The sequence below is a fragment of the Papio anubis genome, chromosome 15 (genome assembly GCF_008728515.1).
Source record: "Papio anubis isolate 15944 chromosome 15, Panubis1.0, whole genome shotgun sequence".
Taxonomy (NCBI): Eukaryota; Metazoa; Chordata; class Mammalia; order Primates; family Cercopithecidae; genus Papio; species Papio anubis.
Window position 1 is genome coordinate 5814630 of NC_044990.1, and position 288358 is coordinate 6102987.

At 43.0% G+C, this 288358-nt stretch overlaps 2 protein-coding genes, 1 long non-coding RNA gene and 1 pseudogene across 10 annotated transcripts; 3 read left to right on the forward strand and 1 right to left on the reverse strand.

Moving 5' to 3' along the window:
• Positions 1 to 9740: 9740 nt before the first annotated feature.
• Positions 9741 to 65899, forward strand: LOC110741664. 2 transcript variants are annotated; one of them, XR_002518252.2, is made up of 5 exons: positions 9741 to 11454; positions 39777 to 40533; positions 41003 to 41118; positions 45633 to 45757; positions 61435 to 65899. It is a non-coding gene; the product is annotated as an uncharacterized LOC110741664 (long non-coding RNA). The 2 variants fall into 2 exon arrangements; XR_002518251.2 differs by having other exon boundaries at positions 9742 to 11454; positions 41003 to 41074; positions 45597 to 45757.
• Positions 65900 to 83388: 17489 nt separating this feature from the next.
• Positions 83389 to 215031, forward strand: WASF3 (WASP family member 3). Of its 7 annotated transcripts, none has more exons than XM_021929505.2 (10): positions 83389 to 83482; positions 139955 to 140051; positions 169490 to 169632; positions 191731 to 191865; positions 193966 to 194119; positions 198029 to 198146; positions 206122 to 206288; positions 207141 to 207407; positions 208695 to 209062; positions 211777 to 215029. In XM_021929505.2, the coding sequence occupies exons 3-10, from the start codon at positions 169500 to 169502 to the stop codon at positions 211932 to 211934; spliced, it is 1500 nt and encodes a 499-aa protein (XP_021785197.1). In that variant the 5' UTR covers positions 83389 to 83482; positions 139955 to 140051; positions 169490 to 169499; the 3' UTR covers positions 211935 to 215029. The 7 variants fall into 7 exon arrangements, with proteins under 7 accessions (XP_021785197.1, XP_021785195.1, XP_009189931.1 ...); XM_021929503.2 differs by lacking the exon at positions 206122 to 206288 and adding an exon at positions 202591 to 202766 and having other exon boundaries at positions 83390 to 83482; XM_009191667.4 differs by lacking the exons at positions 83389 to 83482; positions 206122 to 206288 and adding exons at positions 84010 to 84117; positions 202591 to 202766.
• Positions 103071 to 108041, forward strand: LOC108582835 (annotated as a pseudogene).
• Positions 215032 to 266251: 51220 nt separating the features above from the next.
• Positions 266252 to 271865, reverse strand: GPR12 (G protein-coupled receptor 12). The gene is made up of 2 exons (XM_003913695.4): positions 271665 to 271865; positions 266252 to 270925 (listed from the first exon to the last, which is right to left on the reverse strand). Exon 2 carries the CDS (start codon positions 270908 to 270910, stop codon positions 269906 to 269908), a length of 1005 nt encoding a protein of 334 aa, XP_003913744.1. The 5' UTR covers positions 270911 to 270925; positions 271665 to 271865; the 3' UTR covers positions 266252 to 269905.
• Positions 271866 to 288358: the final 16493 nt, after the last annotated feature.

The following is a 288358-nucleotide window of genomic DNA, read 5'->3' on the forward strand; positions in this document are numbered from 1 at the left end:
ATTTTTCTATTTTCTAAGTCCATTCACACACACACACACACACACACACACACACACACACACGACCCACGATGGCATGAAAGCAATTACTCCAAGGCCATTCATCACTGAAATGAGGGCATCATTCCCATTGGATATGTACTTAATCTTTTATTGAAAGATTATTCCGTATTTATATATAGAAAAGTGCACCAGCCTTAAGTGTACAGGTTGAAGAATATTTAGGAACTGAACACCCTAGTGCACACGGCACCCACATGGAGACGCAGAACAATAGTAATGCCTGGATGCCCTCACGGATTCCCCTGGATCACTCACCATCAAGTACGTATGAAGTCTTTAGCCCACACCATCCAGAATAATCACCAGTCTGACCAACGCTGGGAAAGGGTGAGGAGCCTGGGGTGCACAGTGTAAGGGGGCCTCCCTTCTCAAGGTCAAGCACATCTAGCCCCTTACATTTTGTTCTAGGTGCCTCACAGGCCTCACCCATAACTGACTTCTAGCAGCACAGAACAGTTCTACCTGTTTCTGAGCTCCGTATAAATGGAATCTTCCAGCATGCCCTCTTTTGGGTCTGACATCTTTTGCTCAACATTATGGCTGAGATTCATATTTTTGCTTGGAGTTGCAGTTTCTTCAATTTTGTTGCCATATTACAGCAAGTTCTCAAACTTTAGCCCACACCAAAGTCACCTGGAGGGCTGGCTAAAACACAAGATTGCTGGCCCCACCCCCAGAGTTTCTGACCCAGGAGGTCTGAGATAAAATTCCAGAGTATGCTAATGGATTGTCCTGTGATACTGATGCTGCACTTCCTTCCTTCTTTCTTCCCTTCCTTCTTCCCTTCCCCTCCCCTCCCCTCCCCTCCCCTTCCCTCCCTTCCTCCCTCCCCCCTTCCTTCCTTTTTGAGACGGAGTCTCGCTCTGTCGCCCAGGCTGCAGTGCAGTGGTGCAATCTCTGCTCACTGCAAGCTCCGCCCTACTCCTTGGTTCAAGCCATTCTCCTGCCTCAGCCTCCCGAGCAGCTGGGACTACAGGTGCCTGCCACCACGCCCGGCTAATTTTTTGTATTTTGTTTAGTAGAGATGGGGTTTCACCACGTTAGACAGGATGGTCTTGATCTCCTGACCTCGTGATCTGCCCACCTCGGCCTCCCAAAGTGCTGGGATAACAGGCATGAGCCACCGTGCCCGGCCTGCACTTTATTTTTTAAGACAGGGTCTCTCTCTGTCACTCGGGTTGTAGTGTAATGGTGTAATCATGATTCATTGCAGTCTTGACCTCCCAGACTCAAACTAACAATCCTCCCACCTCAGCCTCCTAAGGAACTGGGACTATCAGTGTGTACCACCACTCCAGGCTACTTTTTGTATTCTTTGGAGAGACAGGGTTTCACCATGTTGCCTAGGCTGGCTGATGCCACACTTTCGAGAATCATAGATGAAGAGTATTCCATTGTGAGAATATCCTGCCTTTTATTGGCTTATTCAAATCTTCATGGGCAAATGGGTTTCCAGGTGTGGGCAATTACAAATTGTGCTTCTCCAAACAATTTTGCACATGTCTTTTGGTGCACAGTGCATGCACTTAAGATGGGTGTACCCCTGGGAGTGGAACTGCTAAGTCGTAGAATATGTATACAATCAGCTGTAGATAAACACGGCCAACAAGTTTTCCAAAGTGGTTGTATCAACTTACTAGGGTGGTGCAAAAGTAATTGCTCTTTTTGCCATTCATTTTAATACATTCCCATCAGCAATTTATGAAGCTTCCTATTGCTCCACATCCTTTGCCAGCACTTGTTGTCCGCAGTTTTTATTTAGACATCTGGTGAGCGTGTACTGGTATCTCATCGTGGCTTTCATTTGCTTTTCCCTCTTCCTGGGTCTCCAGATCTCGTCGCAGGTCCCTGTGGAGCTGTGGACTTCAGCTTCATGTCACAAAAGTTCTCTATGATGATGATGGTGGTGGTGACCTGCTCCACAAAGCCTGCTGGGACCATAGCACCCATCCCAAGATGACCAACTGGGTCAGAGGCAGCCACACGCTTTCCTTCTCAGGCAAGGATCCCTTCTTTCAAGGAAACAGCTCTGTGCTCATCATTACATTCCCCACCTGGATTTCCAAAATCCCAAATGCCATGGCTGGATTATAGAGCAACGTCAATCTCTTAAAACTGGATTCAGGCCCCGGGCGTGGCGGCTCACGTCTGTAATCCCAGCACTTTGGGAGGCTGAGGCAGGCAGATCACGAGGTCAGGAGATCGAGATCATCCTGGACAACATGGTGAAACCCCATCTCTACTAAAAATACAAAAATTAGCTGGGCATGGTGGTGGGCGCATGCAATCCCAGCTACTTGGGAGGCTGAGGCAGGAGAATCACTTGAACCAGGGAGTCAGACGTTGCAGTGAACCGAGAAGGCGCCACCCCACTCCAGCCTGGCAACAGAGCGAGACTCTGTCTAAAAAAAAAAAAAAATTGGATTCAGAGCCAGTCTCATTCTGAGGATTGTGGTTCCTACACTGTAAACCCGCCTGCCGGTCTACCATGCCAGAGCGGTGTAGGACAACAGGACCCACACAGGCTCCCATGAGCAAGTGGTGCTGTAGGCTTGTGTTCAGAGTGGGGGAGGGAAGTGTCAGGGGCCAAAAGTTTACCACAGGCAGCCAAAAGAGTTCACAGACAGAAACAGAGGGTAGCAAGGAAGTGTTGACGGGCATCATCATAGAACAGGCTGGCGACCAGGCCAGCAGGGCAGGTACCAGGACATGTAGCTTGAAACATTCTCCTAGAATGTGCTTGCTTCGCATACCTAAGCAACTTTTTCTAGTCAGTTGTGTGATCTTCACTATAGAAGTCTTGGCCCAGTTCTCACACAATAAGCATCACTCTTCTAAGGGCTAATACAGTTAATTAAAGCACACACTGGCACACCCACATCCACACAAACACATCCACATACACACACTCCTCTCTGGCCAAAGTGGTAGATAAAGAAATGATCTAGACTGGGCACCCTGAATATATGTCCATTGCAGATGGACATTCACAGAAAGAAAAAAAGAACCCCACTGTGAATGAGAAATGACAAATGCTAACAGGATCGGCTCTGATTGCAGGGACTCGTTAGATTTTATTTTCTTATTTTTCCTGGTCTACATTTTCTACAATATTTGAGTGTAAGTTTTGCAATAAGAAACAAATGATGGCTTCCAAATTTTTTAAATTAAAATTTTCAACAAATAGAGACATAGTCCTACTAGGAACCCAAAGGGGGACAGACAGGTGAGCAAATGCCCATTTTGAATCAACAATGTGCTACCAGTAAGCTCCATGATGTGGCCTCGGTCTCTTCACATGGATGTATAGTTTGGGTTTCATCTGAATTAGACTGCAATTGACCACAAAGAGGCCCCTTCATAGAATAGACACAAGTTTAAAGAATAGATGCTCAATGATGAACTGAATGCTTAACTTCCTTGTCACTGGGAAAACTTGTTCCTGAATGGTGACTGCATTAGTCCATTAGGGCTGCCATAACACAGTGCCACATCCTGGGGGGCTTCAGTAACAGACATTGATTGTCTTCCAGTGCTGGAGGCTGGAAGTCCAAGATCAAGGAGTCTGGAGGGATGGTCTCTTCCAAGGCCTCATTCTTCGGTTCACAGATGGCCGCCTTCTCGCTGTGTCCTCACATAGCTTTTACCCTGTGCACAGGCCCCTGGGGTCTCTGTGTAATTCTTTTTTTTTTCTTTGAGACAGAGTCTCACTCTGTTGCCCAGGCTGGAGTGCAGTGGTGTGATCTTGGCTCACTACAACCTCTGCCTCCTGGGTTCCAGTAATTCTCCTGCCTCAGGCTCCCAAGTAGCTGGGATTGCAGGTGCATGCCACCAATGCCGGCTAATTTTTGTATTTTTAGTAGAGCCAGGGTTTCACTATGTGGGCTAGCTGGTCTCCAACTCCTGAACTCAAGTGATCCACCTGCCTCGGCCTCTCAAAGTGCTGGGATTACAGGTGTGAGCCACTGTGCCCAGGCCTAATCTCTTCTTATAAAGACACCAGGCAGGCCGGGTGCAGTAGCTCACGCCTGTAATCCCAGCAGTTGGGAAGCCAAGGAGGTGACATGCACCTATAACCCCAGTTACTGCCTCCAGCCTGAGGCAGGAGAATCGCTTGAACCCGGGAAGCCAAGGCTGTAGTGAGCCAAGATCGTGTCCCTGCATTCTAGCCTGGGGAACAAAGAGCGAAACTCCATCTCAAAAAAAGAAAAAAAAAGATACCAGTCCGATTGGACCAGGGCCAAACCACCCTCACAGCCTCATTTTAATTTAGTCACCTCTTCAAAGGCCTTACCTGCAAATACAGTCACATTCTGAGGAACTAGGGGTTAGGGCTTCAACACACGAAGCTTTGGGGGACACAGTCCAGCCCATGCCAGTGGCTTCCTTGTTTTCTAAGTGAGAAGAACCTCAGACAAACAGGAAGGGCAAACGCTGCCTGACTTAGACCATCGCATTTCCCTGACCTTCTTTGCATTTTCCCCTCTGTCCACCAGGGGGCAAACTTCTAAAGTGCTTATTTGAAAATTCTTGGTCCATAGGACTGTTTTTATGAGCCTTGATTTTTAACCCTTTCTAGCCTAGGCAGCTTCACTAAATAAACAGTGGTTGACAATAGAGAACACTGCGCTGTTCGGCAACATCACTTATTATCAGCTCAAGTCTCAACAGGTCATTCTTTCCTTTCTCTGAAAGTTCGGGCTCACGGCCGGATGCGGTGGCTCAGGCCTGTAACCCCAGCACTTTGGGAGGCCGAGACGGGCAGATCACGAGGTCAGCAGATCGAGACCATCCTGGCTAACACGGTGAAACCCCGTCTCTACTAAAAATACAAAAAATTAGCCGGGCGTGGTGGCGGGCGCCTGTAGTCCCAGCTACTCGGGAGGCTGAGGCAGGAGAATGGCGGGAACCCGGGAGGCGGAGCTTGCAGTGAGCTGAGATCACCCCATTGCACTCCAGCCTGGGCAACAGAACAAGACTCCGTCTCAAAAAAAAAAAAAAAAAGTTCAGTCTCGTATTTCCATTACTGGATTTGAAATGTTCTGAATAACTGGGTCAGCTGTATGAAAAAAGCAAGTTTTGCTCATATTTTTTATCATAACTCATACAAGTTTAGTTTCATTATGTCATCATCTAAGCACCTTATTAGATACTTAAAGAGGTATCATGCAAGAATGGAGAGAAAATGAATTTTGAAGTCAGAGGGCTTGAATTTATTTATTCATTTATTCAATCATTCATCCAATCAACAAACATTTGCTGTTGCTAACCAGGGACTGAGCTGCTGCTGGGTTCAAGTCCTCATTCTGCCACTTGGTGGATATCGGTACCATGAGCATGTGAAACTCCCTGTATTTCTGCCTCCTTGTTCGTAAAAGGGGAATAAGGCTGAACTTAAAGGACCGTTTTAGGACTCGATGTGGTCAGGTGCTTGGCAAGGTTTGGAAAACTTCACTGTGCAAAGCCTGTCCGTCGTTACATATGTGTCGTGGTTAACCTCCACTTTGGAGAGCAGTTTGTTAAGTGCCATGTCCAGGGCCCACCTGCTTCTGAACCTGTGCTACGTATGCGCGTGGGCAAGGTCGGAGCAGGAGGTAACTTATCCCAAACATTCTAATTGAGCATCTCTGGGGTAGTGTCCGGGAACACCAGAGAACCACAGCCTCATCCAGGGCGGCGTTCCTCACCACAGCACTGCTGACACTGGGGCTCAACAGTTCTCGGTTGTAAGGCCACCGTGTGCATTGCAGGGTGCTGACAGGTATCCCTAGCCCCCACCCAGTAGATGCCAGCTGCACACCTCCCCACTTTGCAAGAACAAACATATCTCCAGACATAGTCAAATATGCCTTGGGGGACAAAATCACTCCCAGCTTGAGGACTACTGAGCTACATAGATTAGATTGGTCACATTGTTGCCATCAAGCAGAGCCACAGTTCCAGCCCTGTTCCCTCTCCTGGGTCCAGCACCCTCAGTCCAGCCCTCCTGACTGGTCTACACTGTCTGCACCCTCATTTTTAACCCATTAGAAACCTACTTAGCTTTACTTAGAAAACTAAGTAAAATCAGCAACTTTCTATGTAAACTAATAAAAGTTTCAAATAGTGCAGAAAACAAAGGCTCTTAAGGCTGAGGTCATTGCAGAGAAGATGCCAATACATTAGAAGCCAGCAGTGAGAGTTCCTGGCGCCTCCTCAGGCTGAGGTCACTGTGGAGAAGGGCCCCTAGCAGGCCTCTCGGCAGGGCCGAGGTCCCTGACTGTCCACCTTGCCTAGGGCAGCCAGTGCCTGTTGTCTCTGCTCCTTCTGAAGTGCTGGTGAGGTCTGAGGACCCGGGGCCTTCAAAAAGTGCTGCCTTTCCTGAGTTTGGCTGAAGCCTCAGGGCTCGTGAAACCCATGCTGGGAGTGACAGCCTCTCCCCTCCCGTGACACCCTCTGCTCCCTCCCACTGGGGCACAGGATGCACGATCACACTGGATTTCTCCACGCTCCTCCTTCATTGGGTGAATACCATGTACCAGTCATGCTTGACATAGACGAGCCCAGTGAACACGCGCGAGTCCCCTCCGAAGTGGTGCCATGAGGAATTCTGGCTTCTGAGTGAGGAGCAGGCGTTCAGGCACCTGTGCCCGTGGTCACAGGTGAGTCCCGATCTGCCTCTGGACTCATTGCTTCGGCATCTCTGCACCCACTGGGCAGTTAGTGACACCTGCCTGGTCAGCCACCGTGTATGATCCACCTGATCCAGTGACAGGCTCCATAGGGCAGGAGCCATGGTCTAGAAGGCTGTGTCTGCCAAGGCACTGATGAGGTACGTAGCCCCGTGGATCGACTTAGCGGTTTCTCTCCTTTCTGCTGGGAAGGTATGTATTTTGCCTCTTGAAAAAATCATCAGGGGACCAGGCATGGTGGCTCAGACCTGTAATCCCAGCACTTTGGGAGGCCGAGGGGGGCAGATCACGAGGTCAGGAGATTGAGACCGTCCTGGTTAACATAGTGAAACCCCGTCTCTACTAAAAATACAAACAATTAGCTGGGCGTGGTTGCAGGCACCTGCAGTCCCAGCTACTCGGGAGGCTGAGGCAGGAGAGCGGCGTGAACCCAGGAGGCGGAGCTTGCAGTGAGCCGAGATCATGCCACTGCACTCCAGCCTGGGCGACAGAGCGCGACTCCGTCTCAGAAAAAAAGGAAAAAAAATCACCAGGGAACTAGGGACTTAGTGTCTTTGTGCTGCTCGTGGAAAGGGCTGTTATTAATGTCACAATCATGCAGTTACATCTATGGAGATGACCCTTATCCTGGGAAAGTCATGGAAGTCTTTCTGAGGAATCTGTGTGGCTTTCTTACTGTTCAGTGGACAAAATGGAAGCAGCACTTAAAATCTCATGCTGAAGATTTCATCCCTCTATTGTTTGGGATACAGAGAGTCTGTGTAACACACACATATCAAGAGGGAAGCTGGGCACCAGTCAGAATTGACGGTGGGCCAGAAATCAGCAGGCTGAAGAGAAAACAAATATGGCTTCAATGAAAAACAGAAGAACTGAGAATCAGATGCGAAAGCGCTGAAGCCAGCACAGTGCGCGGTACTGCGGCGGCTAAAGGGGGTGGGAAACGGGTCACGGGCCTCAGGGTTTCCCCCGTACAGTGGACGTACTGCTATTGCCAACTGAGTGAGCTAGCTTTTGTAAGTAGCTTGAAATATTCATACATAAATGTTATTTCTCTCCTCTGTCATCTCTCCTTTTGCTCGTAGTCTTTTCTGGAGCCCAAAAGGGCCTTCTACCTCGTTTGTGCCCCAAAACGAGGAGCGTGCAGAAGCCCACGTGTGATCGTGCATCCTGTGCCCCAGTGGGAGGGAGCAGGGGGTGTCACGGGAGGGGAGAGGCTGTCACTCCCAGCACGAGTCTCACGAGCTCTGAGGCTAGAGCCAGACTCAGGACAGGCAGCACTTTTTGAAGGCCTGGGTCCTCAGACCTCACCAGCACTTCAGAAGGAGCAGAGACAACACGGACCAGCTGCCCGAGGCAAGGTGGACAGTTGGGGACCTGGGCCCTGCAGAGGCCTGCTAAGGACCCTTCACCACAGTGACCTCTGCCTGAGGAGGCTCCAGGGACCCACTGCTGGCTTCTAAAGCATCAGCTTCTTATTTGCAGTGACCTTCCGAGTGTGCCGCCTGCCCCGGTTAATAGCCTTAAGAGCCATCCTTTTCTGCACTGTTTAAAACTATTTTATTCGTTTACATAGAAAGTTGCTTATTTTACTTAGCTTTCTAATAACCTGAGACCTGCGGCCTCTAGTTTACAACTTGATCCATTTTTAACCACCTTAATCTCCTTCCTGTCGTTGTCTAGAATTTTCCCCTTAGCTTTTCGTCTTCCATCTTTAAAATTTTCCTCGTTCCTTTTGGTGTGACTTATAAATCCTTTTAGTTTCCTGAAGCTGACACCCTTTTATCATCCACATCTTAATTTTTACTTCCCTGAATACATTTATTCATAAAAACAAATTACTACCCTTTAACATCTCCTTCTTACATTTTGTTCGTCTTAATCTCTTTACTTGTCATTGTTCCTTTTAGTTTCTTAGTTGGATTAATATCTGCTTTCTCTTTTAGCTCTGGCTTGTAAGAGACAGGTAAGATGTGTGTGTCCCGGGCGAGAGGATGGGGAGGGAGTGCAGGCTGGGAGTGAGGGCCGGGGCCAGGGATCTCTAGCTGCAGCCAACTGCGCTCTGGCTGCCCTTTGCACAGCTTCCATCCTCTTAGCCACAGTCTCAATCTATGAGGACCAAGGTGCTAGTGCTGCTCCCCAGGGCAATGACTTAACCCGGCAGGTGGTACACTTGAATGCATTCATTTAACAGATACCTGGTGCCGCTGTGGGAACAAGGTGCCTCCCTCCCTGGCTTGTTCTGGTGGTGGCCAGACAAAAGCAAGCCTCCATAGGTGATGGGAGCCAGAAAGGACCTTTAATAAAATTTAATAAAACATGAGGCACAGGCCAAAGAGAGAGGAAGTGAGTTGCAGGAGGTTAGTGGGCTTAGCAGAGAAGATGGAAGAGCCCTGATCCTGATTTTTCTCTCTCTAAAGACAGGCGGAGTCCCTTCTGCATCAGCTGACGGTGCCTGGGGACAAAGAGCCAGGGAAGGTCTGAGGCAGGAGGCCTCAAGGACTTTGCAAGGAGCCTTGCGCTTTGTGCTTCTGTGATGAACACTCATAACCATTTACTTCCCTTTGCTCTTCTGTTGTTTGTCTCTTTGGTTCCATGGGACTTCTGGAAATAAAAATTGTTGGAAAATTCCATTTGGAAAGAATTACCAGAATGGTGTTGATGTGCCACTTGTATACTAACCAATTCCCCTTGTCAGGCGCGAAAACATGAAAATCACGTACAAACAAACACAAGAAAGGGTCTGTGCCTCCTGGAGTGATCGGACGGTGGGCAGGCCGTGGACGGCCCCTGCTTCCCTAGGACGAGAGGTCAGCCATGTTCTGCCCTCTCCTCTCATGGGGAGGTCAGCGCAGCGATCCTGCAAGAACAGGAAGGGACACGAGACCACACGAGGCTGGAGCAGCCATAAAGCAGAAAGCTTCTCTCTCTTTGTGGGCACGTGCTGTAGGTTGGTCAGTGTGGAGAAGCCCCAAGAGCGTCATAACTATTCAGCAAGCTTCGCAGACCAGTGAGCATCCTTGGCCATCCCAGGAGTCTCCCTCCGCCTGCGGGACCCCCGGAGCCTTAGCTGGGCAGGAATGTATTCCTGGAAGTCCACCTTCAGATCCTTGGTTAGGGCTACAAAGTCAAGCAAGGGTCTGTCTACATGAGGGCCCCAGTGGGCAAACAAGGCAAGATGTCCTCCAAGTGGACAAGGCCTGCCACAACCTGGGAAGCCAGCCGGCCGCCGGAATCTAGCTGGATCCCCTTCTTCGGCAAAAATGTCAGACAAGGCTGGCCAGGCCAGCGGGCGACTCCAGGCTTGGGCTGGGAGGGAACAGGCTTGTCAGAGGGGGAAGGCCAGAAGACAAGCAGGGAGCAATGATGACAGGCCCCTGTGAAGCGCACAGGGAGGCCCGGCCCCTTGCAGGGCCCAGGACAGAACTCATGAGGGGGACGCTCTACCCGGACCTCCGGGCAGTGCCTCTGGTTTGACTTTAGGAAGAGGCCCAGGGCTAAGTCTTCCGTGAGGTCTCCAGGAAAGAAGGCCATATAGAGGATGCAGAGGCAGAGCCCCGAGACCTTTTCTGAAGGGGCCCTGCCTCCTCTCCCTCCTTGCAAGGCCACTAGAGGGTCCTCATGGGGTAGGGGCTTCTGCAGAGGATGGGGGAGAAGTCAGGTAGGGTTCTCCGTCTTGCTTCAGCATTCACACCAATACTGGACCCCGTGGCTGGCCCCTCTGGAATGCTCAGAGCCTTGGAGAAAGGGGCTCCTGCGGCATCTTCCCATCCTAAGTCTCACCTCTTCTTGCAAGGGTGTCACACTTCCGGTGGCCTCCCAATTGCCTTTTCTCAGTTGGTCCCATTACATGCACATTTAGCTGAAGCAAATTCAACCGTAGGTGCTCAGAGAAAACTTTAAATGAAAAACAATGTAAATAAAGTGTGTGGTTCTGCCAGCCCTTCCCCGCAATAAGCATATGCCCCAGAGAGCGGATCTGCCAACGTTTGCATCCAGTTCTGAGCCTCTCCGAGGCGCGAGCATCTCGCACACCAGTGTTTAGAGTGACAATACATCTTTTTTCATACAACATGACCTCGAAACGCAAGCCAAGCCGATTGCTTCCTCTGGTGCTCAGCCACAGGGACGGCCATCTGTCCCAAAGCTGCAGGAAAACTGGCTGTGTGGTGTTTACGAGAGGCTGTATTTGAGACGCCAGACTCCCATCTCCCTGGAGAAGTCTTTTTTCCCAAGGTAATTTTGGTTAGACTCGATTTTCTCCTTAATGTTGACTTGAGAATCTACCTAACTGCCGTCTGAAAGGCTACTCCACTCTGGCTCTCTTCCTACTAAGCTGCGAGCTCCTTGAAAGGTGGGCCATGTCTGCTTCATGTTTCCAATCCCAGCACATGCCTGGCACACAGTAGACCTGGCATCATGCAGGAATGAAGAGGCCAGAGCCTCCCCGAGGATGGGTTCCTGGCCATTCTCGCTCATTTCCCTAAGGATGGGCAGATTGAGATCTCCGAGGATGATTTGATTCCACTTCAGATCGGGATGAAGAGGATGCAGCACCTATCTATCTCTGCTGTTTTCACCCACGATACCTTCTCATCTTTCTTTGGAGGGTCTCTGACAATTTTCTTTTGGTGGCAAATGCTGAACGGCTGACACACACAGGGACTGCTCCGTGCTGTCAACTCCAGCTTTTCGTAAGAACTGCCCCGGCACATCGTAGGTAAGTGCTCAATAAACACACATCGAATGTTGAGTGAACAGATGAATGGAGGAATACCTAGTCTACCAGGGAACTACTCCTTCAGCTCCTTCCCTTTGGTTTTCAGGCTCCTGCTAATACACAGCCCACTCTTCCCAGGAACAGCCTTTAGCAGAGTTTCCTAAGCACAGTATGTGAATGTTACTTCTGAACTTATTCCTTCCTGCCCTAATTTGGGTTCCTCCCATCAGGGCGAATGGTAACCCTTAGATGGCTACAATGATGACACTGTGTTTGCCTCTATTCTATACATCCCATGATGGAAATAATTATCTCTGTAGATCTGAATGCCATGACCACCACGGCCTCTCCTCCAATTGATCTGGACCGGAGGACTTTTTGTCCAAAGCTCTGTCTCCTGGAGATTGTTACGTTAATTTCAATAGAAACTGCTTCATTGGCATCAGGTTCAATTTCATATGACTCAGGTGGCCACCCTACAGTTCCCTAAACTTGGATGCCATTGGAATCACATGGGGAGATTTTTTTATAAATACTCGTTCCTGAGACCTGACCCAAGAGATCCTGCTTCAATTGGTCTGTGGTAGGGCCCAGGCTTTGGTGTATTGTAAAAGCGCCCCAGGAAATTCTAACAGGTGTCCAGGTTCAAGAACCATTTCACCTAATCACTGTCTCTGCCACTCTCTGGAAGATTGGATCACACCTTTCTTCCCTCCCTTCCCTTTCCAAATGCTCACTCCCCAAGAGAGCATTGCCCCATCCTCCCAGCACCACGTGGACACAGCAGCACTCGTACCCAAGCCTCTGTCCTGGATCCCGCCTCTGTGCCAGCTTAAGCCTAAGTGGGGCTTCTCTACCACTCTTGATCACTGTCTCTTCCCTGCACCATTCATTTCTCCTTCTGTGTTGAATTCCTCTCCAACAGGGCAGTAGGACCTCCTCTTTAAAACACTGTGTCCTGCCAGGCGTGGTGGCTCACACCTGTAATCCCAGCATTTTGGGAGGCCGAGGCAGGTGGATCACCTGAGGCCGGAAATTTGAGACCAGCCTGGCCAACGTGGGGAAAACCTGTCTGTACTAAAAATACAAAAATTAGCTAGCTGGGTGTGGTGGCACATGCCTGTAGTCCCAGCTACTGGGGAGGCTGAGGCAGGAGAATCCCTTGAACCCAGGAGGAGGAGGTTGGAGCAAGCCGAGATCGCGTCATTGTACTCCAGCCTGGGTGACAGAACGAGACTCTGTCTCAAACAAAAACAAAAACAACAACCCACTATGTCCTTGTCCCCACCTCCCTCCAGCCACGCCCCCCTCTCTGCTCCCTTCCACGCCAGTCTCCTCTCTTCCAGAGAGCTGGTTGCACTCTCACTCTCCATATCCTCATCTGCCTTTCTCTTCATCACCTTTTCATCTCAGTACTCCATTGAATTGCTCTTGTCAAGGTCACCAGTGACCTCTATCTAGCCACATCCAATGGTCACTTCTCACCTGCATCTCATAGACCACTGGTGCCATTTATTCTCTTGGCTTTTAGGTTCCACACTCTCATCTCTCATTTGCCTCATTGGACACCGGTCTCAGGCTCTTTTGCTGGATCCTCCTTCTCTTCTTAACCTCTAAACATTTGAAAGCCCTAGGCTCAGTCTTGGCTCTGTTCTCTGCTCTCCTCTACCTGCACATGCATTAGAAGTGCTCCTGCCCAGCCCCAGAGGTTCAATACCATCTAGCGCTGAGCTATGCAATATGACAGCTGCCAGTCACATGTGGCTACTGAGCACTTGAAATGAGGCTAGTCCAACTGAGATGTGCTGTCACTGTGAAAACACACCCAACAGTGGCAACTTAATACGGGAAAATAATGTCAAATCGTAATGTTTTTGTGTTAATTACATTCTGAAGTGATAACATTTTAGGCTAAGTAGAATATGTTAAAATTAATGTCTTTTGATTCTTTCTACTTTTTTAAACAGAGCTGCTGGAAAATTTTTAATTATCTCTAGTTTATGGTGATGACTGCTAAATTTTCTAACTCTAGCCTCTTGTCTCTGGGTTTTAGAATGTTGGACTAATCAGGGTTCTCCGGAGAAACAGAACTAATTGTGTGTGTGCATGTACGTGTGTGTGTGTAGAGGTTTGTTCTAAGGAATCGGTTCCTGTGATTATAGGGATTGACACAGCTGGAATTTGAAGGGCAGGCCGGCAGCCTGCAGACTCAGGAAAGAGGTGGTGTTGCTGGAGTTTGGAGGGAGACTGCTGGCAGAATTCCTTCTTCCTTGGGAGGCCTCGGTCATCTTCTTTTAAGGCCTTCAATTGATCTGATTGGATAAGGCCCATTCGCTTCACAGAGGATCATCTGATTTACTCAAAATCTATTGACTTAAATGTTAATCTCACCTTTAAACAATTACCTTCACAGCCACATCCAGATTGGTGTTTGACCAAATATCTGAGCACCATGACCCAGCCAGGTTGACATGGAAACATTCACACACATCCACTGCAAACTTCACATGTTCCAAACAGAACTGTCTTGCTGTTGCCCCCACAACGGCTCCTCCCCACCTTGGTGCATGATACCCTCATTCACCGAGTTGCTCAGTCCAAGCCCTGGGATCCCCCTGACCACTTTCTTGCCTGATCTCTCGTATCCTGTCTGTGTTAGGGTTCTCTAGAGGTTCAGGACTAATAGGATAGATGTAGATGTGAAGGGGGTCTATTAAGGAGAATTGACTCACAGGATCACAAGGTGAGTTCCCAGAATACGCTGTCTGCAAGCTGAGGAGCAAGGAAGCCAGTCTGAGTCCCAAAACCTAAAAACTAGAGAAGCTGACAGTGCAGCCTTCAGTCTATGGCCAAAGGCCTGAGAGTCCCTGGCAAACCACTGATGTAGGTCCAAGAGTCCAAAAGCCGAAGAACTTGGAGTGTAATGCTCAAGGGCAGGAAGCGCCCAGCAGGGAGAAGGATGAAGTCAGGAAGACTCAGCCAGTCTAGTCCTTCCACACTCTTCTGTCTGCTTTTATTCTAGCTGCACTGGCAGCTGATTAGATGGTGCCCAGGCAGATTGAGAGTGGGTCTGCTTCTCCCAGCCCACTGACTCAAATGTGAATCTCCTTCGGCAACACCTCACAGACACACCCAGGATCAATACTTTGCATCCTTCAATCCAGTGAAGTCGACACTCAGTGCTAACCATTACTCCATCCATCAGCAGGTTCTGTCTGTGCTACTCTCAGCTCAGATTCTGACCCTGACAACAGCACATGGTCCAAGCCGCCATCCTGTCTCACCTGTCAGTGATAGTGCTTCCAACTGCCTCCCTGCCTTCCCCGCCGCCATTTGCAGACACATCTCCACACAGCAGCTGGAATCACCTTTTTAAAACACCAACCTTACCATGTAACTCTTTATCTCAAAATCTTAACGGCTTGCTACCACACTCAGAATAAAATCAGAAATCTTGACCAAGGCCCACAACATGCAAAGACCAGCCCGTGCCTTGCCAGTTTCTCTGATCTCATGGCCTAACTCACTCACTCAGATCCAGTCACGCCAGCCGTCTTCAAGTTCCTTGGATGTGTCATTCCCACCCCAGGCCTTTGTGTATGTGGCTCACTTACTTGGAACACTCTTTTTTTAAGATTTTTAATTATTACGGGTACATAAGAAGGGTCTACACTGATGGGGTACATGCGATGTTCTGGTACAGGCATGCAATGCATAATAACCACAGCAGGGCATTTGGGGTGCCCATCACCTCATGCATTTATCATTTCTTTGTGTAAGGACAATCCAGTTCCACTGTTTCTGAGATGAGGTCTCACTCTGTCACCCAGGCTGGAGTGCAGTGGTGAGATCTCAAGTCACTGCAACCTCTGCCTCCCGAGCTCAAACCATCCTCCTACCTTAGCCTCCTGAGTAGCTGGAACCACTACCACAGACATGTGCCACCATGCCTGGCTAATTTTTGCATTTTTGCAGTGACAGGTTTTCATCATGTTGCCCAGGCTGGTCTCAAACTCCTGGACTCAAGCGATCTGCATGCCTCGGCCTCCCAAAGTGTTTGTATTATAGGTGTGAGCCACTGTGCTGGGCCTTTTGGTTATTTTTAGATATATAATAAATTATTGTTAATTATAGATACCCTGTTGTGATATAAAATATAGCTCTTTTTCATTCTAACTGTATTTTTGCACCTATTAACCATCACTCATATGTGGGAACTAAACATGGAAACAATTGAACTCATGGAAACGGAGAGTAAACTCATGGTCACCAGAGGTGGGGAAGGGCAATGGGGAGGTGGGAGCACCTTCTCCCCACCATCTTGTGTTCATTCCCTCCCTTCCTGTCCTGCTGCACCTGGCTTGGCGTCTTGGCGCCTTCCATCAGGGACCACCCCCCTTGAGCCTACACATTGCTTCCTGCAGGTCAGCAGGGTGCGATTTGACTGCGTAAGCACTTCTCCAGGCCAAGCTCTGTCTCTCCAACGAGACAATGCAGAGGTGACTTTGCTCATCACGTACTGCTGGGACCACTGGGCTCCATCCAGGCCACACTCAAACTCTCCCATCAGTAAAGTGACAGTAACAAGAGCTTCCATCTCATAGGTTTGTTTGAGGATTGCACGATAATCTTTGTAAAGTGCTGGCATGTAGTAAATATTCAACAAATGCCAGCTAAGATATTGCTGAACTTGTTAGCCACACAGTTAAGGAACTGAGCACCATGTAACGAGAGAGTGGCAGCCTCTAATCCAGGTTTGTGACTGTACCAACTTGCCCCTGAATAAGAGGCTAAGGGATAGAGTTATTTATATTTGCAGGAAGGGTGTGTCATCCAGGTTTTAAGAGAGAATCAAGTCTCACACTGGATACAGGGTTAGCAACGGCTACCGAGACTGGGTTCAATATTTTTTCCCTTTACTCTGTGTTGGCTTTATTGGGTCTTCCTTTTTCCCAACTCAGCATGTTTGGCCCTCTGGTCCCAGCAAGTGACATACTGATTTTAAGGTGAAACTTGTTATCCTGGCAAGTTCAGAGTACACTGGGAGAATGCGCTTCTCACTGAAACTGGCACATAAAATGAGAACTGCAGCCCCAAGTCAATGAAAAGATAGAAAGAAGCAACACGCTGCTTTAAGTGAGTTTTGGTCTCTAGACGTAGAGGGATTGTAATCGCACACTGCTAATGGGATTTGCAAATGTCGTCTCAGAACTGCTATATGCAATCTTCCAGAAACGTGACATGGGAGGAGTGCCAAAGGACTGGAGATGGAGAATATGATAGGAATTTTCCAAACGTGCAAACAATAAGAATATATTCAACATTAGATTGAATTTAACTCAATCGTTCTCTGATGATTCAGAGAACAATGAGAATTATGCATCACTTCAGGGTCATGGCACCAAATGAAGCTTATTGCATATACTGTAAATGGGCAGATGTTCACATTAAAGCACAAACTGTTAACGGTGAACAGCTTTCTGGGCAACAGGGCTTGATTTGTTAATAATCTCTACCAGTTACTGGGCACCCCCTGTGCCAGGAGCAATAAGTGTTTTCCTTACATTTGCTTCTTTCGTCCTTTCTGCCACCCTGGGAGGTTGCATTTTGAGGGCATTGAAACTCAGAGAGAAGGAATCGCCTCCTTCTCCACAGCGATACAGGTGAAATGATAAGAGGCAAGATAAGAGGCAGCACAAACATTAACTTAATTTAAAGGCAATTGCTCTTAACCTCTACTCTGTGCTGCCTAGAAACATCCAGACTGCATTCCATGAGCGAGAGACCAAAGAGAAGCCAGCAAAGGAGACAGAAAATAAGCAATCATGAGAACAGGCAAGTGAGGCTCCTGAGACATTTCTCACGCACTTCACCTCTAGGGCATACTTCCCATGTTCTTTTCCTACAGGATAAACACAGTTTTACATGAAAATGGCATGAGCTACTTTAAGTCAAGGTTCAAAATCATGTCCTGTGAAGCAGATTTGATCTGATGAATGGGAATCTAGGCATGTTCCCTGTTGATGTAGTTATGGTTTCCCGTCCTTACAGCCAATACACATCCTCTGAGACCAGTCTATTATTTATGTTTTGTTCATATAAACAACCCTCCAACTTTCCTATGTTCTGCACTAAATTACTTATTTTTTAGTAGCCATGGGCCCTGGTAGGAAGCTAACAAAACCCTCAAGTTAGATAATTAAGAGACGCTTAATGAAGGGACTATGCACAAAGATCCATGCAAGGTTGAGGAAAACCAACAGGGTGAGGATGAAGATGCCACAGCTCCGCAGCTCACCCACCCTAGAAGGACCAGGAGCAGGGCAGCTGGAGACAAGGCTATCTGCCCTGAGCCAGGACCTGCGGGAGGACCAGCAGGGAGTGAGCTGGGGAATCTGTATTCCAGACTCACTTCCTTCCCACCTGTAAATGTTGGCAGGGCCTGTCCACATAAGTCAGAGAACAAGAGAGCCTGATTGCTCCCAGGACACAGAGCAAAGCAAAGCAATAAAATAAATGAAATAATATATGTGTATGTGTGTGTGTATATATATGTGTGTGTGTGTGTGTGTGTGTGTTAAAACATCAAAACAAAAAAATACCCATCAAGAGCTCACAAACTGAAGGCCGGGCACGGTGGCTCACGCCTGTAATCCCAGCACTTTGGGGGCTGAGGTGGGCAGATCACCTGAGGTCAGGAGTTCGAGACCAGCCTGACCAACATGGTGAAACCCCATCTCTACTAAAAATACAAACATTAGCTGGGTGTAGTGGCGGGCACCCTGTAGTGTAGTTCCAGCTACTCGGGAGGCTGAGGCACGAGAATCGCTTGAACCCAGGAGGCAGAGGTTGTAGTGTGCGGAGATTGTGCCCCGGCCACAGAGTGACTGTCTCAAAAAAAAAAAAAAAAAAAAAGGAGTCACAAACTGGCCCTTGAGCAGAAAATAGCCCCAAGACAATTTGATTTGACCTGGTGCTTGTCTTACAGACATTTGAACATTTGAATTTATTGCCAATATATACACTTGGGAGGTTTTACATAGAAATCTGGATTCCTGTGTTTCTTGAACAATCCAAAGATTCTGCAATGGCCCCATAGTGGGAGCTGAGGGCCTGCTGCCCTCTGGAGGGAAGACAGAGACGCGCAGCCTCCAGGCCTTGTGGCGCCCGCCCCTGCCCTCCCACCCCCACTTGACTGATGTCTGCAAACTACAGGGCCTGGGTAGGCAACTTAGACTTTCACCAATCCAGAGAGGCCCATGCAACTGAGTAGAAACAGTAATTCTAAGCTCTCTGACCACCAAAGCAAAGAGGGAAAAGGATAGGGTTCTTTATATTATAAAAGTAAATATACCAATTCATCAGAAGAGGAAAGTTTTGATAGTTCCCGTTTCTGAAGAATACCCATAGCAGAAAGGCACATCAACTTCTTTTTCTCCTACAACTTCCGATGCTCACGAGAAGCTCAGCCCAAGGTGGAGAGGAAATGGCTGTAGCAACGAAGACTGTAGAGTTCCTGCTATGAGCTGCTGCTCAAAAGCCCTCCGTGGCTCCCCATTGCCCCTGGAGCAATGATTCTCAACAGGGGGCAACTTCATCCCCCAGGGGACACTGGGCAATGACTGGAGACATTTTCGATTGTCATGACTGGGAGGTGACACTGGCATGTTGTAAGTCCAGCCAGAAATGCTGCAGAACATCGCACAATGTCCAGGACGGCCTCCTGCCCTGCTTCACAACAAATCATGATCAAGCCCCAGATGTAAGTAGTGCCAAAGCCAAGAAACCCTGTTCTAGTATCAAGTCCAGACTCTCATCCAACTTCCAAGATCTCCGTTGCCTGGCTCCTGCTCCTATCAACCATCTACTCCTTCAAGCAATCCCGCTCCCCGACTCACACTTGGTCATTGGTTGCCTTTTGTTCTGTGTCCTATGTTTGGCCCTTTCAGTATGCTGTTTCTTCTGCCTGAGACACAAACTCATTCACCTTCATCAACTAGGGACAGTCTACATCCCTCAGGGATCATCCATATCCCTTAGATATCACTCCACTTCCTTAAGGGAGCCTGTCTCCAAAAACCCCAGGACACCCTGCAGGATGGTAATGACCACACTTTAGTGTCATCTCTGGACTAAGTCTGCGAGGGCAGGGAGTGGGGCTGTCTTGACTACTGAATCCCCAGTACCTGCACAGAACAGGCCATACACCCTCTAATCTTAGTCTTCTAATAGTCTTAAAGAAATAAAATCCAACTCCTACCAGAAGCTTTAGTTTTGTCTCCAAGATAACCAGCATGAATCAAGTGGCTCTGGGGAGAAAGTGGATGAGTTTGAGAGCTGCACTAGCTCACTTCCCAGCTGGCTCTGGCAAGCCCTTGCAATTCTACCTCCCACGAGAAAACATTTGGTTCACAGGTTGGTCTGACTTGGCTTTGGAATACCAAGAATGCAATCAATGTAAGTACCATTCAGCGTTAGTCAGCATGGATTCACAGAAGTTCTCACTCTACGTATTTATTAAGAAATCCATTGAGCCTCAGTTTTCTAGACAGAGCAATTTCAGACACTTCCTGTCTCCAAGAAGTCATTGCTAATATTGAATTCCAATAGTATGTGAAACTGTGGCTGGCAGCCAATAAGAGATGCTTTAAACCCCAACTCTCCCCTGATAGTCCGGCAATTTGTGAGTAACTTAACAGGCAGCAGAATTCACGAAGCCCTTAAGGCTGGGCCTTTCCACTCTGATGGCAAGAACTGGGTGAAAATTGAGAGCCCCGGTGGAACCACTTTTGGAATCAAAGTTGCATCCATTCACTTGCCCTGAATCCACAACAGAATATAATTTTTCCAGACTTGTCAATGTACCCCAAAGTGACATGGGGCAATGCCAGGACACATTTGCTTTCTCCAACTGGAAAGCAGGTGCCATTTCTAGACCTGACTAGCGCAGGGCGGGGTTGGAGGGGGTGCCAGTGCCAGCTAGCTCGGGCCCCTACCTGCTGTTGGAGCTCGGGTCCTCGGGAGATGAGAAAGCCCATCTGTCTGCCCAGCACGGCCCCACTGCGATGACTGCAGCAGGCGCCTTGTATTTCCTCTCTGCTGGGAACTTGTAATGTCTGTTGAATGCAACCAGAATCTCGAAAGCAAGGCGCCTTAGGGAGAGAGGGCCTCCAGCGGTAAATATTAATAGCAGCTGAGTGAAACGCAGTGTTTTCTGTTGACGGGTGTTCCCTGGGGAAGGACCCCCACAAAGAGTGACTACATCACCGGAGTCTTTCAGCACCCCTGACAGTAGACATGACAGTCCACAAAGAGGCGTAGAAATGACAGCTCTGTTATTATAATAACATTAAATGTGACTCACTGTCAGGAGCGGGAAGCAGCGGCCATGATGCTTTTCTTTCTTTCCGCAGTAATGGTCTGAGCTGCTGGGCCGTGCACATTCTCTAGGCATCAGTGTGTCGTGCAGTTAACAATCGGTTTCACAGACGCGCAGGCTGTTACAGCTAGAAAATAACTTTGAGGCCAGTGCTCTGTGAAGTGTTTCACAGACAATGCAGCTCAAACCCAGAGGGCCTGAGTGATTTTCCCGAAGAAAAACTGGGAGCTGGCAGGTTAAAAGCAGAGAGGAACTAAATTTTCTAGTCTAACCTGTTACCCTCGGTTCGCTGCCACCTCCCAACGCTGCTAGAAGGACACAGCCTGCGCTCTCTGGAGTGGTGCCTGTGCAGCAAGCCTGGGGCCGGAGTGTCAAAAGGTCTTTGGACCCTTTGGGTTGGAATCCTGGCTCACTGAATTGCCCACTATGTGACACTGGCCAATTATCCCATCTTCCCTCGTCCTCATCTTCAGGCAGGAACAATAATATGCCCCTCCCTGGGCCTTGTGAGGACTAAATGAGAAGTCCATGCACAAGCATGCGTGGTCCACAGGAAGCACTCCAGATGTGTTGGTGAGGCCTGAGAGGATGTGTTTTGCACACATGAGAGTTTAGTGCATTTAGTGCCTAGCTAACATACAAGAAGAGAAATACAGTAACACATTCACTTTAGTTCTCGACTTGTCCTAATCTGATTTGCACCTTTATTTTATCTTAAGAAGATGCAGCAGGCCGAGCAAGGTGGCTCATGCTTGTAATCCCAGCACTTTGGGAGGCCGACGTAGGCAGATCACGAGGTCGGGAGTTTGAGACCAGCCTGGCCAACATAGTAAAACCCTGTCTCTACTAAAAATATAAAAATTAGCCAGGCATGGTGGCGGATGCCTGTAGTCCCAGCTACTCAGGAGACTGAGGCAGGAGAATCGCTTGAACCCAGGAGGTGGAGGTTGTGGTGAGCCAAGATCGTGCCACTGTACTCCAGCCTGGGCAACACAGTGAGACCCCATCTCAGAAAAAAAAAAAAGAGAAGATGCAGCAAAGATAATCCCAGCACTTTGGGAGGCTGAGGCGGGTGGATCATTTGAGGCCAAGAGTTCGAGACCAGCCTGGCCACCATGATGAAACCCTGTCTCTACTGAAAATATAAAAATTAGCTGGGTGGTAGTGGCATGCATCTGCAATCCCAGCTACTCGGGAGGCTGAAGCAGGAGAATCACTTGAACCTGGGAGGCCGAGGTTGAGGTGAGCTGAGATGGCACCACTGCACTCCAGTCTGGGTGAGAGAGTGAGACCCTGTCTCAAAAAAAAAAAAGAAAAAAAAATTAAAACAAGTTTTAAAAAAACAGGTTTTCCTGCTGCAAATGATGTAGTGTCCTGTCAGGACAAATACTATCCCATGAAGGGAGTGAAGTGGCCGTTTGGCTAAGGAAGTTTGCCAGCCTGCCCCATACTCTCCATTCTGCTTTCCTGTGTCAGGCCTTGCCCAGGGCAGGAGGGAGAACTGCAGTTCAGCAGAGGTGAGGTTCACAGGCCCTGGCGGTCACAGCTGATGCTCTGACCACACAGAAGTGGCTACAGGCAGGTAGGATGGCAGGCAACGTACGAAGGCCGTTCTCGGGGCTCCCTCCTTTTATGTCCGGCGTGCAGGTCGGGGCTCAGCCAGTTCCACGGGATCCCTTAGTCATTCTGGCTGACTGGATGCCCATTCCCCTTCTAGAAGATACCCAAAAGACGCCCTGGGTGTGAACTGGTTTCCAGAGTGGCAACCTGGGGTGGCTGACTTGCCTGGAGAGGAGTAGGCCCCTTGGCCTGGAGAGAAGGAGCCAGCCCTGGGCGAGGACAGAACCTGGATAGCGGCTGGACAGAACCTGGATAGCGGCTGGGTGGGATCCTAGCCTCAGCATCCCTCCACTTAGCACTGGATCCATGGTAACGCCCTCGTCAGGAGGATGCAAAGGAGGAGCAAGGAGTACCTGGGCTGTACTGCACACAACTGCCCGGCAGGGGAGAATTCAGCCTTCTGTCCTGTGGCTCTGCCTCAGGCCAGCTTCCTGCCTGCCTTTCTTCGCTCCTCAGTCAAGAGACAGGAAATGCAAAGGGCAAGACGGTTTGCAGGATAGCAGACAGCGCTGCCAATGGTCTGTACATCCCGAGGCACCCAGGTTTTCTAGTGCCTGCAGGCTGTCCACACGCAGCCCATCCTGCCAGCCTCTTCCAGAGCTTTCTGAGCACAGGGTGACTGACTTGTGTGACAGGGAAGCCCAGCCATTTCCTCCCATCAAAACAGATACCTGCGAAGGGGCCAGTGTCAAGGGGTCCAGGAGGTTTGTGGGGAGGGGGGCACAAGACGCCCCCAGATGAAAGGCCTGACTGGGAGGGAGAAGGGAGCTGGTGGGTTCCCATTCTTAGATGAACAAACCATGCCTGAGAGCATTCCCTAACCTTGATCTTGGCACACTGATTTCCACAGCCATTCAGTGAAGGAATTCCCAAGTCATTATAAACCGTTCCTGATGTTGAAATGGGGAGGAATGAGCATTTCCAGGCAGCCCCGCTTTCCCACTCAGTGCATGTGGGGTGAGGGCTAATGAGCTTTCCTGCCTCTTGACCTCTTGAACGAGCTGGGAGAACCGTGTGGGTGAGCGAAAGGGCACTCCCGGGCCTTTCATGCCTCTGTAGGCAAAACACGAGTGTCCACAACAATTGTGTCCTTCATCGATTATGCTGACAGTCATTTAAATGGGCTTTCTATAACAAAGCGGGGGAGGGTTAAGTAGGGAGCCGGGCCCATAGGATCTATCAATTCTACTTCCTCTGCAACTTGACATGAAATATAGATCATAGATCTCAGAGCGTACGATGGAAAAGGACACTTTAATTCCCTCACTCCATTCACCGGGGAGGCGGGCACGGAGACAGCAACCTACTCAAACAAGCAACCACAGAGTGTGGCTTTCACATTTGTTTAATGCTGCCTGATCGTTCGCTTTTCTAAGAACGTTTGCTATTTAAAAGCACTTTTAAATAGTAAAAATTATTTCAGGGCTTGCTTGGAAGTGGGTAACTTGATTTTCTCAGCACGCAGCTAAGTCTGTTGGTCTCTAGTAAAAAAGTGTATCTCTTCCCTACTCCAGGGGAAGGCATTCTGCCTCTGGGAATTTACCAAAGTAAATCACCGAAATTCTGAAAAATCTACATCATGACTGCTTGACTATGTCTATTACAGCATTACTCATTAACATAAAAAACAGTTAACAGTTTCAATATTCAGTGATAGGATGATGGTTAAGTACACGGTAAGGGATATTATTCAGCCATTACAAATGATGAGAAGGCCAGGCATGGTGGTTCATGCCTGAAATCTCAGCACTTTGGGAGGCTGAGGCTGGCGGGTCACTTGAGGCCAGGAGTTTGAGACCAGCCTGGCCAACATGGTAAAACCCTGTCTCTACTAAAAATACAAAAAACTAAGGCCGGGCGCGGTGGCTCAAGCCTGTAATCCCAGCACTTTGGGAGGCCGAGACGGGCGGATCACGAGGTCAGGAGATCGAGACCATCCTGGCTAACACGGTGAAACCCCGCCTCTACTAAAAAATACAAAAAACTAGCTGGGCGAGGTGGCGGGCGCCTGTAGTCCCAGCTATATGGGAGGCTGAGGCAGGAGAATAGCAGGAACCCGGGAGGCGGAGCTTGCAGTGAGCTGAGATCTGGCCACTGCACTCCAGCCTGGGCGACACAGCGAGACTCCGTCTCAAAAAAAAAACAAAACAAACAAACAAACAAAAACCAAAAAACTTAGCTGGGCGTGATGGCAGGTGCCTGTACTCCCAGCTACTCAGGAGGCTGAGACACGAGAATTGCTTGAACCCAGAAGGCGGAGGTTGCAGTGAGCTGAGATTATGCCACTGCACTCCAGCCTGGGTGACAGTGAGACTCTGTCTCAAAAATAAAATAAAAAACACATGATGAGAAAATGCCAAAATCACTGGAAAAAATCAGGATTTGAAGTCAAAAGTTATTAGTGCAACTCTAGGAGACATAAAAAAACATGTCACAAAATTTGCTAAAACATTAACAGTGATTGTGTAGCCTGGCAGGGTCAGGGAAAATTTTTTTCTTTATTTTCAAAATTTTCAGTTACATAATTATATTTTTTATAATGGAAAAAGATGAATATAACTTTTCAAATAAAAAATGTTCCACTGACTCACTGAGATACTTAGTTCTTCCGGACCCGGCAGGCAGCTCTCTGACATGAAAGAAGGCCACGTGCAGAGGATTTGGTAGTTGAGTTGACTCAGGGCAAGTCGCTGATGAGGCGCTCACTGTGAATCGTGTGAAGCGGTTGCTGTAACAGCTACTGCATGCCAGGGGGTATGAATAAAAGCACGGTTGCTAGAACTCCTGCTGTTTCCTGCACTGGCTGGGTAGCGTGCTGACTTTCCCATCCAGAACTGCACGTTAAGACAGCGAGGAAGTAGATAAGGATGAGACATCGGGGGTAGCGAGGACTCAGAGAATCACATCACACGGACTGGGTGAAGGAGACGGCACAGGTAGACTAGAAAAAGAAGATGTAGCAAAGGCATGCTGGTTGTCCTCAAATACTAGGGAAACTGCAACCTTGTGTGGGCCTTAACATCTAATCCCTCCTCACCAAGAAGTCAATATCTTTATCCAGGAGTGACCACAAGAAAGTCTTTTCTATTTGTTGCCCTGGTTCTGGTTCTCTTACGTGCCATGCACTATTCCAATCCTGCGCCAGCTGGCAATAGCGTGCTACTTCCTTTCTATCAGGGTTGATTTGCCAATTGTAGACAGAGCTCTTCCTTTGTGATTGCTTACATTGAGATGTGAACTGTTAATTTCTCCTCATTATTTCTATAAATATAGCTATTGCTCTTTCTATGCTGCTGCTGCATAGATCCTTGCTATGCTAGAATTTTTCATTCATTCATGCCACAAATATTTGAATGAGCACTCACCACATGCCAGCCCCGATCTAGGCACTGAGAAACTACAGTACACAGAGTGGACAAAATCTTTGCCTTCAGGAAGCTTCTGTTCCAGCGAGACAGGCCCAATAAATGTTTATTAGGTGCCTGCAGGAATTGACTTATTTAACACTCATCCCAACCCCATTGGGTAAGTACTGTCATTGTCTGCATTTTGCAATGAGGAAATGGAGGAACAAAGATGCTGAGCAACTTGTCCCAAGAGCCCGACAGAGGGTCCTCACTCTGTCCCACTAAGCTAGATTTGCCTCTCTGGAGTGGGAGATTCTGGAGACCCACACTGTGCAGACAAAGCCCATGCTGTTCTGCTGCAACTGTCTGCTGTCTGGAAATTACTCCTCTGACTCTGCAGCAGTGAGGTGGGAGGTGTTAGAAGGATTGGGGTGTGAAAAGAATGCCTTCAAAGTTCAGTTCTACTTGAAAAATCGATTACTTCTAAATGACTTTCTGTGCTGCCTTATCCTACAGACGCTCTCAACGTAACATCCTCAGGCTTCCTTGGGCCAACTCACAACAGTGCCAAGTACACTTCCTAGAGTACAGATAACATATTTCTTTTAAAGTAATATATTTTCTTACGTGTACTGCACTTTGGGAATGTCCTAACCAACTGGGATGACTGCTAAATACATTTCCCAAAGTGTGTGCCATGTTCCCAGGGTTTGCAGCAGAAGGCACATTGACAGTGCTGGAACACGAGGGGCAGCTGTCTCCAAAGGCTGGAGCAGATTCTAATATGTGGATTCAGATGCTGAGTGTTCACAGGTAGTGTAATTTTCATGACAACTGTTACACTTATTCAATGACTGACTTCTTAAGGGCATGAATCTAATAGGAAATGTTAGATGCCCTGTTAAATATTATGCTACCTGCAAGCATTTATATTGTTTTCTGATATTTATTGTTTTCTAAGATTTTGAAAAAAATACTTAATTAGGAAGATAATTTTTTTCCCTGGCTCTTGTGTTAAATTAAGTGTGAAGGTATTCTATTTAGGATACTCCCATAGAGCTATTTTTCTCTTAAGGGTTAACGTGCATTCCTCTGTTTTAAAATTTCACTTTATTATTAATGTATTAACTCAGCACTTATTGAGTGCCTGCTACGTGTCAGTTGTTTTTCTGGGCACTAGGAAACAGAGATAAACAAGACAGACAAAGCCTCTCATGAAGCTTATACTTGGTGAGAGGGAGGTAGCCAATAAAAAGAACACAGTAATTGTATGATACAATGTCAGTTGCTAATAAACGCTAGGGAGGAAAACAAGCCAGGCCAAGGAGAGAGAAAAGGAAAGGAGAAGGTGGTTTTAGGTGGCTCCAGAGGCAAAGCATCTCTGAGGAAGTGATCAGGTGCCATGATTTGAGTAACAGCAAGGGAACAAAGGCCGCCTCCCCACCCGCGTGCTGTGTGACTTGGGCAACTCACATAATGCTCCTACATTCTCATCACTGAAATGGAGATCATCATAGTACTTATATCATAGGGGTTTTTATTAATTACAGAGTTTTAAAATATTTTTTGCATTACCTTCCTTTCCTTGTCTGCCTACTTTTCTTTAAAACCTATGGTGAGGCTGGGCATGGTGAATCATGCCTGTAATCCTAGCACTTTGGGAGGCCGAGGTGGGTGGATCACCTGAGGTCAGGAGTTCAAGACCAACCTGGCCAACCTGGTGAAACCCTGTCTCTACTAAAAATACAAAAATTACCTGGGCGTGGTCGTGGATACCTGCAATCCCAGCTACTTGGGAGTCTGAGACAGGAGAATCTCTTGAACCCAGGAGGCAGAGGTTGCAGTGAGCAGAGATTGTGCCACTGCACTCCAGCCTGGACAACAGAGCGGGACTCCAAACAAACAAACAAACAAAAAACCCACAAAACCTGCGGTGATCATATTTTCCAAAGAAGAATCACAATGAACACACTTGGCTTTTCAAAGGACTCTTCTGGCCTGTGAATTTATGGGAGCCTCCTTTATCCTCAGTGTCGCTTTCCATGGTTTCAGTTACCTGTGGTCCACTTCAGTCTGAAAATATTGAATGGAAAATCCCAGAAATAAACAACTTACAAGTTTTACATTGCACACCATTCTGAAGAGTGTGATGAAATCTCACTCCATCCCTCATGGGACATGGCTCCCTTTGTCCGGCGGATGCACATTGGCTACACGCCCTGCCTGTGAGTCATTTAGGATCAACTGTTGCAATATCGTGTTGCTCGTGTCAAGGAACCCTTATTTTACTTAATAGTAGCCCCAAAGCTCAAGAGTAATGATGCAATGATGCTGGCAAATTGGACATGCCAAAGACAAGCCATAAGGTACTTCCTTTAAGTGAAAAGGCAAAAATTCTCGATAAGGAAATAAGGGAAAGAAAAAAATAAGGAAATAAGGAAAGAAAGAAATAAGGAAAGAAAAAAAAAATAAGGAAATAAGGAAAGAAAAAATCCTATGCTGAGCTTGCTAAGATCTACGATAAGAACAGATCTTCTATCTGTGAAATTGTGAATAAGGAAAAAGAAATTCACGAGAGGACACATAGCGTTCAGTATTATACATGGTTTCAGGCATCCGATGGGAGCCTTGAAGTGTCCCCCAAACCCAGGAAAAGAGGGACTGTGTTTTAATTCTCACAAAGGATATAAAAGTCAAATCACATTTTGATGCACATGTCACACATTACATACATATATTTTAAACTTTTATTTTGAAATAATTATAAACATACATGATTATAAGAGTAGCCCAGAGTTGGCCAGGTGCGGTGGCTCACGCCTGTAATCCCAGCACTTTGGGAGACCAAGGCAGGCCTGACCAACATGGAGAAACCCCATCTCTACTAAAAATACAAAATTAGCCGAGTGTAGTGGTGCATGCCTGTAATCCCAGCTACTAGGGAAGCTGAGGCAGGAGAATCGCTTGAACTCAGGAGGCGCAGCTTGCAGTGAGCTAAGATCGTGCCACTGCACTCCATATCGGGCGACAGAGCAAGACCCCATCTCAAAAAAAAGAAAAGAAAAGGAAAAAAGAGAGTAGCTCAGAGTCCTATGTGCCCATCAGTGGCTTCCTTCCACGTGTGCCCTCAATGGGAGGCAGCTGTGACTGGCCAGGGACGAGTGAGGAACCCAGAAGACCAATTGTGTTTTGCATCTGGACCTTGGGTGACGGTTCCTTGGGTATTTAGGCTTTAGGTGTAAACTATACACACAAGCTTTGTGTATTTTTCAGTGAGTTATATTTTACAATTTATAAGGTGTTCGAGAGAGAATGAAAGAGCAAGAATGAAATCTGGATTTTTTTTTTTTTTTTTGAGATGGAGTTTCACTCTTGTTAACCAGGCTGGAGTGCAATGGCATGATCTCGGCTCACCGCAACCTCTGCCGCCCAGGTTCAAGCGATTCTCCTGCCTCAGCTTCCCAAGTAGCTGGGATTACAGGCATGCGCCACTACACCCGGCTAATTTTGTATTTTTAGTAGAGATGGGGTTTCTCCATGTTGGTGAGGCTGGTCTCGAACTCCCGACCTCAGGTGATCTGCTCACCTCGGCCTTCCAAAGTGCTGGGATTACAGGCACGAGCCACCGCGCCTGGCCATCTCCCGGAAATTTTGACATAGAGTAGGGATCCCCTCGTAGGGCCCTGCTGGGCTACCCTCCACCCCAGCATGGAAACAAAGAAAAGATTTTGAATCTCTAAGGGAAATTCCAGGCAAACCCTGCAACCAGCAGTTAGGGAAGCAAATTAATAACCTGCTAAACAAGAAGATAATCATAACTTCGACAATAACCACCCACGTAAGTCAGAGTCACAAGACATTTGGTTCCCTACAGAAACTAAAGATAACTTCTTGACATATGTCCTGGAGCTGTTTTTCAGAAACCAGGACCCTCGCCCATTGGAAAATGCTGACCACCGTCTCGTAGACCTCAGAGAGACGGAAACCAAACATGCTCTGAGGCAGTGCCTCACTTTCTCTTGCTGCAAATCCCAGTGCCGGCGTTTGGCTTTTTCTGATCACTGGGTGAGCAGACTCACGTTTGGTTTGGTTTGGCAACGCATTTTTCTCCATTCCTTCAAAAAACTTTACTAAATGACAGTAAAAAACATTTTTTTAAGCACAAATGCAGAAGAAGGCAACACGGCAGAAGGAGAAGACAAAACACTTCAACCAAGATTTGGAAGATGAAATGAGTAGACACAAATGTAGCAGAGCAGGAAAATCGAAAACCTCAGTCCCTCTGAAGGCGGGTGAGGGAATAGGACAGACCAAGAAGAAGCAAAACCCGACCAAAATAGTTACGTGCAGGGGACAAGGAGATGAGGGTCTGGGGCGGCAGCAAGGCCAAGGCATCTCCAAAGAAGCACCTTCTTCGTGTGTGTGGGTTTTTGATATACATAGGTGATTGTTTATTCACAAAATGAAGAGTTTCAAGGGGGAAGGGTAGCTGAAGAAACAAGATGATTCCTGCTATGCAACCCAGAGTGCAGACAAGGCCAGCACTCAGGGGGCCTCTTCAGGTCCCTAGAAAGGCGAAGGGGGTTAGGGTTGGGGCCAAGAGCAGGCGGTTCATGGAAAGGTCACACAACGAGAATTACGCTCTAGCTTCCTCTTCCCTCACCTTCTGGAGAGTCTGAGATGGACACAGGATCTCAGGGACACCAGGTGCCACTGGGGGTGGGGTGAAGTGATGTTAGAAGTGAGTGTCAGCTGATGAAATGATGAGAACCCATCCCTAGCCTCCACCGCCAGCCCAGCCCTCAGGGCTCTGGGAAGCCAGGCTTATGCCTCCCCTACCCCACCTGGGTGCAGCCCCCAAGGTACATCAGGGACTTTCTCTCCAGGAGGGACAGCAGGAGAGATTGAGAAAAGGCGTCAGGAGAGGGACAGAAAGTTCCAGCTCAGTAAAACAGCTAAAGCATGAGTGAGAGCTGCCTCTGTGCCAGGCGCTGTTCCAAATGCTCCACTCAAACAGACCCCTTCCATCCGAAGGGAGAGTGGACGCTATCACCACTCCCCTTGCACGGGAGGGAAGCAGCCAGGCAGAGACATTTGTCAGCATCCTTGCCCCCTACAGTGAGGTGCAATTTCCTACATTGCCAATTTCCCTTACTCACCAATCCTCCATCTACTTTGAGTCTTCAAGATACTGTTTGAGGCTGGTTGTAGTGGCTCACACCTGAAATCCCACCACTTTGGGAGGCCAAGGCAGGTGGATCACTTGAGGTCAGGAGTTCGAGATCAGGCTGGCCAACATGGTGAAACCTCGTCTCTACTAAAAATACAAAAATTAGCCAGGTGTGGTGGTGCATGCCTGTAATCCCAGTCACTCAGTAGGCTGAGGCATGAGAATCACTTGAACCCAGGAGGCAGAGGCTGCAGTGAGCCGAGATCACATCCCTGCACTCCAGCCTGGGCAACAGAGTGAGATTCCATCACAAAAAATAAAAATAAAAATAAAAAAGATGTTGTTTGACATTTCCCTCCTTATCTTGGGAGTTAATTAATATTTTAAAATGAATAGACTATTTCTTAGAGCAGTTTTAGGTTCACAGCAAAATTTAACAGAAAGTTTCCATATCTCCATGAGCTCCCAGTAGCCTCCCAGTTATCCACATCCTGCAAAGTGGTGCATTTGTTGCCATCAGTGAACCGGCAATGCCACATCATCATCACCCAAAGCCTATAGCTGACACGAGGGTGCACTGTTGGTGTTGTGCATTCTATGGGTTTGGCTTTTTCTGATCACTAGGTGAGCAGACTCACGTTTGGTTTGGCAACATGCTTTTCTCCATTCCTGCACAAAACTTTACTAAACAACAGCAACAAACATGTTTTAAGTGCAAATGCAAAAGAAGGAAACATGGCAGAAGGAGAAAACAAAATACTTCAACCAAGATTTGGAAGATGAAATGAGTAGATACAAATTTAGCCAATTCTATGGGTTTGGACAAACCTATCCTGACATGCACCCATCACTGTAATATCGTACAGAGTTGTTTCCCTGCCCTAAAACTCCTCTGTGAGCTGCCTGTTCACCCTTCTTCCCTTCCCAAACCCTGGCAACACCGATCCTTTTACTGTCTCCAGAGTTTTACATTTTCTAGAATGTCAGAAAGTTGGATTCACAATGAATGAATTTTAAATATTTTTAATTACCTCACTGTCATTTGAGTGGAGTTGGGGAAGAAGGGATTAAAACTACATGGTGCTTAATGCACCACATTCAAGTAGAAGGTAAGTGAACCCTATTTTTTTTAACTAATTTTTCTCTTAACATTGAATATGGATTCCCTAGGAAGAGAAAGCAACCTTCTGTAGGTTGAGTTCAAACGCGGTGAACAACGGTTAGATGTGGATGGAACCAGGGCCTCCTGGAGCTTTCGGTCTGGGGTGCTTTAGCAGTGCTTCCAGAAATGCTCAGGGTCCACCTTCGGGACAGCCACGACCTCCCAGGGTGGCAGCTTGCAGTGTCGCACTCCCCACCTACAGACTCACAAAAATCCTGTGATGGGCTGGATTGTGTTCCCCAAGTCCTAACCCCTGCTTCTCAGAGTGTGGTCTTGTTTGGAGATAGCGTTTTTACAGAGGTAATCAAGTTGCAAAGAGGTCATTAGGGTAGACCCTAATCCTACACGACACATCCTTATGAAAGGGGAATATGTGGACACAAGCACAGAGGGAAGACAGTGAAAATACAGGGAGAGGCTGGGTGTGGTGGCTCACGCCTGTAATCTCAGCACTCTGGGAGGCCAAGGCAGGATAATCTTTTGAAGCCAGGAGTTTGAGACCAGCCTGGGCAACATAGGGAGGCCTTGACTCTACAAAAAATTTAAAAATTAGCCAGGCATGGTGGTACACACCTTTAGTTCCAACTACTCGGGAGGCTGAGGTGGGGGGAATCACTTGAACCTAGGGGATCAAGACTGCAGTGAGCTGTGTTCATGCCAGGGCACTCCATCCTGGGCGACAGAGTGAGACCTTGTCTCAAACACACACACACACACACACAGACACACACATACACACAGACACACACACACACACACACACGGACACACACACACACACAGACACACACACACGGACATACACACACACACAGACACACACATACACACAGACACACACACACACGGACACACACACACACACGGACACACACACACACGGACACACACATACACACACGGAGGATGCCAGAAGACACCTGAGGCTCCCAGAAACTAGCAGAGAGACATGAAGGGATCCTCCCCTGGGGGTTTCAGAGGAAGCAGGCCCTGCAGACACCTTAATTTTGGACTTCTAGCCTCCAGACTGTGAGATAATAAATTGACCTCAGCCGCCCAGCTGCAGTACTTTGTTACCGCAGCCCCTAGACTGATAGAAACGTCCACCGCTGGCAATTTTACATGACGAATTTCCTAAAATGAGGCTTGTTGGTTCCCAGTTTGAAGACCAGATTAAAGAGTTCTGTTTTGTTTTAATAGCATTGGCTTTTAAAATATAAACATGAACTAGATCCTCCTGTTTGGAGAATTCCCTATCATTTTGGCTAAAGCAGGGATTTTTTTCACTCATTTGGATAAAAGGGGAAGAAATGACAGGAATTTAAATATCAAGGTCTCTTTCCTCCTGGGCTTTGAAGAGGAAGAAAAGCAGCTTGATTGGCTCTGGACTGTCTGGGGGTGGTGGGTGGGTGATCTGATATGTTTTTTAAAAAGATGGATGGAGCAAGGAAATTTTTCTCACCTTGAAATGCAACTCCCTGGGTCTCTAGTTTTAAAGGAGCCTTCCCAGGCATCTCTTGTGCTTCCTGAGAGCACCACAAGGCTTTCTCATCTGTCTTCCGTGGCCAGCTCGCAGGACTCATGTGATCTTCTTCAGCCGAGACCAGGGACTCCAGGAGGACAGCTCTCTCTTGCTTCCCTGAGCTCACTCTCTGCAGTTCCATCTCCTCCACCTTTTCAGGATTTTCCCCTTTCTTTTTTTTTTTTTTTGAGACGGAGTCTCACTGTGTCTCCCAGGCTGGATTATATCAGAATCTCAAGGAAGTTTGGAAGAAAAATGTGCATTCCTTTGTACTTGCCATAGCATCTCTAACCCTCGAGGGGGTTAGTCTCTGTCCATCCTTGACTCAGGCAGGCCATGTGAACTCTAGCCTCAGCCTTCACGCGGATTCATGTGTGAAGCGTCATTAGCTCCTGATGGCCGGGATCCTCAACTCAGTCATCTATGCCAATTCATCTCCGGCAGCTGTAGCGGAGCCTCACCCTGGAATTGGAAAGAGAAGGAAACATTTTGAAACCTCTTTAACTGTTGGCGTCCTTTCCATGAGAAACTCTAGGTCATAAAATTTGCTTCATTTGGGGTTATTTTTATTTTTATTTTTTTGAAATGGAGTCTCAGCCTGTCACCCAGGCTGGAGTGCATTGGTGTGATCTCTGCTCACTGCAACCTCTGCCTCCCGGGTTCAAGCAATTCTCCTCCCTCAGCCTCCTGAGTAGCTGGGATTACAGGCATGCACCACTACGCCTGGCTAATTTTTGTATTTTTAGTAGAGACAAGGTTTCACCATGTTTGGCCAGGTTGGTCTCAAACTCCCGACCTGAAGTGATTGTCAGGCCTCGGAGCCCAAGCTTGCATAAACATCCAGATGGCCTGAAGCAAGTGAAGAATCACAAAACAAGTGAAAATGGCCGGTTCCTGCCTTAACTGATGACATTACCTTGTGAAATTCCTTCTCCTGGCTCAGAAGCTCCCCCAGTGAGCACCTTGTGACCCCTGCCCCTGCCCACCAGAGAACAACCCCTTTGACTGTAATTTTCCACTACCTACCCAAATCCTATACAACGGCCCCACCCCTATCTCCCTTCGCTGACTCTCTTTTTGCACTCAGGCCGCCTGCACCCAGGTGAAATAAACAGCCATGTTGCTCACACAAAGCCAGTCTGGTGGTCTCTTCACACAGACACACCTGACAGTGATTCTGCCACCTCACCTCCACCTCCCAAAGTGCTGGGATTACAGGCGTCCATCACCGCACCCAGCCTGTTTGGGTATTTTTTAAATGCCAAGTTATTTTGTGACCTAACACATTTCAGGCCACCTCTCTGCCCACATAATTTTATGATTATATGACCGCATTTACTGATCGCAAATGACCACCAAAAATATCTCCTTTTTACCTCGGCTTAAGACTGTCACTCGGCCGGGCGCGGTGGCTCAAGCCTGTAATCCCAGCACTTTGGGAGGCCGAGATGGGCGGATCACGAGGTCAGGAGATCGAGACCATCCTGGCTAACACGGTGAAACCCCGTCTCTACTAAAAATACAAAAAACTAGCCGGGCGAGGTGGCAGGCGCCTGTAGTCCCAGCTACTCGGGAGGCTGAGGCAGGAGAATGGCGTGAACCCGGGAGGCGGAGCTTGCAGTGAGCTGAGATCCGGCCACTGTACTCCAGCCTGGGCGGCAGAGCAAGACTCCGTCTCAAAAAAAAAAAAAAAAAAGACTGTCACTGAAGCATTGGGTGATAATGTCTTAGGCATCTAAAATGGCAAAATTGCAGGCCTGTGGACAAATTAACAATTCTTCTTCAGTTCTTGCATTGGAGGTTCTGATACTTCAAAACATAGACTCCTTTATGATTTGTGTTAAAGGGAGAGCACTATGGAAGGAAAGAATCAGAGTATCAATGCTGTTATCGAAAATCACAAACCTTTTTGGAATTGTGTTTGATGCAAAATTACAGACTGTCTTCAACTTCCTTTTTGCAGCTGTGAGTTGTTTAGTATTTAACTATGCAACCTTAAATTACAGAGAAGATGGGGGGAAAAAAATCCCTGTTCAGGGCGTTGTCTTCACTCATCTTTGTAGATACCTTAGTGTGAACATCGCATAATATTTCCATTAGTTGTTATATAGACTGATTCTAACACCGACTTCTAGGTTCTTTGTGTAGTTTTGACAGTGGTGTATTCATAAAATGGAAAATCTGGAAATTTTTCAAAGCCGAAATAAAACGGCAAGGATCTGGAACTAAAATCAAGGTTTCAACCTTTAAAAGAAATCAACTTAATTGTAAATTTCCCTTCAAACATTTCCCGGGATCTGGAGAAGGCAAACTGTAGAAAGGTCAGCCAGATTGCAGTTGGGCAGAAAATCTCATTTAAACTCTATTATCACAACCAACAAGCACTATTTGGAAATCAGACATAAATAATGTCAAGCGATCAGGGAGGTAGGAAGGATGGGCAGATCTCAGGGCCTGCCCCAGCCCCTGACAGCTTCTGATGAGAGGTGGACATCTGCTCTGCTCCGGGGGCAGAGGCAGGATTATGGGGCTCTAGGGCTGGTTTCATCACCCAATAGCCGGTGGCCTTGGAAAAAAGCAAATTAATTTTGGAAGCTTCAGTTCCCTCATCTGTAAAAAGAATGGGTGAAGGCCGGGCGCAGTGGCTCAAGCCTGTAATCTCAGCACTTTGGGAGGCTGAGACGGGCAGATCACGAGGTCGGGAGATCGAGACCATCCTGGCTAACACGGTGAAACCCCGTTTCTACTAAAAAATACGAAAAACTAGCCGGGCGCGGTGGCGGCGCCTGTAGTCCCAGCTACTCGGGAGGCTGAGGCAGGAGAATGGCGGGAACCTGGGAGGCGGAGCTTGCAGTGAGCTGAGATCCGGCCACTGCACTCCAGCCCGGGTGACAGAGTGAGACTTCGTCTCAAAAAAACAAACAAAAAAAGAATGGGTGAAAAGAGATGATCTTTAAGGTTCCTTCCAGTTCAAAAAATTTCTGATTCCAGGTCATTTTCTGATTCGCTGACATTGGTTCCTTATAGAAAGCCGTCGAGGGAGACATGAAATGTGAGCAGTGGTGTGAACATTTGGTTCAAGAGTTTCAGGGATACTCTTGGCTGAAAACTGGTGTAACTGATGACTTACAGATAAGCGAAAAGAGAGCACCCTTAAGAGGGTGGATTAGGCCGGGTGTGGTGGCTCACGCCTGTAATCCCAGCACTTTGGGAGGCCGAGGTGGACAGATCGCTTGAGGTCAGGAGTTCAAGACCAGCCTGGCCAACATGTTGAAACCCAGCCTCTACTAAAAATTAAAAAAAAATTAGCAAGGCATGGTGGCACATGCCTGTATCCCCAGCTACTCAGGAGGCTGAGGGAGGAGAATCGCTTGAACCCGGGAGGCAAGGGTGCAGTGAGCTAAGATTGCATCACTGCACTCCAGCCTGGGCAACAGACCAAGACTTTGTCTCAAAAAAAAAGGGGGTGGAGGGTGGATTAAAATTCTTGCTCTGTCATTTCCTTCATTGTATTGATAACTACAAATAAAGTAAACACCTAGCATCAGATCAGGTACTTTGGAGGTAAACCCCAAATGGAAGCTATGGATGATGTTGAAAGTTGGCCACCCATCGAAGCAAGATGAGTGCGTGTACAGAATAACACCTGAGAGGCAGAACTGCTGAAATAGCCTAAAGCCTTTAGGCTACTGTGAGAGGCCACTGTGAACTATGGAGGCAGCTACAAAGAGAAACAGTCTAGGTGGTGGCTTTAGAAGGATGATTCCTTCTACCAGGTGGAACAGAAGTGGGACAGGTCACCAAGCTGGGGACACTCAGTCTGCTGTGGTCTATCCTCAAACCATGTGGCCCTGAGAATGAGCCCTGGAAATTTCCTTCAAGTCAGTGGTGATGAGAATCACAAAAATAACTATACCAAGAAAGCCAAGGTCAACACAAAGTAGAAAAGTTCTAGGAACGGAGCCTAAGGTGTCAGTCTTGGAAAGAGGCAGGGCAGGATCCGAGGAGGAGCTGCAGAGGAAACATAAATCAGTGAAGTGGCCTCAGACAGGCCAGGATGGCTCCTGGCTTGTATTGGATCCTTAATACATATTTATTCTTTGACAGGCTAAATGGATGGATGGACATTGTGCCTGAAGTTAAAGGTAAAGAGGCAGGAGGGACTAAGGAGTGTGAAAAATGGCAGAATCCATATCTGAGAAAGCTCTGTGTTCTTCTGCCCTGGTTATTTTTTGGTTCCTCACCTCCTTTCCTGTCTGAGGACTGTCTCAGGCATTCCCAAACCCAAGCAAACCCCAGAGATTTCCTGAGTAGGACCTTGCTGCAGCCTTTGACAGTAACGCACAGTAGCAGTTGTCATTGTGTCTTACTCAATCTCCCTGTCTCTTTTTGTTCTCATTGCTCTTTCCTTAGTTCGGCTCTCTGACTACTCTGACATTCTGGCCCAATGGCTTCCTCATGGTCCACTCCAGCATAAGCCATTTGATCATTTGGCATTCCAAAGCTTTCCAAAAAACTTTCCAGGGCTCTGCACTGTGCCTCAGTTAAAACCCCAGTTGCTTTGTTTGACATGCCATCATTTGTCCTGGTATGACATTCCAAGCATGCTTTCTACTTTCCTCCAGGAACCTTCTAGGGCAACCCAAACTTTTTGCTCTCAGCCTCCACTTTCATCCTCACCCGACTCACTGGTGCTTATGAGCTCATGCGTTTCCTTTGTCTGCAATGATCTTGGCCCATCCATCCATCTATCCAGCCGCTCACCCATCCTGAGCTTCCTACCAGCCATCAAGTGCTGGTCAATATGTGTTCGTATCCCTGCACATCCCTGTCCATACCCCCCACCTCACTTCTTTCTGGGCCCTTTTCATGTACTAAGTCCTTTTTGGTGATTTTGCCAGCAATCCCAACTAGATAAGAAGCACCTTGGGGGAAGGATGATGTCCTGTGTTCCCTTCCTGGCACTATCCGATGAATAGAAACATTAAGGAGACCTCTGGGGGACTTGTGGATTGACAAAGTCATTTCCAATAAGTTTTATTAGTTAAAGTAAAGGGAAGCTAACTTTCTGAAGGCTATCTAAAAATAGAATGTTAAAACCAGCATTCCCATCTGAGTAATAAATTCAATTAGATTTTTGGATTTAAAAAAATGTGATATTGGTCTTTCATTTCTTCTGCTAGTTGTTTCCAGGCAACCTTGAACTTGTCAAATAAAAAAGTATAAACAGAAGACTATGAGTTTTATGACCTTACTTTGAAAATCCTGCCCTCGGCAGGCTAAACACACTCTCAGCATTATGACTAGACATTTCTTAAAGGCCAGCCCTTAGGTTTTTCTTGGGGGATTTTAGGATGAAAACACAGGATGTGGAGTTACATACTCCAAATAATTTGAATCCTGACTTTATCGTTGTGAGATTGGAATAAATCATTTAAACTTTCTGACCTTTGGTTTCTTAAATTCTGAAATAGGTATAGTCCCCCAACCTGCCTACCTTACAGTGAGGTGACTGAATAGTTGACAGAAAAACCAAAGATGACCTTTGTCATCATCTTTGTCCATCATCACCATCATCCATATCATCTCTAGAAGTAATATCAAAAAGGCAGAGAAGGAGAGGCAGACCCTTGGACTTCATGCCTGGTTGGGAATGTAGGAGCGAGCCCCCAGCTCCTGCCAGGGTCAGCACACGAGCAGCCATGGCCAGTTCCTGAGGCACAGCCACCCCCTGCAAAGGTCTGCATCCCAGAGGCACCTCTACGCAGCCAGAATTAGGAACAATTTGGCTGTACTTTCTTGCCTTCCAGCTCCTTAATCCTTGGCGGAGGATGGCTCACTTCAACCCATCACCTGCTTTGACTCTGGGCCCTGAGCTTCCTGAAGGACCCAGTCTTTTCCAGCTGCTGGGACCAGTTTGGGGTAACTCTTACAGCAGTGGGAATGGCAGTTCCAGCTCCAGTCTGGGGTAAATCGAGGAAGCCTTTGCTGTTTGTTCTGAGCTTGGTTTTCAGCTCCCAAGAGCTGCATCTGATAGCTCCCCTCTCCCTGTTAACACAGTGGAGGAACAATTATCTTCCCGGTGAAAATTGTTGGGATTCTCTTCCCTTCTCTGTTTGCAGGCAGCACCAAGTTGGGACGAATGAAATAAGAACTTGAGGGAGAACACCTGGGGCTGTTCGCGTTCACAAACCCCTTGGGACTTCAGACTGATTCTGAAGACCACCAGGAGAGAATTTCTAAATGAAGAAAGGGAACATTGGGCTTATTAAAAAGCCTCCTCCTTCTTGCAGAGTAGAAGGATCCTTCTATCTCACCAGAAAATGTGCCATTTCAGAAGAAAGCTAAATTGTTTTTCCTACGATGACAAAATGCAATGTTCCTTTGTCAAGAAGGAGCAAGCCTCAGAAAAGAGAGCCCCTCCCTGCCCAGCTGTGAGGAGCGATTTTGCTACAATATCTGTCCATTTTAAGATCAATACAAATTATTCACGTGATTTGAGAGCAGCAGTGGAGGGCAATTCTTCTGGGGAGAGATTTCCAAATCGTGTTTTAAGTCCTGGAGGCTGTTTCCCAAGACAGAACTGGACCTTCTCAATGACTGGGACCTCGTTATTCTGGAATAACATGTTATTATAGGACATCATTATGCTTCATCCTGACCCCATGAAGTTTATGAGACAGGCCCAATTATTGAGCCATATGGCAAAGAGATATTTGGGTAAACAAATTTGTATTTCAATAAAATTTAGAGTCTCATAAAATATAATAATTAAGATGTAAATGACAGCAGGTGCGCTTGCTTAAAGCTGCCTTCGCAGCTCACCAGATGGTGTGCCCTGGGTGATTCATGTTCCAGGAGCAGAGGATTTTCAGGCAGGTAATCTTTGCAATATTCTCTTTGTCCATTTTCTTTTGGGCAGTATTTCTGATTCATTGTCTCACCCCCTCCAATCAGCTTTGTTTTTAGAGAATTTCTTAGGGCATGCCTCTAGTAACACAGTATATTGAAGGGTTTTTTCTTTTTGATTTTGTTTTTTATTTCCTTGTTAACTCACATGAATTCTCTTCTCCAGGATTGGAAGGGAAAAAGCAAAAAGAATGCTTTCCCCCACATAATGCCCCCATCTCTGCTTTGAATGGCAAATACCAAGAGCAGCTTCGCTGTGTAAAATGTTTTCCCACCTTTGCCAGAGAGGTTAGAGTTAAATTAAAGGAACAGTAGCTGTTTTTCCCACTACAAGCCAGAATGGGGGAGGGCAGCACCAATGAGCTTTTTTCTTCTTTACATTCACCCTACCCTCAACTTCCTTTTCTTCTTCACTTCTTGGCCTCTCCTTTCTCCCCAGGAGCAGCAGCCCAAAGCTACTGGAGGAGAGGAGAAGGGAGGAGGAAGCGTCTGGGCATGCGAGCAGCAGGAGGTGAGGTTACAGAGCTGTCGAAATCTCTCCTGCCTGGACCAAAGGTGCTTCAACACTTGGAACACTTGAAAGTAAAAGAAATCCCAACTCTAAGCCTCTTTCCATCACGTGAATGTCATTTTTTTCTTTTTCACTTTCCTTCAAATACACACACGGTAGCCTGCAGTCTTGCTTTGAGCAGCCTTTTTCTTAAAGTAGCACTAACCAGCGGGGAGATGTTAGGAGATTGAGATTCCAATTAAGGCTGCCTCTGATTGCACTAGACAGGTCTCTGCTACTTAGAAAACAAGGCTGAAAAATCCCAGATTAAGATTGTAGAGGACAGCATGGATCAGAACCAAGCAGCTCACAAAAGCCCACTTCCCATGAAAATTATATGAAATGGGAGACATTAAAAATAAAAATATTCAACAGGAAAACTGCTGGCTACATCACAAATTCAGATGTAGCACAGGTCAAATGGTGGTTCCCAAACTTTACAGCTATGCCTGGTTAAAAAGATGTAGAACCATCAGGGGCCATGAGGATGAGGGTGGGGTTAAGAGTATGTAGAATATTCCCTTAAGCCAGCAGTGTTCAGCCAGGTACACTTACTAGGTGCCTCACACCTGTAATCCCAGCACTTTGGGAGGTGGAGGCAGGCAGATCACTAGAGGTCAGGAGTTCCAGACCAACCTGGCCAACGTGGCAAAACCCTGTCTCTACTAAAGATTCAAAAATAAGCCGGGCGTAGTGGTGCATGCCTTTAATCCTAGCTACTCAGGAGGTTGAGGCAGGAGAATCACTTGAACTCAGGAGGCGAGGTTACAGTGAGCCGAGATTGCGTCACTGCATTCCAGCCTGGGTGACAGAGCGAGATTCTGGCTCAAAAAAATAAAACAAAACATCAGCAGCGTTCAGTGGCTCTACCAGACAAAATGAAGCCAGTGTTCTTCCATCTGAAGAGCGAGAGATGGCGTTTGCTTTTCCATTTGTGGGGACAGGCAGAGTCTGACGTCCATCTGGAATACTCTTCTTCCTTCTTCCCAGTGGCTGCTCTGCAGGCCAAAGTTGGGGTTCGGGCATTGGCCACGAAACTTAGCAACATGAATATGTATTTAATGTCTGACATGATTCTAGTTAGTATGAGAGAGACAAGCCAGACAGACGATTAGAGAAGTAATCCAATACATGTTGGGTGAAATTAAATGAGCACAGGAATGAATGAATGCTTAAGTGAATGACTGCCACTTTACCAGTGGTCTGGTTCCTGCGTGTTGGGGCTTCACATCTAACTGGGAAACCAAGATAAACATGCATGACACACAAAGCTCACCTGAGCACTGTTTCCTAACCTGAGTTCCTAACAGTTGGGGTTAGCTTGTCCATTGTGTGCTCGAGAGGGTGCCGGGAAACACGGTGGCTTCCTTTCTGTCAGCAGAAACCCAGTAGCTCAGAAAGGTTGAATGGCTTCTCTGGGCCACTGTCATCCACAGGTCAACACTAGGTGAAGATAACTATTTAGCTACAAGGATAAATTTTTATATACTAGGATTTAACTTTTAATAACTTTCAATTTGGAAATAGGTAATTTCAAACTTACAGAACATTGCAGGGATAAGTATAGTACATCAAACCCCCACATCTCCCAGTTTCACCTATTGTTAATACTTTGCACCATTTGCTTTATTTGTGCACTCACTATGACTATATTATATATTACATATGATTACATCATATTACATTAGAGACTTTTTTTTTTTTTTTTTTGAGACGGAGTCTCGCTCTGTCGCCCAGGCTGGGGTGCAGTGGCCAGATCTCAGCTCACTGCAAGCTCCGCCTCCCGGGTTTACACCATGAGAGAGACTATTTTTTAAGTATTTGAGAGTCAGGGGCAGTTGCATATATTTTGCCCCTTAACCTATAAATACTTCACTGTGTACTTCCTATGAATGTGGCAAAGATTTTTTTTTGTTTGTTTTCCCAGGATTTATTTTTAAGTAGAAAAGTTGCTCCAGGTGTCCGAGTGATAAACACTATGGAGTATTGCCAGCTTGAGGCATAGGCCTTATTTTGCTCAGTTCTGCTTAGGCTCTGGCACCTTCAAAGTGGGCAAACTGAGGGTTTCTGTCTCTCTTCAGTGAATAAAATGTTTCCAAGAACACTACTTTGGATGCTCATCTCTGAGCTCTGTGTCTCCCCGAGGACACTATGGTGGCTATCAAGAATTGCATAACAACTCACCCCAAACCACAGCAGCTTACTAGGAATGCTCTGTTTGCTCGTGATTCTGTGGGCTCATGTGGTGGTGGGTCAACTGCACCATGGGTACAGCCATGTGGACAGGGCCTGCTGGGAGCTGGGCAGGGTGGGAAGGCCACAAGGGCTTCCCGCAGCTCTGGCAACTCAGTGATCCTCCATGCAGCCTCTTTCTCCATGTGGCTAACTTGGGCTTCCTCACAGCATGGCAGTCTCACAGAAGTTAAACTGCTTTCGAGACTTTAAGAGGGTGCATGCCAAGTTGCAAAAGCAGAAGGTGTAAATCTCTTGAGGGCTGCCTCAGCTGTCACACAGCTTCACTGCCACTCACTCTGTTGGTTCAGACAAGTCACAGGACCCAGTCAGATTCAAGGACAGGAGAACTCCACTCTACCTCCCCAGGCAAAGAATGGTTGGCCATCGCAAATCCACCACAACATTCACCATTTTCGATCTGGGGGTGCAGGTGTGTATGTATATTACTCATGTCCCCCACTAAATTCTAAACAGCAAGCTCTTTGGAGGCAAGGTCCCAGTCTGACTCAGCTTAGCAACCCCACTCATAGTACTTAGCTCAGTGCATGATATATAGTAGGTGTTTAACTTTTATGAAATAAATACAGGCCGGGTATGGTGGCTCACACCTGTAATCCCAGCACTTTGGGAGGCTGAGGCAGGTGGATCACTTGAGGTCAGGAGTTCGAGACTATCCTGATGAACATGGTGAAACCCCATCTCTACTAAAAATACAAAAATTAGCCAGGCATGGTGGTGGGTGCCTGTAATCCCAGCTACTCAGGAGGCTGAGGCAGGAGCATCACTTGAACTCGGGAGGCGGAGGTTGCAGTGAGCTGAGATAGCGCCACTGCACTCCAGCCTGTGTGACAAAGCTAGACAAGCTAGACTCTGTCTCAGAAAAAAAAAAGAAAAGAAAAGAAAAGAAAATATGGGTGAAAACCAGACTCTTCAAGAGTCAAACCACCTCACATTATTTCTGAGGACCTCAGAATCCTATAAAAGCTTGTAGATTGTCTCAAGATGGCCAAGTCTCCTGCCATTAATCCCAGGGATAGTCCTATGGGTCAGTGTTTCAGCAGGGGAGGGGAGGCTGGGGCCTCAGTAGAGCTGCTAGAGTCTGTGATCAAGAAGGATGAGAGGGATTATTGACTTTCTCTTGTGAACCCTGGAAGCCAATCTTTCAGGTGGATCCTGAGTGAGTAACTGGGCCTGTATTCAAAATGGACCCAAGAGTCCATTTGCTGAGTAGAGGTTACACAGGTTCCTGGAAACTGCATTCCTGGAAAAAAACACCCAATCAAGCAACTTTAGGAGTTTCATAGTTGTTTGTTCCTATTTATGCCACCTGAATCAATGGTTGCTGGAGGGCCCCATTTGGTCACCTGGAGCTAACCAATAGACCATGACCAGCATGACCGATCAGAACTAAACAAACCTGCATCCCTCATTTGTGGAGTGGGCCCGAGAGAGAACATGGGTGGGACGTTTCTCTATAAAGGGTAATCCTTCTCTTTGTTCTCATGGATAGCACCTTTGTTCTGTACTGAAGGCTTCCTATCCCTGGTTTGCAAACTGCTCACTGGAATAGTCTCGTTCTTTCTTTTCAAAAACATTCCTTTTCAGTGGATTTGTTAACACTTTGTTGTTGGTTTCTGTGTCTTTGAGTAAAAAAACTGCCTCAAATGGTTAATTGGCTTATCTAGGCTATAATGTGTCCGTAAAATATCTTTTCTCTAAACATCTCTTTTCTTCATGTCTGCTGACAGAGTAAGGCACGTATCAGAATCAAAGTAACACAAGAAAGCCACGGAGGAGAGAAGGGTTTGTGGCTCTGGAAGTAGCAGTGTGGACGGCTGAAAGTGTGGCCTGTCTACTTTATCCTTCCTTGGTCCACAGAGACGGCTGCTTAGGAGTCCATAAAACGAGCTTGATCAGTACACAGGCCCGGGGTAATGAGTACCCACGGCCTGAATGCAGCTCTGCTCAGGGCTAAACAGGAGGTTAATCACTTGATTGAAATTAAAGCATGGGGGATAAAGCATCTTCCCCTTAGGTGCCGGCATGCCCCCCACCCCTGGGAGCCAGAGCCCAATTAGAACCAGTGCCAGAGGCGACTGTCTCCTGGGCCGATTTGTTCAACTTCAATTTTGGTCCTTGAGATTTTGTTTTGACGTTGAAAAAATTGCCTCACCATTCTATGGGTTCTGATTTGTGTGATGGTTCTGAATGAATTCTAACAAATTAGCATATCTTTCTGGATCTTTAGAGCGATGTAGGAAGAGGAATTGCATCTGTCTTCCAGGAGAGTGACAAATTCAGCAGAATGTCAGGCCAGGAGGCAGCAAAGGAGCGTTCCTGACAGTGGCTCCATGGACTAGCCAGCACATGCCGACCCACAGCCTCTCTGCAGAGGCAGATGGAGCACAGGTGAGAAACATAAATGAATGCACAATCTGGACCCCTGGGAAACTGTTTCATACCTACAGAGGACCCTCTATCATTTGGGCCAAAAAAGCAACATCTCGTTGATCTGAAAGCCATTTAGATGGCAATTTCAAAATCTAGAAAGGCAGTTAATATGTTCTCTGAGGAGTTAAAAAATGTCACCAAATCTGTGCACAAAAATCCATGTACATTGCTCTTCAGGGCCTATTTACTTTTCCTTTACACAGAATTCCACTAAATTTGGTTACCCGGGCTGGGAGTGGTGGCTCCCGCCTGCAATCCTAGCACTTTGGGAGGCCGAGGTGGGAGGATCACATGAGATCAGGGGTTCGAGACCAGTCTCAAAAAAAAAAAAAAAAATGGTTATCTGGTATCCAACTCACAGAGAGTTAAAAGCCACATTAGGAAGAAGGCAGGAGGCTTCTAGAGGCAGGCACACAAAAAGGAGAAGGAAATGGCAGCCTGACAGAGTGGGAAGAGCCTGAGACAAAAACCAAAATAAACCCTGAAGACCAACAAAAGTCCTCAACAAGCACAGCATCCAGGGACTGCTCAGGGAGAAGCAGGAAAATGTTCTGACTCTGCTGAGGGCATGGCGGTGCTTCACACAGCCTGATATAAAATGCCCAAGGGGGCCGGGCACAGTGGCTCACGCCTGTAATCCCAGCACTTTGGGTGGCTGAGGTGAGTGGATCACAAAGTCAGGAGATCGAGACCATCCTGACTAACATGGTGAACCCCCGTGTCCATTAAAAATACAAAAAATGGTGGCAGGCGCCTGTAGTCCCAGCTACTCGGGAAGCTGAGGCAGAAGAATGGTGTGAACCCGGGAGGCAGAGCTTGTAGTGAGCCGAGATTGCGCCACTGCACTCCAGCCTGGGCAACAGAGCGAGACTCCATCTCAAAAAAAAAAAAAGCCCAAGGGATTACAGGTGAGGGTGGTAATCCCAGCACTTTCAGAGGGAAAGGCAGGAGGATCACTTGAGCCCAGGAGTGTGACAGCAGCCTGGACAACACAGTGAGACCCCATCTCTACGAAAAATGTTAAAACTTAGCCAGGCATCATGGTGTGTGACTATGGTCGCAGCTAATCAGGAAGCTGAAATGTGGGGATCGCTTGAGCCCAAGAGCTGGAGGCTACAGTGAGGTGTGATGGTACCACTGCACTCCAGCCTGGGCGACAGAACAAGAGACTGTCTCTAATAAATAAACAAACAAATACAGGCCAAGACAGAGCTGACGCTATCGTCAAGGAGTTCAAGCATGCTCATTATACAGTTGGCCCTCGGTATCCACTGGTTCCCTATTTCAGAATTAAACCAACTACAGATCAAAAATATTCAGAAAAAAAAAATTGTGTCTGTACTGAACATGTAGACTTTTTTTGTCATCATTCCATAAATACAGTATAACAACGATTAGCATATCATTTACATTGTATTAGGGATTATAAGTAATCTAGAGATGATTTATTTATGTGTTTTTTAAGACAAGAGTCTTGCACTGTCACCCAGGCTGGAGTGCAGTGGCGCAATCTCGGCTCACTGCAACCTCCACCTTCCAGGTTCAAGCAATTCTCGTGCCTCAGCCTCCCAAGTAGCTGAGACTATAGGTGTGAGCCAGCACGCCTGGCTAATTATTATTATTATTATTATTATTTGTATTTTTAGTAGAGATGGGTTTCACCATGTTGGGCGGGCTGATCGTGAACTCCTGACCTCATGTGATCCATCCGCTTTGTCGTCCCAAAGTGCTGGGATTACAGGCGTGAGCCACCGCCTGGCCTAGAGATGATTTAAAGTCTAAAGAAGAAGACAAACTATGTCATTTCCTATAAGGAATTTAAGCATCCACAGATCTCGGTGTCCCCAAGGGTCCTGGAACAAATCCCCTGTGGATGCTGAGGGGAGATTGGGTTGCCATTTATAGATACAGCTTAGAAATATACCTTTACAAAATAAGTAAATATTTTCAAAGTAGTTACACTTAAATGAATAGATGTCAGTTATCTGGAAAATCTGTTTATTGATTGTATTAGTCTGTTTGGACTGCCATAACAAAGTAGTATAGCCTGGGTGGCTCAAATGACAGATGTTGATTTTTTCTGGTTTTGGAGGCTGAAAGTCTAAGATGGTGTCTGCAGGGTTGGCTTCTCCTGAGGCCTCTCTCCTTGGCCTGTAGATGGATACATTCTCTCCGTGTCCTCACACGGCTTCTCCTCTGTAAGCCACATCCCTGGTGTCTCTTTATGTGTCCAAGTTTCCTTTTCTGATAGGGACACCTGTCATATTGGAGTAGGACCCGCCTTGACAGTCTCACTTTAATTACCTCTTTAAAGGCCCAATCTCCAAAGACAATCATATTTTAAGGTAGGGGCTTAGGACTTCAGCATATACATTTTGGGGGAACAAAATTCAGCCCATTACACTAACAGTGCTTATTCTTTTGTTTGTGCTGTGTTGTACATCAATGCAACTAATTCCGACTCAAACAATTAGCAGAGCTATCACGGCATCTTCTTGTTCTAGTTATTTGGAACCTATTGACAAGGTTGAGAAAAGCATTATTTTGTCTTACTCCTCCCCTTTCTCACCCCCTCTTACACACACACACACACACACACACACACACACACACCCTAGGAGATAGAGTCTGGCCTATTCTCTTCCTAAACATCTTTGAAAGCTTTCCTGTCACTGTCTTCATTCAGACCCCCCATCCTTTCTTTTCTGCACAGTAGCAACTTCCTCACTGCTGCCCCTGTGAGGGGGGGATTTCCCTGAAACACAGATCCCATCACATTTCTCACTAACATAAAACCCCTTAGCGGTTTCCCCCACTTGCTTCCAGGAGCAAGTTCAAACCTCTCTCCTTGGAGGTCTTTCCTGACCCCACTCAGCCCCAAGTTGTTAAATACCCCTTTTGCAGGTTGCTGAATTATGTTCCCTCCAACATTCATATGCTGAAGCCCCAAACCCCACAGTCAGAATGTGACTGTATTTGGAGACAGGGACTTCCAAGAGATGACTAAATTAAAATAAAGCTGTTAGGGTGAGCCCTAATCCTAACTGAATGGTGTCCTCATAAGAAGACATTTGGTCACACAAAGGGACACCTATCCCACAAAGGGACACTCACAGAGGGGTGTGCACTCACCGAGGAAAGGCCATCTACAAGCTGAGGAGAGAGGCCTCAGGAGAAACCAACCCTGCAGACACCTTCATCTTAGCCTCCAGAACTGTGAAAAAAAAAAAAATCAATGTTTGTCATTTAAGCCACCCAGGCTCTGGGACTTTGTTATGGCAGCCTGAACCAATTAACACGCTTCCCTTCTGTGCTCCGGTAGCACCTTGAGCATACGTCTAGCAGTGTGTAGCCCGCAGTTTGAGAATCGCTGGTGTTCTTATTTCTCCTCCCACTGGATCATGGGCTCCTTGAGGGTGGTGTGATTTCATCGGCTTTCACTTCCTATCACCCATTGCAGTGTTTGACATCAATATTCATAGAATGAGTGAATAGGCAGGAAAATCCTTATCTCATTTAGAATCCAGAAAAACTGTAGCTGCTGGTGCCATTAGAGGCTCAGATGAGAGAAATAAATTTTATGAAAAATATATTTAGGAATGCAGTTTTGTTCCATAAAATGTGTACAATATAGATAATACAGTACCCTTGGGGGGAAATTATGACTTCCCCTTTGCTATGGGGTTGGCTTCTATCCATGCTCTAAATATAACTGCTATCACTCTTCGCCTTTATCTTTATGCTGTAACAAAGATCAACAATTTGCTGCTTCCTCAACCTGCCTCTCTCCCCAACTATCCCCGACCCCCTGCACACCACACTGGTCCAGACCTCCTTGCTGGTGCCCATGCTGTCTCTTGGCCTGGAATGCCTCTCCCCACTTCACCCTGGCAAGCCCATTCATCTCATAAGACTGCCCGGATGTCATCTCCTCTAGGAACTCTTCTATGACTGATTTAGATGAGGTCAAATGCTTTTTCACTATGCTGACTTTACACCCTGTGAGTGCAACCATCATATTTGCCACATTACATCAAAGTTACCTGTTTCCAAGGTTGCCTTCCCAATATACCATAAATTCCTTGAAGGCAAAGACCTTGTCTCTTCCATTAAAAAATCTTCATTCCTGGTATATGGCAAAATGCCTAGTAATAAGACCCTGAACACATGGTAGCTATTATTAATCACTTCAGTAAAATTGTAATAAATCATGGGGAGAAAAAGTAGATGTCTTACAAGTTACTGTGAATTATTTACAAAGAAAAAATTTTAAGTTTCAGTTTCACTTCGTTCTCTTCTGTTAATTTCTTAACATACTTTGTTTTCAAACTGCTGATCTCTAAGACTGGTGAGAAAAAGTAGGAGAAAGAGGAGGGTGAAAGTTGAAGAGAGTGCAGGAGGACATACTTTAAGGCTCTTACAAAAATTGAAAATAATAATTTTGAACATTTAATACCCAAGTTTCATCACTGCTTCACTTAGCGCCCTGAGGTGAAGTGCGTATAATCCTGAGTCTCCAAAAATAGGGAGACAGAACTCACCTCTTTCAACAGGGGGCTGAATGTATTAATTAATGCTCTCAAAGTTCGAGGATGAAGATTTGCACACAAATCCTTATTAGTACTAGATGTGCTCTGCATAATAAGCCTTATATGCAGCATTTACACAATAAATTGAGTAGCATAGCTCCAAAGTAGAACAGCACATATAATGCACATGTTCAGCATCTGCATTAATCATATTATCAACAACTCCCAAACACTCATGCCAGACTGAACTATCAACCTAAGTTTTAAAACTTCTTTTTTTTTTTTTTTTTTTTTTTGAGACGGAGTCTGGCTCTGCCGCCCAGGCTGGAGTGCAGTGGCCCGATCTCAGCTCACTGCAAGCTCCGCCTCCCGGGTTCACGCCATTCTCCTGCCTCAGCCTCCCGAGTAGTTGGGACTACAGGCGCCCGCCACCGCTCCCGGCTATTTTTTTGTATTTTTTTAGTAGAGACGGGGTTTCACCGTGTTAGCCAGGATGGTCTCGATCTCCTGACCTCGTGATCCACCCGTCTCGGCCTCCCAAAGTGCTGGGATTACAGGCTTGAGCCACCGCGCCCGGCCAGTTTTAAAACTTCTTTGTGTGCATTGTAATGTGATTACTGGTATGGTGTAGAGCTTTGTGACATATATTTTAATGCACTTCCAGAAGATTTTTCTTGTTTGTGTTAGACATGTTTTTAAAAGACCCCATTCTGATGGGTTTTTTTTTTCCCAGTGAAGGAAAAAGTAGACAGCCCTAAGAAAATTCCTATATTGCATTTTATGAGGTTTGAAATGCTGGGTTTTGCCATTATGCATCCATTGTAGAGGTAACAACCAGGCTATTATCATGATAATCATTTCCTGTGTCACTTTTCTTCAGTTTGGGTAAGAGCCCTTAAGCTCTTCATAAGAAAGTGGTACTTTTCACGTCTGTGGAACAGGAACATCTTTATAAGTGATACACCCCTACTTTATGGTAATTGCTTATTTAATGCCTGCCTTATTTTTCAGATGGAAGCTTCAAGAAGCCAGAAACTATGTTTGCCTTCTCACGTGGTATTTGGCACACAGCAGGTGCTTAGCAAGCATCCCACACAAAGAGGAAGGGATAAGTGGGAAAAAGAGGAGAATGAATATTAGTGATACTCATACTATTTATGAGCGAGCGAGAGAGAAATATAGAGGACAGACTGAGAGCTCATAGTCTAGCAGGCAATAGAACAAGGTTTTGAGATTCAGCAAAAGGGTCAAGTTTGCCAGGGTTGCCAAATCCTAGTTCAAAAAACCCAGTTATGTTAATATGGTTTTCTTTTTTTTTTTTTTTTTTTTTTTGAGACGGAGTCTCGCTCTGTCGCCTAGGCTGGAGTGCAGTGGCCGGATCTCAGCTCACTGCAAGCTCCGCCTCCCGGGTTTACGCCATTCTCCTGCCTCAGCCTCCCGAGTAGCTGGGACTACAGGCGCCCGCCACCTCGCCCGGCTAGTTTTTTGTATTTTTTAGTAGAGACGGGGTTTCACCGTGTTAGCCAGGATGGTCTCGATCTCCTGACCTCATGATCCGCCCGTCTCGGCCTCCCAAAGTGCTGGGATTACAAGCTTGAGCCACCGCGCCCGGCCTAATATGGTTTTCTAATACTTAAACTGTATGATCTGAGAATAAAAGAGGATAGCAAAGTTAGCTTTGAAACTCCTTGCCCTAAAGGGAAGCATATGGCTCGTAATCAGTCAGGTAGCACTCTGAGCATGCTGGAATTCCCAATCTCATTAATTTGGGGGTGCCAAGAGCATATTGGATAAATTTCCACTCAGTTGTTTCTCACTATGTTTGTGTGGGTTGCGTTGATCTCATTGGCTGTCATTTATAGAACCCTCACACCTCTGTCAAGTTGTGCTAGGCATTTTACCTGCTTTATCTCTGATCCTCACAACTATGTATGGAAGACATCCTTACACCACTGTATAGAATGAGGAAACTGAAATTCAAATTTCACACAGCTGCTAAGCAGTAGAATGGATTTAAACCCATGGATTTAAATCAATGTTTAATCAATGTTTAAATCAATTCTAAATCAATGTTTAAATCAATTCTAAATCAACATTCTAAATCAATGTTTAAATCAATGTAAGTGATCCTTTCCATACATTGTGCTATGTCACAGCAGAGACTACTTTTAGGATTTAAGCGTGTGACTTGTGTATGTATATAACTTTTATAGCATCAGTTTTCTCATTGGTAACGTGGAGGCGTGAAATAGTTAATATTTCAGGTCCATTTTTTCCTAAAATTCTACAAGTGGAAGAACAGAGGCAGGAGATGCTCCCTGCTGTGGTAGAGCTGTCCATGGTCCTGAAAAGCCTGGCCCCAATAAAGCAATAATAAGCTTATCAAAGGGAGAAGCACAAGAGACCAGAAATGCCTCCATTAATAGACATCTAGCTGCTATTCTCTGGTCTCTTAAGTAATTAAGCATGCTATCTCTTACTGCCGAGTCTATGGGTTATGCCATGAACCAAGCCACTGCAAATTAAAGATGTAGGCAGACTTGCACAACCCTCTCCTTTCCCCCTCACACCTGAAAGAGCCCACGTGTTCCAGCTAAATGAGCTGTAGTAATATTTGGTCTGCATTTTTTATTCTTTTGCCTTGAATTACAGATTCCTCCATACAGCGATGTTCTGAGCCTGATTTTCTAAGCTTAGCCACCCCAAGAACCAAGGAAGATAAATTTAATGAGTTCTCTTAAAAAAAAAAAAAAAAAGTTCCTTTGTTTTAGCATATTTCCATTGCCTCTTCCATTTTTTCATAGGGATATGTTATCTCACATATGCTTGTGTCAAATGACAAAAAAATTACTGTATCAGTAGCAATATAAGCAGAAATTTCCAGAAAACATGTGGTGGACATAGGGCATGTGAAAACATACAAGATAAGCATTCTTTCATACTTTTTTCTGCCAGTCATGGCTAGTTACTGAAATTTGTACATCCTTTCTTATTTCAAACTCCTAATGTATAATTTACCTTCTAAAATAACTTTAATAATAAATCTCTGGTATTTTGAAATCTTTGTTACTCTGTGATGACCTTTGCAAGTTTTTAAAACAGCAATGTTTAAAGGTATAAGGAGATTTTTAAAAATATAGTGAAATAGTGTGTTCCACTGAGAATTAATTACAAGCTAGAACTTATGTTAGTAAGGATGTATTGGACCACAGTAAAAGAAAAATTCTAAAAGTAGCAAGTGGTAGATTAATGAGCTTGCCACTGCTTTTAGTGATTGTTTGAGTCCCTCTTTAACTGTGCTCACTTGACAGAAATATATCCATATGCCTACATATTGTAGGGGCTAAGGGAAAACTTCCCCTTTGCCCTCTGGAGATTGACTGAAAAAATGAACTCAAAGAGGCAGAATAATAGGAGAAATGGCATACACATTTCTTAGTGTGCAAGGAGGAGAATCACAGAATAATTGCCTAATATCCCAATTGAGTACAGATGCTTACATACCCTACTTCTTAGGGGAAAGGGAGACGGGAAAGTGTGGATGATTTTAGGAAGACAGTAAATGATTTTTAGGAGAATTCAGTGGGCTTGAAGAATATACAGTGGCCTGAAACAAAGTCTTTTGGAACCACAGAGCAGACAATGGTTTGTGACAAAAGTCCACCCAGGTATGTTGACAGACTCCAGTCTATTCCTGCAATATGAATTCAGTTCACAAAAACTGAACGAAGAGACCAGAGGTCATTGTTTTCTTCTTTGGTGGGTACAGACCTTAGGCAGATCCAGGAACTTCAGAGAATAACTTCATCCTGCTGTGCTTTGGGAGACACAGAGGATTGAGATATGGGGTGTGGGGGTAAGAAGGTCAGAGGGACCTTGAGGCTTTTTCTTCATTTCAGCATGTCAAAGCACCATATTTTAGGGTATCAGTTTCTGAGCCCCAATGATATAAATACGATTTTACACTTTCTTTTTATTATTATTATTATTATTATTATTATTATTATTATTATTTTGATGGAGTCTCGCTCTGTCACCCAGGCTAGAGTGCAGTGGCTTGGCTCACTGCAAACTCTGCCTCCCAGGTTCACACCATTCTCCTGCCTCAGCCTCCCAAGTAGCTGGGACTACAGGCGCCGCCACCATGCCAAGATAATTTTTTGTATTTTTAGTAGAGACGGGATTTCACTGTGTTAGCCAGGATGGTCTCGATCTCCTGACCTCGTGATCTGCCCTCCTCAGCCTCCCAAAGTGCTGGGACTACAGGTGTGAGCTACCGTGCCCGGCTGATTTTACACTTTCAAATACACATGTATGTAACTCTGTATATGCATGTATAAGTAAGTATGTATATGGCTAAATCTAAACTATTTGCATATGAGACTGGAGATGATACTCTTTTCCTCCCTTCAAATTATGTGCCTGAGTGATTTGCAAGGGGAAGGGAGTCTTGAAGGAGGATATTTTGAAGGACCTTTGTAACAAACAATGAAAGAGGTGAATTTATAAGTCAAAGTAAGGAAAAAAACTTGATCTGGTGCTCATCCCAGCTCAAAAGACTAAGGTAACCTTTGGGGAGAGAGGGACATTTTCCTCAAATCAAGTGCAAAAAGATAGCCTAGAAAGCTGTGAGGCTGGAAGGGAACAGAGGGTCATTGGGCTTCTAGTGAGTTTGCAGCTTTGGGGATGTTGGATGCAGTCCAGGGGGACTCAGCATCACCTCAGGAGGCTGTGGCAGAAAGAATGAGCAGGAAATGGAGGATGCCCAGCACTCAGGGTACATGTCTATAGACCTGGCCAAGCAGCAGCAGCAACCAGCTTGTAAAGACAGTATAAATTCCATAGAAGGCAGTGAGGACCTAGAGACACACAAATTCAGCAGTGTTTGGGGGAAGCAATATCAATCTCTCGATGGTTAATTTTATGTGTCAACTTGACTGGGCCACACGGTGACCAGACACTTGGTTCCATGTTATTCTGGGGAATATCTGTAATGGTGTTTCTCGATAAGATCAGAATTTTGACTTGGTAGACAGAGTAAAGCAAGTTGCTTTCCCAATGTGGGTTGGCATTGTGCAACATGTTGAAGGCATGAACACATTTAAAAAGTCTGAGTAAGGGGGAACTGGCTCTCTTTCTGCTGCTGTCTTTGAGTAGGGACATCAGTCTTCTACTGCCTTCGGAATTGGACTTAGACTGGAACTTATACCACCAGCTTTTTAGATTTCTAACTTCCCAACTGCAGATCTTAGGATTCCCCAATCTCCCTTATCACATGAATCAATTCCTTATAATACATCTCTCTCCTCCACCCCCACTCTCTCTCTCCATGTATATAGTCATGTGCTGCATAATGATGTTTTGGTCAATGACAGACCACATATAACATGGTGGTGCCATAAAATTATGATACCATATTTTTACTGTACCTTTTCTATGTGTAAACATATTTAGATACACAAATACTATTGTGTTACAGTTGTCCACAGTATTCAGTACAGTAACATGCTGTACAGGTTTGTAGCCTAGGAGGAATAGGTTTGTAATAGGCTATCCCATGTAGGTTTGCATAAGTACACTCTATGATGTTCACACAGTGACAAAACTGCCTAATCATGTATTTCTCAGAACATATCCCATTGTTAACTAATATATGAATGTGTGTGTATGTATGTGTGTGTGTATGTGTGTGTGTGTGTGTGTGTGTGTGTGTGTGTATATATATATATATATAAAAAACCTGTTGATTCTGTTTCTCTGAAGAACCTTGATAAATACAACCTTCAAATCAGTTACAATATATTTTTATCACATTATTCTCTATACTTATTTAAAATTTAATTTTTAATTAGTGATAGATGAATATATGCTTCCTTAGAAAGTATCCAACAATTAGAGAAAGACTAAAATCTCACTTGCCATTACCCTCAAACCTGGTTCTCTCCCTTTCTCTAGCAATAACCCAAATTTATTCCTGCCACATTAAGAAACACTTTTCCAGAAAAAAAATATTGACTGTAAGGTCTCTGAGAATGCAGGTTTCAAAGTTGCCTTAAAAAAAAAAAAAAAAAAAAAAAAAAAAGAACAACCTGAAAGATCAAGAATTTTGTGATACAAAACAGGGTAAAAAAATAAAAGACAACGTCAGATGAAATGTTGAAATATTTACCTCTGTAAGCTCAGATTAATAAATACAATATTTCTTTTTCTTTTTTTTTTTTTTGAGACAGAGTCGTGCTCTGTCACCCAGGCTGGAGTGCAGTGGCCAGATCTCAGCTCACTGCAAGCTACACCTCCCGGGTTCACGCCATTCTCCTGTCTCAGCCTCCGGCGTAGCTGGGGCTACAGGTGCCCGCCACCTCGCCTGGCTAGTTTCTTGTATTTTTTAGTAGAGACGGGGTTTCACCGTGTTGGCCAGGATGGTCTCAATCTCCTGATCTCGTGATCTGCCCGTCTCGCTTCCCAAAGGGCTGGGATTACAGGCTTGAGCCACCGCGCGCGGCCTAAATACAACATTTCTTAATAGCAGGAGAATGGAATGAAAGATGTGGGTCTAAATGACTAACTGATGCACAATTCTAAAGTGTCTCCCAAAAGAAAGGAAGAGCAAGAGGGAGGGAGGGAGGTCACATCCCTAAGGTTATATCCACAGGAGACAAGCCCCTGCTGCTGATGACTTATCACTTTTTGGGAAAATTGCAAAAAACAATTGTAACAAACAAACATTGTAACAAACAATGAAAGAGGTGAATTTATAAGTCGAAGCAAGGAAAAGATGCTTGATCTGGTGCTCATCCCAGCTCCAAAGACTAAGATAAACTTTAGGGAGAGAGAGGCATTTTCCCCGAACCGTGTACAAAAAGACAGCCTAGAAAGCTGTGATGTTGGAAGGGAACAGTTTTAGCCTTCCAGATTGATGATGTAAGGTATGCAAGCACTAAAACGATGGGCAGCCTATCATAGGTTGCTTACTAACAGTCTGTCAAGAGACAGATATTTGAAAAATCTTATAAAATATTATGAAAATTCCCTGCTTGAAAAGTTTCCCAAAGCGAGAGTGATTCCCAGGAGATAGAATAAATACTCAAGGCCTCCGTGTGCTAGTTATTTTCCTTCTTGCATGTTCTAGTGTAGCCATGTGATTATCACTACTTAATTTAATGAGTCAGGTGTGCTGATTGTTCTGAAACAGCAATTTGGTATGGGGCATTTTCATGGCATGAAAGAGCAAGTGGAGCTTCCAAAAGAGCTAGGTGTAGACTCTCTGGTCTTCCCTGGGGGAAGGATCCTTGGCACCAGGGCCTTTTGTTCTTGTTACCAGGTTGATAAGGCGTATGGCAGGATGGATGACTTGGCAATTCTCTAAGTGTCAAGCAGAGTAGACAGAAATTTCTTCACATGTATGGGAGAGGACTCCCCTGCTTTCCCAACCAGCACCTGAAGAGCAACTCAAGGTCACACTTGCATCATCTCCTGCAAGAGAAGACCCTGTGAGCTCTCGAGAAGAGACCATCCTTGCTTTCTCTCAGTCGCCCATGCTCAGGCAAACTTGGCTTATGACAAGTTTGAGCAGAGCATTTCTTAGAAGTTAATTGGAGCTTGGCGTGGTAGCATGCACTTGTAGTCCCAGCCACTCCAGAGGCTGAGGTGGGAGGATTGCTTGAGCCCAGGAGTTGGAGGCTTCAGTGAACTATGATAACACCACTGCACTCCAGCCTGGGAAACAAAGTGAGACCTCATCTATAAAAGAAAAGTTACTTGGAAGCCAGGTTATTTTTGGACCCATGCAATTTTCCAAGGATTTGTTAAAAGAAGTGATTTGGGAAACATGATAATCACACATCTCAAGGGGGAAAATGGTCCTCTGGCCTGAGCCTCAATTCTGGATTGCCCTGCTATGTATGGGCATCAAAAGGGATTTGGGGAGAAGAATCTCTCCCTTGGATAAATTTACAAAGGTGGGGAGAGGGTCCCTTGATGAGTGAACTGTCTCCCAACCATTGGCGTCCAATGGCTGTGAATCCTGTCTCTCTGTTCAACCACTGAGGAACTGTGTGGCATTAGAGATATCACCAAAAATACAACCCAGTCCCTGCCCTTGAAGGGATGATGTCATGTACAGATATCACCAAAAATACAACCCAATCCCTGCCCTTGAAGGGATGATGTCATGTACAAAAATAGACAAGGATGATTTGTTCATCTCTCTGTCATGTGAGTCCCACACAGGGCCTGGTGCATAGCAGATGCTCAACCCAGATGACTTATATTAAGTAGCAGTAGAAGCCAGATGCAGTGGCTCACGCCTGTCATCCCAGCACTTTGGGAGGTGGAGGCAGGTGGATTGTTTGAGCCTAGGAGTTTGAGACCAGCCTGGGCAACATGCAAAACCCCATCTCTACAAAAAATACAAAAAAGGCCTAGCGTGGTGGCTCATGCCTGTAATCCCAGCACTGTGGAAGACTGAGGTGGGCGGATCATCTGAGGTCAGGAGTTTGAGACCAGCCTGGGCAACATGGTGAAACCCTGTCTCTACTAAAAATACAAAAAATTAGTCGGGCATAGGGGCGGGCGCCTGTAATCCCAGCCATCTGGGAGGCTGAGGCATGAGAATTGCTTGAACCCGGTAGGCATAGGTTGCAGTGAGCTGAGATCACACCATTGCACTCCAGCCTGTACGACAAGAGTGAAACTCCATTAAAAAAAAAAAAAATTAGCCAGACATGGTGGTGCACGCCTATAGTCCCAGATACTCAGGAAGCTGAGGTGGGAGGAACGCTTGAGCCTGGGAGGTGTAGGTTGCAGTGAGCCGAGATCACACCATTGCATTCCAGCCTGGCAACAGAGCCAGACCCTGGCTTAACTCCACTGAACTGTACACATTAATTTTAAAAAAAAATTAATGTAAGTAGCAATGATGGACAAAGTGCTATGGTGACAGAACGGATAAAGTTGCAGATTGTGCCTGCAGGGGTGTGTGTGTGTGTGTGTGTGTGTGTGTGTGTATGGGGTGGTGGGTAAGTGGTGGGGGGTAAGGAGGGCTTAAGAAAGGATTTGTAGAGATAAAATCTGAGTAGCATTTTGAGAGGCACAATCTGGCCCCATGCGGACAGATGTGTTTGAGAACACTGGCTTTAGAATCAGGCAGCCCTGTTTAAAATTCTGACTGTCGCTCATTAGCTATGGGACTGTGGGCACATTCCAAAATGTTTCTTAGCCTCAGTTTTCTCATCTGTATAATGGGACCAATAATATCTACTTGCAAGATTGCTCACTGGTACACTTAGTAAATAAAGGTCAACGTTATTATGTGAAAGGTATGGAAGAGAGGTGTGTTCAGGGAACTACAGGTAACTTAAGGGTGGAACTGGACCACACATGTGTCAGTCAAGAGAGAAGAGATGGGAAAAGGCAGGGTCATCTCTTAAGAACCTTGTGGATTAGAGTTTGGGCTCTGACCTAAGTCCAGAGACAGCCAGTGAAAGATTTAACTGGGATAGGAGTGAGGGGTGGATAGTTGAATGGAGAAGGGAAGAAGGGGAGAAGCTCACCTCTACCTGTATATGTTGAAGTGTAAGCACAATGTCAGCATAGTTACTTGCTTTAGACTCCTTGCATAACTGAAAGAGGGAAGACCATCAGCTCAGAAATCCTCATTTTCCAGCCTGATGGTCACAAGATCTTGCATACTTTTATTAACTTTGTTTTTATATGTATCTTAACAACAGGAAGCACTTTCTTGTGCTAAGTTTAGATTACTGGAAGGAGTAAAGATTAAGCACACAGGAAGCTGGCCTGGAGTTGCACACACAGTGGGCTGTCGTTTAATGGGACTCTTCTACTCACTCTGATCCTTCCACTTGCTATCGAGGAGATATACGAAGACACTTATTTTCTTTTTCCAAGTTTTCTGTAAACTTCTGAGGTGAATAAAGAATACCAATACTGATTTTAGGGGGGAAAAAGAACTTGCCGAAACAGGAGTTTGCCACTTACTAGCTCTTTGATCCTAGAGGAGTTACCGCCCCTCAGTTTCTCCATCTGTGAAATGAGCCTGATGGTACCTACCTCATTAGGTTGCTGTAATTCATGACAGAATCCGCCTGGGTTGCCTGGCAGTATAGGAGTCAGTGAGTGAGTGAACAGGCTGCTGCCGCTGCTGCTGCTGCTGCTGCACTGGGCAGTGATGGTGAAAGAGCCTCTACTACCTACCAAGGAGGATCCAGACGTGGGAACCCCACAATTAAAAAGCAGTAACTACAACACATCCCTTCCCACCCCCGTCTCATAACAAAACCAAACCCACTTCCTTCACGGGCTGCTTTATGCAAAATTTCAAGATCAGCAAAATTTATTTTTGGCTTTCATGACCCTTAACTCTAAAAAAAAAATTGTGGAAAACCACACAGAGCAGACCATTTACCATTTTAACCTTCTTTACGTGTACAGTTCATGGAGTTAAATACATTCACGTTATGCTCTCCAAAACTTTTTCATCTTGCAAAATGAAACTCTCTACCATTTAAACACTAACTCCGCATTCTCTCCTCCCTTAAATTCTGGCAACCCCTATTCTACTCTCTATAAATTTGACTACTCTAGATACCCCATATAAGTATAATCATCCAGTACTTGTTCTTTCATGACTGGCTTGTTTCACTTAGCATACTGTTCTCAAGTTTCATCCACATTGAATTGTGTGACAGGGTTTCCTTCCTTTTTAAGGCTGAATAATATTCCATTGTACTCCAGCTTACTGAACCACTGCCAGTTAAGATGGTGTCAAATTAGGTTATTTCTGGGATACTTTTCTGGGAAAGTTACTTTTATAGAGATGGCATTCCAAGAGGTTTTAAAATGTATCCTCCTATTGAAGTTTTTATGTCAATTATGAATGTTGACTAAATTTACAAGTAAACTTATTTATTAAAAAATTCCATTGAATGTATATACCATATTTTGTTTGTCCATTCATCCATTGATGGACACTTGGGTTGCTTTTGCCTTTTGGCTACTGTGAGTAATGCTGCTGTGAACTTGGGTGTACAAATAACTACCTTTAACCTTCTCTCTCTCTCTCTTTCTGTCTCTCTTTTGTAATCCAAGGTTCTGATGCTTTCACTCTAACTCAGCATCTTTCATCAGGAAAGGAGCTCTGAGAATCATTAACATGTTGGTACGTGTGTGCTTGATGTGTTAACCCTAAATGAGAGTGTCTGGATTTTTAAGTGAAGACCAAAGAGAAGGGAATGCAAAATGAAACAAATATGAAATTGTCCAGTTTCAGGCTGAGGTCCCTGAAGGGGTGCTCTGTGGGCCTGTGGGCCTCCTAGGCTACCTCAGAGCAGACTGGGAGTCCTTTGCCAGTGAAAGCATGGCTCTGGCCCCAATAGACCAGAACTCTTTTGTCTTATGTGCCAGTTCCAAACTGAGCCCATCTTAACCATTAAACTTACACAGGAAATATAAAACATTAGCACACGTGCATCTCAAACTACTATCATTTCATTTCCCGCTGGAAGGGGAAATCTTTATAATATACTAGAGAAGGCTCACTCAGCTCAAATTATGGTTCAAGTCAAACCCCAGTATACTCCTTCACAATGAGCCTTTTCCTGCACGGTTCTAATCCTCCCCACTGTGGGTTTACTAATCTCTTTCTATTATCTTTTCCTTTTGACAGGCGGCTGCTCTGCCTGCCACGCCTGCCAATTCATTCTCCTCTCATAGTTAACCATCACGATCACATCATTACCTGAAACACAAATCCTCCTACAGCTAAAGACACGCAACCTAGCAAGTATTTTTCTTCCTACAGACTGTACACACCATGTTCTCAGAGGTTTTCAATAAGCTGCAAGAATTCTTGGTTGTTCAATGAAATCTCATTCTTCTTTCTCCCAATTGCAATGTTGCAATCATATCCTGTCACATCCCATCAGCTGCCAAAACCAATGTTTCCTTTCTGCAGTGCCTCTCAGATCCCTCCCTGTTCCTCTGTTCACAGTCTGGGGATAGCAGCTTGCTGGGGCTGGTACCAGGAAAACAGTGAGTAAATATCAAATTGAGCCTGGGAGGCAAATGCAGAATTTGGAACCATAGCCAAGGTTAGTTACTGAGCATGAGGGTGGTTGACCAAGAGGTAGCTCAGTATGGGGGGCTGGTGAGTAGAGGATACAAGAATGATGGACCCTCATGCAGGATCTGTTGGAAAAATGAGAGAGAAAGAACCAGGGACCCAGGGAGAAAACAGGGAACGCAATTTAACCCTGCAAATAGTTTTCAGTTGACTGCTTTGAAAAGAATTAGTATGCTACTCCTTAGCTGGGTTTTAGGGGCATGTTTTTCTTTAAGATTTTCCATTCTCAGTTAAGACTCTTGTGGTAAATAAAAAAATATGTCACTCGAATCAATGAAAGTAATCTCTGAAGATGGGATCTAGGCATTAAATTTTAAAAAATTGTCCCAGGTGATTTACAGTTGCTAGAACTAACCACTGCCATAGCCCCTTACCTCTACCCCATCACACATCTGTCCTTTATGCTGCTTCTAGATAAATCTAAGTCTGATGCTTCAATGGCTCTCCATCTCTTTCTGAATCTGATCCATTTCCTTGGTCTTGGTCTATTGTTGGAGATGCTTCACATCGTGGGCCCAGCCCCCATTCCTGGTCTTGGCTTCCGTAGCTTGCCTGCATTTCTCTTACTGGTTCACTTGCTGGTTTTCCTGGGATGTCTTTGACACAGTTGGGTATAGCCTGGTTAACTTCTACAGGTCAAAGTCCCGTCAAGGGGCAGGTCCATGGATAGGTGCCAGAAGGAAATCCCAACCAGCAGGCTGACCACAGTGTCTGGGGGGTGTGAGAGCAGGTACACATGAAGTCCAGCGCAGGCATTGAAGATGTCCTGCAGAGCAGAGGCAGGAATATCCCGAGACTCGAGCAGACAGGAAGATCTTAAGCCAGGACAGGTCCCAGCCATGGCTTGTGGTCCAGGGAGCAGAGCCGTAGAAGGACGGACCATCAAACCTGGTTGAGCAACAAAAACAAGATAGAATGCCAGTCTGTGCTCCTCCTACTCCATCTCCGGTTTTAATATTATAATTACCACCCAGAAATCTGCCATTCATCTCCCTCTCCCAAGGCAACAGGATCTGCCCAGGAAGTATAGCAGCAGCCCAGGACTCATAAGTAGAGCTGGAACAGTCCTTGGTTTCTGGATCCTTGAGGGTCAGAGCCCTGGGACCCTGACTGGAAGGCTAAGCCACCTGCCCAGCATGCTCTTTTTCCACTGTCCTGGCAACCTCGAGTGTTGGCCTGGCTCCTAATTTCCTGCAGTTCACATCCTCATTCCCTGGACTCCCTAGGGTGGCCTGCCTCTGTGTCCACCCCTTCCATGCACCATGCTCTGCTCGTCTGAAGTCTTATCCCAGGATTGGTCACTGACAGAGTGCCTCTTGGCTCCTGCCACCAGCCTGGATTTGTGTTGAATTAGCCATGCCCCTCCCGCCCCATCTGGACTAGATTTACACTTGGGGGCCCCTTGCCAACACTATGTCTCTGCTCCTGCTTCACCTGTGTTTGGCCAATTCCAGGGTCTTCTTCCTTGGTTCAGACCCCAAACGACTCCTTCTCCCACCTTGCACGCTTTGTATCTGGCCTCATCTAACTCCCTCTTAGGAGGTAACACTGAGAAGAACCATTTAAAATCAGACTATAGATAAAGGTTGGTTGACATAGTAAGATGTTTGTGTTGGTGCTAAGTGGAAAAAGCAGATTGCAAGATAGTTTATAGTTTGTATTTGTTCATTCCAAGTATATACGTGCACAAAAAATGGTCTGGAAAGACACTCAGTGATATGTTAAGAGTGCTTGTCTCTGCGGTCTGGAATTATGGAATTCTTTTACTTTTCTTCCTTTTGTCTATTTATATCATCTAATTATTCCACAGTAAAGAAGTGTTGCTTTTTTAAAGAAGGAAAACAACTTTAAAAGTTATTTCTACAAATACACAATGTAAGATAGCTCTCGGGGTCCTGGTTCTCAGAAACAAGGCAGAGATCCAACTGAGAGCACTGGCCCAAGAGAGGAGTCAGATTTAGCAGCTAGAAGTTGCAGCCGAGTCCTGGTGTGTTGGGCGCCAAATCTCGAGGGCAGGGAAAGGGGGAACTTAACACTGCACTTGAAAACAGCTTGCCTGGGTTTGCATTCCAGCCTGACACTTAATAGCTGTGCAACCTCGGGCAAGTTGCTTAGCCTCTCTGTGTCTTGTTTTTCTGAACTGAAAATGAGATAAGATTATTTTATAGATAATCTTATAGGAATATTTTGAGGATTAAGTGGATCATATTATGTAACAAGAACTTAAGTGGTGCCTGGTACACAGTAAGTGTCCAAGCAGTGTTAACTATTATAGGGAAGAAGGCAGGCAGGCCCTAGCCCTGTAACACCCTTAGCCCCAGCCCCTTTGGGTTTCTGCTTTCTGTAACACCTTTTTTTTTTCCTTTTTCTTTTTTAGAAGAAATGAGATCTCACTATGTTGACCAGGCTGGTCTCAAACTCCTGGGCTCAAGTGATCCTCCTGCATTGGCCTCCTGAAGTCCTGGGATTACAGGCATGAGCCACTGTGCCTGGCCCGGAGTCCACTCATTCTCTCAATTCCACCTCCAACGCTCCATCCTTCCTTCAAACCTCTCTTCGTTAAGCCACCAACCAGGAGAGGTCTCACTTTCCTCCTATTCCATCTGTCACTCTGCACCACTTCCCCAGCCCTGAATGTACCCAGCCTTCTCTGCCAGGTAGTGGTGTACCTCTTTTATTCCCCCTTTGGAGCTGTACATGGGGGGCTGTATCATGCCTGACATGCTGTGGTACACATTAAGCACTTGAGTTGAACTGCATAGTTTGAACATGACCCATTTGCCTTACAAAAATCCTACTGAAATCTCTACCCAGGCACCTGCAGAGTGCTGAGATTTACTGCTTCGAAGGAATTATATTTACCTTATTGCTTCACGGATGAGAGATGAATTGCACACTTAGAATTATGATCTTTGGCACAAGTAAAGGCTCAGCATGGCAAAGAGTACCACCCTTCACACCTTTGTTATTTGCCTTGTGGGTTATAAATAAGATTGTAGCTTGTTTGAATAAACCAATATCTGGCCACAAACTAGCAAATGTCTGTTACAGCGTCTAAATGTGGAACAGTGATGGCATCTCATTCTTGGCCAATTTTAATGCAAGGAGCTGTGCAAAGCTGTGCTTTTGGCCTGTAGTCAGCAGCATTATATTTGGAGAAGGAAAATGCTAAATTTGCTAGAGTTTTGTTTTATATTTACCTCCTACATGTCTTGGCAAATAAACTATAAATCGTTTGTTATTCTGCATCTAGATCATACTTCCGTTTCAAATGTTTTTGTATTACATTTGCCAGAGAGCCACAGAATCTTAATTGTAGTACTGCATCAAAATCTGTCAGGGAGGCCGGGCGCGGTGGCTCAAGCCTGTAATCCCAGCACTTTGGGAGGCCGAGACGGGTGGATCACGAGGTCAGGAGATCGAGACCATCCTGGCTAACACGGTGAAACCCCGTCTCTACTAAAAATACAAAAAACTAGCCGGGCGTGGTGGCGGGCGCCTGTAGTCCCGGCTACTCGGAGGCTGAGGCAGGAGAATGGCGTGAACCTGGGAGGCGGAGCTTGCAGTGAGCCGAGATCGCGCCACTGCACTCCAGCCTGGGTGACACAGCGCGAGACTCCGTCTCAAAAAAAAAAAAAAATCTGTCAGGGAGAAGTGGTTAGAGTATTGAGCGCCTATTCACACAAGGCTATATGTTAGCCACATACATTGGAGTGACATATCTGAAAACGAGAGTTCAATGTCATGCCCCTAACACATTCTATCTGGGTTAAACAGCACTCTGCGTCACCTCCTGTCTGAAACACATTGTTGGTTTATTAGCAACTGCTATTGTTGCCCTGGGCCTAGAATAGGTGCTCAATAAATGCTTATTTATTGATTGCCTTGGGGCATTTTTTTTCATGTCACTTTTCGAAAGGCAATGAATGGAGCATGCAGAAATAGTATCTGCACATAAGGAGCCTGCAGTTTTAATGGGACAAAGAATTTATGAACACAGGCTAAAGAAGAGGGAGTATGTCAAGTAGGTAATTAAAAGTAAAACATGATGGAGGGTACTGCAGGGCTTTGGGACATCATGTCCTTTCAGTGTCCTGTGTGGCAGGGTCAAGCCCTGCTTCTTTAAGGCATTTCTGAACAGCAGGATGTCGGGGTGATGTGGAGGTGGTGGGAATGTGTCTGCCTGGACTCTGACCCTGGAGTCTTTGTTTATCTGAAAGTATTCCTGCTTTTCTTTTTGGCTCTCAGGACTTCCTCTGCACGTGCGGGAGGGAGTTAAGCATAGATGGATGGGTAGATGTCTGCTGAATTTGAAAACAAACCCTTGAAACTGGGATGCCATGTGGGTCAGCATGCGCAAAGTCTTTGGGAATGAAAATCTGTTATTTATTCTTTCAGAAAGCTTTTAGCTTTCAACATAATTTCTAAAATACAGTAGACTTCATTTCGAACCATTTGAAGAGAAATATTACTATTATTGTACCGGGGATGAGGTGGTGAGAGTAATAGATCGAGGTTCTTCTAAATTTCAGATCTTAAAGTCTTGATTCTAGGGAAAGGAAGAGAGGAGACAGGGCGAACAGATGGTGGGAAGAGGGGACAATGATAAACAGCATAACTTCCCGGTGCCTGGCACCCTCTTTGCCTTCACAGGTGTAGAGAGCAGATCCATTCTCATGGCCACGTGTCTGCAGCCACAAGTTCTATGGAACCCGCCTCAAGGTTCCCTTTCAAAATTCCGAAATTTCAGAAAGATGGTGGGGCACTGATGGTTTCCCCAGCCTCGCTAAGCTTGACCTCTTCTGGTTTCCATTGGCAAGCGAATGGAAAACTGCTTTTAGCAAGGCTTCACTGCAATAATCAATACGTCATAGTTGTAGCTATATTTAAACCTACAAGAACCGATTTCTAAGATCCCAGCAATTGCTATTGACATATAGGCTGGTTCCTTTAAAAAAAAAAAAAATCCTTAAAAAATAATGACTCTAGATCTGGAGGTGGATGGATGAATGGAGGCTTTGTGGCCATGCATGCCTGTAGGTAACCGCCCTGTTCCACTAACATTATGATTTGAGAGGCACAGGAAGAATTCACAAAAATTCTAACAAGATTTGGGAATGAAATCCTTACAGGGGCATCTAGAAATGGTTTTTCCAGATAATTTAGTTTTCAAGAGGGTGAGAGAAAGGAGTCAGTAACATTAAGAGTGGATACAGCCATACAAGGTGAATTTAAGCTCCTGATTTTCTTTCAAACTGGGAATGAGTCATCATCGTCTTACCCACTCTTCATCCTTCTTGACTTCTCGTAAGGATCCCTTATCTAAGTACATAAGATGTATAGTAAGATGGAAGGCCCAAATTTGTTTTGTGCCAAGAGTATGGAAGAATTTTTTGAGGTATTGTTGACGGGCCAGTAAATGTGCTTCTTCTCAGCACAGCATCCCCTCCAGCTATCCTGCACAAACATGGGGTCAGTGCTGCTGCTCGGAGTGAATGGGAGCCACCAGGAAGCCCGCTAGTATTATGAAAAGAGTTAAGTGAATCTCAAATCTCATCAAAACCCCAGTGTGACTACTAAGAATAGAAACGAAGTTAAGATCTCCATTAGCTGTATCATGTCTAAGGTGATGTCACAAGTAGTTTTTTCAGCATCTATAGAAGAATCACAGTAAGAATCTGGCTTTGTTTCCCCGGTGCTATATTGGTCAGAGTAAACAAGCATCCCAAGTCCGTTTGGTGAAGTCGGCTACCATGGGGACTGCAGGACTCCACGTCAAGTAATCTGACGAGGTCTCTTAAAGCTGTCAAGGTGAAGACCACACTGTGGCCTGGCAGTTCCCACCTCACTGTGGACATCCCAGGAAGCTACACATGCTCTGCCTGTTTTTATGACTGTTTCTTTTCTCAAGGGCACTCCTGACCAGGCACAGAGTCCATCCAGTGTAGGCTAAGCAGCATATCTTCTACTGACAAATGTCAATAACAGAAGGACATTTCCTGAGGCATGATCAGCCAGCTAAAAAGAGTCATGATTGTGAGGAACAGGAGAAACCATGCTGAAGGCACCGGGCATGGCTCGCTCAGAGCATTGTGCTGTTCTTCGCCCCTCCACTCTCCACCCCTGGGATAAATGGGATCGACCGTGGGAAACAAGAGGCAAGCAAGGACTTTGTCAGGAGCTCTGCTGCTGTTTGCTTTCTGCTGATTTTCTTCCACTCCCTTCCACTGTAGTAGCAAAATTGGAGTTTTCCTCAGAGCTCTGGCTTTGTGCTTCAAGATTATTTTAGGATACAGTGTGTAATTTTCATTGTCCCTTTTTATCATTTTAATATTCTTTCATGGATTTTTCAGAATGCTTAGATTTATTTTCTTTAAAATTGTTTTCCCTTGTAATGTTATTGCTTTTCAATTTCATTTTAACTTTTGACTTCTTAGTCTCCATAATACCTTCTACCTTTATATTTCTAATTTTGATTGCAATAATTCTACCCTTTAATTCCTTGTTCTCTGTATTTTATCCTTTCTACTTTTGTGGTCTAATTTTTTACTTTTCTAGATTTAAAAAAAATCTATTTTAGTTTAACTTGTATTTATCCTATCTCTATTTATTTATGTATTTAGGTAATTAATTTTTTTAGAGACGGGGCCTCACACTGTTTCAAAGGCTAGAGTGCAGTGGCATTATCATAGCTTACTGCAACCTTGAATTCCTTGGCTCAAGCAGTCCTCCTGCCTCATCCTCCTGAGTAAGTGGGACTACAGGTGCATCACCACATGCAGCTAATTTTTAAAACTTTTTGTAGAAACAGGGTCTCACTATGTTGCCCAAGTTCATCTCAAACTCCTGATCCCAAGATATCCTCCTGCCTTGGCCTCCCAAAGTGCTGAGATTACAGACATGAGTCACGGTACCCAGCCTCTATTTTAATTTTAAACATGTTTTGGCTTTCAGTCTTACTGTGGTTAATAAATTCTCTTACTTAAAATGTTTAATTGATGTTTTAAAACACTATTAATTAATCTTATTTGATTTATTTTCCCCTTGAATGACTACCCTTCCTTTTACTCTTTTTCTTCTTTTCTAATTTATTCACTTGGTGACATAATCTTAGGGGTCATACATAATTTAGGATTTTAGTTTTGGGATCACAAAGACCAGGCAGGAAAACACAAATATGTGATTTGGGTGAGATATAAGGCCATAGGGCACTGGCACCCACAGCAGCCTGCTGTGCCTGGAAGATCCAAATGAAGCAAAAACCCTTGAAGCAAATATCTCGGATAAAAGCAGGTGTTAATAGTGATTGTTTCTGAGTTGGATTATCATTTTTTTTTTGTTTCTGCTCTTCTGTCTTTTCAAAGTCTTTTACAAATATATTGCTTTTGCAATAATGAGAGAAAATGTAAAGACAAAAATAAAAGTAAAAACAGTCTGGGTGCAGCGGCTTACGCCTGTAAATGCCAGCACTTTGGGAGGCTGAGGTGGGTGGATCACCTGAGGACTTGGTCAGGTCAGGTCAAGACCAGCCTGGCCAGCATGGTGAAACCCCGTCTCTACTAAAAACACAAAAATTAGCTGGGCATGGTGATGGGTGCCTATAACCCCAGCTACTTGGGAAGCTGAGGCAGGAAAATGGCTTGAACCTGGGAGGCAGAGGTTGCGGTGAGCTGAGATCGCAGCACTGCCCTCCAACTCTGGGTGACAAAGTGAGACTCCATCTCAAAATAAAATAAAATAAAAGTAAAAACAAAAAACAACAATAAAAACTGTGCTTGCCAAAAATAAACCACATCTGTGACTGATGTGGCCTGCTGGCTCCAGCGTGTGACCTTAATTTATTTTCACAAGGGCAGGAAAGAAGCCCACATTGCAAAGAGGGGAAGCTAAGGCCATGCTCCCTATACTTCCCCTTCAGCCGCCCTTACCCTCTTCATCAAGCTCACACTTTTCAAGGACAGATCTCTACTTACCATGTCTGAAGCCTCCTATCCACAAAGTGGCTCACCAGTGAAACTGAAGGAGCACTTACTGCATTCCAGGGGCCATTACTTCTTCTAAGCACCTAGATTCGTTTTATTTAATAGATATGTAAGCCGTTTTTTTTTTTTCTCCCTGAGTTTGTAGCCAGGAAGCTCAAAACAAAATAGGTGATCTGTCTTTAACTATTATTCATAATGTCAGCCTTATTTCACAAATATCCAACCCACGTTTGTTCTTTGTGTGAATTCCTAAATTGTAATCCTGTTTTATTGAATATATTTCATGAGACACCTTAAATCTGTGCAATAATATAGGGTATAAATAAATTGACAAAATTCATATGGTCTGCCTCAGTTTACCCCTTCAGTCTAATTTCTGTATAACTCTTTCCACACTTTTCTCCTACCCCATCAACACACACACACACACACACATATCATATACATCCTTCTCCTGGGGCTATCTATCCAGAATCAGTAGTGAGCCGTACCTGAATTCACACGTCATCCTTAATGCCTTTGCATTTGGTAACAACTCTGTCTAGGGTTGGCTCTTTGCTTGGCCTTACTGATTCCTACTCACACTTGAGGTGTGAACTGCAAATGTTCTCCTGGAGAAGACTTCTTCAATCAGTTTTCCTCTGTTCTGCCTTTCTGCTGAGGACGCTTCTCCCTGCTGTTGTAGAACCTTCTAGAATAGTGTATATTTGAACTGTAATAGTCTGTTTGCTTCACTTGATCTTCTCCACTGAATCGCAAGTTCCTTGGTGGCTGAGACTCTTTATTTTTTGAACGTTTCCATTAAGTGCAAATAAAATGCTCCCTGGACACTTGTCCACATTGAAGTGAGTGAGAAAATATGAAACAGAAACCAGTGAGAACACTTTTAGGGGCATGGGCCTGTTGGGTGAGTTAATACATCCGAGGTAGATTTTGATTGAGTCATCTAATCATGCATCAATGTCAATGAATGACACTGCCTAAAATGACTTGGTTTCCCCTGGAGAGCAAGGTTTTGCTCTATTAATATCTGTCAGGGTCAATCATTTGGGTTGGTACAGATTGACCTTATATTAAGTTTTGTAGAGAGACAGAGTTCCGGTTTTTGGATTCTCATAAGCAAACCTCGGCACAGACATATTTTTGACTGTGGCATTTCTATGTTTGCATTTATACAGCACCCGATAAATTTCCTTAGCATTCACCATAAAACTCCAGATGTTTTCCTTCAAATTTACTCTTTCTCCAGACTATGCTGTCTGTAATAACATCCTCCTTTTCCTTCCCAGAAGCTTGAAACCTTGAAATAATCTCTGACATTTTAATCTCCTTTTCCTCTTACTTTCCGGTCAATGATCAACTCCCCTGGGTCCTATCCCTGAGACATGGCCCACTCTGCTCTTTTCTTTCCCTTCTCTTTGCCACTTTCTCAGTTGAAGCCTTAATTATATCTGCTACTTATTTGAGAACTTTATAACTCATCTTCTTGCCTCCTTTCTCCTCTCCAACGCACTATTCGTGGATAATAGAAATCTTCACAAAGTACACAGCAGCTCTGCATTTCTTTCTTTTCCCCAGAGAGCTGAGCCTAACCCAAGGCTGTAACACACTTTGGTGAACTGATTAAACTGCCTTCAGGGCCTTCCTGTGGTCTATGCAATCATGCCAGAATTTCCTAGCAAGACATTCATGACCCTACAGAGTGAAGTCCTAGCCTCTTCTTCCAGCTTCCCTGCAACTTTCTTCAGCATTCCCCCAGCTCACCCGCTTCTCACCAACTATAGCATTTCCAACCCTGCAGTGCCCTTCTCCAGCTGTCTCTACTTGTAAAAATGACAACTACCCTTTGAGGTTCTACTTTAATGTCACCTCTCCCATAAGCCTCTCACTTGACTGATTGCATCAACCCTCTGATACCTGTTGAACTTAATTGCACTCCATCTACTCTCTTTCTAGATACCAATTACATTTTCTTTCTTTCTTTCTTTCTTTCTTTTCTTTTCCTTCATTCCTTTTTTTTTTTTTTTGATTTAGTCCTCGGCTTTGTTGCTTGTATTGATGCTGTGGCATGATTCGCTCACTGCAGCAACCTCTGACTCTCTGGTTCAAGTAATTCTCCTGCCTCAGCCCCCAAAGTAGTTGGGATTACAGACATGCATCACCATGCCCAGGTAATTTTTGTACTTTTAGTAGAGACAGAGTTTCACCATGTTGACCAGGATGGTCTCGATCTCCTGATCTCATGATCCACTGCCTCAGTCTCCCAAAGTGTTCAGATTACAGGCATGAGCCACTGCGCCTAGCCAATCCCTCTACATTTTTTTCTTGACTCATGAGTATTGCTTTTGACTACCTGCCTGGGTTTTCCTTTCCATGCTGTGGGGTTCTCCCTAATGGCAGGAAGAAACATTGTACTTAGCTTGGCTTCAACCAGGGCATCTTACGACTTGTCTTTTTATTAATAAAGCTTCATTATCTTTATTAATAAAGATAATGGGTACTGAGGGTTAGTGGACCTGACATGGGGATCGCAAAGTTGAATGAAACACAGTCCTTTCTACATAGAATGACTCAGACTGGGAACTAAGGCAACCTCAGGAAGTGTTCATGGATTTGTAAAAATAAAAACCCTCTGTGACCCCAGGCAAGTCATTTAACTTCTGGTGTCTCAGATGAGTCATCTGTCAAATATCCTTTCTTCAAGGGCTTTCCTAAGAAAAAATAAAATTTTAAAAACACCTAAATCTGTTAAGATCTTTAAATTTTATAGGAAAAGCCAATTGCATAAATAGCCCGTATGTATTTGGGCTTAGAATATTTGAACCAGCAAAAACCCCAGGGCCTGATGGTCGAGGAGAATGTCTGATAATGAAGGCAAGCCTTTCAGGTAGCATCACTCTGGGAGTTATTTTCTTCCTGCCAAAAGCCTGGGTGGCTTACATAACTCTACCTCACCACGGCACAGAGATAAAAGCCAATCCTAGGCAACTGCAGCAGGTAATTTTGCAGAGTACGCTTTGCAAGAGAGTGTTGTACATTTCTTTTAGGAGCAAATTAGGAACAGTAATAACCCAAGCAATAAATGAAGACACTGTAGTTTAATATAACTGAATTTGCAGCAATAGCTATTCAATTTTTGTAATAATATGAAAACAAGGTACACATGGATCTGAAAGCATGATAGGTCCCAGACAAGGATGAACAAACTGGGGGAGGGTCTATATGTTACATCAGACTATAGGGTTTGATTTTTTTAAATTCCTTATTGGAAAACATAGGCTTTATCCTATACCTTATTTACTGTTTGTTCAAATAAGTGCAATGCATTTTAGTTCCCCTCATAAGCTTTGGTTCAGTCATTTCCAGATAACTCTCTTGGTTGTTTGTAAAGTACTGACTTAAAATAAATTTCCTTCAGGTGCTGAAGGGAACGGATCTCATACATCAAATCTTATACACTGGTCATGCAGGCTCGCTCTGTAATCCCAGCACTTTGGGAGGCCGTAGGACGGGCGGATCACGAGGTCAGGAGATCGACCATCCCATAACACAGTGAAACCCCGCCTCTACTAAAAATACAAAAAATTTAGCCGGGCGAGGTGGCGGCTTCTGTAGTCCCAGCTACTCGGGAGGCTGAGGCAGGAGAATGGCATGAACCCTCGAGGTGGAGCTTGCAGTGAGCTGAGATCCGCCACTGCACTCCAGCCTAGACAGAGCTTGTGACCCGCCTCAAAAAAAAAAAAAAAAAAAAAAAAAAAAAAAAAAAATCTTATACATCAACAAGTACAGTCCAAAGAGGGAAGGATGAAGAAGAGGAATAATTAAAACTCACTGAACACTGGCAATTATTCAACTATTTTACACTCATTTTATATAAGGGAAATGGGGGCTCAGAGACATTTAGTTACTTTCCTAAGTAAGCTGTGGACCTGGAATTTAATCCTAATTAGTTTAATTCAAGAGCTCATGGTGGGCCGGGCGAGGTGGCTCACGCCATAAATCCCAGCAGCACTTTGGGAGGCCGAGGCGTGGTGGACACGAGGTCAGGAGATCGAGACCACAGTGAAACCCCGCCTCTACTAAAAATACAAAAAATTAGCCAAGGCAGGAAGGGCGCTTCAGTCCCAGCTACTGGGAGAGGCTGAGGTGAGGAATGGTGGAACCCAGGAGGCGAGCTTGCAGGAGTCGAGATCAGCCACTGCACTCCACAGCCTGGGAGACAGAGACCCACCTCAAAAAAGACCTCATGGTCTTTATATCCCATCCCGCTGCCTCCCAAGGTTCTAGGGTCCAAGGTAAGTGGACGATAAGTGGTGTCTAATTAAGGCCTGTGCCTATCTTGCTGTAACACATTCAGCAGGTAGGTAACTTCAGATCCAGGCACCTCCCTGCACCCACCCCAGCCAGGCTAGGATTGTGTGTCTGTTGGATGAGAGTCAGGAGAGACTGATTAGTTTCTAGTGGGGAAGCAGGGGCAGTGTGGGAGTAGGCAGCCTGCATGGACCAATGTGCCTGGAGTGACATAACTGTCACTGGGGACACCTTCAGTCTTCCTAATGCTGTCCCCACCAGCTTCATGTCTGATGTGGTTTGGTTCTGTGTCCCCACCCAAATCTGATGTTGAATTGTAATCCCCCCGTATCAGAGGAGGGACCTGGTGGCAGGTGATTGGATCATGGGGGCAGATTTCTCCCTTGTTGTTCTCATGATAGTGAGTGTGTTCTCATGAGATCTGATGGTTTAAAAGTGTGTGGCACTTTTCCCTTCTTTCTCTCTCTGCTGCTCTGCCACAGTAAGACATGCTTGCTTCCCCTTTGTCTTCTTCCATGATTGTGAGTTTCCTGAGGCCTCCCAGCCATGCTTCCTGTTAAGCATGCAGAACTGAGTCAATTAAACCTCTTTTCTTCATAAGTTACCAAGTCTCAGGTAGTTCTTTATAGCAGCGTGAGAACAAACTAATACAGTGGCTTCATGGGGGATGGAAGCCTGTTCTCCATATGCTCACCATGGGAATATCTAAGCCTGATGCCTTGGAGCCCTCTGTCTTTAAGTGCTATTTAGATTGCTTGGATATTAGTAATTCCTATGATATCATGAAAACTCATTCAACAAATATTAGCTCTATGCCTAGTAAGTGTTAGGCACTAGGGATTCAAGATGAATAAGAACCAGTCTCTGGCCTCAAAGAATTCCCTGTCTGGTGGCGGACAATGAATTAACTGTGGCAATACAGCCATGTGAAGGAGTGCAGGGAGAGTACAGAGGCTGGTGTAGGTAACTGTGCCCAGGAAGGCTCCAGAGAGGTGAATTTGAGCTGCATTGTGAAAGTTGAGCTTCTCAGGTGAGGAAGGGAAAGAGGGGTATTCAGATAGAAAAGTCCAGGTCACGTAAGAAGAATGCTAGTGGTGCGGGATGCTTCAGGAAATCTGGTAGCTGGATTATTTTGAAGGGCTTCATTTGACTTATCCTGTAGACAGTGGGAGACTCTGATGGTTTTTGAGCAGCACAGAGATGCGATCAGATCTACATTTTAAAAACTGCTCATAAAATAGTGTGAAGACACAGTGAAGGAAAAACCAAGGGAAGTGTGTTAGAAATATTGTCACAGCACAAAAAGGGATGGTGGTGAACTCAGCTTGGGTTGCGGCAATGGGAAAGGAGAGGCAGGGATAGATTTAAGAGAAGTATTGGCCATGTGCTTGTCAGAATATTGTGTGCACATTGCTCTGCTGTCTTACTTAGCAAGAATAGCAACTTCTAGGGCCCTCCAGGTTCACTGGAAAACCAGCTTGTCTATGAAAACATCAGTGAGTCTTGGCTGGGTTACCTTGAGGGAAAAACACAATTTCTCTGTGCCTTATCTATAAAATGGGCAACAGACCACACATCCAATAGATGTTATGAAGGTTAAATACAACAAATACAGCATACTGCACGTAGAGCATTCTCAATAAATGTTTGTTACTTTTACCTTCTCATAATTTTCCTCACCTCAAAATAAAGTTAACATCAATATACTGCCTTGCTCTCATGAGATAATTGGGTTAATATTAACACTTAAGATATAGTTAGTCATGTTTCCAGCAAATATTTTATTCTTGTGAGATGTGGATATGGATATGTATGTACTTATTTCACTCTGTGTCAAGATGGAAATAAATACTATCCTTCAAAAGAAAGCTAGGGTAAGTGAAGTATGTTTATAAAGATTTATATATGGAGCTACATTAATTCTTCAGAACTGAGGTATTTGTAATCATTATTTTACTTCATTCTGAGAACAAGTACAAATGAGCATGTCAAAAATGATGACAGTTATTATGCTTTTATAATTTGATTTCTTACATATTCTAATTATATTCTTTTAATTAGTAACCACTCTTTGTTCTTTCTCTTCCGCAAAGTGAGATTGAACTCAGTTCCTAATGCAAAGCAGTTTGTAATTTTTATGTAAGATGACATGCTATTAAGTAAAAAGAATGACAATTGTTTTTCCACTAAAGACTTAGTGATGACAAAAGAGAATTAAGCAAATCACTGAGGGAATAACTAATTTATTAAGTGTCTTGAAAAAGTCACTGTGTCATCACTATCAGATTCTAATTAAGAGGACGCCCAAGCTGCCTACATTTTGACTTTAGAAATATATCCAAGATTTTGACCTAGCAAAGAACAAAGATGGCACAATTCAAGAGGTTTTAAAAATAGTTGTGAAGCATATTCTTATTAGGAGTATGCCTGAGAGCTGTTCAGTTATGGTAATGCTAGACAGCTGCATCTCACTGCCCTGTGGGCCCTGGACTGGCTGCACTACCCTCTGTATGCACGAGATTTCACAGAACACTGACGGTCACTTGCATCACCAGAATTCTATTGACCACAGTACTTTGTCACCAGTTTTCCTGCTGCTAGATTTTATTTTACTATACTTCAGTATAATACCAGCATTGTATATCAGCTTGGTCAAATGTTTACAGAAAAAAAGTGCAGAGGGGGTAGTAATGGAGTCTGGAGTAGTTACAGGTATCTAGTCTCTGCGGTTCCGTTTTACAGGCTATGCACGGCTCTGCTTATACATTAGAAAGATCTAAAAATGTTTATTTTGGAGATATATGCTTAAGTATTTAGGGTAGAGAATCTCAGGTTTGCAATTTGTCTTCAAGTGGTTCAGTGAAAAAATTAATGGAGAGGCCTGGCGCAGTGGCTCACGCCTGTAATCCCAGTACTTTGGGAGGCCGAGGCGGGCAGATCACGAGGTCAGGAGATCGAGACCATCCTGGCTAACATAGTGAAACCCCGTCTCTACTAAAAATACAAAAAATTATCTGGGCGTGGTGGCGGGCACCTGTAGTCCCAGCTACTCGGGAGGCTGAGGCAGGAGAATGGCGTGAACCCGGGAGGCGGAGCTTGCAGTGAGCCGTGATTGCACCACTGCACTCCAGCCTGGGTGACAGAGCGAGACTCCATCTCAAAAAAAAAAAAAAAAATTATGGAGAGAGAGAGAGACTGATGGAGCAAATGTGGCAGTGTGTAATTGGATAAAGGTATATGGGTGTTCCTTGTACCACTCTTTCAATTTTTCTTTACATTGGAAAATTTTCAATATAAAAAATAAGGAAAAGCTCCCCAAAACTTCTTTTCTTTTCTTTTCTTTCTCTTTCTCTCTTTCTTTCTTTTTTTTCAGAGTCCCACTCTGTCACACAGGCTGGATTGCAATGGCATGAGCACGGCTCACTGCAGCCTCCAACTCCTAGGCTGAAGTGACACTCCTGCCTCAGCTTCCTTCTGAGTGGCTGGGACTACAGGCATATGCCACCACTCTTGGCTAATTATTTTATTTTTTGCAAAGATGGGAATCTCACTATATTGCCCAGGCTGGTCTCAAATTCCTGACCTCAAGCAATTCTCCTGCCTTGGCCTCCCAAATTGCTGGGATTACAGATGTGAGCCACTGCACATGGCCCAAAAACTTTTTAAAAGGTACAATGATAAAGAACTTTTAAAAAAGATTTACCAATAGTTGAAGGGCAATAAAATTTGTGACTGCAATAAAGGTCCATAAATACAGCAAAGGTGACCTTGCTTAAAAAATTTTAAGAAACAAAACTTTCTCTTTATTATGTTAACTATGGTTCCTATTGGCTTATTTTTTCCTTAAATAATTAACAGATTTTATTTTTTAGTAATTTAATATTTATAGAATAATTGAGCAGATAGTACGTAGAGTTCCAGGTACTCACCATCTTTTTTCTTTTTTTGAGACGAAGTCTTGCTCTTGTCCCTCAGGCTGGAGTGCAATGGCGCGATCTCAGCTTACTACAACCTCCGCCTCCCGGATTCAAGCGATTCTCCTGCCTCAGCCTCCTGAGATTACAGGCACCTGCCACCACACCCAGCTAATGTTTCTATTTTTAGTAGAGACAGCGTTTCACCGTGCTGGCCAGGCTGGTCTCGAGCTCCTGACCTCAGGTGATCCACCAGCTTCAGCCTCCCAAAGTGCTGAGATTACAGGTGTGAGCTACCGTGCCCGGCCGGTACTCACCATCTTCTTTACTCTTTCCCCTATTATTATCTTACATTAACATGGTACATTTGTTTACAATTAATGAACCATTGATGCTTTTTGATTATTATTATACTTTAAGTTCTAGGGTACATGGGCACAACGTGCAGGTTTGTTACATAGGTATACATGTGCCATGTTGGTTTGCTGCACCCATCAACTCATCATTTACATTAGGTATTTCTCCCAGTGCTATCCCTCCCCCAGCCCCCTACCCCCCGACAGGCCCTGGTGTGTGATGTTCCCCGTCCTGTGTCCATGTGTTCTTGTTACTCACCTCCCACCTATGAGTGAGAACATGTGGTGGTTTTCTCTCCTTGTGACAGTTTGCTGAGAATGATGGTTTCCAGCTTCATCCATGTCCCTGCAAAGGACATGAACTCATCATTTTTTACAGCTGCATAGTATTCCATGGTGTATATGTGTCTCATTTTCTTAATCCAGTCTATCATTGACGGACATTTGGGTTGGTTCCAAGTCTTTGCTATTGTGAATAGTGCTGCAATAAACATACGTGTGCATGTGTCTTTATAGTAGCATGATTTATAATCCTTTGGGCATATACCCAGTAATGGGATCGCTTGGTCAAAAGGTATTTCTAGTTCTAGATCCTTGAGGAATTGCCACACTGTCTTCCACAATGGATGAACTAATTTACACTCCCACCAACAGTGTAAAAGCGTTCCTATTTCTCCACATCCTCTCCGGTATCTGTTTTTTCCTGACTTTTTAATGATTGCCATTCTAACTGGTGTAAGATGGTATCTCATTGTGGTTTCACTCTGTCTCCCAGGCTGGAGTGCAATGGCGCCATCTCGGCTCACTGCAACCTCCGCCTCCTAGGTTCAAGCAATTCTCCTGCCTCAGCCTCTTGAGTAGCTGGGATTACAGGCACATGCAACCACACCTGGATAATTTTTGTATTTTTAGTAGAGACAGGGTTTCACCATGTTGGTCAGGCTGGTCTCGAACTCCTGACCTTGTGATCCGCCTGCCTTGGCCTCCCAAAGTGCTGCAATTATAGGCATGAGCCACTGCAACTGGCCTGATGCTTTTTTAATAACAAAACCCACAGTTTACATTAGGGTTCACTCTTTGTGTTGTATATTCTCTGGCTTTTGACAAATGTATGACGTGTAGCCACCATTACAGGATTGTACAGAACAGTTGCTCTGCCCTAACCCTCCCCTCCCCCGCTGACTCCTAGCACTCCCTGATGTTTTAACTGTCTTCACATATTTGCCTTTTTCAGAATGCATATACTTAGAATCATACAGTCTGTAGCCTTCTCAGACTGGCTTTTCTCATTTAGCTATATGCATTTAAGTTTCTTCCGTGTCTTTTTATGGCTAGATAGCTCATTTATTTTTATCATGGAATAACATTCCATTGCATGGCTGTACTGCAGTTTGTTTATTCATTCACCTTGTCAGGGACATCTTTGATTCTTCCAGGGTCTTGTGATTATGAATAAACATTCAGGTACAATGTTTTGTGTGGACATGTTTTCAACACAATTGGGTAAATATCTAGGAGTGTGATGGCTGGATTGAATTGTGAGACTATGCTTAGCTTTGTGAGAAACTGCCAGACTGTCTTCTAAAGTGGTCACACCATTTTGCATTCCCATCAGGAATGGATGGGCATTCCTGTTGTTCTGTATCCTTGCCAGTATTTGGTATCCTTAGGTTTTTTTTTTGTTGTTGTTGCTGCTATCTTTTTTATTTTAGCCATCCTAGTAGGTATGTCATGGTATTTCATTGTTGTTTTAATTTGCAATTCCTTAATGACATATGATATTGAGCATATGTTTATTTGCCATCTGGGTATTGTCATCTCTACTTTAGTGAGGTGTCTGTTTAGATCTTTTGCTCACTTGAAAATTGGATTGTTTTTTAATTGACACCTGAGTGGCCTTTTTGAAAAAGTGGGTCTTATGAATAAATAGAGTGAGGGCTCAATCATGAATTCATTTATTCAGCAACTACATCAGGCACTGCTATTCTCATACCCAAGGTCTGCATTCCTCTTTTCCATTACTAACAAAACTCTAATATTCCTCCAGCCAATGCCCCAGCTTTAAATACTTAGCATTTCGGACTCCTTTGCAGCTAAAGGTGGTCATGTGACATGCGGCGGGCCAATAAAACGCAAGCAGAAGGTGCTGGGTAAAGCTTCCCAGGAAGATGCAGACCCAACTGGGCAGGCACTGCTTTGATCTTTTGCCCTTTACCCAACCCCCTACTATTTTCCTGAATGTGATGCAATGCTTAGAAGGGAAGCAGGTATCCTGTGAGGACGAAGACAGAGATCACGTGACAAGGATAGCAGAGCCAACGGCTAGAAAGAGCCTGAGACACAATGACACCATAGAAGAGATATTACAGAAGCTCTGTGGCTGTCTCCAGGTTTCTGGTTTTGTGGTAAGAAGCACCCCTATTTGGTAGGCACTTTTAGTCAAGATCCTGTTACAGTCCAATTCACTCCCTGATGCAGCAACATTTTTCAAGCACTTATTAAGGATGAGGCACTTACTAGCGGTGGGCTCTAATCGTCTAACAAGACTGCTCTAAGCAATTTTTATTTAAAGGACTGGTTCACACAAGACCATATTTGAAATAATTTATATTATGAACCACAACACTAGGAATAGAATTGTATTTACCACATGCTCAGCACTGTAGTAGGCATTACAAAAGGAGGAAAGAGGACTGTAAAACAAGGGCCTTATCCTCATGGAACTGATGATCTAATTAGAGAGATAAGACTGACCTATACGAAACAAACCTGAACACTTTGCGATGATGTGATTAAGGGCTAACAGTGAGTGCAAACTAAGTGTAGCAGCAGTTTATAAGGCTAGGGTCACCGAAGAGGGAAGCAGCCAGGGGAATATGATTAGCAACCTTGAAAACACTCTGGGTATCTATACCTTCATATTTTGAGTTCTAAATTAATGACCTAAATATAGACATGGAAGCTATTCCCCTGGGTAAGTGAAGATGAATTAAGGAAAGTCATTTTAATTTGAATGCCAATTTAGCTTTCAATTCAGCAGAAATTTATCACTCTAGTATCAATATTTAAAATACTGGATCATTGTAATTATTCACCAAAATCCTGTTTACCTTGTTAATTACCAGCAATTTTTTTTTATGATGGCACGTTATGGACACTGAATATACCTCATCTTTAAAAAGAGCTTTTAAAATCCCTCCTTTGGAAGTAATGCAGGTTAACAGATTAGACATTTTATGAAGAGGGGTGCATGATTTTCTACTGCATTTCTGGTGTTGCAAACTTTGGTGAAATTATCAACTGCTATTCATTTTTTCCAACTTTTAGTTGTCTCTAGCTAGAACAGATGTTGATCGTTATTACACATCTGTAAAGACAAGAGCAAATCAACTTGAATTAGTGTTTCTTGAACTATTTATTGGAATTTAAAATTTTTTCCTAAAAGTTTTTCAATTTAGTGATCCTATTGGTAAATAAAAAGAATAAAGGCATGCAAATTAAAATAAAGAAAGCATTTCTATTTGATGTTTTTAAATCCCTTTCCTTTGTGATCTAGAACATACTTGGCTTTTTTATCTTTTCTTCTCTTCCTTTCCTTTCCTCCTCTTTTCTTTTTCTTAAGTTTGTTTATGCCTCAGTCATCTGGTCGCACGTGGCTATGTTCCACTGTGGCAGGGCTTATGCTGGCAGTTTCAGGGATATCTTATTTTTAATAAGTATTGTGGATTTCCTCACATCTAGGGTGGAGAGAGCTTGGAGATAGGGTGATAAAAACAGAAGAATCTGTGTAGAGGGAGATGGGAAGATTTTAAAGGCAGAATGCTAACGAATTTGAGCAGGGCATAAAACCAACCCATGACAGGGCTACAGTCCCCTCAGGGTTGCCTGAAGCCTCAGTCCTGTAGGACGTCTGACACCTTACAGGTAGAGGACCTCTGTGCAGAAGCCCTCAACACCCAGGGAGGATTAGGATATAAGCGCAAACTCAAAGGTACTGCAATGGGCATCTAGCAACCAGAGGTGATATAAGGGTCTCTTGGCCCGAGGTATCCCCACCTCGCTTCGCTGGAAAGGACGCTGCCTAAGCCTCATCCGGAGCGGGGGGCGGAGGACGAAGGGTGAAAGCCACCGCCTCCGCAATCCCCCGCCCCTCGGCACCGACGCTCCGCGCGCTCGCCGGCTCCCTATTGGCCGAGGTGCTCGCCAATCCTGGTGAAGCGGCCCCGTGAGTGGGCCCTGGTTGGTGGAGCCGGCACTGAGCCCCCCCTCCTGCTCCGGCCGAGCCCCCCCGCAGGGAGGGGGCGTGGCCGCGGCCGTGGACGGGCCGGAGGCGGCGTCGCTCGCGCCGCTGCGTGCGGTGTGGTGCGAGGCGGGTTCGCCGGGCGGCCGCAGCGCGGCGGGACCATGGAGCTCGGATCGCAGCCCTGGCGCCGGCGGCGGGACCGCGGACCGGTGAGTGAGGGCTGCGGCCGGCCCGGCTCTCCGCTCTAGCCTGCTCTGGCCCTTTCCGCTCCGGGCCGGGCGGCTGCCGGGGGAGGGGCGGCCCCACGGCCAACTGAAGTTGCTGCATCGCCGCGCGCTCCGGCCGGGCGGCGGGGCCCACTGCGGGCTGCGGCGCCGCCTCGCGCCTATGCCCGCAGTCCGGCCGCATCCTCCTGGCTGGCTCCCGCGCCGGCAGGGGCTTCTCGCCGTCACGGCGCGGCCGGGCGGCCCTTCCCTCCCGCGCCTCCGGGCCTCCGGCCCCTAGCCGTCCGGTGCGCGCTCCCTGGACGCGGGGCAACAGCCCGCCCTCCCCGCCGCAAGTGGCGCCCGGGCCTCCGCTCGCGCCCCACGCACGACGTCCCGGGCCGCCCCGCGCTGCCCGGCGTCCGGGACCTTCGCATCCCTTCAGTGTCTGCGCGCCCTCGCTGGGTCTGGTCCAGCTCCGCGTGCTCCCGCCCCCAGGATCCGGCCCTCCCCGCCCTGGCCTGCGCCCTCTTGGTGCCCGCGAGCGTGTCGGTTGCGGGCGCCCTCTCCCTCGAGGCTGCGGGGCCGCGTGGCTCCCGGCCTCAGAGGCCAGGCTGGACTCTTGGAGCGCAGAGGAGAAGGTGGGGCGGCTCGCGAGTGCGGGGGACCGCGCGCCCGGAGCCACGGCGCCGGGGGGATCACTCCCGGAGGACTTTACCCGCGCGCCGGGGCTTTAGCGAGGGCAGAATCTTCCTCTCGGGTTGTGCTGCTGACGGGCAATGGCGATTGCTTCTTGATTTGGCCCCTCTGCATGGGAGAGTTCCCTGGTGGAGACGAGAGTTCTTAATTATTCAGAAACTATGTGATGGGTTTAGGGATGAATGGGAGCATCATAGGAATGCTTTCTCATTTTAAGGTTAATGTTTAAATTGGCGGTTTACTTCCAGGAACAGTCTGAATTCTTTTTGAAGACTGCTTTTCGCAGCTCTTCAAATTAAATGCATAACAGCATGGTATTTTAAGATTCAGAGTCTACTTTTTATTAGGGGGAGAGGATAGCTATTTGAAATATTTTACATCTTAAAAATAAGGTTTATCTAAACCAAAATGCGACTCTATCGAAACTAAGTTCAAAGTATTGTAATTGACTAATCTTTCTATTGCCTCTAGGGCAAATTCTGTTGCTTCTTTTTGTATGTGCTTTACCCAACTCTCCTTTTCTAGCACTTAAACAATGCAGTGGTTCTTTAAAGCTAGTTCTTTTATCTGCTTGAGAGGTTAAACAAAAGAAAGCTGGGTTTGACCTTTCCCAAAGGCGTTCTCATTGTGTCCTCTCCTGCTCCCTTCTCCCAGGGTTCTAATGACTTCAGTGTAATACTCATTTTTCTTCATCTTGAAATATTTTCTTAGTTGATATTCACAAAAGCTGTGTCTTTTAGCATGTTTAAAGATTGGAAAGTTTGGTCAACTATGTATATTTACCTTCCAACCTGTGCTTATTCCAGAACTATCTACACATAGAAATTGTTCTTGCATTTCCAGTTGCTGACATGAAGTTGCTTAATAGCATTTGTTTTTTTAAAATCTGTTTGCTTTGAAATTTACAGCCTGATAGTTAATGATGTGCCTCACTGTCTTCAACAATTATGAAAATAAAGGTGGAACACAATTTGCTAAGTGGTCATGCCAACATTGTAGCCTCCTATCTCTTGTCGGTGTGTCTTTGTAGTCACACGTTACAGTTCCCATAGAAACATGTGTATGGCAGATAACCTTTTAGTTATTGGGATGTTTTGATTAAAACAATTGCGTTATAACGCAAGTATTAAATGGATTGTCCCTACTCATGGGCTAGTACTGGTGATCGTCTTTGGAATTTCTGTAGACCTTGAATCTCTTTTTCTTTTCTTTCTTCTTTTTTCTTTTTTTTGAGACGGAGTCTCGCTCTTGTCTCCCAGGCTGGCATGCAATGGTGTGATCTCCGCTCACTGCAACCTCCGCCTCCCGGGTTCAAGCGATTCTCCTGCTTCAGACTCCTGAGTAGCTGGGATTACAGGCGCCCGCCATCACGCCTGGCTTATTTTTGTACTTTTAGTAGAGATGGGGTTTCGCCATGTTGGCCAGGCTGGTGTCGAACTCCTGACCTCAGGTGATCCTCCCACCTCGGCCTCCCAAAGTGCTGGGATTATGGGCGTGAGCCACCGCTCCAGCCGAATCTCTCAACTTATCTTCTCAGTCCGTTTTTTTAAGGGCCCTGTTTCTTTCAAGTCAGGCTTTTTTTGGCTTTGCTCTTGGGCATGTGGAACCAAATGCTTCTGACAGCCCCACACATTCTTCTTCAGGGCTGGTTCTTTCCCTGTGACTTGACTTTTTGCTGGTAATACAGAAATATTTTATACCAGTAACATAAATAATGTACGTTATAAAATAAACAATATCAACATAGAGATTTATAGAGGTAAAAAATCTTAAGGTTTCTTTTTCTCTTCTTATCGTCCTATTCCTATTTCTTTCTTCAGAGGTTACCATAATACAGGGTGTATCCTTCTGGATTTTTTTCCATTTAACACTGTAGATGAAATATATAACCCTGTATATTAAAAAAACATTTCATGAATGCCTACTAAGTATCAGACACTATTTTAATCACTAGGGTTGCAAAAATAAGAGACAGGCACTTTCAAGATGTTCATAGTCTACCAGGACAGGCAATTACAGTGCAGTGTGATAAGTACCATGATAGAGTCAGTAATCAGTGAGGGATGCGGGAGCCTCACGCATGACCTAATCCATTCATTCACTTGCTTTATTCATTCAGTGCACTTCAGAGTTTTAATATATGCTGGGGATACGGAGATAAACAGGACAGATACCTCTGTCAGCCCCTGATGAGCTTGCTGTGCAGTTCAGTCTCAAAGAGTTTTAACCATTGGTTACAATGTGCTGTATGATATGGGATCTGAAAGGGGCCAGCAACAAGAGCTCAGAGGAGGACCATAAACCCAAGCTTAGGGACATTCAGAGAGACAGGAAAGCCTCTCGGAGGAAGCACCGTGAGAAGGAATTGGTCAAAGTCTGGGTTGAGGAGAGAGTGTCCAGAGAGATGATTAGGGAGGTGATGCACTGGAGCAGCCACAAACCCCAGGAGTTCAGTCCAGTGGGGGTGGTTGCGGGCAAGGGCAGGGAAGTGGCAGGAAGTGAAGGAGGAGAAGTAATGAGGGACTGTGTCATGTGGGGTCTTGTGATTCCTGTTGTGTGGAGTTCGGAGTCCTCTGTGGGCAATAGGAAATGGTTGAAGAATTCTAAGCAAAAGAGGGACACGGTCAGATTTGCCCTTTGGAGAATGGATTAGAAGAGGGAAGGCTGAGAGCAGGGAAATTTGAGGTCGAATTGCTGGGATTTGGTCATTGGTCGTGTGTGTATGTGGCGGGGGAGTTGGGGGAGAGAGGCAGTGCCCAGCTCTGGCTGGGTGGTTGGGTGATGGTACTGTCCTTAGGTGGGGACAGCAGCATCCTTTTTGGGGAAAAGATGATGGGTCACACTTGACTGGGTTTAGTTTCAGGTGCCGAGGGGACATCGTATTCAGTTGGCTGCACTAGGGATCCAGATATCAGGAGTTGTCTGGATTAGAGAGACGCATCTGAGAGCTATTAGCTGTCCCAAACTGTCCCAAACAGTTTGAGATTTTCCCAAACTATCAGCTAAGGTGCCACAGCAAACAGGGAGACTGGGGGATGTTTCACATTGTTGAGGAAAACACAGTCATAATTCCATCTGTTCAAGCCTGTGGAAACTACTAGCTCAAGCTAGTTAAACGTTTCTAGACTAGATCGCACTCCATTCTATTCGATGACCTCATGTTTGTAAAGAGGGGTTTTTGGTGGTTGCTGTGCCATGTGAAAATCTGTGTGGAAAAGGAAATGAGGGAGGCCGTTGTCCAGTCTGACTGCAAGGTTTGAGAGAAATTGCGCAGTGCTCAGCAGGTGTACACATACTGTATTAGTAAATACTTGTGATTATTTAAGAATGAAACGAAAATACCATTTTTTCTCTCTATTAAAGTGTACTTTTTTCAAGTTGGTACCAAGTTGTTGGGAGATAAGTACTTACGTTGTTAACATTTTCTTTACTTAATAAGCATTTGTTTTGGCCTGAGACTCCAAGGGTGCGGTGAACAGAAAAAGTTGTGAAACTCCTGCCTTTGCCTGTGCAGTATTTGTCAGTGGAAGCTGTTGGAGTAGATGAGGTCATTTGAGGAGTGTGTATAGAGTAAGAAAAGGAGTGGTGTGGAGTGAGATCCGAGGCACTGGTTGTTCCTTTGCAAGAGACAGCCGCTAATAGGGTCCCAGCACTGTGACTTTCCTAGGATGCTGGTGATGGCGTCCGAGGTCACCTGATGTCTTTGTGACTGACTGTCCTCCTTTGCTGTCCTGTTCTGACAGAATACACTCCTGCCAGCGTTGTTTTCTGCTACTTACCTCAGTGCCAGTTTTGCACCAGAGCCTATCCGCCTATCTTCATATATGTTTTTATTTTTATTTTTTGTAGAGACGGTGTTTTGCTATGTGTAGCCAGCAAGACTGAAGAAATCTTGAACTCCTGGGCTCAAGCAGTCCTCCCACCTTGGCCTCCCAAAGTGTTGCCCCGCCCCTGACTTCATAGATGTTTATAGATTAGAATAATTTTTCCACACTAATGCCTGGTGTGGTGGTCACACCCGTAATCCCAGCACTTTGGGCAGGCTAGATCACCTGAGGTTCAGGAGTTTCCTTTGGAGAACAGCCTGAGCCAACATGATGAATGACCCTGGTCAGGAGTCTACTTAAAAAACAAAAATGTGGATTGCCGAGTTAAGGGTGTTGCGGCACGGACACCTGGTAATTTCCCAGACTGCTGGAGTAGGGTGAGGCAGGAGAATTACCTGAACCCGGGGGGCGGAGCTTGCAGTGAGCTGAGATCGTGCCACTGTTTTACTCGCGATCCAGAGTGAGACTCCCTCTCAAATAAAAAAAAAAAAAAAGCAATGAATAGTTTTTCCACACTTAGATTTCAGCTTTGGAGCCAAAGATGCTTCTGTTTCCTCTCTCTGCCTGCACATGTGCTTCTTCTCTGGGAGATTAGCTCTTTTCTTCTGACTTTTTTTTTTTTTCTTTTTAAAATTTTGAAACATTTTAAACATCACGACATTCTAGGGTATTTCTCATCTTTTAGGTCTTCTGAGGCTTCTAGGCCTTGGCTCTGAGCTCAGCATCTGGAATGATTTCTCAACTTTGTACTTTCTGAAGTTTCCCTGGGACCTTTTCTTAGGGTGCCCTCTGACCTTGGAGCAGTGGTCTTGAAATTGATCTAAAGATGTCTTCTGTTGTGTTATATGTTCTTGAACCTTTTTGGTATTTTAATTTTTTCTTTCTTTTAGTTTTTGCTTAGGTACTCAAGTCAGCCCACACATGTTTGTATGCCAACTATGTCTGAGGCACTGTTCTAGTTAGTGGTGATAAGAATGTTTAACATGACCAAGCTGCTGCCCTCAGAAAGCTTATATTCAAGTGAGGTAAAACAGGATACAGTATCTTGCTAACTAGTTCACAAACTCCTTGTTGGCAGGAACCACATAGGGTGGTGCCTTGTATGTAATCTGTGCGTCGTGTGTCCCAGCTTGTCAGATAACCTCTTGAATGTCGTAGTCATATACAGACCTTCATTTAGGTCTTGCTCTTAATTCACTATGGTAACACTTGGTGCCTTCTCCCACTGGCTGTCCTCGCACAGCCTTTGTGATCTTTGATCTTGGAATACTTGTTTTCTAGCAGTTGAAAGCTGAATTGGATTTTTTAAAGTTGCTCTGGTGCATGCTGAAGGTTTTATTAGCATGCTGTGGCAGTTGCATTTTAGTTCATCTCATAGCATCCTCTCATTGAGAGCTGTTATCCATTTTGTGCTCTCGAGATGCTCCGTGAAATTATATTGCAGTACCAAAGTATGGGTATGATTGACTGTGAACTGGAATCAATGTGGCCGTTACTTTATCAGGTAATGGATGAAGTGGTTCATTCTTTGCACGTAGTAGATACTCAACAGATATTTTTACATTGACTGAAAATGTTATGTGTTTTGATTCATGATTATATAATAAGCAGGACTTGATCACTGCTGGGTAGTTTACACAGTATGGTCTCAGCCGTTTTGCTCTACTAACATCACTTATTTTCTAACTTCTCAAAATATGTACAAGACAAGGTTGTGTGTGTGTTTGTGTGTGTGTGTGTGTGTGTGTGTGTGTTTTGGCCTGTTTTGTTACATAGTCCTGTGTTAGGATATTACCTAGGCAGGTTTCAGCTCTGAATTGGCTTTGCAGCACTTTGCTGGGGCATAGTCTATCCTAATATTAGAATTAATGTATGGTTTAAACAGGGTCTCACTCTGTTGCCCAGACTGTAGGCCATGGTGCTATCTCGGCTTGAACCCGGAAGGAGGTGGAGGCTGCAGGGAGCTGAGATCACACCAGCCTGGGCAAAAGAGTGAGACTCTGCCTCAAGAAAAAAAAAAAAAAAAAAAAGAATTAATGTTTATGGAAGGGCTCATGAATTTCACTTGCTTCCCGTGGTACATGGGAGAAACTCCAGTACAAGTTGAGGGGTGCCGTTAACCAGAAAGGTGGTAAAGAGAGAGGGAGCAACTTACGAGTATGTTTATATTGTTCTGAGAGAGGTTGTGGCTGTTGCACAGTTTAGAATGAGAAGGAAGAGACTGACTTTACATCTCTTCAAAAGTAAGATCTTAACTTTGGCAGAAATATTGTAATTTTCCAATATAGAACACGTCTGTTTTCAATATAAATGTAAAAACACGTTAAAAAAATAACGAGCCCTGTAGATTTTAAAATATATCTCCATTCTTGGTTTTCTGTAGTATTTGTCATATATCTTTTGGAGTTAATTATCCTGGATTTTGATCAGAAACCCAGAAACACACAGAAACCCCCTCATTCCCCAAACACCTGTCTTCAGATTTTAATTACGTACTGCAAACAGCATTTGTTTCCCAAGGCTTCCCTAGAATGTGAATTCTTCTTTGAGATATCCCAGGGAGGAAGATTATTAAAAGTTACTCCTTTTCAAAAGTTGACATTGCAATTTAGAATGGTTACAAAGTTTAGCAATGAAAATGAACTTGATGCCTGAGCTGTAATTGAAATCTTTATAGCTTCTCTGCTGTTTGTCCATTGTGTTACAAAACATTCATTGAAAACTTCTTCCATTTCTGACATGTCCAGTTCCCACCCCTCAAAAAAAAAAAAAAAATTACGAAAACTACAAAACTTCAGATTGTCATTTAAAAGAATTGTGTAGGGATTAGGCACCGAAGAGTTTAGAACAGCTACTTTACATTAAGCTATGATTATGGTTACTTTTTCTTGCCACACAGGAGTTTAGAAATTTGTGGTTTTATTTCTTAGGCTATTTTGTTTCTGATGATCGTCAGCTTTCATTTGAGACAGTATTGCCCTGCATTTTAATACTTACTTAGCATTCTCTTTTTGAACAGTTACATAACTTAGATAAACTGTGTGTAAATGAAGGTTACAAATAGAGTTTTAAGTGGAATATGTACTTTATTCAGATTTTTGTTATTTGAGATGATTTATTGAACATAAGCAATGGAGGCTTTTCTCTCGTCTGTCATTAAATGAAGATCTGGATTCGCTTATAGGAAATGCTCATAATAATAAAGCTAAATATAAAGAATGAGAATCTTTATATAAGGACCAAAATGAATACAACAAAACCTGTATTTTCAATAAAGTTCTAGTCTCCGTGGTCAGTGTTTAAGACATGAGGACTGCTTTAATAACTGCAAGATTTCAGTGACTCAGAGCAAGAAGCATCTGTTTTTCACCCATGTGGAAGCTTATGTTGGGGTTGTCATGGGTTACGTGTCCACATGGCTGTTCAGGTAGTCAGCCCTTTTCCACCTTGTGACTTAGCCTCCTATAAGAACAGGGAACCTGCTCAGTTCAGCCAGTGGGTGGGGAATGAGGACAGTCCTGTGGGAGGTTTTTATAGACCAGCACACATTGCTTCTCATCCTACTAGCCGTACTCAGACATGGTCTTTCTTAACTTACTTTAGGCTAGACACATAGCAGAGCTATACGCCCCAGGAGAAGAGAGGTCATGGGGATTGGCAGCATAGCTAGTCTCTGCCCCAGTCTGACTGGAAACTTGGGTGAGCATCCTGGTGGCCACAGTGAAAGGAAATCATCCTCAGCTGTATGCTGTCAGTTTCACCATGGATAAAGAACATACTGGTTTCTTTTCCTTAATATGTCCCCCATTTCACACTTGGGGCTTTGAATTGGTTACATTGAAAGGTGTAGTAGGTGGTGTGCTCAGTGGCATTCATGTGGTACATTGAAGAGTGGTTCTTGTTTGGCTGTTTATCATGTCCTTAAATAAAGTGAAAGTACAACCATCAAAAACAATTCTGTGGAGGATCAAACTGACATGGTTTGTTACATATTTTCTAGTTGTGAGAATAAGCACACTTCATATCCCTCAAATAGTCATTCAGGAAAATAAATGATCTCAGGTGGATTTTTTGGTGAAAGATGTATAGAAGACAGTTAGAAGTTACTGTTACTGATGCGCTTGGAGTGCCAGTATTTTGTCAATTAAAGGTAGCTTTAGAGACCAAGGGAGAGATGATTGGTTAGTTCAAAATCAATATCCTGCGTGGCAAGCTTGTTCTAGATCAGGGGTTGGTGAACTGCAGCCTGTGGGCCACAACTGGCTCTTTGCCTGATTTTATAAGGAAAATTGTGTTGTAATACAGACATGTCTGTTCTTCTATTTCTCATCTGGGGCTGCTTTAGTGCTGCAAGACAGAGCTGATGGGGTGAGTGGTGGCAACAGAGGCTAACTTAAACACAGTACGACATAATTACTATCTGTCCCTTTACACTAAAAATTCCTGACTCTTGTTTTGGAGAATGTATTTTCTCTCTTTTCTGATGGGGCTCACATTGTAGTAGGGGAGAAAGCTAATAAACATGTTAAAAATAAATATATATATATCTCTCCTCTCACTTGCTTTGCTTTCTTTACTATGCTTTCTTTGCTTTCTTTAGTATATAGCCTAGTGTGTATATGTGTGTGTATGTATGTGTGTGTGTATATATGTATGCATATATACATATGTGTGTGTGTGCATATATATATATAGTAAGAAAGCAAAGCACGTAAAGAGAGAGTATCAGAGACTGCCATTTTTGATAAGGTGGTCAGGGAAACCTATGTGAGATAACATTTGAACAGAGATACAAACGAAAGTGAAGGAGTGAACCAGCTGGGCAGATATTTTGGGAATGAGCCTTATTTGGGGAGAAACAGAAAGTGCCCCCTTGAGGTACCTGAGTAGCAGCAGGGAGGGCAGTGTGAATAGGGGGTTGGCTAGGAGGATGCATAGTGACAGAGGTGTTAAAGGGCCAGATTGTGTAAGGCCGTATAGACTGTGGTGCACTTTGGATTTTATTCTGAGTGAGATGAAAGACCATTGCAAAGTTTTGAGCAGGGAAATGATGTCATTTGAGTGAGATTGTAAGAGGATCACTAGGACTCTTGTGTAGAGGATTGTGTAGAGGATAGATAGGGGACGAAGGTAGAAGGTGGGTGTCTGTGTGCTAGGTAGGCATTGCTAAGTGCCGTGGCTGTTGGATGAATCAGTGGTTCCTGCCTCGAGGAGGTGTTAGTAGAATAGCAGAAGAAAGAGATCACTGTAATGCACTGCTGCTGACAGAGAAGCAAAAGGTGCCCTGGGATGGCATGGGAGGGATACCTGATCCAAACCACAGGTGACACCTTGACCTGAGAACTTGGAGGGCGCTGATCAAGACTCTGATTATATATCAGGGCTCTGAGATTCTTGGAAGGACTACTTGCATGCAGGAATTTTCCCCACCTGTTAACCACGTGAGCAAGTACTCATCCAGAGATGAGTGGTTGGTGGCTTTTAGGTCGCATGACAGTGCCAACAATTGCAGTCTGGAGCATTGTGTTAGAGTGATGTTAAGGTGGTCTGGAGCATTGTGTTAGAGTGATGTTAAGGTGGTATCTCAGCTCAGCAGGATACACCACCACAGGAACTGAAGGGTGAAATATTTGCCATCTTTGCCAGAGAGCAGAACCAAAGTAATTTTGGTTTGGGAAAGTTAGTACCGTAGGACTGTAGAAAAGTCTCAGTAATTTGTCCGTGGAATGTATTGTAGAGTATTGCTACTTTCCCTGTATGCTTGGCAGTATGAATTAGTTGCACAATATACGTCTCAGTAATTAAGCAAATTGGTCTACTATCTGGAGTTATTGGATATGACCCAATTAAACTTTGGAGGATGTCTGTAAAAGTGATTTTATTTTTGGGATAGGTGATAGTAAGCTATTTTGGATAATTAGTTGAACAAATTGCTGCTGTTTTAAATTAGCGTAGAAGATGACATTCACCTTTCTGTTTTCTATAATGGGGTGTCTAGATCATTTAGAGAGAATTTTAGTTATTATAATATTGGTTTAAAAAGAAGTAGGGAGAGAAAATAAAATCACAATCATAGAGGGAAGTGTTTTTTTTTTTTTGCACTTTCTCTGCAACTGATAGAACAAAGGATATAGATGATTTGAACAATGCAATTAATAAAATTGCCTCAGTCTGTCTAGATGTTGTACCTAACTGCAGAATACACATTCTTTGTAAATAGACTAGATGGTATCTATCAGCTTGTTGGCAAAAGCAAGTTTGAATATATTTTAGAAGATTGAATTCAGAGTGTTCTATAAATTAAACTAAAATCAATAGCAAAAGGTAACTAGAAAACCTTTTCTAAGTATCCCATGATCAAAGAAGATACTACAGTGAGAATTAGAAAATTTTACAAAATATGTTGATTAGAATTAATATGAAAATACAGTATATAAAAATTTGTGGGGTGCAGCTAAAGTCATACTCAGAGGAAAGTTTATAGCCTTACATGCATGTGTTAGGAAAGAAGAAAGCCTGAAAAATATTCAGTGATCTGAACATCAGTTTTAAGAAGTTAGAAAGGAACAGCATACTAAACCCAGAGGAAGTAGACATTAAACAAGGAGAAATTGATAGAATAGAAAATAAATATACAGTAGAGAACATCTGCAGTACTAGTTCTATTGAAAAGATTGATGATATCTATCAATTTGGTGAGATTAATAAAAGATGAAAGGCACGAATTACCAATGTCAGCCATTAAAAAGAGAACATCCTAAAAGATCCTAGAGGCGGTAGAGATTTTTAACAAGATGTTATTCACATTTATGCTTTATACATTTTATACATTTTAACTTTAGGTTAAATGGACAAGTTTTTCCTTAAATGTGATTTTGTTATTCATTTAAATTAGACCTTGATTGGCCGGGCATGGTGGCTCACACCTTTAATCCCAGGACTTTGGGAGGCCAAGGCTGGCGGATCACTGGTCTCACAGGAGTTTGAGACCAGCCTGGCCAACGTGGTGAAACCCCATCTGTACTAAAATTACAAAAAAATTAGCCGGGTGTGGTGGCAGGTGCCTGTAATCCCTGCTACTTGGGAGGCTGAGGCAATAGAATCGCTGGAACCCAGAAGGCGGAGGTTGCAGTGAGCTGAGATCGTGCCATTGCACGCCAACCTGGGTGACAAGAGCAAAACTCTGTCTCAAAAAAACCAAAAAGTACACTTTGATCATTTGTTTTAGGATCCTTGTTGATTTGATTTTCTTTTTAACATAATCTAATACAAAACTACAGAAACCGTGTAGTTTCAGAGAAGTGTCACTCCCTCTCACATCCCTTTGACCATGTCCTTTCTCCCTCTTGTAAATAATCAACTTTTCTAGTTTCTTTTAAGACAGTACATGTATGTTTTCTTATTTACCTTGTTTTCAAAAACAGGTGGCATACTGTATAAGTTCTGTTGCACTTTGCTTTTTTTCACTTAAAATATACTCTAGAAATTACTCTTCATCAGATTCCAGAGCTCTTCCTCATAATTTTATAGCTGTGTAGTGCTATTCACATAGTGTGAATATGAAGCAGTTTAGTCACCAGTCTTCATGTGTTTGGACATTTAGGTAGCTTCCAATATTTTGCAATTATGGTACAAATAATGTGGCTATGAATAACCTTGTGTATATATTTTTATATTGCAGGAGGTTTGATTTGGAGATAAAGTCCTCAAAGTTGGATTTCTGGGTTGAAGGATAAATGTATGTGTAATCTTGTGAGGCACTGCTGAATTCCCCTCCATAGAGACTGGACCATTTTACATTACTCTGAGCAGTGTATGAGTCCCCGTTTCTTTATAGCCTGCTAGTTAGAATATTGTGAAGCCTTCAGATTTTTGCCAATCTAATGGGTAAAAAATCTTTGTGTAGCTTAATTATATTTATTTCCTTTATTATGACTAAAGTTGAGCATCCTTTATGTTCAAGGGAAATTTTTATATTATTTTGAGAATTGTCTATTGCCTATTTTTTTTTTTCTATAGAAGTTTTGCACCTTTTCTGTTCATTAAAAAAGATTTTTTTTTTGGCCTTAGGAATAGTATTCCTTTGATATGTGTTACAGTATTTCTCCTAGTTTTGACTTTTCTGATTTTTTTTTCCCCATGCAAAATATTTTATTTTCATGTAGTCAGATTTATCAAGCTTTTCTTTAATTGAATTGGGCATGGGTTTTGAGTCAAGGTCATATTATTTGTAGAGGGATTCACCAGTATTTTATTCTAGTACTTGAGTAGTTTTCATTTTTTGCGTTTAGATTTATGATACACTGCAAGTTTATTCTGATATGTATGGTGTGAGGAATAGATCTGATTTTGTCTTCTTCCGACAAGTGATTGAGTTGTACCAACACCATTTATGAAGTTCATCTTTACCCGGTTATTAGTGATGCCACCATTGCTGTATATTAGATTTCTGTATGTAGTTGGGTCTGTTTTTGGGCGTTCCATTTCATTCTGTTGGTCTGTCTGTTCATATGCTGTTCACACAATTTTAATCACACAATTTTAATCATGAGGCTTTGTTTTAATATTTGGAAAGGGCATTTCTCCCTCTTAGCTCCTCCCTTGCAACATTTACTGAGCTGTTCTTTTGTGTTTGCTTTTCCACATGAACTTCAGCATCAATTTGTTTAGCTCCATTAAAAAGCTGTGTAATTTTTATTGGAATTGCTTTATATTTATAAATAAACTCTGACAACCTGGCGAAGTTGTGATGTCTTAGCCAAGAACAGTCGAATGTTCAAGTTTACTTTCATGTGCCTTTCAGGTGTGTATAAAGTTATAGATTTCTTTGTATAGGTTTTGAACATTTCTTATTGTTTATTCCTAAATATTTTGTTGCTGTTATAAATGGAATTTTCTGTTCCATTTTGCATTCTAACTGGTTATTCTTTGTGTATGTGAAGACTCGTTTGTTTATATCTTGCTACCTTGCTGAATTCTTTAATTGTTTGAGTTAATTTTGTCATTGATTCCTGGAGTTTTTCAGGTTTACTAACATATCATCAACCAATAGAGAGTTGTTTTTCTTTTTTTGCCATTGTTTGTGCCTTTAATTGTTCTCTGTTGTCTAATTGCCTTGGTGAACACCTTCAGAAAAATGTTAAGTAATGGAAAAGGTAGTGGGCATTCGTTCCTGACCTTAATGGGAGTGGGCATTCGTTCCTGAACTTAATGGGAGTGTGTGCCCTAATGTTGGCACTTGCTCTCACCGTGTGTGTGTGCATGCATGCACATGCTCTTACCCCTAATTCATTCTTGTTCTGTCTTAAGTTGTGTTAAGAAAGTATGCATCTACTCCTATTTATTCTATATATATATTAGGAATGAATACTGAACTTTGTCAAGGGCTTTTTCAGCCTCCTATGGAGGCAATTGTATCACTTTCTTGTTAGACTTATGAATATGGTGAATTATATTACTAGATTTCCCAATCAGAATCATTCTTGCATTCCTGGTATAAACTCTTTTTTTAAGATGGAGTTTCGCTCTGTCACCCAGACTGGAGTACAGTGGCGTGATCTTGGCTCGCTGCAACCTTGGCCTCCCAGTTTCAAGTGATTCTCCTGCCTCAGTCTCCTGAATAGCTGAGACTACAGGCATGTACCACCATGCCTGGCTAATTATTGTATTTTTAGTAGAGATGGGGTTTCATCATGTTGGCCAGGCTGATCATGAACTCCTGACCTCAAGTGATCCACCTGCCTCAGCCTCCCAAAGTGCTGAGATTACAGGTGCGAGCCACCACTCCTGGCCTGGTACAAACTCTTAATGTGGTGTTGGAGTCTGTTAATATTTTATTTCAGAATTTGGCATTAATATTCATATGTGATATTGGTTTGTAATGTTCCTAGTTTGTGTGATCACAGGTTCAGTTATTAATATTACACTTGATTTATAAAAAAGGATTTGGGAATATTTTTTCATGGTTTGAAAAATTGATGTAATATTGGGATTATCTGGTTTGTATAGGTTTGATAGACTTGCCTTTTGATATCATCTGGGTTTTTTAGGGGAGGGTAGTGTGATAACTTTTCTTTAGTTCTTCTATGGTTCTGGATATTAGCCCTTTGTCAGAGGAGTAGATTGCAAAACTTTTCTACCATTCTGTAGGTTGCCTGTTCACTCTGATGGTAGTTTCTTTTGCTGTGCAGAAGCTCTTTAGTTTAATTAGATCCCATTTGTCAATTTTGACTTTTGTTGCCATTGCTTTTGGTGTTTTAGACATGAAGTCCTTGCCCATGCCTGTGTCCTGAATGGTATTGCCTAGGTTTTCTTCTAGGGTTTTTATGGTTTTAGGTCTAACATTTAAGTCTCTAATCCATCTTGAATTAATTTTTGTATAAGGTGTAAGGAAGAGATCCAGTTTCAGCTTTCTACATACGGCTAGCCAGTTTTCCCAGCACCATTTATTAAATAGGGAATCCTTTCCCCATTTCTTGTTTTTGTCAGGTTTGTCAAAGATCAGATGGTTGTAGATGTGTGGTATTATTTCTGAGGGCTCTGTTCTGTTCCATTGGTCTATATCTCTGTTTTGGTAAAAGTATCATGCTGTTTTGGTTACTGTAGCCTTGTAGTATAGTTTGAAGTCAGGTAGCATGGTGCCTCCCAGCTTTGTTCTTTTGGCTTAGGATTGTCCTGGCAATGCAGGCTCTTTTTTGGTTCCATATGAACTTTAAAGTAGTTTTTTCCAATTTTGTGAAGAAAGTCATTGGTAGCTTAATGGCGATGGCATTAAATCTGTAAAATTACCTTGGGCAGTATGGCCATTTTCACGATATTGATTCTTCCTATCCATGAGCATGGAATGTTCTTCTGTTCGTTTGTGTCCTCTTTTATTTCATTGAGCAGTGGTTTGTAGTTCTCCATGAAGAGGTCCTTCACATCCCTTGTAAGTTGGATTCCTAGGTATTTTATTCCCTTTGAAGCAGTTGTGAATAGGAGTTCATTCATGATTTGACTCTCTGTTTGTCTGTTATTGGTGTAAGAATACTTGTGATTTTTGCACATTGATTTTGTATCCTGAGACTTTGCTGAAGTTGCTTATCAACTTAAGGAGATTTTGGGCTGAGACGATGGGGTTTTCTAAATATATATCATGTCATCTGGAAACAGGGACAATTTGACTTCTTCTTGAATACCCTTTTATTTGTTTCTCTTGCCTGATTGCTGTGGCCAGAACTTCCAACACTATGTTGAATAGGAGTGGTGAGAGAGGACATCCCTGTCTTGTGCCAGTTTTCAAGGGGAATGCTTCCAGTTTTTGCCCATTCAGTATGATATTGGCTGTGGGTTTGTCATAAATAGCTCTTATTTTTTTGAGATATGTCCCATCAATACCGAATTTATTGAGAGTTTTTAGCATGAAGGGCTGTTGAATTTTGTCAAAGGCCTTTTTTGCATCTATTAAGGTAATCATGTGGTTTTTGTCTTTGGTTCTGTTTATATGCTGGATTATGTTTATTGATTTGCGTATGTTGAACCAGCCTTGCATCCCAGGGATGAAGCCCACTTGATCATGGTGGATAAGCTTTTTGATGTGCTGCTGGATTTGGTTTGCCAGTATTTTATTGAGGATTTTTGCATCGATGTTTATCAGGGATATTGGTCTAAAATTCTCTTTTTTTGTTGTGTGTCTGCCAGGCTTTGGTATCAGGATGATGCTGGCCTCATAAAATGAGTTAGGGAGGATTCTCTCTTTTTCTATTGATTGGAATAGTTTCAGAAGGAATGGTACCAGCTCCTCCTTGTACCATGGTAGAATGTGGCTGTGAATCTCTCTGGTCCTGGACTTTTTTTGGTTGGTAGGCTGTTAATTATTGCTTTAATTTCAGAGCCTGCTATTGGTCTATTCAGGGATTCAGCTTCTTCCTGGTTTAGTCTTGGAAGAGTGTACGTGTCTAGGAATTTCTCCATTTCTTCTAAGCTTTCTAGTTTATTTGCGTAGAGGTGTTTATAGTATTCTCTGATGGTAGTTTGTATTTCTGTGGGGTCGGTGGTGATATCCCCTTTATCATTTTTTATTGCATCTATTTGATTCTTCTCTCTTTTCTTCTTTATTAGTCTTGCTAGCGGTCTATCAATTTTGTTGATGTTTTCAAAAAAACCAGCTCCTGGATTCATTTATTTTTTGAAGGGTTTTTTGTATGTCTCTCTCCTTCAGTTCTGCTCTGATCTTAGTTTTCTCTTACCTTCTGCTAGCTTTTGCATGTGTTTGCTCTTGCTTCTCTAGTTTTTTAAATTGTGATGTTAGGGTGTCAATTTTAGATCCTTCCTGCTTTCTCTTGTGGGCATTTAAATTTCCCTCTACACACTGCTTTAAATGTGTCCCAGAGGTTCTGGTATGTTGTATCTTTGTTCTCACTGGTTTCAAAGAACATCTTTATTTCTGCCTTCATTTCGTTATGTACCCAGTAGTTACTCAGGAGCAGGTTGTTCAGTTTCCATGTAGTTGAGTGGTTTTGTTTGAGTTTCTTAATCCTGAGTTCTAGTTTGATGGCACTGTGGTCTGAGAGACAGTTTGTTATAATTTCTGTTCTTTTACATTTGCTGAGCAGTGCTTTACTTCCAACTATGTGGTCAATTTTGGAATAAGTGTGATGTGGTGCTGAAAAGAATATATATTCTGTTGATTTGGGGTGGAGAGTTCTGTAGATGTCTATTAGGTCCTCTTGGTGCAGAGTTGAGTTCAATTCCTGGATATCCTTGTTAACTTTCTGTCTCGTTGATCTGTCTAATGTTGACAGTGGGGTGTTAAAGTCTCCCATTATTAGTGTGTGGGAGTCTAAGACTCTTTGTAAGTCTCTAAGGACTTGCTTTATGAATCTGGGTGCTCCTGTATTGGGTGCATATATATTTAGGATAGTTAACTCTTCTTGTTGAATTGATCCCTTTACTTATGTAATGGCCCTCTTTGTCTCTTTTGATCTTTGTTGGTTTAAAGTCTATTTTATCAGAGACTAGGATTGCAACCCCTGCCTTTTTTCGTTATCCATTTGCTTGGTAGATCTTCCTCCATCCCTTTATTTTGAGCCTATGTGTGTCTCTGCACATGAGATGGGTCTCCTGAATACAGCACACTGATGGGTCTTGACTCTTTATCCAATTTGCTAGTCTGTGTCTTTTAATTGGAGCATTTAGCTCATTTACATTTAAGGTTAATGTTGTTATGTGTGAACTTGATCCTGTCATTATGATGTTAGCTGGTTATTTTGCTCGTTAGTTGATGCAGTTTCTTCCTAGCATTGATGGTCTTTACATTTTGGCATGTTTTTGCAGTGGCTAGTACCGGTTGTTCCTTTCCATGTTTAGTGCTTCCTTCAGGAGCTCTTGTAGGGCAGGCCTGGTGATGACAAAATCTCTCAGCATTCGCTTCTCTGTAAAGGATTTTATTTCTCCTTCACTTATGAAACTTAGTTTAGCTGGATATGAAATTCTGGGTTGAAAATTCTTTAAGAATGTTGAATATTGGCCCCCACTCTCTTCTGGCTTGTAGAGTTTCTGTTGAGCCATCTGCTGTTAGTCTGATGGGCTTCCCTTTGTGGGTAACCCGACCTTTCTCTCTGGCTGCCCCTAAGATTTTTTTCCTTCATTTCAACTTTGGTGAATCTGACAATTATGTGTCTTGGAGTTGCTCTTCTCGAGGAGTATCTTTGTGGCATTCTCTGTATTTCTTGAATTTGAATGTTGGCCTGCCTTGCTAGGTTGGGGAAATTCTCCTGGATAATATCCTGCAGAGTGTTTTCCAACTTGATTCCATTCTCCCCATCACTTTCAGGTACACCAATCAGATGTAGATTTGGTCTTTTCACATAGTCCCATATTTCTTGGAGGCTTTGTTCATTTCTTTTTACTCTTTTTTTCTCTAAACTTCTCGCTTCATTTCATTAATTTGATCTTCAATCACTGATACCCTGTCTTCCAGTTGATCGAATTGGTTACTGAAGCTTGTGCATTTGTCACGTAGTTTGCGTGTCATGGTTTTCAGCTCTGTCAGGTCATTTAAGGATTTCTCTACATTGGTTATTCTAGTTAGCCATTCGTCAAATCTTTTTTCAAGGTTTTTAGCTTCTTTGCAGTGGGTTTGAACTTCCTCCTTTAGCTCGGAGAAGTTTGATCATCTGAAGCCTTCTTGTCTCAACTCGTCAAAGTCATTCTCCGTTCAGCTTTGTTCCATTGCTGGTGAAGAGCTGCGTTCCTTTGAGGGGGGAGAGGCGCTCTGATTTTTAGATTTTTCAGCTTTTCTGCACTACTTTTCCCCCATCTTTGTGGTTTTATCTACCTTTGGTCTTTGATCATGGTGACGTACAGATGGGGTTTTGGTGTGGATGTCCTTTCTGTTTGTTAGTTTTCCTCCTAACAGTCAGGACCCTCAGTTGCAGGTCTGTTGGAATTTGCTTGAGGTCCACTCCAGACCCTGTTTGCCTGGGTATCAGCAGCGGAAGCTGCAGAAGAGTGAATATTGCTGAACAGCAAATGTTGCTGCCTTATCGTTCCTCTGGAAGCTTCGTCTCAGAGGTGTGAGGTGTCAGTCTGCCCCTAGTGAGGGGTGTCTCCCAGTTAGGCTACTCGAGGGTCAGGGACCCACTTGAGCAGGTAGTCTGTCCATTCTCCGATCTCAAATTCTGTGCTGGGAGAACCACTACTCTCTTCAAAGCTGTTAGACAGGGACATTTAAATCTGCAGAGGTTTCTGTTGCCTTTTGTTTGGCTATGCCCTGTCCCCAGAGGTGGAGTCTACAGAGGCAGGCAGGCCTCCTTGAGCCGTGTGGGCTCCACTCAGTTCAAGCTTCCTGCTGCTTTGTTTATCTACTCAAGCCTCAGCAATGGCGGACACCCCTCCCCCAGCCTCACTGCAGCCTTGCAGTTCCATCTCAGACTGCTGTGCTAGCAATGAGGGAGGCTCCATGGGCGTGGGACCCTCTGAGCCAGGCATGGGATATAATCTGCTGGTGTGCCGGTTTTGCTAAGACCCTTGGTAAAGCGCAGTATTCGAGTGGGAGTGACCCGATTTTCCAGGTGTTGTGTGTCATGGTTTCCCTTGGCTAGGAAAGGGAATTCCCTTCCCCCTTGCGCTTCCTGGGTGAGGCGATGCCTCGCCCTGCTTCGGCTTTCACGCGGTGGGCTGCACGCACTGTCGTGCACCCACTGTCCGAAACACCCCAGTGAGATGAACCCAGTACCTCAGTTAGAAATGCAGAAATCACCTGTCTTCTGTGTCGTTCACACTGGGAGCTGGAGGCTGGAGCTGTTCCTATTCAGCCATCTTGAAAAGGTCCTCTAGTTTTGTTTTTGCACTGTGATCAGAGGATATGTTTTGCGGCATTTCCATTTTATGAATATAGTAATGATTTCTTTGTGCCTTAATGTATAACTTTCTGTGAATGTTCAAGAAGCTATATTCTCTGTTACCAGAGTGTACTGCTGTCTCTATATATATACAGAAAAACTGCTTTGGTGATTATATTGTTGAAATCGTGTATATCTTTTTTTTTCCTATGCTCTGCTTTGTATCAAGTACTGTGTTTTATTTATGGTGTGTTTTTATTTATTTACTCTTGGATCAGCCATAATTTATTTAGTTTATAGAGATTAATAATGTATTCTGCATTGTGAAATTAACTTTTAGTATTTAAAAGTAGTTAGGTCTGTTCAGATAACTTTTGTCTGTTGTTTTTTTTTTTTTTTTTTTGTCTGATTATTTTTATTTACCTGGCAATTTTTGTTCCTTTATTTTTAGCCTTTTTGCATCACTGTATTTTAAGTATGTCTCTTACATACAGCATAGTCTTTGCTTTCTAAGCAAATTTGAAAATATCTTTCTTTTAATAAGCAAGTTAAACTCATTCATATTGTTATAACTGATATGTTTGTTCTCAATTCTGTCATTGTGTTAAATTACTGTCTATATTTTGGTATATTTATTCATTTATTATTTGATGTGTTTTTCTTAATTTTAAAAATTCTTTTGGAATCAGGAAGGTGGGACTAAGTTTTTCTTCTAATAGTACCATTGAATTAGTACCTTTTGTAGTACCTTAACCCCTTCTCATTTTTAACCTATCTTTTTACCGTCTTGTATGCTACTTTTAAAAGGCATCTTTTGCTTCTCATCTGTTCAGCATACAATCATTTATGATTTTATGTTTTTTTTCTTTCCTTTTTCCTCTTCCCTTTCCTCCCATTATTTCAGTTGCATTTTCAAATTTTTTCAGGACATATACAGTTTATCGTTTTCCTGTCTTGTTTTTATTCTTAGTTCTACAATTAAATACATAAAATGCTCACTTTGTGACCAGTCCTTTTGCTTAAGTTTTCTTTAGTCATCCCTTGTTTAGATGGAGCTCAAGCCCGGATGTTCCATTGAATGTAATGGATCAATGTCTCTCCTTTGCATCTAGAATTTTATTAGTTGTGTACCGTTCTTGGCGGAATTGAGAACATAGTCAGATCATTTTCTGCACCTATGGTCCAGATAATGAACCTGGGTTGAGAAAGGGATTAGAACCCTCAGGAAAGATACATGTGTAAGTATTTTGTGAGTTCTTGCTTGTTCAGAGTTTTTTTTTTTTTTATTAGCCTCATTAGTTGAAGGACAGGTTGGCTTGATATACAATCCTTTTTATTTAGCATCTTTTCTTATTTTTAATATTTATTTATTTGAGACAGAGTCTCACCCTTAGGCTTCTCAAGAATGATTTTCTACTAATCTTGCTTTGTATGTTGCTTTGCTAAGTCTGATGCCAGGCTGATTCATTCTCTGATATCATTCTCTGATATCTTTTAGCATGGAACCCTCAAAGATATCTTTCATATGCTTAAAGTCTAATAGTTTACTAGGTTACATTTTTGGGGTAGTTTGTTCTTGGTCACTTTTCACCAGTTGGCTCTTAAAATGTGTAGATTCAGGTCTTTTATTTTCAGGAAGTTTTCTTGGAGTATTATTTTAAATACTCTGTTTTAGTGTTTTGAATATCTTCTTCCAGAGTTTGATGTATATGTATCTTGGAGGTATATGTATTTCTAATTATATGAATGTTTGACCTTCTTTGCCTAATTTCTGTTTTATTCACTTCAACTTTGACCCTTCATACTTCTTTTTAAATTTCACTTTCTTATGGTTGTTTTTCTACTTTTCCTCAATGCCCTTTGTAAAATTTTCATTTGAATCTATTATTCTCCCTTGGACATCTTAATTCCTTCTGTACTATGACTTTTTCTTTTGTTTCTTTCCTGAGTTCAAGTCACTCCTTTGTTTCATTACTTTCTTTCTTTTTTTTTTTTTTCCTTTTCTGTTTTTACTCTTGGGGTCTTGAACTGTAAGAGGTCCTGAAACATAAATTTGAGAATTGTTTCTCCATACAGTAGTGGTTTACGTGGGGAATTTCAGAAGTACTGATGCCTTTGACCTAGTCTCAGAAATTGCGATGGTCTGAAGTGGCACATGGGCTTTGAAAATTTTAAATGATAGCCAGGAGACTGTAATGTTTGGGAACTTCATTGAGATATAGTTTGGATTGTGGTACATCATGTGCTTATGTAACTTATGTACTTACTATCTCGAAAGAGGTCTAAGTCAGTGGTTCCCAAGTTTTCAGAAAAGAGTCATCTGAAGATCATATTCGTTTTTCATAGTTTGTTGCTAGTATGTAGAAATACAGTTAACTTTAAAAATAACTTTATTGTGGAACAATAATAGACTCATCGGAAATGCAAAAATAGTGCACAGAGGTTCTATGTATTCTTTACCCAGCTTCCTCCAGTGGTAACATCCTTCATAACTAACTACAGTATACTATCAGAACCGCCCTTTTGGCTCTCTGAGCAGCACCATGGTGGTTAGCAAGAACAAGCGCCTTATGAAAGGAGGCAAAAAGGGAGCCAAGAAGAAAATGGTTGATGCATTTTCTAAGAAAGATTGGTATGATGTGAAAGCACCTGCTATGTTCAATATAAGGAATATTGGGAAGACGCTAGTCACCAGGACCCAAGGAATCAAAATTGCATCTGATGACCTCAAGGATTGTGTGTTTGAAGTGAGTTTTGCTGATTTGCAGAATGATGAGATTGCATTTAGAAAATTCAAGCTGATTACTGAAGATGTTCAGGGCAGAAACTTCCTAACTTCCATGGCATGGATCTTACCCATGACAAAATGTGTTCCATGGTCAAAAAATGGCAGACAATGATTGAAGCTCGTGTTGATGTCAGGACTACCGATGGTTACTTGCTTTGTCTGTTCTATGTTGGTTTTCCTAAACAAAGTAACAATCAGATATGGAAGACCTCTTATGCTCAGCACCAACAGGTCTGCCAAATCCGGAAGAAAATGATGGAAGTTAAGACCTGGAAGGTGCAGAAAAAGGACTTGAAAGAAGTAGTCAATAAATTGATTCCAGACAGCATTGGAAAAGACATAGAAAAGGCTTGCCAATCCATCCTCTCCATGATGTCTTCGTTAGAAAAGTAAAAATGCTGAAGAAGCCCAAGTTTGAATTGGGAAAACTCAAGGAGCTTCACGGTGAAGGCAGGAGTTCTGGAAAAGCCACTGGGAGCAAGATAGGTGCTAAAGTTGAATGAGCTGATGGATATGAACCACCAGTCCAATGATCTGTTTAAAGTTCAGACTTACAATAATGGCAAGTAAAGAGTCCTAGTTGTGAACAACAACAACAAAAAAAATCAAAAACAGGAAATTGACATTGGTACAATCTGTAGACCTTATTCAGATTTCACTAGTTTATACATGCACTCAGTTGTGTGTTCTGTGCAATTTAATCATATGTATAGGTTCATGTAATCACTACCACATCAAGTTACAGAAGTGTTCCATCAGCACAGAGGAACTCCCTTAGGTTTCCTCTTTGTAGTCACTGCAGTTGATTTCTTTATATTAATTTGTGTCATGTGACTTTGTTGAATTTGTCTTTTAATTCTAGTAGTTTTATTGTGGATTCCTTAGACTTTTGTATGTATAGGATCATAAAATGTGTAATCATGAAATTGACTAGCAAGACAATTTTACCTCTTTTCCAATCTAGATACTTTCTCCTCCTTTCCCCGCTTCTTTTCTTTCCTCCTGTCTTATTGCACTGGATAGAATTTCCTTTACAATATTGCATAGAAATTATAAGATTAGATATTCCTCCTTTGTTCCTGATTTCAGGGGGAAAGCATTCAGTCCTTCAGCATTAAGCGTGATGTTAGTTGTTTTCTTGTAGACGACTTCTCAGGTTGAGGAAGTTTTATTCTAAGTCTAGGAGTTTTTAATCACTGTGATAAGTTTAATATAGTTGCTACCTTAGCATCCATTTTAGGCCTAACATAAATTGTAACTCAGTCATGTCCTGTCACCTTTGGCCTACTTAGAACCTACCCTCCCTGTGGTTGTTTGCAGTATGGCCTAATTGTGCCTCATCTCACTGACCCAAAATGCAACACACCATGAGCTGCCAACCACAGTAAAACCTAATGGTCATCCTCAGAGTCATGTGAATAAGTTCCCATTCACATTTGTTTTCTTTAACTGATTCACAACCCTTGAGGGAAAGCATAGGGAATAATGTCCCTCAACAAAGGTGTAGTTCCACAGTTCTTTCTCCCTCTCCCTCCTGCTCCTTCCCTGTCCTGTCTCAGGACCTCCTGTCTGTCTCTGTTTGGCACTCTAACCTCTCTGGGACCTATGAGTAATAAACTTCTTTTGTTTCATGTATTTTACTTTAGCTTTCTCATTGTGTCTCCGTTGACACGTATATGCTGTATTGTTCTTGATATCATTTAACATCTTTTCTTTAACAAATCAATAATCATGAATGGATATTGGATTTTGGGAAATGCTTTTTCTATTGAGATGATCATATGATTTTGTCCTTTATGGTAGTAGTTATTATATTGATTTTTGGAGATTAAGCCAACCTTATATTCTTGGGATACATTTCCTTTTTTTTTTCTTTCTTTTTTCTTTTTTTGAGACAGGGTCTAGCTCTGTCGCCCAGGCTAGAGTGCCATGGTGCAATCATAGCTCACTGTAACCCCAAACTCTGGGCCCAGGTAAGCCTCCCACCTCAGCCTCCTGAGTGGCTTGGACTACTGGTGTGTGCCACTAGGACCGGCTAATTTTTAAAGTTTTTTTTAGAGATAGAGTCTCACTATGCTGCTAAGGCTGGTCTTGAATCCTGGCTTCAAGTGATCCTCTTGCCTTAAGGAGAGAGAGAGAGAGAAACTAGATTAAAATACGAAAGTAAATAAAATATCCAAGCCTAGAAAAGGGGAAAGATAGTGATGACTATTATTAACAAATTAATTATAGTAATTATTTTTTGCTTATCATTAGTTAATTTTGGATAGCAGACAAATACATTCAAATATTTTAATAGTCTATGAAATATATAGGTGGGTAGTCTGGTTCTAGACACATGTTAAATTGAAGTGCCAAGGATAGGAAGTAAGGTTGAAAGTAGTGGCATTCTTTTACTGAAGAGACGTTTACTTTTTGGGTTGTTTTGCAGATATAATGATATCTCACCTAGATTGTGTCACTTTGCCTAGTTTACTATTTCATTTTTGGTTTGTTTCAGTGGATTCCTGAAAGAGAAAAAAGAAACAACATGATTCTCTGTGTAACAGCCCCCCGGACCCCCTCATCCAGTGTTCAGCTCATGGTATAGACCCTTGTGTTTACCCTTTTTTTAAAACCAGAGGATGGCGCTCCTGGTGTTTAGTGTGAGCACTGAATATGCTTGGTCATCAGAAATGAATGAACTGGCAAAGGAAATGAATAAATGAGCTCAGAAAAAGCAAAACTGAATCATGCTGAAGATGCTTTCTAGGATGATGGTATTTCTGAAACCTTAAATCAAGCTTGTCCAACCCGTGGCCCATGGGCTGCATGTGGCCCAGAATGGCTTTGAATGCAGCCCAACATAAATTTGTAAATTTTCTTAGAACATTATGAGATTTTTTTTTTGAGATTTATTTATTATTTACTTATTTTTAGCTCATCAGCTATCGTTAGTGTATTTTATGTGTGGCCCAAGACAATTCTTCTTCTTCCAGTGTGGCCCAGGGAAACCAAAAGATTGGACACCCCCACCTTAGATACTGAAAATTAGAGGTGCCTGCATTTCCAGTAATTAAGACAATTCTTACTGTGCATGTTTTGCTTTCCATTATCTTTCATTAAAAAAATCTGCAACTTTTACCTTTTAGAGTATTAGGATAGAATCTTTTGAATACATCCAAAAGTTGGCTTTTGTGGTTTTCTTTTGTCAGAAGTGCTGTAGAAAAATATAACTTAAAACACATGCAGTTTTCTGCTTCTCTCAAGATGTTCAGTTCTTTTTCAGAAACACCTGAATCTCAATGAATGGTGCTAAACTTTCCATGGGCTTTGTCTAAAACTCGACAAGCATTAGATTAATATTTCTTTTTGTAGGTACAATTAGCATTCAAATATTATTCCTGAAGTATTGGTTTTCATATGGTTTTTTTTTGTTACTTGTTGATATTTTTGTTTTATTTTGGGGGCTGCCTAATTTTCAGGTCAAATTATTTATGGTAGTTTTGAAATTTCTTTTTTCTTTTCTTTTTTTTTTTTTTTGTTGATATGGAGTTTTTGCTCTTGTTGCCCAGACTGGAGTGCAGTGGTACGATCTCAGCTCACTGCAACCTCCACCTCCTGGGTCCAAGCGATCCTCCTGCCTCAGCCTCCCAAGTAGCTGAGATTACAGGCATGTGTTACCATACCCGGCTAATTTTGTATTTTTAGAAGAGATGGGGTTTCTCCGTGTTGGTCAGGTTGGTCTTGAACTCCTGACCTCAGGTGATCAACCTGCCTCGGCCTCCCAAAGTGTTGGAATTACCTGCGTGAGCCACCGCACCTGGCATAAATTTCTTTCTTTTTTTTTTTTTTAAGGCAAGGTCACACTCCTGTCACCCAGGCTGGAATGCAGTGGTACAATCTTGGCTCCCTGCAAGCTTGACTTCTGGGCTCAGTTGATCCCCCCACCTCAGCCTCCCGAGTAGCTGGGATTACGGGCATGTACCACCATGCCTGGCTAATTTTTTGTATTTTTAGAAGAGATGGGGTTTCACCATGTTGCCCAGGCTGGTCTTGAACTCCTGAGCTCAAATAATCTGCCTGTCTTGGCCTCCCAAAGTGCTGGGATTACAGGTGTGAGCCACTATACCTGGTCAAATTTCTTTTTTTAAAGATTATTTTGAAAGTATTGGTTGTGATAAAATAAGGAAACCATATGTGAATGGATGGAATGTGGTTTCTTTTCCTAAGTTGAATAGAATTTGATTAATCTGGCTATCCTCAGAAGATTTTGCAAGTTTCATTTAAATTTAAGTTAACAGAATTTCTGAAGTGACTCAGTGAGCTCAGGAGGTCGAGACCAGCCTGGGCAACACAGTGAAAACCCCGTCTCTACTAAAATACAAAAAATTAACCGGGCGTAGCGGTGTGCACCTGTAGTCCCAGTTGCTCAGGAGGCTGAGGCAGGAGAATTGCTTGAACCTGGGAGGCGGAGGTTGCAGTGAGCCAAGATCATACCACTGCACTCTAGACTGGGTGACAGAGTGAGACTCCGTCTCAAAAGAAAAAAAAAGAAAAAAAAAAAAGCCTACCCCACAGTGTTGTATTTAAAGAGTATACTTAAGTAAGAGAATGTAAATAATAAATAAAGTGCTTAGTACTGTGCTGAGAATAGAAAATTTCCCAGTAACTGTCAGAGTAAAGAAAGCAGCAATAGAGAGGAAATCCTTAAGAAACCTTCAGATCTGTGTGTGTGTTTCAAGACCATACCTTGGAAGAGAGGGCAAAAATAATGTAGGTCTCTGTTTTCAGCTTTTAACATGTATTCTAATAGGATAGATACCTTGAGAGCATAATTAGTCAATAAGAAAGATAATGACAGGCACCTGTACGGATGCTTAAAATGGGGGCAGAAAGAAATGAATGCTAAAGTGGTAATTTGAAGCCTAGGGTCTTAGTGGAAAGATAGCAACAGCCATGGTAAAGCAGTTTGGACAGAGTTACTGTGGATAGCGTCTATCAGTTTTGATAAGAGTACATGTTTGCATAATGATTTATGGGTTAAGTGTCTTTAGTTATATGATCTCATTTGGTGTGTACAATACCATAAGGTGGCTTATTATTCAGATGACACTGGTCACATGGGGACAGGTTCCAAAGGGAGCAAGCAAGGACAGAAAAAACAATTATTTTCAGTAACAGGTAAGAAACAGAAAGATTCTTATGGTCACAAATGGCAAGTGAACAGTAAAGCTGGTTCAAGAAATCCAGATTCTAGGCTAGGGCTCCTTCTCCTGTAGTGTTTATTATTTTGTTTTTACTCAAAATGGAAGTACATAAAGATGCAGAGTAGTTCATAATTAGAGTAGGCAGAAGTGGGGGTGAATCTAAGAGTCGAAGGCTCCTTAAGCCCAAATAAGAGTTATTTTTTGCTAGGTAGTATCTTTCATTGAAAATTCCTTATTTCATTGAAAATTATTTTTTTATTATGAATTTGATTATATTACTTTGACCCATTTTTCAGAAGAATGACCCTGAGCACCCTCCACTGTGGTGTTTGTACTTTACCCTCAGTATTTCATTTCTAGAACATCCTTTTCCCACTTCTTTAAGCCTTGAAAGCCACTCTAGCTTTGTTGGAGTGTGCTTTTGTGATCAGGAGGCTACCTAAAGCCTATTTCAGTCTCTTCAAATAGCCACAGCAGCAGCAGATAGTAACAGGAGTCAGAAGTGTGGTTGCCACTCAAGTCGCCCAAAAAGTTTGCAGTGCAGAAGCCGAAATGGCTTACCAGAGATGTGATCACTTAAAAAGGTTCTGAAAATTCAATTCAGTGAAGTGTGTTTGGGCTCAGTGCATGGGACCTGTGACTTCCTGTAATGTGTACTTAACCCCCTAACTTCTAAGTGGTACCTCCCCCACCTCCCTGGAGGGGAAAAAGATACACACTTGGTTTTGCAGGATTATGGAGATCAAACAAGCGTCTAACAAAGACACTTCCTTCCAGGTACCTCTTTCTTCCCTCTCATCATAGATTAATCACTTAGTTGCAAGGGACCAGTAAATTAACAGAATGGTGAACCTTTTCCTTTTCCTACTGCTTTTGCTGGGTGACTAGTGGTATCTGCTGGAACACAGATGAACCATCTCCAGGTTATGAAAATTCCTGACTGTGGCAAATGTGAAAGAGTGTCTTTTTTATTCCCGGGAAATACTCACTAAGACGACTTCTCCAAGGTGCTTATTTGTAAAGTAAAAAGGTGACCTTAATTTCCAGTGCTATGCAGTGAACACAATTTTTGTGGAAACTAGTCCTAGGATTTGAAATGAAGACTGTATGGTCACTGTTAATCTGTATTGATAAACACACTGAACTTTATTGAGAGTTCTGGTCGTTAACCAATGGAATTGCTAGTATTATAGAAATTTATTAAGGATGGCTTATTGGAGTTGACTTGTAATTTCAGTCATTTCTTTGTAATTGCCAGGTAAAGTATAATTTGTCTTGAGTTTAATTATTTCTGTAAGTTAAAATAGGGAATTTGTAAAGCATTCCTCAGTTTTATGTTCAGTTATCTAGGAAACATTCACAGGCAGCAAAGAAAGATGTGAGATAATTATTCAGAAATTTTAGTTGCTAGTGGTTGGTTGTGTGTTGAAGGCATATACAGGACAAGCAGTTTTGGAATTTCTTGCAAAGCCAGTATTGCCCTGTAGGTTGACCTTACAGAGAGTCCTTACTGTGTGTTTCAAAGTCTTCTTTGTAAATTAAAATATGAAAACTGTTGTTACTCTGCTGATAGTTCTGATAACTCATGCTAACTAAATAATCAGGGGAGTGGAGGAATACAGCCGGCATTCCATCATCTGGAAGGAAAGTAGTGAGATGACAGATCCCCTCTGACTCAGCTTTCACCATGGCATGAAAGCATTTTCCCAAGCAATACCCTGGAATGCAAAAAGAAAGAAAAACGTAAAAAAAAAAAAAAGGTGGACTGAGATGAAGAAAGCCAATTTATAGCTGTAATAAATAATATTTTGTGTCAAAAAGGAAGATCAAATTGACAAGAACTTGGAGAAATACCAGCTATGGATAAAGGGAAATAAAAATGATGAAAATCCAGATGGTGTAGAACTAAAGATCCAAATGTAAACAGCAGCTGTTTACATTAATTACCTTGTGAATGGAGTCCGTCACTGAGCTGATATGGGTTACATTAGTGTTTTCAGGTTTTGGGTTGAATCACTTAGGTATGCCTACACACTAGGTTTGAGAAAAATCATATGGTTAGCTGTGCTTTCCTTATACTGACAAGTAAAATAACTATAATTTTATTGTACTCAGTCATATGGAGAGATTTGAAGACTGAAGCATAATTCTGTTACCGCTAGTTGGTAAGCAGATGTCCTTACCTCATGGTCTCTTTGACTAAGTTAGATTGTAAGCTTCTGGAAGGCAGTAGACTGTTCTTCATCTCAGGTTTGGTTCCATATAGTAGGGGCTCAGAAGTCTCTGTTGATGTTATAAATTTGATAAGTGTTCACTGCCGAACCTGCATGTTGGCGGTAAGACCATATAATCCCAGAGCAAGCCTAGAAAAACCTTTTGACTTGTATTGCTTTGCTGTGTCTATCTTCTGCTCAAATTAAACTGTAAACCCCCCAAATGCATAATAAAAGCCCTTGCCTTACTGTGTGGCAGACAGTTTCTAATGTGAGTGGAGGTGATAGCTGAGGATGGTGCTGTAGAAAACTTACTTCATAGGCCTAGGAAAGAAAGGATTCTGTTAGATGACTTGATTTTAACCGTATTAAAAGCTTCCTTTCAAGTGGTATGGAATTGCATGGAATAGAGTGCTGTACTTGGGTGTCACAGAACCCCAGGTTTGTGGATAGAATTATGATGCCCCAAAAAGACCTCATTTGATATATAATCTTGATTTTGTTTATAGAATTTTCTGTAATGAAGTAATATTTGATTTTTTTCAAGTAGTTTAATATTTGGCCTTTCTTGTTTTTCAATAATGTTTTGAAAGACGTTTTCTTCTTCAAGATTGTTAAAACATTTTTTTGTGTTTCTTTTCGCTCTTTATTGGTTTTATTTTGTACATTTTTGCTATTAATACACCTGAAACTTCTTTTGGTATAAGGGGGAGAGTGAGGACGCCATTTGATTTTTTTCTTCTAGTGAGTATCCAGTTGTTACAATAGCATTTAACCAATAACTCTTACCCTAGGGATTTAAAATGTCACATCCATCTTATACTGAGTTCCTATCTATACTTCGTCAGTTTCTGCATTTTCTAGTCTATTCCATTATAGGTTTATTTATTCACACTATTTTTATTATTGAAGCTTTATAATGTTTTAATATCTGATAGGGGATGTTCTCTACCCTTATTCTTCTTTTTCAGAATTGTCTTGTCTGTCTTTGTTTGCTTTTCTAGAAGAACTTTCAAGTCAGCTTGTCTAGTTCCTAAGAGAATTGTCAGGGCTACTTGAGAAACACCTGGCCTCCATGATAGTTCTAAGAGCCCCATCTGTATTATAAATCTGGAGACTGGGTTTTAGACCTTATTCTGACATGAACTGGCTCTGTAATAAAAAGATTAAATTTGTGTTTTACTGTTTCGTAGATGTTTGCAGGTGCTTTTAAGAGAGTTATTTTGTACTGACAGTTTTTTTGGTTTCTATATTCTCATCACTAGATAGAGCGATTTAAAAAATCCTGAGTTTTAGTCTGGTCAACATGGCGAAACCCTGTCTTTACCAAAAATATAAAAAATTAGCCAGGTGTGGTGGCACACCCCTGTAGTCCTGGCTACTTGGGAGGCTGAGGCGGGCGGATCACTGGAGCCTGGGAGGTGGAGGTTGCAGTGAGCCAGGATGGTGCCACTGCACTCCAGTCTGGGTGACAGAGTGAGACCCTGCCTCAAAAAAAAAAGAATCCTCAGTTTTCTTTTTAAAAAGAATCCTCAGTATTTTTGTTTTGTTTTATTGTAGTATTGCAGCGGGGTCCTCATACTTGGAAAAATTGGAAACAACTGAATTAGAGCTCACGAAACCGTTTTTTTTTTTTTTTTGAAAATTCAATTCTAAATAAATAAAAGGTGGTGTATCATCAGTCCAATCAAGGATTGAATTTAAATCTTTGTAGCCACTGAAAGGGCTACTCAGTGGAGGGAAATTACAGAAATGGCTCTTGGCAAGATCATTTGTCTGTTTCTTTTCCTCTATAACCAGTTGGTGTTTTGAAAGGAAGCATATTGTCTAGATTTTCAGAGTTCTCCAAAAACAGGATGGGGGAGTATCATTTTTGAAGTATGTAACATGATTGTATCTTCAGCAGAATTAAGTGCTTTGAAAGCTTAAATTATTTGCGTTGTCATAATTGACTATTATGATTGAAATAAGTGTGTATATTTTCTTTGCTTTTTGGGTGTTGTTAGATTGAGAGCTGCTGGACAGCATGATGGGTTCATGGGAGAAGATAATCAAGGGGGTGCTAATTCTCTAAACTCAAACTTGACATATTGAAGGGCACTTCAGATCCGTAGCTTGTATAATTCTGTAACAAACTGGAAAATAATGGAACAAATGAAGAGGAAAAATTGGTCTTCATCTGTTGGTGAATGTCAGTCACTATTAAATTAAAATGAGTTTTTAAAATGAAGAGACCAAAAGTTTTTTTGTCTCTTTTGGAAAGTTTCATTGAGGATTCCTTGATTTATGATTGCTATGGGACTTAAAAAGAAAAAAAACAAAAAAATTCAAAACCAAACCCTAAAGAAAAGTTTACCAGCACCTCCATAATCCCATCAAGAATAATATTGTGAGGTAGAGGGCGAGATTTGGAATTTGTTGACTCTAGTTACACAAGAGTCAGTCTATTAAATAACTGTAAATAATGCTCTTAAACAGAAGTAAATATGATAATCAGATAAGCTGATAGAAATTGCCGTTCTTCAAATCAGAAAGATAAGAAGGAAGGTTAGGAAAAACAAAAATGTAAGCAGAAAATAACCGTAGAGTGTAAGTTTGAAAAATTCAAAGTGGAAGTCGATTTATTGAATCCTCAAATGCTGTTTGTATGCTAAATAGAAATAGAGGCAGGATGACTTAATGTGACGTGAGGTTTATGTTTTCACTGTTGAAAAACACACATGACCAGACCAAATCAGAACCACACAATCCCAATTCCAGATTCCTGGGAGGGAAACCTGGCCCATTTTAGGTAGTGTCTGTCCCCATTCAGTCAGCTGTGGCCAGGAAGTTGGGGGAAGAGATTAAACCCTACTTGTGTTTCTACCAAAGTCAAATAGTATCTCCAAATTGGCTTCTGTTTCAGTTATCATCACAGATTACATTTTAGGAAATATGTGTACATTTTTCCTCTGGATTCTAATTTGATCTTGTCAACCCTTTTGTAGTTTTAAAGTGAGGAACAGTTTACTTCCCCCAGTAAAGTGTCAGAGAGTACCTGTGTCCCTCCCCATCCTGGCCAGTACTGGGATTTTTCATATGTTTAATCTTTGCTCATCTAACAAGTTAAAATGGCATGGCATTGCAGCTCTAATTTGTATTTCTTCTATAACTTGTTTATTTATTTTTTAAGACAGAGTCTTACTCTGTCACCCAGGCTGGAGTGCAGTGGCATGATTATGGCTCACTGCAGCCTTGACCTCCTGGGCTCAAGTGATTCTCCCACCTCAGCCTCCCAAGTAGCTGGGGCCACAGGCACACACCACCACACCTGGGTTGTTGTTTTTTTTTTCTTTTTGTAGAGATGGGGTTTCACCATGTTGCCCAGGCTAGTCTCGAACTCTTGGGCTCAAATGATCCTCTTGCCTCAGTCTCTCAAAGTGCTGGGATTATAGGCATGAGCTACTGTGCCTGGTCCTGTATTTCTTTATATTGCATGAGGTTGAGCATTCTTCCATGTCTGCTTTTCAGATACTCAGTAGATGGATAGTTAACTTGGTTCCTTTCTGTTTTTGTTCAGCCAAATAGGTGCACTGTAGGGTGTTTTCTGTTTTGTGAGAGTATTAGTTTGGAAGAAGTTTCAGCTTGTTCTATCAGATATGAAGTTTAGCACTAAAAATGGTTCCTCTCAGAACTGAGTAATGTGGAGTGGAGGAGGCAGTGCCTGGAGAGCATTGAAGGAAGAAGTGGCCACTGAACAGGGTGTCATGGTGGGAATTGCTCTGATTGCTAGATATCAGAACGTAACTGCAAATTGAGCCCTGCAGGGATGGACAACCATATGGCTTAGAAAGTGACTTATGTAGGCAAATGGTAAAGTCTCACTGAGGCTTAGTGATGGCAGCCTGATGTGGCATCGTCAATAGATGCATTTGTATGAGGGGTCTTGCTGTTTTGGCTTTAGTTGAATGTTAAGAATAAATTAGCTACCGTGATAATACTTTTAGAATGATTTTTGACTATATCTAGTATGTAAAGCTTTTCTTTAGTTATTTCTCCAAAGCACAACAGAGTCTGGCAAATATATATGTGCACTTAAAATACAATGAAAGATAATGCAGTTAGTGTAGGTTGGGGTGTAGGATACCTTCTGCCTCTGAGGGAATGTTAGACCTCATGCTTTGGATTGTTTTGAACAGAGGTAAACATGTTCACACATGTTCAGTGAGCAGTGCCGTCCTGATTCTTGTGTTAGTTTCTTGAATGGCCATCCCCCATTGCTGGACTTAGGCCAGGGCAGATGAAGGTTCACCCCATGAGCTCAGTGTACAGGAGGGAATGGAAAACACGAACATGCTTTTGCTTTTCTATGTGTAACTTCCCCTTCCCCTTTGAAACTAATTCTTTTGGAAAGCTGCAACTGAAGACCCATATCTGAATAGCATTCTAACAGTATTTCTCATTAATATGCTTTGTCAGTCCTCAGTTTGTAAGACATTGTCAGAATGTTCTTGGTTTGAAGCCTGGATGCTTTGATTTCCCATCGCATTAATTTCCATCCTGTTAATTTTTTATTCGTGACCCGCTGCTGAGAAGCCCCCTCCAACACCTGTTAAATCACAGAGAAAAAAGTAAAATTTGTGGTATTTTTAGTTATTTCTGTACTAATAAGATTGCCACCTCTTACTCCCTGTAAAAATGTAACATGGTATTTACTTTAACTCCAGTAATAGTTTTGAATTTTGACCTTTTTTTATTTGAGAGAAAAGAAACCCGAAAGAAGATGGAAAATAGATTATTCAGTTTAAATTTCTTTTTCTCTTTAAATGTCTTTCCTCCTACAGATGTCACCTTTAAATGTGAGTCTTAAGCCGGAAGTATGCCCTATAAATCTACTCACAAAAGTAATCTGGATGGGATTTAAGCACAGGCAGATCTCGATGAGATTGTTAGGTGAGATCACCAAGGGAGGGCACACAGAGAAAGGGTCCAAATCAGTATGTCAAAAGTCTGCTAAGCTAATATTTCTCTGGGTTCTTCTATGTAAAATGTGGGAATGAAATGCCACATACACTTTTTGTCCTGTCACCAGTGAGTTACTGCACACCTACTGTGTTCCATGCACTGATCCGGGCACTGTGACAGTGAGTTACTGCATACCTACTGTGTTCCATGCACTGATCTGGGCACTGGGACAGTGAGTTACTGCACACCTACTGTGTTCCATGCACTGATCTGGGCACTGGGACGGTGAGTTACAGCACACCTACTGTGTTCCATGCACTGATCTGGGCACTGGGACTGAGTTACTGCACACCTACTGTGTTCCATGCACTCATCTGGGCACTGGGACACATCAGTGAACAAAACCTCAAAAAAATTCCTGCCCTCACAAAGCTGGCATTCTAATGGGAGAATTAGGCAGTAAAGGAGACAAATTAATAAATTATTCACACGTAGCACATTAGAAGATAATAGATAGTAATGGAGAGAACAAAATCATTTAAAAGGGGTAAGGAAGTTCAGGACTTGCAGTTTTCATTGGGGTGAGGCAGAGGTAATATTTGGGCAGAGATTTGAAGGAGGTGTGAGGGACTGAGCCATGGAAGTGTGGGTGGGTGGGGAGGAACATTCCAGGAGAGATGGTAGCAAGTGCAAAGGTGTTGGTGGGCTACTCTCTAGCGTGTGTGTTCAGGGAGAAGACCTGCAGTAGAGTGAGGGAGGGAGAGGGAGAGAGTAAGAGATGAGGACAGAGTGGTTAGGGGAGGGAAGGAAGCAGGTCATGTGACTCTCAGGTCATTGTAAAGGTTTTAGATTTTCATCACGCCATGAGTGCTGAATGGCCGGCCACCAGAGAGTTTGAAATGAAAGAGAGATGTGATCCAACTTCTTTGACAGAAATTCTCTAGCTTCTTAGGAGAACAGTCTGTCGGGGAACAGAGAGTAAAGTGGAGACCAGCCGGGAGGCTTGGGTGAGGATGGAAGCGGTTGAGGTGGCGGAAGCGGTAGGATTTTGATGTATTTAGAAGGTGGAACCACTAGTAGGATTTGCTGGTGGATCTGACAGTGAGGGAGGGAAATTGAGGATGCCCAGGATTTTTGACTTGAGCAGCTGAGATATATGGGATTGCCATGAACTGAGAGGGGGAGACCATGAGCTCCAGATTGCTGGGGGACGTCAGGAGTTCAGTTTTGGGCATGCTGAATTTTATATTAGGGTTGTGTGTTAGACGTCCACATGAAGATACTGAGTTAGCTGTTGGGTATCACGGAAAGTGGTCTGGCCTGGAGCTGGGAATTTGGGAGCTGTCAGGATATATGTGGCATTTAAAACTGTGAGATCAGGAAAGGAGGGAGTGGGGATAGAGAAGAGAAGAGGTCTGAGGACTGAGTTGTAGGTGCTTGAGGTTGGAGATGCGGGCATTGGTGACTATTACTTGGTCACCCCTTAAGGTACTTACGTCCCTGCCGGGCTCAGTGTGGTGTGTTAATCCCATGCACTCAGCTGTTGCTTCAGAATGGATGTCTGGCTCTGGAGAAGACACTAGCTAGTCATTCAAAAGGACCTCAAAGGAGCAGGCGAGATTTTTTTTTTTTTTTGCTTTCTGCCGCAGTGACTCTAGATTATTTTGGGCTTTGCTTAATTTCTGGAACAATAAGCTTTGCTGAACCACAGTTTTAATGAAGTTCATGATATCACCAACCTCTACAGAGTGATTTATTTAACTGACTAATCTCTAATAATAAAATATTTCACCCTGACAGCTGACTTTTTAAGAAGCCTGTGATTAATGTTAGTTTGAGTAATACTGAATTTTCAGGAAAGATTCTAGACTATTGGAAATATTTTTGTGTTTTTTTGAGGGAGTGAATCTCAGTTTTACTCATGAATTTTATGGTAATTTTATCTTACAGTGTGTCTTAGGCTGCATAACAAAATACCACAGCCTGTCTAGCTTAAACAACAGAGATTTTCTCACAGTTCTGGAGGCTCAGAAGTCCAAGAACACAGTTCCAGCAGGGTTCACTTCCCGGTGAGGGCCATCTTTCCGCTTTACCTGCGAGTTCTTCGTCCTCAGATGGCCTTTCTTCTGAGTGGGTGCAGAGTGTGAGTTTGGTGTCTCTTCTTCTAAGGCCATAGGTTCCATAGGATCTGGGTCCCACCCTGTAACCTCATGTAACCTTAATTACCTCTATAAAGGTCCTGTCTCCAAATGCATCACGTCAGGGATGGGAGCTTCCACATGATTTTGGTGGATTATACACAATTCAGTGTACAATACAATGTTTTCTCAATTTCTCTACCTCTAATAGGAAGACATTCTTATCAGTGTCTTGTCAGTTGTCTGTTCCAGGGTAAGTTTTTCAGGATAAATGTCATTGAGCTGTGTATGCATGTGCCTGTCTGTGTGTTAAGCATACATGGGTTATTTTCTAAGGACATTTCTGTAATGTTACACAACTTGTGGCAATATTTACAGTGATTTTCTTCAGTTTAGACTTTGCACAAATGTTTAAGCAGTCTAATAGTTTTATTTTAGGAATTGGTTTTTGAGTTTCTGTAGCATTTGAGTACTGTTTCTAGGGGATGTTACGATTTTAAGGGAGTCCCTGACATGCAATATTGGTTCAGTGAATGGGTGAATGAATTTAGGTGAATGTGGGTGGGGAGTGGGGGCATTGTACTGTAATGAAAGTGGAAATATAAAAAATATCATCTTAGCTTGTTTATGGAAGGGTCGTTTATCTTGCAAAACTTTCTACCTTAAGCATTACTGAGGAATTCATTTTGGTCCAAACGGACTTGGCAGAAGCATGGGCTTCCCTCAGCATACTGCTTGCCGGTGCCTCCTGAGTTTTTTGGTTTGAGGGTGAGAAAGATGAAAGGTTGTAAAAGTTCTGTCTTGTGAATATGCTGAAGATTGAATCATAAAGTACCCAAACACTTTATAATTTCACCTTTATTTTTCTAGGCCATTTACCAAGCCACCTGAAATTTGCTTTGTTTTAAATTATTATTATTATTGTTTACTGTTAATCTTGTGCTTTATGTCTTTAAATTTAACTTCAGGTATTTTTATATAACTGATAATATTTTATTATGTTACTGTTTTGTGTGTCTTAGCATTTATTTCATGTCATATTTTCTTGCAGATTTATTTATTTGCTCTTTTTAAGTCACATTCCAGTGGAATCCAGGGTCCATAAAAAGGAATTATCTACCTTTTACTGCATTTTATATTCAGCACTTAGGTACTAGCATATAGTAGGTATTCAATAAATATTCTTGTATAAATAAATCCTATAGACACTACTTTGTATGCTTTTCCATTTAGTGTCATGTCAGAAAAATGTTATCACATAATTAAGTCTTCTAAAATACTGCATAGGTCATTGCATAATAATTTCTAGATCTAACGTAGTTTGCTTTAAATCAGTTCCTTCATTTGGCTGATTTAGTTGCTTCTATGTTTTATTACATAAATAACACTGAAGGGAACATCATTGTGTACAAATCTTTGTCCACATTTGTGTTCATTCCTTTATTCATATATTACTGTATTACTAGAAGAAGAATTAGTTACATTGATTTAAGTAATTGAAGGCTCTTAACATATAATGACAACAAAAGTATTCCAATTTATACTTTTTAAAGTATAAATTTTCGAAGGGCCTTTTTCTCCTGGAATTTGATTCTTAATGCTGTTTTCTTCTCATTTTGTATTTACTCCCCTTGGCAATTCCATCAAATGCTCTTCTAGTCCTTCAGTTCCAGCGAGGGCTAATTTATGGCCTCTGCTCCAGGCTGTATCTCTGCATTTGTTAGATATCTGGAGGTTCCCCCTGTACCTCAAGATCACCATCTCCAAAAGTGTAATTATTATTTTTTGCATCAAAACCTGCTCCTTACTGTTCTATTCCCTTTTGAGACAAATGGAGGTAAAATCTTTTCAGCACTCAAGTTGGAATTGTGGGAGTGATCGTCAGTTCCTCCCTTTCCTCTTGATCCTCAGCTAGCTTGTATATGCCCTTTGACTCCTGTGCTCCTGGCTGCTGCCTTGGCCTAAGCTTACTACCATCTCCTTTCTGGACTGTTGTATTACTGCCCAGTTGTAGCTCCTATATCGCTTTCCCCGAGTACATCATTCATACTGCCAAAGTTACCTCCCTAGACTTCTATTCCTTTCCTAATAAAGGAATAGAAGTTCCTTCCAACTCTCCCGGTTACTTGTAGATCCTCCTTATTTGACAGGGGCTTTTTGGGCTCTGCCTGTCCATCCCCAGTCTGTCTTCTGTCATTTCCTGGGGATTTTTCTTCCTCCTCCTCCTTGGGTCTCTTGAGCTCTTGGAGCTCCACATGTATGTCTTCCTCGTTCACTCCTCTGTGGCTGCTCTCTCTCCGGCAGACGCTTTGCCTAGAATACTGTCCCTCACTTGTTCATTTAACATTCATCTTCAGATTCAGCTCTGGGAAGTCTTTCTTTACCTACCATTTCCCAACAACAACTTCCTTTTCTGTATAACCACCAGCAGTGTATAAGTAGCTTGATAACATAGTCTTCAATGTCATTTGTTGCTAATATTTATGTGTAGGTTTGTATAATAGATAGTATGAGTGTTATTTGTCTTTGATCCCATGGCACTTACCATAAAGACTTGCAGAAAAGATATTTAACAAATGTTGGTTGAACAAAGGAATATCTCAGGAGGAACACACTTAATGTCTTTTGGTGTTCTTTCTTCCTGTTTCTGTCTGATACTGTTTCCATTCAGTCTGAAGAACTTCAGCATCTTTTTAAATGTGGATCTGCTCAGCTTTGGCTTATCAGAAAATGTCTTTACTTTGTCTTCCTTTTAAAATATTAAACCTTTTATTTTTATATAGTAATAATCTCAGAGAACATGGCATAAAAAAATTCACAGTCCCATGTACCCTTGCCCAGCTTCCCCAAAGGTGACATCTTTTATAGCTTGTAGTATAATACAGAAACCAAGAAATTGATACTGGTACGTACCAATGACCTTATTCATTGTTCACTATATTTTAAACTGCAGGTGTGTGTGTGCGAGTGGGTAAAGTTCTCTGCAGTTTTATCATATGTGTAGATTCTTATAACACTGCCACCATCAAGATACAGTACTGTTCCATCACCACAAAATCTCCCTTGTGCAATTTCTTTGTACTCTCAGCCATCCTGTTCCTTGTCCCTGGCCCCTGTTCTTCATCTCTATTAGTTGTGTCATTTTCGGAATGTTATATACATGAAATCATACCATGTTTAACCTTCTGCGATGTACTTTTTTCACTAAGCAAAATGTCCTTGAGGTCTGTCCAGGTTGTTTTATGTATCAATTGTTCATTCCTTTGTATTGCTGAGCAGTTTACAGTTGTATGGATATACCGGAGTTGGTTCAACAATCCACACAAACAACATTTGCACTGTTTGTACTATTTTGCTGTTATGAGTAAAGCTGCTATGAACATTTGTGTACAGGTTTTGTATGAATATATTTTCTCTGGGATGAATACCCATGAATGTGATTATTGGCAAGTTAATCTTTAGTTTCGTAAGAACCTGCCAAACTATTTTCCAGAGTAGCTGTACTATTTTACATTTTCACCAGCAGTGTATAAGTGATCCATTTTCTTTGCATCCTCACCAGACTTCGGTATTATCACTGTTTATTGTAACTGTTCTAACCTGAATGTAATGATACCTCATTGTGGTTTTAATTTGCATTCCTCTAATGCCTAATAATGTTGACCATCTTTTCATCTGCTTATTTGCCATCTATGTATCCTCTTTGGTGAAATATTTATTTATTTTTTCACTCATTTCATAATTGGATTGTTTCCTTTTTTTTTTAAAGCTAGTTTTGAGAGTTCTTTCTTTAGTTTTTTTTTATTAGACAGCCTTGTGTGACAGTCATTTTCCCCACACCTCAGCATTCTAAACATGTTAGTTCATCATATTCTGACTTTAATTATTTTTGATAAAATTTAGCCTTCTTAAATGTTGCCCTTATTACAGTTTTCTACAAGTCATATGTCTCGTTTTCCTCTGGTTGCTTTGAGTATTTCCTCTTCGTCTTTGGTTTTTAGCACTTTGGCTATGATGTGCCTAGGTGTGATTTTTCTTTATATTTACTATCTTTGGATTTAATGAGCTTCTCCGATCTGTGGGTTGATGTCCTTCATTACATTTGGGAAATTATCAGATTATTATTTTCTTAAGATATTTCTTTTATCCAGTTCTCTCCTTGTCTTCTGGGACTCCAGTATATTCAAGCCATTTATTATTTCTCAGCCCTTGGGCAGTTTTCTTGTTTTCCATTTTTCTGTCTCTGCAACTCATAGAACCACCACCTTCTGCTATGTCCCGTTTTCTGTTAAGCTCATCGAATGAGTTCTTTCTTTCTGAAATTGTAATTTCCATTTCTGGCTTTTCTGTTTACCTATTTAGTTATTTTACTCTGATGAAATCCTTCACCTGCTCGTCTTCCTCACTAAGTCTTTTAGTACATTTATTCATGGTTATGTCTACTGGTTGCAACATCAGGATCATATATGGATGTACCCCCTGCTGACTTTTTGAAAATGGACCATGTTTGTCTCCTCCTTGTGTCCCATTATTTCTATTTATTATTATTATCTTTTTTTTTTTGGGACATCTCACTTTGTCACCCAGGCTGGAGTGCAGTGGCGCGATCTCATCCCACTGCAACCTCTGCCTCCTGGCTTTAAGCCATTCTCGTGCCTCAGCCTCCTGAGTAGTTGGAATTACAGGTGTATGCCAGCACGCCCGGCTAATGTTTTGTATTTTTAGTAGAGATGGGGCTTCGCCATGTTGGCCAGGCTGATCTCAAACTCCTGGCTTCAAGTGATCCGCCCGCCTGGGCCTCCCAAAGTGCTGGGATTAAGGCATGAGCCACCACGCCTGGCCCCATAATTTTTTTATTGTGTGCTGGACATTAAGAACAATATAGACTGAGGAATATCTGTCTCGGCAAAGGGCTTGCTCTTCCTTTTGTCACATTGTTAATGTGGGGGACTGACTGGATCTGGGCTTCGAAGTAGCATTAGAGTCAATTTACTGTGGAATTCACATAGTTTGAAAGTGGGATCACAAATTTGTTTTTGGCAGTTTTCACTCCGAACCCCAGTAAGATCTTGGAGATCTCTTTATGCCTCAGAGCCAAGCTGCCAACTTGTTGAACGGTGGGAGATTTCTCTTTGTTTTATAGCTTGGCTGCTAGCCTTTCTGGACACTGGAGAGTTAGTTATACTCTCCATGGCTTTCGGTTCCTCAGAAGGTATCTCTTTGCCCTGCTCTTTTTTATTTTATTTAATTTATTATTATTTATATTTTGAGACAGAGTCTCGCTCTGTCACCCGGACTGGAGTGCACTGGCACGATCTTGGCTCACTGCATCCTCCGTCTGCAGGGTTCAAACGATTCTCCTGCCTCAGACTCGTGAGTAGCTGGGATTACAGGTGCATGCCACCGTGCCTGGCTAATTTTTGTATTTTTAGTAGAGATGGGACTTCTCCATGTTGGTCTTGAACTCCTGACCTTGGGTGATCACCCGTCTCGATCTCCCAAAGTGCTGGGATTATAGGCGTGTGCCGCCGTGCCTGGCCTACCCTGCTCTTGTTTTCTTTTCTTTGTTTTGAGATGGAGTCTTGCTCTGTCTTCCGGGCTGGAGCGCAGTGGCTGATCTTGACTCACAGCAACCTCTGCCTCCCGGGTTCAAGCAATTCTCCTGCCTCAGCCTCTGGTGAAGCTGGGATTACAGGCGTCCGCCACCACCCCCGGCTAATTTATTGTAGTTTTAGTAGAGACGGTAAAAGCTGATTTCTGTCCCCTTAGTTGCCTTCCTCCTGGTGTCAGGCTGCTACGCTGCATCTAGGGACTTCACAAGTGCCTGACATAGGGGTTCTCTCAGCTCTCCTGCCCTAGCGCCTTGTGCACCACCCATGTGTATTTGATTAAGGCCTACAGGAAAGAGTTGGCAAGTGGATGCAGATTTGCTGTGTTTTGGGGCTCCTGGAGATTCTGATCTTCATTTCAGCTCACATGGAGACATTAAAAGTTTGTTAACAGTTCAGCTGGTATCTTCTTACCCCTATCTGTTGGCAGATTCTTTGTCTTTCCACCACTTTGCCACAGATGAAAACAGCTGTGGATTACTACTTTGCCTGCAAAGGCCTTCTTAATATCTGGTATTTACTTCCTGTAGGTTTCTTTGTGTTCTCTCCACACTTTGTAAATCCTGGGGCAAATTGTCCCTGTGTAATGTTATAGAATGGAGGTTACAGTCATCCCATGGGATTTGATTCATTGAGACAGTGGATAAAATATTTCCAACAGGCATCTTTTCTAAGTGGACTGGGGAGTTCAAACCTTGGCTTTGCCACTTAGAGCTTTGCAGTAGTGTTAAATTACTCTCTGAAAGTATTCCTTTGTTAATTGGAGGTTGTAACACCCACCTCTATCATCCTCTTTGGGCTCCGAAGATTAAATGATGCAGAAGTACACAGTAAACTTTCCAGGGCTTGAATGGTTTGTCTGGGATTACTGTAGGAAAGATTTTGAGATTTACCTTTAGTGGTAGAGTGGGCAGTAAGGTGAGTGGGATGGATACATGATGACTTTACATTTCCTGAGTTGTCTTTACAGCAAGATTATATTTCATTTCAAATAAAAGAAGGGAAGGCTAGTGGTTAAAAGCATTGTCTCTGAAAACAGGTTTTCTAGGTTTGACTCTCAACTCTGTTATGTACTGTGTGACCTGGGGCAAGCCACTTCACTTCTCTGTTTCTTAGTTCCCTTGTTTGTAAAATGGGGATATTAATAGTTCCTACTTGCTAGGGTTGCTGTGAGGACCGAGTGAGAGGCTAAGAACATAAAGCAGAGTTCTGGCTCAGCATGGCAGGCTCAGTAGCAGTGAAGTACATTGCTTCTCATTTTTTCCTTTCTAGATGCTCTCACGTCAGGGCAGAGACAATCCTGGTTAGCTTTTCATCCCAGCAGAGAATTCAGATACAAATCCTGAGTAAAAAGGTGTATTTAGTAAGATGTTTCACAATGCTTCTGGGAGCTGGGGTGTCTGTCCGTTCTGCTGTTGGTTGGTTAGTATTGGAGGCCAGATGTTTTAGCTCCTCTTTCATGACTTAATCTCCTTGTGCTGGATTCATCTCCAAAAGACGAACAGGAGCATCCGCTCTGCATTACTTATTGCCTCCAAGAAGAAAAACTGTCGCAGCACTGTAGAATGTTAATGTCTGTTCCCTACACATCCTCTCTCCACCTCTCCACTTCTGTCTTTCCTCCTTTCCTTAGTAGTTGTAGGAATGTGGTATATAGTGGGGGTGATTGCTTTCTTTGTGGCAGAGTAGAGATGATTAGCAGTTTGGTTCTCTTAGGTTGAAAATGCTTAGTTTTATAGGTTATATAGTAGATAGAGCCATGCTGTGTTGAAATCTCATGGTTTTGTGGGTTTATATAATGTATTTTCAACACTTTTAGGTGCAATAATATTCACTTGCTTTCAGATGTATTTTAAAAATTACTGATTACTTTTGTATTTGAGGTCATTAATTTTAAGCAGATTGATAAAAATGGTACTTAATCTCTGTGTATTTGGTATGTGAATTACGTAGCATTTATTTTAGGAGATTTCCATGGAATTCCATTTATCTCAGCAGTTTTGAGGGGAGAAGATAATACTGTAGATGTAATTTGCTGAAGTACTTTAATTTTAATTTTGTTGACTGTTGCTGTGTATAGGTTTATTACCACTTTAATTTCTTCAGTTTACTTTGTATGTGGAGTTGTATAGTCACTGAATCATTATTCCTGTGCTCAAAGGTTCTACAAAGATGAGGCTTTCCTTACATCTCTTCTAGACTTTGAAAGAAGCGTCCTGCCACTGGAATATGGATGATAGTGGATGATGGAGAGAATAGGGGCAGAATCTGGATCTTGGTACCCTCCTACTTTCAGGGTTGACAGATTCAGCTGGCATTTTATGCAGAATTCAAGTTATTAACAGAAAACTCTACAAAATCTAAAGCTTTAGTTAAATAAACATGAGGATTTCAAATATCAGAATATCTACTGTTTGGAATATCTACATTTCTGTACCCTTTCAGTGAGTACATTGGCCATTATTATCTTTGTTTGTAGAAAACAGAGATGCTGGTTCAGGGATATTTGATACATTGGCCACTGGCCTCAAACATGAATTTTGTCATTTGGAGACAGATCAGTGCTGCCACCATAACCTCAAAGAGTGAGGATGTGGCCTGTCATCTGCATACACAAATGCAAAGATATTCACACTTCCTTTGTGCCAAGAGTGGGCTGAGTAAAGCTGCCAGATTGTGATGGTTGTGCTTGTCGGCCCACAGGGAGCATGTTTTGCTTTTAGTTGTCTAGAAATAATAACTACCATTTATTAAATGCCTCTGCTACCTTGCTATGTTCTTTGCCCATAAGACTGCATCCTCCCCGTCACATTTTAAGGGGAGGTATGATTGGCTTTATTTTTATAAAAGGGGAGCTTGAGACTCAAACAGTAATAACTCTTCCAAGGTCCAGAGCTTTTCGATGGTAGTTCCAGGGTGGAACTCAGATCTCTGACCCCGTACCTCTGATCTTTCCCCTTTACCATGCAGCCTCTGGGCTTCAGAAAATGTTTCCTACAGGATTATATTGGATGCCACTGATTAAATGATTACGGCTACTTAATTAATTGGAGATAGAATTTGATGCTAGAAATGTTTTTGGCAATAATGAGTTACTTAGGTGACTGAATTTTTACATTTATTTCTAGGAAGTCATTTTTTCCTTGTTTTTGTTTGTTTGTGTCTTCTCTCATAAATTGTAGTATTCTTGTGGCATGAAGGTGGGCCATTTAGTTCCCTGATTACTGTAGATATAGTGTGAGTTAGGTTTTGACTAGAGGCTCAGGGGCTTTGAATGTAGACATGTTGTAAAATGTTATTGCTGTGTTTGTCAGTCTTGTTTGAACACATAGGATCCCCTGTGGGTACAGGTTTATGAATCTCTTTGTTATAGTGGCCACTATTATACTGTATCCTCAGAGAGAGAAAAAGAAAAACTGAAGTTACTTGCTGAATTGCACATGAAATCTTTATGTCAGGTTTAGTATTATAGAGGTAATTTTGAAATATAGTTTGATTTTGGAGTATTTAAAAATTGTCATGATAATAATGAAAAAAAAATACCTCTGCAATGCAGTATTTACATCTTGCTATTTCTATTTGATAATATACAGATTTGCTGTGTATTTTATGCACTTATGTAATGATTTTCATTATTTTCTTTGTCCAAATGTAAGACTCAACACATTCAGTGAAACTAAGTGGAAATCCTGATTTGGTTATGATCTAACCCATTGGTATCCAACAGATTGCTAACTGTGTGGTATTTTAGCCTGGGTTATTTGTCACCTGATTTTTAAGTCTTGAGCTTGAAGACGAAGGAGATAAGGGCCCATGGGGAGGTAAGAGAAATTGCTGTTGGTACCTCTGTTAAATTTGTCTTTCTCCTGAAACAGCTGTGGAAGTGCAGAGCTCCAGGAATAAGCTGAAGGTAAAAAAGACAGCACTATCCTTCTGGCCAGCTGTAGAAGGCTCAGCAGCATCTTGTGCTGGGGCCTGGGTGGTACCTTTTGTAGGGGTTGGACTGTAGTTGATATGAGGACAGATGAGAAAATCTGGATTCAGAGAGCAAGGTGAGGCTGGGAGGTAAAGGTGTTACCAGCACCTGAGCAGGAACCAGGTGAATCTTCAGGAATCAAAGTAGGTGAAATCAAGGAAGTAAAAACACAAATAACTAGTTGGTCAGTTGAGCAGGTGCTCAGGAGGCAATACGAAGTCAGAGACCAGGGATGGAATATAGGCATAGGAGAAAGGCAGAGACTCAAACCAGTAAAGGATGTAAGGCAACTTTAAGCACAGCTAAGAAAACCTCTTTTGGGCTGTGCGTGGTGGTTCACACCTATAATCTTGGCATTTGGGAGGCTGAGGCAGGAGGATCACTTGAGGCCAGAGTTTGAAACCAGCCTGGGCAGCACAGTGAGACCCTGTGTCTCTCTACTAAAAATGTTTGTAAAAAACATTAAAAAGGGGAAACCTCTTTTATACTTATTTATGATGGCCTATGAACAGCTTTAAGGATTTTCTGGTTGGAGACAGGATGGTGGGGCCAAAGCTAAGGGTAATGCCCTGGTTTGGTTGCTGAAGTTAGGGAAAGAAAGACATTTGTTTACTAGACGATTCTTAGGTGGCATCATAAACAGTAGTTTAATGTGTATGTAAATACGAGGGCTTCTGATTGAGTTGAGAAAACAGAACCTAGGCCTCTGAAGGTAAATCCCAGTGGAAAGTAGCATGTGTTGGGTTTCACATTGGTTATACTCCTAGTGAGTTCTGTTGGAGTTAGGAGGGTGGGGTGAACTAGCTGGGTTGGGGTGGTCCTGAAACCATAGTGAAGAAGATAGAGTCAGTCATAGAAGGAGTGGAGTTCGGAATAAACCTTGAAACTTAGGTGAGATCGATGTAGGTGAGTGTGTCTTTCACCTGTATTTACTGTGTGATTTTTTTTTGGATGAGTCATTCTGTAAGACTGTTTCCTAATTTGCAAGATAGTTAAACTAATTCCTAACTTGCAGGTGTCAAGGTTGTAGGGGATTACATGAGATGATTTATGTGAAGGCCCTTTGTAAATGGCACTGTGGATTCAGATGTAAGTTGTTATTAATAAATTGCCAGTTGCAGTGGGGAGCCTGTTGGATAAGAGCTTTGTTTTAATTCATTCATCGTATGTAAATGAGGTGGTACTCTTTGCAATCAGAGCTGTTTAATGAAGGTCATGATTAGAGGGAAAGAGTCAGGAGGCTGTTTTTAAGTAAGGTTGGTATATGCCTGAGATTTCACTTACAACCTTATAAATACATAATTAGTATTGAAAATTAGTGTTGAATGTGCATCCGAAGTGCTTTGCATTTTTTTGGTTGATAAAAAGAAATGTATTTGAAGAGTAAGTTACTGAGCTATAAAAAAAAAAGGAGTCCATTTAGTAGCAAAATTACAGGATGCTTCTCATTCTACGTTCTGAAACAGGCTATTTTTAGCATCTCTTTGAATCAGGGATGAATTCTAGTTATAGGGTTCAGTAATTAAAGCTGAGAAATATACAAAGTAGTTTGGGCAAGAAAATCTTTTTACTTGGGTTGGATTTGTTTCAAGGTTTAAACTGTCATCTCAAGGGCCTCCCTGGAAGCCACTGTTTTTGTCATCTTTATGGGGTTAAGAGCAATAGAAAGTGCCAAAAGATCAGCCAAGGACACAGTGTCCCACTTTTTTAAGAACAGGGGAGTTTTAAAAATTCTGGAATCCTGTTATTTCCTAACTGGTGACCTTGTTGCATCTGTGTTCTCTGCGCAGTCCTGGACAGAGGCGCAGGGTCCTCTGGCCTCTCCCTGTCTTTCCTGTCCTCAGGCCCTTCCTTCTGGTCAGTGCTTCCACCCTCAGGACCTCTGCTCCTCTGTCCAGCTATCCTGCGGACCCTGGTTTTCCTCCAGTTCTCCGACTGCTTCTGAGGATCGCTAAAGAACACTGCTTAGTGATGCCCTTGGTACCAGTCCACATTTGTATTTAATGATGGTGGATGATTCAGAATGTTGCTGAACTAGCTTCTTGGTTCTAGTCAACAGTCTTTCCTCAAACTGGAAGCCTTATGTTATCATGAGAAAGTTATTATTTTATCTTTTTATGCCCATCACAAAGAAGCTCATTAACTGTTTGGTGGAATTGAAACAACTGTTGATTCAAATTCTCATGCTTTATGCTTGTGTGACACTTAAACGTGGTGATCACAGAGCCAACTCAGGGTCACTAAATATGGGGCAAGTCCAGCTTTTCTAGTTGAAGTAGGTTGGGAAGATGCATTGTTTTTCTTTTAAATCTCTGCATTTGGGAAAAAAATCACTTCTTTGACAAATGTTTTTGAGTGTTGTCTATGTGCCAAGTAATGTGCCAAGTGCTGGAATTAAAAAGAAAAAGATTTGTCACAGTGAAGAATGGAGTTAGGGATCAAAGTATTAGGATCCACAGGTGGCTGCCCGGGGCCAGACCTGTCTACTGTGTACCTTAAAAACGAAGCTTAACTGTCACATGTAGGCAGAAACATCATAGGATTAGATAATCGAGTTTTCCTTTGAAAACCAATTATATTTACTATGGATTTCTAACCATTTTCAACTTCTTAAATTTTTTGATTTCTAGTAGTTCTGCACTTTTTGTTGTGGTAATGAATAACTAGGCAAATTTAAGAGTAGGACTGAATTTGAACGTAAATCATTCTGGTTTTAGGTTTTTGTTTGCTCATTTGTTCATTATTTGTTTTGTTCTGAATCCACATTGATTGAGAGGTTGCCATGAACTCCTTTCTGTGTGAAACCCTGGGATTGGTACTGAGACGCAGTGGACATGCTCCCAGCACTGGTGGGTTGTCCAGGCTGCTAGGGCGGCACCTGCAGTAACAGTGATTGGTGCTCTTTATTGCTTGTTAAATGAGGCAGACAGCTCTTCCCATGGGTTAGCTCATTTAATTCTCACAGTCTGATTTGTGTAGTTAGGGAAACGTAGGTTTAAATAAACTGCTCAGAGTTTTCTGTAGCCTCACAGGAGACGGACAGGTGGATACATACACGCTTTATCTCAGGAGCAAGTTCTGCATCTGGAGCTGTTTGACTAGGTCTCTTTTTTCCTTTCTCTCTCTCTCTTTCTCTGTGTGTGTGTGTGTGTGTGTGTGTGGCAGGGACAGGATCTCACTCTGTTACCCAGGCTGGAATGCAGTGGTGTGATTGTAGCTCACTGCAGGCTTGACCTCCCAAGCTCAAGCGATCCTCCCACCTCAGCCTCCTGAGCAGCTGGGACTACAGGTGTGCGTCACCATGCCCAGCTAATTTTTTTGTTTTAGAGACTGGCTTTGCCCTGTTGCCCAGGCTGGTGCCAAACTCCTGGGCTCAAGCAATCCTCCTCCCTCAGCTTCCCAAAAGGCTGGGATTACAGGTGTGAGCTACTGCCCTGGCCCTTTGACTACCTCTCATAGCACAATATTTAGATGGTGTTAAGAGTTTATCTTCACGTTGACTTTGTATACTCTTTGCATCTCAAAGGACAGAAATCAGTCTCTTGGTGTCACTGTTCCTCTCTTGTTTACTGCAGCTGGAACCAGTCTTCTGTCATAGCACTTTGCATGTTCAGTAGTCCCCCCATATCCGAGGTTTCACTTACCACAGTTTCAGTTACTGGCAGTCACCTGTGGTCTGAAAATATTAGGCTATTTTGTGCATACACATGAGAGAGAGACCACATTCATGTGACTTTTATTACAGGATATTGGTATAATTGTTCTATTTTGAGTATTGTTACTCTTACTGTGCCTAATTTATAAATTAAATGTGCCTAATTTATAAAATAAGTTATCATAGGTATGTATGTATAGGAGAAAACTTAGTATACAGGGTTTGGTACTATCCACAGTTTCAGGCATCTGCTGAGTGTCTTGGGCTGTATACCTTTCAGATGGTAGGGAGGGTTCCTATGTCTCTCTTTTCACTTAACACTTTATAGCTTGTGGTGTGGTATTTTTTGGTATAACACATAGCTTTATGTTTGTGTGATTCATAGTTATATTTCTAATGCATAATAGTGGGCTAGTGTCAAAAGGCAAATTAAAAATCTAATTAAAAATCAAGATCTAATTGGCTTTTATTTGTGATTCTAGCATTGAATTGTACCTCATTCTATAAAACAGGATGGGTGTTCCAGTGAGCTGAGGAGAGGAGCGTGGCTTTATAGGCAGAAAAAGGCTGAAGAAAGCAGAAATAAAGAATGAACAGCAGATTCATTATTTCAGAATTACTTTCCTTATAGGGTTAAAATGGAGGAAACTTTCTTATTATCTCAGCTCAGATAAACTGGGCCACTTCTCATTGGTTGCCATGAATCTCTTATTTTTTTGTTTTTAATAGAAAACTGGCTTGTTTCAGAGCAGTTTTTTTTTTTTTTTGGTTTGTTTGTTTTGTTTTTTGGAAACAGGATCTTGCTCTGTCGCCCAGACTGGAGTGCCGTGGAGTGATCTCAGCTTACTCACTGCAGCGTCAGCCTCCTGGGCTCAGGTGATCCTCCTGCTTCAGCCTCCTGAGTAGGTGGGGCCACAGGAGTGTGCCACCATGCCTAGCTAATTTTTAAATTATTTGTAGAGATGAGGTCTCCATGTGTTGCCCAAGCTGGTCTCAAACTCCTAGGCTTAAGAGATAATCCTACCTAGGCCTCCCAAAATGCTGGGATTACAGGCATGAGCCACCGTACCCAGCTGAGTTCAGTCTAAGTGACAGTTACCACAAGTGACTCCATTCTGGTTTGGTCTGGTCTACTAGGGCCTAGTACAGGGGCTCAGTCCCAAGTAATGTCCCCTGTCTCTTGTCCCCCATAAACTGTGTTAAACAGTAGTAAATGCTTGAATGAACTGATGTGCGGTTGATGTGGCCCAGATCGTTGTCAGGCTATCAGATTCTCTGGCCAGGGACTATTAGCCCAGAGGTGTGGGCCACTCATGGATCTTTACAATGTCATATCAGGAATTGGTTCCTTTTTCTTTGTGTTTTACTAGGCAGTTATTGTTCATTAAATGGAAGGGAAATAAACTATTATCTTATGATTCTTGTATTTACGTCTGTGATAAGTAATTTTTGAGTGAATAAAGTACTCAAAACTGGGAGAATTTCTCTTCATTTGCTCTCTTTTAGTATAATTAATATAGTTTTATTGAAATTAAAATGTACCTAGCCAAGAATGTTATACACGTAGGTGTTCAGTGAATGTCAGCTAATGTTGTTTTTGTTTTAACTTACAGCAGTATCTTTTCTGCTACTTGTTTTGTATTTATTTGTGTTTGTTTACTCTTCCCCACCAGATCAACTTTTTGGGGGCAAAGACTTTACTACTTGACCTTGTTTTTGCCTCACTTTCTGTAACAGGTCAGTTATGTGTTGAATTGTATAGTGGGGCCAGCTAAAATATGTTCATGCTGGCTCTGACTTCAAAAGGTGTGGAACTGTTGTAGCAGTGGGATATCGAAGCTCAGATAGTCAACCGGAGAGCAAGAAAGAGGAGAAACACAAAGATTGCTGTCTTGTTATGCTAGACGTAGGCTTTTTGCTAAAAAATTCGTACTTGACTTTCTTATGAGATATATTTCTGTGAAGCTAGAAGTGGTTACATTTCTATAGTGCTTGTCATAAATAGAATGTTATATGTGAATAGTTAAAAACATTGGTGATGTGATCTCGTCGATAGAGGTGAAAAGAACAGAATTTCAGCCTGGTTTAGGAGGTAAGGCTGGAAAAAGAAGTGGTGAAATAGAGCTATATCTCGAGCTAGCTTCTCATTTCTGGAAAACTAGAATTTGGAGGCGTATAAGAGATGTCAGGGACTAAAATAGTAAATCCAAATACAATCAGATTAGGATAATATTGGTAGATTAACAGTGGGTCATTTAGATACAACCTGTTCTCAGGTTAAGTGTTTTCAAGTAGCAGAATTCTTTATTTCATATTGATTTTGGATGTCATGGATAAGTAAGATTAAAGGGCGTATTACTAGGGAAAATTTTATTATCATTGACCTTGTAAAATGCCCTGTAGTACAAAAGTAGGTATTTCATTAGATAAACTCTGTCATTTCTCTCATCAGACTACAGAGAAATGTAACCTGAATGTGAAGTGAGCTGCTGACGAGGTGAATGGTCTAAATGTATTTGAAATTACCTGCGCTCGTGTTGGCTGTCATAATGCTGTGTGGTCCCCTCTTCCCCTTTCCCTCTTCTTTTTGGAAAAAGACACTTTTTTTTACTAGGCAGTTATTTTTCCTGGCTTGACTTTGGTCTGTGATTATTCTCTAAATTGTGACTTCCAGTGGTTTCATGATGTCATTTTTCTTTTCTTTTTTCCCTGAATGGTATAAAGAATTTTTATTTAGTAGTAGTGTTTTAATACTTAAGCCTAGAGACAGCAGGATTATATTTTGTTGCTACCATATTGAGGTCATTATTTGGAACCTGAGTGAACAAGGATAAGGACATCTGTGATGGGATTTTAGCGGCGAGAGGTCCTTAAAGATTACCCAGTTTGTTCCTCTAGTCAGTGATTTGCTTATTTATTCAAATATTTGAGTGTCTATATGCTTTTCTTTGCAGTATTTCTTTTTCCAGATGTTGGTAATAACACCTTCAGTACAACTCTCTCAAGCCAAAAATCTTAGAAGAGTACTGTCCGACATAGTAGCCACTAGCCACATGTTACTATTTAAATGAACATTCGTTAAAATGAAGTAAAATATTGAGTTCCTTACTCACATTGGCACATTTCAATCTGGATCCAGCACTCCATGTGGCTGGAGGCTGCCCTGTGGGACATGGTCACTGTATAGAACATTTCCATCGCTGCAGAACATTCATTTGGACAGCGCTACCTCAGAGTACTCCTTGACTCCAGGGGAGTCAGCATCCCCATCCACTTAATCTCCCGAGACCTGTGTCTGTCAGATGTGTTCCATTTAAAGAATCCTCCCTTGTCTTAGTTTAGGTCTTCATCACCTGTCTTCTTACGGCTTAAATTCGGTGACCAGCCTTGTGAAGCTGTCCCTGCCGCTGCCCCTCCAGCTGTAGCCACCTTCTCCCTTGTGCTCTCTGCATCCCCCACATACACCTGTCCCCACAGACTTTTCTTCTGGTGGACTGAGAGGTTCTTGGGAGTCCAGGATTGGGCTTTGGTTTTTCCAGGGGGAGGGGCAGGCATAGTGACTGACACATAACTACATATATATGTGTTTATTGAGCAGGTAAAGGCATGGATGGATGGAGGCCATAGTAGGTTGCAGTTTGAAGGCAAGAGACCTTTGGATACCTGGAAACTAGACGACAGGAGAGCATTTGTGTCAGGGGGAGCGTAACGGATGCAGGGCCAGAGGTAGGAAGTTACAGGGCAATTCTGCTTCTGGACAGTAGCCACAGGAGAGCACTGTCAGCACCATTCAGAGTGTAGCCATGGACGGAAACAGAATTGGAGCGATGGTGTTGTACAGAAGCATGCTTCCCTGTTCTGGCCAGTATTGTACCTCTTCGTAGAGGTGCTGTGTTTCCAGTTAGCAGCCTTAATCTGTGACTTCAAAGGAGTTACTGATATGCTCTCCACTGTCAAATGAGGGTACGTATTAACAAAGTCTAGTGAATTCTTCAAGACTTTTATGGTTCCTGACTTATGTTAGAAATGTTAGCAGCTCAGCAGCAAGGAAAAATGCATGTGTCTGTGTCCAGAAGGAGACAATCCAATGTAGATATTACTTACTTACTCCTTCCTTCCTTCCTTCCTTCCTTCCTTCCTTCCTTCCTTCCTTCCTTCCTTCCTTCCTTCCTTCCTTCCTTCCTTCCTTCCTTTATTTGGTAAAGACAGGGTTTCGCCATGTTGCCCAAGCTGGTCTCAAACTCCTGGGCTCGTGATCCACCCACTTCAGCCTTCCAAAGTGCTGGGATTACAGGTGTGAGCCACACCGTGCCTGGCAAGAACAGTTACTTTCTAGTCAGACTCATCCTGACTCCTTTTTTTCCTACCTGTGTGATCCTCAACAACTCACTTTTTGATCCTAATTTCTTCATTTTTAAATGGAGATATTGCCTGTGAGGACTAAGTTAAATGTATATGAGGTGTTAGCTCTATGCTTGGACTTGAGTAAAGCATTTACCAAATAATAGCTAATAACAAAAATGATAAGTCCATAGCCTTTCACACAAATGGGAAAATTCATAATTGTGTTTCAAAAAGGAAGAGTTAACATGTGATTCTTAAACACAAGTGGTCATCCGGGAAATACATATGATGTTGGACATCTTCCTTGTCCTTAGGCACAGTTAGCTGGATATAACCATCTCTTAAGTGAAATGTATAGTGCTGGTTACCCTCAAAATCATCAAGTCGAATCAGCTGATCTAGTAGAGGTAAAATTAGGCCTGGATAATCTAAACCCAGGGGTAATTTTCTGTATTTGGAAATAAGGTGATCACTTACGCAAAGTACTTAAGAAAAAGCTCACTTTTCTCTTTTACTCAGCATCAAGAGCATGCTGTACAGCTGCTCCAAAGGAAGAGAAGAAAATCGTGTGCTGCTTGAGTTTTAAATAAGTAAACTAGGATGTATAAAATAGAGTATCGTTGAATGATCATTCTGGTTTTTTTTTTTTTTTTTTTTTTGTACTGTTAAAAGGATGGTTGCGGTCTTAACTATGTGAGTTCTTAGAATCTACGGGCCTACATAGAATTCATGCAGGTCCAGATAATTCCTTTTAGTAGACTCAAAGTTGCTTTTCTTCCATAATGAAATGGCACAGTTTCTGCTTTCTCATGCCTGGACCTCCTTTCCCAAGCTTGACGCCTCCCACCCTTGTTTGACTTTCCTGAAGCTGCACCCCACCCCACTTCTGGGCCGCTGTTCTCTTGCTTTCTTGCATCTACCTTATTGTATTAAAATTATCTGCATTTATTTGTTACCCTCACAAGACTGAGTGCTTTCACAAACAGGCATTTTCTTACTCATTTTTATGTGTTCAGTGTTGAAAGAGGGGCTGACTTCTACAGGATGCTTGGTACACTCCTGCTGAGTGAACGGATGCCGGTTCACTAAAATTGTCTTGTATGTGTTCTTCCCAAGTAGAACATAATTCTGAGTGGGAAACTATATCATGCTTCTGGTTACCTCATAGCTCTAGCACATTGGTATACAACATTGATCAGTTTGCTCTGTAGCCTTGCTGTTAATGTCCAGTGTCCTGGAAACACTTTCTAAGGTCTATTTGGCAGTTGTTAAATCTGTTACTATTTTATCCTTGTACCTACTATTAGAATATTTATAAAATGATCACCAAGACTTTTATTAAATTTGAATATTGTTAGGGGAAATTGATACAAATGCTCTTATTAGGTACAGTTCTTATGTGAATGATTACTATTATTTGATTCAGTCTGTAGGCAGTAACAAAACCTAAAATATATGTGTTGTTGAGTAAATGAATTGAGTAGTTTAGTTGAATACACTTAAACTTGACTTTTTGTTTTTCTGCCCTTTGGCTATTATTTACTGTGAGTCCTTGAAGTTAATTTCAGAAGTTTTTCAGAATAGGGGGTTGGAATTATACAGGATTTCACACACCTTATTAGCTTCTTACTTAAAATAATTAAAAAAGAACTGGTTCAGGGATTAGAGCTCCCTTGAAATTGTTGAAATGTGAAATTTGAATTTAAGACTTTCTTGAAGACTTGAATGCATTTTGCCTACTGGTAATTAATTCTTTTTTTCTTTTCTTTATAGTTTTAGTTTTGATTGCTGTTACTCTTACTGATAACTGAGCCAAAGTGGTGATGCTACTTGAGGGGAATTTCTGCAACCCATCGTCAACGATTATATGGTAAGAGTGTGTGCCTTTTACCCTTAAAGCCATTTAATTCCTGTAACATAGTGTAGAAATTTAATTAGAAATAGAAATAGCATAAAATATTTTAATATTTTTGAGTATCAAATATTTAATATTAATATGCTTTAATATATAAATATTAACCACAGGTAACATTTTAGAGTTTTAGATCCTAATCAATAGTTTAGGACATTGAAAGAGAAAAAAACTTGATATATTCATTTCCATATTAATTTTCTTGTGTGAAAAACATGGTTATGTAGTTTATGACTTATTAAGCTGAGATCTCAATTTTCCTCCATTTTTGCCCATTTACTTTTTCTTTCCTGGAATTTAACCAGTTCTTTGTTATCCAAATCTTGCTAATAATGAATGGGTATGAGAAGTCAAGATTTAGAAAGTTAAACCTAGTCAGATGGCCGGTGGCTCATGCCTGTAATTCCAGCATTTTGGGAGGCTGAGGCGGGTGGATCATGAGGTCAGGAGATCGTGAAAATCCTGGCTAACACAGTGAAACCCCGTCTCTACTAAAAATACAAAAAAATTAGCCGGGCGTGGTGGCACGTGCCTGTAGTCCCAGCTACTTGGGAGGCTGAGGCAGGAGAATGGTGTGAACCCAGAAGGTGGAGCTTGCAGTGAGCCGAGATCGTGCCACTGCACTCCAGCCTGGGCGACTGAGCAAGACTCCGTCTCAAGAAAACCCAAAAACCCAAAAGCAAACCTAGTCAGTTTTACTATAATTTATTCTGAACTGAGGTGGTGGTGATCGTGATAGTGGCTAAAATGAGGTTTTTGAATTATTTATGGATTTCAGTGAGCTGTCTTGCTCTAATTTTAAGGGGTAATTGAGGAGTAATGAGACATAGCAGACTACTAGGGCAAGTTATTTCTTTGAGCTTCACTTTCCTCATGTGCAGAATACTATCATCTATCTTGCCTGATCTATGGAATTATAAAAATCAAATGAGAGGATGTATATGGAATTTTCCTTCTCTTTTTTCTTTTGAAAGGATAGGGAGAGAATAACACGTCTTTTGGCTTTAAGATGGTATTGAGAGGTGGAAGAAGGGCTGTTATACCAGAATTAGAAGCTGGAAGATTGATCTCTAATCCTAGCTTGCCTTGACCTTGGGCATATCATTACGTATTAATTTACCATAGAAAAATTGAACTTGATTTCCATACTTTCACTTTATGGGTAATTTTTCAGGAATATATCTGTGTTCTCTGACCACGTTTAATTAAGCTAGAAATCAGTATCAGATACCCAAGAAATTCCAAAATATTTTGAAATTAATGATCACATCCTGAAAACCCATGGTTAAAGAGGAGTTTACAAGGCAAAATACTTTGAATGGAATGAAAATGAAAGCATAATGTATCAGAATGTATGTGATGCACCTAAAGCACTACTTTAAGGGGAAATTTATAGTGTTAAATGCTTCCATTAGAAAACAAAAGTTAAATAGCTTTTGAGCTTTTCCTGTGTGTCATGATGGGTTACAGGCTGATTGTAGTTCTGATAAATGGCTTCTTTTGCTTCCTATCCAATTAATGTGAAGAGGGGAGATAGTTAAATTTTCTTGTCAGGCAAGCATTTATTTTAGTATTTGTGTTCCGCTGCATAGTTTTTTGGGGGCTTTCAGGTGCGTCATCTCACCACAGCCTTTTGGGATAACCAGGAAGATATTATTGCTTTCATGTTTAAAATAAGGACTGGAGGCTTACGGAGGCCTCAGCTCTTGAAGAACGTGGGGCTTCTGCTTGCCACGCCATCTGCTTGTTTGGCTGCCGCGCTGCATTTCCAGGCCTTTTGAAGAAGCGCTCTCTGTGTTCAGACTGTTGAAGGTGGCACACTCGGATTAGCTTGGTGAAGCAGATTCTCTTCAATGAGGCAATTCTCTAGGAGGAGTACTTTTCTTTTTTTTTTTTTTTTTTTTTTTTGAGACGGAGTCTCGCTCTGTCGCCCAGGCTGGAGTGCAGTGGCCGGATCTCAGCTCACTGCAAGCTCCGCCTCCCGGGTTCACGCCATTCTCCTGCCTCAGCCTCCTCAGTAGCTGGGACTACAGGCGCCCGCCACCTCGCCCGGCTAATTTTTTGTATTTTTTAGTAGAGACGGGGTTTCACCGTGTTAGCCAGGATGGTCTCGATCTCCTGACCTCGTGATCCGCCCATCTCGGCCTCCCAAAGTGCTGGGATTACAGGCTTGAGCCACCGCACCCGGCCCAGGAGTACTTTTCTTAGTTTGTATTATGCCCATCAGAGGTGGCCTGTTATTAAGTACTGTTTTGGAGCTATGCCTGTCTGGTTGCTAAATGTGTCTTTCCTCTCTCATTTCTTTTATCTTGATATTTAGTCCTTGATATACAGTCGACTTACTTTTACTTGACCTTCATGTTAGAATGCACATATTAAATAAACATTCGGTGATCTCCTACTTTTTCATACTCAGATGATCTGTCTCCACAGATTCGGTTTTGTTTTTTTGTTTGTTCGTTTTTTGAGACAGAGTCTCCCTGTGTTGCCAGGCTGGTGTGCAGTGCCATGATCTCGGCTCATTGCAACCTCTGACTCCCTGGTTCAAGTGATTTTCCTGCCTCGGCCTGCCAGCTGGGATTACAGGTACGTGCCACCATGCCCAGCTAATTTTTGTATTTTTAATAGAGACAGGGTTTCACCATGTTAGCCAGGATAGTCTCGATCTCCTGACCTGGTGATTCACCTGCCTCTGCCTCCCAAAGTGCTGGAATTACAGGTGTGAGCCACCTTGCCTGGCCCACAGATTGATTTTGAAACTGCTTTATTGAGGAATGGTTGACATACAGTAAACTATGCTTATTTAAAATGTGTAATTTGAAATATGTCTACACCCATGAAACCATTAATGTAGTTGAACTGGTGATCGTTGTTTCCTCGTGGCCCTTGGTCATCTTTCCCTTTTGTTTCTCTCCTACCCTTGCATAACCGCTGGTCTGCTTTCTGTCCCTATAGATTAGTTTATGTTTCCTAGAATGTTATGTAAATGGAATAATACAGTATGTAGTCTTTGTCTGGCTTTCATTCAGCATAAATAGAGATTCATCTCTGTTGTTGCATGTATCAGTAGTTCATTCCATGTTATCATTGAATAGTACCTCACTATAGGGATGCAGTGCAGTTTGTTTATCCATTCACCTACTAATGGATACTTGGGTTGTTTCTGGTTTTTGGCTGTTACAAATAAAGCTGCATGAACATTTGTATACAAGTCTTTATATGGGCTTATGCTTTTATTTCTTTTGGCTAAATACCTAGGAGTAGAATGACTGGATCATGTGATAAGTGTATGTCTAACTTTTTAAGAAACTTGCAAACCATTTTCCAAAGATGATTTTATTTCTCTTGAGCAGTGGCTGATAGTTCCAGTTTATCCATGTTCTCATCAGCACTCTGTATGGCAGTCTTTTAAGTTTAGCCATTCTCATCAGTGTGCAGTCACATCTCCTGCGGTTTTAATTTGCCTCTCCTTAATGACTAATGCTGTTGAGCATTTTTCATGTGCTTGCTTGCCATCTGCATAACTTCTTTAGTGAAGTGTCTGTTCAAATCTTGTGCCCATTTTAAGAAATTGGATACTTTATTATGGAGTTTCAAGAGTTCCTTATATATTCTGTATCAGATCTTTATCAGATATATGATTTGTACTTTTATTCATTTTAATAGCATTTTTTTCCTTTTTACCCCAGAATGAAATTTTTGGGAGCCATATGGGATTATTTTTTGTTTGTATTTTTCGCACTTTCCCCAACCCCCACAAAAGTAGTTACTCTTTGTCATCCTCTTCCTTTTCTTCCGTGTTCTGGCCGGGCACTCAGTTTGTATTCTCTGTTTTCGGGGCTGTACATGAGTCAATACCTGTGAGGTGGTTTCCCCTCCCTTCAGGACAGAAGACCCCTAATTAGTGAATATGTTTGCATGGCTGGGATGGTCAGCTCTTTATTTCTGGAGGCTGGAGATCTGCCATTCCAATTGTCATCAGTATTGACTCGGCATCCCTGGGGTGCCGTCAAAGGACTCACCTGATGTACTCCAAGGTCAGAAGCCAGAACAGCGCCAGATTGATTCAATGATGAAAATGCTGGAGACAATTTACCAATATCCCTTGATTTTTACATGTTCATTTCTAATTGAATTGTATTGTGCTTACTGTGTGATTGTAATTTTCTGTGTGATTGCAGTTAACTTTTTTGTGTGACCTAATTCATAGTTTTTTCTTACAACTTTTCCTTGTTTTTTTTTTTTTTTTTAAAATATGCGTTCTCACATTTATGTATAACATTTAAAAAAACTATCAATTAAAACTTGTTGACTGGGCACGGTGGCTCAAGCCTGTAATCCCAGCACTTTGGGAGGCCGAGACGGGCGGATCATGAGGTCAGGAGATTGAGACCATCCTGGCTAACACAGTGAAACCCCGTCTCTACTAAAAAATACAAAAAAAAACAAAAAACAAACAAACAAAAAATACAAAAAAAAAAAACACCCAAAAAAATACTTGTTAATTGTATTCAAATCTTGGTCTTTGTTGGTTTCTGAGAAAAGTATGTTGGGTCTTCTACAAAAGGATAATAAAAGTTCATAATTGTCATTTTTAATGGTTTTTTTAACCAATTGAATATGGTATGTGTCTTCACCTCCATCTGTTTTGTTGCCTTCACCTTGAGTTTCTCTTGTGTCTTAGACCCTGACTCCCTTTAGTTGTTAGCATTTTCCTGGTGTATACTTTTAATCTCTTCATTTTTATCACTCCTAGTTATTTCATTTTAGATGTATTCTTGAATATTTATCTTACAAAACCCAAACAACTCAGTTTGTGTGTTGCTTTGTTCAGTGGCGGCTGTTTGGTGAGTGGTAAAGGACATGGACTGAGTCCAGGCTGCCTGGGGTTGAATTTAGGCTCTGCATAAACTGGCTGTGTGGTGTCTGTCCGGTTTACTTAACTATTATCCTGTTTCTTCCCTATACAATGGAAATATTAATGGTTTCTATCTCATGTTATAACAATTAAATGAATTAATATATGTAGAATTCTTAACAGTGCTTGGCACATTCTGTAAGTGGTTTGGCTGTGTCCCCCCCCCCCCAGAATCTCAGCTTGAGTCATAATCCCCATAATCCCCACATGTCAAGGGAGAGACCAGGTGGAGGTGATTGAATCATGGTGGGGGGGTAGTCTCCCCCATGATATTCTTGTGACAGTGAGTTCTGAAGACATCTGATGATTTTTTAAGTGTTTAGTAGTTCCTCCTGCATTCGTTCTCCCTCCTGCTGCCTTGTGAAGAAGGTGCCTTGCTTCCCCTTTGCCTTCCGCCATGTTTATAAGTTCCTGAGGCCTCCCCAGTCATGTGAAACTGTGAGTCAATTAAACCCCTTTCCTTTATAAATTACCCAGTCTCGGTAGTATCTTTATAGCAGTGTGAAAACAGACTAATGCAAAGTCTTAGCCAATAATAGTGAGTTCACCCGTTAACACTTACTGTGATAATCACTATTAATGCCTTCTTTTTGTTAAAAAAATTAATCCTTTCTTGTCCATTGCTGACTTTATTACAGTTTTTTCCTGTGATGGTTTGTTATTGATATATCCAGTATCTTCTAATTGTTTGTACAAAATCAGAATATTGATTATGCACATAACACCTGAATATATATGTCTTTTTAAAACTTGCAACACATTTGCAGTTAAAGTACCTTTTGAGTCTCAGCTCTGTTCCTCCCCACTTAGAGGTAATCCATTATTATGAATTAGAGATGTTTCCTTTCTCTGTCTCTCTCTCTTTCTCTCTCTCTCACACTCTCTTTCTCTATTTCTCTCTTTTTCTTCCCTTCTCTCTCTCTCTCTCTCCTCTCCTTCTTCCTTCTCCCTCTCCTTCTATCTCCCACCCCCCACCCCACCCCATCTCTCATATATATATGTAGGACTGCATAGTACTTTTTACTAAATGGCATGCTGTAATTCTGAACTTTGTATTTTTCATTCATTGCTATGTTTCGGAGGTCACTCCATATATACATTTATTTTGTTTCTTTTAACAGCTGCCTTTCCCCTATTGGTAGTCATTTCCAATTTATCTCTATGTCATACTGCTGCTGTGAACGTTCTTGTACATGAATTCTTGTGCACAAGTGAGAATGTTTCTCAGAATAAGGATGGAAATGCTAGGGTCAATAGTATACATATTCCTGGTTTTATTAGATACAGTTCTTTCAAAGGATAGTTTGATGATTGGCTGCCATTTATGTTTCTCTGATGTAAATTGCCTAGATCTTTTCATTATGGTTCTCCAACCACACATCTTATGGCCACAGTCCTTCCTGTCATATTTTTGACTTGTGGTTTCTTCCTTTAATCTCATTCTGTTGCCTTTCAACTTTGGAGATTATCTATCATTTGTAATCCTGTAGTATTGTTGCACATATTTTGAATGTACATCTTTTTCATAATTTCTGTGGATTTGAAACAAAGGAGAGGCCTAGTCTAGGTGCTCTGTTTATTGGATTCTATTTCTTTAATCTTCCGTTTCAAATTATATAACTTTTGAAAGGATTTCCTATAAATGAGCTAAGGTTATGCACATACACACATGCCATACACAACCTGCTTGTCTGATTTTAATGGAGAAATATGCTTAGCATATGCTGCAGCCTTAAATGGAAAGTAGATTACATTTAATCCCAAATCAAGGAAATGGAGATTGTTGTTCTTCCTTGTCTGAGATATCACCTTAAACTGCTGTTTTCCTTAGTTTGCCCGCAGCAGCATTTCTGTAAGTCTCCTTGGAGGCTGGGTATATATTCTAGTCTTATGCACACAGCTTCCTGTCAGACATCAGATGGAATTTGACTTACCAGATGTCGTACTGAATCATGGTCTGCAGAGATGTGGATGGATCGCATCCTTGGCCAGGGAAGTGGGGTGGATACAAATATCTGGGTCAATTCAGTGGTTAACCAAAGGTCAGTCATGTTATTAAAAAGTCATGTATATCAAAAATACAAAACAGAATAAGATAGGGGGTCTGAAGTTTATGCATGCAGTCAGCAACAAGGTAGTGTCAGGAGTTGAAGGACCAGACGAAACTGTCTGTTTAATAAGATAATAAAATCCGATATAAAAGGAACCTTGGAAATGTAAACCACTTCCTTCCTTTTTGGTCAGAGCTGACTCTGCATGACAAATAATCAGGTGCTTAGAGGGTTAAGAATGGGGAGGGACCTGCTGGGATAGAGGGAAAAAGAATGAGTAGAAGCATAGTATTAGAAGTCAAAGATTCCTTGGATACCAAAGCAGACAACTTTCCCCTCCTTGGCTGCCTTTTTATCCTAGTAAGACACAGAAATGAAGTAGCCTTGGCTTATTGGCGTATTTGTAAATGGGACCTGCAGGAAGTGTTTACAAGGAGGGTGTGGTGGGCGGAGCACCGATGGAAGTCAGAGACCGGGATTCTAGTGTCTACTCCAGGATGCAGGAGATTTTGGGTCTCTTTGTCTTGATCTTTGATTGTAAAATAAAGTTATGCTAGATCTCCAAGGTTCCATTTATCTTAAAAAGTTTTTTATTAAGTAGCTGATTTTATCTAGCTGGTCAAAACAGGGAAGGAAAATAGCTCCTGGTCAAAGCATCTCGGAGGTTCCTGGGTTAGTAATGTGCATGAGAATAAGTTTTTATGCATAATAAAGGACTATAAAACAGATGTAGGTTCAAATATTAAATGTATTCTTCAGTCCCACATGTTCTGAGTATCTAGTTAAATGGACACCATGGCCTAAAGGGACTTAAAAATAAAATATGGGTATATTTTAAAAATATTTTATATCTAATAGGAATTTAGTAATTTATTTAACTTTAAAAAGTCTGAACTGAAATGAACATAACACAGAGCGTAACAATTAATTGAAATACAGATATGTAGAAGGCGGTAAGTTGTAGAACAGCAGCTTTTTTCAGAGCCCCCTTTACCCTGTCCATGGCTGGAAGAGAAGAACAGGGGAGACTAAAGTCTTGATCTTCACAGGCTCTCACACCACTTCTGTATCCCCACCCATGAGACATTGTTCTTCACTTTTACTCACTTCGAGGTTTCTTCCTACAGCAGAGAAACTGCAAGACAGGAGCTAATGGTGAAAACCCCGGTGGAGAGAAATCTCGACCTAGACTTCGAATCCTTGCCTTTTCAGTTAGAACCATACTAGCTTCCACCTGGAGCATCTTTAGGTGCCATTTTGTGGCCCTTGAAAGACAAACTGTGCCCCAGAATGTCCTCTAAAAATAGGTACTTGACAAAGGTGTTTCATTACATTATTCCATAGACACAAAGTTGCCTTTTTCTGGGAGACTTATTATTTAGTTGTTGAGGCTGTATAGCAGAAGCCAAGTGATGTTTTCAAATGGTGGAATGCTGCTTCTAAGCCTCGTGTGAGAGCATCACTCTTCCATCCTCGGACACCTGTTGAATAGCTTCCCTATGCTGAGCAGGATGCTGGGGGGTCTGTGATGCCGTGTCATCTCCCCATTCCCCACTGAGAATGGCGTCTTTCTAGTTGTGTTTTAATTTCCAGGAATGAGACATACCTTTAATGTAGTGCTTGTCACACTGTGTTGTAACTTTGTTGTAACTTGATTTATACGCCTGTCTCTGCCACTAAACCATTAGCATCTTGAGGAAGGGAGTTTGTTTTATTTTTGTTTGTTCAGTTTTTGCATTTCCACTAGCTAAAGCATCATGAAGACACACTGCATGTTTGGAGAGTAGGTGAATCTGATATGGTAGTTTCTGAAAGCCATCTGAGTGTCTCACTGAAAGGGAAAGCATACCTGCGCTGGAGGGAACCCAAGAGAGCAAATCTGTTCTGCAGGAGAAGAAACTGAGGCCCACCCTGATGAAGAAACTTGCACAGAGTCGTGTAGTGTTAGTGGCAGAACTTGGACTAGAACCCCGGTTCCCCAAGTCCCGGTCCACTGCTGCTTCACTGTACCTCTCTGTCTCCCATCCTGTGGAAACATACAGACCACGTTTCAAAGAGCAAAGAAAGTGTGAACATTTGTCCCAGTGAAATGCGGTTGATTGAATTTTATGTGGTCTTTCTTCCTTCCCTCCCCCCAAATCACAGCTTCTAATAAAGCTTTAAAAAGAAGCAGTGTGGCTCCAGAAGGCAGTGTGCCAAGTGAGGAGTTTAGGAAGCGGAGGCCCTTCCTTTGGCGGTGGGAATGTTATGTTAGTGAGTGTCTTTTGGGAGTTGTCAGTAGGCACTTGACTCCAAGCAGAGTGCTGTAAAGTGGAGGCAGGCAGACATAGCCCTTGTCCTTCAGAATGAAAAGGGCACACTGAGGGGAAAGGTCAGAGGCAGGGCTTGGGCCAGCATTGTGTCACTCTACTCTATGGGCCCTGGCTACTTTTGCTTGGGTCACTTTCGTTCTGAGGGCAAAACTCATACATACAAGTGAAACATGGTTAAAAAGCCAAACATCTGCAGTATACACACATGTAGTTTTGTGTGTATAATATAGTCTGTGCCACATGTTTTGGTGCTATCATGCACTGTGCTCTAATTACCTGGCATGCAGCAGTCAGAGCAAAGGTTACCAGCACATAAGGACTAGAAGAGAGAATCATTAAACACTGTCAGGTTCTGCAAACTGTGGTTGTTCTGAAAGCTCAGAGGTCAGTCTTTAATGGCTGCATAGTGGAAAAGAAATCCACAAAATCTGTTCAGTTAATTTTGTATAGTCAACTACCTCTAACTACCAGTAATATAGTTTTAAAATATGTAATAAAGACTTAATGCAGTTAACATGTTACTCTACATCCCATGAACCCTTACTGCAGTGGGGAATGATCACAGTTGTGGGTTTCAGTTGAATTTATATGCCCCATTACAGTATATTCTATGCATGAAAGCTGTTATCCATGTTAATATGGGGGGGGGGGGCTTTTTTTCCAAAATAGTCTGCTCACTTTGGGGTCTGCACACTGAAATTCTTAAGCATGTACTCATATGTTCACTCATCAAGAATATCAGTTTACTTAGGCAGGTGTGGTGGTGGGTGCCTCTAATCCCAGCTACTCGGGAAGCTGCGGCAGAAGAATCACTTGAACCCGGAAGACAGAAGTTGCAGTGAGCCAAGATCGCACCACTGCACTGCAGCCTGGGACACAAAGCGAGACTCCGTCTCAAAAAAAAAAAAAAAAAAAAAAAATTCTGTATACTATTCCTTTCTTTTTTTGTGAAAATAGTTACCAGCTCAATGTCTTAACAAAAGAAGAAGCTGATACATTATCCTTGTTCTTACTGTGGAGGTGGAGTTTCTTTTCCAATTAGGATATAAGAGAACATTGCTTCTATTTTAAGAAAGAAAAAAGGCCAGATGATCTACAAAGCAATAACTTTTCTTAAATCGCAAAGAGTGACAAGCCCGTCTGAGAGTAGACAGGACACTTGAACTGTTTCACATTTAGCGGAGCACAGGGTGAACAGGTAACCACCATAGAAGTGCATAAGAAGAATTCAGCAAAAATTGTAATGCATTCTTAAGGTTGAATATGGGATCATGCATCAGTTTAGAATAACCAGGCACCCCAGATACAAGGGGAAGGTTACACTTATTCATAAGCTGTTTTCGATAGCCCTCCACTGGGTACTCTTAAGACAGCTTACGAGCAAGCCTGGAGACAAGACAGAACCTCTTCAGATTGTGCTGTCCTGCGGGAGGTGATCTCAGCTGCCACTGGGAGACAAGCATGATGTGACACCTGCTTCCCCACAGCCTTCTCTCCTATGACAGAGTTCCCAGGAGGGCAACAAAACCTCTAGCCCGTAGGACTCAGCAAAGATCTACTTCTGGCAGGGGTCTAGGAAGCCCTCTTTCCTGCCCTGTGACCAGCAAGATCCTCTGCTTCTGGGACAAAGGGTAATAGCAAAAGCAGGACAGCCTCTTAGGCTCATGATCTTTCACTGATGCAAAGCAAAGTTCTGTTTCTGCTGCATCAGGGATAGGAACTCTTTCATGCCCAAGACAGGGACAAATGTCAGGCAGAGTTTAGTTGCCTTGGAGAAGAGAGGCACAGATCCTGAGAAGGCCCCACTCTGAGGTCCAGGTATATGGATCATTCCTAAAATTTAGGCTGGGCCAGGGAGAGCAAGGAGCCTAGCACCTAGTAACATAGCAATAGCAGTCATCTCCAGAGAGCAAGAATGTAAAGAGGAATTTGTGTCACTTTTGTGATATAAATGTCAAGGAACTACAGGGTAGGCCAGGAATGCTGAAAAAAATCTAGCACACTAGGCAGAAGACAGCAGCCCATGGCTAGGGGATTTTGATGCTTGGTGTATCAGATAACAATAGCAGCCATCTCCCTCAAACCCTAACTAGGTTGACTCAATCTGCCTTAGTAATGGCTTGCTAGAAGAACATGCAAATTCATTTCTGGACAAGAAATACGGTTTACTTAGTCTCTACTGCTTTGCAAATGATATCCAGCATTCAGCACAAAATTATGAGACAAAAAAGGCAAGAAAGAGTGACCTGTTGTAAATCAAGAGATAAAGCAATCAGCAGTCAATGGAAACAGACTCAGATAACTTAGATATGGGAACTTAAAAATAACTGTGATTAATATATTGAAAAATGTATTGAGAAAAGTGGACCACACACATGGACTTATGGAAAATATCAACAGAAATAAGGAAACAAGTTTTTAAGAGTTAAATGGAAACTGTTGGAAATGTAAAAACAAATTGGATTTATTAGCAAACTGGATGTAGCTGAGAAAATAATGAGAGCTAAATCAACAGACTATAGAAAGGAACAATGAAACAAAAGAAGAGACAAGGAAAGAGAAAAGTGGGGTGGGGAAGGGGAGGGATGACAAAACTGAGCATCGAAGAACTATGGAACAGTATCAGTAGTCTAACACACATGTAATTGGAAACCCAGAAGGAAAAGAGAAGATACTGTCCAGAAAAAAATACTAGAAGGCACAGTTGCTGAGAATTATCCAAAATTAATGAAAGACAGGAAACAACTAATAAGACAAACAGATCCAAGAATCTCAGAGAACCCCAAGCAGGATTTTTTTGTTTTAAGAACCCTCCAAGTTCTAGAAACACTGGACCCAAGTTGCTGAAATACCCAAGGTAAAGGGGAAAGTCTTACAGGCAGCTATGGTTTAAAGAAAATGAAACATTACAAACAGAGGAACAAGAGTAAGAATAACAGCAGACTTCTTGTCAGAGACTATGAAAGTCATTAAGACAGTGAAATAACATTTTTAAAATATCAAAAAGAAAGCTCAAACCCTGTGGATGCATAATTCTATACCCAGCAAAAATAGCTTTTTAAACTAAAGGCCAAATAAATAATGTTTCGGGCAAACAAAAGCTGAGGGAATTTATTGCCACAGATGTGCACTGTAAGAAATGAAGGGAAGTTCTTAGGCAGAAGGGGCATCAGATGGCAGTTGGGATCTAAACAAAGAAATGAAGAAACCTTGAAATGGTAAAAGAGAATAAATATGTTATATTTTTTCTTATTTTTAATTACATTAAATGATAATTGTCCAGAGTGAAAACAATAGTAATATTGGGTTTATAAGAGGTAAAATATATGACAACATTGGACAAAGCATGGAAGAAGAAAATGGAAATATACTGTTTATATTAGGGGATCTCCAGAGAAATAGAACATACAGGATATGTAGATCTATGAGGAGATTTATTATGGAATTTGGCTCACACAATTACGGACGCAGACACTGGGGACGCAGGCAAGCCAATGGTGTAACTCATTGTGCCTAGCTCATGGTGTAACTCCCAGTCCATTGCCAAAGACCCGAGGACCTGGGATTGGGAAGGTGGTGCAGGTGTAAGCCTTGGAGTCTGAAAGCCTGAGAACCAGGAGCTCTAATGTTTGAGGGCAGGAGAAGATGGATGTCCCAACTTAAGAAGAGAGAGAGAAGATTCATCCTTCCTCCACTTTTTTGTTCTGTTCAGGTTCTCAATGGATTGGATGATGCCCACCCATATTGGTGAGAGTGGATCTTTATTTACTCAGTCCACTGGTTCTAGTGCTGATGTCTTTCAGAAGCACCCTCTCACAGACTCACCCAGAGATAATGTTTCAGCAGCTCTGGGCATCTGCTAGCCCAGTCGGGTTGACACATAAAATGAACCATCACATTATTCTAAAGTTACAGTGTTCTCACACTATGCATGAAGTTCTTTACTATTATTCGAAGGGAGATGTGATAAGCTAAAGATGTGTATGTATATATAGTAAGCTCTAGAGCAACTACTGTGAAAAATGTAAAAAGAATAAAAACCAGTTATGGAGATGAAATGACATCATAACAAATAACTGAAAGAAAGCAGAAAAAGAGCTTTTGGACCAAAGAACCGATGGGACAAATAGAAAACCACTAACAGGATGTGTTAAAGAAAAAATTGTTTAATAAGACTTGTTAAAGCATGGTAAAGATTTTTATTCAGGACCATTGCAGAAGGTGGAGGAGCCACTGTAACAGCATCTTGCAGTAGTGGGGAGAGATTGGGTTCAACTCTGAATACAGCAAGTGGGGACTTACGGCCAAGAATCAGTGAGAGGGTCAGTGGATGGAAAAGTACTAAGAGGAGGACCTCAGGGGTTAGGAGAATTCTGGCTAACGCCTAAGAGGATTCTTGCTGAAGATAGCCAGGGTGATCTGATGTCATCTGGGGGGTGGTGGACAGTTAGGAACCTGATGAGATATTGAGGATAGACAAATTTTGAGGATGGCAAGGAATTCTTGTTAAACACATTTAGCAGGGGTCTTTGCTAGAAACTGAATTTTACAAAGACGGTGCACAGATGGGCCGAGCAGAAGGTTCAGAAGCCTGACTAAAGTTTGGCCAAGCAAAGAATCTTTGTCAGATGGAAGGTTTAAATTCAGCCACATCAACAATTACATTGAATGTAAATGATCTAAACACCCTAGTTAAAAGTCAGAGATTGTAAAATTGGATAAAAAAGCAAGACAACCATATGCTGTCCAAAATAAATTCTTTTTAAATACATAGACCTGAAAGGTTAAAATTAGAAGGAAAAACTTGTAAACACAAATCAAAGTGAGGAATGACCGTTACATAAAAGTAGACTTCGGAACAAGGATTATTATTAGGGGTAAATGGGACATCACATAATGATATTGGGATCATTTCCCCAAGAAGACTTAATAATCTTAAATATGTGGCTATTGTCAACAGCAGATCTTTAAAATACAGAAACAAAAACTGATAGAACTCAGGGGAGAAGTTGAGAAATATACAATTATTGCTGACATCTTCAACAACTCCTCTGAGGACAGTAGGAAGTAAAATTAGCTACCCAGTTTGCTATAAACACATAAGATGTTGGATAGAGTATAACCTAGAAAGTAGAAAGCACATTGATATGATTTTGAAATTCTTTAATAATTTGGCTTTAATTGGAAGAGTACCAGTTGGAGAAGTTCAGTGCCAGTATTCGGGCATTTAATTGCACAACATGTAAAATTAGAGGAGAAATTTAGGTTTAGATTAATTGCATGAGAAATAAAATTAGAGGGCAAATGTTAGTATCTTATTTTGGTAATGATACAAAATTAATTAAAATTATATTACTATCAACATCTTACACTGTACTTTTATTTTTATTTTTTTAATTTTCATGTGAGCCTCTCAACAACCTGTAAGGCAGGCAGGGAAGTTATAACTAGCATTCCTGCACAGGGACTCATGGAGTTATTTTGATAGGATAATATATAAATCAAGAGTGGAGTGTACAGTCATTGCTCTGCGTGCAACATTGTCTACCCCATTTCTTGTAACTAATATCTTCAATATCTATCTGGTTCTTCTTTTTGGTTTTTCACCTATACCTGGTCAAAGTTTATATGTGTTACTGTTTATTCATTCGGAATACATTTGAGGATACATTGGGGTAGGCTGGGGGGACGTGAAATGTGGTAGGTGTTGTAGTAATGAAGGGACAATTAAAACGAAGGCTAAGAATTCTTAAGAGAATCCTTGCAAACGACAGTAGGAAGTAAAATTAGCTACCCAACTTGCTATAAACACATACAAATGTTGGATAGAGTATAACCAAGTATGTGTGTATGCATGTATATATATGTATATATTTATATTTAAAATATATATGTATTTTAAAACATTGCCATGCTTGAACGAATCCGCAATCTTCCCTAGGTGTTAGGAGCTGAGAGAGTCAGAGGGAGGATGCATAGAGCTAGAGGCTAGAGTTTAATGCTGCCCATACATGGAAATGTGTTTCAGGCCAACCTGATGCAATGAGCTAGAACTGAGACCTCAGAATAAACGCTGGGATGTTCAAAGGATTGTCAAATCCCGTAAAAGTTGGGTAGAAAACCTGTGCTCGCCAATCCTAAGAAATAGCTTGCCATGTGCGTGGGGCTCCAAATAGTAAGAAAACAAAACAAACAAATGTGTTAGGGAGAAATTAGAACCCCAGTGTTGGCCAGGGGCACAGCAAAAGAAAACATAAAATTGTTCTACAAGGGAACTTTTCTAAAACAAGGTGCAGAGAACAACCCCCTGCGCCCACCATGAGAAAGAGTTTGCAGTAAGAGGTTAGACACGCTAGGAAGTGTCAGCAGGTGCTGCACATGTGTGAGGGCACACGCACACAGAGAATTAGCACAGCAACTATGAATTAAGGTAGGTAATTAAGCTACCTGGCTCCTCCCAGGAGGAGGCGCCAGGTAGGGTTACAAGTGCAAGGATCCTGAATGGATCACCTGGGTTCCTTCTGCCTTCTTTGCATGAACACAGTCTTGCCTCTTCCTGCTGGCTGGAGTCAGTTTCCTCTGCCAGTATAGAGACTCCTCTTTCCATTTTCTGTTCCATAGTAACGTGAGTCCAAAGTACCGTGGTGGCATCCAGCACTTGCAGTTCAGTGGGACCTTTGCCTTGTTCCTAGTAAGTGTGTGTCCCATTTCAGACCCCCAGCCCTGCAGTGTCCATTGGTGCAGAATGGGAAGCACAAAGTTCCCCTGGGCTGCTGGCGGTGATCATTAAGTAGTGCTTTTCTTGCCTCCAGCCCTAGGCGCCTAAGCCCATATGTCCTCCTTCTCGGGATCCCACTGCCATCTAGAGGCCTCTGATTTATAAGTGTACTGTGTTGTGGAGTATGACCATCCTTTCAGTGTCTGGCAAGCTTGTGCTTCAGTGTGCCATGAAAAGGCTGGCCCCTGCGTTCAGTGGGATGGACCTCCATTGGGTGGTATGATATGTGATGTGACCATTGAATCCCATCGATGGGCCCACGCTCGACGTCCTTCACTGTCAAGTGCGTCCCCTGGTCAGATGCGATGATGTATGAGGTCCATCAGGCTGATAATTCTGGGTGGATTCTCGGTGATGCAGGCTCGCGGATTTTGTCTGCTTTGTGTTCAGTGTCTCTCTTGGTGAGAAACGTTCCAGTGGGGGTTAACAAGTGATACAGGAATCTTCACTCGGTGCCTACTCCCGAATTTCTACCCACATGGCCTTTATCCAGATCTTCTTCCTCATCTTCCAGTTCTTTCCATTTCAGTACCTTGACCATACAACCAGGCTGTTGGCCACTGCCCACACATCTGCACGCATTTCAGATCAAGCTACCCAGCGTCGTGAACTGGTGTCTGCCCACAGCGCCACCTGCTGGGGAGATTTTCCTTTCCACTGTCTTTGAGGCCCATCCCGAATACTGCTGCAGCACACACAGTCCATTTTTGACTAACACCATGTGCTGAGCTGATCCATTGGAAAAACCAAGCTCAGGCTTTCCTTCCTCCTTCCCCTGGGTGTATGAGTCTGCTGCCTGTGTCACCTAGGCACACAGGGGAGGGGCACTCAAGCCCTTGGGTGTGACTTGGAGGTCTGGGCTTCCTGCTCACGGGCTCACTTGTGTCCTGTGGTTCTACTCTGGCTCAATCTTGAATGTCCCATTTCTGTTTTATGGTCGACTGCTGCTAGTTTGAATTAATAACTTGACTGACAGAACTTAGCTCATTCTGGGGAGCTTTGCATGCCCTGGTTCTCTATGATCTCTACCAGGTCTTGGTAATACAGTGCATTTAATACTCTGATGTGAGGGCCTTGCATTTGGTTCTCCTGCTGGAGCTTGCCACGAACTCCATATTGTCCTGTTTTCCTTATTTTTAAAATTTTTCTTTTATTTTTATTTATTTTTTTGAGTTTCAGGGCATTTATTTTGTAAGGAACATGTTTGAAAAGGGGCATTTTAATTATCCTGTAAATGTTTTTAACTCAGCAATAATGTTTACATAGCTAGTAATTATGGCATCTCAGGCATGGTGAGTTTTACTGTTAAGTTTTTTTTTTTTTAAATATACTTTAAGTTCTAGGGTACATGTGCACAACGTGCAGGTTTGTTACATAGGTATACATTTGCCATGTTGGTTTGCTGCACCCATCAACTCGTCATTTACACTAGGTATTTCTCCTAATGCTATCCCACCCCCAGCCCCCCAGCCCCTGACAGGCCCTGGTGTGTGATGTTCCCCACCCTGTGTCCAAGTGTTCTCGTTGTTCAGTTCCCACCTGTGAGTGAGAACATGCAGTGTTTGGTTTTCTGTCCTTTTGATAGTTTGCTGAGGATGGTTTTCAGCTTCATCCATATCCCTGCAAAGGACATGAACTCATCCTTTTTTATGGCTGCATAGTATTCCATGGTTTATATGTGCCACATTTTCTTTTTCTTTTTCTTTTTTTTTTTAAGACGGAGTCTCGCTGTCACCCAGGCTGGAGTGCAGTGGCACAATCTCTGCTCACTGCAAGCTCTGCCTCCTGGGTTCACGCCATTCTCCTGTCTCGGCCTCCCGAGTAGTTGGGACTACAGGTGCCCACCACCACGCCCAGCTAATTTTTGTATTTTTAGTAAACATGGGGTTTCACCATGTTAGCCAGGATGGTCTTGATCTCCTGACCTCGTGATCTGCCCACCTCAGCCTCCCAAAGTGCTGGGATTACAGGTGTGAGCCACCGCGCCTGGCCACCATATTTTCTTAATCCAGTCTGTTCGTTGATGGACATTTGGATTGGTTCCAAGTCTTTGCTATTGTGAATAGTGCCGCAGTAAACATACGTGTGCGTGTGTCTTTATAGTAGCATGATTTATAATCATTTGGGTATATACCCAGTAATGGGATCGCTGGGTCAAATGGTATTTCTAGTTCTAGATCCTTGAGGAATCGCCACACTGTCTTCTATAATGGTTGAACTAATTTACACTCCCACCAAAAGCGTAAAAGCGTTCCTATTTCTCCACATCCTCCCCAGAATCTGTTGTTTCCTGACTTTTTAATGATTGCCATTCTAACTGGTGTGAGATGGTATCTCATTGTGGTTTTGATTTGCATCTCTGATGACCAGTGATGATGAGCATTTTTTCATGTGTCTGTTGGCTGCATAAATGTCTTCTTTCGAGAGTGTCTGTTCATATACTTTGCCTACTTTTTGATGGCGTTGTTTGTTTTTTTCTTGTAAATTTGTTTAAGTTCTTTGTAGATTCTGGATACTAGTCCTTTGTCAGATGGGTAGATTGCAAACATTTTCTCCCATTCTGGAGGTTGCCTGTTCACTCTGATGGTAGTTTCTTTTGCCATGCAGAAGCTCTTTAGTTTAGTTAGATCTCATTTGTTTATTTTGGCTGTTGTTGCCATTGCTTTTGGTATTTTAGTCATGAAGTCCTTGCCTATGCCTATGTCCTGAATGGTTTGCTTAGGTTTTCTTCTGGGGTTTTTATGGTTTTAGGTCTAACATTTAAATCTTTAATCCATCTTGAATTAATTTTTGTATAAGGAGTAAGGAAGGCATCCAGTTTCAGATTTCTACATATGGCTAGCCAGTTTTCCCAGCACCATTTATTAAATAGGAAATCCTTTCCCCATTTCTTGTTTTTGTCAGGTTTGTCAAATATCCGATCGTTGTAGATGTGTGGTATTATTTTTGAGGCTTCTGTTCTGTTCCATTGGTCTCTGTGGTTTGGTACCAGTACCATGCTGTTTTGGTTACTGTAGCCTTGTAGTATAGTTTGAAGTCAGGTAGCGTGATACCACCAGCTTTGTTCTTTTTGCTTAGGATTGTCTTGGCAATGTGGGCTCTTTTTTGGTTCCATATGAACTTTAGTTTTTTCCAATTCTGTGAAGAAAGTCAGTGGTAGCTTGATGGTGATAGCATTGAATCTGTAAATTACCTTGGGCAGTATGGCCATTTTCACGATATTGATTCTTCCTATCCATGAGCATGGAATGTTCTTCCATTTGTTTGTGTCCTCTTTCATTTCGATGAGCAGTGGTTTGTAGTTCTTGGTGAAGAGGTCCTTCACATCCCTTGTAAGTTGGATTCCTAGGTATTTCATTCTCTTTGTAGCAGTTGTGAATGGGAGCTCACTCATGATTTGGCTCCCTGTTTGTCTGTTATTGGTGTATAAGAATGCTTGTGATTTTTGCATATTGATTTTGTATCCTGAGATTTTGCTGAAGTTGCTTATCAGCTTAAGGAGATTTTGGGCTGAGACGATGGGCTTTTCTAAATATATAATCATGTCATCTGCAAACAGAGACAATTTGAGTTCCTCTTTTCCTAATTGAATACCCTTTATTTGTTTCTCTTGCCTGATTGCCATGGCCAGAACTTGCAACACTGTGTTGAATAGGAGTGGTGAGAGAGGGCATTCTTGTCTTGTGCCGATTTTCAGAGGGAATGCTTCCAGTTTTTGCCCATTCAGTATGATATTGACTGTGGGTTTGTCATAAATAGCTCTTATTTTTTTTGAGGTACGTTCCATCAGTACCTAGCTTATTGAGAGTTTTTAGCATGGAGGGCTGTTGAATTGTGTCAGAGGCCTTTTCTGCATCTGTTGAGGTAATCATGTGGTTTTTGTCGTTGGTTCTGTTTATGTGATGGATTACGTTTATTGATTTATGTATGTTGAACCAGCCTTGCGTCCCAGGGATGAAGCCCACTTGATCATGGTCTATAAGCTTTTTGATGTGCTGCTGGATTTGGTTTGCCAGTATTTTATTGAGGATTTTCGCATCGATGTTCGTCAGGGATATTGGTAGAAAATTCTCTTTTTTTTTGTTGTGTCTCTGCCAGGCTTTGGTATCAGGATGATGCTGGCCTCATAAAATGAGTTAGGGAGGATTCCCTCTTTTTCTATTGATTGGAATAGTTTCAGAAGGAATGGTACCAGCTCCTCCTTGTACCTCTGGTAGAATTCAACCTTGAATCTGTCTGGTCCTGGACCTCTTTTGGTTGGTAGGCTATTAATTATTGCCTCAATTTCAGAGCCTGTTATTGGTCTATTTGGGGATTGAACTTCTTTCTCGTTTAGTCTTGGGAGGGTGTATGTGTCCCGGAATTTATCCATTTCTTCTAGATTTTCTAGTTTATTTGCATCGAGGAGTTTATAGTATTCTCTGATGGTAGTTTGTACTTATGTAGGATCGGTGGTGATATCCACTTTATCATTTTTTATTGTGTCTATTTGATTCTTCTCTCTTGTCTTCTTTATTAGTCTTGCTAGTGGTCTATCAATTTTGTTGATCTTTTCAGAAAACCAGCTCCTGGATTCATTTTCTGTAGGCTTTTTTGTATCTCTATCTCCTTTAGTTCTGCTCTGATCTTAGTTATTTCTTGCCTTCTGCTAGCTTTTGCATTTGTTTGCTCTTGCTTCTCTAGTTCTTTTTAGGGTGTCGATTTTAGATCCTTCCTGCTTTCTCTTGTGGGCATTTAGTGCTATAAATTTCCCTCTACACACTGCTTTAAATGTGTCCCAGAGATTCTGGTATGTTGTGTCTTTGTTCTCATTGGTTTCAAAGAACATCTTTATTTCTGCTTTCATTTCGTTATTTACCCAGTGCTCATTCAGGAGCAGGTTGTTCAGTTTCTAGGTAGTTGTGTGGTTTTGAGTGAGTTTCTTAATCCTGAGTTCTAGTTTGATTGCACTGTGGTCTGAGAGACAATTTGTTGTGATTTCTGTTCTTTTACATTTGCTGAGGAGTGCTTTACTTCCAACTGTGTGGTCAATTTTAGAATAAGTGTGATGTGGTGCTGAGAAGAATGTACATTCTGTTGATTTGGGGTGGAGAGTTCTGTAGATGTCTATCAGGTCTGCCTGGTGCAGAGCTGAGTTCAATTCCTGGATATCCTTGTTAACTTTCTGTCTCATTGATCTGTCTAATATTGACAGTGGGGTGTTAAAGTCTCCCATTATTATTGTGTGGGAGTCTAAATCTCTTTGTAGGTCTCTAAGAACTTGCTTTATGAATCTGTTTATTAATCTGGGTGCTCCTGTATTGGGTGCATATATATTTAGGATAGGTAGCTCTTCTTGTTGAATTGATCCCTTTACCATTATGTAATGGCCTTCTTTCTCTCTTTTGATCTTTGTTGGTTTAAAGTCTATTTTATAGGAGACTAGGATTGCAACCCCTGTTTTTTTTTTTGTTTTTTTTTTTCCCCTTTCCATATGCTTGATAGATCTTTCTCCATCCTTTTATTTTGAGCTTATGTGTGTCTCTGCACATGAGATGGGTCTCCTGAATACAGCACACTGATGGGTGTTGACTCTTTATCCAATTTGCCAGTCTGTGTCTTTTAATTGGAGCATTTAGCCCATTTACATTTAAGGTTAATGTTGTTATGTGTGAGATTAATCCTGTCATTATGATGTTAGATGGTTATTTTGCCTGTTAATTGATGCAGTTTCTTCATAGTACTGAGGGTCTTTACAATTTGTCATATTTCTGCAGTGGCTGGTACCGGTTGTTCCTTTTCATGTTTAGTGCTTCCTTCAGGAGCTCTTGTAAAGCAGGCCTGGTGGTGACAGAATCTTTCAGCATTTGCTTGTCTGTAAAGGATTTTATTTCTCCTTCACTTATGAAACTTAGCTTGGCTGGATATGAAATTCTGGGTCGAAAATTCTTTTCTTTAAGGATGTTGAATATTGGCCCCCACTCTCTTCTGACCTGTAAAGTTTCTGCCAAAAGATCCACTGTTAGTCTGATGGGCTTCCCTGTGTGGGTAACCCAACCTTTCTCTCTGGCTGCCTTTAACGTTTTTTCCTTCATTTCACCCTTGGTTAATCTGACAATTGTGTGTCTTGGAGTTGCTCATCTCGAGGAATATCTTTGTGGTATTCTCTGTGTTTCCTGAATTTGAATATTGGCCTGCCTTGCTAGGTTGGGGAAGTTCTCCTGGATAATATCCTGAAGAGTGTTTCCCAACTTGCTTCCATTCTCCCCGTTACGTTCAGGTACACCAATCAAACGTAGATTTGGTGTTTTCACATAGTCTCATATTTCTTGGAGGCTTTGTTCGTGTCTTTTTACTCTTTTTTCTCTAAATTTGTCTCCTCACTTTATTTCATTAATTTGATCTTCAATCACTGATATCCTTTCTTTCACTTGATCGAATCGGCTATTGAAGCTTGTGCATGCATCATGAAGTTCTTGTGCCACAGTTTTCAGCTCCATCAGGTCATTTAAGGTCTTCTCTGCACTGTTTATTCTAGTTAGTCATTCGTCTAACCTTTTTTCAAGGTTTTTAGCTTCCTTGTGATGGGTTAGAACATGCACCTTTGGTCGGAGAATTTCGTTATTACTGACCTTCTGAAGCCTACTTCTGTCAACTCGTCAAAGTCATTCTCTGTCTAGCTTTGTTCTGTTGCTGGTGAGGAGCTGCGATCCTTTGGAGCAGAAGACATGCTCTGTTTTTAGAATTTTCGGCTTTTCTGCTCTGGTTTCTCCCTGTCTTTGTGGTTTTATCTACCTTTGGTCTTTGATATTGGTGACCTACAGATGGAGTTTTGGTGTGGATGTCCTTTTTTTTGATGTTGATGCTATTCCTTTCTGTTTGTTAGTTTTCCTTCTAACAGGTCCCTCAGCTGCAGGTCTGTTGGAGTTTGCTGGAGGTCCACTCCACACCCTCTTTGCCTGGGTATCACCAGCGGAGGCTGCAGAACAGCAAATATCGCAGAACGGCAAATATTGCTGCCTGATCCTTCCCCTGGAAGCTTTGTCTCAGAGGGGCACCTGCCTGTATGAGTTGTCTGTCAGCCCCTACTTGGAGGTGTCTCCCAGTTAGGGTACACGGTGGTCAGGGGCCTACTTGAGGAGGCAGTCTGTCCGTTCTCAGAGCTCAAATGCCATGCTGGGAGAACCACTGCTCTCTTCAGAGCTGTTAGACAGGGATGTTTAAGTCTGCAGAAGTTTCTGCTGCCTTTTGTTCAGTTATGCCCTGCCAATGGAGGTGGAGTCTAGAGAGGCAGTAGGCCTTGCTGAGCTGCAATGGGCTTTGCCTAGTTTGAGCTTCTGGCTGCTTTGTTTACCTACTCAAGCCTTAGCAATGGCGGACGCCCCTCCCCGTGCCAGGCTGCTGCCTTGCAGGTTGATCTCAGACTGCTGCACTAGCAGTGAGCAAGGCTCCGTGGGCATGGGACCCGCTGAGCCAGGGAGAGAATCTCCTGGTCTGCTGGTTGCTAAGACCATGGGAAAAGTGCAATATTTGGATGGGAGTGTCCTGAGTGGGAGTGTCCTGGGTGGGAGTATCCCGTTTTTCCAGGTACAGTCTGTCATGGCTTTCCTTGGCTAGGAAAAAGAAATCCCCCAACCCCTTGCATTTCCTGGGTGAGGTGATGCCACGCCCTGCTTTGACTTGCCCTCTGGGGGCTACACCCACTGTCCAACCAGTCTCAATGAGAGGAACCAGGTACCTCAGTTGGAAATGCAGAAATCACCTGTCTTCTGTGTCGATCACACTGGAAGCTGTAGACCAGAGCTGTTCCTATTCGGCCATCTTGGAACAGAACTTATTTTTATTTTTTACCACCAATATCTCTGCGCCATCTGGGGTCTGCTGGATCATACAGTCTTAGCAGCCAGGCTGCTTGCACCACACCCTAGACCTGCTGAGGGGTCCTTTCTTTCTCTGAGCCCCACTCAAAGCTGGCAGCTGCTGTGTCATGCAGTCTGTGGACCAGAGCCATATCCCAGATGTATCGCCCCCACAACCCAACCTAATCGGCACTGGATTGGGGGATGCAAGATATAGCAAATTGTCTTTTCCTTAGGAGGAGATATCCCAGCATGCCCCTGACCTCTGGGTCCCTCCAAACTTCACCGCAGCTGCCAGACCTGGAATCTTCAGAGGGCTTATCTGCCACCTCTGGAGCATATGTGTCTTACCAAGACCTCCTGTGTGCTAGCCACCCTGTGCTTGTTCTGTCCAGTCAGCGTGGCAGTGTTGCTCTCTTTCCTCTCTTAGGCCCAACACTGTCACAGCTAGGTTGTTGCTGGGATTCGTATTTTGTTATCGACTTAGCATCCAGAAAGAAGAGTTGCATGTAATGCCTGTAGGGGGAGGGTGCCTGCTGCCCTGTAGGGGAGAGGCCTCTGCAGCATCTTCCAGCTTAGCCAAGTGCAAGCCCAGAGGGTCCCAACTGGGGGACTTGCAGGTAGGTTGTTTGGACTCAACAATATCATAGGCATTCATCTAGAATTCCCCATCCCAGTTTTCAGAATGTCAGGTTTTCTCTCTCAGGGCCCGGACCTGCATACTTCACCTGCCTTGGCTGAGATTTAAACATTTCCAGCTCTTAACTCTCACAATTAGACCTTGGAAATTGGAAACCCACAGCTTTCCATTGTGTCTAACCATCCAATTCAGGTGGTGGCAAAGACTGCTTTGTACCCACTAGGAAGGCCCTGTTGCTCTCACACTTAGCTGGTAACTGCAGTTCAGTCTCCCATTATCCTTATGCAGGGCATTAGTATGACTTTAGCAGTGACTAGCCAACTCTGCTGCTTTTCTGGAGTTTTTCCGCTGAATCTGCATTATTGCCTTGGACATGAAGCATATCCCTCCATTTGGACATTTTCCAGGTCACCATCAGTGTAATCTTTAGCAATTGAGCCATGACCTGTGCCAGGGACTACCCTCCTATCAGTTAGGATAGCATCCTCAACTGCAGAGTTGTCTGTGAGCATGTACCAGACCCCCCATCCCACCACCTGCTTTCTCAGATCATTCTCAGGGCCACTTGGGTTAGTCTGAGTCTGAGCAACAGACACCAAGATGGGATTACAGTTACAGGATTTGATTAAGGATACCACCCACCTATGTGAAAGAAAAGGGGGTAGAGAAACTACTGGGGAGGCTGAGAGAGGCATCAAACCACAGTGCAAACCTGACCCTTGCAGTGGGGAGGAGAGGGGGTTGGGTGTGAGCGAGCTCTCCTGGTCTACCATGAGGTCTAAGGGAGATTCAGCAGAGCCGTCAGGGAATTCTTGTCTTTAATTCATCTTTGTCAACTTTTCTCAGTTATTTCATCCTGCTTTCTTGCTGCAGACTAGTGTTGTCATTCCCCATTTCATGTGGTGGGAGTTATCCATTTCCGTAGTTGAAGAGAGCAGCCAGACCAAGCTGGATAGCATCGTCCCACCTCCAAATTCCTAGGGAAGGACCGTGGCCCAGTTTCAGCCATGTCTGGGATCTAGTTCACAGCTACGTGAACAAGGTTGTCTCTCTCTAAATTGAGACATTTGCCAGAAAAGCTGGACAAACTACAGACCTAACACTAATAAACACTTTATATAACCTCTAATAGTCCTAAACATTTCATTAGCAATCATTGTTTTATTCTTTGAAGAATGATTCAGATGGGTCATAGTTCTTCCAATAAAGGAATCAAGAGACGTACTTAAGTATTCTGTTGGTGACTAACTGGATTAGTTCGTTAAATGTTTGTTTTTGTAATTGCGAAGTATTTTCAAGGGTAATCACTGATCCAGCATTTTTTCCTTTGACTCTTCCTTGCTCTTCAATTTATTCAAAACTGAATTAGTGTTAGAGAAGATAAAAACTGTCTGGGAGAAGAATACATTTGTTAGAGTACCGCTATGCTTTGGATGTGGTTTGTCTCCATCAAAACTGATACTGAAATTTGATGCCCCAGTGTGGCGACGTTGGGAGGTGTGGCCTAGTGGAAACCCTTATGAATAGATTAGTGCTTTCCCTGTGTGGTAAGTTCTCACTCTTGTGGGGATGGATTACTTCCTGTGAGAGTGGATTGTTAAAAAGAGTCTGGCTTCCTTGGTTTCTGTTTCTTCTCTCACCGTGTGATCTCTTTGCGTACACCCACTGTCCTCCTATTTTCTACCATGAGTGGAAGCAGCCTGAGGCCCTTACCAGGTGCAGCTGCCCAGAATCACAAGCCAAATAAACCTCTTTTCTTTATGAACGACCCAGTCTCAGGTACTCTGTTATAGCACCACTAAACTAAGACAAGTAATTGGCATTGAATTTGAAAGCCATAAAAATCATTGCTACATGATTGGAACTTTAAAGAAGAGCTGCAAAGCCCCCTTTTCTGAAGTTGTAGACAGGTAGCATGGCCTCTGTCTGGTGTCTTTTGTATTTATACAGGCATAGGAAATCCAAATAGAGGTTTAATGAATGTGAGAAATGAAGGCTGGGGATTAATTAGTCAAAGCTGAAATCCTGGAACAACAAAATGTGAAGTACCCCAAGGGAAGGCCAAAGAGAAATATGTATGTAAATGTCTCTGGCTGTACAGTCAGCAAACATTTTTTGAATAATCAGGTTGTGTCGAGGACTGTTCAGGGCATGGTGGGGAACACAGAATTCATGGACTCAGTCCCAAATTCAGGCAGCTTGTAGTTCATCTGGGAAGAAGACAACTGTCAGTCCTGCCTCTGCCAGGCGTAGAGACTCCTACAGTTTGCTTGGGATGGTAAATGGGGAAATGAATGAAGTGCCCACATATTTTCCGTTCCGAATCCCTCTCAGAGCTCCCTGTTGTTCTAAAATAGAGTGTATTTATAGAAAATGTGAGGTATAGTGAAGCCAACAGGTTAGGAGACAATGCCATAGAAAAGATAGCTTGTTACCACAGTTCCCAAGAGGAGGAGTCCCACCACACCACGCAGGGCCACATAGGAAGCCCAGGGTCCCTCAGGAGGCAGAGCGGGAGAGGGAATTGTGGACCGGAGCCTTTTTTGTGGTTTCTGTGGGAAGCAGTGTACGAAGCAGGGGAAGCAGACTCAGGATTGGCGGGTTTGAATAGTTTTGGTGGGCTGTCAGCTTGGGGGCTGTTTCTAGTTGTCTAGTAGTTTGGCCATGGGGTGATTTGTAGTGGGTAGTGGCTGGGAGTGTTAGAGCCTCATGGAGGAGGTGATAGGTATGTGGGCTCTGGATGGGTTGGTTTGCATTTGAAGAGGGCCCTCTTAGGTGAGTTGTTTTCCATCTATTGGAATTAGTAACCCTGGGAGGATGGCACCAAGCTATCCACCCCCATGATCCAGAAGCTTCCCACTGGGCCCCACTTTCAACACCTGAGATCACATTTCAACATGAGATTTGGAGGGGATAAACAAACTATATCAATAATCTTGTGAAAATGAAAATATATTCTAGTCATTGAATTTCCTAGTATTGTATGAAGATGAGGCTGGTTGTATGATTAGGAGGTTTGAAACTCTATAAACTCCTTAATGGAAAGTTGAGATTTTATTTATCATCTTTTGTTTTTTTCTCACTGCAACCTCTGCCTCCTAAGTTCAAGTGATTCTCCTGCTTAAGCCTCCTGAGTAGCTGGGATTACAGGCACCCGCCACCATGCCTGGCTAATGTGTTTTTGTTTTTGTTTTTAGTAGAGATGAGGTTTCACTTGTTAGTCAGGCTGGTTTTGAACTCCTGACCTCAAGTGATCAACCCACCTCAGCCTTCCAAAGTGCTGGGATTACAGGCGTGAGCCACTGAGCCCGGCCTATCATCTCCTTTTTGAAGAGAGGGGTGAGAGGGGTGAAAGGGATGCCTAGGATGTTGGAGAAGGCTTTCCTGAAGTGTCCGGTGATCCCTGACTCTTTTTAAAGTCTGAGGCACTGGCGCTTGGGGAGATTTTGACAGGTGTTAACTGCCTGGCTGGCAGTTTCAACAGGGGAAAGCCTCCCTCCCCGGTGTTCATATTTGTAGATCTTTTCTCTTCAAATATTCCCCAGGAAGGAATGTTCCAGTCTTTTTGGATGGGAGTAAAAGCCAGGCTGCCTGTGTTCTAGGAGCCAAGTGGAACAAGGGGTCAGGGGAGCTGTCTCAGCAGTCATTGTAGACTTTGATTTAATTTCCTGTTTCCAGTACATTTCCTCCCCCTACCTTTAGCTATGCCTGGAGTCCCAAGTTCAAATTCTTCAATTTACCTTTCTTTTCCAGAGAGTAAAACATCCTGGGTTGGTTGGAGGAGGGGCAGCCCAGGAAGGGAGAAGGCATTCTTAAATGGAGTTTTAAAAGCCACCCCTCCTGTTTTATCTCCCCTCAATTCCTGTTTTGCATTTACCTGGTGCCTCCTACTGAGCCCTTTTGTAGGGAGGGGGAGGTTCTGTGGCTCAGGTGGGCTTACTTGCTTGGGATGGTAAATGGGGAAATTCACCTGCTCCCCCCAGTTAGCCGTCTAGGTGTACCACAACGCCAGAGGTTTGTCTAGGTCCAGTTGCCTGCCGCACAGAAAGCCAATCACTGAGACAATGAGTGTTGCCAGGGAAGAAAGCTTTGATTGGGTGCCATAGCTGAGGAGATGGGAGATAAGCCTCAAATCCATCCTCCTGACCTACTAAAATTAGGGGTTTATATAGCAGGAAGAAATGTAACCATACATTTAAAAAACAGGAATTAGGGAGAGATAAGGAAGGGGAGTTGGTCAACAGGAAACAGGTGGTCTTAGGCAGTCATGATGGGTGAGGAGCCTGACTTCTCATGGTCCAGATGAGATGACCTAGTAAGTTTTAGTTTTTTAATACTACCTGGAAGGCCTGATGGATGGTTGCCTGAGAAAGCAATTCAGATAAGACAAATGTAACTTGATGAGGTTTCAAGACTCAGAGGGTCAATTTCTATGTTTATTTAAAGAAACCATAAACACCGGTTCTATGGGACAACTGGGGTGATGTCACAGTGATGGCCTTTCCTGTCTCTCAGTCTGGTTAAGTGGCCTCAGGTTTGTGGCTTTTGTCTCCTCTCTTGCTCTTGGTACATGTGGACTTTCTGCCTGTCCTCTCGCTCCTCATTTCAGTGAAGAGAGAAGTCAGAAAAACGGCATGTATTATTTTTCTGTAAAGTGAGATTATACTATACATAGACCTTCAGGATCCATAAAACTCACTAGAGTAATTCACTATTTGTTGCATTTTAGCTGTTCTGTCACATAGAAATTTTAGGATAATGAAAATTCCTGGAAAATTATCAATTTTCAAGGGAATTAAAATTCCAGATTTGTTAAAATGTGAATATGAGCTTATAAAGAATGTCTTTTCAATTTTCAGATTGTGAGCTATGCCTTTGGTGAAGAGGAACATTGAGCCCCGGCACTTGTGCCGGGGAGCTCTGCCTGAAGGAATTACCAGCGAACTTGAATGTGTGACCAATAGTACTCTTGCCGCTATCATACGCCAGCTGAGCAGTCTGAGTAAGTCATCTTTTTTCTGATTACCAGTGACATTACCTTTTTGTTAGCAAATTGATTTTAATAGTTAAGTATTGTCCAAAGAAGAGACTGCAGCTTTAAGGAAAAGATCCTTTCTCCTGTATGTCCCAGTGTGAAATTGACCACTGCACCCATACTGGGCTTGTGATGCTTAACTTCAGGCAATGAAGATGTGATGCTGTTACCAACTCAGAAATTGTTAGATAAGATCAAATGTGCAGATTTAAAATAGTGTTAATTTTTAAAAGCTTTTGAAAATGAAGATAATTGGTAGTTTTTTTTTAAACTACCGATTATTATGAATTATTTTGTTAAACTTGAGTAGGACCAATTGTTTTGTTTTTTAAGTGTAGTAGGTTGAAGACTAGTTAACACCTGTGATATGCCTGGCACATAGTACCTACTCAACAAATATTTGTTGATTGAATAACATCCCAAATGAACCATAGTGTAAAGCCAAACGATAGATTTGCCGATTTTAACCAACTAAAAGTTAAAATGCAGATACTGACTTCCAAATTGAGGTGAACAGCTCAGCTGATTATTGTATGTATGGTACCAGGTATGTATTTGCACGCGTAGATGTATGGCAAATGCAAGCATGGGAAGAAAAGGCTGCTTCTTATTCTAATTTTGAATATTAACATTAAATATCCGAAGAATATTTTATAAGACTCAAATATGCTTTTTCCTTCAAAGGAATGCTTTTTCCTTCAAAGCTTTTTGAAGTTGCACTATTTTTCCCCTAACTTTTACATTTATTTCGTGATCTCGTTTTCTCACTTCATCCTACTCCTTTTCAGTTTAGATGGTTTATGTGGCATTTTTGGTGACAGGTTTTCACAGTTAAATTTTGCAGCAACTCTGCTAATAACTAGAAAATCTTCCATGAAATGTCCCATATTGGTAGCCTCAAGCAAAGGGCAACATTTTTTTAACTCAATTACTTTTATTTATTTTGAAGAAACGCTGCAGATAAGTATTGGTTTCTTTAATAGAATTGTACTATATTGTTACTGATATATTTTTAATAATATCTATAATCATTAGCTAAGGCAAAAGTATGTAAGGAAATTACATAAAATGTTTTAAAATAAAATTTTTCTGGAATCTAAGCTCTATTATAATTGATTTTTGGTAGTGGCTATTGATAAAAATATGCAAATTCACTAATTACATGAAGACTCCTTATAAATTATTGAAGGGTAAAATTGTTTTTGTTTGTGTTTATTTTTGTAGGAATGCTTTTAGTCTTTTGTTTTGATGGCTGAAATGCCTGTTGGCACAAAGTGTAAGTGATGAAAGCCAACATAAACTGTCAGAGTTTTAATAATCAATCTGTATCTCATGCTGTAATATTCAGCGGAGTATTGTATTAGTTGTGTTTATGATGTTTGCTTGGCCACAGTCTCCTGTAAGTGAATCTGCCCACACAGTATGCCTTGTTCTACATGGCCCTTCTGGTAAATAGAATAGTAATAGCCCCTCCAGATATGTCCATGTCCTTATCCTTGGAACCCGTGGATGTGGTATGTTATGTGTAAGAGGGAATTAAGGTTGCTGTTCATCCTGGTTTACCTGGTTGGGTTCAGTATAATCCACAAGGTCCTTTAAATGGGAAAGGAGGGAGGTAGAAGAATCAGCACCAGGGTGACGTGATGTGGGAAAGACCCAGCTGCCATTGCTGACTTTGAAGATGGAAGAAGGGGCCATGAGCCAAGGAATGCAGGCAGACTCAAGAAGCTGGAGAAGGCAAGGAAATTGATTCTCTCCTGAAGTCCCCAGAAAGAACACAGATCTGCCAGTACCTTAGTTTTAGCCCAATGAAATTCATTTCTGACTTCTGACATCCAGAACTGTAGGATAATAATTTGTGTTATTTTAAGCTGTTATGTTTGTGGTAATTTGATACAACAGCAATAGGAAACCACTCTAGCTTTGGTTGTGTTTTGTACCACCCTATCCACTGTAGCCTCATGATTGGACCATGGGTGGGAATCTGCCTAGTGGATAGTCAGTTCTGAGTTAGGCTACTGCAGTGCATCTCAGCCTGGCTTCTCTATCAGAATCACTTGGAGAACTTTAAAACAGGATGCTAGGAATCATCCCAGAGATTGTGCTTCTGGTAAGCACCAGAGATGACCCACAGAATTAGATACACACGTGTCTAGATTGAAACAATGAGCTGGGTCAGTCATATCCTTTCAGGAAGTTCGAACTAAGAAATGCAGTGAATTTGCTGGTCTCTTATGGGACCTACAGCTAAAATGTCATCTGGTGCTGAAAAAGCCATAATGACCACCTGTTAGGCAAAGTTGTGGGAGGGGGCAAAACCCAGGAGGAAACTGAAGGAAGCCAGTTGGTGAGGAAAGGCAAAAGAAGGATGTACAAAGAGAAGCAAGAGCATGAGCGAGACCATGAGGCCCACAAGGTGGAGGCAGCAGCTGTTTCTAGACCTGCCCAGGATGGCTTTCCCCTCCCATTTGCCGTACAGGGCTTGGGTGTCCTCACAGTGACCCTTCCTCACTTCAGGTTCCTTGAGTGCATCTGGGGCTTACAACCCAGAGAGCCTTACAGAAGGAGAGGCACAGTGATATATACTGCCAAGGATGTAATTTTGGAAAATGAAGATAACTGAGTGCAATGAACTGTGTTTCCCAACAATTCCGCATTGAAATCCTAATCCTGATTGTGATGGTCTTTAGAGCTAGGATTTTGGGGAAGTAAGAAGTCATGAGGTGGAGTCCTCATGCATAGGATTAGTGCCCTAATTAAAAAGTCCTGAGAGAGACACCTTGCCCATTTTGCCTAGTGATGCCATGGCAATGAGGCACTGTCTTGAAGAAGAGAGAGCAACCCTCACTAGACATCAAATCTGTTGGCACCTTGACTTTGGAATTCCCAGCCTCCAGAATTGTGAGAAATAAATTTCTATTGTTTGTAAGCCACCTACTCTGTGGTCTTCTGTTATAGTAGGTCAAATTGCCTGTGACACTGAATTACTGATTGGTGATAGAATATCAAAGTAGATTATCTGTAGTTTATGAGTGTTTATTCATTCAGCTCCCCTCTAAATACAGGAGACAGCAAATAACTTTGAATTGGGTTCTAGTTAGAAGTTAACCACGTTTATAATTTAAAAAATACTTGGTAAGTCACATCAACAAGATTATAAAGTAGGAAACAGATATGCAGTTATTACAACCTGCTGTAAGACAGCACTAGCACATAGTAAATGACATTAATGTTTTGCATGAATCTTTAGTTGTTGGTGATTTCCCACTGGGTATTAATATATTACAGGGGATGAGGAAAGTTATATGCAAATGTATATGAGCTAAAGTTGTTAGGAAGAATAAGAGAATTTAAAGGAATGTTTTATGTTATTTTTAAATTTTGTAATAATTCATCAGGTATTTAAAGAGATTTAGGAATGTATGAACCTATAATATTAAAAGTCTTCTTTTACAGTGTATTCATTCCTATGATAAAGTCAAGACATAATCATTTTTAAAATTCCTTTGAGGACCTACCTGGCCATTATTCAGTGGGTTCAAATGAGAATGGATCATCTGAATCCTCCTCACTTCCCTGCTCACCCCCACACCTGTGTCACACGCCTCCCACCCTTATCTCCACTCCCCACAGTAGAAAATCATTTTCAGGTACAGATTGAGATAGATGATGTATAATTATCTATAAGTGATATACATATATCAATATGTATAAGTGATACAGAGGGGGACTAGACTTTCTTTACATGTGTATCTTAAGGGAAACACCAGCACAACTTAGGGATTTGCCTTGAGCCTACACTGGTCATCACTGCTTGAGCAGCGGGGACTTGCCCTGGGAGACCTACTGTGAAAACCAGGGCACCTAATTGTTCTAGGGAAGGAAAAACAGACCAGGACTCCACAGGGAGTTTCTTTGGTGTTTTCTAAATAGGAAGAGAATTACCTGATCTTTCTGATTCTTGTCACATTTATGGAGACAGTTCAGGGTTATGAGGATTTAAATGACTTTGCATAAAGCAAGAAAAGTATCTGGTCTTAGATAGCTAATGGAATTCTGAAGGTCCTACAACTTTACATAACTTTTGGGAAATCTGTAGGTTTTTAGCTCTGGATATGCTTTTACTACATCCAGATCAGACACTTGACTTCAAGGGCCAGAAATTTGTCAGCGTTAAATTTTTAACAGGCTTTTTAGGGAATTGAAATCTTTCCAGTGAGACTATATTGAATTTAGTAACAGTCATAGGGATGAAAGAGAGGAAGTTTGTAACATGAATGACCATATAGTTTAAAGAGATCACCAGTTTCACAGGTTTGTCCAATAAATTTTTTTAAGTCTTTCTTCATTTTCAGATTTTTTTCTTTGAGTGTTACCTCTGATACAGTACAGTGTGAGCAGTCAGGGTGGCCGGGGGAGGAAAGCCGCATGCCAGACAGTTTTAGGTGTGTTACTTGGTTTTCCAGCTAGGGAATTTCATTATCTTTTTCTTCAAATAATGACAGTTTAGTGTAGCAATTAACATTAAACTAGGAATGCTGTTTCATCATTTTCCTTGATTAATCTGAATGCTGTTGTTCCTGTCAGCTAGTTGGTCGATTAAAATCACAGTATCTTGTAATCAAATTCCTACTGATATTGTGATGTAGTTTCAATATAAGTTGCTTAAAAAGGAGATGACATTTTTGCCAAGATGACATAAATACTTCATAAGTTTGATTTTGCTACTTTTTTTTTCTTTGTTCTTGTGATAATAGCTGTTTCTCCCTCCTCCCCCTTAAAATTCTTCTCAGGATGTCACAAAGAAAGGAGTTAGAACTTTAGTGAGCCCTGCCAAAAAAAAAAGTTTGGGTACGTTAATGGTACTATTAAGATAACATAGAACATTTAGCACAGAAACATACAAAAGAGTCAACTTTACAAAATTCCATTACTCAGAAAAAATTATTTGTAATACTTTGAACATATCTTTATACAGATGGTATCTCATTGTACATATAGTTTTATAGCCTGTACTTACTGTATAGTAAACGTATGTGTTGATTCTTATAAGACACATTTTTGAATAGCTGGAGATTATTATATTGATACACTATAATTATTTAACCATTTTACTAATGTTGGACATATAGTTGTTTATTTGTAGGGGAACACTATTATAAATTCTTATTCAAAATAATTACATACATCTCTGGTTATTTTTTATTTTTTAAAAAAAGATTTCTTATGCCTGAGGAGTCATCAGGCTTCCTCATAACAAGCAAAGATAGTCATCACAAATAGCCCACAATTCTGTGACTCCATTAATTTTAAATATGCTTCTCTCTTTATAAATCATTATAAAATCTATTTTTATTTAATTTTCACGTGTGGAGTAATTGTACAAATGAGAAGGGAAGTCTGTGTTCTTCCGAAAGGTTTCTAAGTGATTGTTTTTATTAATGCTCCTTAAGATAGACGTTGTGTTTCCCACTAAACCAAATGCACTCTCATACATTGGCTTTATATAAGTGGATCTGAAATTTGGAGGTGTGTTAAGTGACATAAGTGCAGTTCTACTCAGGATAGAGATTTTAGTATTTTAAAGGCATGCGCTGAATAAATTTCTTGGATGATGTAGCCAAACAAGATTTTGGGGGAGAAGAGGAGGATAAAACATGGTTTTTGAAGGAACTAGATTGTAAGTACATTTCTATACAGTTTGAGGCTAGGGTTGTGGGCAAGTTAAGATAAAATATATTGAGGTATCTGGACAGAAGTTGACTGCAAGGAACACAGCAAGAATTTAAGAATATTTAATGCTGCGAACTTTGTTTTTGCATCTCTCATGAACAAAGAAAGCCAGTGCAGGTAAGTAAAAAGTAATGTGTACTTAGGAAACTAGAAGATAGAATTCTGTCAGCAGGAGAATTGAAGGCAAGTATAAAAGCCCCACCACCCCGACAAAAGGCAGTATTATAGGGAATTTACAGACTCTCCTGACCCACCATGTGACCCGGAATGTCAGAAATACTTTCTTAAGGGTATCGTAGAAGTAATTATTAGTTAGGTTGTTTCTTATTTTTCCTTCCTCCATATGGATTTTAATACAGCAAGATTTAATGCATCATAATTCTTAAGAGCACAAGTTAGAGCAGTTCTGGCTATCACTAAATTTATCTGGCTTTATCATCTCTCTCGTTGTATTTCATAGAATTACATCTCATATCAGGTACATGATTGTGATTATCAGCAGCCTAAAGTAGTAGTCTTCCTTAAAAGACACCCTTTTAAAAAGGGAGTAAACATTCTCCGCTTTAATCTACTGTTCTTTTACACACATTGTCTGGCAAAATAAATATAAATATAAATATGAGATAGGTGGGAAAGGAAAAATATGTGACCTGTAATCAAGAGAAACAGAAGTCAGTCAGTAGAAGCAAGACCCACAGATGACTCCAATTTGGGAAATAACTGGAAAGTACTTTAGAGTAGTTATGAAGAATTTGTTGAAGGGGTGTCCAGCTTCTGGTCTGGCTTTATAGAACTTGGAAGTCACTCATGTCTCCACAGTAAGAGGAAGCTCAGTAATCTGAAAACCAACCTTTTGAAAGATCCATCAAAGAAATGAAGTTACAGGACAAACTGATGCCCCCAAATCTGGAACACAGAAACCCATGAACAGGAAGCCTTGTGGGAAGCATTTCAGGGCTGCAAAAACTTGGTGAGTTGCTGGAGGCTCAGCGAGGACAAGTTGGAGAGTTAGAAGCTCCAGAGGGGCCCAGTCAGAGGGGCTTCCATACTTGTGTATTTTACTGCGAGCAACCGTACCAGGTTCTTACACTGAAGACTGGAGAAAAATCTCTGTTCGTCCATTCAGGGGAGAGGGGGATGGACTTTAAGCCCAAAACATCTGGGCATAGTGGCTCACACCTGTAATCCCAGCACTTTGGGAGGTCGAGGCGGGTGGGTTATGAGGTCAGGAGTTCAAGACCAGCCTGCCCAAGATGGTGAGAACCCATCCCTCCTAAAAAAATACAAAAATTAGCCAGGCGTGGTGGTGGGCGCCTATAATCCCAGCTACTCGGGGGGCAGAGGCAGAGAATTGCTTGAACCCGGCAGGCGAAGGTTGCAGGGAGCAGAGATTGCACCACCACATTCCGGCCTGGGCAACAGAGTGTCACTCTGTCTCAAAAAACAAAACAAAACAAAACAAAAAACAGCAACAACACCAAAATGCCCAAAACATTTGAGTCTTTTTAACCTGCCTGCCCTCCAAAGAAATTATTTCAGCAGAGTCTAACAGACTGAGATTTTACCAGAGCTTAACAGACCTGGTTGGAGGGAAATACACAGCAGCTCCAGTCCCTTCTGGTCTTTCTGCCTAACCTGAGGGGAAGTGGGAGTGAGACCCAGGGTCCCAGGCTCATTAGAAGACTGAGACCCCAGTCATAGGACTGTGGAACACTCCCTTTTCACACCCAGCCCCCCACCCTCTGACACCTTACCAGCCCAGCACTAAGGGCCTGTGTACTGGGATTCCTTTCACCTTGTGTGTCATGTCTGGTTTTCATCAGAAAATTACAAAGCGTACTAAAAGGCAAAAAACACAGTTTGATGGGACAGAGCTAGCATCAGAACCAGATTCAGATATGGGAGGAATATTGACATTGTCAGACCAGGAGTTTAAAAGAACTGTGATTAATATGCTGAGGGATCTAATGGAAAAGTAGACAACATGCAAGGACAGATAGGTAATGTCAGAGAGATGGAAATTATAAGAATCAAGAAAAATATATTGAATGTAGTGCAAAAGTCGAACAACGTGTGAGGAAATAGCAGTTTCAGCAGAGAAATGGAAATCATTTTTTTTTTGTTAATGCTAGAACTGAAAAATACAGTATCAGAAAGAAAGAATTCACTTGTGGGGACCTAATAGCAGACAGGACACAGCAGAAGTGATTGGTGAACTTGGAGACAAGTTAATAGAAATTATCTAAACTGATTCACAAGAGAAAATGAATTTAGAAAGAAGGCAACAACAAAAGTTTAGCGCATCCAGAGTACGGGACTATATCAAATGGTCTGACACATATATAATTGGAATTCCAGAACAAAAGGAGAAAAAGAGAAGGAATAGAGCAGAAGAAGTAATGGAAGATAAGTTTTGAATATTGATGATAGATATCAACTAACAGACACAAGAAGCTCAGCAAAGTATAAAGTATACAGAAGGTATAAAGTATACAGAAAGTATAAAGAAAACCACATCATAATAAAATTGCTAAGGAGGCCAAGGCGGGTGGATTACTTGAGGCCAGGAGTTCGAGATCAGCCTGGCCAACATGATGAAACCCCATCTCTACTAAAAATACAAAAGTAGGCTGGTACCGTGGTGCATGCCTGTAGTCCCAGCTACTTGGGAGGCTGAGGCATGAGAATGGCTTGATCCTGGGAGGCAGAAGTTGCAGTGAGCTGAGATCATACCACTGCACTCCATCATAGGCAACAGAGCGAGACTGTAAAAACAAACAAACAACAACAAAAAACCAAAAAAAATTTTGCTAAAGGAACAAAGATAAAGAGAAAATCATAAAAGAAGCAAGAGGAAAAGTATACATTATGTAAAAGAAGGGAACAATGTTAAGGATGACAGCTGACTTGTCATCAGAAACATCAGACCAGAAAACAGTGGATAAGTGCTAAAAGAAAGAAAATTGTCATTCTATAATTCTATAGTTGGTGAAAATATCTTTTAAAAATGAAAGACATTTTGTTCAGACAAAAATCTCAGAGAATTAGTCTTCCAGCAACCTGTACTACAAACAATTCTTATGCTGCAGGGAAATGATACCATTTGGAAACCTGGATCTGCAGGGAGTCCAGATTACCAGAAAAAGTAAATAGGGGATTAAATAGAAAAGGTCATCAATAATTAGGTCTATGTCTGCTTAAAAGACTAGTAACTGTCTAAAATTTATGGCATTTATAATCTATGTGACAGTAAAATATGTGGCAGTAAATGCTGAGTGTGAAAGTGATAGACTTACACTGTTGTGTTTTACATTGTTTATGAAATATTATGTTATTTGAAAGTAGAGATGAGTTAAGGGCACATAGTGTAATTTCTAGTAACCATCAGGAATAACATACAGATATCAAGCAAAATCCTAAAATAATGATTTGATTATCCCAGAAGACAAGAAAGGAAGAACAAAGGAAGAAGAAACAGAAGGGCTAAATGGAAAACAGTCAGATGATAGATTTAATCCTAACCACATCAATAGTTTCTTTAAATAGAAACATTTTAAACTTTCTCTTAAAAGGCAGAGATTATCAGGCTAAATTAAAAAGTGAGACTAAAATACTTGCATTTTGAGGATGAAGACACTGATTTAAAGAAAGTTAATGAAAAAATATGCCCTGCAGATGCAAGATGTAAGAAAAAATATGCCCTGTGAATACAAGATATAAGATATGGTTTTGTGAATGTTAGATGAAGTAGACTATAAAACAGATGAGCCAGGACCTTTAATGGTGGTAAAAGAGTCAAGAACACAGAGCTTTAAATGTATATGTACCTAATAAGAGGGCTGCAAACTACATGTAATAAAAATAGAACTGAAGGGCGAGGTAGGCAAACTCAAAATCATAATCGGCGATTTTAACAAGTACCCCTCAGTAATTGAAAGAACAAGTGGACAGAAGATCTGTAAGGATAGAGGGGGTTTGAAGAATATACCAGCCAATCTGACTTAATTCATCGTTGTATACCAAACTCCCAAGTTGTAGAATACACATTCTTTTAATTTCCCATGAAACATATACCAAAACGGGACATCTGATAGGCCATAAAATAGTAAGTTTAAAAAGATTAATATACAGAGGGTGATGATAATGGGATAATTATTATCTTTTTAGATAATTCTCAAATATTGGAAAATCAAACAGTATTTAAAAATTAATCCTCGGGTCAAAGAAAAACTCAAAAGGGAAATTAGAAACGATTTCTAACCATGTGGTAATGAACACAAAATACCAGTGTATTTGTGGGATAAGTGTGTAGAGAAAAATTAGTAGCTTTAAATGGTTATGTTAGAAAAGAAGAAAGGTTTAAAATCATGAGCCCATGCCTCAGGTGGGCCCTTGGTGTTGCTCTGCACTCCTGTTGTAATCTCTGTGTTAGTTTTTGTGCTCCTAGTTGCCTATTTCATGTCTTTCCACCTCGTACCTCGCTCCTCTGCTGATGACTGTGCTTCTTATTTCACTGGTAAAAGAAAAGCAATCAGAGGAGCAGTAAAGGTCTCCCTCTGACACATTGCACGCTGATAGGCCTCGTACCCATGTGTCCTGCTCACCCTCCCTTAAATGGACAGGCTGTTCCTGCTCCTATCCAAGCGTCTCCTCCAGCTGAGCACTGGATTCCATACCCTCAGGCTCCTTCCAGGCTACATGCACCTTCTGTCTTCTCTGTATTTTCTTTTCCCCTTCTGTCTGTGTCATTCTCATCAAGTATAAATATGTAAAGAAATCTCCCAATTTGAGTACATTTCAAATCATCCTCTCTCTCTCATCCATTTCTTGCTCCCACAGCAAGATTCCTTGAAGGATGTATTCATACTCTATATCCCACATTGTCTGTTGTCCCCATTGAGATTTCGTTACACTCATGCTTTTGAAACTGCTCATTGGCATGACCAGTGACTTGCATACTGCTAAAATCCAGTGGCCAGGCTCCCTTGTTACTTCATCTGTGACCGGCATGCGACTCACAGATAACTGCCTCCTCTGGAGAAACTCTCTTCACCTGCACAGTGGTCTGCCACCCCACTCTGGTGTTTTTCCTACCTCACAAGCTGTTCTTTGTCTCCTCAATGATCTTCCCCACTTGGCTCTTCTCTGCCTGTTCTCATTTACTAACTGACCTCCTCAGGTCCCATGGCTCAAAATAATGTCTTTATGCTGATGATGTTCAAATGTATGTCTTCAATTCTGACCTGTCTCCTGGTTTCAGACTTACATACAACTATACAACTGTCCACTCAATATCTTCACTTGGATTTCTAATAGATATCTCTAATCTCACATGTCTAAAACTGCAACTACGATTTCTTTCTTTCCCAGCCATCCCCCATCTGTCTTAGCAAGTGGAAACTGTCCTCTTACAGTGCTTTTGATTATCTTCTTTCTCTCATATCAGAGACATCCAGTCCAATAATGAATGAGGTCAGTCATCTTCAAAATGTATAGCAAATCTGTATGCCTGTTAGCTGCCCCGATGTCACTATTCTGATCCAAGTCAGTATGCCTCTCGCCTTCTGTCGGATTTCCAGTCACTTCCCTCAACCCCCTCCCCAACACAAAGGGAAGGGCATCTGTTTCTCTGTCCTCTTCTTCTGCCCTTTTCCCCATCACTCACTGGGCTTTAGCCACACTGGCCTCCTTGATGTTGCTCATATACACCAAGCACGTATTTGTCTTCTGTCTGGAAGGTTCTTGCCCTAGATATTCATCTTCCCCCTCTTCAGTCAGTTGATACCATCTTATCAAAGAGGCCTTTTGTGACCACTGAAATACCACCACCCACTTCCTTCCACTCTGTTCTCTATAAAAAAATACGGCTTTATTTTCCCCGTAGTGCTTATTTTCACCAGTCACATTGCTTGTTTATTGTCTGTTTTCCTCAACCATAATATACCTTTCATGAGAACAGGGCCTGTGTCCACAAGTGTATTTCTTCAAGCAACAAGGACAAGGCCTGATACACAGTGGATGCTTGAATATTTGCTGAAAAAATGAATACGCTTAATAATCAATGTCTGTTAGTTCTTAAAATGCTTAGAAAGAATATTGTAATGAAGTATTTTAAAAGTTAATTGTAGTTAATTATGGGTGACGTTTCTTTTTATTTTTCTGAATTTTTCAAATTTTCTATCATGAGCATGTGTTTTATAATCAGGATGGTAGCAGTAGAGTCTTTAATTGGACTTTGGGTCATTTTTCCTACTGTTTACTTTCCTGTGTTTTCTGTATTTCTTACAATAAGCATGTATTGCTTTTATAGGAGAAAAAATACTTCTAAAAAAGAGGGAAAAAACTTTAAGCCCAATATTATGACTTGTTATTTTATGGAATTCAATAGGAACTGACATTACAGATACTATATTGAAGTTTCTTTTTTAACTTTTCATTTTGAAATGATTTTAGACTTTAAAAAGATCAAAAACAGTACAAATAATTTCCGTAAGCTTTCACCCAGATTTCCCAGATTTTGTTTTACATTTCTTCTTTTTCTCAGACCTCTCTTCCACTTTCCCACCATACATTTGCATATATGCATATATATTAAAAATGATTTCTTTTTTTGTTTCCTTTAATCTGAAATGGTTCCTCAGTCTTTCTGTGACTTTTATGACCTTGACGCTTTAGAAGGGAACCAGCATTTATGTTATGGAATGTCCCTTGGTTTGGATTTTCTAATATTTCCTCGTGACTAGATTTAGGATATTGACAGAAATACCACACGGGGATGATGTGTCCTCCCCTGTGCGTTTCATTAGGAAGCTCGTGTGTCTGCTTGTGCCGTAACTGGTGATACTGACTTTCATCAGTGGATTGATTACCCGAAGTTTCTGTAATGCAAAGATTTTTTTCCCTATGTAATTAAAAAGTATCGTATGGGGAGACACTTTGAGACTGTATAAATGTTCTGTTTCCCATCCTTCTTCGAACCCACTAGTCTCAGCATCCACTGATGATCCTTGACGGAAACAGTTGCTGTGGTGGTTGCAGAATGATGATTTTTTTTGTCATGCCATAATTTCTTCAACATTAGTTAGTTAGCATTCTGCTGCAAATGCTTTCACTTATTTCCCTATTTATTTACTTGCTCATTTATATTAGTATGGACTGATGGATTATTTTATTCTGTGGTTTATAATCCATTGACTTATTTTGATCCTTACATTTTTCTACATTTGGCTGGTGGGAGCCCTTTCAAACAGGCTTCTGTGTCCTTTTGACATCTCCCCACCAATCTCAGAAGTCAAGTCCTTTGAGCACTTTACTCTTTCTAGCACAGCAGTGCATTCTAGGCTCATGTGGTTTTCTACCCTGCGCCGTGGAGTCATTTTCCCAAGAAACCTGTTTCCTTTTAGTGGAGAACAAAAAGCCAAAATCTTGACAAACCGAGATCTAGGTGCTAGTGTGTGTGCTGAAATTTATGAAAGCTCTAGTTATGACTGCTCTTTTGTTCCCCGGGAAGGACTCATACAAGATAACTTGGTTGTTTCCAGTAAATCTTCACTTTTAAATACAGCTGAAAAATCCATGTACAGTTTTTATGCTTTGGCAATTTAGAAGTGTGAGATAAAGTCAAAATATTAGTGATTTTCTTTATACTTCGTTTTCCAAAGTAAGAAAAGTTTCTTTTAAGCTATTCATGTCTTTAAACAACTGAGTATAGTTTCGTAAACAAATTAAAACATTTACCTTTCTCTTTACCTAAACGCTCTTTACCTAAAACTCTCTTTACCTAAATTCTCTTTACCTAAAACTCTCCAGAATTTAGAAACTATTTATCAGTGGCTAAGGCCAAAATAATTGTCACCCAGTTACTAAAAACAATTCATTATTCAAAAAATAACATATAATTTCATGTCATGACCGACCCCATATTACTGACAATCTGGCCAGCCTACAATAAATAACAAAGTTATTTTTCCCCACCAAGAAACATGACTTCCTGGTAATAAACCTTCCCAACACCAAGAAATAAAAAAAGGTCTTATTCTAACCCAAACAAAAATTAATCATCAGTACTTCCATAAAAATGTTTAATTTAAAAGTATAGTTAGTATATAAATATATCCCAATTTTGTTAGTTATGTTTTCTCCGATCTGTAACTCACTTTTATACTAAATTATTTAATTTATTTTACATAAATACTACCATATATAATCTATAGTTCCTTGTAATAGTCCCATTAAAATATATTAGGTACAGAAAAAGATGACATCAAGCAAAAAACGAGATCATATGAATTAAAAAAATAAATACAGTCCAAAACGTGTTTTCCAATAAATAGACGAGTATACACACCAAACCCGATACTCATTCCTTACGACTGTGACAACTGTGACTAAAGACTGTGGACTTTCCTAGACAAGAGCCTTCCTGACTACATAATACAATCACTGCTGCTCTTGTAGATACAACCAGAGGGTGGAATTATGACCAGAAGGGGGAGCTTGTGAGCCCTTTGCGCATTCTCTTGGCTTGCTAGCAGAATTTCACAAAATCCCTTGTCAACAAAACTTCACAAAGTGCCTGACTCAAGGACTGAGAGCAGCCCTCTGGAAGAATGCCCTAAAGATGATACATGGGGTAGAGTGCAGGTTCCCGCATCCCCTGCCTAAATCACTGCATTTTCCAAAAAAGGTGAATCAATAATCCTAGCCCTTATCTTCTCCTCTGCAGAAGATAGTGTCTATTGATTTTGCTTTTATCATGTATAACCAGATGTATCCTCACATTTTACTCTATTGTAACATCTATTAGGTTGGTGTAAAAGTATTTAATATAACTTCTAAACACATTTGATATACCTGCTAGACACAGGCAGGGCCACCATCACTTATATATAAACTGTGGTCCAAAATACTACTTTAAAATAGTCTAACAACTCCTGAGAAGCCTCTCCCGGGTTACATTCCTCAGTAAGACTTACAAATAAAGCTATTTTTCAAATTCTTCAAAAGCCTGGTTTTTCTTTAGTTGACAGAGGCATTTATCTCAACCTGATGTACTTGGATATGAGTTCATGTGGTACTAGTAAGTTCAGAAGTGGAACCTTTGTCAACAAAGAATGAATAAATTGCATTTACCTCAGTGTGGTCCGTAATTCAGAATTAGTTTAGCTATTAATGGACTTGCCGTTGAAAGAGTGAGTAGAATTCAGCTTTTCAAATCATTTGCTGTTTGCAAAACTGAAGGCTGTAATTATAACACTTTATTCTTATTCATCAGAAAATATAGCTCCTTCCATTTTTTTCTCTTCAGACACTTGTCAGCTTTCAGCAGCTGGCAAAATATTAATTATGCAAGTCTTTAAATTTTATGTCCCTTTATAAATTGAGAACTTCTGAGTGGAAATGCAGTATCAGTTGCATGTTTTTCAAGTAGGGTTAGGCATCGGACATAGAGGCAAATGTTGCCTGTCCTTTTCTGCTTATACAGCATTGAGCTGAGAGTACATGGTGGTGCTCTCAATAGTAGTTGCTGTGCTTTGAGAATATTGCTGTCACTTTTGCAAGAGGCTATGGGATACACTCCCATATTCTTGGTATATATGCTGTCCCTATTAATTAGTTTTCTGTACCGCCGAAGGGGATGGAATGGGAGCTTTTAAGTTACACTGGAGTATGTGTGTATATATAAATTTATTTTAAACTGTGAATGGTCAAGCAGAAACACAAAAATTGGTTTCATTTTGTGACTATGTCAGACATTGAGAAATAAAGAACTGATAGACTTGAATATGAAGCATTCGGAACATGGAGTTCATCTACAAATCACCCAGCATTTCACCAAATGGATTCTATAAAACAGTAGTTTTGAAAGATGTTATTAGGTGTTTCCAGGCCCAGTCGCTATAAGAACATGATATGTGAGAATGCTTCTCTTGCAGATTGCCAGTTTAATGAATTTGAGACACCCCAAGGCATAGAAACATGTTTAATCCTTTAGCTCCTCATTGCCCAGTCTTCCTTGAGCAGGAAGCATTTGTTCGCTTTGTGCTTGTTAGCAAGAAACACTGGCATAGATCATGTGCTTTTCATTCAGCTGGTAGTTGTTGAGCACTGGCTGAGCACAAGCAGTGCAGAGGTGAAAGGCAGAGCTCCAGCTCTCATAGAGCTTAGATGAATGAAGGCAAGATTAGAGTTCTCTGACGAGTCCTGTGATCCAGGTCATCTCAGGGCATTGTGGAGCACGGAGGGGGCAAGTGCTCTTACAGAGCCCAGCCTACATCCTGAGTTAGCCAGGACTCAGTTCTTGTGTTTTTATTCACTTATTCTGAAATCTTTTCTGAGTACCTACTACAAGCCAGGCATGCTCTAGACATTGGAGACTGATAAAGCAGTACACAGAGCTAAGGGGAATCCTTGTCTTTGTGGATCATATGTTCTAGTGATGGGAGACAAGAAACAAGATGAATACATACAAGTGCATAATTTATTACTTGGTGATTAGTGCTAAGCAGGAAAATACAGCAGAGCAGGGATAAGAGGGGTGTGTGATCACATGTGGGATGAGGTGATGGCATTTAGCCAGGGCTGCTAGGAAGTCCTCACTTAGAAGGTGACATTTGGGTATAGAGCTAGATGAAGTGAGGGAGCAAACCACGTAGTCTCTAGAGCAGAAGTGGTCTACACAGAAGGAACTGGAAATGCAAAGAACTCGGGAGAAGGGGGATGCTTGGCATGTCTGAGAAGCAGTGAGGAAGCCAGGGTAGTTGGAGTGGGACATACAAGGGAGAAGTTAATAGGAGATGAGGCCCAAAGGTGAATGGAGCTAGGTTGTGTAGGAGCTTATAAGTGGTCATCTGGCCTTTAACTTTTATTCTGAGTGAATTGGTAAGGCATGGAATGGATTTGAACACTCAGAGGAGCAACAGGATCTGAGGCTGGTTTGGACAAGATGGCTGGGGCTGCTTGGTTGAGAGTGTTCTGAGCAGGGGCGTGGATGGAGGCAAGGTTGCTGGAAGACCAATCCCTTGGCAGTTAGGGAGGTCGAGGCGAGTGGTGATTATGCCTTGGGGCAGGGTAGGATCAGGGCAGGTGGTGCAGAGCAGTCAGACCCTGGATGTATTCTGAAAATGGATGTGTATGACAGTTTGCTGGAGAGCCAGTGTGGAGTGTGAGTGAATGAGAGATGGCAAGGATGACCCTAAAGTCTGGGACTGGAGCAACAGGAAGAATGGAGCTGGCTCTTCCAACAGGGGAAGACAGGAGAGGAGCAGGCTTATGAGGGGGTATGTGGACTCCATTCCGCCCAAGTTATATGTTCAGTTATCAGACACCCAGTGGTGCCTCAGTAAGGAGCTTGATACATGCGCCAGGATCTCAGGAAGAGGTCCATCTGGAGGTAGAAATTTAGGAATCGTCAGCATAGAGGAAGTGTTTACAGCCATTAGGCCGGATGAGATGCCTAAATGAATGTTGATGGAAAAGAGAAGAGGTTGGAATATTTAACACAGATCTTTTTTTCTGTGTCAGTAGTTTTTAAAAGTGGAGTTTTTGGAAATATTAAAACACTAGGTTTAGAAGCAGAAGTAATTAGTTTTTGTTTGTTTGTTTGTTTTTGTAGCAAAAAGAACTTTTGTTAAAGAAAAAGAAAAAGCCAAGACCTTGAGCTCTGGGCTCCTGCAGAGTTTTCAGTCTGGGGAGGGAGGAAGCAGCAGAGGGAGTGGAGGGCCCGTGAGGCAGGAGGGCACCTGCAGGCTCTTGGCAGGCAGGCCTGGGCATCATGGTCAGCACTGGGCCGTGCCACAAGAGGCCGGATGGGTGAGACCTGGGAACTGGCCCTTGACTTAGCAGGGAGAGATGGTCTGCCGAGTTGGGTCAGCCCTTTCATAGAGTGATAGGGCAAAAACAGGACTGGCGTGGGGTTGGGCAGAATGGGGAAAGGGGCGAGGACAGAGCAGCATGGAGTACTCCGGGGAAGCTTTGCTGTGAAGGGAAGAGAGAAAGAGTATAGGGTGAGGAGCAGGGGAAGAGGGAGGGTTTTTTCAGTGCAGAATTCTAGATTTTTATGATTTTCTTCTCCAGGTTTTTTAAAAAAAATTGTGATAAAATTTACATAACATTAAATTTACCTGAACCGTTTTTAAGTGTATAGTCCAGTAGCGTCTGTGTGTGTTGCTATAAAGGAATACCTGAGGCTGGGTAACTTATAAAGAAAAGTTTATTTAGGTGATGATTCTGCAGGCATCACCAGCCTAGCACCAGCATCTGCTTCTGGTGAGGCCTCAGAAGGTTTCCACTGATGAAGGAAGGTGAAGGGGAGCTGTGTGTGCAGAGGGCACATGGAGAGAGAGAGGAAACAAGGAGCGGAGGTGCTGCCAGGCTCTTTTTAACAGCTAGCTCTCACAGGAACTGCTAGAGTAAAACTCGCTCACTCAGGGAGGGCATTAGTCTATTCATGAGGGATCCACCCCCGTGATCCAAACAAATTCCATTACGTCCCACCTCCAACATTGGGGATCACATTTCAGTATGAGATTTGGAGGCAACCAGCATCCAAACTGTAGCAAGTAGTGTTAACCACTGTGTACACATGATTGTGCAGCGGATCTCCAGAATGTTGTCATCTTGCAGAAGTAAAACTCTGCACTCATTAAAGAACTCCCCATTTCCCTCCTCCTCTGACCCCTGGCAACCACCATTCTACTGTCTCTATGAAATGGACTACTTTAGATGCCTCATATAAGTGGAATCATACAGTATTTGTCTTTTTGTGACTGGTTTATTTTACTTAGCCTAATGTCATCCTCAAGGTTCATCCATGTTATAGTTCATCCATGTTATAGTATGTGTCAGAATTTCCTTCCTTTAAAGGCTGGATGATATTCCATTGTATGTGTATACTACATTTTGTTTATCCATTCATATATTGATGGACACTCAGGTTCTTCCACCTCTGCTACTACAAATAATGCTTCTGTGCACATAGATATGCAAATGTCTCTTCAGTCCTTGCTTGCACTTCTTTATGGGTATATACTCAAGTAGAGTTGCTGGGTCATATGTTTAATTTTGGGGGGAACCTCCACAGCAGTCGTACCATTTTACATTCTCACCAACAGTGCACAGGGTTCTAATTTCTCCACATTCTTACCAACAGTTTTCTGCATTTTTGTTTTTGTTTTTTAAATAGTGGCATCCTAATGGGTATGAGAGGTGGTGGTGAAAGGGATTTCAGTCATTCTTAAAACTGTTAAAATGATTGAAATCATGGCAGATTTGTAAGAAGAGAAATGGTAGGTAAAACACGTAGGCTTTGGTCCGCCCCGTGAGTGCTCAGGAGTGTCAGCTATTACTGTGAGGAAGGGGGTGCCCATGCATGAGGCAGAGGGAGCAGAGCAGCTGTGCAGAAGCACAGACAGAGTGTGAGGAGTGGGAGAAGTGTGGGACTGCAAGTAGTGCATTCTGGCTGGAGCACCAGGCAAGGGCAGGAATGAGGTGCAGCCAGTTAGAAAGGCTACTATTAAAAAGTCAAAAATAACAGATGTTGGCAATGCTGCAGAAAAAAGGGAATGCTTGCTTACTGTAAACACGGTGGGAATGTAAATTAGTTCAGCCACTGTGGAAAGGAGAACTTAAAATAGAAGTACCATTCCGTCCAGCAATTCCATTACTGGGCATGGACCCAAAGGAAAATGGATCATTTTACCAAGAAGACACATGCACTCGTATGTTCATCACAGTGCTATTTGCAGTAAGAAAGACATGGAATCCACCTGAGTACCTATCAATGGTGGATTGGGTAAAGAAAATGTGGTACGTCATGGGATACTACACAGCCATAATAAAGAATGAGGTCATGTCTTTTGCATCAACATGGATGCAGCTGGAGGCCATTATTGTAAGAGAATTAACACGGGAACAGAAAACCAAATACTGCATGTTCTCACTTACAAGTGGGAGCTAAGTATTGGGTACACATAGACATAAAAATGGGAACAGTAGACACTGGGGACTACTGGATAGGGAGAGAGAGAGTGGGGCAAGGGCCGACAAACTGTCTCTTGGATACTATGTTCACTACCTGGGTAGGGATCATTCATTCCCCAAACTGCAGGGTCACTCAGTGTACCCATGTAACAAACCTGTACATGTACCCTCTGAATCTAAAGTAAAAGTTGAAATTATTTTTAAAAAACTGGGAAAAAAAAGAAATGAAGTGTGGTGCACAGGGCCTTCTTTGTCATACCGAGGGGCTTATTAGATTTTTATCTTGAAATGACAGGGAGCAGTAAAGAATTCAAATAGAAATGACATAGTCAGTTCTTCCTGTTAGATCATTTGGCAGTAGTGCGATGCATGGGTTCGGGGGTGGGAGGTGAATCTAAAAGCTATTGATGTAATTCAGGAGAGAAATGAGGGTCTGGGGCAAGATGGCGGTGGGTGTAGAGGGACAAGACTTGGTGTTGAGTTAGCCATAGAGAGAGGGAGCTGTCACAGTGACATCATTTCTGGCTTGGGCTTCATTTTGGATGGTGGGTGCTTTTCAACATGGGGATGCAGGTTTGAGGTAAGGTGAGAAGGAATTATATTTCAGCTTGTACAGGATTTGAGAGTCTTAACAGACATCAGCATGGAGATGCTCAGTGGCTAATTAGATAACAAGTCTGGAGCTCAGGAAAGAGTTCATAAAGCAGTAAATGAGCATTAATTGTGGATGCCACAGCTAGTTACAGTATGTTATAATGTATATAGTTTGTGTGAAGGCTTTATTTTTTTGCCTTTGTGGAACCATTTTGCATGTTATGGGAATGGGAACTTTCTACAGAATATTAAGCGAACACAGAAGGCCATGCTGTGGATATTGAGCTTTAAGAGAAGCAATTTATTGCTTAGCTGAAGGCTGAAATCTGGATTTTTCTCTCTTTTTTGGTGGGGGATGGGGTACATGTTTATTGATTTATTCTTATTTTCTAAGAGAAATTCTTCTTGTTAAAACAGTTACACAGAATCTATGAAATTACACTAATTTTAAACTCGTAAGAATTCATCCCCAGTGTCTGGGTGTAACCATTTAAGCAGTAAAATATTTTAGTCCATTTCATTAAGTAGATAAGAAATTATCGAGTGTTTCATGGCATGAAATAATGCATGAAGTTTGCAGCCAAGGGAGTCCAGGGAGCTACGTGATAAAAGCAGAGAACTAAAAGTTAGAAGACCGTATTTTTGTTTCATCTATCTCTGCCTTGTACTAGCCATGGGATTTGGACAGATCCCCTTTCTGATCCTCTGTTTAGTCAGCCGGAGAATGAAAACATTAACTTCCTGTTTACCTCCCGGACTCACTTATTCATTGAACAGGTGTATGCAGGAGACATCACACAGGTGGAGTTCACGGTCTCATGGATTATAGCAAAGGGTACAGAAAGTGGCTGTGAAAGCAACGTATAAACTGTAAAGCACCACGAGAACTTTAGGGTTATTCTTAACTCTAATGAAGTTTTCTTCCTGGGAGGTTCAGGTTCTCTTTCTCATTTGAGTGGTAAACCAATAGAAAATAAAAATAAAAAGAAGTGGTAGGTATCTCTTTCAGAAAAGTTAAGGTGAGATGTGTCTTACCCACTCAGAGTAGGCAGCTATTTAATATTTGTTGAATGGATAAAGTAATGGTGTTAGGATTTGGAAATTCAGTGTAAGCAGATGATGATTCTTATCTTGCTTGCTAAATTTTCAGAAATGTTACATTTTAAGAAAAGCGGGAGTTATATCTAGCACTCAGAGGAATGTAGAAATGAGCCATGCAGAAAAATTTAACTCAGAATTCAAAATCTTGGTTTATAGAGAGTGCGTGAGTTAGCACTATATACCTAGATTTCAAAATATTAATTGGAAGAATTTAATGCCATTGGAAAGTGTTAGGCACAAATAAGATATCCAATGTTTCTGATTGTGAATGAGATAAAATCCCAAATTTAAAGGCCAACATGATAATTCAGTTATCTTGGGGAATAAAGTGAAAGTTTGGTTCCTGAGATTGTACACTTAAAGCATGAAAAATGAGAACTTAAGTTGCAATTAGTGGGAAGCAACTTGAGCGATAGCTCATATAGCAATAAAGATTCTGTGCTATCTGGGGTATTTTAAAGTTCTACAGCTTTGAGTCAGTTTCAGATTTATAAGAGTATCTCTAATAAACTTCAGAAGTTCTAAAGGCCTTGGACTGTGACACTTTATTTTCATACTCGTTTGCACAAAATCCCACATGTTGACAGGTGAGGATGTGTGAGGGCCGCTTCATCAGCTCCCTAACAGATGGCCTTCTCCATTCATTTTATTCTACAGGCAAACATGCTGAAGACATATTTGGTGAGTTGTTTAATGAGGCTAACAACTTCTACATCAGAGCAAATTCTCTTCAAGACAGAATTGATCGCCTCGCTGTCAAAGTCACCCAGCTGGATTCAACAGTGGAAGAGGGTAGGTAATTGCTTGAAAGCAGTGAGCTAGAAGTGATGTTGACAAGATGGTAGTAATTAATTGCAGTGTAATTACTGCTTTTTCCTTGGGGTGGTATGCTGATGTTTCATCATGTCTTTTCCTAGAAGAATAGTGAGGGGGAAAAACCTACAACTTTGGGGTAATTCACAATGAAAAGATTCATATCTGGTCTACTTCATACTGTATACTCTTTTTTAAGAAAATTACCAATATAGTATTTGTTTTAAAGGCTTCTTTGAATACAGTCAGTATTAGAAGCCTCAATTTAGGTTACTGATAGTTATTTTTAAAATAGTTTCTTACCTAAAAATTACAGAGCCACTCTAGGGATATGGTCCACCCGAGACAGTCTTATACATACCTTGTGTGACACAAGCACCTGGTGCTCTTAGGATTGATGCCTGTAAAATCCTGGTGATTCTGCTGATTTAAAATTTTCATTAACCTTCTCAGAAATAGCATTTACTGAAGGCCTTTAGGCTGCAGGCTTTAACATAATGTTAATATTGACAAACATTGTATAGTTAAATGATAGTCATTTGATGATACACCCTGAAATTGTCAGTCTCAACAAAATTGAAGCTATCAACAATCCCTTTTTTAAAATTTTACTTTCAGTATCTTGAATGAAAGACTGAGATTGAGCTGGAGAAAATATGCTAAAAAAGTACAAAATATACTACTTCATATTTATTTTGAGAAAAATATTTAGGTTAAAATTTAGTTTTACCTTTAAATAATGGCAGTTAACAGTTTCTCTTGTTGCTTTGTAAAGATCCTAGTGTCTGATTTTTGCGCTGTATCTATAGAGTAGTATTGGTAAAAATAATACTTTTTTTTTTTTAAAGTAGTTATTTGTAGGAGTCATCCCTCATCATTTAAAAAATATATGTTACCTCATATTCAGGTCTTTTTCAAAGGTCAAAATTTGATTAGTGAATTACAAATATAACAAAAATGTAGAACATTGATTTTAATATCCATTATAGAAGCATTGTTACTCACTTTTCCAGCAATAAGTATTACTTGGTCTGTTCAGGTAAGGAAATCTTAACATCTTAAACCAATCATTCACGTTTTAAATTAGTATCACAATTGATTTTTAATAGCTATTCATATTTCTTCAACTTTTTGTTGGCTGTTGCCATTAGAATGCTTATGATAACCTTACCCTGGAAAAGATTAATCTGTAGATTAAATTTTATGAGATTTTGTAGTACATGTCATATCTTTAAAATCCTTTTCCAAACAAGATTTTACTTCATTACTTTTCTTGGTCATGGATGTTACAGTAGAAGAAATACTTGACTGAAAGTTAGGAAGTCTGTATTCTGTTTTGGTCTTGCCACTTTTTCGCTGGAGTTTTTGGAATCTTAACATTTCTGAAGCCCAGCTTCAGTGGTTGAATAGGTGGGTTAATAGCCTAGTCTGTCCACCTCAAAAAGTTTGATGAAAGTCAGATGAGTTAATAAATGAAATGTAAAGTGCTGTAGAAGCACGAGAAAGAACTTTACCCAGCCCCGGTTTTCTGAATCCTTAGTGTAATTTTGTATCATCGATTAAGCTACTTAATTTTTGGGACTAGATGCATGTTGAAAAGCCTTGCCATCTTTCCTTAATGTTTGTTGCAGAAAACCTTAATGTGTTATTTCCATTTGTGTAATTTTTGCAGAAGTATTTCCCACATGCATTATATTTAAACTAATGTTGTTTGAACGGTATTTTCCTTAGGGTATTGAAATCTGTGCATGTACATGCCTGTTACATTCATAGCTATATTCCTATGTGATTTCTGAGAAGTGCTATTTAAATAAAGAATGTTACTCTAATATTAGGTTCAGTGAAATAATTAGATTACTACAAAAAAAAGAGATCATGATTTGACCTCATTTCATAGTGATAGCTATTATCTGTGAAAGGGAAGGAATACACATGCTATTAAGCATGGTTTTAAATGGACAATAAAAATATTATTTGGTTGTTCTAGGAGGTGCTTTTGATTGTGAGTCAAGTGGTACTTATTTCTAAACAGTTAAAAATATTTCTGTATAACTCAACTGGGGGTTTTTCTCTAAATAGTTTCACTACAGGATATCAACATGAAAAAAGCTTTCAAAAGTTCCACAGTCCAAGACCAGCAGGTGGTTTCAAAGAACAGCATTCCTAATCCTGTTGCTGATATTTACAACCAGAGTGATAAGCCACCGCCTCTGAACATCCTGACACCATACAGGTATGGCTTCATGCGCACCAGAACCTTTCCTAGAGATGAGGGGAGAGCTGGGCAGAGCTGGGAGCAAGCTGATGCGTTGTGTGGGAATGTCCTTGATGGCTCATCTCCGTTAAAATTCAGAATTACTTCAAACTTTGAAAATAATAATTGCATTATATACAATGAAACTACTCATTGGTACATAATTATTAAAGTTATAGTATTTCAGCATAGTGATACGTTTAACAGTAGAAACGTGAGCTCTGATTTTAGCTTTTAGATGTAGCTACCTTAAGTAGAAGTGAGTACGTTGCCTGACAGTCTTGTGTGTGGTTATGTTTTTAGATTCGATGTCAATATGAAAGGAACTACAGAATTCATTTATAATGCAGCAAAATACGGGTCTCAGCACTGCAGAGACATTTGCTATTTAATTCAGAAAGAAACGTGTTCTGTAGTGTTAGGGTTTTGAAGAGTGAAAATATAGTCAACAGATTAACCTTCTGTTACTGGAAAATGGTAGGACACGTTGTCAGGACCAGACTTCCAAGAAAAACAATGGAAAATAAATAGCACAAAAAAATAATATGAAGAGACTAACTAAAATGCTCTTTCTAAACACCCCTCCTGCCTTCTCCCAGCTCAGCACTTTCTTCCCATACTTGCTTGTCGCCTCCTGTCCCATATCCCTCTTTCAAACACTGTCTCTCTGTCCCTTGTGGTATGCCCTGTCCTCTCCCCACCTCTGTGGCCTCCTGTGGAGCTCATCCTTTGGCCTCTGACAAGCACAGACTGTGGTGGCCAGTGATCCTCACAGCCCCGGGCTAACTCTCTGGTGATTCTCCTGTGAGGGCCTTCCAGGAGCCTGTGAGTTCTCCACTTCCATTTACGGTCCTCTCAGCAGTCCTGCCCTTAGGGGCCCTTTGGCCCATCTCAGGGAGTACATACAATTTTTCTTGGTCCGAATTCCTGTCCTTTCTCACTGTCCACAGGGAGATGTTTGGAGCCACCCTTGTTGCAGCTGTGCTAGGAAAGTGCAGTTCAAAGTACATCACTTTCTTTCTGCACAGACAAGGAGATGCTCTCGGAAAAACAGGCCACATGGAAACTGGTGGCAGAGGAGAAAGATGCCATGCCTTGTTATGGAAAAAGTAGACATTTCTGGGGGTTTTAGCACGCTTATTTAAAAAGATTAAGGATATGTGTGACTATAACATTATAATCCTAATGTTTTAATTTATGGCTTTGCATTTGTTCAGTAGGCATTTTCCTGGGGCAGTTTCATTTTTGCTTAGCACTGAAGCCTCAAACACAATATAACATGTAGGGTTGCTCTTGAAAACTTTCTACCTGCTGTTACTAAGAAACCTCACTGGAAATTCTGTTCTAAAGGAAAAAAAATCAGATAACCCAATGAACCACTTACATTGATTAATCTAGATCATGATAAAATATTTGTAGTGATTCACAGTTTTTAATTGCATAAAAACTGATTTGACTTTCACGTGTGTGTGTGTGTGTGTGTGTATATTCAGTCTTATGGAAAATAAAGCATATCTTTGACTTTTTTTTCTTTTTTGAGATGGGGTCTCGCTCTGTCACCCAGGTTGGAGTGCAGTGTCGCGATCTCAGCTCACTGCAACCTCCACCTCCCAGCTTCAAGCGATTCTCCTGCCTCAGCCTCCCAAGTAGCTGGGATTACAGGCATGTGCCACCAAGCCTGGCTAATTTTTGTATTTTTAGTAGAAATGGGGTTTCACTATGTTGGTCAGGCTGATCTCAAACTACTGACCTCAGGTGATCCACCCACCTAGGCCTCCCAAAGTGCTGGGATCACAGGCATAAGCCACTGCGCCCAGCCTAAGTGACCGAAAAATTAAGTATTAGAAGCTATAGGAAACAGCAGATGCTGGAGAGGATGTGGAGAAATAGGAACACTTTTACACTGTTGGCGGGAGTGTGAATTAGTTCAACCATTGTGGAAGACAGTGTGGTGATTCCTCAGGGATCTAGAACTAGAAATACCATTTGACCCAGCAATCCCATTACTGAGTATATAACCAAAGTATTATAAAGCATTCTGTTATAAAGACACATGCACACGTATGTTTATTGCAGTACTATTCATAATAGCAAAGACTTGGAACCAACCCAAATGCCCATCAACGTTAGACTGGATAAAGAAAATGTGGCACATATACACCATGGAATACTATGCAACCATAAAAGAGAATGAGGTCATGTCCTTTGCAGGGACATGGATAAAACTGGAAACCATCATTCTCAGCAAACTAACACAGGAACAGAAAAACGCCACATGTTCTCACTTATAAGTGGGAGTTGAACAGTGAGAACATACGGGCACAGGACGGGGAACATCACACACTGGACCTGTTGCGGGGTGGGGGCAAGGGGGAGGGATAGCATTAGGAGAAATACCTAATGTAGATGATGGGTTGATGGGTGCAGCAAACCACCATGGCACATGTATACCTGTGTAACAAACCTGCATTTTCTACACATGTATCCCAGAACTTAAAGTATAATAATAAAAAAGAACATATCTGTTTATATTCTTGTCAAGGTTAACATTTGCTTACTTAAGTGAGTTCCTGCCTTCATTAAGGTACTGTCCACATTTTTAGATAAAGAAATGTACATCTTATACGTCTTAAATTTTGCAGCTTTTTCTAGACCTCTACCTATATTCAAGGCCTTGGTATCTTAGGGAAACAAATTATCTTTCTCACAATAATGTTATTAATGTAATATCTATCATGCAGGTTGCCTATCAATTAGGAAACTAGGAAAAGAAAGGAAGGACATTAGTAGTCAAAGGTTAAGGTGTAGTGTGAGTTGCACTGGCTTTTCAGTGATTTTCAGACATAGCGACCAGAATAGCCCCATAGGCACCCAGGCCTTGGTATTTGATGGTAAGACACTTAACAGGAGATGGCATAGCAGGGGCTTTAATGACAGACCTTTGCTTTCTTCTGAACAATTAGCCTTCTTTGACTGGGCATCAACTCTCCTATGCTCATTTAACTGATTTGCTTCCCCTGTGTTCCTGGATAACTCATTGAAATACTGATATGAAATAATATAAAATGTTCTGCCCCCCCCCCCCCATTTGAAGGTAGTCTTCAGAAGCATTACTAGAAGACAGTGTTTACTTTGTATCATGATGGTTTTGATCATGACTGTTGATTTACATGACAGCTTTGGACCTCTGCTAGCCGCATCATTGGTTTTATGATAAATGAACTACTTATATGAAGACTTAAAATATTCTTCAGACTACAGTAATTGCCTGTGACAGTGCTTTAAAATGAAATGGCTACAGGTGAATAAAGTTTCTGTGTAGGTTACTTCCAGTTTGAAAATACATAGTTCTCCCTGTTTTTCCTCACATTTATGCCCCATAAACATTTTGCTTCTTTCCTAATTGAACTTATAGATGTTGGGCAAACTTTATTGAGAAAAAGGGATAGAGTACTTACTAATTTTTAATCCTAATGATGTTGAAGCTGCAGTGTAGAAGTGAATGTGTACTTTCTAAGAATCCATCCATCTCTGTGTATAGTCCCATGTTGGAATAAGCAAAAAATTTCCTGAAGTAATTGAGGTATTATAAATTGCTGAATATGAGACATGTTGTGATTTTTTTTTTTCTGAGCAATTTTCTATACTCAATTCTAAATTTGCAAGAGTACTTTTAACCTACAACAGGTTATTCTACAATAGGTTGCTGTTTTATGTCTTCAAATTTTTTTCAGATAAGGAAACTTAAAGACTTAATTTGTATAGGATAGTTTAAGTGCCCCATGTAGATGTTATAATCCCATGAGTTCAAATCAAGTTAACATTAACCTGCATATAAAAGTCTCTAACAGTCTTTTCTTCCCTGACTTACAATCCATTGATTTGTAGAGATGACAAGAAGGATGGGCTGAAGTTCTATACTGATCCTTCCTATTTCTTTGACCTCTGGAAAGAAAAAATGCTACAGGACACAGAAGACAAAAGGAAAGAGAAAAGGCGTCAAAAGGTAAATAATTTCAGTATGGGAAATGTGCATATCAGTGTTTAAAAGGAGATTCTTGTTTAGAAATAGTAAATTATTTAAGCGGTTGAGATATTGGATATAGTGCTGAAGTTTTCTTAGAGGTTGCATTTCTCACGAAAGATCCTGACAATTCAGTCTAACGCAGTAATACTATTTTTCAATAAATACTGATTTGTTCCCCAGCCCTTGCTTTGCTTTAACAAAAGTAGTTCCTGAACTTAGTTTTGCTACCATGTTTTAGTAACTTCTCTCCTGCTTTCTCAAATTTTTGTAAAGCAGTCAGTATTCCAAATCAGATACAATGATGTGCTTGTGTCTTTTTAACATTTTTAATTGTTGGGTTGCCTTCTAGCTGTAATTAAAATCTTGGTGAGATGTTCACATGAGATTGAGAGGCATACGTGATTTGCACATTCAGGGGATAGGATTTACTGAAAAGGAACTTCCCTTTAAGGGGTAGGGGTAGGAAGAGACTTGCAAGTCTGAAGGTTGGGAAATACCTGCATTGCAAGCGGTCATCAAAGGAGAAGCCCACTCTACTAAGGTAAAGGGATTTGTGTTTTGAAAATTGTTCCTTTTGGACCCAAAAATTAGACTTAGGCCACTGAGAGGAATAATTCTCTAAGGACAAGTATTTTTTAAATATTTTTATACATCAGCTATATTTAAAAATGACCATCCAGTTTGCTTGACAGATAGAGCACTTTAGTTAGGAGAAATGCGCTTAGCATTTTGTGAGCTGATAGCCTTAGGGTTTTGAGGCATTGAGGGTGTTGGCCCAGTAGGAGTGACAGTTTGGCTTGGAGGAGAATCTGAAAATCGAAAACAGCATTTAACTGAGAACAGTTTGCAGACTGTGCTGTTGTAAGACCCCATGACTGGTTCCAGGAAAGGGGGATGCAAAGGACTCAGTCACTCACACAGTCTTCTTGTGCTCATGGCTTTGGGAGATTTAATTGGGATATATCCTGGAAAAGTTGCTAGGTTTTACAGAGCATTCAAGTGAAGAAAAAAGAAAGATACCAATCTTTTGAGTGGAAAAGGAACAAATATTTAAAAAGCATATTTGTCTTAATCCTCATGCTTTTTTATAGTTACAGGGGAAAAATGCTGGGGCTTACCTGCCTTTAAAATGTGCCTAATTTTTTAAAAGGCCTTCTAGGTTTCCTTTCTCAATGATGCTTTTGGCAAAACTGTTTAATTTTTTGTCACTCTTCTTGAAGGGGAAACAATTTTTATGTATGAATATTGTGTCTTTAAAATCACTTGTTATTTCCTGGGCTGTTTTGTCTCATTCTACCTTCCTCAAACACATAAAATTCTGGTAAGAATTTCTTTCATTCACTTATATAATGGCTTGATGTTGAATGCCTTCTAAATGCTGGATAAACAGTGGCAGAAAAAAACAGGATTACCACCCTCATGGAGAGGACAGTATAATGAGGGACACAGGCCTTAAATAATCAGGCAGCCCTCGGAAATGCGGCAAGAGGGAGAGAAGTTTCAAAATGTTCATATAGGTCCGCTTCATATGGAAATAGAAAAGGAGGCAAGATATTCTTTATTTCCCAGGATTTCAGAAACCCAAATCACGTTCAATTTGCAGTTGACAAATCTGAAGGAAAAATTAGTTTAGAAAATGTGAGGATTAAAAACCCCACATTTTTGAACTTTGTTTCCTTTAGTTTGATGCTTTAAGAACATTAAAAACCTAATTACACAAATATGAAGCTTCAAATATGTAATTACACTGTTGGTAAGTGTGGTGAAGGAAAAGTACAGAGCACTCTGAGTGAGATGACCTGTGGCATGACTGTGTACACACAGTGAGAGGTCAAGGGAGACCTCGCCAAGGAGGCGTCATGCAGGCTGGGATCCCCGGGAGGGGAGCAGAAGTTAGCTCAACAATGGGAGGGTGCTGCGGGGAGGCTGGAGAGGTGGGGAGCAGATGAGGTGGCGTGCTTCCGAATTGAGGAGGCTTCTAGGTAGCAGTGCCTAAGTTCATCCTGGGGGAGGAACTGGTTTGGCAGCTTCTAAGGATTTTAATGTAGGCCAGTGTAGCTGGAGCCTGGATTCATCACTGTTCATATTCTTTCATGTTTGGTTCGCACGCGCTTGTGTGTCCTGTGTGCATGTTGATAGGTAGATTTAGAGACTGAACCATGGTGAAGAAAGTTGCAGATATCATAACACTTCATGCCTGAATTTGTCAGCATACATCTTTTAAAAAGTAAGGGGAATAGTTATTCATTATTTTTAATACGATGGTTCTTAATCAGGATGCATATTGGAATCACATTGAAATCTCCCTCCCTCACTTTTTTCCTTTGGTTTTTCAAAGTACACACTCAATACATGCTGGTTGTAAAATGTTCAGTTAGCACTCCCTTCCCTGAGAGTACCTAGCCATGGTTAACAGGTTGGTGTGCATCTTTTAAGACCTTTTAGCAGTCATAAATGTATGCATAAACATTTTACAAAGTATTTGTGTATACATAGTTATACTACGTATAACTTACACTGACATTATTTAAAATGTACTTCATCCTTTTTAATAGTTGTGTAGTATTCTGAAATATAAATGCTTCATAAATTACCCATTACTGTTGCTCTTACAATACTGAAGTGTTTATCCCTGTACTTAGGTGCAGATAATTCTTCAGGATACATTTCTAGAAGTTGAATTGCTTTTATTGAAGAGAATGTGAATTTTAAATTTTGAAAGAGAGAATTATATTGCCCCTAATCTTTAAAAGACTGAAGGACTAGTTTATGTTCTTACCAGGTCGTCTCCAGTCCTGGATATTACTTTCTTTTTGATGAAAGATTGAATCTGTGTTACGTCTTCTCATATGCTTATTAACCATTTCTGTATCTTCTGTGAATTTCATGTTCACATCCTCTGTGGATCTGTGACTAAAGTCTCCTGGATGCCTCTGAAAACGGTCCAGTTTTCTGTCTTCACCACACCCTTGGACCACCTGCCATTCTTTTACCCTGTACCCACTTAGTAGCTTTCTCACTTGCGTCCCTATCTTCCCTCTTTTAATCTGTTTTCCGCAACACAGAAAGATCTCCAATGCCTCCTCAGCATGCCAGCCTTCCCTTCTCGTTCTTTAATGGGTTCCCATTGCTGTTGGGATAAAGGCCTCCAAGGTCTTCCTGCCTTTCAGATCTTGGGCCGTTCACCCCAATGTACCATTTGCCTTCTTTTATTTCTCTGAGTGCAGTGCCATCCTCCTCCCCAGAGTCCTCGCACAGTCTGTCCTCTCCGCTTGGCATGCACCTGACCCATACTCCTCTGCAGAATTGATGCCACTTTAAATACACTTTCAATACCCTCAGTCATTCCAGGATGCCTCCCTGACTTCCAGACTAGACACACACACACACACACACACACACACACACTCTCTCTCTCTCTCTCTCTCTCTCTCTCAAACATAAAAATATATTTGTAAAAATAAATACATTTACTTTTATAATACATTTATTCGTGTCCTCTTATGGAGTGCAGGCTCCATAAGGGCAGATGCCGTGTGTGTGTGTGTTTGCCATTTGTGTTGTCAGTGCCTGGTGCAGTACCTCGGGCGTAGCACTAGAAGTTCATGCTTTTGCTGCCTGGCTGTGGATTTGATCATTTAGCCAGCATGCGTTGCGTGTGTATTCTGTATAAAAACAGTATGTTGAGATACCATAAGACAAGAGGGAAATGTGGGAAATAAAGACACATGATTCTCATCCTTAAAGATCATACAGTTTTATGAAGGAGGCAGGAAAAACTTACAGGCACACATAGAAATAACTTCTCACCTTTCAAGAAGCACCTGTGTAAAAACTAAGTATTTGTTGAATGAAACATTTTCTGGCCAAGTAGGGCTAGAGGAAGAATGACTCGTTTTATGGGCAGGTAAGTTTTTATCTTGCTTAGTTTTGTGTTAAACTATGTACAGGATTCACTTATTCCGTAATCTTTTAGAAATTGGGAACAGAATGTTTTGAATTATTTTCTTTGAAAGATAATTGTATGTTAAGAAGTCAGTCAAAATTGTGTGGTGGCGGGAAATAATTTCTCTGTGTGGTGTTTCCAGGTCGTTCACCTGTATAATACAGATCTGAAAGACCTTGTTTAGGTTTAAAACAAGTTACAAGCCTATTCAAGTGAAAGTTTTTTACTTTAATGAAAACAATGGTAAGCAGCTCCTGCGGCTGTAGCAGGGTAACTTCTTGTTGATTCTGTTTTGTCGGTTCTGTTGGGTAAGAGGAGTACGCTGCTTTAGAGTTTCTGTAACATTAGCGTAATCGAAATGCGAATGTGTCTTGTCTGTTCATCAGGCGTGGGTCTTGTGCATTATAACTGCATTTAACCAGCTGTTTTCCTTTCCCTTCTGTCTTGGCATGCTCTCTTTCCTTTCCTGGACATCAGGAGCAAAAGCGTATAGATGGCACCACCCGTGAGGTGAAAAAGGTTAGAAAAGCCAGGAACAGGCGCCAGGAGTGGAATATGATGGCGTATGACAAAGAGCTTAGACCCGACAACAGGTTGTCTCAGAGTGTGTACCACGGAGCGTCTTCCGAGGGATCCCTGTCCCCAGATACTAGGTGTGTGTGTGTCGCTGCTCCCTCAGCCCCCATGCTTGGGCCACTGGGTACTACCTGGTTTTATTTTCATTTGAAATGCACCAGTAGCTTCGGGGTTTATATGGCCCATGATGCCTTAAGATTTTCCTTAAAACTTAATTATCTGTATTTTGATTTCAAAATAATACTTGAAGACGGTGTTATTTTACATTGGGTTCTTTTGATTTTAGAAAACCTCTCTGACTTAAAATGTGTTGTTGAGTTCACCTAGGTGTAGTGTTTTAACACTGATTCTGAATTTGGGGTAACTGCTTATGACTTAAGTTTTTACTATAATAATCATTTAATCCTTTCTCTTAGCATGGAGTGTTGAATTTCCTTCGTCACTTGGTATCTAAAAATGATTGGTAGGTGGTAAAGTAACTAAGGAGTACCTTCATTGTTCCCTTTAGTAACCCTTTGAAAAAATGAACAAAAGAGAGATTTACTTCTTACTTGAGATAACTTATATATTCTAATTTCAGGAGAAGAATTCTGTTGGCGTTTACTTTAAAATTTATTAGCAATTAAGTAAAAATATTTCTTGCAGGCGTGAAGGATGTGGTCATTAAGTCACACTTGTCACCAAAGGCATTCATTGAACGACAGGAAATGACTAGTCAATTTTAACGTTTGATTCAATTTTTTATTTCTGCTTTTGTAAAGTTGTAGTCTGCCATTTGCATAAACCCTCACTGGCATTTAAAATTTTGAATAGAGAATTCTTACAATATGTGATCAAGAATGTTTCAAAACAGCAGCATCCTGGACTTTGGGTTATATCTGTGTCCTTTTTCTCTTTTTCTACCTTTGTAAAACTCGGTGTTTAGCACAAACTCTTAACATATTACGTGCCTTCAATGTTCCCACCCCAGAAGGTCTGTAAGTCATTGGGAGGACGTGAGGCAAGTTCTGGGTAATTTTTCTGTACAAACTGTTGTTTGTTAAATATTAGAGAATTATTGGACCTTTAGCCGAGTTTTAGCCTCATTTGAATTTTAGTGTGAGTTTATTTCTATAGAAAGTAAGAATTGCAACGTAGTTCTCTGCTCATGGTTCTTTGGATAGGGAGGAATGTATGAACTTAATAGCTCCCATGATATCAATCTGCTTTTTTGTTTTTTCTAAATAATTTAGCTATGATTGTTTACTCATGCAAAACGTATACTTTGTTTTTATCCTATATAGAGTTTTCAAAAACAGATGCAGATGGGAAAATGATGGATTTTTTAAAATCTCTCAGTTGAATGATATTCCTTCTAGCATCTAAGATTATTCCATGTTGGGTATAAAATGGATGGTTATTCAGATATAGTCTGCCTTTGTATTTATGTTGCTTATGTACATCTGCATTTCTCTTAATTTTCAAACAGTAAATCTGGTTGTCAGTTTTATTTCTTCAGAATTCCTTTTGTTGTCTCCTACTGTTTCCCATGGCTTCTCACTATTTGCATACATTATTTACTATCAGAGGAATAGATTATAACTCATCATTGTATTTGGATTATAACCCTTAATTTAGAAATTTTTAATTTTTTTACTACAATGTCAGTTTTTTATTATAAAATAACACATGCTTATTATATCTGGAAGTTACAGGAAGAAATTAAAATGAAATATGATCTGTAGTCTCACCATCCGAAGAAACCGTTGTATGCATTTTAGTGTATTTCTCTTTAGTCTTTTTCTATATATGTGTTTCTTTTTTCTTTTATAAAATTGGAATCATGCCATATTTTCTTCCGACTTTTAAAAATCATATCCCATGTTTTAGGTGTTATTTAGAAACGTGATTTTTAATGGTTGTATCTGCTCATCTGAGTGCATCCCAGATACTGAGGGAAATTTGAATACCAGGTTTCGTGGTGTGTGTATATGCCGTTATATAAGTAATATACTGTAACCCATCTTACATTTTTGCTCTCTCTCTAGATTGTTAGGAATGGCTTGTTCCTGAGCATGAATTTAAGATGAGCGCTGGGAAGTGCTTGCCTGCTGTATGACCAGCTCTCTGTCACTGCCACTCAGGGAGTCGCGCACCTCCATGCCCGATTGTCCTTATTTTTTCTCATCCAGTTTTGGGCCCTGGTGCAGATCTCTGACTCTGCCCACCTGTCTACCCAAAAAACCCTGGGGGATTTATTGGCCTCTTCACACTGAGTCTCTACTGCTGTGCCTGCTTCCTCCTGTGTGGTGTCATCTCTGGCCTTCCTGGCCCTCTTCCTCCCCCTCCCCCCATGTCGGTGTCGTCTCCGGCCTTCCCGGCCCTCCTCCTCCCATGTCGGTGTCATCTCCGGCCCTCCTGGCCCTCTTCCTCCTTCTCCCATGTTGGTGTTGTCTCCGGCCCTCCTGGCCATCCTCCCATCGTCTGCGGCCCTCCCAGTCTTCTTCCTCCCGTGTCAGTGTCGCCTCTGGCCCTCCCAGTCCTCTTTTCTGTAATAGGTGATCACTGATCATCATGCGGCCTTGGGATCTCCACTCCCTCCACCTTGGCCGTGTGTCTGCAGCTGGTTTCTGCCTCCCCACTGGGAGTGGGGCTTATCTCCAGCAGCTGTCTGCTCCTCCTTCCTCCTCCTGCCTGCTGGTACATCCCTTTTCTATGGTCCTTCCCTCTTCAACTGACCAGTCCCCTCTTCCCCCAGCCCCCGTCTTCCTGATGGGCACCCTTCATCAGGGTTCTACCCTGTAGAAATCTCTGGTTTCTACTTCAGATATTTATTGTGTCTTCCTTCACTTCTGCCTCCATCTGCTTAGCCCCTTTTCCTTGCTTGCTTTCTACCCTGTGTTGCAAGGCTCCTTGACAGGGATAGCCCTCCCAGTTATGCCACAGTATTTATGGTTTCCTGCCCTCATCTCATCAGAAGCTGTCCAGATTTGGCTGGAGGACTGTTTCCTTTAAAAGGTTGCACTGTAAGCCAGTGACTCGTAGTCAGGTGCAGAGTCAAGCACACATCATCAGTGTCTCCAAGGGATATAGGTATTTACATTTTTAAAATGTGCTAAATCTAAATACAGGTCAGGTCCTTCCCCCATTAAATATATTTTTAAGTCATTTACTAGCAGCTCACCTAGTTCAAAAGACATAATCAGAAGTGAACCATAATCCAGAATTCATACTGCAGTTAGGGAAGAAAATAATGAGTAGTTAGTAGTTGTTACACTTCACTTAAGGAAGGGAAAGGGAAAAGAAGCTGTCTTTTCTCATTTAGAAGGTTTTTCTCTGCTACACTGTGCCCCAGTTAAGAAACGCTACCGACTGGAATCCGAAGGTGGAAATGCAGCATGCATCTTCCCTGCTCCCTCAGCACCCCCAATGTGTGTTTGCTATTTCCTTCAGAGAGAGAAACACAAGCTGAATCCTAACAGAAACCAGCAAGTAAATGTGAGAAAAGTCAGAACAAGAAAAGAAGAGTGGGAGAGAAGGAAAATGGGCATTGAGTTTATGAGTGACGCAAGGAAACTGGAGCAGGCAGGGAGCACCACAGAGGACAGAGTGCCCAGCGGGTTTGTTGTTTTGCTTTCTTTGGGTTCCCAGACCCAGGCTGCCCCTGCTTCCGCCGCCATGAGAGGATGTGCAGCCCCTCCCGGCCACATGTCCCATAACCTGAGCCAGGCGCGTGTGACTGTCTTACTAACGCCCGCGGCGCTGCCAGGCTGCCACACTGCCACACTTGGGTCCTTCCTCTCCTCCTGAGGGCTTAGCCGGAGTCCCATCGCTGCACCCCATGCCTCGCTCAGCTCTGCTCCACTAATCCAAGATGCCATTCCTGTCGGAGTTTCACACCCAGCGTACGTGCAAAGAAGGCCTTTCCATAGTGCACCACATTGCTTTCTTCCCTTTTCGTTACATACATTTCTTCTGTGTAAGAAAAATATGATTCACTATACTGTATTCTCAATTTCTTTTCCTGTTCTTACTGTTAATATTTATCCAGTTCACCTGCCATTTTATATTTTCTAATTATATGCTGTCAGTTTCATTGCCACCAAAATCTTCTGTCTTATATCCTGTTTCTAAATGTAATGGTTTCTCTCGTAGCCTTCTTTCTTAGAGAAAATGTATGCTGAAATACTGTGAAAAGGAGGCTCTGCTGTTTCCTGCTTGCCGGTCTGTGTGACTTATTCACTTCAAAGCTGTGAATCTGAATCCATGTAACACTGGGGCTTGCTGCTGACTTATAATCATTATGTTGTTGCTTGGAATCTCTCACGGGGCTAGACCTAGTTGATAGTAAAGCAAATTTATGTCTGATTTTTGTGTATTAGCAATGTTATTATTCAAATACATCCATATGCCTGTTAGCCGACAATTTTTAACTTAATTTAAATTTCCCCCACCTCTTGTTTTCATGCCAGGTCACATGCGTCGGATGTTACGGATTACTCTTACCCGGCTACTCCCAACCATTCTCTGCACCCCCAGCCGGTGACCCCTTCCTACGTAGCTGGTGACGTGCCACCACATGGGCCTGCAAGCCAGGCTGCGGAGCATGAATACCGGCCCCCGTCTGCCTCGGCGAGGCACATGGCCCTCAACAGACCTCAGCAGCCGCCGCCCCCGCCTCCGCCTCAGGCCCCAGAGGGGTCCCAGGCCTCTGCACCGATGGCTCCAGCAGACTACGGGTAACTCAGTGTGCCTTGTACCCTAATCCCTACTGGCCTTACATTTGAATCTTGCTATATGTGGTAGGAGAATTTTAACTCTGTTATTTTAGAGGCCAGGATAGAGTCAAGGATGACTGGATGTAGATACTAGCAGCTGTAACATTCTGTGTGAAATAAAGCAGGTGCAGTGTAAGCTCAGACTTACAGCTGAGTCTCAAGCCACACTGTGCATGCATGCGTGTTCCCTCACACGCACTCTGGGTGTTTGAATGACTCTTGAAGCCAAGGCATTGATAAAGGGTATTAAGTGCTGATTTTGTGAACCTGTCCCAAACCCTCAAGTTTCTGGACACATCCTGGGTGGACCGCGGAGAACTGTTATCACAGATGAGAAGAGCACACCATGCAGCTCCTGTGCCTCACTTCTCAGGCTTGACCAAAATCTCCTGTCATGACCTCTGACCACCCAGACATCATTCTGCCCCACGCCCTCCTGTTTCCTGACAAGTAGCATTCAGAGACCTTCATGTTCAGGCCTTTATCAATTTAGGCACCCACCTCTCTTTTTTTGGCTTTACCCTAGTCTTTAAAGACTTCATTCCTCAGAGTTGGTGCCCAGGAAAGTTACTGTGTGTTGGCGTCCACTGCTAACACGTGTCTGCGCACCCCTGTCTGAATGACAGTCCTTCTGCTGGCAGAAGTGCCCTCCCTGGCCAGGCATGCCAAGTCAGGTCCCCAGAGTGGCTTGGGGCTGTGTCAGGCCAAGGGAGGGCCCATGGTCCAGTTAGTTTGGAAGACTCTTGGCTGACTAGAATTCAGCAGATTTCTTGGCTGTGTGACTTTTCGAAGCTTTTGATACATACCTGGGCACTGCAGGCATGGCGCATTTCCACGGGGGTGGGCTAGAGAATGTAGAAAGCTCCCAATCTGGTTGACCTTAGGACCCTTCAAAGACAAGTTTGTGAGCTACGGCCTTGAGATCCCAGTGTGAAGGCTTCACCGCGCTGCCGCCCTGGCCTCTGCAGTCAGGTGCTTGATTCTGCCTTTCTTCGGGGAGTGCCGCACTTTTTGAGTGGTCCTCCTTTTGGTACATTTCAGTAGCAGGTCTTGACTTCTGTCATAATGAATAATGTCAGACTGTGACAATAACTGACCCAAGGTGTGCATGTTCGCATCCTGCCATGATTGAAGTTCAGGTGACAATACGTGTTGTGTCTGGGGATGGCTCTGTTAGGCGTCTAAGAGCTCACAGGACGTGACCGTCTCTTGTTCCCTTGGTGATTGTGTGCCTCGTATCTCTCTCAGGATGCTCCCAGCGCAGATAATTGAGTATTACAACCCATCAGGACCACCTCCTCCGCCACCTCCTCCTGTGATTCCCTCAGCACAAACTGCCTTCGTCAGCCCTCTCCAGATGCCCATGCAGCCCCCGTTCCCCGCATCAGCCGGCTCCACGCACGCGGCTCCTCCTCACCCACCCTCCACTGGGCTCCTGGTCACAGCCCCGCCACCCCCGGGCCCGCCACCTCCCCCGCCAGGCCCTCCTGGCCCCGGGTCTTCTCTTTCGTCCTCCCCAATGCATGGCCCCCCAGTCGCTGAGGCGAAGCGGCAAGAGCCAGCACAGCCACCCGTCAGTGATGCTCGAAGCGACCTGCTCGCTGCTATTCGAATGGGTAAGTGGAGCCCCCAGACACACAGCCTGCCTTCCAGCGAGAAGTTTCCTCGTGTCTCCAGCCAGCTGCAGCCTCCTTGTCTTCAAATGACTCCTCACTGTGTTTTTAAAAATAGCGTTAAAGGGGTCTTACTTGATTGTTTTGTTTTGTTTTGTTTTGTGTTTTTGAATAGTAGATGTGTTTTTGTCCACTGTAAGGTAAACAAATTGTGATAAAGAATTGAGAAATGGCCGAGTACGGTGGGCTCATACCTGTAATCCCAGCACTTTGGGAGGCCGAGGCGGGCGGATTGGTTGAGCTCAGGAGTTTGAGAGCAGCCTGGACAATATGGCAAAAACCTGTGCCTACCAAAAATTCAAAAAAAATTAGCTGGGCATGTTGGCCTGTGCCTATAGTCCCAGCTACTCAGGAGGCTGAGGTGGGAGGGTTGCTTGAGTGTGGGAGGTCAAGGCCTCAGTGAGCTGTGGTCACGTCCCTGCACTCTAGCCTGGGCGACAGAGCGAGACCCATCTCAAAAAAAAAAAAAAAAAAAAAGATTGAAATTAGGAAGTCTTTACTTACCTAGAAACCAGAAACCCAATAACTGAAGTGATCAATTAATTGGATCTCTGCATTCTACTCTAAGGGGAAAAGTATAAATGAAAGAAAATGAGCTCATATTAACGATTTCTTTAAAAAGAAGAGTTTGTTCTGGACTTGTCATATTTGCCTGATGTCCTAAGCCAGTGGTTTTTCAGCATCTATAATATTGAACAGCATAACCCTTTTGTCAGATGAGAGTCCTGCACTGACCCCCTGACCACGAAACACATGGAAACAGAGCATCTCGGGTGGACTAGGGTGGAGAGTCTGCCTTCGCCTGTCTTGGGCTGCCCAGAGGGCCCCTGGCCACCTCTAGTCCACACCATGGATTCTGAGGCAGGTCCCAACCCAGGTTGGTCGAGGGTCACTGACATGTTACGGGAATATCTAAGAGCTTCTCGCCTGTGGGAAGCCTCACAGACTTGGTCACAGTTTAGTCATCTCATCTGGAAGTGACCGAGCAAGGAGCCTGGCTGCAGCCCGCCAGCTCAGCGTCAGGGATGTCCTTCAGAGGAGCTGTGATGCTGCGGCCTCTGCGTTTTTCCTGTGTGCCCAGGAACCAGGCCCGCAGTGGGGCCCATGCACCCCTCTAAAGACACCAGGGTCCTCTGTATACCTGGACATCATTGACACACTTTTATTTTGTTAAGATAAAAAAATTCCTAGAGGTATATTAGCTCATGAATAGCAAATTTGGGGTCATTGTAGGACAGTGTTGGATTTGCCTTGCTTTTTTTTTTTTTTTAACACCTTATAAGCCCTGTCTACCAAGAGTGGATACATAACCTGTATCTAATCTTGAGGAGACATCTGATACGCCCAAATGGAGAGACATTCTGCAGACCAGCTGCCTGTATTCTTCAGAAATGAGAAGCTTGTAAAACACAAAGACTGTGAAGAACTGTGCAGATTAAAGGCCGTTAACAAAACTTGACACCACTGTCACAGATAATTTCCACTGGATTCTGAACCAGGGGATAATCTTTTCCATTTGCAATTAGATTGGGTCTTTTTGCAAAATTTGAATAATATTTGTAGGATAGATAGTAGTATTGTATCCAAACTAATTTTGTGATTTTGATTTTTTGGGCGGGTGAGGGTTGGTAACACATGAACATTTTAGGGGTAAAGGGACATTATATGCCGTTCACTCTCAAATGGTCCAGAGAAAAGTGTCTGTGTCTTTCTGTGTAAAGATGATAGGGGAAGATTGGGAAATAAACGTGGTTAGATGTTAGCATTTGGGGAATCCAAGTATATGGGAATGTTTTTCTGCTGGTCTCATAGCTGTTCTGTAAATCTGAAATTATTTCAAAACAGTTAAAAAATGAATGGATACCAGCTTGGGCAACATTGCAAGACTCTATCTCTACAAAAAAGAAAATACAAAATTTAGCTGTGCATGGTGGCGTGCACCTGTGGTTCCAGCTACTCAGGAGGCTGAGGTGGGAGGATTGCTTGAGCCCAGGAGGTCGAGGCTGCAGTGAGCCATGATCGTAACACTGCAGTCCAGCCTGGGTCACAGAATGAGACCCTGTCTCAAAAAAAAAAAAAAAAAAAAGGGTAAACATTAAATCATCAAATATCTTACTTCGTTACTAAGCTAGAAAGTAGATGATGGTATTTTATGTTCATTTCCACAGTAATTGTTGAAATAAAGGTTTCTCAGTTACTTTCGGGTTAGCTGAGAGTGAGTAGCGTAGAACACTGTTTCCAAGGCCCCGGATGCCAGTGCTGCCTAGTAGATGTCCTGTGATGATAGAAATGTTCCAGCCTGCAGCGTCCCAGAGTAGCCACTAGCCACATGGCAGTTCATGCTTAGAAGGCTGTATGTGGCTAGTGGCTGCTGTCTGGGATGGTGCAGCTCCAGAATTTTCTCTAATGGTGTTCATGTACACGGAAATTATGAATTTTTAATATTTTAGCACATTTGTTACAAAAACTCTTCTCACTTCGAATGTGTATGTTTTTGCTCATGAAACTTTTAATATTCCCTGAGCTTTTCTCCCCTCAAATTTCCAAAACTTTCTATCCTTAGTGTCAGTAGGGAAAAAAAAGTCCAGTTTGTTTGTTTACCTTTAATTTGGAGCCAGCAAAAGGATGTGATTCTGAACCACGGGTTGTGTCTGCAGGAATTCAGCTGAAAAAGGTGCAGGAGCAGCGGGAGCAGGAGGCCAAGCGGGAGCCTGTGGGGAACGACGTGGCCACCATCCTGTCCCGGCGCATCGCCGTGGAGTACAGCGACTCTGACGACGACTCAGAGTTCGACGAGAACGACTGGTCCGACTGAGCAGAGGCCGGCGCCGCCGCATGTGGGAGCGTGTTGAAGAGTTTAAGTGGTCTCTACACCCAAATAGTGGTATTCTAATCCCGTAGCATAGCACCTTTTGTATAAATAATGTGATATTGCTTCTGCACATCCAAAAATTCTGGGTCTTTTCAGTATTTACTGTGTAATACTTAAGTGCCACTGAACATAGCAAATTGTGCTACACATGGGGAAATAGGCTGTCACTATCGCATTGTCCTGAAAACAGCATCTGCTTTCCTCTTGACCATGGGAGTATTTCGTGCAGTTTGGGTTTACTCTTACTGATCAGTATAACTCTGCAGACTTGCTGTGTGTTTGTGAAGCTGCCTGGTGTTAGGTCTCTGCAAGACTAATGACTATGTCAGAGTGATGTCTTCCAACCAGTAAGTGATATTGTTTCACCGCTTTGGGTTTTCCTTTCCTTTTTTTAAAGGATGTGTTTCTGAAGAAGTTGGTTTTAGAGGGAAAGGTTCAACAAATAGGGAGAATCCAAGGTTTCTGCTTTCAGTTTCTTGGCTTGGTAGCCTCTAAGTGAATCTGAATGCTCTGCTGAATAATTTCATTGCCTCTGCTCACGCCTGTCAAATATGAAATTGGAAGGGCCCTTTTCAGGCTGGGTTCCCTGTGGGCCTTTGCTTAGTAAATGCCTGTTGATGGTTTTGCAAGAGAGTTCAGCAGCTCAACAGTAATGAAAGTGAAGAACAGAGTCCTTTTTCCTTCCTGGGGCCATTGGGGATGACACTCAAGATACTTGCCAGCCTCTCCAGTGTGGGCACCAGCTGGCCAGAACAGATGCGAGCAGTCCATGACTCTGGGAGCTACACTGCTGAGCTGGGCAGAGCTGCGGCACAGGGTCTGGGCTGCAAAGGAGCCCCGCTCCTTTAATTTCCTGACAGCTGTGTCCTGAGTGAGCCGCAGGAGTTCTGAGCTCCTCAGCGAGCAACAGACAGCGCTTTGGATGGCACCTTTCGCCACTTGGTCGGAATTTTAAAAGCTTAGGTTTAGGTGAAAGTAGATATTGACAGCTATTCACCTTTCACGGTGCTGGAGCCAGATTAGGGATCACTCCCGCGAGGAGGGCCTTCACCCTGTCCTAGAAGCACACGGTTCTCCTCTCTCCTGTTGTTGGCACATTACATGATAAAAAGCACCTCCTGAGATTCCCTTGATCAGCCCTGCTGCTGTAGCGCCGCGCCCTCGCCTCCACCCTTCCTGCTGTTCCCACGTGGCAATACCAGGGACCCACGGGGAAACTCAAGAATGAGAGCTTCTGTATTTTGTAATTCTGGATGAAAGATAACTGTTTGTGTTGGATAAACAGGTGCTCCAGGCTTTGATTATAGATGCGACTTCAAAAATATGCTAAGACCCTTGACTTACTAAGGACTTTAACCTACTTAACAGTATTTCATATGCATTGTGGTTAGTTACTTGGTTATGATGGGAAGGGAAGAATCTGGAGCTAAAAGCAGAGCTGTTTGAGGTGACGGTAGGAATGTCAGCAGGATGGTGACGGGGGTTTTAGTTAATGCATCTGAGCAAGTCAGCCAGCCCCGAAATCCCCTCGGTGTGTGTGTCTCGAGTGGATACCTGTCGAGCTTGCGGGCAGTGACTGCACAGAGCCTGTCCATTGGGTTCAGTCATGTAGATCTGAAGCCCTGAAAAGCCTCATGTCTGCACCCCCTTTCCAGGGCTGCTTCCCTGGCGTGTCTGTTCTCTCCTCTGTCCCAGGCGCTGGGAGCGGCCTCTTCAGCGTCTTTTCCTAGAGCTGGTCACCACTAGGCTGTCACTATAAATTCCTTTAGTGTAAGTAACAGTTATTAATGAACTTCTAAATTTCTAAGTTCTCTCTCTCTCTCTTTCTCTTTTTTTTTTTTTTTGTTGTTGTTGTTAAAAAGGGCCTACTACACTGGCATTATTCTTAGGACTTCTGTGGCTTTCAAAGTCTGACTTACTTGGCTTTCTTGTTCCTTTTGTATTAGGAGTTCCTCGTGTGGGTCTGGAACTCCCATTTGGTAAATGCTTCTTTGTTTTTAATGGCCCTTCTGTTCTCAGGATGGAGAGAACACAGAAGCTACTATCTATGTCAGGATTTATTCTATTTATATCTTATTACAATGAAATTAGTGGCACTTTATTCATAAATATTCTTGAGCCTGTTAATTATTAGTTGTCTTCCTGTAGTTGAATCAACAAGTTATTTTCAACTCAGTTTTATGACTTGTGAAAAAGCTTTTGCCCTGTTGTGTACCATAACCTTTAAAAGAATGGAAAAATGACTGAAATCCAATTTAGATTATTTTTAGAGTATTTTTCCAGCAAATTCAACTTATTGTGAAATTTAAATCCAGATCTTTTCTAATATGGTATTACATGAAAAGAATAAAGAGAAGATTTGAATTTTCAGTTTCATTTTCAAAAACTATTTACCAAAACAAATGGAGAAGAAACATTCAAAAGCACATTTCATTTCTACGAACTTTATGTTATAAATTACAGTTATAAATTGTAAGGTAATTTAAAATTGTCCCTTGTATTATTTCTCCATGTCTGTTTTAGTTTAATGTCTCCTAAGCGTTTTTCTCATAGCGTAGCCCTAGGGAAGGGATGGGAAGGTTGCCCAGTCCCTGATGGCTGTGCACACAGGAGACGGTGGAGCACAAGGCGAGTTTGCACTGTCAACCCCAGACCGTAAGCTTGGCTACACTGACGTTTTTCTTTACTAAGGATACTACTCAAAAGTTAACATTTTCACCTCAGTAAATTTTTAGAACATCAAAATGTTTTCTGAGCACCAAGTGGCTAGGTTGTAAAAGTTTTGTAATAATTTGCAATTAAAATACATGATACATTTTAATCCATTAAAGACTAGTGGGGATGTATCAGCCAGAGTAGCAAGTAATTTTTGTTTTATAAATCATAGTATCTGTCATCTTGCAGTATTACCAATGCTGTTGTAAATTGAATTTAAAGTGGTATTAAAAAAAACTGGTAAACAATTTTTATCTGTTTGTATATCTTACTATAGATTATGTACAAGTAACATCTAAATAAAATTACACTTTTAACCCTAAGAGGTTTTGCTTATTAATAACAGTGTTGTACGTTTGGCTTTTTTGGAAGAGAACTCGGTGTTAAATGGTTGGTTGTTTTTGCTTTTGTTTAGCATTTTCCTTGTTAGACAACAGAAGACACAGCTTTGGTTTCCATTTCTGCATAATTTTTGTTGTCACCAGGAGTTCAGATTGAATTCCTGAAGGACTCGGGGCAGCGTTAGTCTGGTTACAAAGAAAGCCACGCTAGGAGTAGGGAGCCACCTGTTGAGAGGATAGAGCCTGGGGCGGGCAGGAGGGTCTTAACCACATTTACTCTCAACGGTAAAAGTGAATAGCACGCTGTGGTATGTATTGCTTATGGGATGTTTTCATTTAATCCTTACAATAATCCTTAACATTCTGTTTCATGTGTGGGAAACTAGAGTGAAGCTAGGTTACCCTGTCAGGGACCTTAGTCAATAGAAAACTCAGTTCTGGGGCAGAATCACACGTGGGGGTAATGGGAGTCGAGATTGGGTGAGTTAGTGTGGCCACATACATCAGAGACAGCCAGACTGGAGGTCAGGCTTCCTGTAGTAGCTGCTTTCAAGTTCCTGATGCACACGGTGTGTACCTCTACCATGGCACACATCATGCTGGTTCTGTGTGTAGCTTTTCACTAGACTGGGTGTTCCTTGTAGGCCTAAGTCATCTTTGCATCCTGAGAGCCTTGGCACAGCACCCAGTCTCCTAGGCAATGAATGAGCAGCTGCTTTTTGCATGATGAGATGAGTGGATGGATTTCTGAGTGGTTTTCTTTAGCAAAAAGTAAAATGTGAGCAACTTTTTAAAACATGGCAAATTCTACCAAATACCTTGCATTTCCTCCTTAGTACTTGTCGTCTGATGTGCGGCTCCCTCTTTGTGGTGTGTATTCCCCACCAGACTGAGCTGTGGGAAGCAGGCAGGGGCCTGTCTGCTGCTGTATCCTGTGTCTTGAGCACAGTGCCTGGCACTTTCTAGGTGTCACGTAGTTATTCAGGGATCGTGGTTCATAGGGAGAAAGGGGAGGCTTCTTCAACAACTAGTTGTGAGCCTAATAAGATTTTAAATACATGGATATGTATAAAACACTTGGAAGAGTGCCTGGTGCTAAGCAGACACCCAGTGGATGTGACCGCCCTTTTCGTCTACAAGCCACTGGCTGGAAAAGAGTGGCAGGCCGGGCTCCGCCCTCATGGGGACTGCTCATCTAATGAGAAAAAAGGACATTAAATATTGTCGATTAAGTAATTTAGAGCATTTGACATGTGCTTAGTTTGGGGCGGAATGAGAAGTGCCCAATCTCAGTGGGCCAAGGGAAGCTGAGATTTGAGAATGCACAGAAGTTAGCACAGGGAGGGAAAGGAGTTTTGCAGTAGAGGGAACAGCATATGCTTTCCCTAAGGTGGGAAAGACAGTATGGGGTGAGAATGGAACTAAAGTGTCAGTGGAATAGAAGCACTTAGAGGAGGAAGTGTCATGAGATGGGATACAAAGACGCTGGAAACCTCCCATGCCCAGCATTTGGGATTTAGGGAGCTTTCTGAGCCAACAAACCCCACCATGATAACATATGTGCCATAGCTGCACACCTATCAAAATCTTTGTATTTACAGCCTATTGGTTTTTTATTGATCTTAATAGCCTCACGCCTTAGATGGCGTTAAGATTAGAAAGGATCTTAGGTCCGTTTTATTTATATGTATTTAGAAGGCATCTTGGTGCTCTGCTAGTCTAGCTCCTAGCTTTAAAGATGGGGAAAAGGCCATTGCTTCCATTGATGGGGGCTCAAAGCTTGGTCTCCTAACTCTTGAATTTTCAATTCAAGAGTTCAATTCAAGAGTTCCATAAAGTTGTTCAGTAAACACTCATATACCCCTCTCCATCTATTATCAGTTCTTATTTTTTATGCATTTCAAAGTAATGTGTATACTTCACCCTTGAATTCTTCAGCATACATATCATTAGAGTTTAATATTTATAACGTAAAATATACTTAGAGTAGGTTCAATGACTCTATTCAGTCATCCGTTACATAATTTGCTCTTAAGCCCATCTTGTAAATTTTTTATTTCAGACATTGGATTTTTTTCACTCTAGAATGTCCTGATGGTTCTTTTTTTTTGTTCATTCATTACAAGCTTATTTTCCATCTTTGAGCATAGTTATACTGGCTTTTTAAAAATCTGTGCTAATTCCAACATCTGGATTTTTTTTTCAGGATCAGTCCCTATTGATTGTTTTCACCCCTGAGTGCATGCCTAGTAGTTTTGGATTGTATTGTAAACTTGGTGGATGATATATTTTAGAGACTCTGGATTCTGTTATGTTCCTCCAAAAAGTATTGATTTTTTTTTTTTTAAGGAAGACAGTTAACATGGCTAGATTTAAGCTCTCAATTCCCTGCTGCCCCCATCACCCAGCACACACACAAGGATAATAACAGAAGTTTCTTAAGTTCTTTTAACCTTAGCCAGGCTGCTTGGAGTTTCTTTGGCTCACGCTTGGTTACAGGATCAAACAGAGACTCAGGCAGTCTTACACAGAATTTTTGGATCCCTCTCTGGCTCTTGTTTGTAGGAACACTTCACTTTCAATCTTCTTTGATCGCTCTGAACTCAGCCCTCTCATTTTTTTAAGCCAGTAAGATTGTGGGTTAAGTCAGCCAGCCAAGACTGCAGATTTTCTGTTCAGGCTTAGCTGCCTGCTTGGCAGAACAGGGCCTGCCCTCACCAAAACGCCTTTAATAATCAGAAACGCAAAGCCTGTTTCTTCTGCCAAGCATCAGCTCCCCCCTCGTGTGTTTCTGGTTTTGATTTCTGTGCAGTGCCTTCGATGGCTGTGAGGTGTATTTTGTCCAGTTCATAACTGTTATAGTAATTTGGTCTGAAATGAACTAGTTCTCCAGTCCCAGAAGCCTCATTCTATAAATATTTGATGCAACATTTATTTTTAAAAATGTTAATGTAAATTTAAAAATGCAGACTGATGTTTAATACCTAATTACAACAAATGATCAGCGTTCCCATTTTTCTGCCAGGCAAACTTGTGTTTGCAAGGACCCCACAATAAAACTGGTAACATAGTTCTTTAACAAAGTGGTATCCAAGTATTGCATGATGTGATAGGAAACACGTGTCTGCATCTTCTTATCTGAATCAGAATGTTCTTTAAGGCCGAGTGCTGTGGCTCACGCCTGTAATCCCAGTACTTTGGAAGGCTGAGGTGGGCGGGTCATTTGAGGTCAGGAGTTTGAAACCAGCCTGGCCAACATGGTGAAACCCCATCTCTACTAAAAATACAGAAATTAGCCGTGCATGGTGGTGTGCACCTGTAATCCCAGCTACTTGGGAGGCTGAGGCAGGAGAATTGCTTGAACCCGGGAGGCGGAGGTTGCAGTGAGCTGGGATTGCGCCACTGCACTCCAGCTTAGGAGACAGAGCGAGACTATGTCTCAAAAATAAAATAAAAAACCAAACCCAGAATGTTCTTTAAACCGTACAAGCAGAACAGTATGTGAGTCTCATGGGCATTAGGACTACTTTAACAAATCGTCAGCCTTGCCCCCAGTCTCCATTTTTATGTTCACCAAATAACTTTAATATTTTCACTGAGTTTTATAAATTTAGATTTCAGGAATAAATCTATACACATTAAATATTTACTTTTAATTACTGGGGTTCATTTGAATCATAAGTTCTACTACCTAGAAGTTTGTAACCACCGCCTAGCATCACCACTACGTAAGGGTTCATATGGGGCCGTGGTATGGGACCGTGCACTGCGCTCAGATTTGGTGTTCTGTGAAGACAGTCCTAATACAGAGTTGTGTCACAAGCTTTTGAGGACATGGATATTTAATTTGGAGGTGTGGGTGACTTGTAGAGGTATCACCCAACAGGGAACTAGATGAGAAGGAGATTTGCTTCCTGAGTATACTTTCTTCTCGGGCCTGGCACCTGGACATTGATTTGTCGAAACACATGAGCACTGTCCTGTGGATGTCTGTACATGTGATCTTTTAATTGCCCCTCTGCATTTACCCTGTGCACTTGTAATGTGAGTAATTAGCTTGAAATACAGCACCATGATTAGTTAGAGGTGGTGAATTGGCCGATGATTTACCATGAAGAAAAATTAAGAAAATATGCCATTTAAGAGTAATTCAAAAACCTACCAAGTGGTACTTAACGTGAAGTGACATTTAAAAGCATTTCACATTCGAGGATGTGCGTCAGCTGCTGTGGCCTAAAACCAGTTTAAACAGCAGTTTGATTCTGCCGCCGGCATGTCCTGAACCTGTGAACGTGACTTAGCATCCGCATTTAGAAGACGTTTCCTTGCCTGTGTGTAGGTGACGGTGGTTTGAAGTGTATCTTCTACTCTTCTGAGAGCCACACTTGAAGATCTTGATAATTAAGTTAGGGGAGCAGCTTTCAGCTCATTCAAAATGTCTTTTGATATTTCGGAGACCTAGCCAGGCATGGTGGTGGCTCATGCCTGTAACTCTAGCAATTTGGGAAGCTGAGATGGGAGGATCACTTGAGCTCAGGAGTTTGAGACCAGCCTAGGCAACATAGCAAGACCCCATTGCTACAAAAAGAAAAGGAAATTCGCTGGGCATAGCAGCTCACTCCTGTTGTTTCGGCTACTCAGGAGGCTGAGATGGGAGGATTGCTTGAGCCCAGGGGGTCAAGGCTGCAGTGAGCTATGATCGCACCACTGCACTCCAGCCTGGGTGACAGAGCGAGACTGTCTCACACAAAAACAACAACAACAAAAACCATGCACACACATCAAAGAATCAAAGACTTGGGCCATTTGGTTTTCCAGTTGGGGGATTTCAGCGACGTGCCTTGAGGTCCGCGGCAGGAAGCGGCGTGGTGATCAGCACTGGATGATTGACATGAAGGGCCCCAGGTCGCCTCCTCCCAGGGCGCCTGGCCACATTTCCATCTGCACAGGTCAGTGTTGCTGTGGCTCCAGCAGCCCCGTGTCCCTCCTGTCCCTGTCTCTGGCTCGCCTTGTCACTGCAAACCTCCCTCCTCCACCAGCACAACTTTCCTTGCCAGGCTCCTTCCTCACAGAGGCCGCGGGTCCCTGTGGCCCCCACATCGCCTTGGCTCCTGCCGTCCTTGCCTCTTCCCCCGACAGGGGACCTGTCCTCTCCTGTCCTCCCCAGATGTTTCCACAGCCAGCCCGGTCAGACCCTGCCACACTGGGTTTTGGGGGTGCAGAAGCCCATGTAAGTTAATAAAGGAGCCGGCCCTCTCAACAGAGATTAGAAATCCCAGGCTCATTCCCACAATGCCTGCCTGGGATGCGTGTTCAAATACAGATTTCCAGGCCCCATCCCAAACCTACTGCATCAAAACCTTGAGCACAGGACCCAGAATCCACAGTTTCCCCGGCAGCCTTCTGGAGCGGTTCTTACTAGGCACACCAAAGTTAGGCCCTGCCCCTCGTGCTGACCTGGAATGATTGACAGGATCCCAAAGAGGCCACCTGCAATGCTCTGGGCTATTGGATGACGAATGGTGCCTCATGGACTCCAGGGGGACCCAGCGCCCTCTCCAGAGGTGGTTTCTTCCTCCAGTGTCTGGCTGGCAGCAGCTGAAGCGCTGCCCACAAAGGTGCACTGCGTTACGACCCAGTCGTGTTCATCTTTGGACCCCAGATGCAAAGCTGCAGAGCTGCCATCCTTAATGCCCATGTTCCTCTCGGAGCAGCTCTCCCTGTTGCACAGCCCCTTGCTGTCTGCACGCCCCCAAGCTTCTCACTTGGTCAGGTCGACGGTGCTGGCCGGTGCTGGCCGCACAAAGCGTGTGGGAGCTCACGGTCCTGGCGCAGGTCATTCAGGAGCTCCTTCCTATTCGGGGCTTGGGGAGGAGAAGGGGCCTGAGCTTTGCCTGTGGGCTGTCCGCACTGATGTTACTCACTGGATGGCCTTCCTGGGCTGGAGTGGGGAGAGGATCCTATTCTCTGCTGTTTCTACTGCTTGGGTCCTTGTGGCAGACACAGGGGCTGGCACACTGCATGCAAGCAGAGAAAGCATGGCCTCTCCCAGCTTCCCCCCACCGGATGCTGTGGACATCAGCCTGGTACTCTTACGTGTCCCTGCATGGCCCCCGTGTCCTGCCCCCTGACTTCTGCCCTAGGCTGTTTGCGTGATGCATCTCCTGTGCAGTCCGGCCAGCCCTCCCTCCTCCTCCAGCAGACAGTGGAGACCTAAGAGGTGATGCGTCACGGCAGCAGGACCCCACCCCTTGGCCTCAGCTGGGACAGGCAGCATCAGAGGACGCATTTAAGGTAGCAAAGGCCTGCACTGATTTCTTTTTGGGTCACACCTTTTACAAAGCTGTTTTGCTGGGGGCTGTCTGGTCTGCCACGCTCAGGTGGAGAAGGAAGCTTTCTTCCCCTTCTCTTCCTGACCGGCTTCCCTTGGGGGTGCTCAGATATTCCACCTGCAGGGGCCCCCCATGGGGCCTGCCCCAGATCCACTTTCCCACATATTACTTGCCTTTAAATGGGAAACAGAGTCAACATTCTTGGGTGACGCCCATACCTAGGAATCCTGGTTATCTGCCTTCTGCTAAGACCTGGGCCAGAGACTGGTTTACACCTGGTGGGCCCCCGACCTCGTTCTGACAAAGGCCACGTCTGTGTTGAACCTGGTGGCCCAGGAGACTGGAGTCGGTCAGTGCCTGTCCCTCCCCGTTGCCCAACTGGACTTGTTCCCAACTGAGCACTGAAAGGGAGCAGCGCTGTCTGTGCTAAGGCCCTTGGAAGGAAGAGATTGTGGAAGGCGATTAGGATGTCTCCCTGATTCAGGCCTGGTGAGGGAGGAGGTGGGGCCGCCTGAGTTCAGCGGCTCGGCGGTTGTTAACTAGGGAGCAGTGCGAGGTGCAGTCAGGGCAGGAAAGGAGGACAGTCCCGCCCTCTGTGGCCTGGGCCGCTGACAGCAGGGTGGGGCGGTGGGGAGCGGGTCAGTGGAGCCGGGAGTCCCCAGTCCTCCAGCTTAGCGTGACTCAGTGTGTGAACCCCTCACTGGGGACCCCTCTGTGCCTGACCCCGCCCAGAGGGGCAGATGACACGAAAATCAACCACTGCATCCCCAGGACCGCCACACGTCCGCTGAAGGAACAGCTGCATCTGCCGGAGGGATGCTCTGGGCCCTGCGGGGTAAGCAGGTCTGAGCCTCAGCCTGGTGCATCTCTGCTGGAGTGTGGTGACATCCTCCGTCGCATTTCCTGCTTAGATGAAGCAGCAGCAGCTTTGGGATGAGCAATCTTTTTTTTTTTTTTTTTTTGAGACAGGGTCTTGTTTGTTGCTCAGGCTGAAGTGCAGTGGTACGATCATAGCTCACTGCAGTCTCAAGCTGGAGCGATCCTCCTGCCTCAAATCTCCCAAGTAGCTGGGACTACAGGCGCGCGCCACCACACCTGGCTAGTTTTTGTAAAGATGGGGTCTTGCTATGTTCTATTCCATGCCCAGCCCTTCTGATGCCAGACGCTGACTCCCTGGCCCTGAGCTCCTCCTCCCCAAGGGCTCTTTGCAGGAGGAAGCTGGTCAGCTCCCAGCCATTCAGCTGCTCTGCCTGGAAGCTGTGGCCCTGATTGCCACTTGGAGGGTGACGGCTGGAGGCCCAAATGGACACCCAAAAGCAGATGAGCTTGATGCGAGGAACAAGGAATAAGGAACAACATGGCCTCTATCAATGCGAGGCTGCAGGGCTAGCCCCAGAGGGTGGTCTGCCCCCAGATTGGGCCTAGAAGCCAATGGCTAAACTCCCAGAGCTGTAGGTTGCTCCCAGGCCTGACTCCCACCCTCCCCAGCTCCACCCTGGGTCTGGGTTGAAGTAAATGTCTGGGATGGAGTAGGGGACATCTGCCTGACTCACTTCATTTTGAAGTTTACCCACGATGGAATCGTCCTGACATCAGAGCTGCACTGTTGAACTGTCCTGCCTTTTTCCCTGCAAATGTTGAAGGAGGGTGTTTAGGGAGGCAGGAAGCAGGGCTGGCCCCATGGGTGAGGGGTGAGGGTTGGGGGTTCCTGGAGAGCAGCCCTGTGCTGCACAGGCCTCCTCCAGCAGCATGCACAGGGCACTGGCCTCCTCCAGCAGCATGCACGGGGCACTGGCCTCCTCCAGCAGCATGCACGGGGCACTGGCTCTGCACTGGGCAGAGGAGTAGGGACAGAGGAGTGGTTGTTTTGGAGAGCGGCTGCTGGAGGGTAGCTGCGGAGTGTCGAGGAACAGGCAGCTGTGTGAACAGGCTAACTTCAGAGTGGCCTGGGAGCTGAGGATATGGAGGTCAGCCTGCACACCATGTGGACAGAGAGCGGGGTGGGGTTGCCAATGCGGGCGTGGGCTGGGAAATCTTGCTTGACATCCCCCAAACCCTGGGATGCCACACCCCCGCCCCAAGGGCTCCCTGAACAGGGAGGGAGGCAGGCCAGGCTCAGGACTGTGGCTTAGAGGCCCCTCAGGAGTCAGCTGCATGACGGTGGAGTGGGGCCGGGGTGGCCTCTGTGACCACCCTGGAGGAGATGCGGGGGGCGCAGCGTCACCGTGTCCCTGGCCTCTGCAGACCTGTGTGCCCGCTTCTCCCAGGGCTGGGGTGCAGGCCTAGGTATTTGAACATTTAAAACTAAAACCATTGGAAATCTGTCTTTGAAAGTGTTGGGGCTCAGAAAATGCTACCCCAAAATTGAGGTCTCGGAAGCAGCCTCAGAAGCAAAAGGTTTTGCCTGACCTCCTCCCACCCTCCTGTCTCTTAGTCCCATTCTCCCCCGAGGCTACCCACAGACACCAGAATCCCTCTTCCCCAGGATGGGTCATAGAAACCAGACCCGCTTCTCTCTAAAGCCAGCCATAAAACCTGTGACTCTTTTCTCCTTCTCTGCCTTTCTGTGTAAAAACTGGTCATAAGGAAATGATCTGACCTACCTTGTTTGACCTCTGGTCCTAAGACCCCCTCATTCCAGAAGGAAGGAATCGGTGCTCAGAGGCCAGGCAGAATCTAGCCGGACAGGCCTTGCTGGGTGTCCTCACTCGGTGTCGGCGCTGGATCACACCCTTCTTGTCCATCATATTCCACCCGGCCGTCCATACTTTGTTGGACGGAAGCAAAATGGGCAAGTTCGGCCGGGCGCGGTGGCTCACGCCTGTAATCCCAGCACTTTGGGAGGCCGAGACGGGCGGATCACGAAAGATCCAGAGATCGAGACCATCACAATAACCGCGGTGAAACCCCGTCTCTACTAAAAGTACAAAAAATAGCCAGGTGTGGTGGTGAGCCTGTAGTCCCAGCTACTCGGAGGCTGAGGCAGGAGAATGGCGTGAACCCAGGGCTGAGGCTTACAGTGAGGCGAGATCAGCCCACTGCCTCCAGCCTGGAGCGACAGAACGAGACTCCGTCTCAAAAAAAGAACAGGATTCCCCTGTACCTTGATCTTGCTTTATTCTGAAGGCTCCTCTGTACATACGTTACATAAACGTTTATGCCTTTTCTCCAATTAGTCTGCCTTTTGCCAGCTGATTTTGGCCCCGGGCTCCCGAAGAGGACAGGGCGCTTCTGAGCTCCGGGCCTGTGGTTCCTGGCGGGTGGACTTTTCACAAACGTCAGAGGCTCCTGCGCTGTAAAAAGCAGGTGAATGTAGAAAGCAGGTGAAGTGAAAAGCGCGATTCCTGCTTTCCCTGTATCAATCTATCAAGGGCATCCACGTTTGGTTTAACACCGAGACAGGGATGTTGGGAGGCGCTGGCCTCGGCCTCCTGGAAGCTGGTTAATATCGCTGCGGAGCCAGGGCGCCCTTCTGCGCGTCTGTGGGGAAACACCGCCCTCCCGTGGCCAGATGATGAAGTGCGTTCGCTGACGACCAGGCTCACAAGTTCAGCTCCCTTTCACTTGCTCAATCCTTCCTTCATTCCTGCATTAAACAAACATGTATTTTTCGTGCACTGCTGTTGAGAGTGATCTGGTACGAGTTCTTTGGAGGTCAATTTGGCAATTTAGCAACCCTGTATCAAAATTAAAACTGTACATACCCGTGACCGAGCAATTTCGTTTCTAGAATCGTATCTGAGGCAGGCTGGATTTTCCAAAAAATGCTGATGACGGTATTTCTGGACCTATATTATCTTCCAGAATCTTGCCACTCCCTATCAAGAGGTGTGCCCTGTTTCCCTTTCCTTGAAGCTGGTGGGATTTTGGAAGTGCGCGGCTTCCAAGGTTAGACCCTGAAAGGTAAGGAGGCTTCTGCTGGGCTCTGTTGCTTAGAATGCTACCACTGGAACTCAGCCGCCATGTTGTGAGGAAGCCCAGGCCGCATAGAGGGGCCACACGTGAGGGTCTGCTCCCAGCTAGGGTCTTGGCCACTGCAGGGAGACAGACAGGGCCCAGCCTTACTGAGCTCTGCCTGTCAAAATGGCAGATTTCTGAGCAAAAATAAATATGGTCTCCATTTTAGATTACTTAGACTTGGGGTAATTCATTATACAGCTTTCATGACTGCAACAGATATACATTTCAGATTTATTTGCACATGAACAAAAGGACATATTCAATTCAGCACTGTTTGAAATAACAAAAGATTAGAAAACATCTTACTGTTCTTGCAGCATAATATTGATTATAGTCTATGCACATTGGAATACGCTGCAGCTGTAAAAAGAATGAGGCCATTTTCACTGAATTAAAATGATCTTCGAGATAGATTGTTAAAGTAAAAAAAAGCAAAGAGCAGAAAAATGTGTATGTAATATGCTATTAGATTAAAAAAGGAAAAAACAATATATATCTTCATTTACATGTGCATACAATATTTCTAAAACGATCCACAGGAGAGTGATAGCATTACCTCGGGGCAGAGCCCCTGAGCATCTTGGGGTAAAGTGGCGGGGAGATCTCTACTGCAGACCTTTTTAGTACTTTTCATCACGTGAGTGTTTACCTATCTAAAAAAAGTCCTAATTATTTTTAAATGTAAAAATTCTCTGTGATATGCTAGGCGGAGCGCCGTTGAGATGAAAGACACAGCTCCTGCTAACTATCACAAAATTTACCTTATTGCTCTACTATCGAGGCAAAACAGTAAAGCAATGGGGATTGTATTATTCAGGGTTTGCCAGAGAAACAGAATCAGTAGATGTGTATATATGTATGTATAAAAAAACATATGTAATGTTTAACTGAACAGCCAGTGGCCCAGTCAAGTTGACATACATATGAAGAGATTTATTATGAGGAATTGACTTACACTATTATGGAGGCTGAGAAGTTCCATGACGTGCCATCTGCAAACTGGAGACCCAGGAGAGGGGGCAGTGTGATTCCAATCTGTGTCCAAAAGCCTGGGAACCAAGGGGCCTCCGGGTGTAAATCCCAGTTGAAGAGCAGGAAAAGATGAGATCTACCCATGCAGGCAGGCAGGAAGCAAAAGGGGCGGATTCCTTCTCCTGTTGTTCTACTCAGGCCCTCAAGGGATTGGCTGAGGCCCCTGTACATGAGGGAGGGAAGTCTATTCTACTGAGCCCACAGATTCAAATGCTCATCTCATCTGCAAACACCCAGAAACACTGTTTAATCTGGGCACCCAGTGGCCCAGTCAAGTTGACACATAGAATTCACCACCACAGGGCAGAGAGAAGTCACAGAATCAGACTGCTTGGGTTCAAATCCTGGCTCTGTTCTGTGACCTTGGGCAAGTTACTCAAATGACCAATTCTCTAGTTTTCTCATCTCTGCAGTAATAGTGCTTACCTCAAAGGGTTATTCAGGTTTTAGTAATTGGCTGTTGAACTATTCTTTTTTTTTTTTTTTTAATTAATTTTTTTTTTTTTTTTTTGAGACAGTTTCACTCTTGTTGCCCAGGCTGAAGTGCAGTAGTGTGATCTCAGCTCACTGCAACCACTGCCTCCTGGGTTCAAGCGATTCTCCTGCCTTAGCCTCCTGAGTAGCTGAAATTACAGGTGCCTGCCACCATGCCCAGCTAATTTTTTGTATTTTTAGTAGAGATGGGATTTTCACCATGTCGACAAGGTCTCGAACTCCTGACCTCAGGTGATCCACCCGCCTCAGCCTCCCAAAGTGCTGGGATTACAGGCGTGAGCCACTGCGCCCGGCCAGTGTTTCAAGTTTTTAAGAGAATGTGTCCATTTTCCCTTCTCTTTTTATTTTATTTTTATTTATATATATATATTTAATTTGAATGGCTTCTCTCTTTTTCTTGATTGGTTTTACTACTGGCTTGTCTATGTTCTAACTTTTTTCAAAGAAATAAATATTTGGTTTGATTCATCTTCTCTCTTTTTGTATTATTCTCTCTTTCATTCATGTCAGCCCTTATCTCTGGGGTTTTTGTCTGCTTGCTTGGGGTTAATCTTCTTCTTTGTGATGCTCACCTCGTTTGCTGTTTTTTAACGAATGCATTTAAAATTAGAGTTTCACCTCTAAATATAGCTTTCTTAGTCCTACAACTGTTGACATGTGGTCATTTTCTTGTCATTCAATGTGAAATATTTAATAATTTTCCTTATTTTTCTTCTTTATTACAAAGATGATTTACGTGTTGTTTTCCATTTTCATCCATATGGGATTATATACATTGATCCTTTTGATATTGAATTTTTTTTTTTTTTTTTTTTTTTTTTTTTACAGTATTTTTTTTTTTTTTTTGCTGGAGTGCAGTGGTACGATCTTGGCTCACAACAAACTCCACTTTCCAGTTCAAGCAATTCTCCTGCCTCAGCCTCCCACTTTTGGTATTGATTTTTTAAATTTTATATAAGGCTAGAGAAGATGGGCTGAATGCTGCTAATTCTTTGGTATGCATTGGGCGCTTCTTCATGGGCTTATGTATTGCTCGTGTTCATGACTGTTCTGTGTGCACTTAGAGGCAATGTGCATTCTTTCTTTAGTCTCTAATTAACCAAGACTATTCGAAATATTAATAGAAGCTTCTGTGCCTTTGGTTATAATTTGTCTGCTTGATCTGTTCGCTTCAAAGGAATATTTTTAAATATCTAAGTTATATTTTTAATACTCTTTCCTTTTCTTTCTGATTTTTAAAATTTTGGCCTTAAAAGTTTTGATACCAAAATTGATATACAGCTTTCTTTTCATTTGTATTTCCCTGGGATATGTTTAATAACTTAAAAGAAACTTTCCGTATCCTTTCATTTTAAATATGTTTCACATACATACACATGTTTGTACGTATATACATACATCTATGTAATGAATAGCTTTCTTTTCTAATCTTTATTTAAAATAGCTTCATCAGATTAATAAAGTTTCTTTCCACTTCTAGTTTAAAATTTTGTTTAAAAAAAACCACAAGTAGGTGTGGAATTTCACAAATGGCTTTCTATATTTATTCAGATGTTCATGTGACTTTTCTCCCACAACCCGTTAACTACAGATTACATTATTTTGTTACTATTTTGTTTAGAAGTTTTATATTTATTTTAATGAGTGACATTAGTCTACAATTTTCCTTTTTAAAACTATTTTTATTTTGGGAACAAGGCTGTGTTGGCTTTATAAAATAAGCAAACAAGCATTTTTGCTGTTTTCTATTCTGTAGAAAAGCTTTTAGAAGATTGGCACTTTTGGTCTTTAATTTAAGGTTTGGCTGGACTCAAGAGTGAGGCCATCTGAGGCTGGGCTTTTTTTTTTTTTTTTTGGTTTTTGATGCTGATTCAATTTCTCTTGTTTGTAGGGCAATTCTAGGTTTTCATTTCTTCTTGAGTCAGTTCTGATAAGTTATCTTTACCTAAGAATTAGACTATTTCTTCTAAATTTCAGGAAAAAGTTATTTGTTATATTCTCTTGTCATCTTTTTAATGCCAGCAACCAGCATCGTGATGCTCTATTGAAAGCGGTTTGCACTGTCTTTTGCCTCCGAGTCCGGCTCACTGGTGCTATGCCAAATTTATTAGCTTTTTTTTTTTTAGAAAACAACCTTTAGCGTTGTTGGTCCTCTTTATTATGTCTGTGTTCAATTTTATTTATTTCTGCTCAGAATTTTATGATTTCTTTCTTTCTCACTTCTGCAGGTTTGTTTTACTGTTCTTTTTCTAACTTTGTGAGATGGACTCTTAGTTCATTATTTTTCAATCATCTTTTCCATCACACACATTTTATGGCTATAGTTTTACTACATTCTGCTTAATTAAATTCTATCAGTTGAAATATGGAGTCTTTTAATTAACATTCAGTTCAAGATATTTTCTAATTTGCATGTGTGAGTAATTCAGAAGCAGGTTTCTTAATTTCCAAATAGATGAGGATTTTCTGCTTAGGTTTTTGGATTTTAGTTCTCGCTTTATTGCACTGTAGTTTTAGAAGACACTTTGCATGATAGCATACATGCTGTCTATGAAATTTGATGAGATTTACTTTTTGATCCAGGATATAGCCAGTTTTAGAAAATAGTGTACTTGAGGTTATTGGAGGCAGTGTTTTATATCTGTCCATTGATTTAAGTTTTTGTGTATTGTCCACTCTTCTATATTCTTACTGAATTTTTATTAATCACTGAGAGGATGTCTGTTAAAAAAAAAAAAAAGTCCAGGCCAGGTGTGTGGCTTACGCCGATAATCCCAGCACTTTGTGAGACAGAGGCAGGTGGATCACTTGAGGTCAGGAGTTGGAGACCAGCCTAGCCATGATGGTGAAACCCCGTCTCTACTAAAAATACAAACATCAGCTGGGCGTGATGGTGCGTGCCTGTAATCCCAGCTACTCGGGAGGCTGAGGCAGGAGAATCACTTGAACCCAGGAGGTGGAGGTTGCAGTGAGCCAAGATCATGCCACTTCACTCCAGGCTGGGTGACAGACCGAGACTCTGTCTCAAAAAGAATTCGGACTATTTCCTTCACATACTTTGATACCTATTATTAGGGTTTGTAATTTTGTGTCCCATTTATGTAGTGCCTGCTATGAACACCCACGTCAGGCATTGTTCTGACTGCCTTCGTTACATACTAGCTCCGTTATATCCTCACAACCACCCTTAGAGGGAGGTATGAGTATTATCCCCATTTTCACAGGAGGACAGTGAAAGTAGCAGAGATTAAGTAACGTGCTGAAGATCACACACACGGGAAGGAGCAGAGCCAGGCTGAGACAGGCGGGCTGACTCTGCACTCTGTTCTTTTAACCAAATGTGTGTATCTTTCTGGAGTGAACTCCTGGCTTTATGACATGAACTACATTCTAGTAATTATCTTTGTTTTAAATCTATTTTGTCTGCTATTATTAATGCTCCACTGACTTTTTAAAATTCACATTTTCTTGGTTTATCTTTTCCTCTCCTTTCACTTTCAACATTCTGCATCCTTATGTTTTAGATATGTCTCTTGTTAACAGCAAATACTTTTGTTCTTTCTGTTCTGACAGCTTTTGTATTTTAGTTGGAAAACCTTAGTTTAATATGACTTCTTATATCTGTTGTTTAGAGCTAACAGGTGAAGTTGTACTTTTTCTTTGTCTGTTCTTTCATTCTTCTCCCCTCCTTTTTTGCCTTCATTTGGATTTATTTTTTTAATCATTCTAATTTTTCCTTTATTTTTTATATTTTTTAAAATCATTAAGAATTACAATATGGAAACAATGTATCAAAGTCTAAAGTTAACCAATAATTTTTCCCAGGGGTTATTAAAAAAATGATAGGCTGGGCACAGCGGTTCATGCCTGTAATCCCAGCACTTTGGGAGGCCAAGGCGGGTGGATCACTTGAGGTCAGGAGTTGGAGACCAGCCTGGCCAACATGGGGAAACCCTGTCTCTAATAAAAATACAAAAATTAGCCAGGCATTGTGGCAAGTGCCTGTAATCCCAGCTACTCGGGAGGCTGAGGCAGGATAATCACTTGAACTTGAGAGGCAGAGGTTGCAGTGAGCTGAATTTGCGCCACTGTACTCCAGACTGGGTGATGGAATGAGACTCTGTCTCAAAAAAAAAAAAAAAGATTTTTAACAGCCAGTGTGGCGCACACATAGATCAATCAGAACGCACACCGGCCAGGTCATGCAGGGGAATGCGTGGGTGTTCACCACCAGGACACAGCTCCGTGCTCAAGTGCCTCTGGATGGCACACGGGCCTTATCCCGTTTGCCTCTGTGTTAGTCAGCTCAGGCTGACATCACAAAATACCACAGACTGGGCAGCTTAAACAACCCAGATTAATCTTCTCACAGTTCTGGAGTCTAGAAGTCTGAGATTGAGGTGCCAGATGATTCTGCATCTGGTGAGGGCTCTCTTCCTGGCTTGCAGATGGCAACCTTCTCACTGTCTTCACATGGAGGGCAAGAGAGGGAGAGACAGAGAGAAAGAGAGAGAGAGAGAGAGAAAGAGAGAGAAAGAGAGAGATGGCTCCCTGGGAGGCTGTTCTTCTAAGGGCACTAATCCCATCCTCTTGACCTGATCTAAACTACTCACCTCCCAAAGGCCCTGTCTCCAAATACCAAATACTTCAACACATGAATTTATGGGGGTTGGGAGGCAGTTCAGCCCCTAGCAATCTTTTTTGTCTGACTTACATGTTTTTTTCTCTTTATCATAACCTCATAGGATAGAATTGTTTCATGTAGTCAGTGTCCTTTTAGATTTATCACAATGTTTATCTTTATATTGCTCATAATTTCTTTGTATATTTTAGACCTTCCATTTGAGGTCCTTTTCTTTTCTCCTGAAGTATGTTATTTTAGAACTTTCTTTAGTAAGGATCTGCTGGTGGCAAACTCTTACTATGCTCATCTGAAAAGATATTCATTTATTTATTTTGAGATGGAATTGCTCTGTCGCCCAGGCTGGTGTGCAATGAGTGGCGTGATCTTGGCTCACTGCAACCTCCACCTCCCAGGTTCAAGTGATTCTCCTGCCTCAGCCTCCCGAATAGCTGGAATTACAGGTGCCCACCACCATGCCTGGCTAATTTTTTTGCATTTTTAGTAGAGACAGCATTTCACCATGTTGGCCGGGCTGGTCTTGAACTCCTGACCTCAGGTGATTCACCCACCTCGGCCTCCCAAAGTGCTGGGATTACAGGCGTGAGCTACCATGCCCGGCCTGAAAAGATCTTTATTCGACCTCTGTTCCAGGTACGGAGTCTCTTAACCCCAACGTCCTCCTCCACACCCTGCCTTGACACCAAGCTGGGACCCTGTCCCCTGCCTTCCTGCCTTCGCAAGCAGCCCCTGTGTAACCCTCCCAGTAGGGGGCTCAGCCGGTCAGCTTCCAAGTGGAAGACAAGCTAGACTGGTTATTTAAATTAGAATATTTTAATATAAAGAATTATTAGGTAGAACAGGATAAGGTGGTTCATTATTAAAAGAGGTAAAAGAAGACCCACAGGAGTCCAGAATTAGTAGATGCAAAAGAACAGCTACTGCCTCTAGTGCAAGGAGGACAGTGAAGGAATGAAGTACAGCAAGTCCTTGAATAATGTCATTTTGATCAACGTCATTCATTATATTTGATGAGAAAAAAATATGCTTCCCAGCTGGGGCACCGTCTGTGTGGATTGTGCAGTTGCCCCCATGTCTCGTGTGTTTTATCGTGGTTCTCCAGTTTCCTCCTACACCCCAAAGTTGTGCATGTTAGGTTCATGCTGTGTCTACATTGCCCCGGTCTGAGTGAGTGTGGGTGTGTGGGTGAGTCCTGCAATGGGATGGCGTCCTGAGCAGGGCTGCTTCCCATCCTGCACCCTGAGCTGCTGAGATATGTTCAGGCCATCCATGACCCTGAACTGGAATACTAACAGTGTCATCAGCCATTTCCATCTGGACAGCTGCTCACAAAGGTGCTGCATTGTGGCTCTGTTGCTCCAGCCCACAGGTTTGCTAGAGAAGAGAAAGTGGGCTGACCTAGAGCCACTCAGAACAGAGCTCAAAGTAGGGCCGACAAGCCCTGAGTGTCCTTGTGTGTGTGTGCATGCACTCATGTGTGTACACGAGTGTGTGCATGTGTGTGTGCGTGCATGCACGTGTGTTTGCATGCGTGTGCATTTGTGCATGCATGTGTGTGTGCCTGTGTGCATGCATGTGTATATGCATGCGTGTATCCCACCTGCCCCATCACTCAGCACGGAGGCCCGATGGGAAGGGTCCAGGCAGTGTTGTGTGCAGCCTGCCTGCTGGGATGGGGGCGGTGGGGGAGTGTGTTAGAAAGTGAAGGGTGCTGACCTTGGAGTCATGTGAGTCATGCATCTGCCCCTCAGTTACTATGCGGCCCTGGGTAGGTTGCTCACCTTTGGGAGCCTTGATCCCTGTTAAGAATGGCACCTACCCCTTAGAGTGTGGTATAAGCATCAATGAATCTAAATTCCATGACAAGGAGGACTCTTCCTTAGCTTGCTGGGGGCTGGGAAGTAATAAAACAATGTCAGGTATTGTTTTATTACCATCGGGATGCATGTTGTGGTGAGTTTAGCTCACAGTGCCAGGCCTTCCAGGAAGCCACTTGCAGAGAAGTTCAGAGGCTTCCCACTGGGTGTCAGTGGTGCTCAGGATGCCTCGGAGGCATCCCTGTGTCTGAGCAGGTTTGAAAGGACTAGGATACGATGTTCGGAGATGCCAGGTGTCACCAGGGCCCCTCAGCTCCCCTGCAGGTCCAGGAGTGGTGCCTGGAGCCCTCCCACCTGCCTCATCCCCCTGCCCCTGCCACTGCCTCTCCCGTGCCCTCAGGTTACCTGACTGCCCAGTCCCCAGGTGGGCACCACCCCTGGGCCTTCTCATGAAGGGTATATAATTAGAGGAACTCATTCTAAACCCCCGGCTTCCCAAGACTGACCCTGTTTGAAAGTGCAGGCTTCCTAGACGAAGGAGCGTCTCCTCCGTGGAGCCTGGGAGAGGGAGATCGTAGGGGTGGCAGGCGCGTGGAAGGTTTTCGTGGAAGTGCTATCTGACTTCCGGAATCTCTGTGTAACTCCCAACTCCCTAGAGGTTCTTCTGTATTTTCTCTGAATAATCCTGGTGGGGACTTTAAGAAGCAGAATTAGTTGGGAAGAAACATATATACATAACCCCAGAGACATAATAAAGCTCACACGCAGTGCATCTGTGAGTGCCGAGGTTTCGCGGCTGCTTCTCATCCCTGGAGCTTCTCATCGCCTCCTCTTGTCCTATTGGTTCGTCGTCTCCTTCTTGGTGTCCCGATCAAAAAAACAAACAAACAAACAAACAAACAAACTGGCTTCCACTAGCTTCTGGGAATTTCTACTCCTCCTTCAGTAAAGCTGGACTTACAACTATTGTTTTCCTATCCCCAGGGTGTGGAAAGACTAGGCTGTGAGGATGCAAAGGCATAAGAATGATACAGGGGACTCTGGGAACTCGCGGGAGAGGGTGAGAGGTGAGTGAGGGATGAAAGACTACACTGGGTGCCGTGTACACTGCTTGGGTGACGGGTGCACCAAAACCTCAGAAATCACCACTGAATAACTTCTTCATGTAACCAAACACCACTGTTCCCCAGAAACCTATTGAAATAACAAATACACTTAAAAATAAAGACTAGGCTGGACTTCAAAGAAGGCTCTACCTAAGCCCAAGGAAGATCAAAAAGATGCAAACATAGATTGCAGCATGAAATTAGATTTTCCGGAATATAAGGTAGGACCTATTTGCCTTGACCTCACGTGCCCCTCTGCCCAGCTTCGGGAACTCCTGCAGTGGCTCGGTGTCAAAGCCCTTCTGTGGCGCTCTCCTGTAAAGACGTGCACAGAAGAGCAGGCCTAGAGCCTTCACAAGGGAATGAGGCCCAACAACTCCTAAATACCCAGTTCTCACCAGCAGCAGTCCTGCCCTTCAAGTTTTACATTCTGTATGAAGACAGCGGAGAGGCTCTGCCTTCGCCGACAGGATCCAGAGTAAGATCCTGGACAGCAGGACAATTCACAGCACACCACTGTCAGCCCACTGAGGGTGACTCTACCCGAGGCTGCACCGGCGACTCTGACAGTGTGGCCTGTGCCACCAAGACCGTCTGCATTCAGTCTGCATTTGCCAGGAGACCTCTGGTGTTCTTCCTCTCATTCCTCACAGCAAGTTGTGAACGGTCTGTTTATTTACACCTCGGAATGTCTGCGTCTTTTTAGAGTACGCTGAAATCTAAGGCAACTCTTTGGAAGACCATTCCACCTGGAAACCAACGATTTAATTTTGTTTCAAAGCTTCCCTGTCTCTGTAGAACTCACAGCGATCTTCGCAGCCACATGCTACAAGCTTGCTCACCATTCCCTCGAGGCTACATAAATACATTATTAGCTTCTGAACCCTGCCTCTCAGGGGTCTGCTTTTCTCTGGTCAGATGTCCCACGTGTGCCCAGAACTGTGTGACAGCAGTGAGGGAGACCACCAAGGTGACAATTTACTTACTGTCACTTGGACCTCTCTCACCCCTCCTCGGGACCTCAGTCTGTCTTTGCTCTAAGAAGGGCCAGGAAGCACTGTGGCTGGTGAGGAGACCAGGCCAGGATTAAAGGGCATGGGCAAGTTAGAAAGTGGTCTGGACACCCCTTGTCGCCATTGGAACTCCCACTTCACATCCAGTAAGTCAGGATTCTGGGGGTGGGGCTTGGGCACCAATATTTTCTAGAGCTCTGAAAGTGATTCCCATATGCAGTGGGGGTTGGGACTTCACCTCTACTGCTTTGAACACAAAGGCCCCGCGGGTGCAGAGGTGACGGTGTTTTCCTTATGGGGAGTGATATACGCAGGTGGGCCTCAAACTTCAGCGGGCATCAGAGTCACCTGAAGCGTTTGTTAAAATGCAGATTGCTGGGCCCCGCCCTCAGAGTTTTTGTTTCTGAAGGTCTGGGGTGGGACCAAGAATGTGCATTCCCGACAAGTCCCCAGGCGAAGCTGGGGCCGCTGGTTCGTGCTGGGAGCATTTCTGCCCTTGGGGACTGTATTTCTTCTCATCCAAGGATGGGAGGAGTCCCTCTCAGAGGTGAGGGGGCAAGCGCATCACAGAGGCTCGTCTTCGTGGTCTCATGGCAGTTAATTCGATGGGCTTCCCGCTGGGGTCTGGTACTGAGCCTTCATCACAGGTCACCTGACACAGGACAGCAGGTGCTCTGGGCTGGCGCTTGCTCTCGCCCTCTGTATCTCTCTCTCTCTCTCTCTCTCTATCGCCCACGGGTGGCAGGAGCCAGCTGAGGGGCTGGCAGTCTCAGGCTTCGAAATTCCACCAGTTTCCATGCTGTAAAGTGGGCCATAACCCCTTTATTTGCTTATTGCTCTGAACTTCTTAAATTTTTTAAATGTAAGTTTTTATTTGTTTATGGTGGTAAAATACTCCTAAAATTTACCATCTTAACTATTGTTAAGTGCACAGTTCAGGGGCATCAAGTACCCTGCTGTGCCACCGTGACCACCCCCCACCCCCAGAATGCCTTGCACCTCCCCAAGCGGAGACTCTGTCCCTATTGAACGATAACTCTTCTCCTCCCCTCCGCTCAGCCCCTGGCCACCATTCCACTTTCTGTCTCTGTGGGTTTGATGCTGTAGGTACCTTCTCTTGGTGGAATCATGGAGTATTTGTCCTTTTTTTGTCTGTCAGATTTCACTTAGCCTGATGTCTTCAAGGCTGCACCAGTTTCTGATCAGTCAGAATTGTGATACCAGACCGGTGTAGACAGAACACGGGCTTCGGACTCATGCATCTGAATCCTGTCTCCACCTTTTCTGATTGTATGACTTTGGACAATTTACTCACTGCCTCTTGGACCTCCGTTTCCCCAGAACTAAGGCAAGTCTTATACTATTTATCTCATGAAGTTGCTGGGAGGATTAAGTGGTACAGCAGACATAAAGCCCTTGACCCATTTAAGGTAGTGACAAGCTGGTTAGGTCTCCACTCCTTCCCTGCCCGGAAACTGAGACACAAAGGTTAGGTAGCCGAAGCAGGGTCTTGCCACTTCCTGGGTGGGCGTTTTCTGTTTCCTACAAGCAGAAGTCTTGTTTTTACAAATTGAGCTTGGACTACATCCACGTCTGCAGTGTGGTGTGTGTGAAGGGCTGTTTTTTGCCTTTTGAGAGTGTTTTTAAAATGAGCTATCTGCTCTGTTCTTTTTTCTCTTCTCTTGTTTAAAATGCAGTGCTAACAAAATATTTCTGGCATAGTAAGCATAATATATTGAGAGATTTTTATAAAGGATTAATGTAACTTGGAATCCAATTAAGGCTAAGAAAGCAGTTCTCATTAAGATTCCAAATTATGCCACACAGTACAATTTTCTAATGATTAGGATAGGAAAAATAGCAAGATAGCTGAATTTCACAGCATAATGCAAACTTGAAATTATCATTTAGGCCGGGTGTGGTGGCTCTCGCCTGTAATCCCAGCACTTTGGGAGGCTGAGGCAGGTGGATCACTTAAGGTCAGGAGTTTGAGACCAGCCTGGCCAACATTTTGAAACCCCGTCTCTACTAAAATACAAAAATTAACTGGGCATGGTGGAGGGTGCCTGTAATCCCAGCTACTTGGGAGGCTGAGGCAGGTTTATTGCTTGAACTTGGAAGGAAGAGTTTGCGGTGAGCTGGGATTGTGCCACTGCACTCCAGCCTGGGTGACAGAGCAAGACTCCGTCTCAAAAAAAAAAAAAAAAAAAAAAAAAAAAGAAAGAAATTATCATGTAAAGCTGGCTGTGGTTATTTACCTGTCGTCAGGTAATAAGCCTTGGTGAAGTGAATCACAAACGGACAGCCCAGGTGCCTTGGGCTGGTGGTCCCCACCTTTGGTGCATGTAAGGATCATGTGGAGAGATTTTAAAACTCCTAGTGCTCAGTTTATGCACCAGACCCATGACATCAGCATTCGAGGGGAAGGAACTGAACACCAGCATCAGTATTTTTTAAAGCTCCTGGTGACTCCAGCGTGGAGCAATGTCGAGAACCCTGCTCAAGTCCCAGTGTTAACCCAACTGCCCTGCCTCCCCATGTCCTTTTGCAGTTTTCCTCATCTAGATCTTGTTCATATTTTGCTAGAATTACACCTAAGTGTTTCATTTTGGGGAGGTCCCTCCTCAAGGGAGAAGACAACAGAGACTTTCCGCAGACTCCCTCGCAGGAGACAGACATTGCATCTGCCAATCAGAAATGCCTGTGCTGGGTTTCACTGAGGAAGCCAGTCATGGGGAGGCGGGCAGATGGCACAGACTCCCGCTGGCTCACGCAAGGGGGCGCTCTCAGAGGCGGAATGACAGAGGTCCAACAGCAGTGTCCGGAGCTCGTGACGGCAAAGGTCTGTGTCTGGGGCCAGTGGGTGCCTCTCCTAGAGCAATTCTGCGGGAGGATTGGACATTGTGTAGCATTCATCCTGGTTCTCTGGCCTTCCTGGAGCTTCCTTATATCTTTTTTAAAAAAATCTCCTTTCTGCTGGGCGCGGTGGCTCAAGCCTGTAATCCCAGCACTTTGGGAGGCCGAGACGGGCGGATCACGAGGTCAGGAGATCAAGACCATCCTGGCTAACCCGCTGAAACCCCGTCTCTACTAAAAAATACAAAAAACTAGCCGGGCGAGGCGGTGGGCGCCTGTAGACCCAGCTACTTGGGAGGCTGAGGCAGGAGAATGGCGTGAACCCGGGAGGCGGAGCTTGCAGTGAGCTGAGAACAGGTCCGAGTGGTCTTCTGTTTCTGTAAATAGGAACTCTGACTGAAAGTAGAAGTTGCTAAAACAAGGACTTGGGCTCAGAGTAGCAAAGCAAGAGCCCCCTGGATGGGCCTGGGCCAGCAGGGCAGCTGGGGTAGCCTGACTCTTACGTCAAGATTCTGCAGAATTGTGGGGGTCAGATAAGAAAGCAGCAGGAGAGAGGGCCTGATATTCCTTTCTCAGCTATGTGCATGTTAGGGACCATGACAAACCGTCTCCCTGGATGGATTCTCCTTGGGCTCTGGGCATGGAGGGGAAGGCCCTATGAAGACAAAGGCAGAGACTGGAACTGTGTCAAGCGCTGAGACACCAGGAGCCACCATAAGTTGGAAGATGTAAGGAAAGAGTCTTCCCTAGAGCCCTCAGAGAGGGCATGGCCCTGCTGATACCTTGATCTTGGACTTCCAGCCTCTAACACGGGGGCACTGCAAATATTTTAAGCTACCTGGTTTGTAGTCATGTTTAGGTTATGGCAACCCTTACAAATGAATACATCAACACAAGACTCAAATATTTTGAGGGCTGGGATTGATTTCCCTAAAGGCCTGAGAGCAGTATTCCTTGCCTGAGTTGAATAAACTCGTTAGCCAGCAGATTTAATTAAAGGGTATTATGCAAATCCCATCCGAGGAGTCCTTGGTCCACCTCCTTGCAGTCCTAGTTGTGTGAGGGGAGCAGGGTGAGAAGGGTCTCCCGCTGCATTTCTCCCTCACGGTGGCTATTAATGCAGTCACAGGCCAAGATCCTCCAGGGACCCCTTTCTGGGGGGCTCATTTGGTCTCGCCAGTTAGGTGAATACTGTATGTAAGTGCAGAGTTTTGTAGATCTGAGTTCATTTGAGATTTAGGGGAAAACCTGCAGTATCAACATACTTTACTTTCAAGTCGACTCATAGTCTAGGGCTGGCTTGGCACTAGAATTCACTGTTTCATTTTCTACATCAGCCCCTTGACCTAGACAGGTTTTTTCAAGGACCTCCTCCTGCCAAAAGATACATTCTCCCCGTCTTCCCAGAAAACAGGGTAAGGAGACTGGGTGATATTGTTCAGAATTCTTTTTCACGGCTAGCAAGAACCCAGATCTAAAGAGGCCATTAACATTTTTGCACAGTATTTTGAAAGCCATATGTTGCTTTTTCCAGTTGCAAAAAATCCACTTGTGCCATCTCAAACTGCCTCCTGATGAAAGCAATGAGTACTTCTGCCCTGGCAGGGAAGGGGCCCCGGGGAAGCAGGACGGCTGCCTGGAAGTGGGGGACGATTAGGGAAAAGTCTCCCACAGCACTGGATGTAGCTTTTGAAACAGTGATAGGGAGGAAGTGACTGAGAACGTACGATGTGCTAAATTTCAGGTGTTGTCACACACGTTTCCTCCTTGGGTCTTCGTCAGAGATGAGGAAATAGACTTGGAGAGGGGAAGGAGTTGGCAAATCATACATCCAGCAAACGCGAGGACTGGGTTCAGCTGCCTGTTTTTCCACCTCCTGTCTTGTGCTTTTCCCAGCATAAAGCCATGCCAGGGCTTCCTAGTGGTGAGGATCCCGGGGGACCTCAGCCCAACGTCCCTCAACCCTCAGCGGGCAGGGCGGGGGCGTCCCCACTCCAGGGCTGTGTGTGCCAGAGTGGAGAACATGGGGAGGTTCTAGTGGTGAGAGTCTAGATCTTAGCCCTGGGCCAGGAAACTGCTCTGGGGGATGTTTTAGTTGGTAGTGGGAGTGGTCACATACTCATTTTTTCGGTTTTGTTTTGTTTTGTTTTTTGTTGTTGTTGTTTTTTAGACAGAGTCTCACTCTGTCACCCAGGCTGGAGGTAAGTGGTATAATCTTGGCTCACTGCAGCCTTGATCTCCTAGGCTCAAGAGATGGTCCCACATCAACCTCCCAAGTAGCTGGGACCACAGGCGTGCACCAGCACACCAGCTAATTTTTGTATTTTTTTGTAGAGACAGGGTCTTCCTATGTTTTCCAGGCTGGTCTTAAACTCCTGAGCTCAAATGCCTTGGCTTCCCAAAGTGCTGAGATTACAGGTGTGAGCCATTGCACCTGGGCCATTTTTTTCTTTTTCTTTTTTTTTTTTTTGAGATGGAGTCTCACTCTGTCACCCAGGCTGGAGCGCAAAGGCATGATCGCGGTTCACTGCAATCTCCACCTCCCATATTCAAGCAATTCTCCAGCTTCAGCCTCCCAAGTAGCTGGGATTACAGACACCCGCCACCACACCAGGTTGATTTTTGTATTTTTAGTAGAGATGGGGCTTTGCCATGTTGGCCAGGCTGGTCTCAAACTCCTGACCTCAGGTGATCTGCTCACCTCAGCCTCCCAAACTGTTGGGATTACAGGCGTGAGTCACCACGCCTGGCCCATTTTTTCAGCTTTATCACATTTAGCACAGGTGGCCCCAGTAACCCTGCATGCTCTGAGTAACCCTCTCTCACTGAAAGCTGCCAGTTGCTTGGGCCCCACTGCCCCACGGTCCCCAGAGTACAGCACGAAATGAACAAGCAAGCACCCCTGGGTTTAGTGGTCAGTGACAGACATTCCCGCTGACATATTGGTTCAGAACCCAGTGTGGGCCAGTCCCTGTGACCTTGATTGGGCACCCGAGAAGCAGGAGGGACCCCCACTCAAAGCTGAGCCCAGACGTGGAGACTGGGGAGACCACACACACAAACACACACCAAGAGGGTCCAGTAGGTTTATGACGCACATAATGAGGACTTCTGGGGACAGCAGGGCAGGCATCCAGCAGGCCCCACATGCCTTGAGAGAGCAGAGAAAGGAGACTGGCGTGGGGTTTTTGTGTTGTTTAGGGAGCTGGTCAGAGGGAGTGAGGGTCCTGCAGGCAGTGGCTCGCATGCTTTGAGTCTCCCCCAGGTACCAAAGGCGAGAGCTCTGGGCTTCCTGACCAGCCATAGTGCAGAGGGGTGAGGCTTAAAAGCCGTCCACGGTCAACTGTCAACAACGGGAGCGTGACCTTCTGTTCAGGGCCCTGTCTGCTGCTCGCTTCTCAGGGAAAGGTTGTGACTGATGGGATTTGCCCTCCGAGCACCTGAGCTTAGAGATTTTTCTTTCCCACAATGGCTGTCTGTGAATTGAGTCGGCATTTCCAAGTTTCTGGGAGGTATTGCAGAGTGTGTGCAGTGGGGCTCAGCTTCCCTTCCTGAGATTCCAGGAACTGCTGCAGTGAGGACGGGAGGATGAGGACTTAGCAGAGGTATGGAGAGACATTCTTCTTCTCCAGAAATGAGCTTCATCAAGGTTGCTGTGGATACCAGGAGAGACGTCTCAGCCAAGACATCCCTAAGGCGGGGGCTTTCAGAAAGGCGCCTGGAGAGGCATTAAATGAAATTTCCATGAGATTCCTGGAAGGTTTGATTAGGACATAGCCTTGGGTCTCTTTCAGCAAGCTGAGGAGCAGGCTGTTGTCTGGGGATTTCCATATCCCTTTCTTACAGTCTGTGAGACAAAATATCCCCACGTGGATCTTTTCAACTTAGATCATCGCCTCCTTTTCTTGCACAGACACTCCTGTGTCTGGATTATCCACTGAGATAAAAGCAATCACAGGAGCACTGACGGTTCTCATGGTGCTGTCCCAAATATTTCTGGGCACCTCTGCACAGTGTGCCAGGTGACCACTTGCCCTTTGCGGAGGATTAGGACTACCATTGCCCCTTCTGCTGGGTCAGATCTTCCTCTGACCACAGAGGGTTTGTCAGTGACGCCCTGCAGAGGGAAGAGAAACCACGCACCCTGGGAGGTCCTCGCTAGTAGGTGGATCCACACGTTTCCAGGTCACATACCCACCCAGGTCCACACGTGGACAAGTCCAAGTCCAGCACCCTCTAGAACCTTGCCCTAGAGACGGTCTCTAACCCTAGTCCAGCCCCTTCCCCTGGGTGGTGCATTTTTTTCTGAGGAGCCTTGAGCTCTCTCCTGAAATCTGACTGTTCTGCCATCTGCATCATGAGTATCAGATCATGGTGATGATCTGTGGATATCTGGTTGCAAGTCGCAGATGAAGATTGAGCAGACTCACCAACAGAAAATCATGGGTACAAATAGATCCTCGAGAAAGCAGACACTCCACCTGCTGGACAATTGGAGCCTCAGCTCTGGCCTGGCCAGGACATCTGGTTAAACACACTCAACAGTCCAGGGCTCTAGACAAAAAAGGAACAGGAAACAAGCCACAGCAGGAGTCGGCAGATGAGCCAATTAATATCAGACTTTCACACCTTTAGACTGTTATTATAATCACCATGGTAACCACTAGATGAATATGAAAAATGTGCAATTTCTAAGCTAATAGAGATGGAAATGAAATAATAAAAATAATCTAAAATGTACAATTTCATTAACTGTAAATGAAATGCTCTCATTAATACAAAGTTTGTCAGATTATGTACTTTTTATGAGAGCAACTGAAATATAAGGAAGATACAGAAAGGCTGAAAGAAAGGAATTTTAAAAGATGCCGCATACAAACCCTAACCAAATGAAAACTCATATTGTTCTATTAATATTAGACATCTTTTCCTTAGGATAAAAAGCATGATCGGTATTATCCTAGATAAAGAGAGACAATTCATAATAATAAAAGGTTTAATTTTCCAGAAAGATACATTCTTATGATTTATGTACACAGAATAATATAGCTTCAAAATATATAAAGCAAAATGTTTTGGATTAAAAAGGATAAAAAGACAAATTCACAATCATTGTGAGATATTTTAATATCTTTTATTGGATATTGATAAATGGATAAAAATTTATTAAGATTATAGAGGAATACAGAATGAATAATATTCTGTAATCAGCAAGCTTGAACTAATGAACATATGTAGAAGACCGCATTTAAGAGCTGCAGAACGCACATCTTTTTCAGGACGCTGTGACATGCTGACCATATGTTGTGCTGTTAAACGAGTCTGGAAAATTTTCAAAGGATAAAAATTAGATGATTTTTTTTTCCTCTTCAATGCAATTAAGCTAAAAATCAACAACAAAAAGATAACCAGAAAATTATTTTGTGTTTGGAAATTAAACAGTACCTTTCTAAAGAAGCTATGGGACAAAGAAGAAATCATAATGGAAATTAGAAAATAGTTTAAAATACATTATTATTAAATATTATATATAAAAACTTGTGGGATACAGTTAAAACCATGCTTGGCGAAAAATTATAGCCTTAAAGTTTATATTAGAAAAGAATGAAGGCTAAAAGTCAATGTGCTAAGAATCTATCATAAAGTCTCGGGGGAGAAGAACAGGAAAATAAAGCAAAGAAAGTAGAAGTAAGGATACACAAGGATACAAGCCAAAAATAATGACTTAGAAAAATTAACATACGAAGGAAGATCAAGAGGGCCAAAGAGTGGTTCTTCTAGGAGGTGAATGAAACTCAACTCCGTGGCAAGCCTGTTACAGGAAAAAGGGAACTAAAAAAACTAAGATAATAACCAGTGGTCAGGTACTATGAAGTAAATTTTTGCTAACGACCTCACCATCACTAGAAAGATAAGTGAATTATGCCAATAGGTTTGAAAATTTAGGGGAAGTGGACAAAGTCCTAGACTCATAGCAGGGGTTCGGCAATGTTTATTACGATTGATACCTAAACAGGTTAGACCCTGTATTGCTCATCCCATGCTCTCTTCTGGAACTCGGTCTTGGAAATACCAGACTGATGTGCATGAGAGAGAAAAGCTTAGTGCAAAGTTCAGAGTGGGGGAAGGATGTGGTCACCGTCTGACAAGATCTTCAGGAGGCTTAGAGGCGGGAGAGGGCATCTGCCTCCCCTCTGTGGCCTCATGGCTGCATCCGCCGCTCCCTGGATGGGGCTCGGGGGTACCTGGGAGCATGATGCGTCCTGATACTCTTCTCACGTCAGTGTCTAAACTCAGAGTTTACAGAACAAGGGAAACTGCCTAGAGTAAGGCTGGTAACCGAGTGGCAAGGGTTTTCGCCCACCTTCACGCAGTTTAATGTCACGTGCCTCCAGACTGTGTTAACACAGAGCCTCTGCACAGTGTCCTTCGCGGTGGCCTCAGACATCTCCGGAACTGGTTGTCAGAGGGTAGCCCCCGCGCAATGCCAGCTTGCAGAGTGCAGAACTGGAAGCCACCGGGACACTGTGTTTCTCCAAAGAGCAGTGCAGGCCCATTCAGCGACCTCTTGCGGTTCAGCAAAAAGCAAACATTCAAAGCGGTACCTGCGGGCTCAGCGTGGCCACCAAGAGCTGATTCTTCTCCTCGCACAGGACGACCAGGGCGCATTGGTGGTGGTGGGAGGAGGCACTCTGCAGAGCTGCTGGCCCCAGCTCCACATTCAGCCTCAAGTCGCACTCTTTGTACTGGATGTTTTCAGAAAAACAACAGACCATTCCCTAACAGCCTTAATGAACCTTTTAACCGCGTCTGCTCTTAACAGTAAAAATTAGTGCTGAACAATGGGACCCTCACTTACGGGCTACTGTGGTCTGGCAGTCAGGAGGGGTGGGTGGTCCTCGCTGCCAGGCACTCACCCGTGGAGGGGACTATTTTTAGACTATGCTTCATTTTCCCATAAATACGGTATTTAAACCACCCGTAGTCATAGTGGGTCTGCTTTTACAGCCCTCTACTTTTTATTTTCATCTCCATAGTGAGTGAGCGATATTGATTCTTTCCCAACGCTCACTCTAGTATGAAACTTTCTTTTTTTCTTTTCTTTTTTTTTTTCTTTCCAATTCATGTAAAACAATAATATGGGAATACCTGCTATGTGCAAGTCATATCAAAGTACCTGATTTTTATCTCCTCATCCAGGGGTGCCTCCTCCTCAGTGGAAGCTGGTGGGTTCAGAGTGGTGCATGATACAGATCTTTGAAGTAAGAAGAGCTGCACTGAAATCCAGCCTCTGCCACCTCCTCATTGTGGGGTCTTGGGTGCATCACCAAAGGCTCTGAAATCCACTTTGCTCATCTGCAATGGATGGACATAACTGCTTTAGTGAGTTACAATCTTGGTTGAGCTCTAAACAAGAGGGTCTTGCTTTCCTTATTTGCCCTTCTAACTGTGCTTTGTGAACCTCCGTTTTCTACTGCTTCAAGAAATGACAGCTTGGCCAGATTCCATATCACTTCACCAACCTTCTTTTTTTAAATTCTTAATAGAATTTTGAAAAGAGTAATTTTAGGTTTTCAGAAAAATTGCACAGAAAGTACAAAGAATTCCCATATACACTCTCTGCACCCACACAGTCTCCCTGTGATTAACATCTTGCGAGCGTGATACGTTTGTTACAATTGAGGAGCCAATATTGACGAATTATTATTAACCAGAGTTAAGAGTTTTCATAGGTTTCACTCGGGATTTTACACTGCATGGGTTGTGGCAAACACATAATGACAAGTATCCACCATTATAGTCTACAGAACAGTCTCACTGCCCTAAAAATCCCGTTCTCCCCTTATTCATTCCTCCCTCCCACCAACCCCTGGTAACCACTGAACTTTTTTTATTTTTATTTTTATTTTTATTTTTTGAGACGGAGTCCCGCTCTGTCGCCCAGGCTGGAGTGCATTGGCACGATCTTGGCTCACTGCAAGCTCCGCCTCCCGGGTTCACGCCATTCTCCTGCCTCAGCCTCCCCAGTAGCTGGGACTACAGGCACCCGCCACCACATCCAGCTAATTTTTTTGTATTTTTAGTAGAGACGGGGTTTCACCGTGTTAGCCAGGATGGTCTTGATCTCCTCACCTCGTGATCCGCCCGCCTTGGCCTCCCAAAGTGCTGGGATTACAGGCGTGAGCCACCGCGCCCGGCCACCACTGAACTTTTTTACTGTCTCCATAGTTTTGCCTTTTCTAGAATGTGTTATAGTTGGAATCATTCAGGTTGGCTTCTTTCACTTAGCAATATGCTTTTCAGGTTCCTCCTGAAAAGAGAAAGCCACTATGTCTTTTGGTGGCTTGATCGCTCAGTTTTTAAATTGATGAATACTATTTAATTGTCTGGTTGTGCCAGCATTTGCTTGTCATTCACCTACTGAAAAACATATTGGTTGTTTCCAGTTTATTCCAGTGCAATTATTAACAAAGCTGCTACAAATACTTGTGTGCAGGTTTCTGTAAGGACATAGGTTTTCAACTGAACTGGGCAAATATCTAGAAGCACAATTGCTGGATCGTATGTTAAGATTATGTTTAACGTTGCCAGAAACTTCCAAACTGTCTTTTAAAGTGGTTTTCCCATTTTGCATCCTTACCAGCTGTGAGTGAATCCTCACTAGCATTTGGTGATGTCAGCGTTCTGGATTAAGGCCATTCTAATAGATCTGTAGTGGTATCTTATTTTAATTTGCAATTCTCTTATGGTGTGATGTTGAACATCTTTTCATATGCTTATTTGCCATCTGTGTATCTTCTTTGGTGAGATGTCGGTTCATGTCCTTTGCCCATTTTTGAACTGAGTTGTTTGTTTCCTATTGTTAAGTTTTGATAGTTCCTTGCGTATTTTGGACACATGTGGCTTGTCAGTCACATACAGTGTCTTTTGCAGAACAGAAGTTTTTAATTTTTGTTATTGTCGTCGTTGTTGTTGAGACGGAGTCTCACTCCGTCAGCCAGGCAGGGTGCGGTGGCATGATCTTGGCTCACTGCAGCCTCTGCCTCCTGGGTTCAAGCGATTCTCCTGCCTCAGCCTCCCAAGTAGGTGGGACTACAGGCATGCACCACAACACCTGACTAATTTTTGTATTTTTAGTAGAGATGGGGTCTCACCATGTTAGCCAGGCTGGTCTCAAACTCCTGACCTCAAGTGATCCGGCCTCCTCGGCCTCCCAAATTGCTGGGATTACAGGTGCAAGCCACTGCTTCTGGCCAGAAGTTTTTAATTTTATGAAGTCCAAACTTAACAATTTTTTTCTTTCATGGATTATGCTTTTGGTGGTGTATCTAAAAGCTTACTGCCAAGTCTAAGATAACCTAGATTTTCTCCTTTGGCATCCCGCAAATGTTTTGTGTTTTACATTTAGGTCTATGATTCTCTTTGAGTTACTTTTTGTGAGGTTCTGTATCTAGACTCATTCTTTTGCACATGGGTGTCTAGTTGGTCCAGCGCCATTTGTTGAAAAGACTGTTTTTGCGCCATGGAACTGCCTTTGCTCCTTTGTCAAATGTCAGTTGACTGTCTGTGTGAACCTGTGTCTGGGCTATGCTGAACGCCCGTTTCCTGACATGCAGGGAAATGACGATTTAGATTCCACTTTGCTCTTTAAGACGGCCTCACTTCAGTAGATATTTAACCCTGTTCCTGTTTGTTTATTGTTTTGAAGCCCCTCCTTTCTCCTCCCACCATAGAGGCTACACCTGTGTAGTGATTTTGAGTGTGGTGGGAAAAGGTGATGTGCTTTTTTGTTTTGAACCTTTTAATGAAGCCCAGTGAACATACAGAAAATTGCAGAAATTGAAAGTAAATGTTTTTCTCAAACAACACATTTGTGTAACTAGCACTGACATGAAGGAAAGGCATAGTACCAAGGCCCCTGAAACCCCTTTACCTCCCTTCCAGCCACCACCTCCTGCCCTCAGGGCAGCCACGATCCTAATTTCCAACAGCTCAGACAAGTTCTACCTGGGTTTGCAGTTTTTATAAATATAATTATACGGTGTGTATTCTTGTGTCTAGCTTTTCTCACTCAACATTATGTTTGTTGCTTATTTTTATTGCTATAGAGCAGGGTGTCCAATCTTTTGGCTTCCAGTGGGCCACACTGGAAGAAGAAGAATTGTCTTGGGCCACATGTAAAATACACTGACACTAACAATAGCTGATGAGCTAAAAATAAATTGGAAAAAAGATCTCATAATGTTTTAAGAAAGTTGAGGAATTTGTGTTGGGCCGCATTCAAAGCCGTCCTGGGCCTCATGCGGCCTGGACAAGCTTGCTGTAGAGTATTGTAGGAGTCAGAAAACTTTATAAAGGGCCAAATGATGAATACTTTAGGTTTTGTAAGCCACATGTGATCTTTGTCACATTTTCTTCCTCCTCCTCCTCCTCCTCCTCTTCTTGTTCTTTTTTGTGAGGTTCAGAGATTAGTTATAACACTTTGAAGATACAAAAATGGTTCTTAACTCTCAAGCTGTACAAAAACAAGCAATGAGCTGTAGCTTGCTAATCCCTGGAGAGTTCCATCCTGCAAATATGGTGTATTTACCCACTGTATTCTTGGTGTGAATCTGGGTAGCTTCCCTTTTGGGGCTACTGTGAGTAGAGCTGCTATAAACATTCTGTTGCATGTCTTGTTGTATTACTTGGGATGGGATTCCTGGGTCAGAGAATGTGCGTATTCCAGCTTTAGTAGGTATTCCAAGCAGTTTTCCAAAACTGTAACACTCTCGCAGGCAGCACCTGAACATTCTGGTTGCTCCACACTCTCACCAGGGTTTTCCATCCTGTCCGGTGGACCAGTTTTGTTGGATGCATGGTGCTTTTTCATTATGGCTTTAATTTGCATTTCACTTTGATTTCCATTTTTCTAGGTTGAACACTTTCAAAATATGCTTGTTGTCCATTTGGATATCCTTTATGCAAAGACTTTTGCCCATTTTTTAATAACTTGCCTTTTTCTTATAGTTCCAGACTTTTTTTTTGTTTCCCTGAGAGCCTGATGCCAGCAACCATTCCTGGTGCCAATCTCTCTCCATTAAGCAGGGTAGTTAGTCACCAGCAACAGAAACTCGTCTGGTTGGTCATGTGTTAGTTCAAGGTGAGGGGGCAGATTTATTATAAGGAATTCACTCATGAAATTATGGAGGGTGAGAAGTCCCAAGGTGTGTAATTGGCAAGCTGGAGACCCAAGAGGGCCAATGGTACAGTTCTAGTCTCAATGCCAACAGTTTTGAGGCCCAGGAGAGCTGATGTTTCAATTCAAGTCCAAAGGCAGGAAAGAAACACATGTTTTTCAAGAACATCAGGCAGGAGGAACTCCCTACTTACCGATGGTGGGAGGATCAGCCTTTTTGTTCTCTTCAGATCTTCAGTTGACTAGATGGGACCCGCCCAGGGGCCCACCCACAATGGGTGAAAAAAATTGCGTTACTCTGCCTACTGGTTTAAATGTCAACCTCACCAAAAAATACCCTCACAGAAACATCTAGAATAATGTTTGACCAGATGTCTGGATATTCTGTAGCACAGACACATAAAAACCACCACAGAGCCCAATTCTGGGACTTCAAGAAATAGGAGCAGGCAGATAAAGAGCCGGAGAGGCAGGCTCAGGGTTTGGGTAGCAGGAAAACGCCCTTGATTGCTCTGCAGAACTCTGTGCCTGAGCACACGATGCTGCAGGAGCCCCGTGGTGTCACGAGCCCTGCTGGTCCACCTGCTGTGCCGGAAACTGAGTGAGGCTGTCCTGGCCCCCACAACTTCTGCCAAATCTGGTTCAACAGGATCCTTACTTCTCAGCACCACAGCAGGAGAGTGATATTCTGGCATCCTTGGTTTTACACTGAGAGGTGGAAACTCATCCAAATAGTGAAGACACGTTCAGGAATTGGTCGTCAAAAGGGGCAACATTGTCTGTTGCCTGTGTCTTTCACTGACATGGTGTTTTGGAGTCTGGTTACATCTTGGCCGTGAATTCCAGCCTCCCTGTTTGGGGCTGTACTTTAGGTCCACACTTAACAGTTGTGGATGAGTACGGAGCCAAGTCCAGGTTCAAGTTTAGCTGTGATTCACACCTTTCAAAATTGGGGTGGGCGTGGCTTGACGTAGTAGGGCTGATGTGTTTCGAACCTCTCAGGATTGTTCAGCCTGGGGGAGGAGGTCAGTGAGGACTTCCCCTCAGGGGAGTTAGCCTCTGATTTTTCACTTGCCTCACTCTGCCCATTCTCAGCACCACTTCCCATGGTTGTCTACTCTGTAAAGCACGCTTCTTGTACTTATCCTTGACTCAAGGGAGAAGGATCTGGGATTTCTGACAGTTCTCAGCATGGGGATTTGACGGCTAAGATGGTTGCTGTAGCTCCATATCACATATACATTCTAGCCAGGTAGAATAAAGAAGGGGAAATGGGGTATGTTTCCAAGTAAACTACATTTCTAAGTAGCTCTAGAAACCATCTCTGCTTATGCTCCATTGGCCACACTAACTGCAAGGGATGTGGAGAAGCATCGTTTTTATTTTGAGTGGTTATGTACTCAGCTAAAATGTGAGGTCTAATACTAATGGAAGGGAAGAACTCATATTAGGGGAACAAAATCTTGTCACGGGATCTGGAGCAATTTTAATTTTATTATTATTTTATTTATTTATTTATCTGGAGACAGAGTTTCCCTCTTGTTGCCCAGGTTGGAGTGCAGTGGCGCCATCTTGGCTCACCGCAACCTCTGCTTCCCGGGTTCAAGCAATTCTCCTGCCTCAGCCTCCTGAGTAGCTGAGATTACAGGCATGAGCCACCATGCCCAGCTAATTTTGTATTTTTAGTAGAGATGGGGGTCTCTCCATGTTCGTCAGGTTGGTCTCGAACTCCCTACCTTAGGTGATCCACCTGCCTTAACCTCCCAAAGTGCTGGGATTACAGGCATGAGCCACCGTGCCTGGCCTTAAGCAGAAATCTCATTCAAGTTTGTCTGTAACCATTTTCCAATACGGTACTCCCACATGGACTAGGAAGTGAGAGAGCAGATAGTTCTCAGCCTTCCTTCCAAGTCTGCTGGGAGCCTTTCTACCTCAGCAGTGTCTCTTCTCCCTCTAGCATCAGACTGAGCCCCCGAAAAGCCACCACTGGGGTATGACCTGCAAGTGAAACTACTCACTCAACACAGTCATCAAAATTGTTCTGCCTTTTCCCTTATCTGTGCAATGGACACCAGAATGTCATCAAGTCTACTGAGGACATTTACATGTTTGGCTGGTATGGTTGTGAAGAGTGAGTGGAGGGCAATTTCAAATTCTGATGCAATTATTCCTCTTCTGGGATTTTTCTAGGGCAAAATCATAGGCATGGGCAAACATACATGGGGATATCCCTCAAATCATGTTTCCAGTAGTAAAACTGGAAATGGTCTGGATTGCCGATAAAAAGAAAATTGGTTAAATAAGCAATGGTATTTTCATTTTGTATCATTCTAGGGAATCATTCAAATTACGTGGTAGAAGACTGTGTCATGCTAATAGAAATGCATTCATTGTACATTAAGTGAAAACACAGCATGTTTGAAAAATTATGTTATATAACAGAATGCTGGTAAAGCACTTAGCACTCTGCCTGGCTCTGGAAGTGTTAGTTATCATCATTTTTAAAAGCATAATCTCAGGTTTGAGAGAAGCAGTTATAATTAATGAAAGAAAAGAATGCATGACAATTTCAAGTGGTTATCAATGAGTAGAAGGATCATGGATTTGTGTGTCCTTGTTTGTGCTTTTTGAATTTTGTGAATTGTCTGTCATGAACTAGTACTTTTACTCTAGGGTGACAAAAGAATCTTGCTGAAAACTGCTAACTTGCCCTACCACCATCAAGGTCTTAGACAAAGCCTTGTGCTGGGAAGCGGGAGATGCACCACCGCTTCCCTGTACCTCCGAGCTATGACTTTAGATATTTCCCTTCAGCTTTCTAGGCTTTGTTTACCCTTTTGGGGATAATAGCTGACTTTTTAAGGTTAGGGGATACCTGCTTATACTGACATTCAGGAGAATTTTCACTCACAATAATAAAGATAGTTCCACATCATGAGCCCCTAGTAGACGCTGCTGTATACCCACGACACCCTCAGCAGCATCTGATGGGTGAGGACACTTAGGTTTGGAGATATGATACCCAAGGTGACACAGATAGAAGGTGACCACCCCAGGACTCGGACAGGTCTATCCAACCCCAGGACCAGTTGACTGCCTTAGCATAGGAACCTGGCCCCCAGGGATTTTTCTTGCAATCCGGCTCAAGCTTGTGACTTCTATCCAGGATGGGCTAAAAAGAAAGGTGTGTGATGCGGTAGGGTGGGAGTTTGGGGTTATAGGAAGCCTGAGAGAGTGAGGCCCCAAGTGGATCTAGTGTCCCCAATCAACCCCAGACCTCAGCGTCCGCACATGGGATAGAGGAGCAGCTGAGGGCTGGTCCTAGGTGAGATTTCTGCCTCAGAGGGAGAGGTCCTTACTGCTGGCCTTTGGTGAGGAAGCATTCTCATGAAAGCCCCTTGACCCTGAGGGCTGGGAAGCTGAGGGCACTGAGTCGGTGTCTGGGGAGGGTGTGGTGTACACCTGGGCTCTTTCCATGGGCTCTGTGAGTTGCTGCCAAGCCCAGGGGACAGGCTCATGCAGATGTGTTCTAGGTAAAGCTGACCCATGTTCCCGAAAGCCTCGTCCCAGAAAATTGCCTGGGTCACCATTCTCTAAATCCAACCGGTATCACCTCACCTCGCTTAATTCTAGACCGTAATACACAAAGGGAGCTGAAGCCCCTGCTGCGGGGAGCCTGCGCTCAGGAGCAAGGTCCGTTTTGGGGAAAGGCCTCACTCCTGTGTCCCAGCTGGACAGTAGCACGGGAGCCCCTCTAGCTACCAGTTCTGGCAGCCTTCCTTTGGATTGCAAGCTTAGGACAGCCCCAGTGCTTCCACCCTAAGCTTGTGTGAAAGTTTTCAGAACAGAGAGAAACAGGTCTCTGCGCTGTTTCCTTTCCCCTCGGCACCCCTTCGGTGGGTGACAGTTGCTGTCTTTTTGAGGTGGGGCTGAGTGGGCCCTCCCTGCTCCTCAGCAGTACCAGCGGCCACCCTAGACGTGCTGGGAAGACACCCCGAGCCCTGCTCAGAAAGGGGGCACCACTTGCGAGTAGGTCCTGACCAACAGGAGAGAGAGGCTTTGCCCAGACCACGCCTGTGCATCTCCCCCAAACTCACAGAGAGAAAAGGACGCGCTGTCGCTGAGCGATTACTGAGCCCAGACTCAGGAGAGGGGATCCTAGCCCTGCTCCTCCCCCAATCCTTTGCTGTCTGTCCCTGTCTGGAAGAAGGAGGTGTGGCCTGACCGCTCTAAATCTGACTCTAAAACTCACAGGTCAAGGAAAACCTCTGTGATGTGTGGTGGGGCGGTGTGCTGGCAGCTGGCGGCATCCTCGCCTCGGGCCTGTTTAGAACCCAGTCCTGGCCTTCTTCATTTGACACGCGTCCCATGCAGGAGAGCCGGCGGGGCCCCAAGGGAGCTCCTGGTACACACTGCTCTATAAAGCACAGGGGAGGGGAGGGGAGGGGCGGCAAATTCCCACCCACAGGAGAGGTGCGCTCCCTGGGTTCCGTCTTCCTCCGCACCCACCCTTTCTGAGCCATGCTCCAGTTAAAACCACATGTCCCTGGCACAGGCTGCGGTGGCCTGGCAGAGAGATGGGGAGGGGGGCTGGTGACCTCCCTCCCAGAGCCCATGGGCAGGCCACAGGTTCACCTGCCAGAGTCAAGACTTCACGGGCTCTCTCCAGCCCAGAAGAAAAGAGTGCAATGCAAATCTGCTGTAGAAATATTCTTAAAACAAAGTAAGTCCTCAAAGCAAATTCAGAATTCATTGTTTTGGGTACATTTAAATATGTATGTGCTGCTTAACCTATGGCTCAACCCATATCATCTTTGCACTTTTGTACATTCTAAAATTGTTTAGTTTATGCAAAAATCAGTGCAAGTGGGATCCTGTAGAAATGTAATTAAATTTTGTTACATTTACAATGTTTTGTTTTTCTCAGATCTAAACTTACTGACTCACACTCTGCATTTGAGACATAGGTAATCCCCTGTTTCTAAATGGCGTATTTAGGTAAATTGAAAACAACGACAATGTATCTATTGAACATTAAGAAATGCACAATCTTTTTACAAAGCACTATTTGTCATATATACCACATATGAAATGTCACGAAACTCAGACAACTATTTTGCTTTTAACTAAGCTGTTATTATGTGAGCTAGAAAGCTGTATATTTTCAATTCAGCAAGAGTTACAACACAGTGCAATTGTGATATTTGACAAACAATTACTGTTTTAAAAATTAAAGTGCATTACCTATCATGCAAATCACATGAATCTGATTTTAATCCACAATTGAAATCTTGACATTGAAGACAGAATTTAATATATTTTCAGTCTTCAACTTTTTAAAGATCAGATTTCTAAGTGTCACAATAATTTGTTAAGAGGCTGTATGAAAGTTAATTAGAGAATCTTCACATAATCATTCAGTTGTTAACATTACTGTGAGCAGTGGCCTCTCAGAGCTCACACACAGTCACACAGTGGAGTTAATGCGGTCTGCCTTCATTAGAGGCACTGGGGCTCGTATTGTGAGCATCTCGTGCTGAAATCACCTGCTGAGATTAAAGCAAATTAAATTCCCTGGGAAAAGTGATTTTTGAAAAATTGTATAGAAGGAAGACTACTGTAAATTGGTGTGCATTTTCCTACTTCTCTCATTCAAAAGTCCATGGGGAGCCGGGTCAGGTGGCTCATGCCTGTGATCCCGGCACTTTGGGAGGCTAAGGCGGACAGATTGCCTGAGGTCAGGAGTTTGAGACCAGCCTGGCCAACGTGGTGAAACCTCGTCTCTACTAAACATGCAAAAATTAGCCAGGCGTGGTGCTGCACATCTATAATCCCAGCTACTTGGGAGGCTGAGGCAGGAGAATTACTTGAACCTGGGAAGCGGAGGTTTCAGTGAGCCGAGATCGCGCTACTGCACTCCAGCCTGGGTGACAGAGCCCTATTCCGTCTCAAAAACAAAACAAAACAAAACAAAATAAAAACCTATATTTTTTTAAGTCCATGGCGATGAGGGAGGGAAATGTAGAACATGCACAATTTCCAAGATAAAAGTGCTTTATTAGAATCAAGAAAATGTCCTCAGTGCAGGTGACCTGGTGAGTGAGCCTGAAGGCAGCTGTGTTTGTGGTGACCATCACCCTTTCATCTTCTTCCATGTCCACTGCTCCTGGATGTAGAAACCTGACTGTTCCCACTTTTATTGTGGTCCTCCCTCTCTGGTGCCAGCTCGCCCCCCAGTCCTGGACACTGATGTTTTGTGACCGATGGCACTGTTTCTAATTCTAACCTCTCTCCGCTCTCCCCTGCGCTGCCCCACAAGCGGTCACCCGCCACCTGATCTGAGCCCGAGGCCACCGCTGTCTCCCTGCCCCAGGAGCGGTCACCCACAACCTGATCTGAGCCCGAGGCCACCGCTGTCTCCCTGCCCCGCGAGCGGTCACCCGCCACCTGATCTGAGCCCGAGGCCACCGCTGTCTGCCTAGCACACCGGCTGCAGGTGACAGAGGCTTAATCAACACAAGAATGCGGACAGAGATGATGATGGAGTCTTTTTGTGGCAAACATTGACAGGAGCCTTTTAAAATTTTCGAAAAGGAGGAATGAAAATCAAAAGCTCCAACTGAAACTGTCTTTTGGAGAGAGGTTGAGATGGGAAGGAAGTCCCTTCAGTGTGTGTTTGTTGGAGAGACAGGACCTGTCCTGGTCCCAACGTTACACACCTTGACGAGCATCTCCTCGGCTCACACTACTGTGACAAGCAGTGCACAGATGCGGAATCCCAGTCTAGACCCGTGACCCAGGTGAAAACAGGCACATGCAGACCTGGAGCTCCACACAGCCTGGTGTTTGTCACTGGAACTCTTCATGGGGTTCTGTGAGTTGTTACTTTCTGAAAATAATTTTTATTTTAAAGGCAGAAGGAAAAAAGCATATTATTTTAAAAGGATAGTGGTGAATCTTCTGAAGTAATAATTCTTGCCCAAAGTGATAATCACTCCTGATTTTTTTAGCTTAATCAGTTTGAAATCTCTAACATTGGATTTTCTTCAATTGTGTTGTGGTGACTAATTTCAAGCTGGTAGACCAGTCAGGAGGACCACGAGGCAGGGACCTGAGGTCTGAAAATAGGACCTATAGTTATACTAGTCTCCATGGGAAAATTAGTTTATATCTAGATCTTTACTGCCTACTACAGTGTCTACCAGTCATGTGTGCCTTCTTAAATTGAAGTTGCTTAAAACTAAATAATATTCAAAATTCAGTTCCTCAGTTGCACTAGTCACAGTTAAAATGCTCAATTGCCACAGTGATCAAATAATAATTAATAATGATACAGTTGATAGAGGTTTTTAAATAAATTACCATCTAAACTGGACAGTTCTATACTAAATATTTGCCAACTAACATTATATATTCCAAAATATGTATAGTAACATTGAAATTTTAAAAACTCCCTACTTATTGAATTGTGTACTTTTAAAAGTATATAAAAAAACAAGTTTGGAATGACTCAGTAGGTGTTTGTTTGGCACGATTCTCGTCATTTTGTTTCATATCTCTTACAGAAAAAAACAAGCTTGATTTTACATATCTTCAATAGTTTCTCACTAATCTAATCTAAATGTGAACGCATAGATTAGATGTCTGCTCTAATGTGTGTACACACACACAAAACCACACACACATTACTGATGTCGCTTGCTGTAAGGATTATTATTCTTGGACTTCAAGGTCAATGAGTCAGCTGATTGCTCTATTGAAATGGACTCTCCAAATCCATCACTTTCAGTGAACTCTGTCATCAAATACAAAGTGCAGGTCATCTTCTTAAAAAATCTTGCAAACTTGGCAGATGGGAAAAGAGCCAATCTATGTCTTTTCTCACACAGTGGAACTAAGAGAGCTAAGGAACTGCCTTCTGTTAAAAAAAAAAAAAATCCTATTTTTACTGATTAGCTGACTTCGAGAATTTCTTCAGATTATCTATCATTCTGTAATTTCAGATGTCTTCTATGCTTTCTTTGAAAAAAAATATTGTTTGAGACTCATGAAATAATCTTACATCAAGAGGACCAGTGTCCCACTGGCCCAGGGGAGGGGGAGTGACGTGGAAGTAGAGGTGGAGCCATCCTCTGCCCACACGTTTTTTGTTGTTGTTGTTGTTGTTGTTGTTGTTGTTGTTTTTTGAGACAGTCTGGCTCTGTCGCCCAGGCTGGAGTGCAGTGGTGTGATCTTGGCTCACTGCAAGCTCTGCCTCCTGGGTTCACACCATTCTCCTGCTTCAGCCTCCCGAGTGGCTGGGACTACAGGCGCCCGCCACCACGCCCATCTAATTTTTTGTATTTTTAGTAGAGACGGGGTTTCACCGTGTTAGCCATGATGGTCTCGATCTCCTGACCTCATGATCCGCCCACCTTGGCCTCCCAAAGTGCTGGGATTACAGGTGTGAGCCACCGTGCCCAGCCTGTCCCACTAACTTAAGTTGTGTTCAGGTGTTTATTAGCAGAAGCAAGGAATCTGGCCCCAATATTGGTGGAAAATAGCCTTCTATTTACAGGCAATACAACGAAGAAATTCTGAGGGTCCATGTCTTCCAGCAATTGCAGTTGGTGTGAATATCATGTAGTGGGGCCTCAGAGACAAATGCCAGGTTAATCCTCGAGGACAGACAGGAAGCAAGTGTGTCTAGCAGTAAAGAGGGCCGTTGTAGGCTTGGACGGACCTGCCACTTAACAGGTGCCACTTAACATGCCACTTATTATCTTGGCATGTTACTTAGTCTTTCAATTCTTAATTTCCTCATCTGTAAGAAGAAGATAATAAAAGTGCCTGAATGTCACTGTGTAAAGATGAAAAGAAATCACTTATGTAAAACACCTATGCCAGTGCCTGGAATAACAAATACTCAATACATTGTGCTGTTTGCTGTGACTTTTAATAATAGTGTCATTAGTTTTTGTCATTCATTTTATTTTTTAATTCTTTATTGATAAAAATACATGTATATATTTTAGGGGTGCATGTGATAATTTCATACATTCATATAATCAAATCATGGTACCTGGCATATCCATCACCTAAACATTTATCTTTTTTTATGCTAGAAACACTTCAAGTATTCTCTTCCAGTTATTTTGCAATGTACAACTGATTAATGTTAACTGTGGCATCTTACTGATCTGAACACCAGGTTTCATTTCCTCCATCTAACTGCTATATTTGCACACATTCATCTAGTTGTGTCGTTATTATTTCCACAAACTCATCACTCTGTCACGTGTGAGGTTTCCCTGCCCCTTCTCAAAAATGCGAGAAAGATACAGTGGTGAGGTCTGGCAAGGGATACACACTCTGGCAGGATAGACATGGGTTCTGGAATTTTGCCTACCCCTCTTCATAGCTTGCCAGATACGACAAAGAATTACAATGACTACTGTGTCTGTCAAATTTTGTACTGATACGTTAGGCACAAAAACAGAATACAATCTGTATTGAAGTGCAATGGCTTCTGAAATGCAACCTTGATTATTAAGCCAATAAATCGTTGAAGTGTCTTTGGCCCAGACATAGTGAAAGTGTGTTAAGCTCCAGGGATGTGTACAACACAGGATTAGGAGACACAAAAGAAGGGTTATAAGAATCACTCTCAATTTGCATGTGTGAGCACTCCCCTTTTAAAAAGTAGAATTAATGCTACAAAATATCATCTTTGTGGATGTGGAGAATAAATAAGTCAATATACATAAAGTCGTTAGCATGACCCCTGGAACAAAGTGAGTGCAGAGAGTGTTAGCCCTTATAGTGATAGTTATTATTTAACTATAACTGGGATTTCTTTTTTTTTTTTTTTTTTTTGAGGCGGAGTCTTGCTCGGTAGCCCGGGCTGGAGTGCAGTGGCCGGATCTCAGCTCACTGCAAGCTCCGCCTCCCGGGTTTACGCCATTCTCCCGCCTCAGCCTCCCGAGTAGCTGGGACTACAGGCGCCCGCCACCTCGCCCGGCTAGTTTTTTTTTTTTGTATTTTTAGTAGAGACGGGGTTTCACGGTGTTAGCCAGGATGGTCTCGATCTCCTGACCTCGTGATCCGCCCGTCTCGGCCTCCCAAAGTGCTGGGATTACAGGCTTGAGCCACCGCGCCCGGCCTAACTGGGATTTCTTATAGCCAGTAGTAATTACAAAGTATTCAAACTTAAGGCTTGGTGTGGTGGGGTGCACCTGTAGTCCCAGCTACTCAGGAAGCTGAGGCAGGAAAATTGCTTGAACCCAGGAGGCAGAGGTTGCAGTGAGCCAAGATTGCACCACTGCACTCCAGCCTGGGTGACAGAGCGAGACTCCATCCAAAAAAAAAAAAAAAGAAAAGAAAAGAAAAAAATTATTCAAATCTACAAAGCAAACACTAGACAAAGACTTTCACTTTTTAAGCTTTTCCTTGTCAAGGAAAATCTGCCCGAGAACGAAGTTCTGGACAAGGAATCACAACTCCAGGTTCATGTTCTGGGTCTGCTGCTCCCTGGCTAATGACTTTGCCAGGTCAGAGCTTGTCTGGGGCCTGGGCTTCCTGGTCAGTGAAGTGAATGCTTGCAAAGTCCTTTCCTCCCAGTACATCTAACAGGTTTATTTAAAATGAAAAATTTTGAGTACATTATGTTTTATGTTTGAAAAGTACACATAAAATAGTTGATTTTTTTAAGTAAATATTTTTAATTTAGGTAAATCCATGTCTATACAATTGCAAACTTTTGATCACTAGGTTCTTTTTTGGAACACACACTTTGATGGATTTCAATAAACATGAACACATTTTTTTAAATCTTACATTTATAAATTTTACAAAGCACCTAAATGTGAGCTTTTAGTGCATATAAATATAGTTTGCAGGATTTTTTGAGACTTGGTTCAAATTAAAATGTCGTTTAAAAAAATGTCAATTGTGCCCCATTTCAAATAAGCTCAAGTCACTTCCTCTTCACTCCTTTGAATCCCATCACAGTTACTCCTCCCAGAAAGCTCTTTGGTCTTCTTTACACTTACCTAGGTCAGGTCTGCCCTTTGAGACCCATCAGCATCCCAGTTGTCTGTCTCCGGGGAGTCTGCTTCCAGAACCCACGAGGCAGGCCCCCCGAGTGCCTGGGTGTGTCTGGGCCACTCCTCTCGAGCTGAGCTTGGGCTGTCTTTGAAAAGTCCTCTTACCTTTTTATGCACAGGCTGGTTTGACTGGGGATTTCTTAGCAGACATTGTTTGTTTCTAAGTGTTCATGGTGAGCTACATAAAGGCTGTGTGGTTTTAAGCAAGCCACTCAACCTCTCTGTGTATCAATTTCCTTATTTGTAATGTAATGGAGAATATCAATGCAGACCTCATAACACTGATGAAAAGATTACATGAGATTATGTATGTAAAGCTTTTATCTGGGTTTCTACCTCACTAACTAGTGGAAGCAATATTAGCAATTGACAGGTTTTGGGTAAGTAGCAGTAATAACAATACCAATGTAGCAACAGTAGTGGTAATAATACTACTGGAAAGTAGCATCCAAGTAGGTATGTGCCAAGTACTATATTAAACTGTCCATATGTTTTATCTCAACCAACACCATGAGGAAAGTTCTTGCAGCATGCTCATTTTAGCAAACCAACACATGGAGGCTCAGAGAAGTTAAGTAACTTGCCCAAAGCCAGTCAAGTAGAAAGTGACAGAGATGGGAAATGAACCCAGGCAGCCTAAGTCTAGAGCGAGTGTTCTTCATCTTTTTATTAATGAAGACTATAAATCAGATATGGTGGCATGCGCCTCTAATTCCAGCATATTTGGAGGCCAAGACAGGAGGACAACTTGAGGCCAGGAGTTCAAGAACAGACTGGGCAACATAGCAAGACCCCATCTCTACAAAAAATAAAAAAATTAGCCAGGCTTGGTGGTGTGTACCTGTAGTCTTAGCTACTTGGGAGGCTGAGGCAGGAGAATTGGCTGAGGCAGGAGAATTGCTTGAGCCTGGGAGCATGAGGCTGCAGTGAGCTATGATCACATTACTCCACTCCCACCTGGGTGACGGAGCAAGACCCCGTCTCTAAAAATATTAAATAAGTAAATAAATAAAAAGACTATGGAACTGTCAGTTTACATCGCAATGGCATCTGTCATCAGCATTGCTTGTTCAAGCCATATCATTCCATCAGGGTCTACAGGTCAAGGGAGGCACCCTGAAGCCATCAGGTTTTCTTTTCCAAACCTCTTCAACCTCTCCAGACTTCCTGGAATGAGTCCCTGAGAGCCAGCTAGTAACTAGAGGGGGGAAAATGTCTAAAAGTGGAAGAAACTGCCTTCGCATGAACAGTAAGCTGGTTAGAATGGATAAGCTTCAAAGCATACTATGTGGGAAGCACTGTCAGGGTTTGTCAAGTGTTCCTGGACTGAAACAATTACCTCATGCGGAGTGAAGACTTTTCCATGAGAACAGCTTGAAATAGGCTGCCCACAGCCCTGGGCAGCTCTGCTTTTTCACCCTCTGGGCACGGTTTGTTTGTGTTCAGTTCTCTGGAGTGTGAGGGTGGGGAGGAAACCTTCATCCCTGTGACAAACTTTATGAGGAATGCAAACAGGAGGGGACACAAGACCCACTGGGCACGACTCACGGCTTTTAGCTCCTGGGTTAGGGCTTAGGAGAGCAAAACCTCAGTCTTTTTAGTTACTTTAGTTGTCACCTCTGGATTCAGGTGTTTCAGAAACAACTAGATCTTCATTTGAGACGTCTCAAAAGTCTCAAGTGAAAATGCGTCTACATCTGAAAACCACTGGGTCGTTGGACTGAAAGAGTAGCCACCTCTGTCCCAAAGTCCACTCAGCGGTGAAAAACCTCTCTGTAGCCTGTATTGGGGGATTTGCTGCTGCTTAAACTGGATCTTGAACTTAAAAAAGAGCGTGTGTCCAATAAGAAACATTTTGGGGCACTTAAACTATGTTCTCTTAGCGTCAAATATTCCTAAAGAAAATTGATGGAATTGATTTAGTAATTTGAAAGGTTAAAGAGCACTCATGAAAATGACATCCTAGGCTGGGCGTGGTGGCTCGTGCCTGTCATCCCAGCACTTTGGGAGGCCGAGGCGGGCAGATCATTTGAGGTCAGGAGTTTGAGACCAGCCGGCCAACAAGATGAAACCTCATCTCTACTAAAAATACAAACCAACAAACAAACACAAAATCAAAACTAGCTGGATATGGCGCACACCTGTAGTCCCAGCTAATCGGGAAGCTGAGGCGAGAGAATCATTTGAACCTGGGAGAAGGAGGTTGCAGTGAGCCAAGATCGCACCACTGCACTCCAGCCCAGGAGACAGAGCAAGACTTTGTCTAAAAAAGATAAAAAGAAAAAAGAAAAAAAAAAAGAAAGTGTTAGTAGATGCAACTATTTCATAGTCCCATCCTCAAGTCAATCCCTAGAATTAAGAAAACTCCTATGTAAAATGTGTTTATTGCTTTTATTTATTGAACTTTCTGGACTATGAACCACAGCATCATGAGGTTAGTGTAGAAGTGGGGTGAGATGTAAACCAAGCTGTATCGTAGAAACTGTCCTCGGTCTGGAATCACGGAAGTGTTTTTATCCTGACATAGGCTTGCCAAAGCTGTGCCTGTCAACACCACAAAACTAGCGTGACAGTGAGACCCTCCATATCACTTCCGTGTTTGAAGTGAGAACAACTACCTTAGTTCTCTGGACTTCCTCACTGAAGATTTCTGGTCTGGGATGGTAGAAGGACAGTGGAAGGGTGTGGAAGTATGAGAGAGGAAGGTAAAGGGTGTGATTGTGCACATGTACACGTGTGTGTGTGTGTGTGTGTGTGTGTGTCTGTACATAACTACAGACCAGAGATGGGGGAATGGATGGACAGTCAACGTACTGCTGGACAGTTGAGGCTGCAACTGTGGAATATTCGGGTCAATTTACAGACAGTAACAAATAGGAACAGGAAGATTTATCTCCACGATGCCAAGAAAGAAGTCTGATTGGGTTTTTCCTTCTCACTGAATTGTCTTTCTGTCTGAGGCACATGACAGTGATATGGCTGTAATGGAAGGGGCAGAAGTTTAATTGAACTTGATGAATTAGAAAATAACCTTGATAACAGCAAGAAGTTCCAGTGAAATCAGTGCAAGGCAGCATATCTACAAACAAAAATTATCTATAATTTGCTGCAGTACAATATGAGGACTGCCTTGCATAGACATAGCAGAAAAAGCTGAGAGGTCCTAGTACTGCTGAGATATTAATGTCATTAGTAATGTCAGAAAGACTTTAGGATTCAGTCAAAGCTCCGTGGCATGGTTCTCAAACTCTAGCGTGCATCAGAATCACTTGGAGGGCTTATTAAAACTCATATTGCTGTGCCTCATACCCTGAGTTTTGAGCAGTAAATCTCGGGTGACTGCATTTTTAACGTGTTCCCAAGAGATGCTGGTGCTGCTGGTGGGGGCCCATACTTAAAGCACCACCGCCATCCAGTAACCAGAAGCGGAGAATAATCCATCATTCTGCTCCATTTAGTAGATTATTGTATCCTCATTCTGATGGCTAGATTTGAAAAGGCGTGCAGAGAAATGGTAAATGATATGGAAAAAGGGATCAGGAAAATGATCAAAAGGATATAAAATAAAATCAGAAACACATTACATGAATAATTGAGTGTTTTATTTGAAGAAGAAGAAGAAGAAGAAAACAATATTGTTTAATGAATATTTTCAATATATCAATGTTGACTGGGATTAGGGGGTTCTCTGTACCTCCAGGGACTTGGCCAAGACAAAAATAGAATTACAATATGATAAGAAAGATCAAGATTTGGAATATCAAAACACTGCAAGGTATTGAGAAAAAAAGTGTATAATTTCAGTTTCCAAAGAGATCTTGACTTAGGTGATTTAGATTTGATATAGAAAATTCTACTCCATATGTTTTCTTCCCATTATTAGATTCTATAGAAACCCAGAGTAAATTTGTTCATGCTTCAAAAGGATCTAGGAGGGAGTAAGGATATAGTTGGATCAGAACAAGTTTTCCCTTAGGTTTTATCCCAGTAACCACATATATCTGTAAAAGACAGGCCTTCATTTCTCTTTATGTGGAAGGTTTGTATTTTCATCAACCCAAATAAGAATCCCGTAGATTCAAAATATGTTGTTTGGTGAGAAATGCAAATCCAAGCCATACAGAGAATTCCATAAGATGTTCTTTTGCCTTTTAAAATATTCTATTTGTAACTGTCTGTTCAAACAGTCAACTACCAAGGGAATCTGTGCCCTAGTAAATGTTTTTATTTATGTCCCAAACTTATTTTCAATTGAAATTTGTTCACTTGAGCTTGATGCTAGTATTTGAATTTTTTATGATTAAAAAATTCTTAGATGTCTTCTGTAAGTATCTTATACAGTAGACATATATAAGTTATATATTAAAATGCACTTTAACTATGTACTTTAATGTGCTTCTATTAGATTTAAAAAATGTTCTCATCTCCTTGGGCAGAAAGGAAGCAGAGTACCTGTGACCAGGGTAACTATTCACATTAATAGTATTTTTGATGCTGAAAAATAAAAGGCTACAGATAAGTGTCAAATGAAGGTGAGCTATTTTTAAATTTCTCTGATGTACCTGTCTAGAAAATGTTGCTTTGGAATAAGTTCAGTTGAATTTTAGAACTCAGAGAACAAAGGTTTTCATCTCAATCATCTCAAGATAAATTCATGCAGACACATGTAGCCCCCAAACAAAAACCACTCAGGTCCTAAACAAAACTGTCCTTGAAGAAATGGAGGTGAAAAGCTTTGTTGCCAGGTATGCACACACATACCTAGAGAAATGCACTGCATCTACATAAAGCTTCTGAAAGAACTAAATTAAGATAATGATCATTAGGATTTTAAAAAGTTAGTTCATTAACATGGAAAAAATATATTTATGGGTCTTTATTAGACCCTGAGAAGCTGTAGGAAAAGTTCAAAGTTCGTCTCCATTGAATACAGACTAGCTATTAACCTCTGACAAAAATAAACCCTTCAAATATATATTATTTATATGTTATAGTTACATGTTATATATATTCAAATATATACTATTTATATGTTGTATTTATATGTTATATATATATTTATATGTTATATTAAAAGTGTGACACTTATCACTGTGAATCAATGTTATCTATAGACTGTCAGCATCAGCATCACGGGAGCTTGTTGGAAATTCAGCCATGCCCCAGACTGACTGAAGCAGAATTTGCATTTTAACAAGATTCTCAGGTGATTTGTATACTCTTCAAATAGTTAAAGTTTGAGGAGCTCTAGCCAAAATTACCAATTTTTTTTTTTTTTTGAGACGGAGTCTCGCTCTGTGGCCCAGGCTGGAGTGCAGTGACACGGTCTCGGCTCACTGCAAGCTCCGCCTCCCGGGATCACGCCACTCTCCTGCCTCAGCGTCCCGAGTAGCTGGGACTACAGGCGCCCACCACCAAGACCGGCTAATTTTTTTGTATTTTTAGTAAAGACGGGGTTTCACCAGGATGGTCTCGATCTCCTGACCTCGTGATCTGCCCGCCTCGGCCTCCCAAAGTGCTGGGATTATAGGCGTGAGCCACCGCGCCCGGCCTGTAATTTTTTTAGAAGACGGATTTGTCTGTGAATTCAAACCATGATGTATAAATCTATAAGTTTGTGATTCTTAAAATTCTAAACAGACATAGAGGTCCTAACCTTATATCGAAACATTCAATAATTATGACAAATTTTAAAGGGGACAATAAGGCAGTCTTTTCCTTTATTATACCAGGCATACAATCAACATAGAAACTTAAACATTATTCAAAATCACAACATAGTAGTCACTTAATACGTATTTTAAATCTGAAATGGCAAGTCATCCTAATGTCATATTATCTATATTACTATAAAATAAAGTCAATCATTATTTTAATAATGGATTAAGCATTTTTAAAAAAGCGTAAGAAGTCTCCACGATATTTTTATTGGCACTAAGTATCTCTATTCTTCATATGCTCTTTTAAACCTCTTGTTTCAATCCTATTTTAAATCCTGGGGGAGTCTAAGACTATTTCTGCATGGTCAAGTCAACCAAAGAATCCACCCCTCCCTCCTTAATGTAGGCTCCCAGGCAAGGAGGGACTCTACCTCCACCCTGCTTCCCCACCCCAGGTACTAGGAGGGAGGCGATCCCCTTAATCTTTAAAAACAAACTTCACTGATAGAAAGAAATAAAGAGTTAAAGGAATAAAAAGAAACAAAACCCTAGGTAGTCATAACTTGGATGACTAGTTTTGACTAATTCAGGATTCTGGTAAAGTAATGGAATTGTCCTAGTTATAAGGATAACTGTTTCTACTGGAAAAATATCAATTCCTTGGTAGCTAGAAATTTTAATTATGTGGAGTAAAAGATTGCCTGCTACCTCAGGACTGTTGGAAATAAGACAGTTTTCCATGAGGTCTTTGGTCCTGTTGCAAAGTTAATATTATTGGGTATACGTATGCATAAATACATGCATACACACATGTACATTGAGATGTGTGCACATTTCAAAATAATTAGCTCCATAAGAAAAAAGAAACCTTGTAGAAAACCACATAAATGTCCAACATTTTTCACAATTTAAACAGTAAGGGCATGTTATTAGTTGAATTGAAAAATCTCTTAGCTGAAACTAGATGTTTTAAAAACACAGGCCAAAAGCAACCACTTAACTAGTATAATTTTAAACAGGAAATTTTATGCCTTTTTTTTTTTTTTTTTTTTTTTGAGACAGAGTCTTGCTTGCTTTGTCACCCAGGCTGGAGTGCAGTGGTGTGATCTTGGTTCACTGCTACCTCCTCCTCGTGATTTCAAGCGGTTTTCCTGCCTCAGCCTCCTGAGTAGCTGGGATTACAGGCACCTGCCACCACGCCTGGCTAATTTTTTTATTTTTTAGTGGAGACAGGGTTTTACCATATTGGTCACGCTGGTTTCGAACTCCTGACCTCAGGTGATCCACCTGCCTTGACCCCGCAAAGTGCTGGGATTACAGGCGAGAGCCACTGCACCAGGCCAAGTTTTATGTCTTAAATGCAGAGCCAAAACTCTGCGACAGGAACATGCTACAAATCAGTTTCCTCAGCCCTGGTATCCACTGAGGGATGAAAGCTTGCAAGGTACAGGGAAGGAGCAAGACTTAGACTTTGGAAAACCTGGCTTCAAATTCTGACTCTATCCTTGTGCTTTGTGGCCTCAGGCACATTTTTTATCTGCTCCTCTCTTAGTCTTAGTTTTCTCCCCTATAAAAGTAGTAGTTTTGTGATTATAGTAAAACACCCAGCATGGGGCCTGGCACACATGTGGTCACAACAAGTACATATTATTCTCATTATAATTCTGACTATTGGAGATATGCAAATGGAGCCACTATTTTTTATAAAATCATCATTTATTCCTTTAAAACCTCATTATGGATATTTCCCAGCCCCTGTCAAAACCAACTTACCTTTGTCAAGTCTCCTAGGGTGATGCTATTCAATTTTAATTAATTAAAAACAGACTCATCATGTTCAACCTACTAACTCCATCAAATGTTCAAAAGAAATGTTTTAAAGGCATCAGTTTTATTAGATTGATGATACAGTGATATGTATTGAAAATTATTTCCCATTTCTTAAGTATTTCAGTCCCTCTCCTGCTTCCGTAAGTAACCGCAGCGAGGAGACGCAGATTCAAGTAGAGGATTTATTCACACGTGTGCTACATTAGGAGAAGCGCTGGAGAGAAGGCATCAGCATGCAGGACCTCTGGAATGGTCCTGAGACCACCCTGGGCATCACATCTGGTACAAACCAATGAGGTTAATTTATTACAAATGACTCCCCAACGACCCTGAAATACTGCTTTTGCTGCCATCTGAATGGGCTAAGTTGATATGCGGCCAAGAATTTTTTCCACTGATTATATAGACATAACTCTAAATCCATTGCAAATGGAGGAAAGATACCTGTGTCTACATTTGTCTGCATGAACAGAAAAGAAAACAGAGACACATTGATTTTACAATGTGTTTGAAGTGAATTCTTCTTTGCAATTTCCTGACTACATTCTTGCTCTCTGAAAACAAGCAATATGATTTTCATTGTGTATAAATTGGTTTTTGGTGAAAAGGAGTTAAAAGATTTCAAACTTAACTTTTCATCAACAGCCAATGGTCATTCTGTTTATGACCTTACAGGATATAGGTTATATATATCACAGTCATAGATGGATGCTGTGCACTCACAAACAAACCTAATCATTAAAACAGGGGACTGCCTGTTTCAAATGCATTATACACCACAGACAGTATGAGCCAGAAAAAAACTTGGCCTATAATATTTATTCTAACTGTCTCAATCAAGAATAACTATTAATATATTCTTAGAGAGAGGAAAGGTGATTTTTTAAAATTCCATGATAATGTCACATTAGTTTTTTTCAGAATATATTAAAATAAATTTAATCTACTTTCAATTGCCATAATTAAGATTTTTTCCTTTTGTTTTCTGAAAAGAATCAGACAATAGCTTAAGAAACTACAATGGTAGATCTAATCAATCCTACTTCATATGAAAATCAAAACCTATTTCAGGATTCATTTTAGAAAGTACGTATTGAAAAACTGTATTGAAAAATGACCCGTTGGAATCTAGATTGACATGGCAACATTTGAAACTAGTGGCCTAGCTAACACAGTCAACCATGCAGAAGGAGTTGCAACATTTATAGAAATACCGAAAGAATTCTTGTGAACAGTAATTGCCGAAAGGAAAGAAAGAATGAATAAGAATGGTTTCAGGGTTGCAATGTCGGTGACATTACTGAGTTCATGTTAGCAAAATCAGGTCCCTTCCAAACACAATTATGTAAACTATTTGCATTGGATTGAAAGGGGTCATATTTTGTTACATACATGCAGCATTAAAAAATCTACCATCATGTAAAAAAAAATAGTCTGGAAAAAGTAAGTCTTCCTCAGTTTTTCTCAATCACTCAAATTTATTTTAAAGTCCAGGTAAAAACTCTGAAACTCATTGACTTTTTACAACATCATGGGCGTATCATATCCCTTCCTTTCCTACCCCCAATCAGCCCTCCAAACAAAATATAAAAGGAAACCCCTGCCCCCAAGCAAAACAAAATAATATTGCGTGAAGATCTCAACAATATTTTTTTAATGGTGAAAACACCGGTAACATTATTTTCACTTCAATTACTTAACTCATCTAAACGATGTCATTGCTTCACGAATGCTAAGTGCTCCTGTGGCTTGAGAGGGAATCCAATGCAAGGAATTCAAGGCAAGCATCTCAAACCTTGGCCAGGCAGTGGAAGTGCTTGGTAAATGCAGAGTCCTCCGGGGTGCAAGGGTGCTACACATCACTGGGCGAGCGCGCTCTCTGGGCGAGACTGGACGGGATGCAGCCGCAGCAAATAAGACAGAGCGCTTTCTGGATCTCTTGGTTTCTGAAAGCATATATCACAGGGTTGATGATGGAATTGTAGGTGGCGGGCAGGAGGGTGGCGTAGGTATAGATGGAGGGGTAGGTGTAATCTGCTATCAAGGAATAGAGGGTGAAAGGCATCCAGCAAGCAGCAAAGGTCCCCAGGATGATAGCCAGGGTGGAGACCCCTCTCCGGGTGGTCACATAGTGCGACGTGGCCAGGAAGTGGTGCTGCAGCGCTATCTGATGGGCGTGCCTCATCACAATCTTACAGATCTGGATGTAGAGCTGAAGCATGAGCGCAAACATGAAGAGGAAGGACACCGAGAGGATGGCCGCGTTGTTCTTGGTGAGCGGTCTGACCACGCTGCAGGTGGTCTCGTCTCGGAGGCAGTTCCAGCCCATGACGGGCAGCAGCCCCAGGCAGATGGAGGTCCCCCAGAGCATGACGAGCATGACATAGGTAAACGTGACCGTCCTCTCCGAATGGTACGTCAGAGCGTAGTACAGTGAGAGGTAGCGGTCAACAGTGATAGCCAGCAAGCTGCAGACAGAGGCAGAGAAAGAGGCGACAATGAGGCCGATGGTGACCAGCTTGGTGGCTTCTGACTGAAGCAGGTAGGCAAAAACAAAATTGATGATGAGTCCAATGCCGGCCAGCAGGTCTGCAAGAGCCAGGCTGCCTATCAGCAGGAACATGGGCGCTCGCAGGCTGGGGTTGTGGAAGATGATAAGGACCACAATGGCATTTTCACAGGAGATGAGGGTTCCCGAGGTACACAAGACAATGTCCCAGGGGTTGACTACGAGCTCAGGCTCTGGCTTTACGGCAGGAACCCGGGAGGAGACAGCAGCCGAGATGTTCTCCGCAGCAGCGGCATCTAAATAATCCCGAGGCAGCCCGCTTAAATTGACCTTCAGGTCTTCATTCATTTTAACCCCTGTCCTCTTCAACGAAAAGACAGGTTTTTTAATGTTTAGATACAGCAGGGTGACGATCCGAGATCATGCAAAAGACACACAGACAGACAGAAAGCCAGCCCCTGCTCAGACACCAGTACCAAATGCCACAAGCTTCGGGAATGAGGAACTGTTGGGAAATGAAACAAAAGCCAAAGTGTCTGTGGTTTAAACCCCACAGCACAAATGCCGTTTGGCACTGGGGAAAACACAGGGTAGGACTTCAAAACACCAGCGTGAGCGAGGCAGGCACACACGGACTCGCGGCGGTCTGTTTGCAAAAGCGCTGGGAATGCACATTGGAAAATCACATCTTGCATGCTGAAAACCAACAACTGTTTGACATCTGGGCTGCTGCCGAGAAAACCACGCGGCAGCGGCAGGTCTTGAGTCAGGGGCCGCCATCCTCGATGGAATATTTAAATCGCCTATTTCCATCGAACTCCCACCCTCCAAACGCATCCCCCACGCGCGTGCACACCCTCAAACGCACCCCCGACCGGAACAAAGAGGGGCTCCCAGACTCCCCCCCGTGCGCACGGAGCAGTCGGGAGGGCCACGAGAGGGAGGTGTGTGCAATGGAAGTACCGAGACAGAGAGACAGACAGATGCCCATGCACTGCCTCCGCTCCCCTGGCAGCGGGGACTGGAGTCGGACGCGAGAGGGACAGACAGGGTGCGGGGACAGGCGGCCCGCGGGGGCGGGGGGGGTCATCGAGGGGGTCACCTTGGCGCGCCCAGGCCGAGGGGGCTCCTCCGGTGCTTCCGAAGCGCGCGGGCTACTCGTGTCGCATGTCGGCGCAGGCGCCCGCTGTGGCAAAGGGCGGCGGCCGGGCTCCGGAGCGGGCCGGGAGGGCGCGGGGCGCGCGCTCCGCTGCAGGTGAGCGACGCGGCTGCAGGTGAGCCGCAGGCTCGGCTCGCGCGCCCAGCTTTCCCCGCCGCGCCCGCCCGGCCCACACGCTCCCCGCGCGCGCGCCGCCCCCGCCCCGCGCGCGCCCGGCAGCCCGCCAGCCCGCGGGATCCCCGGGAGGCCGCGCGCGCCTCCACGGGTCGGGGCTGCTCTAGGGTGCGGGCAGGCGAGGGCGGCCCCGGAGCGCGGGGCAAAAGAGCCGGGAGGCTGAGAACTGCACGGTCGCCCCGCCCGCCTGCTGCGCCGCGCGCCCCACCCCAGCCGGCGGACCCGGGCTTGCACCGGGCGGGGCAGGGGAGCGCTGCCTGGGAGCCCTGTGACCTATTTCGTTCCTGTAGTTTCCCCGGGGAGCTCCAGTCTCCACAGTCCTGGCTTTTCCACGCCTTCACCTAAACCGCTACATTCAGGGCCAAAAGGATTGCTTGGGATGATATTCACGATCAGCAGCAGGGAGGCGGGGTGGACAGGTTGGGGAAGCAGATCTTTAAAACAACAAAATGCCCCGCACACTTTTTTAGAATTGCCCATGGTCTTGGACCTGGTTCATTATCACTGTTTCCCAGGAACATTTGCTTAACTGAATAGATGCTGCTGCTGCTCTGTGTATCATCATTATCATCACCAACTTGCACTTATTAAGTGCTCTTTGAGCTGTGTTTTCAAATGGAAATCATTTACTGAGTTCTTGTAGAAGCTTCCTGCAGCCATTGGCCAAACCCCAATTCATTTAGATACTGAAGTGGCACTATTAATTTATTTTTTCATTTTGCCACATCAATGGATTCTGAGATGAAGAACCTGATAGCTGTCTGCTTTTCTGAGCCCATGCCTCCTCTGGATATAAAAACCCGAGCACCTCGTAGATCTTAAGTTCCAAGATGATCCTCCAGTTTAAAGATGGGAGAAGGAAAAAGTGTTATAGTCTTGTCTTGCTCTGTCAGAGGTGAAGGTTTTCCCACTACTTTTCTTCCACTTCCCCAGGGGGCTTTTGTACGAATGGAAATGGTCGGCAGGCAAAGGACCCTATAGGAGTATCATCAGCTGGCCAGCCTGCCTTCCCCTGCTGCTCACGTCTTCTCTATCCCAGCCCAACAGACTCGGAGCCTCAGTCACCCTTGACTTTCTTCCTGCTTCTCCCCTTCTTCCATCAATCAGTTTCTGGCTCTGCAAGGTCGCTCCAGCTCTCCCTGCATGCCACTTCTCATCATCCTCAGCTCCCTGTTTGAGGCCCTCATCCCCTCTCACCTGCATTTCTGGTACCCACCTGCTTCTCCCTTTCCCAACCTCCTCGATTTGGCACATCTATTCCGTGATGTCCAAGACCTCCTGCTACCTCCAGAATAGTCTGAACTTTTTACCGCGACAGATTCTCTTCAGTAGTTCTGGGGGTGGGTCTAGCTTCTGCATTTGCAAGCCTCTTCTCCATGCTGCTGCTGCTGCTGCTGGTTCACAGGTCACACTTTGAGAAGCAAGGTTTTATGGAGTTTTCAGAGTGGCTTGTTCGTGGTGGGGAGGCGTCAGACACGTGTGTGTCCCAAGAACAGGGCTAAGGGCTGGGCACAGAAATTCAGTAAGACATGGTCTCTGCACGCAAGTGCGCACTCTGGTAGTGACACACACACGAATCAACAATAATGCCAGGCAGCAAATGCTGTCATGAAGGGATGTAATCTTCTTCTCAATTTCTGTGTGAAGCATCAGAGAATTTTAGAATGAAGTGATGAAAAATGAGCAGTCGTTTAACAAACATGTAGTAGTTTTGGCATAATATAGCTCAAGCTATGTGGCAAAATTTTAGGCACCTCACGTCAGCAATGCAGTTTAAGGAAAGCGAATGCATAGGGCTGGTCAGACACTATTCCAGCCAATAACACTGACATGGCCCTGACCTCACGGAGCTTAAAGAGGTGGGACTTTTTAATTCAGTCATTAACATGTTTGAGAAATTAAAAAAAAAAAAGAGCTGAGTGTTGGAGGAGAGAAAAAAGTATTGAGGTGAATGGCAGAGGTATATGGATTTTTGTAAAAAAAAAAAAAAAATGTGTAAAACCTGGGAAGAGTCAAAGGAGGAAACTGAGACAAGTTATACCTGGAGCTCGGATACCGCCACTGGGGAGAGCCCAGGAGTCAGCAGCTAACAGTGATGTGGACACTCAGCTCCCCTGATGGTAAGATCAACTGTGTGTTCACAGTTCTGTCCCACTCCCCCTTGGAAGGATTACTTGTAACTTCCCTGTACTCTGGATTCTACGTTTATTGGTTTATTTGTTAGGACTTTTGTTGCCAGGGAGCAGAAATCCAATTCAAACTAGTTTAAGGAAAAAAAGGCGTTTTGTTGTCTGGTATGACTCGGAAAGATCTGGAGTGGTTCACATAAAAGGAGGAGAAGCTACAGGAAGCAGGTGGCTGGCAGTCAGCCCTGGCCTGATTTATTTCTGCTTGTCTTTGCTTCTCTGCGTCTGTGTACTTCAAACTTCCCTACCCCAGACAAGTTTCTTCCAGGCAGTCATGGACAGTGGCCTCAGGCAGCCCTGGGCTTGCATTCTGAGACTGTATTCTTAACTTGTGAGTGGAATTCCCGCGGAGAACTCTGGCCCAGCCTGGTCTGTGCCCCCCGCTCACAACCAACCACGGTAGCTAAAGGAAAAGAGTGGATCAATCGGCCAGGCCTGGATCTCATGTGTCTCATGTAGTGTCCTGTGATGGGCGTCCCCTCTGAACTTCACGAAATGGGCATCTCTGAGAGGAAAAGTGAGTTGGGACACCAGGCACACCAACTCCAGGTCTGGAGGTCAGGATTCGCCACAGCTTGGAACTGGGTGGGCCAATGGGGAAGTTTTGCACAGCCTCAGTAACAAGGGCCATAAAGTAGCTGTCTGCAAAGCTGTCTTCTCGATGTATTCACCACCCGTGACAGGACACTGCCACAGATGCCCTCAGAGGTGTGACATTTACTGCCTTTTCATCACTTACCTTTTTTGTCACTTTTTTTAAAAATAACTTCAGCAAGAAGTTGTAAACCTTCAAGCATGATCTGGCATTTTCACAACCTAGAGTAATGATGACTGTTTTATGTGAGAAAGGCTCGGCGCCTGTCTTAATCACACATGGCATCTTTGCCAACTGAAACCCTGAGGGCACATTTATTAGCCCCTTCTTGTAACTGAATTTGTAAATCATGAGACTGTCCCAGATTACTGGCTGGAGCAAGTCATAAACTGAGCCAGTACTGCACAGCACATGGTGTGTGTATTGAAATGTTACTAGTCAGCTTCTTTCTTGCTTATGTTAATGATTATTAGCCAATTTCCATAGATCAGATTAATTGGTGCAGTAATCTGAACCATAGATTGACCGTGCTTTAGTCTGTCCAGCCAAGGGTCTATATCACACCTGAGAATACAATATAATCCCAAATTAAAGTTTGATTTTATTGATCTCTTCATCTGACAATACATTTTATAACTGTATAACCTACATACAGACAAGTGTATATTTCACAAGTATACAGTACCATGAAGATATATCAAATAGATATATCTATGTAACCACTATCCATCTTGAGAAATAGAACATTACTAGTACCCCAAAGCCTTCCTCTTGCCCACTCCCAGTAATTATCCTCTGAAAAGAAACCACTATTCTGAATTCTAATATCACAGATTAGGTTTGTCTGTTTTTGAACTCTATATGAATGGAGTCATACAGTATGTACACTTTTATGTCTGACTTCTTTCGCTTAACATTATGTTAGTGAGACATACTCATTTGTTGCAAGGAGCAGTAGTTTAATCTTTTTCATTGCTGTATAGAATTCTATTGTAGGACTATTGTCTTAGTTCGTTCAGGCTGCTATAACAAAATACATCAGACCGGGTGATTTGTAAACCATAGAAATTTACTGCTTACCGTTCTGGAGACTGGGAAGTTCAAGATTATGGTGCCAGCAGAATCAGTGTCTGGTGAGGGTCCATTCCTTACTGATGGCAGCTTCTTCCTGTGTGCTTGCTGGCAGAAGGGGCAAACTAGCTCCCATAGGCACTCATCCTATTCAAGAGGGCAGAGCTCTCAAGACTCAATCACTTCCCCAAACCCCGGTTCTCAATGCTATTATACTGGGGATCAAGTTTCAACATAGAAATTTTGGGGGGAAACATTCAGACCACAGCAAATATGCTACTGTTTTTTCATGTATTTCTTATTGATCCACATTGGGTTGTTTTCTGGTTTTGGCTATTGTGAATAAAACCATGACAGACATTCCTGTACATGCCATGTGATGCACGCTGGCTCAAAAGTACATTTTAATAATTAGTTATCAATTAAAATAATACCATGTTGCTATTTAAGGAGAGGGAGGAGACTATGAAGAATCACAACACATCTCTCCTTTCCCCTTTTAAAATTCACTCTAAACTTCCATTTTAATAGAGGACGTGGAAATATCAAAAGAAAAAAGAAGGGAGGGACATACGACATAAAGATAATATTTAGTCTGCGGTTCTGTGTGTGAAAAGAGAGCTCTGTTGTCAACACTCACATTGCTTCATTTCTACATATATTCTCGTGTTTTTTTAAGAAATATATTTTTTCTGACTATAGAGTAATACATACTTATTGCAGAAATTTTGAAGCCTGCAAGTAAAATTAAAGTGTAATATGACATGTACTCTCACAGAGAAAGCTACTGTAAACTTTTTGTTAATATATATTTTAATAAATTTAGTTGGGATTTTTTTGAGAGGAGGAGGCAGAGTAACGAGGTGTTACTTTCTGAAATGTGTTATTCACACAATTGCATGGAGCCATAGTTTTTCTTTTTTTGAGTTACCCATCAGGCTGCTGTCTGTGCTTTATGGTGTGGACAGGAGACAGGGACCATTCTGCTCCCTCTCAGATGTTCATCCAACCCTTTCTCTTCTCCTAGCCTCTTCTCCCCACCCCAACCCTTTCTCTAACTCCTCCAACTGTCTCTTGGTCCTTGTACAGGCTGGACAATGACCCCCGAAGGTATCCAGGGCCTAAATCCAGGAACCTGGGACTGTTACCTTTGTTAGAATGGGCTTTGCAGAAGTGATTAGACGTCTTGAGACGGGAGGACATTCTGGATCATCTGGGTGGGCCCTGAGTATAATCACAAAGTGTTTCCAAGAGGGAGGCAGGAGGATTAGGGTCAGTAGTAAGAGATGTGAGGACAGAAGCAGAGGGAGAAAGACAGAGATGTGAAAATGCTGCACTGCCTGCTGTGAAGACAGAGCAGGGGTCGAGAGCCACAGAATGTTGGCAGCCTCTGGAAACTGGGAAGAACAAGGGAATTCCTCCCTGGACTTCAAGAAGGAATGCTGGTCGGTGGGCCCACCTTAGACTTCTGACCTCCAGAACAGATGTGTGGGTTTTCTAAACTGACACATTATTATTAACTAAAGTCCATAGTTTGCATAAGAGTTCACCCCTGGTGTTGTCTATTCTATGGGTTTTGACAAATCTGCAGTGATATGTGTCCACCATCATAGTGTCATACGGAATAGTTTCCCTGCCCTAAAATCCTCTGTGCTCTACCTATTCATCCCTCCCTCCCCCTAATCCCCGGCAACAAGTAAACTTTTTACCATCTCCATAGATTTGCCTTTTCCAGAATGTCATAGAGTTGGAACGATACAGTACGTAGCCTTTTCATATTGGCTTCTTGAACATAGAAATATGCATTTAAGGGTCTTCCATGTCTTTTCGTGGCTCAATAGCTCATGTATTTTTATTGCTGAGTAGTATTCCAATGTCTGGATTTCTTTAACCATTCACCTACTGAAGGACATCTTGGTTGTTTCCAAATTTGGCCAACTATGAAGAAAGTGCTATCCACATCTGTGTGCAGGTTTTCGTGTGGATGTAAGTTTTCAACTCCTTTGGGTAAATACAAAAGTGCATTGTTGCTGGATGATTTGTGCTGTTTTAAGCCACACAGTTTGAGGTAATGTATGAAGGCAGCAATGGGAAAGTAATGCAGGCCTCCGTCATGAGCCCAGGAGACCTGGGCTGCCCACAGGTCCTTGCAAACTTTAACCGCCTCACTCATGCCCCGCAGGGCCAGGCCTCTCGTTGCCAATGACGGGATATCCAGTATTTATTAATACTCACTGTGTGCCAGGCACTGTGCTAGAAGCCTTCCAAGTACATTCTAATTTAATCCTCCCAACAACCCTACAAGGCGGAGTACCTCTATTACCCCATGTATGGTTGAGGGAGGTGACACACAGTGCACTAGGTTCTATACCTGCCCTCAAAGCCAGGCAGTCAGGTGCCAGGATCTGCTTCCTGAGCCACTGCCCTGCACCACCTAGAGAGCAGGTGTCACTTACAGTAAAATTTAAAATGGGCTTATGGAAATCCTACATCCCTCCAATGTCTCTTCTCAGGTAACAGGTTGAAGACCCAGGTATGCATCTCTTTTAGAAAGACAGGAGCTTGTCCTACACAAGTCTACCCTAGGACTCCACTTTCATTTCAATTTTGAAACCTATTTATAATCTAATAGGGCCTCAGTAAAGCCTCAGGAATCTGCTTCTGGAGTTATTTCCTGTTGATGTCGTTGCAGATATTCTCAAAGGCCTTTTGCTGACTGCTCTAGGCCCGGACCCTACATCCAAAGGAGAGGATGACTGATCCCTGGCTGATTCTTTGCACCAACTTTGACTGACAGCTGTCATGGCAGATTCGTCGAGGGCATGGGCATAGGATAACAGCTGAAAGCCAGCTGGACCATTCAGGAATGCTCAGGTGAGGCTGGACACAGGCGTTTGCAACAGTGTGGGGAGAAGCTGTTGACTGTACCTTTGGTGGAATCCTGAGACCCTCTCTTAGCCTGAATATCAGATGCATCAGAGCACCAGGAGATGGGCCCCAGTGCCCTGAAGGGCAAGGCCAGTAGGGAGGTGTTGACCAGCATTGCCAAAGGTGCAATGAGAGGAGAGGCTGAACTCACAGACTGGTTTCTGGGCGTCTGGAGATAACTGTTTGGGGACTTCTTGAAAGCACTGGAAGACACTTTAAAGGCATCTAATTTTTAACAATCAAGCCAGTGAAGTTTCTTTATCCTTTTACCTCCTGAAGGATACCTTGGTTGTTTCCAAGTTCGGACAGTTATGAATAATTGGCCAATACAGTAAAAGAAAACTTAGAAGCAAAGTAGCAAGGGCATCAGCAAAATACTTTGCTTCCGTGCTTCTAGCTACCCTCGGACTATTCTTCTATTTTCTCTTTTCAAGAAGGCACATCAGCAGGAGGGCACCAGAATTTAAAAATCTCATCTAAAGAAAAGGCTGGAGCTTTGCTCACAGTACACATTTCTTCTAACAATAGCAGCCTGGGCCTCTACTGCTTGGGAGTAAAAAGGGAGTGTTCACCTGGAGTTTCAATCAGGTTGTAAAAAGAAGAGATTGTTCTTGCCTGGCCTTATAATGAAGACTATTAACCCTGATTCGGGCAGTGTCACTCAGATCAGTAGTGCACTGCCAGCTTAAGGTTGGAATGCACCGTGGCCAGGGATGCTGGGAAGTTATCTTCTCAGGCCCTGACACCCTCGCTGTGTCTGGGCAAGAACTAGAGGAGAGAAGCCAGTGATCAGGCATGGTATTGATTTTGTGAATCACTAATGACTTAGGAGCACTGTTTGTGCAACCAAAATGCTTTATATTTGAGTTGAAGAGTTAAACGTCTGCAGGCCAGCTTGACAACACATGCTTTCTCTGCAAAGGAGCAATCCTGGGGGATCTATCACTTAACGCACTGTGAATCATGTGTTTGCAATCTCTCTCTTTCCTTGTGACCTACATTTAATTGTACCTGATGCACTCTGCTGTGTAGTTTGAAGGAAATGTGTACTGTGAGCAAAGCCACAGCCTTTTCTTCTGATGGGATTTTTAGATTCTAGTGCCCTCCTGCTGGACATGCCTTCTTGAAAAGAGAAAGTGGAAGGATAGTCCGAGGATGGCCAGAAGCAGGGAAGTGGAGTATTTTGCTGATGTGCTACTTTGCTTCTAAATTTACTTTTACTATATTAGGAGACTTAGGCAGCCAATTATAATCAATAAATTTTAACCAAAACATGATGGTTCAGCATGTCCACATTCTGTAGCTCTTGAAATACTGGCTCGAAATGTTGCTGAATGAAATGGGAGAGGAAGGAATAGCAAGGTCCCACGGTGTAGGTCTAAGGCCCTGCCCTGGCTTGTGAAGGACGCACCTCCTCTTCACTTCTACTCAACTCCTTTAGCCACACTCAGAGGTTGGGGACACTACATTTACACCCAAAGTTCTGCGGGGTATGTACCCAGAGTGTGATAATGTGTGACAAGAAGAGCTCTGCCATGATCTTGCTCACGGTGAAGAATTGTTAGTTCTCTGTTTTGTCTCTAGATGTTGCCTACCCAGGTCAGGGTCATATGCGGTTAAGTGATTAGCACATATTTTGGTTGGTAATAAAGATGGTCCATCTATCCTAACTCTTCATCATTTTACATTTGATTCTGCATGCTACACTTGAGGCTTGCACATAACTGAGTTTACAGTGATCATGACCAGCAGTAACCTTGATGTTTGGATTTCATGCATTGGTAAATTTCACCACCAGCAGCAAGTACAAAAAGGAGAGACCGACATGGAGTTGCCAAACATATTTTGCTAAACACACTCACTTAGGTGAGCGCACTTCTAGCTACTTTCATTATTATTTCATAGTAAAGAAGACCTTTTTAGCACACACACACACACACACACAGAGGCATATCTCACACAAAAGGAGAGTGCTTAAGTTAAATACAACTGGTTTTGTGAAAACTCACTGTATTGTTCTGATTATTCTCATTACCCCCAAATGGGTGGAAACCGCCATGGCTCTTGGCCGGGGAATGGCTCTTGAGAACCACTGATGGCTGTGATGATGCACCTTTTGTATCACTCAAAGGGATCATAGAAAAGATTTAATACTTTTTGTCAAATCAATAGGGAAAATGCACAGGCAAAATTGCAGATTATAAGCAGTTGTTTTCTTATGAACTCATGAGCATTCCTCACCTCTCTGAATTGATAGCCAGTGTTTATGGAGCACCTAATGTGTGCTGAGCCCTGTGCAACAAACTCAACCCTTTATGGGAATTAGAAAATACTCATGCTGCCAAAAGCATGCTGGGATGTTGTTGCTGGGGGAAATGGCTGGCCGACGGCCTCCCAAGAAGCCTCAGGAGGTGACATTCATTTCTCTTAATTTAGGCCCTCACCTTCAACATTACACACTCAAAGACGTTGTTTATGTCAGCACATTATGAGTGGCTTATGTTTGAAGGAAAGATTCACATTAACCCAATTATTATATAATAAATATTTACTGTCTTGGGAGCCAGATATGAGCAGATCTATGTGGCCTTGAGCAAGTAAACAACTCGCTTCAGTTCTCTCATTTGTAAAATGAGAATATTAACAGCATTTACTGCCTAGGGCTAGCATTGCATTATATGGGCTAAGGCACACAGTATACTCATCCCAGCCTGGCACAAAGCTAAGGCTCAGTAAACAATTGTGATGACTGTTGCTGTCACTATCTCTAGTGCATTATCTCCTGTCTCCCTGTGCAAGCGGAGACCCACGTGAATCCCTTTCTTTCTGTTGTACTGGCCAAGTACTTGGCATTTTCCTTGGAGTCACTGCTCACAAAACATCTAAGTTGTCAGGAAATCCTGTCAACTCTTCCCTCAAAATACATCCAGAATCCAAATTCGCAAAACATGGGAGCAACCAAGATGTCCTTCAGTAGGTGACTGGATAAACTGTGGTCCATTCAGACAGTGGAATATCATTCAACATTAAAACGAAATAGACTGTTAAGCCATGAAAAGACATGGAAGAAACTTAAATGCACATTGCTGAATAAAATAAACCAATCTGAACAGGTTACATCCTGTACAATTCCAACCCTATGAACATTCTGGAAAAGGCAGAGGAGACAGTTACTCTAAGGTAAAGATCAGTGGTTGCCTGGGGTTAGGGTGGAGGGAGGGAAGAACAGGTGGAGCACAGAGGATTTCAGGGCAGTGAAACTATTCTGTATGGTATTACAATGGCAAGTCCATGTGTTCATACATTAGTCCAAACCCACAGAATGTACCAAACCAAGAGTAAACCCTAATGTCAACTATGGACTTTGGGTGATGACGATGTCTCAACGTAGGTTCATCAGTTGTAACAAACGCACCACTCTGTGGAGGACGTGGATGGTGGGGGAGGCTGTGTGTGTGTGTGTGTGTGTGTGTGTGTGTAGTGGGAGATTATATGGGAACTCTCTGTACTTCCTGCTCAATTTTTCTATGAACCTAAAACTGCTCTAAAAAAATAAAGTCATTTTTTAAAATAACTAGTAGAGGAACACTGTAGAAAATACATTCAAATAATGAATCAACCATAAAGTGATCAAATAAAAAATATTTAAAACGAAAAAAATAGCCCCAGAATGCCACCTCATCCACTGCAACCACGTTGGTCCAAATGAGTGTCACGGCTCACCTGGATTACCCCAAGAGCTCCCCTCCCCTGCTGGCTTCCTCCAGCTGCTTGATGCTCCTAAGTCAGATTATGTTTTTCCTTGGCCAAAACTCCCCAATGAGATCCCATCTCCCCGAAAGTGAAGCTGAAGTCCCCTGCTGTTCCTGGCCACCTGGGCCTCCTGCTCCTCCACCTCCACCCCTCCTGTCCCTTTTCCTCTCAGCGCCCTGGTTGTCGTTCCACCCGGGAGGCTCTTCCCCTGGGTGTCTCACGACTGGCTCCTGCCTCCCCCGGGTCTTTCCTCAAAACATCCCACTTTCAGTGGGTCCTGCCTCAGCCACCTTGTCCAACTTGCATACCCCACACACGAGTTCTCTTTCCAGCTTTATTTTTCTCTTTAGCACTTATCACCATTGATGTATGCACTTTTTTATTTCTTTCTCTTGTTATCTCCTCTCCACTTTTCCACCAGGATACAATCTTGACAAAGGCTGCAATGTTTGTCTATTTGGTATGTGGCTGTCACTCTAGGGCCCTAGAACACTGCCTGGCAGATAGAAGGGCCTTATTTTTTATGAATGGGTCAATGAAATTGGAATAGGGAGCTAGGAGAATCGACTATTGAGAAGTTGGCCTGAGCCAGCGGCAGCACGAGCCTGGTGGCAGGGTGTGCCCTTCCCGGGGCTTGGGATGCTAAGCATCTGGTGGCCCTGAGAGCCTCTCCCTGGACCAGCTGGATGGGCCTCTGTTGGGGCATCCGCCATGCCTGGGGGAGTTATGTCAGAGTTGGACGTGCTAATCTACAGGGTCAGGTTTGAGGCAAGTCCTGCTTGCGTCTTTTGTCTTTTTTAAGTGACTTGCCTTAGTGCCAACAAAGGCACAGATCATGTTAAGAGCTAAATTGTGTCCCCTCAAAATTTATATGCTGAAATTCTAACCCCCAGTACCTCAGAATGGGACTTTATTTGGAGACAGCTTCTTTAAAGAGATGACTAAGTTAAAATGAGGCCATCAGGGCTGGGCCTTAATCCAGTATGACTGGTGTCCTTGTAAGATGAGATCAGGTCACAAACACACACAGGGAAGATGAGGTGAGCATGCAGGGAGAAGACGATTACCCACAAGTCGAAGAGAGTGGCCTCAGAGGGAACCAACCCTGCTGACATCTTGATCCTGGACTTCCAGGGGTATTCTGTTGTGAGTGGGCGGATAGAATTGTGGCAGGATGTCAAGTTCTTCTGGGAGGGCCTCAGATGGCTCCCCAAATTGCGTTTTAAGGAGACTCTGCTGCTCCACAGTTTGCCAGCACATGTGGGGAAAGTGCACCTGCTTGGCATCTATGCCTAGCATTTCCCTTCCCTCCCAGGACATCGTGGCCGATTCCTAGCAGCCAGCCCCTGCACCTCTTTGCACAAGGACTTTCTGGTCTAGAGCCTGCTTTGCCACCTGCACTGCAGGTTGGAAGTGCCAGGAAAGTTTTACCCCCGGGAGCAGTGGAATTGGTGTATAAACACCCCAGCTTCCTCTCTCCTTTCTGGGTCTCAGTGACATGGACTAACAAGTTGCCATCATCTTTTCAGAGTGAAGAAATCACTGCAGTCTGGAGGACATGTCAATTGCTACGGTTGTGCTGCCCACGCAGTGACAGCCAAGCATCCTAGCACATTACATTTATAGCCTGTTATTGTTTGAAGGTTTCAAACTCAAGGCCTCCAGTTTATTTCCTGGTGGTCGAACCAAGTCCCTGGTGCATGCTTTACTCTGACTCTTGGCAGGCTTCAGCCCCAGTTACCCACAGAGGGAATGTACTAGGCAGTTCAGGCCTCCATAACAAAACACCATGAACTGGGTGGCTTAAAGAACAGAAATGTATCTTCTCACAGCTCTGGAGGCTGGAAGTCCAATGTTAAGGTCCTGGCAGGGTTCAGTTTATGGCAAGGACTCTTTTCCTGGCTTGCGGGTGGCTGTCTGCTCCCCAGATCCTCACATGGGCTTACATCAGTGCCTGAGTGCAGAGAGAGTGAGCTCTCTATGTCTTGTCTTGTAAAAACACTAATCCTATGGGACCAGGACCACACTCATTTGACCTCATTTAATTACTGCCATAAAGGACCTATCTCCAAATACAGCCATACTGAGGTTTAGGGCTTCAACATGAATTTCAAGGGGATACAAATATCTAGTCCATAACAGGCAACTTGCTTTACGAACCCTTGCTAATTGGTGCTTTCTCTTTCCTCTCTCACTTCTCCACTCTCTACAAATGTTTCCTGGGATGACCTCCAAAGTAAATTACTTCTATTGGATCTTTGTTGCTCAGGGTCTGCTTCTCCGGGAACCCAAATGAAGAAAAGTTGGATACTACATGTCCTCCTAGAAAAATGGTAGCACATTCTAGCGTACTATAGGTTCCAAGAAGTCCTCCAGAAAGAAGTTTGTTTTGTTTTGTTTTGTTTTGTTTTGTTTTGTTTTGTTTGAGATTGAGTCTCACTCTGTCACCCAGACTGGAGTGCAATGGCATGATCTTGGCTCACTGCAACCTCCACTTCCCGGGTTCAGGTGATTCTCCTGCCTCAGCCTCCCAAGTAGCTGGGACTACAGATGCCTGCCACCACACCCAGCTAATTTTTGTATTTTTAGTAGAGATGGGGTTTCACGGTGTTAGCCAGGATGGCCTTGATCTCCTGACCTTGCGATCTGCCCACCTCAGCCTCCCAAAGTGCTGGGATTACAGGCGTGAGCCACCACGCCCGGCCGAAAGAAGTATTTCATTGACTTTAACCCAGACTTTCACAAACCTTCTTAGCCACGGAGACCTTTCTTACTCTCCCCTTGGGATATTCCTTAATATCTCCCAGAATTTATTTGGAAATGCTGATATAGGGGTTGGCAGAAGTCAGCAATGCACATAATTGATTTGTCTTGTAACTATTGCTGGATGAGGCTGCTGAACCTGGAGGCTGCTGAATTCTTAGGTTGGAGGAATGTGTGTAAGAACAGAGGTTCCAGGGCTGCTAGGATCTGCACTTTGCAATCCTGGGCACCAGCATTTGTCATTCATCCAGACACAGTGGGCTAGATGCCCCTGACACAAAGCCTCAAAGGACTTGATTCCTGCCCTCTTGGGGCTCTTGGGATAGTCAGAGAGAAAAAGGAATAGCAGCAATTCCAGTAGAGTAGCCCGGGCTATGACCAGTGTCATACGTGATCTGCTGCCGGCTCCTGGGTCATTAATGATGGAAAAGAGAAGGGGTCATGTCCCACCGTGGGTTGAGCCTCCAGATACTGCAGAGATGCTTAAGCAGGGCCATGGGATGCTGTTTTATTCTTCCGTTTTCAGATTTGTTCATATTTCAGTCAGCCACCTCTGTGGACACTAAAAACGTCTCCTTCATTTCCCCTGAGATGAATCCGATTAAACGATGTTGAAATAATATCTTCAGTTCAATACCGAATTGCACATATTCATATTCCAACTATTTTAAAGGGTTATTTATAGGCCAATATTCTTCCTATTAAAATTAAGTGGCATGAAATTTGAATTAGCTCAATTGAATTCATATCCTTCGCTAATGCATTTATCCATTACTCAGAGGAGTCTGGTGAAAGGCCATCTTGGTTTCATTCAATAAGACATACTCAGCTCTGCACTCCCTATTGTGGACTTTAAAAGTATTCCAGGCCTGGAGGAAGTAAAAACTCCCTGTCTCCCACCTTTAGTCTACTTAATAATACAAATGGTGCTAGTTTCTTAGGGTTTGCTTTTCGAGACTGAATTCATCAATGCATTTGAAACCCTTGGAGCAAAGCCTGGCACAGAATAGGTGTCTGTAAAGTGCACAATAGCAAGACATTATTAGTTGTATCACTCCTAAAAGTCTCAATCTATTCAGGCACAAGAATAAATACTAGAGAACTGGATGGGGAACCAAGAGACCCCGCTGTGGATTTAGGTCCTAGCTTTGTCTCGGTGACTTAGGCCATGACTTGCTTTCTGGGTCTCAAGTTTCTGATCCATAGAAGCAGCAATGTCTTTCCAGGTTGGAAGAAGCACCATGTGTGGCTGGTAGTGAATTGATGTGGTCGTGCTGCCTACTGTGATGTGAGCCAGGCTGAGCTCCTTGGTTTTCCAACCCCAGCATTTTCAAGCTTGTTTGATATAGATTAAACTCCAAGTATATAAGCAAAATGAGTTGGCAGGTTTGTATATCACTGAATAGCTTGAATGTCTCGAAGACGAGGGCTCCGTATTGTCTTTTAGTGGCTCAGCCACCAGTTCCTTAGCCACAACCTGTTTATGGTCACCCTGCACTAACATGAGGATGAATCTGAGGTGTGGGTGGTACTTAGAAGCCACCTAATGAGTGTTTTCAAACTGCTGTTGGGACCCCCATTCGTGGATCATAAAATCAGTAAGCAAATTTCTTAGAAAATAAAATTAAACTAAAAGTGAAAGAATGCGTCACAAAGGAGAAAACATTTTTCATGAAACTTTTGTTTCAATTCTACATAAACATACAACTATATGTATGAATGCCCTGAGGAGCAGGCAACTCAAATTTGGGGTGTAGACAAAAATCAGTCATACACACAACAAAGTTTGGTCAACAATGGACTGCATATAGAAGGTAGTTCTAGCTGGGCACAGTGGCTCATGCCTGTAATCCCAGCACTTTTGGAGTCCAAGGTGGGCAGATCACCTGAAGTCAGGAATTGGAGACCAGCCTGGCCAACATGGTGAATCCCCATCTCTACTAAAAATACAAAAATTAGCCAGGCGTGATGGCAGGTGCCTGTAATTCCAGCTACTCCAGAGACTGAGGCAGGAGAATCACTTGAACCCAGGAGGCAGAGGGTACAGTGAGCCAAGATCATGCCATTGCACTCCAGTCTGGGGGACAAGAGCGAGACTTCATCTCAAAAAAAAGAAGGTAGTTCCATAAGATTATAATGAAACTCACAAATTCCTACAGCCTGGTGCTGTAGCCATTGTAACCAATACATTCCCTTTTCTATGTTTAGATACATTTAGATATGCAAATTACCACTGTGTCACAATTGCCTGAAGTACTCAGTATAGTACCATGCTGGACAGGTTTGTAGACTAGGAGCAATAGGCTGCCTTCTTCTTGCTCTCTCTTGTCCTTCTGCCTCCCACCACAGGATGATGCAGCAAGAAGGTCCTCACTAGATGCTGACTCCTTGATCTTGGATCTCCCAGCCTCCCAAACTGTGGGAAATAAATTTCTGTTCTTTACAAATTACCCAGTCTATGGTATCATGTTATAGTGGAACAAAATGCACTAAGACTAAGACACTATTTTAGAAAAATTTATTGTGAGGGTTGAAATCAAAGGAGTTTTCTGTTGAATCCTTCATCAGTTTAAAGAAATTCACTGAGTAACCTAATCTGTGAATTTTAGATGACTATAGATCTTCATAGCCTCCTGCCTTCATTTCTCACCTCATCCTACCACCATTGTGCTAGGCACACATGGCAACTTGAATCTATTTTAAAATTGCCTAAGTGGGAGAAAAATTATTTTCCCACTGTTATGGGAGGGGAACCAATGAAAAGGGGGAGTCTTACAGGAACCTGTGGGATTCTAATCCAGTTTTGGGGATATGTTCTTGAGCTCTGGCACATTTTGGTTTAGTGCAGATATTATTGACCACCTGCATGGGGCAGCCCATTCAACTACATTCAGCAAACCATGACGTGTTTTGACTTTTGGATTCAAACAAAGCTGGGTTCACATCCCAGCTCTACAACAAACTGACTTGCAATCTGGAGAAAATTCTATAATTTCATTAAGCCCCAATATTTCCATCATTCATTCAACAAATATTTCTTGAGTACCTACTGTGTGCCAGGCACTGTGCTAGAGAATGAGCAGAATAAGGTAGTACCTGCTTTCATGGAGCTTAAAATATGCAAGGAAGTGATTTGTCACACAGTCCTTTAATTACAATATTAGTAA

Excerpts from the sequence above, each read along its gene's own strand:
- WASF3 (XM_021929503.2), top strand. The coding sequence starts at position 169,500 with ATGCCTTTGGTGAAGAGGAACATTGAGCCCCGGCACTTGTGCCGGGGA. Across the intron at positions 194,120-198,028 it reads AACATCCTGACACCATACAG|AGATGACAAGAAGGATGGGC; the intron begins GTATGGCTTCAT and ends ATTGATTTGTAG. Across the intron at positions 198,147-202,590 it reads AAGAGAAAAGGCGTCAAAAG|GAGCAAAAGCGTATAGATGG; the intron begins GTAAATAATTTC and ends CCTGGACATCAG.
- GPR12 (XM_003913695.4), bottom strand. The coding sequence starts at position 270,910 with ATGAATGAAGACCTGAAGGTCAATTTAAGCGGGCTGCCTCGGGATTAT.